We start from the raw sequence: 288358 nt of genomic DNA on the forward strand, positions 1-288358 counted from the left end.
TGGCAGGTTAATTTAGTTGTCGTTTTTTATTATTACTACACATGTACTTTGTTCTCCGTGGAATTATTTATAATTGACCGATTATAAGTAGATTCAATTTTTATGCACCTAAAAATTATTTTAGAATACGTAAGCAAGTTCTCTTTTCGCCTGTTATTGTGAAATCTAGCATTCTTTTCAATTCTCCGATATGCACAGACATGGGGCTATTTCACCATATATTTACATACATACATAGGTTTAAAATATGAAATTAAATAATTTTAACTACATATTTGAACATCAATGTAAGAGTAAATATGAAAATATATTATAAATTCGCTGATTTTAAAAATTCTTCTTTCTTGCTTTAATATTTGCGAAAACACTAATAAGTTTTTTAAGTTCTATGTTTGATACTTGTTTATGTTCAATGGCCAATAATGCGAGATTATTTAGTATTGATACGAGTTTCTTTTGTAGTCTTTAATCATTTTTAACTTACTGAAAGACCTTTCAACACTCGCCACTGTTATTGTTAGAGCAAAAACCATAAACCCAACATAAACTTCTTAAAACTACGTGTAACTGTTTTTCGTGATGAGTAATTCTGAAAATTGTCTTATGGTCATATCTTCAGTCAAGTCTTCTTTTAGTAGTGAAGTTATGTGAATGAGCTGGGCATCAAGTTCCTCTGAGAAAACTTCTGGGTATTTTTTTTCGAGTTTCAAACAATTTTCCAAAATATTTTCTTCCGATGTATTTATAATATTGCGCGGTTCAATAAAACTGAAATAATTTTTCAGTAAACGGTTGCCTTGTCAATAATATTATAAAATACATTAACTCTGAATAGTTGTTCACTATTGTTGAATCGGTAGTCGGAAGCTAACTCATCAGCATGACTTTAAACGATATTTTGACGTTCGTTTTCAAAATAATCATTTAAGCCCTACTTTTGCTTCCGATTTTATTTTTTTATATGCATTTCGTAATTTATTTAAATTGTATATGTTCTGTTTTAACTTTAGATTTTTTTAGATTTATTACACTGTTCGACAAATGACGACTTTTTTTGGGTCAGAGATGAGATATGACATTTCTTATAGATCTATGCCCAGTAAACACGAATCTGGTAATAAAAAATGTTGATTGGCTCAAGACTCGGAGATATATGTGTTTTTTAAATCACGTGATTTTTTTATATCTTGGTGTTGTTCGGTCGATGTCTTAAAATTTGTCAATTTCCTGTTCAAAATGAATATTGGAATCTATAATCGGGTATTTTATCTTTCATTTGTAGTAATTTTAAGATTTCAAATCTCTCTTAGTAGTCGTCCAGTTGAAATCAAAAGTCAAAACTACGTATTTTCACTTGGGATTTTTTCCCACTGTGAATACTATTTTATATTGAGTATTTTCTATTGAAACCTGTTTATTGAGATAGTTTTCTGACCACGCTATTTTTTTTTTCGTTTAAAAGTGTTAATTGGAAGTATGCTGAATTTTGAATCGGTAAAATTGCGAGCTAAAAGCTTGTACTAGTATTTACTCGTATTTACACGAATCTGAATTGAATTAATAGGGATAATATATTAAATTGTCTTTATATGAGAATTAAATAAAATTCCACTTAGAAAAATCATATTTCGACTATTCTTGTGGATTAAAAACAATAATTCGTTTATTTTATAGAGGTAAGCCAGTTGTCAATAGAATTTTTGTTATTAATATTCATATCTCGTCTCTGAACCATTTTTCGTGTCGAACAGTGTTATTGTTATTTCATAATGAGTGTTCAGGAATCTCATGATTTGCATGACTGCTGTTAGGTAGCTACGCCACTGATTTTGAATAAATTTTTGTTGCCCCATAATTCTGCAGCACTAATAAATAGTGCGATGCACGTATTTCATTGCAGCACTGAAGTCGCATAGAATTGAACTGATTCGAAGTCGACAAATGGTAGACGATAATTTAAAGATGGGCGGTGGTGTTTGCATTTGAAAACGAAAGGAAAAATAAGGTGGAAAACGCCGAGCAAACAATAAGAGGAAAACGCGAAAAGCTCAGACTGAACGTGAATTATGTGCACCGGGACGCCTCTTTCTGCTCCTCTACCCCACTTTCTAACTCCTTCTCTACGGCGGCTGTTGTTGATACAGAAGCGAACAAAAAAAAAAAAAAAAACGCAAAAGAAGAGATACCACAACAGCCTTTAAATATACAATGCGGCTAGGTTCGCTCGTAACGCTCGATAGCTAATTCAGCTCTTTTTTTGCGAGGCACTTGAATGTATTCCGCACTCTTGAATTCTACGTATATTGTCGGGGAATATACAGCACTACTATGTTGAATTTATTCGACAATCTTACGCATACGAATATACCGCACTCGTATAGACAAATAGTGGAATTATCCAAGCAAAAGTTACATATTCACAAAATAGTTGAATTTTATTTTGACTGTTTCCATGTTCGTCTACCTCTACACTATTTTGAATATTTTAAATTGAATTTGCAGTGTTATTATAATTGAACCAAGTATAAGTATATTATGAAAATTGACCACGTACCTATATATACACATTTTAGTTTTGAAGTTTGATTGATTTTTAAATGCTTTTCATTATTACTAAATTATGTTCACAATACATTATATATCTATTTTAACAGCTACTGATCTACTAATCATTTTCTATTTTACGATTTTATTTTATATTATTGTTAGTAATTATATTGTTGGAATGTTAATGTACAGCATAATAGGAAAACACGTCAAAAACCTATTTACAATTATTATAAAGGCTCATAATACATTTTATACATTATATTAACTAAAGACTCTTTAAAGTCAACGATCTAAAGCAGATTGTGTTAAGGCAATGTGTGTTTATACCTGAAGGATATAGATATTTTTTTATTATTTGTTTTATTGTTTTATTTCTAAAATTATTGTTCAATGGTCCTTGCGGCCTTATATGTAAAGTAAATAAATAAATAAATTATAACCGAGATTCTTCACAAGTGTGTTAGTATGGTTATTAGTGATTCTGTCAAAGAATCTAATGTTTATTTTATTAGTAATGTCTGTGACTAACGGAATATTATTTAAAGCATGCATTTTTTTCAGGTTAGTATACGTGGGTGTGTTATAAATTATTTTTAGGAATTTATTTTTATTATTTGGAGTTTGGAAAGGTTAGTATTGGAAGCGTTATTCCATACAAGTGTAGCATAGGTTAATAAGTTTCTAGTTTGAAGAGGACTGGCTGTGTCGATTGATTGTTAAAATTTTAATTAAAATCATTGGAAACATACTAATTGCATATATCTTTGTATCGTTGATGCTCTTTTGTAGAAATTCATACTTTATCTAAGGTTAAGTAAATGTGTATGTAAAAGTAGTATGAAAATTTAGACACAATATCTTATTTCAAATATTTAAAAATGAATCGTTCATTATTAGAAGAAAATGCAAATTTTTAAATATTTCACCATACTTGTATCTTCATCTGTAATTCAAAAATATATAACAGCTAACCGTTGAAACGTATATAAACACTTTATTTTCTGAAAATAATGTGTTTGAAAACTAAATTAGTAAAGTTGGTTTCACGTGTGCGTTCAAGACGTGACGCGATGATTAATAAATAAATGTCCGATTCGAACTCGGCCATTTTTATTTTTCAATAACAAGTTGGACGAAATTCGAAAGCCTGCTGCATCGGACGTTAACGGCTGACTGCTAAATCCTCGTAATCCGCTTATAAGCAATCATAATTTGAAAAGTTTCGTGATTTAAGACACCGTTTTGCGATACAAGAGCACGGGTCCAGATCTGCCCCCCTCTGCCCCCTAGCTACGTCGGGGTTGGCAACCCCTGCTCGGGAATTTGGGGTTTTGCCGATAAGCCGGCGCTTTGCCGGGTCGCCTGTGTTGATTTAAAAGGATTATGTGTCGATTAATTTGTTAACTTATACTTGCTGTGTGAGGGTTCGATCCGAAAGTGAACCAAACCCATCCCAAACACGCCTTCGAACAAACTAACAATAATTCTAAATACACCAATTAACCGTTTTTAAGCTTATTTCAATATATTAAATATTTATGAAATTAAAATAAACATAAGTACATATAATATATCTTCATAAATTAATAGCTTTTCACTTAAAGTCGAGGATTCGGTATACCTACTATCTCATTGTACCCCTACTTGAGCACGGCATTGTAGGGCCTCCATGCAAAAATGCCCGAGCCACGCCGGGCAAGTGTGTTTTAAATTCAACAGAATACAACAAAAAGTACAAATCTAATTTTACAAGGGCTCAGAGCTCCTCAATAGTTTTTTTTTCTAAATTTAAAACTTCCAAGAAACACCGGGCAATACCGGCTGGTCTACTGTACTGTAAAGAAAAATACATATATGTTGGTTTGTTTGTTTCTCCGCTATGCCATTCTATTCGGTATAATTTTTCACGGTAATTTAAAGCAGTGTCCAAATCAGGACTCACATTCTTTGTATACCTAGGTACTTCATCATCATCGTACACAGCTTTTCGCAATTCACTGCTGGATGAAGGCCTCTCCAATACGGTTCCACTCGTCTTTGTTTTTAGCGTAACTCTCATCTATCTCACCACAAAGATGTCTATTTTGTCTCAATTTTGTCTTCCCATCTTCGATACAGCCTTCCTTTTACCCCTTGCATTCTCTCGGGTACCATACGAGCACTTCTTTTGTCCAACCTTCATCCATTCTTCTAGCCATGTGGCCTGCCAATTATCATTTCAATCTCTACTTTATCGACTACTCTTGTCATACTTCTCACCCACGTATTCCGTTTCCTGTATTTATATACATATGCATATGTAGAGTCAATTTATCTGTATGTGATTTTGTATGTAATTTATCTTAAGAATATATGTGTGTATGTATGGTATTTACAATTTTGAATTGCTTCTGAAAAATATGCCTAGAACAAACCTAGTACGAATTTATACTTAAAAGCTCAAACCATAGATAGCTGTGTCATATAGATTTAATAACACTGAGCAACAAAAAAATGACCAGAGCGGAGACTAACCAAACGAGATATGAGCGTTTAAAAAAATGCGCGATTTTTATAGTTTTTTGGCTTTTGTGGTCTTTAACTCAAAATTTAGTATTGATGTGCTCAAAGTGAGTATTGGAATCAATAGTCAGATGTTTTTTCTATTGATTGTGATTTTTTTTGTTTTAAAATACTTATAACTAATTATCTAGCGAATTTTAAAGATTGGTTAGTCTCCGATCTGGTAACTCAAAAACGTGATTTTTTGTTGCTCAGTGTAATTATACGCAAGTACTACATATTAACTAATACATATAATAATACAAACAGAAGCGTGGACTTGTGGTTAGCATATTATGGTTTCGAGCAGAGTGGTCGCGGTTCGATTCCCACTAGCAGCTGCCGACCAGATCTTGTTTTGTGACTCCTGATCGATCATTTCCTATCAGAGTTTTCCATTTTTTATGATTTTCATTTAAACGGTTCCTGTAAATTGCAATCTCTCTTTCAAATCTCAAGCTATTCAGGTTTGACAATTTCTATATAATATAATGCTGAAAAAATGTCTCCATGGATGTCACTGTGGATGATGTTTGTATGAATTCACATTGTATAAAATGCTTGTATTGATTGTTTTATTGTATTGTATCTGTATTAGTACACTCGTGATCTATAAAGACGTATGTACATGCTCGATCGAAATAAAAATAAAATATCTACTTACATTTTGTTGATTTCATCGTTTCGTTTTCATGATGTGATACATACAATTTTTTTATATACTCAGGTAGGTGCATTAAAATGACATTTTCGAAGCTTATGCTCATTCGCATTTCGCCAGGGGAGCTATTTAAAAAATGTTCACAAATATTCGAGTCGAAATTGAACGCAAGCGGAAGCGTGTTTATAATTCGCGAATATACGCACCGGAAGTAATGAAGTAGACGTAACGACGGAAAAATGAAATAAAACGCTCCAGATAATATTTATACGTATCATTTAACTGGATTATGCCATTTTTCGTAACCGTTGGTGTATTTATAATATATACTTATGTATGTGTGTACATATAGTACATATATGAATATGGGAGTTTTTTTTTTTGTGGAGATTTATCGTCTAGAATTTTTCAGTGGCGTGACGTTTTTTTTTCAATGGAACGTCGATAATAATTATTTAGCGGATGAAAGGAGTTGAGTTATAATACGTGATCTGATGTCGTTCGCTTCTCTACCGGAAATAAATATCGGGTCAGGAGTGGTAATCCTCTTTCTTAATAGGAAAGGATTACCTAACGGTTTATTAACGAAAGTCGTTAGGGGCTGAATAATGGGCGCAAGAGATTAATTTACCTATCTGTACTGTGGCAAATATATGGATCCTTCAGGAATTGTTTCTGCGGTGAGCTTACTTTCGAAGGAATAGGTGATAAAAACAGGAAAAGAAAGAATGAAAATAAGAGGTCACCAATTTCGCTTGTTTTTGTTTTACAGGTCCTTAATACAGTCGAATGACGCATACAATTTCACGTTGTATCAAATTAATTTTGCGAAATCATGTACTTAACAGCAGTTTATAATTTGAATTATATACATTTTCGAAATTTTTAATTAAGTCCTTATTAAATTAACTACATATTATTTGAAGTGTAAACTTCTATAGTTTTAGCATATTCAAACAATTGTTTTTTTTTTCAATTAGGTCCAGCGACTATGTCCTCTCTTTAAGAGGGCTGTACACCAGTGCCTTGTCCATACAAACGTACTATACTTCTCCCTTCCTCAATTATGGCACTAAAGAAATTATTTTTTAATATGCTATGAATATCCACCATTGAAATGCATCTATTGTTTTATTTTTTTGATTAGTTATTTTTTATAGGAGCTAGGAGCCGCCAAACATCTATAAAATCGCCTCTTTTTTACACCCACGAAAAGAGTTCAGCGTGCTTATTTAAAGGTCGATTTTAAAAAAAATACGCACAAAGTTGCACAGAAAATATCTTTTTCATACCGATGATGAAATTTTTTTAAAAATTGGTCCAGTTTTGGAGGAGAAAATAGGAGAATACGAAACCTCGATTTTGTTGATTTAAAATATGTATTATCTGGTCGAAGCGAAACTGTTGCATTCACTCAATATATATATTGATATATGTATATATATTGTCGCATTCACTCAATATATATATCGAAGAAAGGAACGACAACAAAATTAAGGTTTCGGGTGTTCAGCCCTCTTAAGTATATAATATATGTATATTTACTATTATAAGTATAAATTAAAAATGAGTCAAGTAGATTATATGCAATTTTTTAAATTTCAAATTGATTTTAATCTCTCTTATTTCTGGAAATATTCAGCAATGTGTCACAGTGAAAATATATTTTTTACTGATGTTTCAGTTAAATCATAACCAGTTACATTTTCAGGGTTGGTTTTATTAATTTAAGATTAGATTGTTAGGGTTGGTATTATTTAAGGGATAGGATAGGTTAGGTTAAGTAAGGGTTGGCCGTATTCATTTAAGATTGGGATGTTAGGGTTAAATTTATAGAGTTAAACGTTGTAAATTTATTGTTTGATACATTTTCACTGCTTGAATTGGTGAAAATATATTTTCACTTGAAATATGCTTTCACTGTAACATTTAAATATATATGTATATACAATGCCTGAAGAAAAAGACCTTTGTGTTTTGACGTACGGATGTGAAACTTGAACATTGAACGTCAAGTTGCTACACAAAGTCCAATGCACTCAAAGAAGTATGGAACGTTGTATTGTAGGCAGAACGAGGAAAGACAGGAAACGGAATACGTGGGTGAGAAGTATGACAAGAGTAGTGGATATAGTGGATAGGGTGAGAGGTTGAAATGGCAATGGGTGGGCCACGTGGCTAGAAGATTGGACGAAAAGTGGACAAAATAAGTACTAGAATGGTACCCGAGAGAATGCAAAAGGATAAAATGAAGACCGCAGGGAAGATGGGTGGACGAAATTAGGAAAATGAGTACGATGAGAGCGTAAAACAGAGACGACTGGAAGCGTGTTGGAGAGCCCTTCATCCAGTAGTAGATGGTGAATGGCTGTAGATGATGATGTAGATACAATGTGACTTTTAGCCAGCAGCATAGCTCGGTCGTTAAGCTTCTGCTTAGCGTCGAGAGGCACCGGGTTCGATCCCATTAGCTGACCTTGATTGAAAAGTATTTTTCTGAGTACATCTGTAGTGCTGCTGGACAGACTTGGATATTTGTGACTCCAGGTCGATCGTTTCCTATCAGAGTTTGCCAATTTTCTCTGATTTCATTGTTGAAACGGTTAAAAAATGGCTAAAAAAAAACCTTCCTACCTACTATCCTTCATAGAAGTTTTTCAGTGTCTCGTAATTTGACGACTTGTAATAAAAATGCTGCATTGTAATTGTAATTTGCAATTTGCCAGGAAAGCGCAATGGGGTTTACCTGTAAGGCCTTCCTGGTATATATGTAAAAAATAAATAAATAAATATGAAATGTTGCTTGAAATTGTGTTGGAAAATTGCTTTCTTTCAATTCATCAAATTTTTTGATATTCTTTGTCACAGCTTTGCTTACGTCAGGTTTTATTATATTATATTTTGAGTTATATGGTTGAGTAATTATGAACTTGTCGGACGGACGAGGGTCGACGGGTAATAAACAGGGCGTTTTCAACTTAACTAGTTTTACGATTTGATTCAACGCAAGTTCTGGCGCATTTTCCGCGAAGAAAACCTTAAACTAGTTACAGCAAGTGTAATTGCGTTGTGCCGCGTGAGTTTCGACTGAAAACTCCGTCGGATGGGTGGGAAAATCCCACCCCACTTTCTCGATTGTTCGACGTACGAAACGAGCGATTTTCCAAGATGTCCAGCTGGCTCTGTGTGTGTGTGTGTGTGTTTAATACGTGTTTAATTATCATATATTCAGAAACGTAGTCGAAAGAAGCATTTTTCAACGTTGTTTATTCTTCGCGATTTTGTTCGAAGGTAGAGAATCAATTTTCCGGAACATTAAGCCGCTCTTGAACGTTTTGAATTTCGCTCGTTTTTTTATTTTCATATTGAATCTTTGTTGTAATATATACATACATACATATATTTTACGCTAACCTGTATATATTTTCAATATAAAGCATATGTTGTTATTTTATATTCAGTAAAGTAAAAAATGTATTTTAGTTTCTATTAACTGTGCTTTCGTAAGAAATTAATCAAGCTTCTGATTTCACACGACACTTGTTGATAATAAACGTCTTTTTTACAACGCACCCTTTGGGAAATTAGGTTTGAAGCCTTTTTAGATTTTTATTATTTTATGGCGGTCGTAAAAGACATTGACTACGAAATTAATAACATTGCAAGGCACAAAAAAGAAAACTCGACTATAACATTTATACAAATCATGATATTTATGAGTATTGCCACCCAGTTAAATATAACTTCATATTAATTGTTAATTATTCATTTTATTGCTAATAATAGAATCGATCTTATTAAAGTGTCCGCAAAAGCATGGATACCTTTCAGTGTTTATTCGCTGACTTAAGAAAGATTATTTACTAATGCATATATATTTTTTTTAATCTTCAATATGATATTTGAAATTTGTGTGAAAATAAAAGAAAGCATTCAAAAAGGGAGTATTTGAATACGGAAAATACAAAGATCACTGCTTGAAAAATGTAATTATTTTAATTGAAGATGGGAATATTGATTTAAATAATTCTGTGATTTAAAAAAATAAAACATAAAAACAGATTTGATAAAAGTTGAACAAATTATTAATAACAATTATAAAAACTATGTGAAAAATCTGTTAACATTAAATAAATACTTATAATCCATAAATATATAAAGGTCATATTCTTATAATCCATAAAAATAACCTAAAAATAAATTTAAGAATTTTTTTTAAAAATTGTGATTATGCATACATTGGAATAATTAAAAGTTAATTCTAAGAATATGAATACTCATATTCAATTCAGATTCGTGTAAATACGAGTAAATACTAGTACGAGCCTTACCTTCCAATTTTACCGATTTAAAATTCAGCACACTTTCAATTAACCGTTTTGAACGAAAACAAAATAGTGTGGCCAGAACACTATCCCAATAAATATGTTTCAATAGAAAATACTCAATATAAAATAGTATTAACAGTGGGAAAATATCCCAAGTGAAAATACGTACTTTTGACTTTTGATTTGAACTGGACGACTATTTAGAGAGATTTGAAAGCTGAAAAGAACTAAAAATAAAAGATAAAATACCCGACTATAGATTTCAATATTCATTTTGAACAGGAAATTGATAGATTTTGAAACATCGACCGAACAACACCAAGATATATAAAAATTACGCGATTTAAAAAACACCTCCGATCTTTTATCTCCGAATCTCGAGCCAATCAACATTTTTTATTACCAGATTCGTGTTCACTGGGCATAGATCTATAAGAAAAAATATATCTCGTCTCTGAACCATTTTTCGTGTCGAACAGTGTTATTGGTATTATGTCACCTTCACTTTTTGACGTTTTTACGGTGAAATTTCATAAAAAATCATTGATATTTTGAGATTTCATCAAATTTTAAATAAGCACAAATTAATTATTACAAAAACTATAATATATTTTTAGTCAGCAGTATTGCTTGGTGGTTGCATTTATGTATAGAACCGAGGGATTACTGGGTTCGATCCCGTTTGATGAAGATCTTTAACACTGCTGGCTAGACTTGGATATTTGTGACTCCAAGTCGATCGATTCTTATCAGAGTTTGTCAATTTATCTGATTTTCATTGTTGAAACGGTTCCGCAAAATTGGCAAAAATCATCCTATCTGCTGTCACAAATATCTGAATTTAATGTATGTACAATGTGTAACAAAATATGTACATGTCTAAGTCGATAGATGTCTCTATGGATTAATTCATTTATTGTTCTCCAGCCTCTCGAAATAAAGCGATATACAGGTCTACGTGACGAGACAGAATCTTAAATTACAGAAAACGCAAATATCGGAAGGCAAAGATCAAAAATCGAAAGATCTTAAGTCGAAAGATCAAAAAAAAATGGTGCATGGTAAACCGTACATACTCACGTACATACTCACTTAATTTGCGCGAGCAGGATACAACAGGAACAAGAGGAACATGCTTTTCCTCCCGTATTCTGGGCGCGCACATTAATACGGGAGGAAAAGCCTGTTCCTCTTGTTCTTGTTGTATCCTGCTCGCGCAAATTAAGTGAGTATGTACCGTTTACCATGCACCATTTTTTTTTGATCTTTCGACTTAAGATCTTTCGATTTTCGATCTTTGGCTTCCGATATTTGCGTTTTCTGTAATTTAACATTCTGTCTCGTCACGGAGACCGGCGATATACATACATATGTTATAAAAATGCTGCAATGTTTGTAATTAATTGTCTAGGAAGGCGCATCTATGTAATATATATATATATACCAAATTTTAAATTCAGGCATATATGTATAAAAGGGGAGAATGATACATATATCAGAACTTTCAATAATAAGGATGCTTTTATAGTTACAATTCTTGCACATTCTTTCAAAGCTATAAAGAATCATTCAAAACAATAGTTCAGTCTACAAATCCAACACAATTTCGACTCGGACATAACTCTCACTTCAGCAAATCTTCTTCGAGAAGTAGGGAGAAGAGCCATTGTATGTGTTGCTATCGGAATTAGAAGGTCGTAAATAGCAGGGAGCGAGGGCCAAAAACTCCCCTGGAAACGGGAAACGTCCCACGTGGGGACGACCACCCTGCACGAATGCTCATATCAGCCCCGGGCAATATATCTGCGGTAATATTTATTTATTAGCCGAGACGAAAGTATCAGGGATGGGTCCTGGATCCGCTCCGCTCGCCAGGGACAATCTGTATCCTTTAGCCGTGACGTGTCGGCAACGTCTTAAGGGTAACGGATGCGTTGAGGCGTCCCGCAAAAAATGGCACCATAGGTTTTTGTTTCGCAAATATAAACTTTGCGCTGTCTTTTGTGTAGTTTTTCCGGTTGGAAAGTGTGCCTTGTACTTGGATCGACATCGTTTTAAACTCCATCTTGGGTTTTGATAGCTTAGTCGTACAGCAAGTCCTAACAAACAGATTACCTAAACACAATCTGCTTCAGATCGTCGACTTTAAACAGTCTTTAATTAATATTATGTATTAGATGTATTATGGGCATTTATAAGAATTGTAAATAGGTTTTTGAGCTCTTTTTCCTATTATGCTGTACATTAATATTAAAATAATATAATAGTATGATTACTAACAAAATTAAATTAAAATTATTGTAAAATAGAAAATGATCAGTATATCGTTGGCTATTTAAACAAATAAAAGATGTATTGTGAACATAATTTAGTAATCATAAAAACATATTTATTTCCATTGTAATTATCCGTCAAATTTTATATTTTTGTATCAAAATATACTAGTACAGTATTATATTAAAGTACCAGTCCTCTACATGGTAAATTGCTCTCAAACATAGTTTTGTTTCCACTTAAAAATATATCAACCAGCAGAATGGACTTGTGGTTATCATACATATAATGCTTTGAATAGAATGTTCATGGGTTCAAATCCCACTGGTTTCTGCTTCAGAGGTTCCGAAAAATTGGCAACCTTTCCAATTTCCTCGCAAAATCTTGAGTTTTCAGCAATCTCGAATTTCGCTGAATTGTATAAAATGCATTAACATTAGAATAATAGAATACTATGATTACTAACAAAATTAAATTAAAATTGTAAAATAGAAAATGATCCGTAGCTGTTAAAATATGTAGATACTAGATGTATTGTGAACGTAATTTAGTAATAAAAAAAATCATTTAAAAATCAAAGTCCTTAGAAACTGAGAAATCTATGTAAATCTGTTTAAATTTTTCTATTTAGAGTCGCTGATTTTGATCTATCATGTTATGGTACACGAACTAAAGAAAATTGACCGATTTCAGAAGTGTTAAACTTGATATATTTCCTTCGTTTCACTAATGTTAACACATACGCATTAAAAATATTATGTAGTTTATTTATAAATACTCTTTACATATACATACATATGTATGATGTATGCATATAATATAAGACCAATTAAATGCCAATCGTAATATTATTTCATTGTAGTTTCATTGTCCTTACCTTCGGAGTTTCTTCGTGGAAAAAAATCAGTCGCTTTTTAGGATAAGAGTTCCTTAAGCCGGATGAATTATCTCTCTCTCTCTCTCTCTCTCTCCCCTTTTTTTGTAAAGCACAAATACCACTCGAAAAATCTTTCAGCTGTCTCTTACAAGCGTATTAAATTCAATCTTTTCATTCACCCAATTAAGTTTTGTTCCCTCAGTTTTGTTCCTGGAACAAAGGAGTAAGAAAAACTCGAATCGGATCGAACGCATTGAAGGACACTTCAAAAGATGATATTAATCGATTACTTAAGTAATTTTTAAAGAAAATTTATAGAAGCTTGAACTGCACGAAGAATAAGATTTACATTTTTCTTTTAATTTAAGTATGTTGATTGTATTCTTAAATGTAGCCATTTAAATTTTTATATTTTTTTAATTTGATTACTGGGATTGTGAATTAAATATATGATATGATTATTAAATAATATGTTTTATAACAGAATATACATACACACTAATGATAAATAGTACAGTTAAAATGATTTAATCGCTGTTTAAATTTAATTTGAAGTTATACGGAAGGGATGCGGTCGTCGTGTGATAGTTATGTGCCATAATTTACTTATTTAAATTAATTTGGAGCTTAAAACGGAATTGAATGAATCGATTCATTCGATATTATTCGAACAATTAGGTCAAAAGCGATAAAATAAAGTTTATGAGATTCCGTTTCCGGCGCTGCGCGCACAAAACTCTCCCCCGCTAATGAATATTGAATTTTCGGCGAGTTTTCACGCGATTCGATTTTTTGCCTGTTATAATTGCCAAGTTCAAATGATTTTAAAATAATCTAAAGAGTTATTAACGAGCTCTTTTTCTTTCTCCAACTTTCGGACGGGAGTTAAAAGCTTTTAGCTGTTCCCTGGCTTGAGAACAAAAGTGTTGAAAATTGTGAGCTCAACCCCTTGCAAACCTTCAACCATAGATAAATCGGTTTCAAAAATTTTCTACCCTATAAAACGACGAATGAAAACCTATCAAATTTAACACATAGAATAAAATTATGTTTTGAGAAAAACGAGTTTTGTAATAAACAATTTATTTTTTTACATTTGATTCGCTCATAAATGATATGATAAATACACGACAGGTGTAAAACGATATGTAAAAAGTACAATTGATAAAGTAACTAAAAATAAAACACATTTTTTTTCAGTCTTCGTAAAGGATTCACAGACACAAATAATAATTATTTTGATACTATTATATATTGCAGATATTACTTATAGATATTATTGCAAAATAAAAGCAAATTCAACACGATTTAATGCATACACACATATATGTAGGTATATACCATTATTGTAGTATTAAGTGGAAGATTTTTAGTTGATGATTTCAGTATTACATAAGGTAAAAATAAATAAAATTTATACAAATATCACGTTCCTACACAACATGAAGCTTTTTATCTAACGTTTTTCTATACAATACATTTTCTAGATAATAATACAGTTTTGTATTAATTTTACCTACTTACATCCTAATTTTTTTTAAACTTAATAATCTCGACTAATTTAATTCATATATGTATATAAGATATAAAAGCCTTCGACGTTCCAACACACAATGGAGTATGTAATCATAAGTTTTTAGTTTTAGCAATTTTTCGAACAGACACACCCGCAAAAAAATTTGAAATTAAATTTTGCTGAATAATTATGAAAGTCGACTTAAAATGGCAAATTATTATTCATTTTTTTTAATATACACATAACATGTAGTCAGATTTTTTAAAGTACAATATTGATATACCTAAGCTAACGTTTGTACATCGTACATTACTTCACACGTATTCATTTATTCATAATAATAGTTTTACATTTTCATCATACCACGGAAAAATTGCGAATTTTCCACGTAAGAAATTAATACTCATTTTTTTTATTATAAAAATATCACCAATCAAAATCGGGTATTTTTAAACCTATATAATATCAATTTACAAAATTTCCTCGCTAGGTATTTATTATATTTATTTACAAACAAAACGATTACGTATGATTCATTTAACAATGCCGTAGTAACAATTTTCATATTTCTTGATATGTTTAATTTTAATAATAATTTTACACCCTAGTATGTCACTAAATAGTATGACAAGTATTGACAATGCGAGAAAGGCAAAATAATAATTATGTAGGATTCAACTTTTTTATAAATAGTTAAAAAGATATGCAAAGTTTCTATGTAAACTTTAAGTTAATTCGCCTATTGTCAAAATAACTTATCTTAACTAAAATATCAAAAGATTTAGTTATTTGCATAATCAATACACTTCCATAATAATACACATGCTTAACTTTCGTTGGCTCGATAGATTTTTTTTTTAATTATTAATGTTTTACATAAATTTACACGAACTATATTTATGTATATATTTTATTTTACCACTGTGAACATATTTTTAACAAATGAATAATTATTGTATCAAGTCTTGTTTTTCACTGTTTCACTTAGGATATTTTCAGTGGGGAGTCCAACTGTTTGCTGAAATAAAAAAAATTGATTCATTCAATATTTTATAAAACTTACTGCGACAAAGGAAGAAATACCGAAAATATATTTAAGAATTTCGAGTGGAGTTTTCCTAATTAATATTTTCATATTGTACAATATATCTTACTTAAAGCGTGATTCTAAGAGTGGACTACCTTTGTAATATACGTCTCTGTACATGCTGGGGCAAGTTTTTCCAGGGTTCTGAAATTAAAATTGAAAAATGGGATAAGAATACAATTCAATCACGTAATGTTCGTCTCAAATGTGATAGGAAATGAAAGGATCAGTACCTGCTTAACATTGAAGTCAATATTTGTCCTGACCGGACGATGGTGTAGTGGTTGCGGTGGTCTAAAATTATTTCCTAAGGGGGCTTGAGGATGCTTGATATCCCCTTGCATCAAACGTCTCAGACCATGCAACTGTAACAAAATAAAATAATAAAGCAAACTGAATAATACTTCATTCACTTTATTTTCAGTACGGTTCGAGTACGACCGGAGCGGGAAATGCTTTCGTTTAAAAGTATCAAATACGTGTGTTTGCACAAAAGGGTCTTATTTTGGCGAGGGAAGTTTATTGCGCTTGAAAATTGACGGAATAAAAAAAGGAAATTTAACGAAATAAGTGATTGCTTGAAAAGGTCAAAACTATACTATTTCCTTATATACGTATGTATATGTTATAATAGAATAGTAATATTTTCCTTTTTGCAATAATATTTATTTAAAGTAGCCAAATTTTATTAAATACATAGACATCAACATATGTACGTACATATGGTATTATCTAATACATAATTTGGAAAGAGACTTTGTATATATGTATTTTATTTTTTATTTTTATTTTATTTATTGAAAAATCAGCAGACAGGATGTACATAGATATGTATAAAAAAACAAATAGTAAATAAAAAATATATGTAACATCCGAGTCCAATAACAGATTTTTACAAAAATGAAAAAGATAAATATAAGGAAAACAAATTAAAAAGTAAATAATAAAGGCATGACAAAATATGTAGAACATTGCATAATTAAACTATAGTATTAAAATATTGGGAAAAAGTTATAAAATAGAATATAAGAAGAAATTGAAATTTACAAATATAAAACAAATGAAAAAGGTAAATACAAAATAAACAAATGAAAAGGAAAAGAATGAAAGCTATAATATGATTAAATAGCACATTACATAACTAAACTAAAGTATAAAAATATTGGAAAAATAGAATAGGAGAAGAAATGAATCAATCGGTCAAGATTCTCTTGATTTTAGACCTGAATTGATGTAGGGAAATACCGAATAGATCAACCTCATTCAGCTCTCCGTTAAACATACGATAAACGCGCTGCAGATAAGAATATTTTTGGGAATTAGTATTGAAAGGATCAAGTGAAAAGAGTGCAACGCGTCTAGAGTACCGAACTGGGATTCTGAAATTAACCTTATTTAGTAAATCAGAACAATCAAGGAAACCATTTATGAGCTTAAAGAAGAATATAGCATCAGTATGTCGTCGCCTGACAGAAAGATTGTATGTACATATATCCTTCGTTCGTAGATATCCGTGACGTCATCGAACAAATAATTCACTTTTTTCCGATTCAAAGTTCCCGGGGGCGTAGGCGCCGAGGGCGAAGCCCTAGGGAGCGCTGTCGCTAGGGGCGGAGCCTTGGGGGGCATAAAATTATATAAAAATTTTAAAGCATAAAATCCGGGACGCCAGGGGTGTACATACAATTTTTTATAAGAGACTTACTAATATGTGTTTGTTCGTGACAGTCAATTTAATAAAAAAAACAAATGAGTATTCAAATAAATTAATATAAAATAAAACTATTCAAAAATATATTTAATAAAATGTTTACTATTAGATGAGTCATGTTTAAGCAGTTTATATTACAAATACCGAGCGAAGCCGGGTAATATAGCTAGTATATTATAAAGAATGAAATGAACCTTCGTTTGTTGACTTTTAGTATTATCAAATGAGTACAAACTATATTGCAAGAGTAGCATAGTCTAAAGTATGCATAAATAGTCATAAGTTTTTGAAGGAGCAGATGTTTATACAAACATATTGTGTCTCGACTTTCAAAAAACAAATATAAAATATATATCGTTTATAGAACAAAGTAAGTATTTTCAAATGAGTAAAAATTATATTGCAAGAGTAGCATAGTCTAATTTTTAAGTTTTTGAAGGAGCAGACGTTTATATACATATGTATATGTAGCTTAAATATTGTGTCTCAAATTTCAACAAACAAATTATATATGGAAGACAAATATGAAATATGTATCGATTATACATAGAACATCGTGGGATTTATAGAATTTTTAATCAATATTAGCATATTTTAGAATTATATAAGAGTTTACATAAATTTTATTCCTTTTTTTAATAACATAAGAAACTAAGTCAAAAAGTGACACCTTTTTCGGGTTGAAGCATAATTTTAAAACTTTTTAAGACTCCTGTATTTTTTAATCAAAATACAGCTTTTCTCAATATAAATGGGTTCAATATACATACATATATATTATTAATCATTTTATACATCAACATAAAATTGTTTAGTCCTGTAGCATGTTTTTGACTATTTTTGTATTCAAACATAACGACAAGCATTAAACGCAAGCGCACATAGGTAAGGCCAACAGGCGACTGCATGACTCAATAGCCACGCGCCAAAAGTGACGAAAAAATAGCTTATGAAAATATAGCTGTCTTTTTCTCTCGCATTGATTCATCGATCAACAAGAATATGCAAGCGAACAGTCAAAAACATGACTTATCGCTACGGCCTTTAAAACATACTTTGGAACGTAGAAATGTATAGATGTATTTTTTTACGATGTACCACTTTTCTAAATCATACAAAATCTATTAAAATAAATTTCTTGTAGTTCATTCTAAAAATACAAGAAATATAGCGTGTATAGCTTTGAAAACCACATAGTTATTACGAAAAACATAAAAATTGGGGCACTTGCATACCCCACTTCGGTGACGAAGGGTTAAATATTGTTAAACGCAAAATATATTTAATGTTTTGCGAGATACATATGTGCCACTTTTAATTATAACGGTTCAGTTTTGGAGGTTTATATTAAATTAATTTATAATAAATAGCAGAAATTTGATATCAAATATGGCACAATTCAACTACATGTACATATGTAGGTACATATTCCATATGAACGCACACGTTGCGCTTAACACTGACGACTCCCAAAGCGATTTCGCCTTACGATTCAATTGTCATATCGTCAAATGATCATTGAGGCCGTTTTACAATTCTATTAAATTCGCACAATAGCCGACAAACACAACAATAATAATAATCATGATTTGAGATTATGTCCACCGTTGACAGTTGGCGGTCGATAAAGCTCGCCTTCCTCGCAAACGAGAGGAAGCATAACGTTTCACGGACCATTTATCGAGGTGACTATAAATTATTAAGAACCCCAAAACCCCCCTAATTTGCCCCCCCCTCCCCCCGCCGCTGAAAAAGCGTTTTGTATTATTTTATTGGCGAATCGTTGTGGCAATCTGCGTGCGCGGATCTATCGCGCATCCGGCCCGCTTGAAATGGATTCGCCTGAATATAACGTTACCATTAAAACGTTATCGCCTATTCATGATCATAAATTTTATTCGTCTTACATCCGGCCCACACTCGGGATATATAGGTAAATTAAGTGGAAGTAGAGAGAGAGAGAGAGAGAGAGAAAGAGAGGTGGGCACAAGTGGAAGCTGACGCCAGAAGCTACACAACCCCTCGCCCATCCCACGGCCACCCCTCGATCTACCCTCATTCGAATTTCCAATGTAAACTTTCGCCATATTAATAATGGATGTTTGGCAAATAATAAACATAAGCGCGGTGAATGGGGCCCCGCATAATGGATAGCGCCCCGGGGCTGAGCCCTCGCGATATTTTGTTCGCCCAACAATAATAATAACATTTGCGGATTACGTGCGAAAATTTCGCCGAAACACCGTCGACTCCTACCCTTCCTCCTCGTCTTTGACTCCTAAGTGTAGATTTTTGCGTTTGAAATCTGATGGAAGTATCCCAAGGACTGTATATGCGTACGTGCGGATACGAACGTTCAAACTTTGGGAAATAGGTTGACAATGAGTGTCCAAGAATGACACTTTTGAGATGAAATTATACTACACTATACTACACTATTCGCATGGAATTTATTATTTATTTATTTATTTTATTTTGTAAAATAGATGTAGTAGAAAGAAAAACCGATTTTGGTTTATCCGTACACTGTCAAATTAAACAAATATGTTGAGAAGTAGGATGGCCACATTTCCCAGGACACTCCGCAAAAAATAAATATCCCCCCCCCCCCCCAATGTATAAAAATGTTGGATGTTACTTGAGTAACCATTAATCTTGGCAAGTGTTTTTTTTTCAGAATTAGTATTATAATAAATTAATATAGATTTTTCTGAAATGTTTAAAATTAACAAATAATATTTGTTAATTTGTTTATGTCTATTAAATATATTTACTATTTATAATAGTATATATAATAAAAAATATTATATATATTAAATTTATAATATCATATATTATAAATAATATTTGTTTGAATACATTTTCCAAAAAACTTCTGTATATGTTCTCAGTTTCTTTTAATTGTAAAAATTATGTGCAATTTTGATTTCGTCTTTTAAGAACGAGTTAAGTAGGTAATGTTATTTTTTGACGGGACGTAAATCTCTTTAAAAGAATAAATTAAAATTAATTTAAATTAAATATAATAAAGTATACATTTTACAGTTATTTAAAAATAATTATAATGAAAATAATAGCACGAAGCGATTTTCTTTTTCTGAAACATGTAAAATGAATCATGCAACAATACATTTAAATGAATATATTGTGTGTAAAATGTACATATTTTTATTTGCTATTTTTATTGTATCTGCTATTATTAATGCTATTGTTTTAAAGTATTATTTATTAATGTAGGTTTGTCAGTATATATTTTTTTCTCTTCTCTATTATATTTTCGACTATTGTGGCGTATTAGGGATTCCTGTAATGCCATACTTTCCCAAACTTAAATAAATGAATAAATACTGATATTTGTTGTTGGGTAAATAGTTGATTTGGAAAAACAAGGACAAATCAAACAATTTTAGGAAAATGACGGGACAAACGCAAAGCACGTAAAAAAAAAGGATTGTCCCGGCCAAAACGGGACGTATGGTCACCCTATTGATAAGTCTATTTTACTAAATGTAAAAATTTTGTAAGCAAAAATGACTGAGTAATGGACCCATAAATAATACATATAATAGTGCATATTTAAAATAAAATTTATTAAAATAATGTAATTGTAGATATTTTATTATTTTATGGACAACAAGATTATTCATTTTACAATTTTTAACATTTCATTAAATTATGGTCAGTGAAATGTCAAATAACAATATGTATAATATGTTATGGATTATTATATAAATAAATATTTCATATGATGATCGTAACAATATAAACTGTCAAAAGATTTATGTAGTTGTGATATAAAAAATATTTATCATCTTTTCAATAAAGTTTTAAGGATGTAAGGTATTTGAAGACATACAAAAATGCATGATTGAATCTTTATTTGAGTTTTATACTAAGAGCAGTGAATTTACCTATAATAAGAATTTAGCGATATTCATGTACATATGTATGTATGTATTAGGAAAGTGATGACTAATTGAATTTTTCGTTCATGTATTTGACAATATTTTTATTTACGTTTAATTAAATACATTTTTTAAGTAAGTCCTTTAAAGTAGTTGAGCGAGTAATGTATTATGTTAAAACTTAATTTATAATTGTTTAAGATAAAAAATTGCTTACTATTGTAATACACTATTGTGAAGAATGATAATGACAACCATTTTATACGTATTTGTATGTTTTTATATAATGCAATCATAATAATTTGGGCAATTTATCGCATGATACGTTAATCTTTTGACAGAGGTCATTTATTGAATATAATTTTTGATTACATTTTGTTGATATTTCACGTTAAATATACCGTATCATTAATTAAAACCTAAAAACCACTGGATTTTATGTCCGATAACAATGTAACACATACATGTACAATAATAATGTAATACGAGTCAATTATTAATTACCAGTAATTAGATCACATCACCACATACAACGAGATACGCACAAAATGGCGAACCGAACAAAACTAAACATTAAACCGCCAGTTATATTATATTAAAATTCAATGCAAAACGTTATCGCGTCTTATCGCGAAAACGAAACCGAAACAAACAACGACTATATGAATAATTCAGCAATAAAAAGTGGAACAACAACAAACGACACGTTACGAAGTGAACTTTCCGTTTGGTCACTGTTTTTTTTTTTTTTTTTAATATATATTTTTGATCTGATTAAAGTTGAAATATGGCACGAAAATAGCCTTCAATGTATCACCAAATCGAACGGAAATCGCTTACGATAAAACGCACGCGTACGTACATATTCGATAGAAACGCTTACGGCGAACAAATTACCCTTTTATCCGCGCTTCTTGAAACCCGCCTCTTTTTATTATTATCGTATGTTTGTGTGTGTGGGGGTTTTTAGAAGGGGTTGGTGGTAGCTTCACAGCACGCAATTAGGGGTGTGTAGCACACCGAGTGGTAACGAGTGTTTTCCACGTGTGGCTCTATTGCGCGATGTTTAGGCGTAGACAGGCCTATGGAATTTATTGGACTTTAACACGCGACGCCACTGTGCTATCGACTTTTGAAAGATTGAGCGAAATTAACGTATAAGAAGGTTTTGATATGAAAAAAAATACATTTTGGCTGTCTGTGTTTTCAATACAGTTTGTCGTACATGAAGAGTCTACGACATTTTAATTATTTATTTTATTTTATTTATATATTAATACCAGGAAGGCCTTACAGGTAAACCCAATGCCCATTCCTGGTCAATTACAAAAAAAGTAATAATCATTGAATAAATGGAAAAAAATAACACAAATGCTCACACACACATATACACATGCATAAAAATTGGGATGTGACCAACCTATGACTTTATCCATGTATTTAAGGAATATAGGAAGATCACAAAACAAAATTCGATAATTAAACATACATACACGTTCACACATGCCGGTTATGGGAGCGTTTTCGATGCAAATTGAGCGCAAATGTAGGGAAACTTACACAAGACAAAAGTTCTACTTCCGGTTGTGGGATTTCGTTCGAAATTTTTTTATTACTTAAAATCACCATGAGTATTATACGAAATAAATATCAAGAAGATTAAAAGAATTTAAAAGATCAAAATAAAATAATGAAATATTGTTTTAAAAAAAAACACTACTTATGGTTTATGAATTCTGAACAAAACATTATCAGCTCTAAGTTAGTACATAAAGAATACAAATGTAAATTTTCAGCATGATACGTTCAGGGGTGTGGACTAAATCGTGGTCATAAAATTTTTGACCTTTCTAAGAGGAAAATATCCCACTTCCGGTTTATTAAATTTTATATATTTTTTTTATATTCATCATATTGATAGAAGGTTTATATTTGAAATTTTTTGAGAAGAGCACACTTGTTTAAGGGGTCTAAAAAAATAGTAGGAGAAAAATCAAACAAGAGTAAACTGCCATTTTCAGTGCAAACGTTATCAGTGATCGATTCTGAGTTCGAATCAGCCAAAATCTCGAGTTTGAATTTTAGTATGATCAAAAACTTCATCTATTGTTACTACATATGTACATAAATACATAGATAAATTGAAATGTTAATGTATGAAATGTTAAATGCAGCTAGGAGCCATTCAAAATATGTTGCCTGAAAGCTGTATGATGCAGTAAAAACATCAAGACCCTCAGACAGCAGGTTAAGTAGTCAAATGGCTCTTGAAAGGGGAGAGTCATCAAGTCATTAGTTCTGGTCCGAATTGGCAGAAACCGAGTTCTGAAGCGAGATTTTCTCTTCCCAGGTAACCAAAGTTTGTTGCTAAACAGAACTTCTGAAGGTGACATTCACCCCTTTTATTATATCATATTAATAAAAGGGGTAATATTTTTAACCAGCGGCGTGTACTAGTGGTTAGCATATTATGCTTTCGAGCAAAGTAGTCACGGTTCGAGTTTCATTAGAGTCCTGCTGCTGGCCAGACCTTGGTTTGTGACCAAGTCGATCATTTCTTATCAGAATTTGCCAATTTTTCTGAATTTCATTAAGAAGGTTCCTGTAAATTGGCATCACCCCTCCAATCTCTATTGAAAATCTCAAGCTATTCTGCGTCTTGAGGTTTGCTAATTTGATTATAAAATGCTGCAAAATTTTCTCCATAGATGGCACTGTAGATGTTTGTATGAATTCGCATTGTATAAAATGCATATACATATACATACATATATTAAATGTATTTTAGGTATATATTTAAGTAAATGCACTCGTCGCTTTGGAACTATCTGTAAAGGCGAGTGTTCATCTATGTTTACATAAATGTATGTATATACAATTTAATTTCTGTATATCTGTCTCGCATAGGCTCTTAAACCATTCAACCGATTATAATGGAACTTTCAGAATTTGTTGTATATATATCCGGAAAGCTTACTGTGAAAAAAAATCGCCCAAAAACGGGAACGGAAACGGTAAATATTCGTGATTACGATTTTACCGATGCGACAGTTTGAAGCGCCATTGTGTAGTCAAAAAAATTGTTCGTTGGTAACCACGTTACTAGTTGGTTTACGAGGACACGGTTTTGAAGAGACGTTAGTTGAGCTCCAACCATCACTTGAAACGGGAACGGGAACGGGAATTGCATGTGTTATTGTGGCATTGCAACGCATGTCGGGTTCAGCTAGTCTTATATACCAAATAAAATGAATAAAATTTAGAAAAAGCTTACCCGTTTATATGCGAGGTTAAGGAGTCAAAGCTCAAATAGCCCATAGCAAACTTACTGGGAAATAAAAAGGACATGCTGCATTGGAAAGTAATTTTGAAGTCTAATGTTTATATACGATTTGTTTATGGCTTAGATTTGAATCGACGGATGAAATGTTTAAATCAGGTATTTATTTTTAATATTATTTTATTTGGACCATTTTGCAAATTGGCCATTGTCGCACTGGCTGTATGTATATATGTACGTAAGTGCAACCAGTGGAAAATATATGTATTTCTGACTGTTATGAGTTAGCTTTCTGGAATCTGAGGTTGAGCTGAATTGCGGTGTGTGGAATTTTCAATATTTGACCGTGTCGCAGTATCAGTTTGTGTTTGTTGAAATGGCACTTTGAGTAATGGGGTGTTACGGTGGGGTGTGGTCGGCTAAGGGTTGGTTGCGGGGACGCAAATGCTAGGTGCATATATGTATGTATGTACGTATGTATATGCATTCATAAGGTGAAATTGCAGTATGCACCGCGGCAAGTGGTTTGCGATGGCACCGTGCCAGCATTCAGACATTCATTGCTTCCACATATGATTAGATCGATTTGTCAGAAGCTGACTTACCGCGTGTGGGATCGTCAACCTTTCGTTTCAGGACTCAGATGATAAAATTATTTATTTATTTATTTATTTATATATATTTTAGCTATCAAGCTAATTTAAAAAAAAAAAAAAATACATCTTAATTATTAAACTTAACTCTAAAATTTATAATTAACTTATATGTACTGTCCCTCACAGAGGTGTCTCTTCGCACCTCGCAGGAATGCATCCATGTTTTTAGCAGACCTGACGCACTCAGGGAGGGCATTATACATGAGCACACCCCTGTGAAAAACACCCCCAGCCGTCTTATTCTTTCTTACTCTACTTACAACTAGTTTGTCCTTATTTCTAGTATAAAAACTATGTTTATCTCTATTCCTTATTATATAATCATCAAAATACTTAGGTAATAACTTATGATCTAACTTATAAACAAAAGACAATGTACTAATATTTAGACTAATTCTAATACTCATCCATCCTAATTCATCTAACATACTTCCAATACTCTTAAATCTACTCACATTCAAAATAGCTCTCATAGCTTTATTCTGTATTTTTTGCATTTTTTCTAAATCTTGGCCACTAAACAAATTAAGCACAGTGGCACAATAAACCACATGTGGCAAGACAATTGAATTAAACACTAAAATTTTACTTTTTTTACTTAAAATATTTCTTAATCTACATAATACACCAACTTTTCTAGCCATTTTTTTTATTATATAGTCAGCGTGCATTTTAAAATTTAGTCCTGAATCTATGTATACACCTAAGTATTTTATATTTTCAACTTTTTCAATTAACTTATCATCAATTCTAATTTCATTCAATATATTTTTATTTTTACCATTCAACCACATCATTTTTGTTTTATTCACATTCAACTTTAATTTATTTTCACACAACCAGTCATTCACATAATTTAATTCTATATTTAAAATCTCAGACATTACATCAACATTCTTTCCAATTATATATATCAATGTATCATCTGCAAACAAATGTATTTTACACATCTTAATTACCTTAACAATATCGTTTATATATAATATAAATAATAAGGGTCCCAATTTGGACCCTTGCGGCACTCCATGAGGTGTTACAAATTCAGAGGATAACACCTTATCAATTTTTACTCTTTGCCTTCTATTATTTAAGTATGATTGAAGCCACTTTAATACTATACCATTTATTCCTAACTTATATAATTTTTGTAATAAAATATTCCTATCTACTGTCTCGAACGCTCGCTTAAAATCTAGAAAAACTGCTCCAACAACCATGCTAGATTCATCCATCGTCTCCATCCAATCAGAAACCACCAATTGGATAGCAGTTTCTGTTGAATGTTTCACTCTAAATCCAGACTGTTCCACAACCAAACAATCATTTATACTAATGAACTCTTTCAATTGAATCATAACGATTTCCTCCAGCATCTTCTCAACAATTGGTAACATATTGATGGGCCTCATTTCACTGGCTTTATGTGTGCCCGTAACCTTTGGTACCGGTACAATAGTAGACACCTTCCATGCATCCGGGACGGATCCCACTTCTAACGATTCATTTATTAATTTCAGTAACTGAGGTCCAACCATGTCCCAAGTGTTGATTAAAATATCTAGAGTCAATCCATCCATACTAGAAACTGATTTCATGCCCTTCAATACACCATTTAATCCCTCCATTTCCACTAATTTAAACCTTTCAAACTTATTTAAGCCCAAATTAATATCATCATTCACACTATTATGCCTTGTTTGTATTGAATTAACTATATCATTCACACTATTGATGTAAAACTCATTCAATCTTTCAACCATATCCTCTTTATCATTATATACTACTCCCTCGACTTCTAATTCATTCAAAGAAACATTTTTTCCCCCGGAAATCAAAGTTTTAATTATTCGCCACATTTTTGTGGGATCTTTTTTTGCACCATCAATATTTCTTTCATGCCAATCCCTCTTCGCATTACGTAAAACATTCACACATTTATTCCTCTTTCTTTTATACTCTAACCAAGCCTTTTCTAATTGGATTCCATCCATAGCCTTAATAATTTTATATCTTTTATAACTAACATTCTTATCAACTAAGCTTTCCTTTACTTCCTTGGTAAACCAAGGTTTCAGCTTATGCTTATGCATGATTCTTGTGGTTTTTACGCATTTACTTTTAGAATATGTTATATTACGATACATTATCTCCCACATTTCATTCACACTATCACCATCCTTTCCCCATACACACTCCTTTAACAATTCATTCATCAATTGATAATCAATGTTTTCTCTTTCAGTCACCTGCATATTTTTAAGTCCTCCGTTACTAAACCGCTGTCCCAAAAACATGTTGACAATAGAATGGTCTCCTATTCTCGGTACATCTTTCACCTCACACCGCAGATCCATTATATTTGTTATAACCAAATCAATGAGAGAGCTTGATAAATTATTCACTCTCGTTGCTTCCGTCACTTTTTGTTTAAAACCCAATTCATTTACCCAATTTCTCAACTTTTTTACATAAAATTCTTCTGTCTGTAACCAATTAAAATTCCAGTCCCCAAACATAATTATATTTTTACTCACATCTATACTTCTTTCACTCAATTCTTCTAAAAATTTAAGAAATCTTCCACTTCTACCATTCGGAGAGCGGTAAATTACTAGCAAAAACACAGTAACTCCATTCACAAGCAGATCCACACCAATTGTCCAAAACTCACCATCAACCTTATTAACTATTATTATAATATCAATATAAATTATTACGGAGTTTCTAATATAAGTATGTATTCACAAGCTATGTAATTAGTATACATTTTTTTAAAACTATGATAAGGGATCGATATTAATACATGGTCATACAAATTAGTCAGGTGAAAATCTTCCATGAACACTTTTTGTACATAAAGCAAGGCGTGATAAATCACGATAAATACAGTTAAAACTGTACATTGAGAATTAAATCAGCTGATAACTAAAAATAATTTATTGTATGTGATATATGTATGTAAGCTTATTGTAAAAAACTAAATGTATGTAAGCTTATTGTAAATCATATAAACAATTAGATACAACATAATTTCTTATTGAATACTTATCTCGCAGATAAAACTCCGTGAAGAGATATACTTTTAGCCGTGAAATGTCAGATCTGACATATTTGGCCAAAAATCAATATATATCGTGTATTACCCTACAAGAAGCTACACGCCAAATTTGAAATTTATATATACATATGAGTGTTAAAACTATAAATATTTAAATATTAGAGATAACGAGAACCCTTAGAGCAAATTTTATACAATATAGAGTGAATTATAGGCGTTTAAACAATTAAAATCTGAAATGGCCATATCAAGGCGAAAAGGTTGAAGATAGATTATGGTAGCTTGCCGTACCGTCATAGACGTCACCGTACCCGAGATTCTGGATATTTGATACGCATTGTATACGATATTTTATCTCCAACGTAATGGCAGACGATACATTAACGCATATTGATGACCAAAATGAGCAATATGGCAAAGTATGAAATCGATCGGATAAGAGATATAAAAAATGACCACTAGCACGAAAACCATGTGAACTGTATAAAAATACTTACAAAATTTGCATTATTTTCGGTGCATTAAACAATCTCGTGTTGTGCATCGAATAAATTATTTTTACAAAGGGTTTGATTTATACATATTAGATCAATTTATACATATTTGTAAATTAAATGAGAAAAAAGTTAAATACATTCAAAATGAAAATATTAAAATAAAAATAAAAATGTAACAATAAAAAAATTAAGAGAGAAAAAAAAGTAAACAAGAAACAGAAATAAGATATTGGGAAAGAAAAATTACAGAAATCCTTTAAGTTTAAGAAATACATCAAGCTTTTTCTTAAAAATATTAAGGTTGTCAGTAATTAAAAAAATTAAAGAAGTATTATTTTTAGTAAACATATTAGTAAACATATTAAATAAAACATAGTAAAGTATTTTTATATTATATATGTATAATACATATAAAAAAAATAAAAAAACTTGTTTCGAATTTTTTAAATTTAATAAATTCACTTTCGTGAGTTTGAATTGTTAAGCCAGAATCGAAACCAACTATGTATGTAAAAGAAAAAGTTTTAAACGTGTAACATTTGGCTGAAAATTTAGAATTGAGCAATTTTCATTAGAAACTTTCCAAGTTACAGTACACAGTATATAATTTAACGTTAATATAACGAACGATTGACCTAAATCAACCAGTTTTTTATATACTTTGTTTTAAAGTTTTTATAGGGCTGAACGATAGACTGGAACCTACATGTATATACATATGTAGATTAAACTGTAGTTACAAAAAAGCGTGTTTTATCAATATGTAGTTTTAAATACGTTTCTGAAATTGGATTGAAAAGTTTATATAATACAAGTGTAACACATAAAATGAACAACATTACCTCAGAGAGAGAGAGAGAATAGAAATTCATTGAAAGCATTGTTTTATTTTGTCCAAATCAGTGTTTCGACAGATGTGCAAACAGCACTACAAGTCTCAGCGTTCAATAATTTACTCGCACGAAACACGGGATAGTTAAGGTCGATAAACTTTAAGCGAAGAGTTGAAAAGTTAACCCTTTCAAGACGGACGTACTGAAGTTAGTTTTCCAGTTTAACACACCTGCAGTACGTGACTGCGCCTCTCGTCGGATATATTATATCATATTATGCACTCGCCGGTTGCAGCTTGCGAATATAATGCGAATAATCGAACCGGAGGAAACTGATAATTGTACACGACAAATCTCCTCGTAGACGGCGATAATTAATGGAGATATTCAGAGTGGTTGGAAAATAGTTTCGGAACTCGGTGACATTGTGCAAAGTTCTCAAGTGCGGCAGCCGCATGCGGCCGCTCGATGATTTTGCTGCGGCCGATAACCCATGAGGAGCGTGAAAGTGGGAATTTGGATGAATCAGTTTGGATGAAATCTTAAAGGCAACTGGGAATAATATCATTTTTTATTGTGTGTTTGTGGTACAGCCCTGAATGGTCAGTACATTCGAGTGCGAGGTAGGCGTGGCGCGATTATTGTCACACTCGCGGTGTGATGCGTTGAAGGCGGGATAGATTTACATTCGCGTCAGTGAAATCGTAATTACGAATATTATTATTAAGAGGTTTTTTTTTCACAATAATCTTCCTGAACATGCATACAACAAATCCTGAAAGTTCCATCATAATTGGTTCAGTGGTTTAGGAGCCTATTCGAGACACACAAACAGACATTAATTTTTATATACATATGTACATACATATATATTATTATTATATATTATTGTTACAAATCAATATACACTCGCCATTACAAATTTGCTCCAATGTACGTTAACGAAATACAGAATACATAAACAATCAGAAATCAGAAATACAGTAATACATACATATACAATCAGAATGTATAGCATATAACAATTAATCAGAAATAATAATCATAGAGACATCTATGGATTATTTTTAGATTTTTTTTTTGTATACAATTTTTATACATATAATAAATACGAAATTATAGAGATGTCTATAGAGATATCTATAGATTTCAGATTACTGTGTATAATTATTACAAATTATACACAGGCAGATTTTGTGACAACAGGATTAGATAATACCAATTTTCAGGAACCGATTCAGCAATGATCAGATAAAATTGGCAAACTCTGATAGAGAAACGATCGATTTGGAGTCACAAAACCCCCAAATCTAACCAGCAGTGGCGAGGACACGAACCTTTGACCTCAGTGGTGCTAAATATATACGCTACCATTAGTGGCCAAACAGCTGGCTACATAGATTCGTCTTCAGTGTATGTTATTCTAATTATCTCAAATCGAAATTTAAATATATCACTTACATATTAAAAATGAAAAAAATTCACTTTACGTATCGAATGTATGAAGAGGGAATTTTGTTAATATGAAAGTGAGTTTTACGGCATATTAAATTGCGTCAAAATTTTAATGCAATTCAGTGTACGAAGTCAAAGATTTGAATAGCAGTTTAATGAATGAAACTTTGCTACTTTAAGCTTCAAAGTGTTTTGAGGAAACTTCAACCCGTGCACATGCACATATATGTGTGTATAGTTTGTATGGAAACTTATTTTAATTTAAAGTTAATTTTGTCCTGTATGATATATAAAAATAAAAAATAAAATATGGTATCAGATTTTGCGTCAAAATACATACATATGTCATTTTGGCCTCCTTATATTTCATAAAGTTCGAAAGAATTTCGGATATTTATTGAGATCAAATTAAAGATATATAAGCCAAGGAAGCTCTAAACAACTTTTATTTTTAAAATAATTACAGGAACACGAAAAAAAGGATGATTTTCAGAAAACAACGACTCTCCGACTCGAGTTAAGCTGTTAATGTTAGTCATATTGTTAATTAGTCAAAACTTCTCATAATTGATCTAAATATACTTCAATAAGTAAAAAAATCGAAACTATTCTCGAAAAATATATACATATACATATGTATATGAAAAATACACAATTAATGAATTTTTTTTAACGTTCCCTCGATACGACAAAACTTTTCCACTAAGTCAATCAATGAAAATCCAAATTCGCGTTTTTTTCTCCGGTCTAAATGTATATACATATGTTAAAATTGAAAAAGATTAATTAAATAATAATTTGGTGATTTTTAGCTTATTGCATTGCAACGAATTTTATATTCAAAAATAGAGTAAACAATAAATTATTTCAATCGAATATATTTCGAAACTCGAAAGCTCGTGTAATTGAGTTATTTTTCAATATTCAATGTTCAAACATGCTAAGCCTTTCATTTCATATCAAATATTAATTGGACGAAAGCAGCTCAATTGATTGCGAAAATCTGAACACAATTCGTGTTGACGCTTTATAAATTTACATACCTCTATAAATGCACTAAATATAATATATAAGCTTTACCTATGTATGTATATATAACCAGAATAGGTACATGTCAATTTTAGCAATGTAGTTTATTTATCTAAGTATATCTTTAATGACATATTTTATCTGTAAAATACACACATATGTGTATTATATTACATTTAACCAGCGGATCACGGGTTCGAGTCCCATTAGATTCCCACTGCTGGCCAAACCTTGGTTTGTGGCTCCAAGTCGATTATTTCTTATCAGAGTTTGCCAATTTTTTCTGGTTTTCATTGAAACGGTTCCTATAAAATCATCGCATCTTCTTTCCTATCTCTCTTGCTAATCTCAAGTTATTCAGCATCTTGAGGTTCGCCAATTTTATTATAAAAATGCTGCAAAAAATTCTCCATATACAATGTCACTGTGGATGTTTGTATGAATTCGCATTTGTACAAATGCTTTGTATCTGTATGAGTAGACTCTTCGCTTTGGAGCTATCTGTAAAGGCAAGTGTACATTTTCGATCTGTAAGGACTTATGTAAGGACGATCTGAAGCATTATCTACCCTTTAAAATATTTTAATATTTTAATCAATATTATATATAGAAATTATTTTTAGTAAATTCAGATAGGTTTTTTTAATTTTTCATGTACAGATGCATATGTCACAGTGAAATTATATTTCTAGTAAAATTATACTTTCATTGACGTTTCAGTGAAATCATAACCAGTTACATTTTCAGGGTTGGTTTTATTAATTTAAGATTAGATTGTTAGGGTTGGTATTATTTATTTATACAGGTAAAATCCATTTAAAAAAATTATGTATATAATAAAAACATACATATGTATAATGAATTTTATAACTTTAAAATCTTAAAAAAGAAATTCAGAAAAAATAGTAAAATACCCATTTAAGTAACTTACACAATAAAAACATATAATGAAATTTTATAATATAAAATTAACAATGAAAGAAACAAAAAGAAAATCAGAAAAGATGGTAAAAAATTAAGAAAACACAATATTCTGAATGGATTCTATAAGCCGACCAAGGTTTTAAGAATTTAATTTAATTTAATTTAAGGGTAAGGATAGGTTAGGTTAAGTAAGGGATGGCTCTATTCATTTGAGATTGGGTTGTACATTCATTGTTTGACATTTTCATTGCTTGAATTGGTGAAAATATATTTTTACTTGTGAAAATATATTTTTACTTGTGAAAATATATTTTCACTTGAACACTTGCTTTCACTGTATAATATAGAATATACATATGTATATAATATAGAAGTTTTAGGTGTGACTATAAAATTAAACAATTTCTTCGAATAAGCGTCAGTTGATTATCGCGTAACATAATCGAAATGATGTTACATGGCTACGTTCTCGATTTTATTTTAGCGAAATTATGATGGCGGCAATAAAACTTTTAATACCTTCTGTTACCAGAGAGGTATAGAGGGAAATGGCGTTACGATATGTGCACAATTAAAGTTATTACGAAATTTTATATGTAAATTGCGAGACCGTAAAACCGACGCGATGAAATTGCACAACCTGATTCGATTGTAAAAAGATCCTTGAACGCGAGACCATCAGAATAGGAATTGCATACTTGAGAAGTAGGGGAGGGGGAGGAAATGTAGGGAGGGATGCACTGAAAGAAAACGCAGGTCATCTGATTGTGGTGCAGGTGAAAATGCCAAGTCATTCCCAACGAGATCGTTGCGAAGGATCAAAAAAGGATCGAACGGGGTTTCGAATAGTCTACATTATGTGTGCAATTTTCATACGTGCTTATAAAAGGTTATGGGGAAAATCGAGTAGCAATCGATCAACCCCTGCGAATTTGGTACATCTATTTGTATAAAATGAACGTTTGTATATACGAAAAGAGATTTTTGAGGACTTTGAAAGGACTTGGAGAAAGGACTCCGATACAAAAATGCCCAACTACAATGCAAGGCTAGTGTCAAATAGATTCGTAGCTCTACATATATGAAAATTTTCGTAATTTTTTAAGGAAAGTTTATATTTCTTTCCCCTATATTAGTGATACGGAAAAAAATCTAAAAAAATACCATTAAATTTAGACCATTTTCCGATTCGTTGAAACGTTGTTTAAGCAACGTGTAAAATATTCGATCAAAATTTTAATTACAAAACGATTCAAATGTTCGATGAAATTTCCAAATATGAACGTTTTGCGCGAATTTTAGTTTTGTTTTTTTTTTCGCATGGTAATATTATATACAAAAACATGAAGCTTTAAAAAAAAATGCGACGATAGTCGAATGAAAATATACGATAGTGAAAAAAATCGGGTACATGGAAATAAAGAGCCGCGTGTAAAGCTCCGACCGCGCATATCCATTAATTAACCCCTAATAAAAATGAATTACGAATTTATGATGCGGAGAGTGAAACGTTGCCTGGGTAGCACCGGGCGTGCGAAACTGCGATGCGGCTTTAATGTTTACGATGGACAAAAATTGTGCGTAAAATTCGTAAAGCCGCATGATTTGCACCAGTATTATTTTTTTTATTTAGTTTTAGTTTATTATTATATATATGCTCAATTTAATTGTGTCAAAGTTGAAAAACATATTCAATTTTGTGGATGGCTTAGATTAAGAATATGGGTCGGAGCTCAATTCAAGATAAAATATAAATAACATTTAAGAATTTTTTTAATTGCAAATATAAGATTGTTTGATAGTAAATTTGACTAATAATATCAATGTAGATGAATGGTCCGTTTATTTTAAAATAAATAGTTAGTATTGTGGGGCTTAGTTTTATAACCTATAACAGTGGTTCTTAGCTGGGGGGGCGAGAAGGCAAATCAGGGGGTGCGGGAGGCTTTTCTAACAATAAAAATTTAGTTTTGTAATGTTTGAAAACTATTTTAATATTCGATGACATCGGCTAATTTTTTTCGTGATGACATCGCTTGGGAGCTATAACTAAAATAATTATGGCAGGATATTGCTTCATGCTCTCTCCTCATTTCTCGCAAATAATATCGATAGTTTTCTCAGAATTTGCACACCGTCGTCTCCACTGGTGTACTGTTTACAATTGTTTCTACGACGACAGTGGCAGATAGCAAAAAACTATAAATAGGTAGAAAGATAAAAAAAACCTCTTGAGACTAGAAAGTTCACACACGAAAGTTCGATTGCAAACGTTATCTACCATTTTAAAGCAGAAATAAAATACAATGATCAAACAAAAGTAAGAATATTTAGTACATATTATTATTATTGTTGCGTAGGGGTGGGTGGAGGATCCAAGTAAAAGGCCAACAGTCGTTTCACAGCATTTATTGATGATAAAGGAGATACACGCACTGGCAGTGCTCAGTCCAGAATTACCTGATATCGCCTACGTACCGCCTTATAAAGGGTAGATCTCTCAGGAGGTCTAATCTGTTTACCTGTTGTATAGTCACGTATTCGGATATGTCTTCCCACGACATTGGGTCTCCCCGTACCGATTCTGAGAAAGGACTAATAACGGTCATTGTTTAGCCTAAATGCACTTAGAGTCCAGATACAATCCTGGAAGTAAGTGCAAGCACTTAGTTAATCCGTTAACAGATATCCGTTGGTCTAAGTGCAAGCACTTAGTTAATCCGTTAACAGATAACCCTTGAACGGTCACATAGTCTCTGGGATTCTATTCGCTTAATCCACGGCGTACGTAACATTATTTAATATGTTCTTTCTAATTATTATTAAATTGACCGTATTAAACCCCGTCATGTCAAAAAAACGCCAGTGGAAAGACGATCAACGGTTGATTTTGGAAAGGAATGGCATGTAATGCTTAATGTTAATGTACAGATTACTAGGAAAAAGAGTTAAAAAAGCTTTGTGAAATACTGATTTTCTAAACATACATTTTAATTTGTTTTATTTTATTTAAATTAACCATGCACACTCGCATAATAGATTGGTTCAAAGCGGTGAGTGTGATAAACGGATTAAGACTCGAAAAATTATATATTACATATATTAAATACATAATTATTACATACATACACACATGTAAATCGAAACAACACCTGACATCTACATATGGTCAGACATTACAAACATCGTAAACAATACGGTCAATAACATTTTTCATGTAACAATACGAATTTTTACATTCAATAATTATCCACAGAGACATTTATGGAGAGAAATCTGGCAAAAATGGAGATTTAACAGTAACAGTAGAAAAGCCAATTTTAAAAAAGCCATTTTTGCAGTAGAAAATTGGGTAGGAAAAGCCAATTTTACAGGAACCGTTTCAATGAAAATCAGAAAAATTGGCAAATTCTGATAAGAAACAATCGACCTCGACAAACCAAGGTCTGGCCAACAACGAGACTCCAGTGGGAATCGAACCCGTGACACCTTGCACAAAATAATACACACTCACCACTAGACCACGCTGCTGGCACGACCGCATATGTACATATGTATAGTTACATCAACTTAATATAATTTTTAAATTAAAGTAATAACCATAAATAAAGCTACAGAGATGTTGTTCCATATTATAATACTTTTTGTAGAAAAAGTACAGGTAATATAATTTTATATTACTTTGTAGATAGATTAATGATGATTTACGTTACCATCGCCGGGGAAAGATTGCAAGTATGTATTTTATTATTTTAATATGGAGATCAGAAAATGCGATATCGAAACGTCGAAATGTGATAGTTTCTAGACCGTAAACGAAAATTAATCGCACCGGGCGAGCTATTATTAGGGTTGTGTGAGGGACGAGCCGCCTCTGGTTTGTTGCTCCAGGGGCGGCTCGGTATTTTACTGCACGCCAAACGGAAAACATAAAAATATGATTTATTTCAGAGGTAGCTATGGCGATGCGCTCGCTTCTACAAACATACATATAATAAAAAAAATATTTAACATATAAAATTTTACTATCAATTTCAAACGTGTGTGTTTTCAGCATTTCAATCGAGTGTTACACTTTGGATTTGGAAAATTCGTGTCGTTCGTTGATTTTATACCAGGTTCGGTTTCCGGAAAATCGCTATTACTGTGCATTAAGTCAACGGTGAAAATATATATCCGGGTATAATTGAAAAGTGGATGGAATTCCACATAATGTGCTCGCGCTAATTCAATAGCGAAAATTAATTATTAACACGTTGAAACGTTGATTATTATTTCACACGTGTTTGCACATATGTACGTATACGTATGCAGTAAATATTGTATTATATTGTATCGTGAATTTATTTTTAAGTTATACAATTCTTAACCAGTGGCATGGACTAGTGGTTAGCATATTATGCTTTCCAACATAGTGTCACGGGTTCGATTCCCACTAGAGTCCCGCTGCTGGCCAAACCTTGGTTTGTGACTCGAGGTCGATCGTTTCTTATCCGAGTTTCTGATTTTCATTGAAACGGTTCCTTTAAAACTGGTATTGCTTCCTCTATTTCTCTCGCAAATATTGAGTTATTCAGTGTTTTGCAAATCTTGAGTTATTCGCCGGTTTGTATGAAAAATATTTCTCCAAACATGTCTCTGTGGATGATATAAAAGTCGTTTCGATTCGACATACTTATGTATGTACGTCGAAATGCGGACCGAAAACATGACCGACACATTTATTTTAGTTTTTTATTTTTATTTAATAACTTAATATGCCAACACCCATGCGATGATATGTCATAGGGGGTTCTATGTCACTCACCCCCTGGTCACATACCTCCGGTCAAAAACCCCCTGAAAATTAACCCCCCCGTGCAAAAAGTCTCCGTGCAAATAACCCCCCCCCCCCTTTCAAGGATAAAAATTGACAGTGTCTTTAGAAAAAAGTCAGTATCAATGCTAAAATACAGATTCAGAAATACAGATATTAATAATACATATTTCAGATTCTTTATAAATAATCAATAATCAATAATAAAAAATCAGTAATCAATAATAATAATTGAATATATACATAACTCCAAAATCAATTGTATTATATTATAATCTCTTTTTTTTATTTTCCTTTTCTCGATTTTACAAATTCTATCATTCATAGTCTAAAAGTATTTAAAATCATATATATATATATATATAAAGACGATAATCTGTGTGTGTGTGTGTGGGGGGGGGGGGGGGGGTGTGTGTGTGTGCGTGTGTGTGTCCTAACTCTCGACGAACATAATGAATGAATCGATAAAAATCGATAAATTCATTCCAATTCTCCAATTCTTCGTTTCGCCAAATCCAATTCTTCATTTCGCTTTTTTTTTTAAACATTAATTGAAATATTCATTCTCGCCATATAAAAATACGTAATTTTAATAATTTCATTTAGCGAGGTTTTGAACCATTTTTTTATATATTTATTTTTATCTTAATTTAAATTATTAATATTTTGACGATATTCGAGAAAAAAATTGATTTCATTCACCGCGGGCGCCGGGAATCGAACCTCGGACCCTCCGATCCAAATGAAATGTTCTCACGAGCCCGCGCCGCACGCCATATCCTCGCCCAGAATACGTGTTGTAAATACACATCATATATATATGCACGTAATTTGTTATATGTAATAATAATATTCAATGTTACGAGGTCAATGACCGTTTGTGTATAATCGGAAAATATTACATTTTTTTGACTTTAATTAACATTTTGCTAACGTTAACTTTAAGAATTGAAAATTATTACAAATAAATAATTGAAAACTATCTATGAGAGTCTACGAAAATAGCGGTTCCGGTTCCAGATTTTTTTTTTAGTTTTATACGGGTATATAATAATTTTATACCCATGCGATGATATTTCATCGGGCTATTCACTAGTATAATAATAATAATATAACAATAATACATGCGTCTATTAAATATTACTTTCAATACCACAGAACGCAAGCGCTAACTGGTGACTAAAAGTGTTTTAAATTGATATTTATTCTATTTACAACAATAAATTGAAATTAAATATTGTATATAAATTGAAATTCAATATGCTCTACCACACTCAATTTATTTTAATTTATTACTTTACTTTATTATTAATTATTAATCAATTTTTATCCTCGCACGGGAGGTTAATATCCAGGGGGTTTGTGGCCGGGGTTATGTGTCCGGGGGTATGTTTCCAGGGGTACATGTCCGGATACCGTCATCGGTTACAACACTAGTACATATGTATACATACGTATATGATTATATTAACCACAGCGTAGTTCACGGTTTAAGCGATTAAAATACACAGTACGGCAAACCCAATAATTTTCAAACCCATTCTAGAGAGCTGACGATTCCAAAGAGATGTACAAAACAATTGTCCAAGTGCACCGAACAAAAAGGGGAATTCAAATCTGTCGCCTAGTGCAGGCCAGGGGTTCTTAATCACGGGTCGAGTGTGGCATCCGAACGATTTGGCACGAGTTATGCGGCCACCATCGCGACTACCTGTCGTCCATTGTGTCCTCCTCCCCTCAGCCCTCTCATCTTGGCCACCCCCAGGAATCTGGTGGAGCCCTCTCTCGTTCGGAATCCGGCTCAGGCATTCGACCCAATATCATTTTATACAAGTCGCTTTAATAAACAGCATTGTATCGATGGAAGCGTAAACTCCATCGCCACCACCCACCCACTCAACCCACCGCTTGCTATCCCAATGTTCCGAATAGCGGCTCAGGTATTTCAGCTCATATCAGTGTTGTAGGTACGCACTTGTAGGCGGATGTGAGGGGGTGTATATTGGAAAATATGATGGTGATGACGCTACAAGGCGCAGGTGAGTTTCTTATAAAGTACCTATGTGACGTCTTTATATTTTATTTTATTTATTATTTTTATAATAATAATAACAATAATATGACCAATGTGACCTGTCAGGTTGCACAAAAAAAGAAGCAGGTTGCAGGTCACACCAGTCTTACAAAAAAAGAAAATAATAAAGAAAAGAACAATACAAATTGCCAATCATTCATCTCATTCAAATAGACTCGTGTTGAACCTCATGAAACTGATCAGCTCTTTCACATTAAGGAACCGGAAAGCCTTTATATGAGACGAGTTATTGAAAGCAGACGTTTTCGCAGGAATAGGTTGGAAAAGTAAATGATGACAAACCATTTTTAGGTGATTTTTTTTTACAGTTAGCTTCCCGGATATGCAAACAACAAATCCTGGAGTTTAATCGTAATCGGTTCAGTGGTTTAGCAGCCTATATGAGACAGAAAGACAAACTTTCTCATTCCCGTTCCCGTTCCCGTTCTCATTTGTCGGAAAAACGCAGGCAGCGAGCACATTTGAAATAATTCAATTGTTTGTTTATTTTACCCTAACATTTTATTTTACCGAGTGGAAATGTCTAGCACCACCTTAAATTTTCGTTACATGTCAAATTAAAGTAAATAGGTAAATACAATGTAACCTTTAATATTTGCACTCACGGAAATACATGTCTGCCAATACTCTTCCCATACCTTCGCCAGCATATGTTGAATTTGAATAAATATAAATATAAATAAATATTGGCAAAGATAAAATTATTTTCTCTTGTCAACGCACTGTGATCGAATGACAAAATGTTCATTTTGCCTAGTGACTTGATGACTTGATGTCGGACATGCATACAACAAATCCTGAAAATTCCATCGTAATCGGTTGAATGTTTTAGGAGCCTTTTTTATTTAAATGTATGAAATGGTGCTTTACCTATCAATAAAAACACTGGTAATGTAAATATCTTTTTTTTTTTTAATTTTCCTGGCTTTACTTAATACGATTTTGCTTTTTTCAGCTGGCAGACATCGCGTTTCAAGTAATAGTTGGAGTTGGTGGACTTGTATATCGCGTTTTAAGTCATGGTTGGAGCTCAAACAACGTCTTATCAAAACCGTGTCGTTAAAAACCAACTGGCTATCGTGGTTGTCAATAAACAAATTTCCTTCACTACATAATGGCGCCTCATACGTTCGCGTCAATAATACGAATTACGAATCGTAATTACGAATATTATTATAGGTTTTTTCCCCGTTTTTTTTTCACAGTAATCTTTCCAGACATGCATACAACAAATCCTGAAAGTTTCATCGTTATTGGTTCAGTAGTTTAGGAGCCTATTCGAGACAGACAGAAAAACATTGAATTTTATATATACATACATATACATTAGTAGAATTAATGATAAGGTTGGTAACATATAATATGTCGGAACAGTGTAGATCGTTGAGACACTCCGCCGAACTTCACTGTACTGCCTATGTCTCCTGACAACCAAAGTCTACATGCATATACATAAGTTAAATAATTTTTTCAATTCCATTTGACTAACATTTTTGAAAATTATGTGTGAAAACTATTTTTTTTAACAAGCTTTTGAACCGATTTCACTCTTCCAAGCGCTTTGATATTTTATCAAAATATTTAAAATTACATCAGGATTATCTGTCAGATCGACGTGATGACAGTTGGCTGTTCGGATGATGTTTTCGCCACCCCTAGTTGAACAGTTATAACATTTACTTTTTCACACTATCTCGTATAAACTTATTGATAAATTGATACTTATGTATATATGATTAGGTTATCATTTTTTATTTTATTTTATTTAAATAGGCACACATACAGAATAAAATATAAAAAGAAAGTTGTATAATGAGACAAAAAATAATAATAAACATAAATACAAATATAATGTTCCATTTACAGTGAGCACCACATGGTGATATAAAAAAGTAAAATTACAAAAACATCAAGATTTAAAAAAAAGAAAAGAAACAGATAACAGATAAAGATAAAAAGATACAGATAAAGTAAAAAAGAAAAATAAAAAGAAAGACTATAAGGGTGAAGAAGCAAATCAACCATATATTATTTTCTTCACCTTTGTCCTAAAAATACTAAAATAGTCACTAAAGAGGTCAGGACAATCATCTAAGCTATCGTAAATACGGCATATACGAACGATTGCACTATTGAAAGAGGTGTTGCTTTGAAAAATTGGTGGATAAAAAAGATTTGTGCATCTGGTGAATCGGGCATTAACGTTAAAATTAATCTCACTTAAAACAGATGTGTCAAGAATACCATTAGCAATCTTATATAAAATTAACAAATCAGAAACCTTTCTACGCTGAGACAAACTTGCAATATGGAAAAAAGAAAGTCTGTCATTATAAGATGGTAACAGTTTTTTAAGACCAGTCTTATAGGATAAATGGCGCAAAAAACGCTTCTGGATCGTTTCTAAATGCTCAATGTGAGTTTGGTAATAGGGAGACCATATGATTGAGGCATACTCCATATTACTACGAACCAAACTGTAAAAGAGTAGAATCAGAGTATGGGGATTCTTAAAGGGCTTCGCAACTCGGCAAATAAATCCCAAGAGTTTATAAGATTTAGTAACAATATGATCAATATGTTCATTAAATGATAGTTTGGAATCTATAAGTATACCTAAGTCTCTGGCACAATTTTTCGCTATAAGATCTACGTTATTAATATTGTAAGTAAAGTCAATTAAGTTACGATTTCTGGAAAGTGTCAATGAGAAGCATTTAGAAATATTAAGATGCATAAGGTTTACATTACACCATTCAGATATTATATCAATGTCGGATTGTAATTTTAAGCAATCCGACTCACTATTGATAGGATGGAAAATCTTAAGATCATCGGCATAAAGTAAGCATTGGCACTTTAGTAGGGGGATTAGATCATTAATAAAAATAATAAACAGAAGTGGTCCAAGGTGAGGAACTCCTGATTATTCTAGGGGCAGATGAGAAACCCTTAATTGTAACCAATTGACTTCTCAAATTAACATAGGAAGTTAACCATCTAAGTAAATTGCCATGAATTCCAAATTTAGATAATTTACGAATTAGCAAACCGTGATTAACCTTGTCAAAAGCCTTTTGAAAGTCTGTATATATAACATCTACTTGTGTACGAGTATTAAGATATTTATAAATTGTGGTAGTGAATTCAATAAGATTAGACACGGTTGATTTTTTTTTAACAAATCCATGTTGTTCCTGTGAATCATGTAAAATGTATGTACCTACATATATGTATATTACACTTTTCGATAAATGACCACTTTATTTTTGGTTCAGAGACAAGATATGACTTTTCTTATATATCTATGCCCAGTAAATACGAATCTGGTAATAAAAAATGTTGATTGGCTCGAGATTCGGAGATATGTATATGATATGCATACAACAAATCCTGAAAGTTTCATCGTTATCGGTTCAGTAGTGTAGGAGCCTATTCGAGACAGACAGAAAAACATTGAATTTTATATATAAAGATATATGTATAGAAAATCCAGATTTAGTCGATGAAATTTCCTGTCAATTACCATGGGTTTTTTTGCGTCATTCTATTCAGGCCTTACGATGAAAATGTATCATCGCCGAGTTGTTCTATTCACTCCTTTCACAAGTAAGCGGCCGGAAAAGAAGAAAAGGCAAAGAAACGATGGAAAGGGGAAGGGTGGAGGGCACACCGAGAAGAGAAAGTTTTTAAACTCCGACTCGACCCCAGACAGAGTTTTTCCCGGGGTTCGAACGGGTCAAAGATTAAGAAACGAAAGAGCGAGGGATGGGGAGGTAGAGAGGGGGAGGGGGAGGGGGAGGGAGGAACGTGAAGGGGTTAGATGGAGAATCCGACGACCAATCAGAACTAATTGCCCGTCGGTTACGTGACCGGAAAGCGATATGGCCGTGAGATTACGGGCGCTTTGTCGGACGCGCCGTCGGCACGAAAGGGTTGTTAATATTCGCGCGCTAATGCAATAACGGTCGGGAGAGGGTTAATAGAAAGAAGGACCGATCGGCCGTAATGGATTCTAGATCGGCGCCAGTTGATTGGACCACGCCGATATGCGATCGTTTACTGTTGCCCAAATCCTACTGTAATCCGTGAAATAAACCCTTCGACTGCCATCCTACCCCCAACCCCCCCCTCTCCCCTCACCTCCCTTTATTTATATCATATCGTAGATACGATCATAATAAATATGACATAAACATGTATGCCTTTGTTGGAGTAGTTTGTGTGAGTAAGGGTGCTCTTGACTGGTTTCGTGTGTGAATTTTATGATATGTTAGTACTAGTATGTATTATTATCGTTGGACAAGAGTTTTAGTTGAATATTCATGGCGATTAATAAAGTTTGGGTGAAGTTAGTGTTCTGAGCAAGTGGAACACGGCGTGACTTTTAATGTTTTTTTGAGAAGGAGGAGGAAAAAATCGAGAAAACTCAAGAAAATCCACTAAAAATCTTGCATACTAATTATGAGTTTTAAGTCAAGCTTTTTCCAACTTTCGCACCGAGAATCTAATTAAAAGTTTTAGTTTATTCTAAATTTTTGCACAATTATATGACATTATGAAATATTACTTTTCCTAACATACTTCTTTGTGCATAATACATTTAAAGATAACTGGAGTGTGGTTGCTTTAACTTACATTAAGAGATTTGTTTTAATTAATTATTTTATTTTATTTAAAAAAATTTTGTAATCAAAAATCTGTCTTAACTCGAAGTTTTGGTTCAATAAACCTTTAAAGTTGTTTAACAACGTAAAAGAATTGACTGTTAAATGTTTTTTTTTTATTTTTTAAGCTCACAATGAGGGGATTTTGTATAATAAAGGTAACCTCAGATTAAATTATTTTAATTTGATTTTCAATATTTAACTCTGACATGTATGTACATATGTACTTATATAAATATATAGCACCTCATAAAAAGTTATAAAAGTTAAAAAAAAATGGAATAAAACTATTTTATAAAAAATTAAGTTTGATTTTTCAAGTTGAAAATTCAACTGTTTTTTGAATGAAAATCTATCACTTAATTATTTTTGGTCCAAGCGGAAATATTTTATAATCTCAATCCTTATTCAGGTAATATTATATATTAGATACTTATTGAGTAAAAAAATCCATTCACAAAAAAAGGGATATTTTCACAAACCTCCTTTACATTTCACTTACGATTACAATTCAGGAAAAAACTTGCCTCTTATCTGATCGTTTTCATACTTTGCCATATTGCTCATTTTGTTTATCAATATAAGTAAATGGATCCTCCGCCATTAGGATAGAGATAAAATATCGTTTAAGACACGTTTTAAGTTTGCAAATTTGGACATCTATATAGTATTTAGTTTTATACATAGATGGCGGTAGTAAAATAAAATTATTGGTATTTTTATTCAAAATAACAATGTATAAATGTAGTTTGTAATGTGTGAGTTAAATACGATACAATTAATATTATAAATTAAAGCTTTGATTCTGATGTTAAATTTGTCCTTATAGTTATAATTAAACCCCTAAAATCTTAATGGCCAACAAGTAAGTCCACATGTACATATATCATAATAAGTGATCAATGGCTGTATCCTCCAATTCTCTCTACAGGATATTCAATGAGGTGAGATTATGGTATTAGTTCCGCTTGGCGCGTATACGATATGCATTTGTATTCCAATTGGTCGGTTTGCGTCTCGGACGCGTGAATATCGCAATGACTACAATAGTATCTATTCAAATATATGTATGTACATATATGCCTGATATTTGATTGAATTCCCTTAATTGGCAACTATAGTGCCTGATGATGTTGCGAAGTTCAACCATATACGACGATATATATACATATGTAATCTACTCAAATTCTTGCATACATATGCATATATATGAAGTATAAAAATAATAATTCGTTAATACTCTATGCTATAATTTTATACTATATGTAGAACTTATGATCTGTGAATCTTTTAAGGATTGTTGAATAGGTCATACATATGTGGTATTTCAATATTTATGCTTCTGCAAATGTATCGTGTTTGTAAACGGGTGATGTCTTGTTACTTTATCTAAAAATAGAACCATGCCTATGGTAGACAGCCATACCATATTAAAAAATGATTTCTCTAGTGCCATAATTGAGGAAGGGAGAAGTCTAATACGTAAGTATGGACAAGGTGCTGGGGTCCAGCCCTCTTAATACCAAGTTATGCATGTATAAAATTTGGTAAGCATCCGTCAACTGGAAGAGGCAGTTTACTCTTGTTCGATTTCACTGTTCGACATGAAAAATGGTTCAGAGACGAGATATGACTTTTCTTATAGATCTATGCCCAGTAAACATGAATCTGGTAATAAAAAATGTTGATTGGCTCGAGATCCGGAGATATGTGTTTTTTAAATCGCGCGATTTTTCTATATCTTGGTGTTGTTCGGTCGATATCTCAAAATCTGTCAATTTCCTGTTCAAAATGAATATTGGAATATATAGTCGGGTATTTTATCTTTGATTTGCAGTACTTTTTAGCTTTCAAATCTTTCTAAGTAGTCGTCCAGTTTAAATCAAAAGTCAAAAGTACGTATTTTCACTTGGGATTTTTTCCGACTGTTAATACTAATTTATATTGAGTATTTTCTATTGAAACATGTTTATTGGAATAATGGTTTTTTGTTTTCGTTTAAAAGGATTAATTGGAAGTGTGCTGAATTTTAAATCGGTAGAATTTGCAAGCTAGAAGCTCGTACTAGTATTTGTTATTTTTTTTATTTTATTGTTACAATCAATATACACTCGTCATTACAGATCGCTTCAATGCGACGAGTGTACGATAACGGCCAGAAATACAATAATACGTATACAATCAGAATATATAGCATATAACAATTAATCAGTACAGAAATAATAATCATAGAGACATCTATGGATTATTTTTAGATTTTTGTGTACAATTATTATTACAATTTTTATACATATAATAAACACGAAATTATAGAGATAATAATAGATTTCAGATTACTGTGCATAATTTTTACAAATTATACACACAGATTTTGTGACAACAGGAAATGATCTAATACCAATTTTCAGGAACCGTTTCAACAATGATCAGATAAAATTGGCAAACTCTGATAGAGAAACGATCGATTTGGAGTCACAAAACCCCCAAACCTAACCAGCAGTTTGACGAGGACTAGAACCTTCGACCTCAGTGGTGCTAAATACATACTATGTATGTATGCTAAATATATACTCCGCTCAACAAAACCCTTTAATGATCCTTATGTACTAAAATTACTTTATTTTTCCTTTGTAAGGTATCACCTTGAATTTGCCTCAATTATCTGGTCACCTTTTTATTTATCCCATATTAATTGTATTGAGAAAGTTCAACTTAAATTTATTAAATCCTTACGCTACCTTTTTCCTACCTATACCCATTCTACTGTTTCCGACATTTTAAAAATCCTTTCTTTTGACAATCTTTCTGTCAGGCGACGACATACTGATGCTATATTCTTCTTTAAGCTCATAAATGGTTTCCTTGATTGTTCTGATTTACTGAATAAGGTTAATATCAGAATCCCAGTTCGGTACTCTAGACGCGTTGCACTCTTTTCACTTGATCCTTTCAATACTAATTCCCAAAAATATTTTTATCTGCAGCGCGTTTATCGTATGTTTAACGGAGAGCTGAATGAGGTTGATCTATTTGGTATTTCCCTACATCAATTCAGGTCTAACATCAAGAGAATCTTGACCGATTGATTCATTTCTTCTCCTATTCTATTTTTCCAATATTTCCAATATTTTTATACTTTAGTTTAGTTATGTAATGTGCTATTTAATCATATTATAGCTTTCATTCTTTTCCTTTTCATTTTTTTATTTTGTATTTACCTTTTTCATTTGTTTTATATTTGTAAATTTCAATTTCTTCTTATATTCTATTTTATAACCTTTTCCAAATATTTTAATACTATAGTTTAATTATGCAATGTTCTACATATTTTGTCATGCCTTTATTCTTTACTTTTTAATTTGTTTTCCTTATATTTATCTTTTTCATTTTTGTAAAAATCTATTTTTGGACTCGGATGTTACATATATTATTTATTTACAATTTGTTTTTTTTTATACATATCTATGTACATCCTGTCTGTTGATTTTTCAATTAATAAAATAAAAATAAAATATATACGCTACCATTAAGCCAAACTGCTGGCTTTACTCGTATTTACACGAATCTGAATTGAATTAATAGAGATAATATATTAAATTGTCTTTATATGAGAATTAAATGAAATTCCATTTAGAAAAATCATATTTTGATTATTCTTGTGGATTAATAACAAAAATTCGTTTATCTTATCGAGGTAAGCCCTTTATCGATAGAATTTTTGAGTGGAATCTGAACCAAAAAAAAGTCGTCATTTGTAGAACAGTGTTTGTTTTACCTGGAAAAGCTTAGCGGGTAGTATTCTTGTTTACTTTGTACATACATGCTCAAAATACAACGCCTATCGGCGTTTTTCCGGCCCATGGACTTGTTCGGCGTTGGTCAGCATTCAAAGGGTTCAACAGATCGTACCTGTAGGTACTGACAAGCGAGTCGCAAAGACCCAAAGACGTCTAAAAATACATTGCAATATGACCGACCGGCGTCTGAAGGGTCAAACTGGGGTCCAACATTAAACAGCGCACGCCCTAACGCCTAAACGCTAACGTTTATTTAGTTAATTTCCGCTATATCATCGTAACGTTTTTGTTTCGCGTTACGCTTCATTAGAGCGCCGTGCCGCGTATAAACAAGCCCGGTTCGTTACTAACCCCTCCCCCTCACTCCCCCATCTCAAATTTTCCTCACGCCGGGGCGAGGGATACCACCCTCCCACCCTCTCAGTAATATTATTTATTTTGCCTGTTAAGATTAAATCGCCGGGTATAATCAAGGACCTTTAATTCGACCGTGCCCCCTCGTGCCCTCCCCCCCCCCCTCTTTTCTCCACTCATTTTGCGACCTCTTTGCGAATATAAAATAAAAGGAAAGTCTCCAGACCAAATGAGCCAAATTTTAAATTGAGTACGCCGTGTGAATTCTTTAGAGAATTTAACAGAATTTTGAATGAAAAATATAAATATAAGTATAATAATACTCATTTTTACATACCTCCTTTGCATTTCACATGGCTTTCGTGTTAGTGGTCATTTTTTATATCTCTTATCTCTTATCCAATCGTTTTCATACTTTGCCATATTGCTCATTTTGGTCATCAATATAGGTTAATGTATCGTCTGCCATTACGTTGGAGATAAAATATCGTATACAACGCGTTTTAAAAACGGGGCCCGTAAATCTTCTTGACGTTTAAGAAGCGTTGTCACTTGTATTGTAACCTGTTCGCTATGACAAGGCGATATCATATTTTAATTGTTTAAACGCCTATAATTCACTCTATATTTTATAAAATTTGCTCTATAGGTTCTCGTTATCTCTAATATTTAAATATTTATAGTTTTAACTCTCATATGTATATATAAATTTCAAATTTGGCGTCTAGCTTCATGTAATGTAATACACGATATATATTGATTTTTGGCCAAATATGTCAGATCTGACATTTCACGACTAAAAGTATATCTCTTCACTGGGTTTTATCTGCGAGATAAGTATTCAATAATAAGTTATGTTGTATCTAATTGTTAATATGATTTACAATAAGCTTACATACATTTAGTTTTTTTACAATAAGCTTATTATTACTAGCCTCATAACATTCAAGCAAGCGGAAAATGAATACCGAATGCGCATCGAAACGTCAGTGACCAAGTATAAGTTTTCGAAATTTCTAAAAATTACAATAGTTTTCACCACTATGACTAAAGAATCTAAAGCGTTTCGTTTCACATTTTGCTAAATCTATTTAATATGTATGTTTATACAGTTTAATTTTTCATTATTTTTTTCATGACTTGAAAAAAAAAAAGAGTAAAATTAGTATTTCTGATTGTAAAAACATTCGAAAAATAATTTAAAATGGATAAAATGATCTATATATGTACATGTGGGTTTTAGTTTCATAGCCTGAAATAATGCATATATGAATAATTAGGTTGGCATACATTAGTAGAATTAATGATAAGGTTGGTAACATATAATCTGTCGTAACAGTGTAGATCGTTGGGGCACTCCGCTGAATAAACAATTTTTAAAGTCACTCACGAGCCTCACTTCACTGTACTGTTTATGTCTCCTGACAACCAGATTCTACATGCATATACATAAGTTAAATAATGTTTTCAATTCTATTTGACTAACATTTTTGAAAATGATGTGTGAAAAACTATTTTTAACAAGCTTTTGAACCGATTTCGCTCTTCCAAGCGCTTTGATATTTTATCAAGCTGTTATTAGAGTAAGCAAATAAATCTAGGGCAATTAAATCATTTTTAAAATATTTAAAATTTCATCAAGATTATCTGTCAGATCGACGTGATGACAGTTGGCTTTTCGGATGATGTTTTCGCCACCCCTAGTTGAACAGTTATAACAGTTACTTTTTCACACTATCTCGTATAAACTTAATGATAAATTGATACTTATGTATAAATGATTAGGTTATCATGTGAAATGTATGTACCTACATATATGTATACATATATATTACACTGTTCGATAAATGACGACTTTTTTTTGGTTCAGAGACGAGATATGACTTTTCTTATAGATCTATGCCCAGTTAACACGAATCTGGTAATTTAAAATGTTGACTGGCTCGAGATTCGAAGATATGTATATGTGTTTTTTAAATTGCGCGATTTTTCTATATCTTGGTGTTGTTCGGTTGATGTCTCAAAATCTGTCAATTTTCTGTTCAAAATGAATATTGGAATCTATAGTCGGGTTAACTTTTCAGCTTTCAAATCTCTCTAAGTAGTCGTCCAGTTCAAATCAAAAGTCAAAAGTATGTATGTATTTTCACTTGGGATTTTTTTCCACTGTTAATACTATTTTATATTGAGTTTTTTCTATTGAAACATGTTTATTGGGATAGTGTTCTGGCCACACTATTTTTTTGTTTTCGTTTAAAAGAGTTAATGTGCTGAATTTTAAATCGGTAAAATTGCAAGATAAAAGCTCGTACTAGTATTTACTCGTATTTACGCGAATCTGAATTGAATTCATAAGGATAATATATTAAATTGTCTTTATATGAGAATTAAATAAAATTCCACTTAATACCGAGCGAAGCCGGGTAATACAGCTAGTAGATACATATAAATAAATATAATAAATAAACTTCATATCCAAAATTTACAATTCAAATTTATTTTTGTTTTGTCATTCGTAAGTATCAAAGAAAAAAATTATAGGATTTTTAAATTAATTCATAACGTGAAAAATTTTGAGTTTTATATATTTATGTACTTACATATGAATCTACTTTTTAATAATAAGCAAATTTTCTTTGTGTATGTACAATACAACATTAGATACGCGTAGAAAGATTTAGATATGCATTTGATGAAACGAAAAGAAAGTAACAGTCAATATTTGACGCACTCGAAATGCGAAGGAGCGCTCTACATTATGAATAAATAAAAATATGAAAGCTACGAATATATGGACATGTGTGTGTGTGTATAAAATAAGTGTTTCGAAACAATTTATATTGAGCCTTAACGTGTCGCATTTTCTTTGCGAAATCCCGACGGGTTTTCCACTAAAGACGTCTCGAAAATGTGACAGCAGCTTTCCTCCTCTGACGATACATTCTTGTTCTATTGCACGTTCAGAGATAACGTAACTTTAACTAAACGAAACATTCAAAATTTGAACATCGAGTATTTAATTACATTGGCAGCTCGTGTTTGATCGATTGAAATTTTAGTGAAAACGGTGCGAACTCGGATCGTTTGTGTGTACTAGCAAAATAATTTCGATTTGCTCATATCAAACATTTAAACATTTCAAATCAGTATGGGGTAAACCACGATCCAATGAAATTCGTCATTAAACTGTGCTTTTGCTGTTTGAATTGTGCTTTTTATAGTTATAAATATTATATGAAATATTCATATTCATTTTATGCAAACAGTAAATTTAATATAAACCGAATTGGAAGCTTATTTCACCGAGAGATTGTGTACATATTTACATTTCCAAATGAATATATTTTCTATTATTACTAATATGTACATACATATATACCTATAAAGATGAATATTTACATGTCCATCATGCAAATCTGCAGTTTTAAATATATATTATAATACTATAAATTTGACCGTAAACTACAAGGTTTTCTAAAACAACTATGTAAATTTGTATGTGTGTAGATTTTGTAGTTTTTTTTTAGAGCTTTAACCATCTTCAACGTCACGTAAATATGTAATTTTTATACTTCAATTATATCCAAAGTAGACTTATTATATATTATGTTTTTGCTAAAGCATTTGATAAGTCAAATTTAATTTTAATAACTGTGATTTAAATCATCGAATTTAATCTTTAGCTGAAAATAACAAATTTACATCCATATGCATAAAATTTATTATGAACATTTATAATAATTGTATATATATTTTTGAGTTTTATGTTTCAACACTAAAATTAATATAAGATAATGTTAAAAACACTGACAAGAAAAATAGTATGTAAACTATTAAAGATTAATATGTAAACTATAAAGATAAGACCACTTAATTAGTAGCTATAGAGGATAGACTTTAAGTGTCTATTAAAATAACTGAAAAATATACTTGCATTTAATAAGGTTTTTCGATTATTTAAAGGAAGGACTGTAAATAAGTCTATCAGCTTTTTTTGGTAAAATGTTAAAATAAAATAAATATTAAACTTCCAAAAAGATAAATTCTATTGATAACTGGCTTACCCCGATAAAATAAACGAATTTTTGTTAATAATCCACAAGAATAGTCAAAAAATGATTTTTCTAAGTGGAATTTTACTTAATTCTTATATTATTTTATTATTTTATTAATTGAAAAATCAACAGACAGGATGTACAGAGATAGGTATAAAAAAAACAAAAAGTAAATAAATAATATATGTAACATCCGAGTCCAATAATAGATTTTTACAAAAATGAAAAAGATAAATATAAGGAAAACAAAATTAAAAAGTAAAGAATAAAGGCATGACAAAATATGTAGTACATTGCATAATTAAACTATAGTATTAAAATATTTGGAAAAGGTTATAAGATAGAATATAAGAAGAAATTGAAATTTACAAATATAAAAAACAAATGAAAAAGGTAAATACAAAATAAAAAAATGAAAAGGAAAAGAATGAAAGCTATAATATGATTAAATAGCACATTACATAACTAAACTAAAGTATAAAAATAATGGAAATATTGGAAAAATAGAATAGGAGAAAAAATGAATCAATCGGTCAAGATTCTCTTGATGTTAGACCTGAATTGATGTAGGGAAATACCAAACAGATCAACCTCATTCAGCTCTCCGTTAAACATACGATAAACGCGCTGCAGATAAAAATATTTTTGGGAATTAGTATTGAAAGGATCAAGTGAAAAGAGTGCAACGCGTCTAGAGTATCGAACTGGGATTCTGAAATTAACCTTATTCAGTAAATCAGAACAATCAAGAAAACCATTTATGAGCTTAAAGAAGAATATAGCATCAGAATGTCGTCGCCTGACAGAAAGATTGTTAAAAGAAAGGATTTTTAAAATGTCGGAAACAGTAGAATGGGTACGAGCTTTTATCTTGCAATTTTACCGATTTAAAATTCGGCACACTTTTGATTTGAACTGGACGACTACTTAGAGAGATTTGAAAGCTGAAAAGTACTACAAATGAAAGATAAAATACCCGAATATAGATTTCAATATTCATTTTGAACATAAAATGGACAGATTTTGAGATATCGACCGAACAACACCAAGATATAGAAAAATCGCGCGATTTATAAAACACATATACATACATACATATCTTCGAATCTCGAGCCAATCAACATTTTAAATTACCAGATTCGTGTTAACTGGGCATAGATCTATAAGAAAAGTCATATCTCGTCTCTGAACCAAAACAAACCGTCATTTGTCGAACAGTGTTATCTAGTGAATTTTAACAGTCAAAAATATATTCTTATTTTACACAATTTTCTCAAGCTATTTATGTTTGTATGTTAGTACATATATGTATGTGAATCCACTGGATCATTTTTATATTTCACAGCATTGACAAGAATTAGTTTTCATTCTCAATTTTTTTTTTATCTTAACCTAAACCTAAACCTTAATATTCAAGCGGAAAATTATTTTAAAAATCTGTAAATATTACGTATTTTTTAACGCTTATATTTCATAGGCGAGATGAAATCAACAAAAATTATTATCATATTTAAAAGTGGGTCACAATTTTTTTTGGTCAGTTCTATTAGAAAAAACCTACACATATGTATTGTACTGTAAAAATGGCTAAAAAACAATAAGAAGCTGTTAATTTTTAATTTTTAATGGATAAATTTAGGATTAGGAAATATTAGACTTATGTACATATAAAATAAAATTTGAGCCTATAAAGCGTCGACTAGAAACTTTGTCGATTTTATTTACAGGCATAATTAAAATTACGAATGCTGCCACTTGAAAAGTTAATTAGTCGCATTGAAAACCTCCATCTTCGGTGACATTCAAATCACATTGTACAAAATTGGAAACTTGTTTAGGAAGGAAGGTTTTCCAGCCCGTTTAAAGTGAGACGGCGCGTTAACTTTTGCTGTGTTTTGTCGGCGTCGACGCCGCACCTCGACGAAATAATAAGCCCGAAGGGTCGAAAACACCGAAAACTTTGACCGTTTTCAATGTGGATAAAGAGAGAGAGAGAAAAGGAGAGATGAGGAGTCTGTACCTATGTCTATGTCCCCGTATAATAGTTTCGTTGGGACCCTCGCGATAATACGCCACTGGCCGATAATAAATTATTAAAGGGGAGAGATGTTGCGCGTATTGTCACGGCGGTAACGCGAATTTAATGACCGGACAAAACTTCTGTGATTTATCACTTTTGTTTTTGGCCAAAAACTCCCCTCAGAATCCCAATCTCTCTCTCTCTTTCCACCTCTGACCAGATTGGTTTACGCCTACGCAATTATGAATAATTTAAACACGCATAAGCGTATCGAAACAGTGACCTTTCAGAGAAAGAAAGATCACGACCGTGACTTTGAAATTTCGTATTGGAGGTTAAGTACATCGTGGAGTGCTCTATTATTCATAAATCGAAGTAAAAGGGCATTGTTTAGTAAAAGAAGAAGGATCTGTTAAGCTTTTTGATGTGAAGTACATTAGGAGGTAAGCAATACAAATGTAAGACAAGAGCTTTGAATAAAACTCAATTTGTGGATTGCGATCACAGTGAGGGTCGTATAGATATCAAATATAATACATATATTTAGCTGAAAACAAATTGAATATAATACAAAATTCAATATGAAACCTTATTAAATCGATAGAGGAATATTAAGATTATAACTAAAATTATAATCTGAAAGTAAAACATATAAACGTATTGGCCATAGAACGAATATACAGCATCGGTCATTTCATTTTATATAATCATAGTTTTATCATTCATTATATAACCTATTAGTGAAGTAAAATATGTATATGAGAGATAGTAACAGCTTTTAATGCAAACTTTGTAAGATTTGTGAAAATTATAAATCTATAGGCGTTTAAGCAATTTAAATCTGACAAAACGATTAGGTGGGTGGAAAGTCAAACAAACTTGGCTACTGGCTATTGGCAATGGGTTGGCTGTCATAGTCTCCAAAATTTTTGGATTCTTAAACGTGTTAATTACGATTATATTTCAACATCTACTTAGCGGACCCAATTGAAATCTCTATCGGCGGCCAAACTTCGCAAAATCACAAAGTTTCAAAGCGATCGAAAGAGTGTAGGAAGTTTTTCAGACTAACTGACGAAGTGAAACTAATGAAAACCTTGTGTCAAGAAGAAGTTCCACTAAAGAAAACCTATTTATTTACTTTTTTTATTTAATCAGTATGTCATATTCCAGAACGCAGATTAAATATTTTTTAAATTACTTGGTTAACAAACCAAGATTTCTTGATTATCATAGAAACGTTACATTTATGTTATTGGTAGATATATTCTAAAACTACAGATTTATTTATGGAACGATGATGAATTTAAAATGAGATACGTAGAACATTAATTCACTATTTAACTTTGGTTCACTTTGTTCTGATGCTGTGCTGACCGTCACTTGCGGGGTCGATATTAATGACTACCACTCTCGGAGTCTCGATGGTAATGACTAACTTATGTGATCGACTCGTGATCTATATAAATGATTTTTATCTTTTGGGTTGGGCGAAGTCCGGCATTCCTGTCTTATCTGACTATCCCTTTACTGGAATTTTAATGGACTTGTTACTCACGTACATATATTTTACATACATATATACAAATATACCAGGAAGGCTTAACAGGTAAACCCCAAATGCGCCTTCCTGGTCCACATAACTAAATCTAAATAAAAATAAACAAAATCTGACATCTGTGGTCAGATATTACAAACATCGTATTAATACGATATATAATGATGAATAACTTTCATGTAACAATACGAATTTTTATATTCGATAAATAACCAGAGACATCTATGGTGAGCAATATGGCGAAACCTAAGATATAACAATAACTAAAGGTTCGCAACAAAAAATTGGGAAGGAAACGCCAATTTTACAGGAATCATTTGAAAATGAAAATCAGAAAAATTGGCAAATTCTGATAAGAAACGATCGACCTTGTCAAACCAAGGTCTGGCCAACAGCGAGACTTAGCGGGAATCGAACTCATAACATCAAGTACGAGATAATTCAACATTAACCACTAGATCACGCTACTGGTTATGAAATGAATGTGAGAAAGTGAATTTGATCATTGTGGGAACTACATTGATAAGCGAGGTACATAACAATACATATAATATTCACGATGATTTGTATGATGGATTGTTCGTTTTCAAACCACCAAAATAATGATAAGAAACAGACTGAATAAAGTGATGTTCGCATTTTATCAAACATTGAACCACTCTTTTTGAAGTTTGAAGTGCAATTATTTCATTAAAACTATTTAATGTGTTTTGTCACACGATTTATAAATTTAACAGGAATCCCGACGATTTATAAATTTAACAGGAAGAATTCGATGATTACGTATTAAAAAAAGATAGTGTTGGAATAGAAAGGACCAAATTAAGAAAACAACCGGTAAATATCGCATTTATAACAACGGAATACAAAGTTATTTTAGTAAATATAATATACATGAATTAATGAATCTCACTACACTGGAGACGAGAATTAGAAGAGGCGACTTAACCGAAGTCTTTAAAATACTAAATAATAATTATAAATGTCATATGTCCAATCTTTTTACATTCAACGAAAACACTCACCTCAGAGGTCACTCGCTTAGACTCCAAAAAGATAATTAATTGATCAGAGTTTCCTTCTTTTCAAACAGAGTGGTTTCAGTTTAGAATAGTCTTCCAAATTAAATTGTAATTTCTGATAACCTTAATATTTTTCAGACTAAGCTTAATGCATTTCGTAAATTGAGGGATTTCTCTAATTCTTCTTTCCCAATTTCTTATTTCTGTTTCCTGTTTACTTTTTTTCTCTCTTTTTTTATTTTAATATTGTTATTTTGAATGTATTTTACTATTTTTCTCATTTAATTTACATATACATATGTATAAATCAAACTTCTTGGTTTTATCGGCTTTGCCGACCCCCAAGTATATTAAATAATTAAAATATATGTAGGTACATTATTGTCTATGAATACAGAAGAAGTTGAGATTTGGATTGTCTTTTCAATTCTGTGGGGTATACAATATTAATGGGATATACAATATATTAATTTATTCTGTGGGATATACAAGTGGGATATACAAGGATTAATTTGTCGTTTATGGGTTAATATTTATGCGATTCATCATCGTCATCTATGATGAAGAGGACAAACATTTAGAAAGATATCAAGTTGAAGGTGTTCTTTGTTCGACTTTTCGTAACCGAATACGATGCAGTTCAAAGTCTGGAGCTTAAGTAGATTACGTCGTAAACAATTTGTCCACGTAACGAAATAAGCTCTGTATAATTATAATAATTTAATACGTGCCAATTACAATTAGGCGATAAGCGGTCCCGACGAGGGCCGCTTCGCGATTAATAACATTTTTCCATAATCCCCTAGGAAATTTTCTCTTAATTTTATTATAAAACCCGTGCTTTCCCGAATAAAACGTGAAAATTTCAGGCGTCCGCGTAAAATTTACGCACACATAAAGTGTTCGAGCGTTTTCACTTCGGAAAATTCGGCCGGTTCGCAATTAATTCGCACGGTATGGATATGTTTAATTTTCGCAAATGCGATTCCATGCTGCTTATTATGAGTAATAATTTCGAGTAATTTTACCGTGTGATCACAAAATTTTATATTCGATGTCAGATAATTTTATTACCTAGTCTTTTATTTTATACATATGTATATAGTCTTTGATAGGGAGTGACATAATATATACATATGCATGTATGTACATACATATATAGGTATGTAATATTTTTATAAACATATGTTTATATTGAATTGTTGAATAAGTTGACGCAATTTCTATGCTCTAAAACAAATAAATATTCCTGTTGTAACTTTAAAAATAATGTTTTATACCTATTTTAAATTCAAAAGTATAAAAACATGATTTAAATATTTAGATTTTCTTTTTTATTTTAAATAATTTCATAACAGCGTTTTCGGGATAAAAGTATCAATTTTGTTCCTTTTATTCATATTTTAATTAGAGCACATATAAAGCTAAATTTTCAAAATCATTCTGTAAGCTTTTTGGCAATATTTTATTCAAAATAAAATACAATCTTTAACTTAATTTCAAAATTACTTTTCGAAACCATACATTGAAATGAATGAAGAAAATTATAATCAATTAATTATACATATATCATAGAGACAGAGTGGGTAGCATTTTATAATATAAGCAAATTTGAGATGCTTATAAACTTAAATTTTCGAGACACAAATGAGGCTTATAGGACACTTACCCCCTGGAAACATACCCCCAGTCAAAAACCCTCTGGACACTAACCCCCCATGCAAACAACCCCCCCCCCCGTCAAGGTTAAAAATATTTTATAAAAATTGACAGTATCTTTAATAAAAAGTCAGTATCAATGCTAATTTATTTCAGCCAGAAAAATACAGATTCAGAAATACAGATATTAATAATACATATATCAGATTCTTTATAAATAATCAATAATCAATAATAAAAAATCAGTAATCAATAATAATAATTTAAAATATACAAAATTTCAAAATCAATTGTATTTTAATCTCTTTTTCTTTTCCTTTTTTCGATTTTACAAATTCCTTCGTGGATTGTCTAAAAATATTTAAAATATAATAATAATAATATAACAATAATATACTTCTATTAAAATTTACTTTCAATACCACATAACGCAAACGCTAACTGGTGACTAAAAGTCTTTTAAATTGATATTTATTCTATTAACAACAATAAATTGAAATTAAATATTGTATATAAATTGAAATTTAATATGCTCTACCACACTCAATTTATTATTATTTATTACTTTACTTTATTATTAATTATTAATTATTTATTACTATTTTTAAACAATTTTTATCCATGGCGGGGGTTATTTGCACGGTGGGTTAATTTTCAGGGGGTTTTTACCTGGGGATATATTTTATGTCCGGATACCATAAAGAACATTATGTATACAATAATACTACATTCAATAGAAATGCTCAACATCAATAGAAATTTCCGACCGGAAAGCAAAGAATAATTTATTATTTTTTAATAGGTTGTTTCATAGACATAGAAATAGCAAAAGGTGGCAACCGGAAACGCTACATTGTGTGACGTTTTTCCGGGTGAGAAGCTCAAGAAGCGTGAGGGTATTTTTCATTCATGCCCGGTAATCGCATTGACACAGTGACAAAAGTTTGACGCGGCGGGCGCCGCAACAAGTTCGAGGGGAGAGATGGGGTTGCTCGGGCACGAAGGGGCGTGGGGGTTGCAAAGTGGGTGGTGGGTGGGTGTGGGTGGGTCGGTCCCGGCCCGCGAGAGCAACAGGTACCCCCCCTGCTTACGACGACGCATACCGTTCGCTACCCCCGCAAAATACCCCCGACAAACTCGGATATATATTTACGTCAATTTAACCCATTCGCACTCGCGACGTGCTCGAATAAAAATTCTGATACATACACACATATTATTGAATCGGAATGTATTGAATTCTGAATCTTGACTAAAATATTTTGTGATAAAAATTCTAACTTAAAAAAATCCAATCATATGTATAAAATAATTAAGTGAAGTAGTAGAAAAATTGTTTATTTACATGGTATTGGTACGAGGTATATGCTTTACTTTTCTTGTGAAGGGTGGAAAAAATGTTAGACGAAAAAGCGAAAAAAGAAAGCTGCCACTTTTGGTTGATGGATCTATACCTTATTTATAGAGACACGTATTTTGAGCATTTTGCTATTAATGCTAAAATTTGGAATAGATGCTGATAGATGCTAAATTTGTAAAATATGCGAATACATGCTAAAATAACAAACAAAAGCGAAATTTGCATACAATTTATAAAATTAATAGACAATTTGGAAGGGTCTTAATATCCCTTTGCCCATTTATTATGTGAAGAAATTGAGGGGATAAAACAGAGCTTGCAGTTTACCATAGACGGTGTTTTTCCTGTTGAAACCAAGCAACTGAAGAAAAGAAGACAGTTGGAGCTGTGTATCCACAATTAAAGCATAATAGGAAAAAGAGCTCAAAAACCTATTTACAGTTCTTATAAATGCTCATAATACATCTAATATATAATATTAATTAAAGATTCTCTAAAGGCGACAATCTAAAGCAGATCGTGTTTAGGTAATTTGTGTTTATACCTGAAGGGTATAGACATTTTGTTGTAATCAAAAAAAAATTATCAAATTTAAAAAATTGAAAGTGGGATTTTTTCCTCTTAGAAATGTCAAAAATGTTGTTACTAAACGATATTTTCCACAACGCTGAACATATCAAGCTGAAAATTTATATGTCTACTCTTTTAGTACAAACTTGATAAGGTTTGGTCAGACATCGTAAACCGAAAGTAGTATTTTTATTTAAAACAATATGTATTTCATTATGTTATATTATTTTCAGCTTTTAAATTATTTTTATTTTATTGATAATAATATTTATGATAATGTTGATAAAAAAAATTGCAACAAAATCGGTCCATCGGAAGTAGAACTTTTGTCTTGTGTAAATTTCCCTACTTTTGCGCTCAATTTGTATCAAAAATGCTCTCATAGAGAGTATGTGTAAAAGTATATATGTATGTACATATATCGAATTTTGTTTATTATACTTTTTATATTCCTCAAATACATACATAGATAATGTCGTGGGTTGGTCACATCTAAATTTTTTTAATACTAAAATATTTAAATAAGTATACAAAAGCCTAGACTTGGTACAAATATTTCCAGCAATGGAAAAATATCTTTCAATTTCAGACGATGTTGATTTTATAGAGATCAAAACAATTTTTAAAATTACATTTTTTTCCTCCTGTTAGCACGTATACATTTTAGTTTATTTTTTTAAGTCGAGGCATTTTTATTTACGTTATTTGTGTTTGTTAACTCCTTATTTTATTCTTTATTCATCGCCGAACACACAAATCTTCATCAGAATCTAGACATAGATAAAGTAAAAAGTTTCTTCCATTGAGGAATCGTCAATACAAGAGGATACATTCAATTTTATTATAAAATTTAAAGAACTTTCTGATTGAAATATTATTCCTGAGTTTCGAGGTAAGAATTCCCAGGACAACGGACATCAAAAATGTTGTGAATTTACGTACAAAGGTATTGTGAATTGAAGAATTAATATATTATACATATGTTAGTTACAAGACCCTAATATGTAAAAAGTTAATAAAAAGGCATCAAATCATTCTATTTTATAATTAAGGCTTGAAAAATAAGATTACAAAGCTCCAGTTCTATATTTTATATAATATTTACATAAATGGATTATAGTTTTTAAAGAATCGTTTATGAAGATGTTCTATATGATTTATTATGACTTTAATGGTAAAAGTTTTCCAGAACTGAATGGCTATTCAAAGAGCATTTTAATGAATTAATCGGGTTGAATTCAAATTAATTTGTAAAGTTTTTTAAAAATACATAATACCACCTCTTAAAATAATACACAGCGTATTTAATATTTATTATTTAAGGAAAAAACAATATGAATTTGGCTTTAAAATATTTTTTCATACCAAATTTAAATTAGTCAGTGAACTAAATTTTTCCGCTTGACTCGAAAATAAACTAAGGCCATTTTAGGAGAATGAAACGTTGAAAAATCTTTAGGGGCTTTGGTGTGGCTTAGTTGTGTGTTTGTGTTCCGTTTCGAATGCCTTTTGGCGGGACGTTAAAGGGCTTAAAGGGCCTGAGTGCGGGCTCGTGAAGAAGACTTTTCTGAAAACGTTTCATTTCCGCCTCTCGTTCGCGCCAGGCTTGGGGGTGGTTTTTCATTGTTGGCATAATGACCCTTCAGACAACATCCCTTCTGAATGGTTTCCAGACGGGGGGAAACTGAGGCCCGTTTCAGCCCAGATTCGCAGCGGTTAAACGCGACGATTATTATTTAACATTCAATCGACACGCCAATTAAACCGTACACCAGGGTAAACCCATTGCATAGCTATAATAATAGTTTTTTTTAATTTTATATACCTACACTGAGGCAATTTTTTGACACGTCATATGTTTGAACTCTATAATTGAACCATTATTTTTATTTTTATTTTATTTTATTTTACATACATATTTTCACATACATATATACAAATATACCAGGAAGGCTTAACAGGTAAACCCCAAATGCGCCTTCCTGGTCCACATAATTATTACATAGATACATGTAAATCTAAATATCTGACATCTATGGTCAGTATACATATATTACAAACATCGTATTAATACGATAAATAACGATGAATAACTTTCATGTAACAATACGAATTTTATATTCGATAAACAACCACAGAGACATCTATGGTGAGCAATATGGCGAAACCTAAGATATAACAATAACTAAAGGTTCGCAACAGAAAATTGGGAAGGAAACGCCAATTTTACAGGAATCGTTTCAATGAAAATCAGAAAAATTCGACCTAGACAAATCAAGGTCTGGCCAACAACGAAACTTAGCCGGGAATCGAGCTCGTAACATCAAGTACGAAAAATAATTCAACATTCATCACTAGACCACGCTGCTGGTTAATTATATTTGAAACTAGCCAATTACATTGAAAGAAGTCCAAATTTCAATTCCAAAATCACTATTTATGTTTGATTTAATTCACAAGTTGTTATATAATAATAAGAATAAACAGGTCACCAATATTTTTTAATAATTATATATAATGTTTTAATTTTAAAACATTATATATAATGTTTTGCGAAATATTTCTTGAAATGAAGAAAAGTGGAATTATGCCACTTTAAAATATGATGGTTTAATTGTTAATGCATTCTATAATAAATTAAATAATAATAATTTCAAATCAAAATGAATCTATAAGAGGTGCTATGGGTATTATCCATTTGAAGTATTTCCTTTGTGTTTAAATTATTATTAAAAATACACCCAAAGAGGCTTAAATATATGTGTCTAAAATTAAGCACATACATTCATACATTTAATCATTGATAATTCAATCAGTGATAGTGTAATAAAGGTGTGCTGATAAATTTTTAGCAGTAGTTTTAAATATTTCTACTTAATATACTGGATATTTAAAATCATGACCTAATAAGACCTTTTTTTAATAAAAAGTTTTATTAGGTTTGGTTAACGAAACGATGAATTTACAAAGTCTGGTTTTTGTATCGATATTATTCCAAAATCACACGGAACGAAAAGATTTTTTTTAGACAAATAATTTTCAGAAACAAAATCAAAAGATTTGTCTCTCGTAGGGTGTATTAATCGTGGCAAATCTAGCTATAAAGAATGTCGTAGTCAGAAATCCTACGACAAACTCGTAAGTGAACTAATTTTTCTATGACTGCCCACCCTAAAGGCACGAATAGATAAAGCTGATATCGACAAATTCTACTGTCAAGTCACCTGAACCGATTCAGTTAAAGTGGATATTCAAATATGGGAAAAATGTTTCACGTATGTATCCATATCCGTCGTTTCTGCAAATATGCATAGGTAGAAATGCAGAGGAAAACCGACCGATTATTGTTTGTTTGTGCTCTAATTGGAATATATGTACATATGTAGTAGTTTCCTTTCGGAATTTTATAAATTTGAACTCACCTGTTGTTTGGTAATATAGATCGGCTTGTTGACTATAACCCACGTGACAGTTTCATGGCAGGCAGGTGCTGTCGTTGATCCATCATAAGTCATATAATAATCGGTATCCGGCAACAGACCCCGTATCGACAGCCGATTTACAGGAATCTCGTTACCTGGGAACAAAAACAGTATAAAGCACACACGTCTATAGTACATACATACATACATATATTGTAAAAGAGAAAACGTCATCGAGATAAAAGTCGAACGTTTCATTTGTGTTGAAATTCGATTACTTTGTATACTTTGCGCGATGACATGGCAATATGTCTTCATAGCAACGGAGGCCGTTCAAAAATGAATAAGGGGATTTCTCGGGGGTCTTATTCATAAGCTTTTGCGGATTGCCACCCTCCAATTTTCATCCCCTATAAAGGAGATTGCAGCCGTCGTATACGTCGTCGTGGCGCGGCAGAGGAAACCTTTCAAATTGAATACGACGAGAGGCACCATTTATCGACGAAAATATTACATTTTTGTCGATGGGAACGACACACAAATCACAAAGGAAACACGCATCTGTCTGTGCGGATCATCTCCCTTGTACGGCTCGTGTGCGTGTAATAACATTAAATCGGGTAAATCAATATTGTCAGAGTTTGACATTGTCTGTCGGATTTGTCGATAATCCAATGTAGATTTTGCATAGTGGCAAAATTTGATGAATCTATAATGTTCGTGCATGTGTACACACCTTGAACGTACAACTTTAATGTTGTATTACAAATGTAACGATCTGTATAATGGAAGTTTTGAAAATGTATGCAATTTTGATTAAATATTATACAGTATACTTTTGAGAATCAGAGTGAGGGTCAAATGTGTATAAAACTAGTAGTTTTTAATTAAATTTTTAAAGTTAAACTTCTATAGTACGCCACGACACGTAGCACCTAGACGAATGTGCAAAATGATCTACCTCTTCATTGTTTTATTAAATAAGTATAAAATATATTTGATTATTTGTTCTTTTTCTAAATATAAAAAAACCCTTATATAGCTGTTCATATTATTTTTAATTAATTTAAGGAAAAATTACATTTAAACGTATGTATGTACGTTTTTGTTAAACGCACGAAATTCGATACCCGGCCTTTGTTCGTGCATTGTTTTACACCGGTAAATACGTGAAATCGGTAACCCATTCATCATTACAAAAAGCCGAACGAGATATAAACAATAACGGTAAAAATATATATATTACGGGAATAAACAAAATCAGAAATGTTGTACAATAAAACGGAGACATGATGCATGACTCTTCGCTCCCGCCGTTCGATAATTGAAAATAATTCATAATTAATTCAGGCCCCGTAAATTGGCAGAGGAGAAGTAGGGCAAGGGAGGGTTGGAGGGGGTGGATCTGCAATTTTTGATTTATGCGGTGAAATTTTAATTATGGCCAAATATTTCATTATAACGATTCCGTGTTGTACAACAATGGCGGCGAACAATGGACGGACCAGTGTTATTGCCGTTCGTTCAACAATCCTCTATTTTGTAACGCAATCATGTTGTTTGCTTTACGGTTATTGAAAATTTGCTTTAATTGATTCAAAAATCTGCATATAGAATGGCGTTTTAGTGTGGTTTTTTTTGTGTGTAAAAATTATTTAAATTTATCGCCGAATTTCACTAACAAAGTTTATCGAATGCTTGTGTCATAAATATTTATAGTGTTCATTGAAAAATCAATTTATTTTAAAATGAATATTCAAACGGTACGATTCTCTTGAAAATAATGTATATAATTGGTACTATAATATATTAAGTGAAATAATTTTATATATGTACATACTGTACTTACCACCGTAGCGTATTTTTTCCAGTTGATCAGTCAATATTCTTAATTCAGGATTAGATAAGTCTCCTAGCTGAAAATAAAATAAAAATATACTTTAGAAGCTTATAATTGTTTAAAATAAAATCTAAGCATTTTTACATATTTAAAAATTTCATATCTAAAAATTTTCATTGTTCAAATACATATAGAATATAAGGCGGAATGTAACGATGTTATTTCGAGCGAATTGCAATAGCAGCAAAATTGCAGCATATAGAAATTCCACATATGGTACGATGCATCACAATAGCTTTTGCAATCTGCAATTTAGATATTGAACTCCAGCAAAATACATAACTTTCATTGAACGCAAGTCAGATTCAGTCAGTATTGTAACCAAAGAAATAAAAAATTGTACGTTATTTGATAATTTCTTTATATTTGTATAATAAAACAATTATAAGAATATTCAATGATTTATAAATAGAAAAAGTAGTATTTGATTCAACTATTCATCAAACATTGTTAAGCGTTTATATTGTGAATTGGAAGCTGCTGAAAGATTTATTTTAAACTTTCATCTACTTGGGCAGCAGTATGGCTCAATGGTAGCGTGTATGTTTAGCATCAAGTGATCAGTGGGTTCGATCCGCTATACTTCTGGTTAGATTTGGAGATATTTGTTACTCTAAATCGATCGTTTCTTATCAGAGTTTTCCAATTTTATCTGATCATTGTTAAAACGGTTGATCAAAATTGGCAAAAAATCATCTTTCCTGTTGTCACAAATCTTCTGTATTTATTGTATGTTCACTTGTAAAAATTATGTACAAAATCAAAATTCATAGATGTCTCAATGGATTAATTATTTAAGTAATTAATTAATTAATTGTTGTTCGTGTTCTTCAGCTTCTAGTAATACAGTGATTTATGTAATAATAAAATGCTGTATTGTTTGTAATTAATTGTCCAGAAAGGCGCATTGGGCTCTTCCTGTCAAGCCTTCTTGGTATATATCTATGTAAAATAAAAATAAACTAAGCAAAACCTTATCCAAAAATTAGCTTTATAATGCGTCGAAATACTCAAACTGTTTAAGAATTCAAAAATAGAATGAGCTAATTATTTATTTTTTTAGATTCTTGTTTTCTAGATACTTCACTGAATCAGAAATAGCATAAGCTTACGTAAAACTGGTTGACGTACGATTTTGCAGAGGTGTGAATCGTTTTCACAGGGCTGCCCCAAATATTTACCGGTCCCTTTTACCACAGGACACTTGTTTGCCAACCTGGTCTAATTTGATTGACAGGCACGGGGGTTCAAATTGAATTCACTTGCCAGCCTTCGAGGCACAGATTGCGCCCGTCCGATGCGGCCCTGATCGAATTAGTCCTTCAGAAAAAAAAAATAAAACGCCATCTCCACACCTGTTCTCTGATACGAGGCTGCTCTCGCAGTAGCCCTAATCTAATATTGTTAACGTCACCAAAATGTTTTCACAACGGGAAGGTTTTCGCACTGTAAGTAAATTAGAGCCCCGAGATTCCGAGCCGAGTTCGAAGTCTAAGCCTCGCACAGAGTAGGGGGTTTCTCATTAAAAATGTAGTGGGCAAAAGTTGTGAGCGCTTTCCTTTTTACGGGCTCAATTTAGGGCTTTTTGGTGCAAGGACATTACTATGGGGTAATCCCCGGGAGTGGTCGGGATTGTTAGTCCCGGACTGCACCTGGGATACGCCATTCATAAGCTTATAAGGCGGAAATATGGGATATATGTTTGTATACACACTTGGGGGTGTATTACGATTGTCGTGAATTGTGCTTGCGAATAATATGCAGACGTTCTCGTATCGCCATCGATTGGATGCTTGAGATATACATGTATAAATGTGGTGCAGTTTGAACTATGTTATTTATCTCTATGTTATTTATTTCTAACTGTTTATTATACGGTTTGAAATTTGAGCAGATTCATCTCTAAGTCAATTGAAATTACTCTATTGTAATAATTGTTACAATTTATTTGATAAATCTATTTCAATTGGTACCATCGAAAAATTGCTTGCATAATATATATGTATATGTACACAAAGATTTAAGTATTAAAGTAGTGCGTATATGTCATATATGGGTACTTCATTGACCTGTTAAATTATATGAGCCAAAATTTGTGTATTATTTACATGTGTATTATACTTATTAGTAAACGTTGTTTTTTAATTTACTGATGACTTAATCTTTACCACTGCGATTGTCAAATATATAGTAAAAAAATATTGATTATTTGACATTAATTATTCAAATTTGACGTCAAATCTATATAAAGTAATTATAAAAATTAAATAAAGGGATTGATACAGTAGCTTTTTTATCATTTAAAATTAAAGCCAATAAAACTTGCAATATGTCAATGGATTTCAATTCCAATGCAAATTATATAAAAAAATTTGAATATCCCTCCATTTTTCCAGTACAGTCCTCGATTGTATTTTTTGATTTTTGATTTTTAAATGCTTTTTATTATTACGAAATTATGTTCACAATACATCTTATATCTATTTTAATAGCTACTGATCTACTGATCATTTTCTATTTTACAATTTAATTTAATTTGGTTAGTAATCATAGTATTATATTATTCTAATGTTAATCTACAGCATAATAGGAAAAAGAGCTCAAAAACCTATTTACAATCCTTATTGTATTTTTACTTTTTGCCAATCACGTGATAGTTTCCAACTTTCCATGGTCTGTATGTCTAATATATATTTTTTTATTTTTTTTATTTTTTCTTTATTTTTTTATACAATTAATTACAAACAATCCAGCATTTTATTATTACATAAATAACTGTATTTCCAGAAGCCGAAGAACACGAAATAGCAATTAATTAATTAATTATAGAATTAATCCATTGAGACATCTTTGGATTTAGATTTTGTATATAATTTTTACAAATTATACACACAATAAATACAGAAGATTAGCGACAGCAGGAAAGATGATTTTTTGCCAATTTTGAGGAACCGTTTCAACAATGATCACAAAAAACTGGCAAACTCTGTTAAGAAACGATCAATTTGGAGACACAAATACCCCCAAATCTAACCAGCAGTATAGTGGATCGACCCCACTGATCACTTGGAGCTAAGCATACACGTTAATATGTATGTTTTCACACTGCTGGCTAATATGTATGTATGTTTTTAAATATATAAAGTCCTAAAGTGGCACCTCTTCCTATGTATGTATATGCAGGTCTTCTCTTTTAATTTTTCTATGGATTTTTAAAAATACTTTATTGACTGGAAATATTTGCGCAAACAATTGCAAGAATGTATGTATATCAGTCAATTCCACGACATTTCTGCGATACATGCTAATTGGACGAAAAATACAGATAATCCGAGCATTAATCTCATTAACGCGTGCCTAATCACAACGGGATTGTTTGTTTGCGAGTCGTGACAGAATCCCGGCCGTATCAGATGGCTTATTGTTATCCTACATTGTCGGTGATTAAGCAACGTCGAAATCCTCAAGAACGGCAGCCGTGGCTGTTTGCTCGAACGCGACTGTTGATTTTTCCCCGCTCAAGTTGGCTTAATAATTAATAAACATGTAGAGAGAGGCGCGCGTAATTCGGCAAGACAAACAAGAGACGACCGAGCAGCAACTGGTGCATGGGGCCGGGAAGGGTTGGGTGGGGTTGTGTGTTACAAACATCGCATAAATAGGGTGTTAAAACCTTAAAGCAAGCTCTGAAACGACCCACGGTTTTAGTGCCGAAAGTGTGTGTTGCAGAGGAGCCATTATTAGCCGCGCGTAAGCCGTTTAATACTACCGGGGACATATGGGGCCCGAGCCCCCACACACTTGTGCCCAAATCACGCGACACTGTGTTATTATCGCTGCATAAGCACTGGACCGAGGCGAAAAATGCTAATTTTTGATTTACGTGGAAAACTTGATCGGTATTATAGGAACACTAGTGTTGTGCCTGATGAAATATCATCGCATGGGTTATGGCTAGAGACGCGTATTTTGGGCATTTATTTTTGTCAATTTTAGAATTTTCATTTTGCATTTTAGCGTTTTAGAGCATTAATTAATATTGTTGCGTAGGGGTGGGTGGAGGTTCCAAGTAAAAGGCCAACAGTCGTTTCACAGCATTTATTGATGATTAAGGAGATACACGCACTGGCAGTGCTCAGTCCAGAATGACCTGATATCGCCTACGTACCGCCTTATAAAGGGTAGATCTCTCAGGACGTCTAATCTGTTTACCTATTGTATAGTCACGTATTCGGATATGTATTCCCACGACATTAGGTCTTCCCGTACTGATTCTGAGAAAAGACTAATAACGGTCATTGTTTAGCTTAAATGCACTTAGAGTCCAGATATAATCCTGGAAGTAAGTGCAAGAACTTAGTTAATCCATTATCAGATAACCCTTGAACGGTCACATAGTCTCTGGGATTCTATTCGCTTAATCCGCAGCGTACGTAACAATATTATATACAAAACTACAAGGAGGCTAGTATTTAAAAAAGTTTTTTTTACCAGGGTTTTTATTTTAAATTTTTAGTTTACTATGTAGTTATATAACCAGAGTACAACTTTTATAACAAATAACTAAAAATAAAACTATCACTGTTTGATCTGTGTACATATATTAAGCCTGTATTGGTTAGAAAGTTTGTTTTGATTTGAGGTTATGGGTTAAACGTCATTCTGTCAGACTCACCGAACAGTGTTGCCACCCTGCATAAAGGCCGGTGTGGCAACACCCAAAACCGTTGGCTCAGCAAGCCTCCACAAAACTATAAATATTTATATATTAGAGATAACGTGAACCTATAAAGCAAATTTTATAAAATATAGAGTGAAAAAAGAAAAAGTTATAGGCGTTTAAATAATTAAAATTTGACAGCGAGATGGCAGGGCGAAAAGTAATGAAACTACCGATGTGAATGATGAATGTGACAGATAAACGTCACCGTGTAATACGATGCAGTATTTTCAAACGTGTCTAATACGATATTTTTTCACCATCGTAATTGCGGATGATACCTTAACTTATATTGATGACCAAAATGAGCAATATGGCAAAGTATGAAAACGATCGGATAAGAGATAAGGGATATAAAAAATGACCGCTTACACGAAAACCATGTGAAACGTATAAGAGGTTAGTAAAATGTTCAATTTTAGCATCTATTTTTGTGAAGATTTTAATTTTAAATAATAAAAAATTTCGATGAATTTTAATAAAATTTATATACATACATATACACAATTTAAAGACAACTAAACAATAAAAAATAATAGAAAAATTCAAAAATGTTTTGGAATTAAAATTAAAATGAAAAAAACATGAATATAAAAATACAAAGACAAAAAATATGAATATAAAAATATAATACCAATTAAAATTTATTAAAACTCAACATGGAGCATATTTCTACAGATTCTTTTTTACCGATTCGTGCGACGATCGGTAACTATTATATTGTATTTACTAAAATACCTTTCAGTATCCACACCATTGACCGGACATCAAATAGATGTTATAACTGCACAACTCTTCATATTTCATTTTTGTTGCCATCAAAAATAGCAATATATCCGACGTGGATTCAATTTTTATATTCTCTATTAATTGTCTAAAAAAGTGCTGATATCCTTCCAAACATTGAGCCTCTGTTAATACATTAAACAATGGTAGGTTTCTAAAAAACAAAACTATTTCTTTAACATTAATATTAGATTTTGTACCTGCTCCCCCCCTGCCACAGATGGATTGAATAGTTTACTCAAGATTTGTCTCATTTAGTCTTGAGTGCGAGTCTAGTTTTAAGACGCTTTTTTGAGCAGCCTTTCGGATACACACCTCTAACTGTCTTTTTTTGTTTACAGTAGTAGACAAAAGCAGTTGCTTGGTTTCGACAGGAAAAACACCGTCTATGGTAAACTGCAAGCTCTGTTTTATCCCCTCAATTTCTTCGCATAATAAATGGGCAAAGGGATAAGAAGACCCTTCTAAATTGTCGCATATTTTACGAATTTGGAATCTATTAGCATCTATTCCAAATTTTAGCATCAATTTTAGTCTCTAGTTATGGCACATTAAGCTATTAAATAAAAATAAATAAACAGGCTAATTTTGGGAAATTCAAAATTCTCATTTTTCGCTCCGGGCTAATAAGCACTCTGCGATGTGTGCTCGTAAAGCTACTGAATTTTTAAAATATGTTTATGCTGCCGTTTATTACTAACTGTCGGCTATGGTGTGTAGTGCTCGTTAATTGTGTAGGGGATTTTTATTATTAGGGGTAGGTCCTCAGATGTTTGAGAAGGCTGTGGTGTTGGGTAGGGTAGTTTGACAAAATGAATCGAATATCATAGTCTTTATAGTAATTGACAACAGATGTATGAATGCATAATAATAAAGAATAAATGTAACAAAATAACATCTCAGTCCAATTATAGATTTTAAATGGCATATAGAGACAAACAAATGAAATATAAAAGAATAAAAACGTGACTAAATAGAACAGTGCATAACTAAACATAAAGTGATATAATATTGGATAGTTATTTATATAATAGAAATAGAAATCGATCAATCAATCAAAACTCTCTCGATAACAGTTCTGAATCGATGCAAGATAATACCTAAATTTGCAATAACTATATAATATATAAATTATAATTGATACTGACTTTTTTCTAAAGATACTGTCAATTTTTATTCTTGACGGGGAGGGGGTTATTTGCACGGGTGGTTAATATCCAGGGGTTTTTTGACCGGGGGTATGTGTCCAAGGGGTAAGTGTCCTAGAACCCTTCATTATTTTTATTTAACCAGGTACCCAGGTATTTGAATCTTTTGACTCTTTCGAACACCTCTCCATCCAACGTTAGATCACCGGTGTCAGTTTGCATTCTACATATCTACCATAAATTTTGTCGTCTTTTGTTAAAGGATAGTAGTTTTAAAATATCGGGAACAGTAGTATATGGGCATATATAGGAAAACGGTAGCGTAAGGATTTGATAAATTTTAGTTGGACTTTTTGAATATAATTAATTGACGTAAGTAAGGCGAGTTTGAGGGAGATTTTTACATGAGAAATGGAATATATACATATGTATATCTAAAATGGGTTGCGAAGAAGTCAAAGTTGAAGAAGCAATATTTCGCCGATTATTATTATTAATATTAAGCAAAGTTCAGAGTTGGTGGTCTAGACCGCAAGTCGAGCAGATAAAATTTGTCGGCGACATCCGGCATCGACTCCGGATCCGGAATGATCGAGTGAATTAAGCCGAGTAAAGTTAATATTAAAAGTTATGGAAGGCGAAGGCCCCAGTTGCGGCCTGAGCTCCGCGCTAGTGGGGTATCAAAGGCCCTACAGTCGGGGGAGGGTTGTGGAACCGCGGCTTTGTAAGACTCGGCGAGCTTTTGTCGCCAGATGAGACCCCAACTCCTCGCCCTAAAGTACTCCCACCCACCCCACCCCATTCAAACCCAACACCACCATCGTAGACCACAAATAAGTAAGTTGCTCGCGAGTTTTCGCCGGATTCCCCGACTTGTCAATAAACATTATTGGCGATAACTTCTTCGGTTAAAAGGCCTTTTATCTACTAGCACACCACAAACGGGACTTAATTTTCTTATTCGGAAAACTTCCACGCAACAGGACTATGTTTGAAAATTATAATATTAAAGTTTATCATTTGATCGCACAAATTCCCAGCCTCGGTTTTTCTCAGCCTTTAAAAAATATTACATATTTCTTCGCGTAAAATATCGCGCGCTCATATTACCATTATTAACCTATGCTTCACCTGTATGGAATAACGCCTCGAATACTAACCTTTCCAAGCTCCAAATAATACAAAATAAATCCCTAAAAATAATTTATAACACACCCACAGATACTAACGTGAAAAAACTACATTCCATAAATAATATTCCATTAGTTACAGACATAACTAACAAACTAACCAGTAGATTCTATGAAAGAATCACTAACACACTTGTGAAGAGTCTCGGTGATTACAACAAAATGTCTATACCCTTCAGGTATAAACACAGATTACCTAAACACAATCTGCTTTAGGTCATCGACTTTAGAGAGTCTTTAATTAATATTATGTATTAGATGTATTGTGAGCATTTATAAGAATTGTAAATAGGTTTTTAAGCTCTTTTCATATTATTCTGTATATTAACATTAGAATTATATATTACTATGATTACTTACAAAATTAAATTAAAATTGTAAAATAGAAAATGATCAGTAGATCAGTAGCTATTACAATAGATATAAAATGTATTGTAAAAATAATTTAGTAATAATAAAAAGCATTTAAAAATCAAACATATTTCTTTCCATTGTAATTATCCGTGAAAGTTTATATTTTTGTATCAAAATATATTAGTTCAGTATTATATTAAAGTACCAGTCCTTTACATGGTAAAGCGTACTCAAAAGTAGTTTTGCTTCCACTCCAAAATATATCAACCAGCAGACTAGACTAGTGGTTATCATATAATGCTTTGAACAGAGTGGTATATATCAATCATATATTAAATATTTTGTATTAGTGCAAAAAATCAAAGAAAAATTGACAATGTACATACATATGTATGATTGAATAATTACAAATAATCTATTGTAGTTTTTGTACATAGCTGATTAGAATATCATTTCCTAATACGTAGATATCAATATATTTAGACGTGTCAGGATACTAAAGTAAAATTGATTAAATATTTTCAAAATAATATCTCACGGTTCATAGAATATGCCAATTCGTTGATTTTTACTCACTTGTCTCTTTGTTCGAATAAATTAAAAAAAAAACCACTGCAATGTACAAACATTAAACACTTTTTATTGTTCCATTTTTGTTTCAAAGTTTAAATTTACATACATTGATTACATTTTGGAGTGTTTTGGTTATCTCCGCCTGTATTTCGCGTGTTGTTTAATCCCGATAAGCGTTATCTGATGCATTTATTCATAAATTAATTTCCGAATACTTAATGTTGGAGATACAATCAAGTAAAATTATAATTGACTATAAATTGTCGTTCTTAAAGGCCTGTTTGAGTTATAAAATTAGTTATATATTAGAGAATTTTTGAACAAAAGGCGATAAAGATATTAATATTTGATAATGCTTATAGCCTTTTTATGTAAAAAAAAAAACGGTTTGACAACATTGTGCTTTGTTATGTAATATGAACATGCCGTTATCATTTTTAATATCATTGAATACTGTTACAATAAAGAATGGGGACTAGATAAAGTCCATCGGAAACAGAATGAGTTTTCTAAAATACACTTTGAAATCGGCGTACGTTCGTGTTTTTTTTTTTATGTACATATGAATATATACTGAAGTTCCAATGCAATTCCGGCTGGAGCGATGCATATTCATACATTTTTGTGCAATGTGCGACGACGACATCAAAAGGACTTTTACTGCTCATGCACTTATTCTAATTTCGTACCAGAAGACAAAGGATAAAACCATCCTACCCCTCTTCCGCTTTATCATTCATTCAATTTCGTCTTTGTTGCCCGCAATTCAAAAGGCAAGCGATAGCGGTACCTTTTAAACAAGGGGACCACAATTTTACAAAACAAATTGAAAAAATATACAAACATGTATGTACATATATAAAAACGCACATCGCGTGCACGCGACGTATTTCATAATAAGCATTTCAAATTATGTCTCGAATATAACCAATATTTTATTTTATACCAGGAAGGTCTTACAGGTAAACCCCAATGCACCTTCCAGGCCAATTACAATCAACACAGCATTTTTATTATACAAGTCGCTGAATTATGAGACACTGAAAATCTACTCGCAAATTAACGAGACATCTATGAATTGTACATACATTTTATTGTACATTAATCATACTCAAATAGTGGTGACATAGTAGGTAGGAAGGTTTTTAGCCAAATTTTAATCGAGAACCGTTTCAACAATGAAATCATAGAAAATTGGCAAACTCTGATAGGAAACGATCGACCTGGAGTCACAAATATCCAAGTCTGACCAGCAGCACTACATATCTACTACTACTTTTCAATCGAGGTCAGCTCATGGGATCGAACCCGGCGCCTCTCGATGCTAAGCAGAAGCTTAACGACCGACCTATGCTGCTGATATAAATATATCATTGGAATAGCATCAGATTCGAATAATAATAGTATTCCAAATCTAACACTTTGTAGTATCGAAATGTCACTTAAAATTTAACCAAAAGATTCTATGACAGAATCTCTAATAACCACATCAACAAATTGGTTGAAGGTCTATTTGATTACAACAAAACGTCTGTCTATCTTTGGGGTATAAATACAAAGGACATTTTATTTTATTTTATCTCAATTAATCATGCACATTCGCAGATTGCACCAAAGCGGCGAGTGTGCTAGACAGATTGAGACTCGAGAAATTATATATTACATATATTAAAGACATATTTATTACATACATAAACATGTAAATTGAAAAAGTACCTGTCATCTATGGTCAGACATTACAAACATCGTAAACAAAACGATTAATAACATTTTTCATGTAACAATACAAATTTTTACATTCAATAATCATCCACAGAGACATCTATGGAGAGAAATCTGTCGAAACCTGAGATATAACAATAACTGAAGGTTTGCAATAGAAAATTCGATAGGGAAAGCCAATTTTGCAGGAACCGTTTCAATGAAAATCAGAAAAATTGGCAAATTCTGGCCGATAACGAGACTCTAGTGGGAATCGAGCCCGTGACACCTTGCACGAAAGAACACAACACTCACCACTAGACCACGCTGCTGGTTAAAATTGACATTTATATGTCCAGCAGCGTGGACTAGTGGTTAGCATATTATGCTTTCGAGCAAAGTGGTCTTGGTGTGATTTCCCACTAGTAGCTGTTGGCCAGACCTTGGTTTGTGGTTCCAGGTCGATCGTTTCCCTTCAGAGTTTGTCAATTTTTCTGACTATCATTGAAACGGTTTTTGTATATTGACATCTCCATTCCAAATCTCTTTTGCAAATCCCTAGTTATTCAGTATCTTGAGGTTCGCCAATTTCAATATAATAAATGCTGCATATATAGATGTCACTGTGGAAGATGTTCATATGAATTTGCATTGTATGAAATGCTTGTTTTGTATTGTTTCTGTTTTAGTACACTTGTCGCTTTATATAATTTAATATGTAAAGGCGAGTGTGGATGTTCGATTGAAACTTAAATATATAAATTGCGTCTTTAAATATTTTGGCATTAATATTTTTGGCTATAGTTGATATTACAAAATAAAGGACAAAAGGACAGTTAAATAAAGGACTGACCGGAAAAATGCACTCGAGATAGTTGCACTCTCGAGACATCCAAACTTTCAAAGTTGCTCAAGGAGAATATTTACACAATAAAATTACACAAAAAGTGTCAAAGGGTATTTGTATGTTATCCGAGGGTGCTAACCTTTTGTTGTGGAATTCTATTGCGTAAGCTCTTTTTGAGCGCCTTTGAAAATACGGACTTCTCAAAACTGCGCCACTATTCAATGCAATTTAGTGCATTTTTCCGGGAACCAAATAATGAACTATCCTCTCAAATATTATCGTAAGTTCCGAGTAGGTATAAACAATTTGCATATATGTATGTACATATTGTCATGTTCCAAAACGCAGTTTATATATTTTTAAATTACTTGTTTAACAAACCAAAATTTCTTTATTATCATAAAAACGCTACAATTATGTTATTGGTTAATATATTCGTAAACTACAGATTTAATTATGGAACGATGATGAATTCAAAATGAGATGCGTAGAACTTTGTTTCACTTTGTTCTGCTGCTATGCTGACCGTCACTTGCGGGTCACTATTAATGACTACCACTCTCGGAGTCTCGATGGTGATGACTAACTTGTGTGATTGAATCGTGATCTATATAAATGATTTTTATCTTTTGTGTTGGGCAAAGTCCGGAACTCCTGTCTTATCTGACTATCAGTTAACAGGAATTTTAATGGACTTGTTACTCACGCATATGAATGTGAGAAAGTGAATTTGATTATTGTGGGAACTACATTGATAAGCGAGGTACATAACAATACATATAATATTCACGATGATTTGTATGATGGATTGTTCGTTTTCAAACCACCGAAATAATGATAAGAAACAGACGGAATAAAGTGATGTTCGCATTTTATCAAACATTGAACCACTCTTTTTGAAGTTTGAAGTACAATTATCTCATTAAAACTATTTAATGTGTTTTGTCACACGATTTATAAATTTAACAGGAATCCCGACGATTTATAAATTTAACAGGAAGAATTCGATGATTACGTATTAAAAAAAGGATAGTGTTGGAATAGAAAGGACCAAATTAAGAAAACAACCGGTAAATATCGCATTTATAACAACGGAATACAAAGTTATTTTAGTAAATATAATATACATGAATTAATGAATCTCACTACACTGGAGACGAGAATTAGAAGAGGCGACTTAACCGAAGTCTTTAAAATACTAAATAATCATTATAAATGTCATATGTCCAATCTTTTTACATTCAACGAAAACACTCACCTCAGAGGTCACTCGCTTAGACTCCAAAAAGATAATAAATTGATCAGAGTTTCCTTCTTTTCAAACAGAGTGGTTTCAGTTTAGTCATAGTCTTCCAAATGAAATTGTAATTTCTGATAACCTTAATATTTTTAAGACTAAGCTTAATGCATTTCGTAAATTGAGGGATTTCTCTAATTCTTCTTTCCCAATTTGTTATTTCTGTTTCCTGTTTACTTTTTTTCTCTCTGCAGACCAGTAACGTGAGGGGTTTTGTAAATATACCTTTTGAATAATAGAGGGCTTTAAAAAATCAAAATCAATCAAATAATAAGCGTTTAGACGTATGTACGTTCGACGAATCGGTTAAATATTAACCGGTGAAGATTTCCTGCGGGAAATCGGAACGATACTTTTTTTTTCCACAGACCCCCTCATTTTCCCCTCGGTTTAGATTGGATTATGACAAAACGTGTGATTCTCACCATATCCCAGATCAATTCCGGTGATTACCGGGTGCGCCGCCATGTTAACGAGACAAATCCCTTCAGGGAAGGTTCACCTCCCGTCGACTCCCACACACCTTCTCCACCCCCACCCTCCCAATCCCACTCTCCCCTGACGGTAATGTCGCCCTAATGAGGCCTCTACGTGTAATCTTCATCTTCATTACACATTCAATATGCTCGATGACATATCAACCGAACTCCCCTCAAGCCGCTCAAACCTCAGTACATACATATATCCACGGTGAGCCGCTTCAAAGAAAACACAGACGCGTCAATAAGAGAATGTTTCAAAAGATTCTACGTCGTCGAGTTATAAAATTATTTAGCTTTTATCAAATAACAAGCTCGTCTGAGATTGTCTTTGTTTAACTTCATCCACGTGCTTTAACGATCCTTTATTTTTTTAAATATCACATGTATAATACATACATATATGAATGTATTTGATGTTATTTTAACATAAATATATAGCAGGAAAGTCTAACAGGTAAACCTTACTGGCCAATTACAATTTTTTTGAAAACATTTCAATCTATATGGGTTTGGTGCAAACGATCTAAAAGCGCCAGACAGATTGAACCTCAGATTAACTGGATGGCTGCTTTAAACGCAATTCTCGACTTCACGAATGAAAAATTGCACATCAGATGACGAGTAACCTTTCGATGTGCACAGATGCAATTATTAAAATGGTAATTATTAAAATTGAGTTGGGTCTTTCTGGCGAGTTTTTAATAATTTAATAAGGAAAAATTCGGAACTAAAGTATCAGAAGCACAGAACGTATACAGGGTAGGTATGTCGGGACTTCGGGTAGATTTCGCTTAGTGTAAGTGCGAGCAGTGCGCACGCATAAGGTACACGTGTCGTTAATCTGTGGTTTAGTCTGTCTGACGCTTTTCGATCGTTTGCACCGCATCGGTATTTAGGAATAGGTAATTTTTAAAAAATATAAATCCAGGTAGGCAATTTACATATTCTGATTTCATTATTTTGGGGTTGTTCAGTAGTATTGTATTTCAATTAATTCGTATGTGTTCAAAAAATTAAATATTTAAAGCAGAAGTATGTACGTATAATATAATAATATCAAATAACAAACGTGAGACTTTTATTAGAAGGATTTTACTTATTGAAATATAAATATTTCATTTTTGAAAAAAAGTGAAAACCACTTTGTAGCAATCATATTATTACATAGAGGTCTCGAGATATTTTCAATTTAATTATAATCTAATATTTCACTCCATTCTCTTTAAGTACATACATATGTATGTACTACGTTTTATTAGTTTTTACCTGTTGAGGTTTTTCGAATTGAAATATTAACAAAATTTAAATAATCAATCAAAATACTTGAATCGTCTGTAAAAATTCGAATTGAAATAAGAAGAGGTTGGTAAAAAATGGAATTTATTGAATAAGCTTTGATACACCTATAAATAATGAAAGTCTGACTATTATGGCAATTAACTAAAACGGTATTAAATTTAAATTGCCTCAGAGTCCCCTGTATGAACATATAAAACTAAAAACAATATAAATATAAATATCAAAATGAAATTTAATAAAGCAAAATACATTATTAATGGAATGTAAAGCTTACGCGCGGAATAAAGCTACGTAGAGGGCTTCTGTGCTGGAAAATGCACTAGAAGCCTTTCAATAGCTTCACATTATTACAACATAATCGTATTATTAAAATAATACCTTACCAATAACTGATAATTAACAAAATACCAAAACAATACAATACAAATACATACATAGTACGACATATATCTACGTGTAATGAATTAGCCACGATGCTGGAACGGGGATGGCCCATTATTGTTAAAACAAGGGGAGGACAGTTTTGGCGACCCCTGTACGTATGTATGTGATGCGTTTTATACATATATGTATGTATATGTGGGTGTTTGAATCCTGTGGACGCAATCAAGACAAAAGGCCAGACACTGTACAAATTAAATTTGTCAGGACGATCAAAGGGGCCAAGTTTGCGGTCGGCCGGTCGCGTGTGAAGACCCATTTGTTTGGACCCTTGGTCACTTAACATACGTACATTAAACCGAAACGAACCCTTCTCTACCCCTTAGACTTAACCCTTACACGCCCACTAGTCTGAGATGCCGCGTGGATGATCCAAATTTAAGCGCCCACCTCAACGAACTTGACGTTTGGTGGTGTTTCCAAGCATATGTACATTTGACATGCGGCAGATATGGTTATAAATCATTGATTGATATGTTTTGTGAAATTATATATGTAAGTTCAATGTGTGTATATTTTATTACATAGCTTATAGGATGGTTTTGCCAATTTAATTAGGAACCGTTTCAACAATGAAATCATATAAATTGACAAACTCTGATAGAAAACGATTGACTTGTAATCACAAATATCCAAGTCTGACCAGCAGCACTGCAGAAATACTTCTGAATAAATTCTTTTCAATCGAGGTCAACCCAGAGCCTCAACCCGGGAACCCTTCGGCGGTTAGCATTAACGCAACAACTCGATATTCTTCAGTATATTCGTGCAGAATCCTTTGTATTATATTAAAATTTTGACGAAAATTAAAAAGTTAAGTGTATTTTATCGAAAGACAGTAAATAAAAATACTCTAATTTTAATAAATGTAAGACAAAAATCCATTAATTGACAATTTTTAAAGTTGAAATACACATATAAATTAAGATTAATTATTCTTGATCTATAGAACCATTTTATTACCAATATTTTGATATATTTATGTAACTTATTTCAATATCAAAATCAACGCTTATAAAGAATCACATTTATTCTCTTCAAATATTAAAAGATTTTTTTTAAATACACAAAAATAAAAAATAAATATAGACTTACTAACAAAATAAATATATTTTTTTAAAAATCATGGATATGTGAATTTTTTAACGACCTCAAAGTTTAATCTATTGATATTTTATGATGTTTACAGATGAAGTAAAAAGTGTCACCTTTACGCATATAAAAGGATTAGCTGAAATGACCGGCGTTGTTCAGGTCAGTAAATTTTATATGGAGACGCGATAGCTCGGGGATTTGAGCTTTCAAAAAACTTCAATTACTTGAGATACGTAATTACTACCGCTATCTATGTTTAAAACTAGAAACTGGATAAGCGTCAGGCACTTTTCAGAAATTCAAATTTCAAACGCATCTTAAGCGATATTTTTTCTGCATCGTAATGGCGGAGGATACATTTACTTATATTGATAACCAAAATGAGCAATATGGCAAAGTATGAAAACGATCGGATAAGAGGCAAATTTTTTCCTGAATTGTGAAAAGTGAAGTATGAAACAGGTATGTAAAAACCAAATTTGCTGGTTTTAAATTGAAATACATATGCATATACATATTACATGTATGTAAAAAATTTACATTCATGTTTAATATAATATATGTATATACATATATTATATTATATGTAATAAATAAGGCAATTGCTAAAATACAATTGAAAATGTAATATATAACATGCACACGCAATTATTTATAATGCGATTATGCAATTAAATTCCACAGGCACGCTTGAAATGAGAATTTCAAATCAAATGCTCTATGACTTTATATATTTCCTCATTAAAGCATCGGGAGATTATTCCTCTATAGATAAAGTGACTATTCAAATTATACGATGCTCAAATTAAAGTCCTTTTATATTTTAAATTTATTTCTGTAACGTCGACATCAATTAGTAGCATATCGCAAGCAATCCGATACATCAACCGGGCTTGCGTAGTTAGCGAAGCTTTTAATAGATAGTTAAAAGCTTTTAGAGATTCGAGCTTAATTAAAGATGCGAAAATTCCAACACATGGTGCGCAGGACGATTAGAAAGGCAATACTGCCAAAATGCATTTACCTCCAGACAATGTATCACATTTCATATTCAGTTTCGCTTGTGGACATTATCGTTAAAAGTCTACACTGAAAACTTCCACACTAACGACGAGGAAAGTGCTCGTGAAACATTGCGTAAAATTTGGTTTAGTATTTTGCATCTTTAAATATTCACCCGGCATGGTTTGAAAGCGACATCCGAGTCGGGTCGGATCGATGGTTGTAGAGTGCGGCAGAAAAACGTGACGCTCGATCTGTGCCATTTTGATCATGTTAAAATCGGAATAACGCAAAATAATCTAGCAACTTAAACTAGGGTCACGTTGCGAATTTTAGTTTGAGAGTCACTGGTGTGTCGCGAAACGGTCTATTACACTGGACAGCCGGCACGCCAGTGATTTGCGAATCGACCCATTATGGTGTCGCCGAAACGGACGGGTCGCTATCAAAGGCCGGACTGTCTCTCCCATTCCACCCCCATAAATAGCCCATGGATTATTCATCCCAACCCCTAACCGACCCGCTACGGGGAATCTCGACAGAATCGTTGCACACCTTATCCGGTCTTCCCTGGAGGCGAAAGCTAGACGTTGCCACGATCCGACAATATATTATATTATATTACGTATTGTTCAATTTTTCCTTTTTCGATTTCATCCATCAAAAATTTTCATCGTACATTAATCAAGAAAAAACTGCACGATTCCGTTTAAGCAGATTTTGTATAACTTAATTAACGAATGAAATTAATATTTTGGTGTGTGCGTGTGTGTGTGGGTGAAGTTTCGCGCACAATGCGTATGATTAATGATGGTGGAAATTTCAAGGTAATTTCAATGTTTTAGCTTTTTTGGATTTGATGAAAGCTCTCTCATATTTATTACATTCTCTTGAACAGTCAAACGTCAAATTTATTTACAGTATAACGTATTGAATTTGAATACGCTATTGTAATGTGAATATTGATTTTATCTTGAAAGAGCGTCAAATTATTGGGTATGAATCAAACTGAATATAATATGACGTAGATTAAACAAACAATAAAACTATTTTCAATACTTTACTGCTTTAAGATTACAAACACAATTCTAATTTTGGTTAAAACGCTGTAAAATCTGTAAATATCAATGACCAAAGTATGATGCAAAGTTTTTCATCCTAAATTTTATGGAAATATCCTCAAAATTCTCTCTTAATATTGTTCTAAAAATTTATTAGAAATTTAGTTAACGTTTTATCTTAGAATTAAACAATATCAAAGATGTTTACTTATAATGAAAATGACTACCAAAGATAGTTCAAAGACTTTCTTCCTTTATAAATCAACACTTCAATATATGAACTGTTATATTTGAAAGTGGGAAAGTCCACTTTTATTCATTTCGAGAAATATTTCGCACAGATTAAATATAATGCTTTACGTTTAACAATATTGAATAATACTGGTGGCATGTAATTCGTCTATTCTAATTTCCCGATATTCTGGACTTATACAATTAAAATAAGTAATAACAATTTGTGAATTAAGTCAAACAGAAAGTGTTTTTGCAATTGAAAATTTAACTTTTGCCACATTCAAATATAACGGATCATTTGTACATTGATTTAATGATATATACATAAAATGATTTTTTAATATACATATTTTACTTTTATTTGCCATAATCCATTAATTACATTATTTTTTGTTGAAAATTTGACGGTAAACTTAAATAACGTCAAAGGAACTATGTATGTACATACATATATGGAGCATGATACGATTCAAATTTTGTGGTCTCTTATATATTTTTTAAATTAAGCTTAATCAATGTAAATCGTTATTTAGTACAAATATAGTATTATGTATATATATATATATATATATATATATATATATATATATATATATATATATATATATATATATATATATATATATATATATATATATATACATTTGCATATCTATATATGTATAAATATATTTACCTTCGCTTAGATCGTTAATTCTGCAATATGTGTAACAAAATCTCTGAGCCCTAGTATATATAATGTATACGTATGTATGTATGTATGTACATAATATACGACTCTTGTATAAACTGTGAACGCAGTTAGAGATACTATACTACATATATAATACACATATGTATGTAGTACACGAACTATTGAGTGACCACGAATCCGATTTCACAAGACGTCCATTAGTATATTGGAGTCGGACTAGGTCACATCTGATTCAAAAATGCTCTTCTGTTTACCTTTGAAGTCACATGTGAACCACATTTCATACAATACAGCGAACCGTCTACAACATTGCATTGGAAACTATGACGTAACCGATTGCTGAATAGTGGCGTCAAGACTTTGTTTTGGAAACAAAAAACTGCAATCCTCACTGTCATTCAATAGTGGGAACTGCCACGTCTGTAACACACTCTAAACGCCTCTGTATGATTAATGGTATCGAGTAATGAATCGATGATACAATTAATTCTGAGACGAGGGGCGTACGAAGTTTTTCCGAACATACTCCCTCTACCCCATGGTTGAATTCGATTTGGGCGTGAGGGTGTTTTCGTGTGACGTGTTATGGGGGTGTGGGTTTATTGTTCGTAAGACGCTTACTAAAAGGTGGACGATCCCTGAGGCTAACCAGACGAGTCTTGTCGTGTAGAAAATTAATCTCAAATTGCATGGTAAGTGCACGTACTCGTAACGAAGGGTTAGATGAACAGTTCATATAAAATTAATTTTACATACATATGTATGTATGTATATTAAAACTGCTGTTCTAAATATACTAATAATTAAAAAATGAAGCCTCTTGTTAAAATAATTAATACTAGAATTAATAAATTTTGAATAATTCGTTAAAAATTTGACCAAAACGGCATATACATTTTATAATTGTTCATTTAGTATGGTAATCCTTTAATATCAGATTTCAAAGATCAATTGAAATTAAAATTGTATGTAATAAGTATTTCCATTAGATCATTTTGGTATAACACTTTTATTATTTATTTATTTATTTATACAGGTAAAAATCCATTTAAGTAAATTACATAATAAAATGATTAAATAATGAAATCTTATAATATAAAAATAACAATAAAAGAAAAAAGAAAAAATAGTAAATTACATAATAAAAACATATAATGAAAACTCATATTATAAAATTAACAATGAAAGAAAAAAGAAAATCAGAAAAAATGGTAAAATACCCATTAAACTAAATTACACAATAAAAACATAAAATATATACCTTTATACATTACATAATAAAAAAATATAAATAACATAATAAAAATATATAAATAACATAATAAAAATATATAATATATACCTTTTTCTATATAAAAATTAATGTTCGTTTGATTGTTCACTATATATGTATGTATGTAAATAAAAAATTATAAACAATTTCATTTTAAGTAGTCTAAAATAGACATAATGCAAATAACCCACATTAGACTAAAATGCACATAAATCACTGAATTCAAATATAATAATGATTTTTGTCGGTGTCTTCTCGTTTAAGATATGAGCGTTTAAAAAAATGGGCGATTTTTTCAGATTTTTGGCTTCAACAGTCTTTAACTTTAAATATTGTATTACTGCGCTAAAAGTAAGTATTGAAATCAGTAATCAGATATATTTTCCATTGATTGTGATTTATATTGCTTTGAAATACTTATAACTAATTATCTAGCGAATTTTAAATGTCAAGAATCTATCTTTTTTACACATTTCGCTAATCTTTCACTGTACCACGTTTATAAGGTTTGGTTTTTTATATTTTATCTTAGCGTACTAATTGGAGTAGTAAATAATTATAAAATAAAATATAAAAATACTGAATTTTATTTAGAATTTAGTAAAGATTGAGTAGTCTCCGCCCCGGTAAGTAACACACGTGATTTTTGTTGCTCAGTGTAATTGATGTATTATTACTATTTCAAAATTATGAAATTTGTCATCCTTAATTTAAAAAATAATTGTAATTAGTTTAAAGATAACTTATGGAATTATATTGTTGTTTGAATTTCATACATAAGTGGTTTTAAGTGGCATCCCTTGAAGGAATATATGTACACATGGTGTACATGCACCGTGTAATTTCGATGACGCTCCTCCCCAATATGGGGTGGACCGGGATGAAGGGGGAGGGACATTAATTTCTATTAGAAACTAATTAATTAATGCACACCACCGTTTCATAATAAATCAAAGTGCATTTCGATTAAATTTGCAACGCCACAAACACCTCTATAATATACATCGTGTTTTGTTCATATACATATGTATTTGTACGAAATACAAACTCGTAAATGTATTCACGTTATGTTACACAAGTGAAGTTGTGGTAATTAACTAAATATTATTTTATATTTGAATGACTGTGGTTTAAAACTACATAAACCTATTGTTAATTATTTTATTAAAATATCGAGTGAGCCTTGAAAATGAAGGAAAATGTGTGCACAGTAAAAGCTTTCAACCGAGAGTACACGATTATGTTATTTCACGATTAATTTACCGTGTGAGTAATCACACATTATCCGTTAGAAGCTCGTTAAGAACAATATTTTGGATCCAAAGATCATCATGTAATATACTATACAATACGGGTTGTTTCGAGTGACCTAATATATTTGTTTTACATCTTCTGGGTATATAATTCTAACTATGAACTGATCCATAAGCTTGAATGTTTCCATTTCATGCTAGGTTTGAATTGGAAAACATGATTTTCCGAGTAAACATATGGTTTATTTGTAAAATATACATATGTATAAAGGCTTAAGACGGTCTGTTTGGGATAAAAATACTTTTGTTAAATATGCTCGTATAGCTATTATTTATTATTTATTATTTATTTGTTTAATAGTTTTGGACCATTGTGGCATTACAGGAAGAACCTAATGCGCCACAATGGCCTACAATATATGATGAGTTAGAATAAAACTTAATATTGTATATTTTATTTTATCTTTAATATATACTAGGATGGCCTTACATGTAACCCCAATGCACCTTACTGGCCAGAAACATTGTACATTTGATACAAATATTATTAGTATACAAAGTACATTAATGCATATCAATTAATATACACAGAGACATCTACATATATATAAAATTTGCTGCATTTTAAACAATTCAGTAAAAACATATCAATTAGCATCCACATGGACATTTTTTGTCAAATTTGTAAATTTGCAGCATTTTATACAACTCAGCGAAATTGAGATTGCTGAAAACAAGATATTTTGCGAGAAAATGGGTAAGATTGCCAATTTATTAGAGTCATTTCAATGAAAATCAGATAAATTGGCAAACTCTGATAGGAAACGATCGACCTGGAGTCACAAATCCAAGGTCTGGCCAGCAGAAACCACTGGGATTTGAACCCGTGACCACTCTGTTCAAAGCATTATATGACAACCACTATTTTTTTGCTGGTTATATTATACGTATATATGTACATATATATATATTTTTTTTTTTTGCCAAATTTACAAACCAATTTCCAATTTTTTTAAATGTTTCATATGATTTTACCAAATTTCAACATTAGAAACAGAATTGAAACAATTTTTTAACGTTCGATAGTTCAGGGGTTTTTAACCAACCAAACTTTTTTAAATTCGTTACGCAAAATAACAGACAAACAGTGACACGCCTTAAATTCAAATCAAATCTTCATATTTTATCGTAAAGAGTTGATCAAGAAGATAATGATTAAAAGTGTAGTATTTTTACTTAATCCTCGCACACTCGACAGTAAGGCACACAGTTTGCATCCAGCTTGCAAAAAGTTTTACTTACAATAAATTGAAAAGATAACTTATTCACCTAAATGATTGTTCTCAAAGTCAAATCTTATTCCACTATGAATTTTATGAGAGAAATTGAACAATGTGCAAAATTATGCAAAAAAAATTGTACACAGTATAGATTAAGAGCTTCTGATTTATTCATCGTTGATTTTTAACCTTATTTTCCAGCTACAAACAGCGAACCCACACGTTATAAACAAAAGCGGCGATTATTACCGGGCATTCCGTTAATAGGGCGAATTCATATCGCGGGAGGATGGGCACTCAATTAATTTTCAATTATTTTGCGTAACGAATTTAGCGGCCAAATAGAAGGGGGGGACATTGCCTTCACTACAGGCCACATAGGCCATATAGCCCATATAGCGAGCTTTGAAGCTTTTTTAATTAATAAAAAGCTCTCCTCGCCATCGGATACACTCGGCGCTCGCGTGATTTGCACTCGGCGCTGGGAGTGGCCGAGCTTTTATCGCCGGTTCGAGACCGCATTATTCAACGGGATGCAATCTACCTTCATTATTATCTCTCTATATAAACACACACACACATACCTAGGTCGTTTGAAAAGTTATCGGAAAGTAGTTGTATTTATAATTAGTTTATGCGAGCGTAAACTTTTTGAAACCTGTTTTATCAGTCTCGAAAGCTTAAAGAAGCATTGCATTCTTTCCGTCTTCTATTTAATCATCCAGAAGGATAAATGAAGAAGACTACAACTATTTTAAAATATACTTTCAGTTGACTGAAATCATAATTAAATCAGCTGATAACTAAAAATAATTGTATGTGATGTATGTATGTATGTAAGCTTATTGTAAAAAACGAAATGTATGTAAGCTTATTGTAAATCATATTAACAATTAGATACAACATAACTTCTTATTGAATACTTATCTCGCAGATAAAACTCCGTGAAGAGATATACTTTTGGCCGTGAAATGTCAGATCTGACATATTTGGCCAAAAATCAATATATATCGTGTATTACATTACATGAAGCTAGACGCCAAATTTGAAATTTATTTATTTATTTTTATTTTTATTTAATTTACACCAAGAAGGCCTAACAGGTAAACCCAATGCACCTTCCTGGCCAAAGACAATTATATTAACATATATGTACACCATCCATATATACACAAATACTTCCACGTATACACAAATACACATACATACATACGTAAATATAAAAATACACATATATACATATACATACATACACACCTACACATATATATATTCACATATACATACATATACATATATATAAATATACACATACACATACAATACATACATCCATATACATACAAACATTATACATGCATATTTCTTTTATTACCAACAAAGCATTTAAATCTCTTGGATTCCTACTCCGCTCAACAAAACCCTTTAATGATCCTTATGTACTAAAATTACTTTATTTTTCCTTTGTAAGGTCTCACCTTGAATTTGCCTCAATTATCTGGTCACCTTTTTATTTATCCCATATTAATTGTATTGAGAAAGTTCAACTTAAATTTATTAAATCCTTACGCTACCTTTTTCCTACCTATACCCATTCTACTGTTTCCGACATTTTAAAAATCCTTTCTTTTAACAATCTTTCTGTCAGGCGACGACATTCTGATGCTATATTCTTCTTTAAGCTCATAAATGGTTTTCTTGATTGTTCTGATTTACTGAATAAGGTTAATTTCAGAATCCCAGTTCGATACTCTAGACGCGTTGCACTCTTTTCACTTGATCCTTTCAATACTAATTCCCAAAAATATTTTTATCTGCAGCGCGTTTATCGTATGTTTAACGGAGAGCTGAATGAGGTTGATCTGTTTGGTATTTCCCTACATCAATTCAGGTCTAACATCAAGAGAATCTTGACCGATTGATTCATTTTTTCTCCTATTCTATTTTTTCAATATTTCCATTATTTTTATACTTTAGTTTAGTTATGTAATGTGCTATTTAATCATATTATAGCTTTCATTCTTTTCCTTTTCATTTTTTTATTTTGTATTTACCTTTTTCATTTGTTTTTTATATTTGTAAATTTCAATTTCTTCTTATATTCTATTTTATAACCTTTTCCAAATATTTTAATACTATAGTTTAATTATGCAATGTACTACATATTTTGTCATGCCTTTATTCTTTACTTTTTAATTTGTTTTCCTTATATTTATCTTTTTCATTTTTGTAAAAATCTATTATTGGACTCGGATGTTACATATATTATTTATTTACTTTTTGTTTTTTTTATACCTATCTCTGTACATCCTGTCTGTTGATTTTTCAATTAATAAAATAAAAAATAAATAAAAATATACACATAAACACATAAATCATTACAATTAGTTATTGAGTTCAATTGACTTATATTAAATAGTTCTGACATAAAAATTAATTCATTAGGAACAAAATTCAAACTCCTAGGATTAAAATCACCCAAGATCATGACTTTCCTGTCAGCCAAAACATTAAAATTATTTTGCAAATTTGAAAAAAAATGAATTTATAATTCGGAGGAGATTCATTCGGAGGAAAATACAGTACACATATTAAAATAGAAAAATTCTTTAAGCGAAGTTCAACCCAAATATGTTCACCGATCGTATTGAGCTGATCAAAAAGGCGAACAGATTGAAAACTAGCAGCTCGTACAGTGAGAAGTACTCCCCCGCCTCTGCTGCAACGATCCCTCCGAAAAACTAAATAGCGGTCATCGAAAAGTTCGCCATTTAAGACAGAATCGCAAATCCAAGTTTCAGAAAAAGCAATTAAGTCATGATCTTGAGCAAGAACAGCAGATAAACAAATGAGAGTTATATATACATATGAGAGTTAAAACTATAAATATTTAAATATTAGAGATAACGAGAACCTATAGAGCAAATTTTATAAAATATAGAGTGAATTATAGGCGTTTAAACAATTAAAATCTGATATGGCCATATCAAGGCGAACAGGTTGAAAACAGGAGACGAACGCTTGTTAAACTTCAAGAAGGTGTACGGGCCCCGTTTTTAAAACGCGTTGTATACGATATTTTATCTCCAACGTAATGGCAGACGATACATTAACGTATATTGATGACCAAAATGAGCAATATGGCAAAGTATGAAAACGATCGGATAAGAGATAAGAGATATAAAAAATGACCACTAACACGAAAACCATGTGAAATGCAAAGGAGGTATGTAAAAAAAACCGTTAGGAATTCGATCCGACGCACATTCAAACATACCGGCTATTAGAACATTTTCGATGCAAGTTTGAGCGATAATGTAGGGAAACTTACACAAGACTCAAGTTTTATTTTCGGTTGTCGGATTTTGTTCAAATTTTTTTATTACTTAATATTATCATAAATATTATAAGCAAAAATAATAAAGGAAGATAAAAATAATTAAAAAAGTCAAAATAAAACAATGAAATATAATTTTAAAAAAAAATTACTACTTGCGGTTTACAAATTCTATCCAAAACATTACCAACCCTAAGTTAGTACATAAAGAATACAAATATAAATAGCTTGATACGTTCAGGGGTGTGGACAGAATAGTGGCCACAACATTTTTGATTTTTCTAAGAGGAAAAAATCCCACTTCCGGTTTATTAAATTTAATATATTTTTTTTTATTTTCATTACATTGATACAAGAACTATAATTTAATTTTAAACGAGTGAACTGCCACGTCTGGTTGACGGGTGCTCACCAAATTAATGTATAACTTAAGCTTCTAGATATAAAATTTCAGTTCAATAAACTAAAAAGTTTCTGTGAAAAATATAAAAAACCTCGATTCTCTAGAGTAAAAGTACCTATTACATGTAAAAAGTATTCAGTCTGATCTGTTGATGATTTTCACTAGGAAACTCAGTCTGATATGTTGATGATTTTCACTAGGGACAAGGATACCTCTTAGTAACGACCGTTAGTGAGACTAACATACATAAATGACGAGTATAATATTTAAATGTTGGTAAACGTATTTTTATTACAGACAAACCCATTTTTTTTGTTCATAACTACTAACAATTCCAAACATTTTACAAATGCAATTTTATTTTTATATAATACCATAGTCATATAAAAAAATTCGATATACCGTAAATTTTTGCAAGAAACACACACATTACAGAAAATGGTGGCTAGAAAATTGGCGCATAAGATCATTTCTGACGAAGAACATCACTACAGATAACTATGTCAGTTTATAACCGCTTTTGTATATGAAACATGGATTTGAATCAAACATTCTTAATCAAATTGAATGGGTAAAATATATGAAAATCATTTAAAGATAAATCGAACTAAAGAAAACACTACTCTTAATGTGTGTATTTTAAAATAAGTTCGAGAGAATATCAGAAAGAGATAGTCCTAGTTACTGAAAAAAATATGCATTTCGATTTTCCAGCTCTCTCTCTTCTCTTTGAACTCTTTGAATGCTCCTCTTCGTATTCTATAAATATATAGAGTTACATATATCGGATTTTTAAACTGAAAAAGGCGCCTTGCAAACACACAGACAAAATTGCACAGCAAAAACGAAATTTCACCGTGGATATGTATCGCGATTATGCGTGTTCGTTTGTAAGCTCCCCTTTAATCCTGGAATATACATATACATATGTATGCATGTACATATGTACTCATAGTGAAGCGATGCAGTATTTCAGTCGTTTGGGGAAAGCTGATAGAATTTGTTTCGGTTGACTGTGAAACGCACTACGTGTTCGCTTGTGTGTACATTATTAGTCGTAATCCTCGAGCTGATCTGTTATTAGCTCAAAAGCATGAGCTGTTCAGGTATTACGTTGTGGCAATGTCCTTGTTATCGAACTGGTACGTACAAGTTTTCAAAGTTATGTCGGATCATTGGATTTGTGGATTGAAAGCTCGTAATTTAGTAAACCTCGATGACGGCAACTGCTCTGTCAACGTTTCTGATGAGCATTTCAATGAGGATTCAAAATTTTTCCATTTTAAACTCTTCCATAACGAGAGAGCGAATTGATTCGAGAAAAAGGACACCTATGTAGGTATTTTATGTAGATTTTTCAGTTGAAGTGTATCTTCCAATTGTAATATATGTACATATTTAGAATATATTTTATCTAACATAATAGTAATTAACGATATAGTTTAAATGTATTTTTAGCTGTAATATATTCCGTCTAATCCTATTAAGTTGATTCATATGGCGAATTACACACCAATTGCTCAAAATATATTATAACTGAAAATACTGTTCAACTACATATAAGTTGCCAACAAGTTAGATGGAAAGGTTAGGTTTTCATGAAAACGTCACTCGACTAGTGAATTGAGTTTGAAACTCACATTTTTTTTTATTTTGAACACGTTCTAAGAGTAATCGTGATTCAAACTCATTACCATAATTCGTAATACCTAGCAAATATGAATGAATTATTGAATTATAAAGCATTCGTAAAAACACCAGAGCTGTTAAAACTCAACTGTCATTATATTATAACTGATCCACATCGTTGAAAGTGTATTTGCTTGAGTTATAATTTACTAGTTGATTTGTAATCGAATATCAGTCACCCAAAACACCAGTTGGAATATATTACAACTGAAAATACACTTCGACTATAACATAGATACTGAATCAGTCAAAATATCATGGTTGAACATTCTCATTATCACAAAACGTTATATATTTTGTAATGTTTTTATGTAAATATGTCGTATAAACATATTATGTAATACATTGAGGTATATACATATGTATATTTATGGTTTTATTGATTTAAAATTTAATTTGGGAAAGAAGCATGACCTATGTACATATGTAGGTGTTGTAGGGGAACTGAGACTAGTTTCACCGGCAATAAAAAAATTATGATGAAATATGAATCATAAATAATACATAATGAAAAAAGGGTTGCGTGTTGAATCATAATGTTCATTCATCAGTGGAACAGTTTAATTACGACGTCGCATTAAGCTATTCAAAAACGACTTAATTCCATAAAGTCATTATTCAGCATTAAAAATGCGACATTCATTCCCCACAACGATTATTAAACACGTACTTTAACTAATTGTAATCTTTTATCGACTGATTTTACCGATGTTATGGTTCAACAATATTTATATGCATATGTGTGTGTATTATATGTACATAGTTTACTCCACCTGTATACGCGCGACCGTAAAGTTAATACGTATAATCTAGTTATGGTTAAAAGCTGAATATGTAATTTATGTAAATTCAGTTGTTACACTGTGTTATATCTATTATCATACGTTTAACATAGCAAATTGGCATCGGTTTAAGTGATATGACGCGTATCCTAAATGCAAATATATTTCGACAATATTTTACGAAATAGTATCACACGGAATGTTTAAGCTGCGTTGAAATACATTAAAGCCGATTTTTACGGATTGCGAACTCGTTTTAGTTTCGTTTTCGTGTAAAATGAAAATTCAGGTAATAAATTTCGGCGAACGGTGCGTCGTTAGGTGGCGTGAATAATACTTAAATAATAGTGTTTCATTAAAGAGCGGCGCTAGGAAAAGAAGTCGTTAGGGTTGCAAAGGGGAGGGTCTTATTTGTCAAAGTGTGGCTCGCGTGAATCTGTCTGACGGTGCTTAAGGGCACGTGGCGCCCTTACAAATGGCCCGTCACCGTTGAAAATCAACCCTTGTGGAAAAGAGTGCAGTGGCGTGCCTTCGCCAAGACCCCAGACTAGTGTACCAGTGAATGATGGTACATTGTCAATGTTGATGGAAAATCTCCAGGGAAATATACCATCGGATATAGAAAAGCTTTCGATAGCATAGTGTACATACATAAGTTAAGACGTTTGAGTGGTTTTAGAAGTATGCAGGTTATCATATTAGTTATCAAACTGCAAAAAAAGTTATGATTTTTTCATAATAAATACATACATATATGTATTATATCTTATTTTAATAACTAACAGAAAGTGACTTCAATTGTAAAACAATCAATTAGTTTGAAGAAATTGTGAAATTTTTTTCCCATACACTGAATTAATTTATGATATTAATATTGGAAGTAGTATTAAATTGTTTTTTTTTTGCTCGGAAAGGGGTGATTTATTAAGGTTCAAAGTTCTTTATCTGATGATGACGTATTATCTATAAAAGAAATATTTATTTTTAATTTATTCCAAGAAGGCAGGAAATCCTATTGCACATTCCTGGCCAGAAACATTGTATATTCGATACAAGTGTTATAAGTATTATACAAAGTAAATACATATCAATTAACATCCACAGAGACATTTATGGTCAAGCGAAATTTAAGATTGCTGAAACCTCGAGATTTTGCTAGGAAATTGGTAAGGTTGCCAATTTTTTGGAAACGTTTCAATGAAAATCAGATAAATTGGCAAACTCTGATAGGAAAGGATCGACCTGGAGTCACAAATCCAAGGTCTTGCCAGCAGAAACCTTTGGAATTTAAACCCGTGATACTTTGTTTAAATTATTATAAGCTAACCACTGTCTATTCTGCTGGTTAAATAACAATAAATAACAATCTCAAGGGAAAAGAGATCCAAATATACGTGTACATATATAGATATAAATATGTATAATAAAATGAATAAAAATTCACGTTATCGATTTTGAAGTCCAGTTTATTTTCATTGTTTTGCCACTAGAAGGTAACGGAAGTCTCTATTCCATACGACATTTCTCAGGAAAATTTCTGTGACATATAGTGGAAATATTTTCCAAATGCGAAGAGGCATACTTGAATTCAAACACGCCACTTTAAAAACGTCTGCTCCTCTATTCTTTTTATATGTAAAAAAATGCATTCAAAAATATAAAATATTCGTATCAAAGTTTCAACATTAATGCACGAAAATATAAAGTAAATGGGTTTGATACATATGTAAGATGTAATAAAATGAAGCAAATATTATTTGATATCAAACAATATCGTCTTCTCGATCGCGTATCTATTGATCGTATGAATTTTCACAACAAGCAAGATTTCGAATGTTCATTTAATTTCGAATTACATTTGACATAACCCAAAGTTGGTCTCGTGGCAAAACTTTGAATTCGCAAGTTTGTGCATCGGCTCATCGTTGCAAGCAGTTGCCGAAGCAATCAGCCTTTGTGCAATGTCTCGTTATACCCCTACCACTCTAGTTACACACATTACAAACTATCATATTCAATTGCATCAAATAAAAGTCGAAATATAAATTGTCTAGAAAATATTACACACAAAACAACAGTTTAAAATGAAGCTTAGTGAAAATTCAAGACTCACCTGCAGCAGGAGAGATACGGAGACAATGCCTTGAGCTTTATACAGTGCTTCCGAAAAGTTGGAGTACAGCTGCGAGTTGAAGCCGAATATTTGAATCTGAAACAATGACAAACGTATGACAATGCATTTGACAATTATGCCGACTAATCGGGATCCAGACAGTCGAGGGGTTAATTATTTAGCCATCCCGTTTTGGAATATGTGACGCCGAATTGCTAGATGCATTTGCTGTTTCGTTTGTTTGCGACTAAATCCTATACTAAATACATATGTATACAAGAAATAGTATTTCCATACGGATATATGTGTATTAATATTTTCATATACATGTAAATTATGTATGTACATTTGCGGTAAATCTATTTGACTTAAAATGCTTACGTAAGTATAAAGTTTCATAACCTAAACATTAATATGCTCAGGTTATGAAACTGGCACTGGCAATATTATATAGCCAGTCGATATATTATTACGGAATAACATCTGAAAATTTGATTTTAATTATTAATTAAACATAGAATAACATAGGAGGTGATAGAATGGAACACACTAGGCATCAATTTCAAAACTTAAATACGCCACGTGTTATATATAATATTTAACGCGTACTTGAAAATAGCAGTTTGAAATTTGAATTCATTTCCATTTCGGGAAAATCGTTCAGTGGACTGTATTTGTATTTGGAGGACTGTACGCCAATGACCCGAAAGGGTATTTCGTAACAATGTTCCGAAACACTTTGTTAAAATAATGACAAAAGTTTGTTCGCGCCTAAACGTAATTATTGACACCTGCTTTCTTTCCATTTCCCCAACATTGATTGTGGAGAACGATTCAAACATAACAGTTTTTCCGGGTGAAAATTCCGTTATGGTGCAATTGAGATTTCTTCGACGATTTGCTTGGGTCGAAAACGATCGAAATTCAAATTAAAATATAAAAAAAACCAGCCTAAAATATACATACATGTATATGTATGGAAGGAAAAGGTTTTAATTTTTAATGTGAAACTTTATAAACTGCATAAACTATTAAAGGGGTTTGCAGAAATGAATTTATCTCTATGCGAAAACTTTCGCATTTACTGTCGTACTATCTCACTGCTGATAAGTCGCATCTGTCTTAATTTCTTGGAAATTAAAAAGTTGCACTCAGGAAATGTGCATTATTAATAATCATTTTAATATCTAAAGATTAATTGCCGTTTTTCTCGCCATAAAATCGTAGAGGACATCTACATACATATATCAGATGAAATAATCTATTAGTTGAGATGAATTTATCTATTTACATACATATACATATATGTAAAATATCTTTACAATTTTTAAACTTTTATTGATATAGCAAATATGACACAAAACTAAAAATTCGGCAAATTTATATATCTATTAAATTTTAAATCCACAGTTTTTAAATTGCATCTTATTAGCTACATATACATATATAATACTAGTTGTTTTTGTTATATAAAGGCCTAGTATTTCTACTTTTTCAGTATTTGTAATATAAAAGCCTCTATTTATCAGTAAAAAAAAACTTTAGGGAAGGTAAAAAAATTGATTGATCAATGAATATAATAAATGATCAGTTTGTATTGATCAGTTGCTATGTAATCAGTTATAAATTTATAATGATAAATATGTAAATAATACGAGCAACAATTAAACCGAAATGATCAGTATATAATACTAAATGATAAGATTTTAAAATAAATGATCAATTATTCTATGAAACGATCAGTTTTACATATTCTGACATATAAAGTAGAGCCAATGTTTCCATATCGGATCGTTTTCGGTAGTGTACTCCCCACCCGCGTGCGTTTCTTTGTTTACGCCGGACCACGCGTTGATAAAATCTGACATTCACTGGTGTTTTAATTTCTCGCTTTTCTCCTGGACTTCGAATTCGTTTTTCAACTGGTTTTCTTTCACTTGCTGACGCTACTGGCTTCCTGATTTTTGTTTTTTCCCTTGGACTGGCCTTTTCTCGGATATGTGTTTGACCCGGCTTTAACAACTTGAACATCATTCATAAACAAATATTGACCCCCTCTCCGTTTTCAACCCCTCTGTCCTCGCCCCTGGCACCAGGTTCATTTTAATCTCACTGTCTCAGTTCTCGCGTGTCTGTTAAATTAATAAATACCAACCCTAACAACCTAATTTAAAATGAATAAGGCCAACCCTAACTTAACCTAACCTAAACTGACCCTTAAATAAATAAGTGTTGGCGGCTAAGATCTAAGATGGGCGACGCGCTATCATCCAACTGTCAAAAATTTACTTATCATTTATATTATTTATCTGATCACCTATTTAATTAATTACCGATCGAAAAATTGATATTTACTGATCGAAAAATGAATATTTACTGATCATTTATACTATTTAACTGATCACTTATTTAATAAATTACTAATCATTAATCTTAATTTTTAACTGATCATTTTAGTTATTTTTATCCCACCAAAAAGTTAGTTCCCATATTATAATAGATTTGCCAACTTTTGAACAGTGTCAGTGTAACAGATTTTAATCAATTTTACCATAGATTTTAGAGATTTTATTTCTCTATTTGATATTATTTCTCTACCTGAATAGAATCAGGTAGAATTTTTCATAAGAGCGTTAATCTATAATACTGCTCCATATTATCTTCTTGGTGATAATAAATAGCATGTAGATGAACGGTTTTTTAACTGTAAGCATGAATCAAGCCTATTTCTCGACCGGTAGTTGCCTTGAATGTAAACGACAGTACTCAAAATTACATACTTGACCATTATGGATAGAATGGTGTTAATTGCGTTTCGCCACGCAATTGTTAAAAAAATGTTTTGAGAGTTTGTCTCGCACTCTCTGGCCGCGTGTATCAATGTGTGCTTTGCAAACAAAAGGCAACAGTTGCGTGAGGTCCCTCAGGGGTAGGTTTGAGGGGGATAGGAGCTTAAGTTCTTCTCCGAACTCGTTTCCAACTGGTGTTTACATAATGCCCTCCCTCTGAGCGCTATAGTGAACTCGGATATAAGCGAAAAGTGACTGGAGCACACAGTATCATCGTATCAAACTTTCCCGGGCGAATACATCACGAATACAAGAATAAGCGTATTTGTTTCTCGAGGAAAGAATATTGTTTAGAAGACGATGGGGAGAGGGAAAAAAGCGCAAGAAGAAAAAGCAATTCGACTGAAAAATAAGTAATACATTGGGAGGGCGTGAAAATTTTAGTAGTACGCGAAAAGCTTTTCCGTAAGCCGTGCGTTTTATTATTGATGACGGAACGTATGTATGAATGTTTCGATTTTGTACAATTGTTAAACTATAATGCTATAACATTTTGACTAGATACATTCCTATAGAGTTTTATCAGTTTTGAATAGTATTTAAAGTTTGCTTTTAATTGTGTAAGTATTAAAAGAAGAATGACCAATCAAAGCCATCGCAATTTCATGTAAAGTCAGCAACAACAATTTAGATATGTGCAAACTTTTCATGATATTGTTGCGTAGGGGTGGGTGGAGGATCCAAGTCAAAGGCCAACAGTCGTTTCACAGCATTTATTGATGATTAAGGAGTTACACACACTGTCACTGCTCCGTCCAGAATGAATTATATCGCCTACGTACCGCCTTATAAAGGGTAGATCTCTCAGGACGCCTAATCTGTTTACCTGTTGTATAGTCACGTATTCGGATATGTATTTCCAAGACATTGGGTCTTCCCGTACCGATACTGAGAAATAACTAATAACGGTCATTGTTTAGCCTAAATGCACTTAGAGTCCAGATATAATCTTTGGAAGTAAGTGCATGCATTTAGTTAATCCGATAACAGATATCCGTTGGTCTAAGTGCAATCCGCGGCGTACGTAACAATATTAACGTCAATTATATTTGATTTAAAATAAACATTTTTGTGATAGATACAGATAGAAAAAAAATTTCGATAGAACTCCACCTGAATCTGTTAGATTTGAAATATTATCGATGTTAAATACAAATCATAGCATAAATAATTCAATTTGATTTTTAAATATATGATATATTAAGTCACTTGAAATTGTTATAATTGAATGTTCTTTTTTTTGGTGAAGATTTGATCATATCATACATATATCTAAATAAAACAAGTCCTATATATAATTATTCAGTGACTTAATTTTTTTTGATTATGTATTATTATAAATGGTTAGTTGATTAAATAAATGATCGGTACATTTGATTAAGTAGACACAATATCAGTAATTGAAATATGTGGTCAGTCAAGTATAATTGTATGTTGATTTATCAGTTGATTATATTAAACGGCCAGGAAAATTAAATGGTTAGTTTATTTGTCGGTTCATAGTTTGAAATATAAAGTTCTATTGAGCTTGATATTTTATTTTATTTAATTTACATGTATACATAAACTAGGAAGGCCTAACAGGTAAACACCAATGCGCCTTTCTGGCCAATTACAAACATCGATATACATATACATATATATATATAGTATAGAAGTCGTCTTAAACGTATAAACTTAAAACTTGTGAGACATTTATGGAAAAATTGAAATTGCATTTTTATACCAATTCGAGAAATTCGAGATGCCAATAGCTCGAAAATTGCGAGAAATGGGGGGAGAGGCTGCCAATTTGTTGGAACCGTTTCAATGAAATCTGATAAATTGGTAAAGGAAACGATCAAACTGGAGTCACAAATCAAGGTTTGGCCAGCAGCAACCAGTGGGTCTCAAACCCGTGACCACAATGTTCGAAATCATACATGCTACCCACTAGTCCACGCTGTTGGTTATATGTTATATTTTTTTTTTGTCCAATTTTTACTGACTTATTGTATTAAATAACTAACTCACAGTCTAGTTGTATTCGATAAATCTATGCCACTGGTCATTTCATGTTCATGTTCTTTAGTGTTAGAAAGCATAAGCCAAGTTCAGATCTGAAAATCCCCTCTGGAGAAAGTCTGAAATGGCAGTCAGTAATAAAATATTTAGGAGTAACGTTCGATAAAAGAATGAGATGGGCACCTCACATTGAGGCAGCGAAATGCAAGGCGATGCGGGGTATATCCTCAATATATCCAATATTTAATCGCCATAGTTCTTTATCAACTCAAAATAAAATAAAATTATATCGCGCGCTCATATTACCATTAGTAACCTATGCTTCACCTGTATGGAATAACGCCTCGAATACTAATCTTTCCAAGCTCCAAGTAATACAAAATAAATCCCTAAAAATAATTTATAATACACCCATATATACTCACTTGAAAAAACTGCATGCCATATATAATATTCCGTTTGTTACAGACATTACTAACAAACTAACCAGTAATTTCAATTCTATGACAGAATCACTAATAACCATACTAACACACTTGTGAAGAGACTCGGTGATTACAACAAAATGTCTATACCCTTCAGGTATAAACACAGATTACCTAAACACAATCTGCTTTAGGTCATCGACTTTAGGGAGTCTTTAATTAATATTATGTATTAGATCTATTATGAACATTTATAAGGATTGTAAATAGGTTTTTGAGCTCTTTTTCCTATTATGCTGTAGATTAACATTAGAATAATATAATACTATGATTACTAACCAAATTAAATTAAATTGTAAAATAGAAAATGATCAGTAGATCAGTAGCTATTAAAATAGATATAAGATGTATCGCGAACATAATTTCGTAATAATAAAAAGCATTTAAAAATAAAAAAATAAAAATAAAATGTTAAAGGCGAGAACTTCCTATTTTTCAAAAAGGCAGTAATTACAAAGTATTGCTTTCGCATATATAAAAATTAATAGTTGCAATTAATACCGTTAGTATTAGAATTCCAATTTGAAATATGTCAATTGAATTTTATTTAAAAACAAAAAGAAATGGCCCAACAAGTTAGAACACGTTGGCATAGACCGCCTTAGGCCATTTCAATCATCGTGTTTGCATCAAAATCGAAGTTAGTTCACTGTTTCACACAGCGGAGGTTCTCAGGTGTGAAATATGAGTGTAATGAACCGTTTTATATCTTTTATGTGAGAAGGAATCGGTTTCGCAAAGCCGACGCTATTTCTCGGAACGAAGCCGGTAGTAAATCACGGATAGCTCGCGGCCGCCGAGGAACTTGTCCTGAGGTGCGAAGGGGTTGGTTTCCATGGGGGGATGTAAGCAGTCTATTCTACCACCCCTTCGAGGAAGAAGTCAGCTGCACAAACCACCGACCAAGTTTGCCCGGCCCATTAATTGTGTTTAGGCCCGATCCAACCGAGTCTCTCTCTCTCTATCTCTCTCTCCGTGTGTCCCGTAGCCTGCTTGCTGTCTACTTAACTAACAGGTAAGTGTAAGTATGTTTGAAGAAACTCTACGTATCCCATCCGTGTCTTGATCTAGTGCTTAATTTCACCGCAGCTAGATATGTACTTACTGCACTTGAGTATATAGGATATGTATATCGTCTCGAGCACTGTCTATTGTCATACAATTCGATTAATTGAACTGAATACGTACGTAAATATATATATACATCATACGGTTTAGTAACAGTTCTCTATGAATAAGTATACTATTGAATATTTATGTTAGAAAATTAACATGTATTTTTAATTTATCTATGTACGTAGTAACAATAGATGAAGTTTTGTGATCATGCGAAAATTCCAATTCCAATCAATTTTGACTGATTCGAGCTCGGAATCGATCTAGAAAATGTGTGTGTGTTTGTCTGTGTATTTTGGGGATTTTTTGAACACCGTTAGTCCTATCGAACTGAAACTTGGTATTGGTTACTGAAATTCTTATTGACATTTTTAAGTTGACCGGAAATGGTACCTCCCCTTATAGGTGTCTTTTTTTTACATACCTCTTTTATACTTCACGATTACAATTCAGGAAAAGATTTGCCTCTTATCTGATCGTTTTCATACTTTGCCATATTGCTCAATTTGGTCATCAATATAAGTAAATGTATCCTTCGCCATTACGATGGAGAAAAAATATCGTTTTAGACGCGTTTCTTAAGTTTTTGAATTCAATTATCTCCCAAACCGCTAACTGAATCGGACTGAATTTTTTTATATGTAATAGAAATTATAAATTTCATAACCTAATATTTTTAGAATATTTTTACCTCAACTGGAAGTAGTACTTAAAACTCTAGAGAATCGACGTTTTTTTATGTTTTTGTCAGAAATATTTTGGGTGTATGTATGTATGTACATAGATACAAATCTTTCTACTGAAGGAAGTTGAAAATGCACATGCATTGTATTGCTGTAATAGGATCTTTACTAGTATAAAACAATTGACATGTCATAGAAATAAATCAAAAGAATTACATACGAAGGTTTCGAATTTTATTGTTGAATCATCTAGATACTACATACAATAATGCATAGAATTTGAAACACGGTGTATGAATATTGTCAGGAAAAGGATCGCGTGTCGATGGCAGGTGAACACTCCCTCCGTATCCCTCCACGTACGAAATTGACATTTAAACAAAAAAAATAAAATCAAGAACGAGAAAAAACACACACGGGGCAGGATTTGGATTAAACGTCAAAACCACGTGGTAAATCATCGACGTGTTTCGCCTAGCGTGACCCACTTTATCCCCGTTGTATTTCCGAATGCCAGGCGTTTCACGTTACTTCCAACTGGAGAGAGAATTGAAGACATTGCACGCCTATTTTCGAAGTTGTCGAATCAAAAATTCAAAATGTGAAACGTTTGCAAGACAAAAATAAACTCCTCTCAACTTTGCCTCTCTCGTTATAAATTTGGCCGTCGAGCTCGACGTGAGTGAATTCTCCTTTTGTGAATAACACTACACGTGTGATAATACATATTATATATCTTCGATGGAATGTATGATGAAATTTTAATTAAAAGATTTAGCTTTAATTAAAATTATATGATTTCCGCTTTACAAAAAAACTCAACTAAGGACCTACATATCTCTTGGTAACTAAAACATTCCTAAATTTTAAATAGTGTAAAAATTCATCTATTGATCTTATCCCACTCCCCAGAATGCAAAGGTTTTTGATCTTAATGTAATATTATATTTAATTTTTATTACAGTTTAAGAGTTACTTACACTTACCCCCCTAGACATATACCCCCCGGACACATATCCCCGGTCAAAAACCCCCTCGACATTAACCCCCGTGCAAATAACCCTCTCCCCGTCAAGGATAAAAATATTTTATAAAAATTGACAGTATCTCTAATAAAAAGTCAGTACCAATGCTAATTTATTTCAGCCAGAAAAATACAGATTCAGAAATACAGATATTAATTATACATATATCAGATTCTTTATAAATAATCAATAACCAATAATAAAAAATCAGTTATCAATAATTATAATTTAAAATATACAAAACTCCAAAATCAATTTGTATTTTAATCTCTTCTTCTTTTCCTTTTTTCGATTTTACAAATTCCATCATGGATAGTCTAAAATTATTTAAAATATCATAATAATAATATAACAATAATATATACTTCTATTAAAATTTACTTTCAATACCACAGAACGCAAACGATAACTGGTGACTAAAAGTGTTTTAAATTGATATTTATTTACAACAATAAATTGAAATTAAATATTGTATATAAATTGAAATTCAATATGCTCTACCACACTTAGTTTATTCTTATTTATTACTTTATCATTACAACTTTGCATACTTTAAAATTCCACCACCACAAGAACTTCAAACTTTTGACAGTTGTGTGCAAAGCGACATTTGGCCAAAAGGCTACAATTCCCAACGCTATCTATTAGTGAATTAAAAATGTATATGAGAAAGAGTGAGTGCCTGTCATTAGGGATTTTAATTAACCGTCAAATTTCATAAACCGGTAAACTAATTTTAAACAATCATATTTATTTATTAAAAGCTTGGATCATTTGAAAGTTTCGATCATAATTTGAAACAACCGTCTGATCTCATTTATTACGATTTGGTTGGTCTGTGTTGCCAGTGAATTTATCAATTTAAAATTGCCACACTTTCATAATACTGGAAATAAACAAATTCCAGACAACCTAATCCGCAATACGCCATTTGCATCGACTTTTAATGTAATATTATGCAATTAAATGCGTGTTTACGTACTGAATTTGCGGTAAAATAGTGTCCGGTAATTACCGTTAAACTTTAAAATTAATCGCTATTTATCGATTTACCGGTAAATTGGTATACCGATATTGCAATTCCTACTTTTCATACTAAGTTTATATGAGTGAAAATAGTAACTGCTATAACTGTTTAACTGTTAAAACTGTGCAAGGTGTGCTTAGATAGTTAGTTGTCATCAAATCAATTTGAGAGATGATTTCGATGTAATTTTGGTTTAATGTTGGAAACATTTCCTTATTTCTTCATAAGATGAATAGAAATCACAAATTTGGAACGGTTAGGAATTTCACCTAACTAACTACATAAGTGATAGTAATAGAAAACGCCTCATAATTTCAATGAGGTGCAAAGCATTATTGGAATATATAATCACACTCTTTTATGGGCATCAAAATCTTAAAGGTTGAAAATGTCATCTACCGCTCTTTTTACTTACCTCTTCTTATTCCACATTGCGCCTCTAAAGATAGACGTCTATGTATTTTCCTTCCCCAATTTTTTTACGGACGGCACAGTAAAAGGCGCCGAGGTGGAGGGTGAGTGGGTGGAAATTCCACCCCCTTGATCGAAGGGTGTGAGGGACCCTCAGGTGGAAATCCGGGACCGGTGACGTTTACGGCCATCGAGTGCAAAAGTATAATTCACTTTCCGTCTTTCTTTTACGATGACACATCGGATCAGGTGGGTAATGCGAAAATTGCGAAACGGGCTTAGCGTCGTATAATATACACCGTCTGGAAAGGGCTGTTTCGGGGATTTCGGGAACGGGGGGGTGGGAGAGACCCGTCTGCCAGGGATGTCTGTCCGGGAAAATGGGAAGAGGGGTCTCTCGTAAAAGGCGGTCTAATGCACCCGCTAATAAGAAATGTCTTCGGAGGCTTATGTACTAATTCGCAAACGAAATGTTCACATTTCTTTTATCACTTGTACGCTATTTCGTTTTTTTAGTGTTTTCATATTAAGAAAATGGGGTTGCAGGCGAGCGGAAATGTGACTCTTTCCGCTGCAAAAGAAATTATAAAAAAATCTTGGGGATGAAATTTTATATAGTGACATTAATTTTTATAAAGGTAATTGTACATATCTTGGCCAGTGACTTTTTACATTCAAATGCAAATTAAAGCCGTTTGATTTCGAATTTTATTAAAATATATTTCAAATATCAAAGCTCCAATCAAATTTCTAATATACATATGTATAAATTAATGTATAATTAATGTTGTCGATCGATGACGCATTCGCACCGTTATTAGCTCTTCCATAAATAATATTTAATTAAAGTACCTAAACGGTCTTAAAAAAAAAAAAAAAAAAAATCTGTCAGCAAAGTTTGTTCCTGTTGTGCTATTTTTAATTCGTACTTATAAAATATACTCAATATACTCATAATAATTACAAAAAATATAAATTCAAGTTTCAAGTGGGTAGTCCATACATTCTCGTTCGCAGAGTGAATTTCATAGATTGTCAACCTTTAGTTCAATTCAATTTGGCAATCATGCAGTGTTGTGCATCTTGTGAAACGCAATTTTCTAATGGTGTTCAATGTGCTAATTGTAAGAGGCATTACGATTTTAATTGTGCCAAAATTACTGAAGGCGGCTACAATAGATTGGGAGCTACTAAAAGGGCTACATGGAAGTGTCCACGATGCCGTAATCCACAAAGTCCTCAGTCTTTGACCGAGTCACCTTCGCCGTCATTGGGTACACTACTTAAGGAGATCCTTGATATCAAACGTAACATATCATGCCTGCCGTCGCTTGCAGAGGACATAAAAACGATAAAAACTGATATTAGCGACCTCAAAGCAACATGTGAATTTAACAGTTCAAAGATTATTGAGGCCGAAAGTAGGATAAGTGCAGTAGAGGATAAAGTGAAAGACATCGAGTCACTTCAGAATATTGTTGATGTATTACAAAATAAAATCGCAAGCAATGAACAGAGATTAAGGCTCAACAATGTTGAAATAAAAGGAATCCCTTGTAAAAATAATGAAAACGTCTTTAATATTTTTGACTCGATCTCCAAAACTGTAAATTGTAATATTCCAAAATCAGAAATTAATTATATCACAAGAGTTCCCACCCGCACTTCGGATAAACTACTTGTAGTGAGCTTCATCGATAGATATATTAAAGAGGACTTTGTTGCGACTACCCGTAAACACAAGAATCTCACAGTTAATGATATAGGTGTTGGTGTTGATAATACCAAAATCTACATAAATGATCAATTAACCATTGCCAATAAACAACTTTTGACCAAAACAAAATCCTATGCTAAAGATAAGGGGTTTCAATACGTCTGGGTAAGAAATTCAAACATACTTTTAAGAAAAAACTCCACTTCAAAGATTCTACACATAAAGACTTTGGACGACCTAAAAAAGATTATATAAATATTTTTTCAATGAATAAGCAATCAATTCTAATTATTTATATTTTTCTTACCTTCTCTTTTATGTGATAATTATATTTACCGATCCTGTTATTCTCTTCTCTATATTTTATATCTACATTTCTTACTTTATTTTTTACTGTATTTTCCACCATATTTTTTACTATATTTTCACTTTTATTAATAATAATTATTTGAATATAAATATTATTATCAAAGAATATACACTAACTAATTCCATATTTTATTTTACTAATACTTATTTCAATTCAATTGCTATCATCAATAATTGTTGTTTGATAATTGATTCTATATCTTCATTTATAATTACATATACTTGTACATGCAATTACATTTTTTACTGTAATTTCTTCCATACTTTTTGCTCTATTTATAACTATAGTTTCACTTCTATTATTGATTATTGTCTTAATATTAATATTATTGTTAAAGAATATAAACTGGTTAATTCCATATTTCACTTTGTTAATATATGTTCAGATTCATTTACTACCATCAATGATTATTATTTGAATAATAGTTCTATATCTTTGTTTATAATTATTGATGCATGTTCATTTGTATACATATGTCTATGCTTACCTACGCATGTAGGCTTATACGTCTATCTTTACGCACTCTATCAATTCTGCCCATATATTATGGTTTTTGTTTTCATTATTAATTATTGGTTCTTTCTTATATTTCTAAACGCACTTTATTTTCAATTCTATCGTCAATTGTCATCTAAATCATTGTTTATTATTATATTATGAACAAATACTTGCCAAAAAACTATATAATTCGCTTTATTAATTTTATTTTAACTCAATTGGTATCACGAGTGATGGTTTGCTCGGTAATTCCGTATCGCTTCTATGGATGCAAGTATGTATGTGTATATTTATATTCATATACACATAACTGCTGATATTTATGCTTCTGGATATCTACACGTCTATCACTACGTACTCATCAATTGCCAATTCTATTTACGTTTTACAATTTATCTTATTTTTATTACATTGCTATATTTTATTCTGTGTACTTTCCATGTTCCTTATTTCCATGTGCTTTATTTTCCTACTCTTTTCTTATTTTAAATGTTTGAGCTTTTCTTTTTTTTACCTATATGTGAAAATTATTAATGGTTTACTTAACATAATTATATTTTTTTTACTATCAATCTATGTAACTTAATAAACTGTAAATTTTCCAAATAAATAAATAAAAAAAAATAAATAAATAAAAAAAAATAAAAATAAAATAATTTTATAGAACATCTATGCCCATTGTAAATGCCTCCACTTCTCCTGGGAGTGTTTTCGAACTTTCAAACTTTTTATACAATCCGAATTTTGGGTAAACGTCAAAAGGCTTCAGATGTGATTCGGTCGAATGCGTTTAATTAAACCTTGCAGCCAAACTCTGTTTTTGTTTTCATTGGGAGCGAGTTCACCTTTTGCGTGAGGCGAGTTCGAATAATTTGAACCGTACTTAAAAGAAAAACCGTCTGCGAGCTTTCCACCACCCCCCTCTTCCCAAGTGGCCCGGAAAATTTCGGAAAAACATGCGCTATTGCCGCTCGTTAAGCCTACAGTGCACCGTGGCGGGTGCGAAAATCTGGAGAAAATCTCGTTACGACACCCACAAAAGAAATTAACAAGATTATAAGCCAATTAATGTAACAAAGAATTCATCCGAGTATCCGTTAAACCCTAATTCAGTTTTGAAATGTCGTTATAAATTATTTAATTCAATTTCGTTTCATTGAAACGGATTTATAATTCACAGTGCCCAAATCGAAGCCACGCCACGACGGTCGTACATTTTATACTAAATGGTTTAATATATATTAAATGCAATTTGTGGGTTCGAATGTCGTAATCTATTCGAAGGTTTGATGGTATTTGAGCAAAGGTGCTCGAAATCAACCCTTGCATCGATCAACCATCAAATAATTGGCTATCGAGATAATTCCTCAATGACTATTGTCGGCAAAGTGGTCTTTTGAATCAAAAGCACGTCGACTCCCTTGCCAAACATCGAGGAAATCGATCCCAACTAATTGGTGTAGACTATCAAAAAGGGCGATCCAATATTAAATTGAAAATTTTTCGTAAATAAAACAAATATATTTTTTATGAGAAAAATTCGAAAAATTTATGTTCGTACATATGTACATATGTTTCTGGAAGTCAGATTTGTGATTATACATTCAACAGAATGAAAAATTAATAATGCAATTACAGAGATTTCATTAGCCTAGAATTATTCGATTAACTATAATGTGGTCTTGAAATTTATTCATAATTTTTATGGCTTAGTTTGAATGAATTATAATTGCACCAAATCTCATACAAGCTATCAAACGAACTTTTTATTACACCCAGGAAATGGGCTAAATCAATTGATTTCCATTCCAGTAAATCAAACTCCACTCTATTGCTTTATTTGGGGATATTTTAAAATAAAAGCAAGTATAAATAATTGACAAACGCTGAAAGACAACATTCTAGTTGTTGAATATACCATGTTATTGCAAAAAGTTATCCAATTTTTTTTTTAGAATATTTTTTTATAGATTTTAGAGTGCTACTTACGAATAATTGTCTTAAACAAACTTTTAAATAAAAAAGAGATGTTTGCTTGTAATATGTGTAATTTATTAAACCCTCCCTCATCGAAGTGGGGTATGCAAGGGCCCCCATTTTTACGTTTTTCGTAATAACTATGTGGTTTTCAACGCAATACACCCAATATTTATTGTATTCTTAGAATGAACTACAAATAATTTATTTTAATAGATTTTGTATGATTTATAAAAGGGGTACATCGTAAAAAAATACATTTATACATTTCGACGTTCCAAAGTATGATTTAAAGGCGGTAGTGATAAGTCATGTTTTTGACTGTTCGCTTGCATATTCTTGTTGATCGATGAATTAATGCGAGAGAAAGAGACAGCTATATTTTCATAAGCTATTGTTTTCGTCGATTTAGGCGCGTGGCTATTGAGTCATGCAGTCGCCTGTTGGCCTTACCCATGTGCGTTTGCATGTTGATGGTTGTCGCTATTTTTTAATACAAAACTAGTCAAAAACATGCTATAGGACGAAAGCTTTTTTATGTTGATGTATATAAAATTGGGCCTGACGGTGTGCCCCCTGACGTATTAAAGGCATGCTGTAATTCGCTCTTAGAGCCTCTTCAGTTTATTTTTAACCTTATTCTGGATTCTGGTAATTATCCTGAAAAATGGAAATTATCTAGAGTCATTCCCATTCATAAAAGTGGCTCTAAAAATGAGGTTGAAAATTACAGACCTATTGCTATCATCTCGGCTATTCCCAAAATTTTCGATAATATCCTTCACCGTTTGATTCTTTTGCAGTTCAAAAGATTGTTGTGTGATGAGCAGCATGGTTTTTCACCATGTCGTTCCACTACCACTAATCTTGCCTGCTTTTCATATTATACCATGTCTAAAGTTGACCGTGGACAACAAGTTGATGTAGCCTACTTTGACTTTCGAAAAGCATTTGATCTTGTCAACAATGACGCTCTTATGATCAGATTAGCTGAAGTGGGCTTTTCTCCTCGTCTTCTTAAACTCTTTGCTTCTTATCTTAGTGATAGGAAGCAATTTGTTAGATATGGTATTTATGAATCTCCTTCATTTTTTACGCGATCTGGTGTAACTCAGGGGTCCACCTTAGGCCCTTTACTATTTACAATAGTCATTAATAACCTCCCAAAAGTACTACGCAATGCTTCATGTCTCTTGTTTGCTGACGACGTTAAACTATTCTTTGCTGTTAAGGATGAGAGGCAAGCCTCTCTCCTTCAAGCTGATATTAACGCTGTTTTAGAGTTCAGTTCCAGTTTAGGGCTTGAACTGAATACTAGTAAATGTGCTATTATGAGTTATGGACGTGCGAATTCGCTCTATTGTCACGGATATTCCATTGGATCCGTATTGTTGAAGCGCGTGGAATCAATGGTCGACTTGGGTATCACTTTTGATCCTCAATTCACCTTTCACAACCACATCAAGACAATCGCTGACGTTTCCTTTCGTCGACTTGGATTTGTCTTGAGATATGCTAGATTATTCTCCAACCCCTTGTCTTCTCGCTTGCTTTTCAACTCGCTTGTTAGAAGTAAGCTAGAGTATAATGCAATTGTGTGGAATCCGCACGAAGCAAACTACTCTCTTATTATAGAAAAAGTGCAAAAAGCATTTCTTCGTTTTCTTTATAAGAAAGAGTATGGGTACTACCCATATCTCTATCCTACTCCTTTCCTTTTGGGCATGCTTGGGTATAATTCCCTTGAACTTCGGAGAAACTTCTCGTTAATTCGTTTCGTTCTCCAGCTATTGCGTGGTAATACGTCATGCCCGTTGTTGCTGGAACAGTTGGGACTTTATGTCCCTAATAATTATGTGCGTGGTAGACATCATCATTTAATGGTTGTACCTGCTGCTCGCACAGTTCTTTTTCGAATGGCTCCTATTCCAAGAGCTATTCGACTTCTCAATGAAATCGTTGCTGCTGTCCCTGAATGTGATATTTTCCACCTTGGGGAGCGTAGATTGTCGGATATTATCTTAACATATTTATCTGGTAACCTGCGCTCATCATTACTTTCTTAATTTGAATGTGATGAATGAGTGGAATCTTAATCTACTCTCTTCCATTTGGGCCTCGCTGTGATTTTATTTTTTATTCATATTTTGTTTTATTTTATTTTATTTTTTCTTTCTCTTTTGTACATTTTTATATACTATTTTAATTTTGATCAGTGTAAACAAAGAATGGGATTTATGGATTTTATTTTTAATTTTTACACTTTTGTTATTTTTTTTTTTCTCTCTGAATGATGTATTATTTTCCTTTTGTTACTTTTTTTGTAATTTTATTTTACCATGTTTTCTGCTTTTGCTTTTTTTCCTTTATTTACAGTTTACTTGTTTTTATATCATGTTTTTATATATTTTTCAAATGTAGGCCATTGTGGCGCATTAGGTTCTTCCTGTAATGCCACAATGGTCCAAAACTATTAAATAAATAAATAAATAAATAAATAAAATGATTGATAAGATATATATTGAACCCGTTTGTATTGAGAAAAGTTGTATTTTGATTAAAAAATACTGGGGTCTTACTCGACCCCGGTTAGGGACACTCGTTCGATCTCGACGCTCCGTCCTTCAAAGGTTAAAGAAAAACTTTGAAGATAACCGTTTAATAAATCACTATAGTCACATTTATGTACTGAAAAAAATTGCAAAAAAATTATGTTCATTTACAAATATGAAGTTTAAATATATGTATAGACATACATACATATGTATGTATATTGTATTTGTGAATAAATATCGGCTTTCGAATTTGATTCCGCTGATCTCAAAGTATTAAGAAGTTCATCTCGTATCTCGTCGCCGAGGTTAAGCCGGATCGGCAGACTTTACACAAATTTATTTATCCGGATTAGGGTGAGAATCCTTTATACTCCCCGAGTTTATCCATGTGTAATGATGGTGGGTGGGGTAAGGATTGTGATCATTTTGCGGTCGCTAAGTGGATTCGTAAATATTTACACTATTCGGCGAAAAGTTCCCAAGGAAATTGGATTTAAAGTTAAGGCTCAACTTTTACTCCTTCGCTTTTCCTTCTCTGTTTCCTTCCACCCCCTCCTCCCTCTCCCCTTCTCATCGAACTCGATGCTTGGCTGGTCGGATATGATTTGAACTTTGCGAAATTTCTACTCTCAAAATGTTAATTCCAACGATCGCGATCCGATTAATAAGTTTATATAATATTTATTCGCAATTAAACCCCAACACCCTCCAAACGGTCCTATAAATACGAAAGCGAACGCTTCTAAGAATCGATAGATGCACTTTAAGCCACGATAGTACGAGTATCCATTCATTTGTAGTGCTCATTTAAAAGTAATGGTATATTTGGATTAGTTTATTGAATAAAAATATATAATATATATGTACATACATATGTTGTCGGTCTCCGTCACGGGCTCGAATGTGAAACGCCCGAAAACGCAAATATCGGAAGGCAAAGATCAAAAATCGAATGATCTTAAGTCAAAAGATCAAAAAAAAAGAGGGCATGGTAAACGGTACATACTCACGTAACATACATACTCAATTAATTGCGCGAGCAGGATACAACGAGAACAAGAGGAACAGGCTTTTCCTCCCGTATTAATGTGCGCGCGCAGAATACGGGAGGAAAAGCGTGTTCCTCTTGTTCCTGTTGTATCCTGCTAGCGCAAATTAAGTGAGTATGTACGTGAGTATGTACTGTTTACCATGCACCCTTTTTTTAACTTTCGACTTAAGATCTTTCGATTTTCGATGTTTGCCTTCCGATATTTGCGTTTTCGGGCGTTTCACATTCGGGCCCGTGAGGTAGACTCCTTCATACGATGTAATTGTATTTTCTCTTAATTATAAGCAGAAATTATAAACAGATAGAACATGGGCTTTATTTGTGAGCTTATTTTTAAAGGTTCATATATGTATGTACTATGCTTAAGTAAATATAAATTGCTTATAGTTTCAATGCCAGTTTTGGTTCAATATATGTATGTATGTAAATATAAGAAAACTTAAAATAATTAAGTTCTAACTAAAGCACCAATAGCGAAAATCATTTTAAAATATAACACTTATTTTAATGTGAGTTTTAGAATTATGGGTACATTCTTAGTTTGTTATTCCTTTATATAGTTTTGATAACTACTTAAATCAACAAAGTTTCTGTAACAAGTTTGATATTTGTAAACATTATGTTAGGCACAAAAAAGAAGTGACTCCAAAACATGTATGTATTCTCTTTGTTCTCTCTCATTCGTAGCATATTAATTTTATAATCAGAGTACTATTTACTTTTGAATGCTTTTTTAACTGTTTCATTTATTTGAAAGGTAAGAATGTAATGCGATATAATAATCGTATTGTAAAAAGCTTAAAATGGAAAGGTATAGGTATTCATACATATGTATATATTACTAATTTCATAACATTAAAACTTTTATAATCTTTCTGTTACAATATTTCTGTCAGGCGACGACTCACTGGTGCTACACTATTTTTACATACCTCCTTTACGTTTCACATGGCTTTCGTGTTAGTGGTCATTTTTATATCTTATCCGATCGTTTTCATACTTTGCCATATTGCTCATTTTGGTCATCAATATACGTTAATGTATCGTCTGCCATTACGTTGGAGATAAAATATCGTATACAACGCGTTTAAAAAACGGGGCCCGTAAACCTTCCTGACGTTTAATAAGCGTTCGTCCCGTGTCTTGCAACCTGTTCGCCTTGATATGGCCATATAAGATTTTAATTGTTTAAACGCCTATAATTCACTCAATATTTTATAAAACTTGCTCTATAGGTTCTCGTTATCTCTAATATTTAAATATTCATAGTTTTAACTCTCATATGTATATATAAATTTCAAATTTGGCGTCTAGCTTCATGTAATGTAATACACGATATATGTATATTGATTTTTGGCTAAATATGTCAAATCTGACATTTTACTGTATATCTCCTCAGTCGGTTTTATCTGCGAGATAAGTATTCAATAAGAAGTTATGTTGTCTTATTGTTAATATGATTTACAATAAGCTTACATACATTTAGTTTTTTACAATAAGCATAAATACATACATCACATACACTTATTTTTAGTTATCGGCTGATTTAATTTTTTAAGCTCCTAAATGGTTTGCTTGATTGTTGCGATTTACAGAGTGAGGTTGGTTTCAGGATCCTAGTTAGGTATTCTAGACACGTTGCACTCTTTTCACTTTATCCTTTCAAAACCAATTCCCTAAATATTCCTATCTACAGCGTGTTTATCGTATGCTTAACGGGGAGCTGAATGACGTTGATCTATTTGGTATTTCCTTACATCAATTCAGGACTGCCATCACGAGAGTCTTGATTGATTGATCCATTTCTGTTTCTATTTCTATTATATATTCTTTATCCAATTATATTATATCACTTTATGTTTATACAATTATATTATATCACCTTATGTCTAATTATGCATTTGTCCTATTTTAGTTTTAATTCTATTATTTTTCATTAGTTTGTCTATATGGACTAGATATTGTATTATGTATTTTGTAAAAAATCTATAATTGGGCTCAGATGTTATTTTGTTATATTTATTCATTATTTTTATGAATTTCTACATCTGTTGTCTGTGATTTTTTAATAAATAAATAAATAAGCGAGATGAATTATATTTGAAAATAGGAAGGAAAGATTGCTAGAACATTTTCGAGAAGCGCGTGAACAGAATTGTTTAATACATATGTACAAATATAATGATTCGAGGAAAAATATATAATAATAAAATATCTCAAGTAAACATTCAAAATACGTTCTTCACCACACATTAAAATACACGCGTGCCACAAGTCATAAATTCTCGTATAAATGAAATTTATCAAGTACCACAGAGCATAACATCATAATACCGAGACAATGCGGTAATACGCAAACGTCTTATTAATAATTCCTTTGACGAGTGTAATATTGTAAATTAGTCTGCAATATCTTTGCGGTGATTCGCGAGGGATTTGTCGTCTCTCTTCAAAAGCTCTTTTGATTTGTGAAAGCTCGAGACGTCGAAGAGCGGCGAGCTTAATGACGTGAGCTTTATTTATTGGCCTCAGAGCGAGCTTCTCTGGCGAACAACGACCGACCCGGAAACGGATGTGCCGAGATCGCTTCCTTCCGGTTTCCACCCCCCCCCCCTTCCCGCCATCCCTCCTCCTCCCCCAACCTTGGATCCCCACTCAATTAGACGAAACTTATGGTGCAATTAAAGCGCGTCCGCCTCGAATAATTATTATTATCGAATATCGAATTTTAATTTGTGCAATAAATTACGGATGAAAAATGTCGAGTTGTGTTAGGGGTTGCTCGAAAGTCACGCGCGTGTGTGTGTTGGTTGGACTTGGTTGGTGTATTTGGACCCCAAAGAACCAACTTTACACTATAAAGTTTAAGTCGGTGGTCTTGTTCATATTCATTCTGTGCGAACTAAACCCAAGTGGGGAACTTATGTTCAAAATTTCGACGGTCTCACTTATGTAAATAGTTGACAACGAATGATTTCCGCTTAATATTACTACATACCTACATCTAATATATAGTTTCGAAAGAAACTTTGTATATATGTATGTATATGTAACATTGGCTGGTTGGTTGGAAACAACACTTTTGATTTTTTTTTTTTCGATTCAAAGGATTTGAAGACCCTGGGAGTGAAGGACCCCGGGCAAAGGCCTAGGGGGCGAAGGCGCTGAGGGCGAAGGCGCCGAGGGCGAAGGCCCCGGAGAGTGAATTCTGCGGTGCGGTGCAAGCGCTCGACAATCACCAGACAGACTGAACGATACATAGATTGCACATCAGATGACGAGTAACCTTTCGATGTGTACAGATGCAATTATTAAAATGGTAATTATTAAAATTGAGTTCGATCTTTCTGGCTAGTTTAATAAGGCAAGTTCCGAATCTTGCCATATTAAACTCACCATAAAGAACCTATGCTTCACCTGTATGGAATAACGCCTCGAATACTAACCTTTCCAAGCTCCAAGTAATACAAAATAAATCCCTAAAAATAATTTATAATACACCCATATATACCAACTTGAAAAAACTGCATACCATATATAATATTCCGTTTATTACAGACATTACTAACAAACTAACCAGTAGATTCTATGACAGAATCACTAATAACCATACTGACACACTTGTGTAGTGTCTCCGTGATTACAACAAAATGTCTATACCCTTCAGGTATATACACAGATTACCTAAATACAATGTGCTTTAGACCGTCGACTTTTGAGAGTCCTTAATTAATATTATGTATTAGATGTATTATGAGCACTTATAAGAACTGTAAATAGATTTTTGAGCTATTTTCCTATTATGCTGTACATTAACATTAGAATAATATAATACCATGATTACTAACGAAATTTAATTAAATTGTAAAATAGAAAATGATCAGTAAGTCAGTAGCTATTAAAATATATATAAGATGTATTGTGAACATAATTTCGTAATAATAAAAAGCATTTAAAAATCAAAATCAAATAAACTGCGTTTAGGAACATGACAGTACATATGTATTGACGTTAAATAAACATATGTATATAAATGCTTCACACAACATTATTTCAAATTAAGTTTGCCATATAAATAGATGGCATAATATCACGATAGAAAGTATACCTAGAGTCGTTTAGAAGTATTTGCTTCAGTATCGTCTGTCTGGCTCATCGTGTTCCGAATATTAAGTGTCCTCAAAACACACCGAAGCAAAAGAAAAGACCGAAATCAGCAGAGTAAACGTTCACTTTGCGTTATTGGCTTATCGAGACGAGAATCGGAGCGGCGGGGGGTGGAAAAAACCGAAAGGGTTAGGTTTTCGTACTTATTAAACTAACAGACCAAAGTATAAACCAATCACTAATGAACGACCAACTTGTTTAGTCTGAGAGAGTCGAGTTTGCCTTTCGGGCATTATCTCGTTTGTTTGTTTGCCCCTCCTACATCCCCTTCTCGCTCAGCCTCCTTCCTGAAGGGGATGTAGTGGAGGGTTTGCGGTTGAAATTTGCAAGGTTTTTGCTACCGGGAAAGGATTGCGCCTAGAGCGTTGATTTAATTGAACATAATGCGCGTAGACTGTTTGTTTTATTACGGACGACTTGCCACAAATTGACTCGCCCAGATGAGCGAAAGCTACACTACCCACACACGATTGCTCCACGCTCAGTTCTATGTAGTGCTACGAATGGACCATTTTCCGGTCGGTGGAAAACCCGCACAAACTACCGCGTTACTTTTTGTTCTCGAGGCAAAAAATCGTAAATCCTAGTCGAATTTGCCGATTCGTCTTTTTGCGATCGGATTGAATTTTTAAACCGTCGAAAGCACTCGAGTGTTGTGCTGGTTTTGCTTGTTTCGTTCGATCCCGGTGAGATCGCAATGATTTTACTATATCTACATACATATATAGAGAAGCGAAAGCTTAAGCTGTGGTTGAGGGATTTGCATTGGGAAATTTCTCGATAATTTAATTTTTCATTGGAAATTCATTATTCATTTCAATGAAAATATATGTAAGTTAATAAACAATTGAAATTTCATATTAGCCAGCAGCATAGATCGGTCGTTAAGCTTCTGCCTAACACTGAGAGGTGCCGGGTTCGATCCTATGAGCTGACCTCGATTGAAAAGAATTATCTGTAATGCTGCTGGTCAGACCTGTATATTATTTGCTGGTCAGACCTGACGATTTCTCAGACTGCTTTATAAGGAGCAATATGGGATTTACCCATACTTATTTCAAAATTCGTCATGGGTATGGTCGGCTACACTTCTCTTGACCACATGAGGAGTGTTGCCTTCATCAAGTTCTTGTTTTCCATATTTAGAGACTGTATCTCCTGTCCGTCTATCCTGGCTGAGTTGGGCCTTCATGCTCCAGAGAGTGTGATATGGACCCCTTTTTCACACTCCTTTGGCTAGAACTGTGGCATTCAGTTATTCTCCCATTCCTCGCGGCCTCCATTTCTTAAATTCACTGGATGGTGCCATTAAAATTTGTCATGTCTCTATTCATTCTCTGCACCAATTCCTAAGTTATGGAGGTCGCGACCATTTAGAATGGTTGAGTTAGTGTTTTTTAATTATGTTTTTATTATGATTTCATGTTTTATTTAGTTATCCTTTCTTTTTTAATTTGTATATTTGTATATATAATTTGTTTATTTAACATGTATTTTTACCTTTTGTACTTCTTAATCTTTTTAGCACACTCGTCGCTTTGGAGCAATCTGTTAGACGAGTGTGCTTGATTAATTGATTTTTGTAACAAAAAATAAATAAATAATTTGTGACTCTGGGTCGATCGTTTCCTATCAGAGTTTGCCAATTTTCTCTGATTTCATTGTTGAAACGGTTCCCGATTAAAAATGGGCTAAAAACCTTCCTACCTACTATGTCACCACTTTTTGGGTATGATTTATGTACAATAAAATTTATATGTACAATTCATAGATGTCTCGTTAATTTGGGAGTTTTTCAGTGTCTCGTAATTCAGCGACTTGTATAATGAAAATGCTGCATTGTGTGTAATTGGTCAGGAAGGCGCATTGGGGTTTACCTGTAAGGCCTTCCTGGTATAAAAAATAGTATCCTTCGAGAACAGTCCATCGTTTCTGGAAAATTCACAACCACTCCATTCCACAAGAGGCTGCGAAAGCAGACCATACAATCCTGGACAAATCAGAACACTACAAAGAGGGGTGGGTGGGCATGTGAGGGGGCTTAGTATAAAATAAGAGTGAGACTCACCTCTGCGGGGAAAGCGTACCCGTTGATGCTGTGCTCGGATCCAAACTGGTCATGGAGTCCATAGTGAATGTGTATTTCGTGGAACTGGTACTTGTAGGAGAGTGGACCACCCGTAATGTTGATGTGGTGCCTCGTGTCGTTCTCCACCGTGAATATCACCGAGTGGCCCGTGTTCGATATCAGACCATTTATCTGCAAATGATGTGCCACCTGATTAATTGCCACCGCCATGAAAATCTTTCCAATGGAGGCTGTGTGCCCCGTTATAAATCACAATTCACAATGAAAAACCTCAGCCGTTTATGTATATACCTATGTACATATTTAGGTGTGTGTGTGTGTGTGTGTGTGTGTTTGAAACTCAATATTTTGTCCGGCATCAGCCTTTGGACTGAAATATTTTACGGTTCTGGTCAAAGTTGATTAATTTTTAAATTAATAATTCTGTATCAATTTAATCTACTACTAGTGTTGTGCCCGATGTAATATCATCACATAGTGTTACGTCTACATGTTTTAAAACTCAGGCCAAAGACCCATTTGTTTATAATCCAGGACGGTGATCTCCGTCTCATAACTACAGTGGGTCAAAAGGACCGCTCAGACGAAGGATTTGACACGTATTTTGTCGTCGCCATAAAAACAAACCCCACTCCTTAAAATTTGGTAGTCTTTAAAGTCATGGACCTCTTTGTAAAGCATTAGATTAGTATAAGTCGTAGAGTAAGCAACATTATAATAAACGAGATTAATTAAATATTGATTGATAAAAATACACATCAAGTTTCATTACGGAGTAACGTTCCACAAAACGCTTGGTGGCAGCGAATATAATTATAAATAAGAACAACGATAAAATATACATCGATCGCGAATGTAACAATAGGCTATAGGATATTAAGTTATAAAATAAATACAAATTAAAAAATATGTGTCGGTTCTGTGTTCGATCCGCATCGCGGTCGTATTTTTTTCAAATACCCTTTAAATATAATTAGTTTAATATTTATATTTAATTGTATAATATGAAATAAAATGGTTCAAAACCACGCTAAATCAAATTATTTTATATGGCGTGACGTAAGCAATTAATTACCTGTATGTACCCCGATGAAAATTTAATCAGGTGTATAATAAGTGAAAACTACCTATGCAATGATAATATAAAACACCAATAGAAACATTAATTAATTAATTAAATTCTCTGAGACTATTGCCCAAGGGAAACATTGGTAGCAAACAGTGTATATATAAGTTTTTTCTTGATCTGTTATTATATTCGTACGTTTTGTTGGCATACATATGTATATATAAGGTATATACCTATATAATAATAATAACTTTTCCAGACGATAGGGAGAATAGTGCAATCCCCAACGCCCATATAAATAATATATAGATAATAAATAGAATATTATTGAAAAATAAAAAAATAAAAATAAAAATAAAAATAAATAATAATAACAAATAACTAATAATAATTATAATAAGAATAATTAATTATTAGTCAATTAAATGTCTATTTATCCATCGAACATATGTACAATGTAGAGTGCAAATGAGAAGACTATATATTATGTAGGTATGATGACAAATTAGTATCAATAAATGAAGTTTTGTGATGGTGATATTAGCCTAGAGATTTCGACTGATTTCGATCTACATAATATAGAATTGTTTGAGATTGATCTCTGATTTGAGCATCGTAAATTCTATGATACTGAAATTTGAAATGATTATCGTTACGTTCAGATTTTTTTTTTTTAATTCTTAAGTCGACCGAAAGTGGTGCTTCCAATTTTATATTTAAATTTCATTTTATATATATTAATTCAAGTTTAATTTTATATATCGTATGCACGTGTGTATGTGTGTATGAAATTAATGTTATAATGTGAAAAGAAATTGCTAAAAATATAATACAAACATATTTGAATTGAAAAGTTTTGTTAAACCTGAATATAACAACGCTCGAAACTTTTATTTTACTACATATATATTGCCTTTTTACATACCTCCTTTACGTTTCACTTATTAATTTTATTAGGTATTATAGTTTTTTATTAGTTGCAATTTCAGATACAACCGATATCCTTAGAAAAACCATATAATACGCTTATGATTTAATATTACGTATAAACGTTATTTGTAAATGGTTTTATTCATTCAAAGAATCGAAGGTTTATAGAAACTATGGCTATTTTAAACTGTTTGTTTGAATTGTGAGTTATTAGAAGTATAAAATTTATATTATATTTAAGCTCATGCATTACAAATTCCAAAAGTCTCCAAGAAATCGAATTGTTCCATAGGTTTTTTCAAGGAAATAACTCATTTTATGCAAAAAGAATACAGGTACAAATGTATAGGTAGATACATATGTATATGCATGAATTTACTCAGATAAATTTCAAATTTCGGATTAAATGTAGGATATATGTATGTATTGATAAATACTATATGTTAATTATTATTATTATGTAATATTAATCTAGGAAAATTATAAATGATACGGGTATATTATAAATATATTTATAAACTTTACAGTGATAGAGTCAAAGTTTCTACAATGCAAAAATACCTTTATAATGCACATCTAATATATAATTTCGAAAGCGACTTTGTATGTTTGTATGTAAGTTTTGGTTCGTAGAATCCGTGACGTTAAATTTAATAAAAAACAAATGAATATTCAAATAAATTTAAATAAAATAAAACTATTCAAATAAATTTAATTAAATGTTTACTATAAGATTAGACATATTTAAGCGGCTTATATTACAAATACTGAGCGAAGCCGGGTAAAACCACTAGTTATCAATAAAGCGACTTTGGCGTGGTAAGCTATTATATTCCGTCGTGAATGTCCAATCAGCAATATAAAATAGAAAATAAAATAAGCAGCCATTAAATAAAATAGAATAAAAGCTCGCGAACAAATTGAAACATCGAATTCAATAAAAATCTCTTTAAAAAATCTGATTTCAATCGGATCTGTTCGAATTGTCTCGGTCGTTCGTTTATATAATATTATAAGATTGGAGGTTTATACAGCCGACGGAAGGACTCGTAAAAAATTGAAACCTTCGCAATAAAAGAGTTACGACCCTTAGGCATTAAAATATGGCCGAACCGAGGAGGGGTGCAGGGGTTAGCGACGACTTTTATTATAATTAGTGAATAATTAGTGAACGAGGTTGGCGACGTTAAAGGTTGACGGCCGTCGTAAACTGCGATTTGGATTGCATTTTCCGAATGCCTGAGAAAATTGTTAAAAATAATTACCCGCAGCAGGTATTAAAGTGCACAATGCAACGCGATCGTAAACTTGAAAATCTCGCAGTAGCAGTCCCGTTGAATTGAATTGTCTTGAATTGAAACAGCTGCTTTTCGTGTATGTATAACACAATGTAATCAAATCAAGTGCCTCGTAAAAAATATGACTGGAGTACATCGTTAAATTTCTGCACACTGAAATAAAAATTTCAGCGTCATATCAAACGAGCTTTGAAGTCCAATTTGATATTTTAAATAGCATGTAGTGCACTTTCGGCGTGGTTAAATTTGCTGGACGTGTTATTTATTATAATGTGAATGTCGATTATCAGTATGCAAACCTGTATGCATCTGGTATAGACTGGATGGTATATGGTGACATTTATCTGAATATATGATTCTAAAATTTATTGTGGAACGTATGAAGTATCTCTATAAATGAATGAGGGCGAATACTATAAATTAATTATGTAAATCTAGAAAAATTTAGCTGCCTTAGTAATTTAACAAAGATACGAATATGCATTTTACACAAAAAACGAGAAAGAAACAACGGTTAAAATAATTATATAAATTTAAATTCTGTCGTGTATCATTCTGTATAGTTATCGTATTTTAACCCAATTTTTTAAAATGGCTTAAGATTTTATGATAGTATACATGTAGTATACATATTAAATTCATACAGTATACAAATAGTATACATATTAAATTCATACACTAGCTATCCGTACGTAGTAAACGTTTACGAAAGGAATAAAAAATTGACATTCTTAACAAGTACATTACATACATATATAGTCGGCCTATGGCGGATTCAACTAAAAACTAAAAGAATTCGATTTTCCATCGAACATTATATGTATTATATAATCTTTATCTAATATTATATCAGTTTATGTTTAGTTATGCACTGTGTTATTTAGTAATATGATGTAAGAAATGTTTACGAAAGGAATAACATGTTGACATTCTTAATAATTATGTATGTAGTGGTCCTATGGCGGATTAAATTAAAAATGAACGAAATAAAATGTAACCGATCCTTATCTAACCCAACCTAATCTATGTATAATCGTAGGTAATACTGATTTACGTAATTGTAAAACATCTATAGTGGATTTAAGCCTCTTAATTATTGTCTATTTCGTATCAATTCGGCAATAAATAAGTAATTTGAACACGACTAGTTATATTCTTGAGCATAAAATTCATTGCAACAGCAAATTCATACATTGGTCAGCTTTCAAACTACTCAAATTTCATTCGTTAGCAGATTTACTAGTGCACAAAAGCTAGTGCATTAAGTTGCGCGTCATTGTATACTTTGTCTAGTTAGAGTATCTGTCAAATCTAGCGTCGTAAGCTTTACCTAAAAACCAAAGCTAGTCAGTGTAAACTGATTCGAGATTTGACCTGTAACCTTACTGTAACATTTATAAAGTAAACAGTTTTATTATATAAGAAGGAAATGATTGTTACTGGATACATTTTTCAAAATTTTAAAGCAGCTTTGATATTGTTTATATGATTTTTTTACTAATAATAATTATTCCCTATACTATAATTTAAATAACAAAGCTACATAGATACATACATACATATACATATGTTATGGATACTATTGGTAAGGTTTTAAATCTATCGAAAATAAAAACGATATGAACAAATTTTAAAAATCTTGTGTATTTAATTAATTTATCGATGATGACTATTTCGAACGTAGAAAACACATTTATTTTACCAACGTGCCAAGTTTAACATAACATAACAGGTAAACCCCAAATGCGCCTTCCTGGTCCACATAATTATTACATAGATACATGTAAATCTAAACAATATCTGACATCTATCGTCAGATATTACAAATATCGTATTAATACGATAAATAACGATGAATAACTTTCATGTAACAATACGAATTTTATATTCGATAAACAACCACAGAGACATATATGGTGAGCAATATGGCGAAACCTAATATATAACAATAACTAAAGGTTCGCAACAGAGAATTGGGAAGGAAACGCCAATTTTACAGGAATCGTTTCAATGAAAATCAGAAAAATTGGCAAATTCTGATAAGAAACGATCGACCTTGACAAATCAAGGTCTGGCCAATAGCGAGACTTCGAACTCGTAAAATCAAGTACGAGATAATTCAACATTCACCACTAGACCACGCTACTAGTTAATGTATACTAAGGTCAGATTAAAACCTTCTAGAAAGTATGCATAATGTAAAAATTGTTTTTGTGGGCATTTTTTTGTCACATGTGTAAAACCCCTATACGGGTGCAAATCACATAAAGCGAAACGTTAAATCAATTAACTTTGCGATCAGATCAATCCCGTATCTTTTACCTTCGGTTTGCGGAATGGCAGCGAGGGGAGAAAGTTAATTTGTGCCCGCGAGAGGCCCGTAATGAAGAAAAATAAACGATTGGCCGTTTTCCCATGCAAAGTCGGGGAAAATGGATGCGACTTTCCTTTATTCAACGGGAACAGAAGTAAATTAAACTGGCTGCTTGCAAGCGGGCAGGCAGTGATTTAGTTTTTATTGCTGCGCTGGGAATATTCCTGGGGGGTCGACCAACGCTCGTTTCGCTAACATTAACTACCGGCCCGGACCTGGAAAACCCCTGGCTAGAGGGTGAGAGCTTTGAAAAAAAAAACGAACCGTATAAATTGAGAAAAAAATCGCAGTTTCAAAAGGGCCGGCGCCGCGGTGACGTCAAAGGACGCCCATTATCAGACTGCGGCGTCGCCTCATCTGCAGACTCAAAGGTCATTCGAGGGGAAAATTAAACCAGGTATTGCCCCAAATTAATATTTAAAAGTACCTGGTACAATATAGTGCTTTTCTGATTTCAGAATTTTATACGCGAGGATAATATTTAACCTAAATGCTTGAGGCTTGATGGTTTATACGCCTGTTATTTGAACCATTGAGTAACTATTTACATTATGTTAATTATAATTGTGTGCCTAAGATTAAGTATTAAGTTACATTATAAACATTGGAGAAGGGTTTTCAAGGCTAATTAGCATATGTTTACCGTTTCCGTATAACAATCGGGTGTATTGTAAACAATAATATCAGTGGTGAAGTTTAAAGAAGTAGAATTGATGATTATAATTTGAAACATATTCAACGAATTTTTTAATGTTTGTTATTGATTTTTTTATAGGGTAATGAATTTACTGGTTAGTTTTCAGGACTATTTTAAGTAATATACAAGAAATAATACATATATGAGAAAAAAATGATGATGACAATTATAATTAATAGAGCAGTAACCATTTAAATAGATCTAAGACGATTCAAAGCTCGGAGAGTAATTCGAAATTGATTTCGACACAATTTTTCCGATCTGAAATTGTAATTGTACCACACGCTGCTGCCACTGGAAATCCCTTGGGATGTGTCGCCCAATTACAATGTATAATTTTAAGGGGTGGGTGGGTGGGTGCGTACCTGCCCTAGGGGTTGAGGCTTCGTGTGACGCTGACGTTTCCATTTAGCATTTCCACGGGCCTAGGGCTGTTTCTCGATTGAAATTTGTTGCTTAAACAGGGAGAAACCCGCGAGTTCCCGCGGGTTTCAGCAAGTGGAGGAAATTGCGTGCGCCACTGGAAATTGCGCCACTTTTTGGCGAGAAAGCACGCTCGTGTATCCGCCATTACTACCTCGCGGATTATTGATGAACGCGCTCGCAAATCCAATGATGATGCCAATCCAATCTCGGAAGCTTTGCCAGCTTTTGATTTAGCGCCAGGATAAAATGCGATGTATTTTATGGTGAGCCTGTTGTGTTCGCTGAATCAACGGGTAGTTTTTTTGGAAAGGAATCAATGCAATATATTCGAATTTGATGCGTTGATAAAAAAAAATGGTGTATGATAAATATAAATTTGTGTACTTTATGTTTTAGCAATCCCAAAAATTAAATTCACTTATGTGTGAATGTTTTATATATTCATATATTTTTATAGGTATATGTACATACTTTTTTTCAGTAGATTTCATGAATATGCATACCCATATGAAATTTTGAGTCAAAAGTAAAGCGAGTATTTTTATGAAAATATATTGGATATTTGTGGTAAAATACTTTATTTAAATATGGTCAACGATACGAATGGTTAAAAATCAAAGGAAAAAAACATTATACATATGTATACATGTATTTCAATAAATAATTACTATGTCGTTGTATAAATACGCTTAAAAAGGCGCGTAAAATATAATAGAATAAACTTATCTAGAAGAGCTCAAAGTTATAATAGTCAAAGTGTACGGCATTGAATATTCCGAAATATTTCATTTGAACCGATGATTGGCATGTCCTTTGAGTTTTGTATGTATGTATGTATGTACTATATGTTGATGAAAATTCATTTTTAAATTTGATTGAATTTTATTTCACATAGAGATGTCCCATAAAATTTGAGCATAGTGTGTGTTAAAAAATGTCACTGTAATGCTTTGGATTTTCGCTTTGATCTACATATTATGTATGCATATGTATATACGTATGTAGGATTAGAGCAATATTCACTTAATCGAAAATTTGTAATTCAGTTTTGCAGTGATGCAGAATCTCAATCCCAAATATTAAATTTATAAAAATTCGATGAAGTAAAAACTACTCTAATAAAGGATATAATGTACTATACATAGGTATATAAATAAGTCTTAGAATGGTGTTTGTCATGTATAAATAGAAAATTTGTAAATATTTCGATCGTAGTATAAATTATATGATAGCTTAGTTAAAATATAACCAATAAAAAGTATTTGATTAGAATTATATTAATATACACCTATACATACATATATGTACATATATGTTAGATTCCAGCAATTTTCACTTGGTCGAAAATTTGTAATTTTTTTTGCAGTGATGCAGAATCACAATCCTAAATATTATATTTATGAAAATTCGATGAAGTAAAAACCACTCTAATAAATGTACTATAGGTATATAAATAACACTTACAATTGTGTTTGTCATGTTTAAATTGAAAATTTGTAAATATTTCGATCGTAGTGTATATTATATGATAGCTTAGTTAAAATATATCCAATAAAAAGTATTTGATTAGAATTATGTTATATATTCATACATATATACATACATATATATGTAGGATTAGAGAAATCTTCACTTGGTCGAAAATTTGTAATTAATTTTTGCAATGATGCAGAATCTCAATCCTAAATACTATATTTATAAAAATTCGATGAAGTAAAAACCACTCTAATAAAGTATATAATGTACTATAAGTATATAAACAGTTCTTAGAATTGTGTTTCTTATGTTTCAATTGAAAATTTGTAAATATTTCGATCATGGTGTAAATTATTTTATTTATTTATTTATTCTAAACAGACCATTGTGGCATAACAGGAATTCCTAAAGCGCCACAATGGTCAAAAAATATATCACAAAAAAAAAAAAAAAAATAACAATTAAACATAAACATAAATACATCCATTATATGATAGCTTAGTTAAAATGTAATCAATTGAATTCATTTAAATAGAAATTGATATTTAACCATGGATTATACAGCAAAGACTCTCAACCATTTCAAAGTCGCAACTGCTTTTTACAATCGACAGAAAACCTGCACCAAATTTACATAAAAGGCAAGAAAACATTTAAAAAAAAATAGTTTGTTTTGATAGTAATAAATTTTCACAAAGAAAATTACGTGCTGAGAAATTGTTTCTCATATCCAAGGATTCATCATGTATAATACAACACTTTCGCGGAAATGCTGGATACACCCAGGAAAGAAAAGAATAACCTATGAACCAGTGCAGCTCTTTTTCTTTAAGCTACGGGAATTGTTGTATGAAATTACTTTTCAAAGATTTAAAGGTAAGCAGTATTCTACTTTACCTTCAGATTTTTCTACAAATGAATTTGCACCATGGTCGATATTATTTTGAGTTTACCATTTACACATTGGTCTACGACTCCATTGGTTGGGAGCCTTGTGGATTATCCTCGTATACAAACTACATATATAAACAGGGTACTAGGTTAAAGAATAGTACTCACCCTATGTTTATCTATGTGTATGAGCCGGAGATTGGGATCAAAGAGTAGCTTGGCCGGGTCCAGATTCACCGGCGACTGTCTTCTGCCTTTGTTGCACAGACTCCATTCGGGGTTTATCAGACCCCAGAACGCGGGACCTGTTGACAAAAGCACACAAAACGTAATTAAATTAATTATCAGCGGCTCAACGGAGATAATCGAGCGCACGCTCGCGCACACATAAACTATCCCCCCAAGAATTATCTGATTAATCACACATGCTCTAATCAACTTAATTGAGACACTGACGCTTGACGGAGGGTTCAAAAAGCGTATACATATATATATACATATATTCACTTATGGATAGACAGCCACTTATCAAATTATGCCTGTATATAAAACTGTGCTTAATTAAGTCGAAAGCTCAGCGTGCGGAAGCGAAGTACTTAAAATTTCACACTCTAAATGATACGAAACGTGGCGACTATGATTTTTAAAGCCTTAGTTCAAAGGTTAAAAACCTATTTATTTATTTTCATTTATAGTTTTGGACCGTTGTGTCATTACAGGAAGAACCTAATGCGCCACAATGGCCTACATTTGAAAGAGATAAGAACACAAAAATAAAATACAATAACATGCATAATATAAAAAGAAAAAAGCAAAAGCAGAAAAACATGATAAAAAAATAGTACATAAAAATGAAGATAAGTTGAAAAGAATCAAGTAAAAAAGAATAAATAAATTCCTCAAATCCTATTCTTAGTTTTACATCGAATATAAAGTGAGTATAATATTTATTTAAACATTAGTTTGGATCATTGTGGCATTGGTCTCTATAAGAAAATAAGAGAAAAAAATCATAATAATAATAGTAATAATTCAGAGATTAAAAATAAATAAAAGGCAAAAGCAGAAAATAAAAGAAAAATAGTACATAAAAATGTACATAAGGAAAAAAAATCACAGCGAGGCCCAAATGGAAGAGAGTAGATTAAGATTCCAGTTAAACATCACATTCAAATTAAGAAAATATAATATTTATATAATAATTCTTATCATATCTTCATAATACATCTATTTATGATGCTTGAATACTCATTAGATTCAACGATAATCTGTACACAATGGGATGAAACTGTTGAGATGATGTCATTATTAAACAATGATGATGTCAATATGTGAAACTACTTATTCCACGAAATTTTCAACAATATTTTTTCCTTTTTTAATGCATCTAGCAAAACAGACAATGATTTATTTTTGTATATGAATCAAATTAAATTTTATTTTATAAAATAAGTCTGCCTATTGACCATTTTGATGTACAATTAAATTTACGGTATTAAAAAGTTTGAAATAATATGAAAACAAATTAATTTTAATTTTCAAATAGACCGTATCACTGCATTCGTGTAGTCAATTATAATTGAATGCTAAATTTGATAATCATTAGTCGAAATGTCAAAATGAGCGATATAATTTTTTTAATTTAATTTATTTCAATAGAACATGTATGTATGTTCACTCGCCTTTACAGGATCGCTCCAAAACCTATTTACAATTCTTATAAATGCTCATAATAAATCTAATACACAATATTAATTAAAGACTCTCTAAAGTCGATGACCTAAAGCAGATTGTTTTTAGGTAATCTATGTTTATACCTGAAGGGTATAGACATTTTGTTGTAATCACTGAGACTCTTCACAAGTTTGTTAGTATAGTTATTAGTGATTCTGTCATAGAATCTACTAGTTAGTTTGTTAGTAATGTCTGTAACAAACGGAATATTATATATGGCATGCAGTTTTTTCAAGTTAGTATATATGGGTGTATTATAAATTATTTTTAGGGATTTATTTTGTATTACTTGGAGCTTGGAAAGGTTATAATTATATAATTTTATTTTATTTTGAGTTGATAAAGAACTATAGCGATTAAATATTGGGTATATTGATTGCATTTCGCTGCCTCAATGTGAGGTGCGCATCTCATTCATTTATCGAACGTTACTTCTAAATATTTTATTACTGACTGCCATTCCAGACTTTCTCCAGAGGGGATTTTCTGATCTGAACTTGGCTTATGCTTTCTGAAACTAAAGAATATGGCGACTGTTTTGGTTTGATTAATTTGAATTTTCCACTTAGTGAAGTGGAAAGTTGTACATATGTATGTAGCTAGTGAAATTTTGACATACTAATATATTCATATATTTGAAACATTGAAAGCTTACTATGAGAAAAAAAGTAAAACTAGCACTTTTCAAATATCGATATCGAAGGTGTGACGTTGAAACCGCCTCTAGCTTTATGACCCTATTACCGAAGCATGGGTCGTGCTAATGGCGATTTTCGTAATTAGAATCGAGACTGGAATATTCGTAGGATTGTCAAGATGAATTTATATATACATATATTATTATTATTTTGGTTAATGTGGCACGTCATCATAATTCAGGTCACAAGTACGCAAGCGATCATACTTCAGGAACATGTAAGGGCCTAATGGCGGTCAATATTGCTTTAGTTCGGCGCACAGGTGCGTTGTCCTGCAGAAGAAAGATGTCTTTTCGGGCCAGGGTTTTACAACCTTTTTTTACGACTCTCGGCCCGGAACTGCAATATTTTAAACATTGATTCAATCTACGCCAGTTTTTTTTCCTATCGTAAGCGAAAAATCGCAAGGGGATGAAACGTGCCGCGATTCATTTCCCGCTCATACATTCAAACGGTCGAAAGCGTCAATATTTTTAGTATACTTTGTTGATGTAGCTCAGAAAACTGAAAAATTGACAAGATTAGTATTAATTAAATGATCCAAATGAATGGAATATTTTTGATTTTCTTGACCTAGTTTTAAATTAATAGATCGTGCTGATCTAATAAAAATGTGACTTTAGATATGAATATATTTATTCTGCATTTTTAATGAAAGAAAATGATATTATTATATTTGTTGGAATATCAATAAAATCTAAATTTTCCGAGAACGTAATAACCTCTCGTACATCTGTATATCTATATGTACATATGTGTAGACGAAATCTATGTAAATACATATACATACATATGTTATAGAAAACTAAATTTGTATTTAAAGAATGTATCTAATGTAATTAACATGTAATAAAAGTTATAATTTAACAGTTTTATACCGAAATAAATAGAACTATGATTTCTTTATACATTTTTAAATTGCAAAACATCTTATCCATTTTAATAGTATAATAAAATGAAATACCAAATATACATATTCATATTGTTATTTTTTATTTTCAAATGAAATAATGTACAGTGAATCTAATCGTAATTATAAAATATATTCAAAATGTGGAATAAGTGGTTTTCTATGTATACGTCACAGTGAAATTATATTTCAAGTGAAAATGTATTTTCACTGAAATCATTACCAGTTACATTTTCAGGGCTGGTTTTATTCATTTAGATTAGATTGTTAGGGTTGGTATTATTTAAGGTTTAGGATAGGTTAGGTTAAGTAAGGGCCTTATTCATTTAAGCTTGAGTTGTTAGGGGTAAATTTATAGAGTTAAACGTTGTAAATTCATTGTTTGATACATTTTCACTGTTTGAATTGGTGAAAATATATTTTCACTTGAAATATAATTTCACTGAAACATACATATATACATGTGTTATTTAAAAATAAATAAAAATACATTTTACTTCAATGCATTAAATTTTCTTGTTTAAAGTTTATTGCGTGTTTCCTGACATATTGAATTATAAATGTTTGAAATGATGAGCAACACGTAAAGTTTACATTAAGCTTCGATCTTAAGTTTCAACATATATTTATATATATGTATGTACATATCGATACGTTTAATCAAAATTCCATCGGCACGAATGACTGTTGGGATGAAAAATCGCGAGCTCTCTTTTGTATTGCAAAATAAAGCCTATATAAAAAATGCGGGAACATTTTTCATAGACGATCCCCTACAACAACCCCTCTGAAGGGAGATCAAGGGCTGTTCAATATGCCGTCGTGCTGTCTGGTGTCTTTCACCTAGTATCAGCAATCTTCGTAATTGTCCATTGTCCCCGTCATCCGAAAGGCCCCTTCAAAAAGTTCGTCCATTAGAAAATTCTCACTTATCCGTTAACAATCTGCGAACGCGTGACCGCGTCGAGATCATGCTCTTGTAATGATAATGCGAAACCCCAGCACAAAGGGTGCCGCAAAAAAAATGTGGAGAACCTTTGGAGACATGATGTCGATCACGAGTCCATGAAAATTGAACGGGTGCTCGGAGGAAATCTTTTATTCATATTGAGGCTTTTTTCTACACGCAACTCCATCAAGCACATATTACATATAGGGAACAGTTTATATAAATAAAATAATAATTTATTTACTTAAATTATACATTTTACTATACGTGACGACACCAGGCGTTACTCGGGAGGCGGAATCTAAAAAAAGTCTAAAGAGCCCTTTTAAGAAAACTTTTCTACAGCTAGAATTCTATGAGATACCATATATCAAATTTGTTGATCCAATAGTTAAAAGTCGTAGATTTGATTTTTGTGTATAAATATACATATAAAGAAATGTGTAGTATAAGGAATGATTTTTGTAGTCCTGAACAAAATTTACTCAACAGGAGCTTTCAGTTTGTTTCTGAAATATGATCACTACAGCTAAATAAATAAAAAAATATTGAAAAATAAATATTTTGACCATATTTATTAAAATACAAGTCAAACGACATATGTATGACTCAATTTATGCTAAATTCCATTTTAACTACAGTTAAAATAAAGTAAAAAGTAAATATTCAGGTCAATCTGTTGATTTTGTTTAACTATAATAGAATACTCATGTATTTTTTGAATCATATTTGAAATTAATAACATCATTTAAAGTATGTGCATATATTTATAAGAATTCATAAAATTGATAAATATGTATGTAGAAAATAGGTATTTTTATTCAACATTCAATAGACTTTTTTATATTTACTTTATCTATGTACGTAGTAACAATAGATGAAGTTTTGTGATCATGCGAAAATTCGAACTCGAGATTTTGACTGATTCGAACTCAGAATCGATTACTGATCACGTTTTAATGATCTAGAAAAAATGTGTGTGTGTGTGTCTGTGTGTGTGTCTGTGTACTTTGGGGATTTTTTCAACACCGTTAGTCCTATCGAACCGAAACTTAGTATCGGTTAATGAAATTCTTATAGACACTACGTTAATTTTTTTCAATTTTTTAAGTTGACCGGAAATGGTACCTCCCTTTATAGGTGTCCTCTTTTTTTTAAGTTTTTGAATTCGATTTTCTCCCAAACTACTTACTGAATCGGACTGAATTTTTTTTATATGTACTAGAAATAATAATTTTTATAATTTTATATTTTTTAAATATTTTTATCTGAACCGGAAGTTGTACTTTTACTCTAGAGAATCAAAGTTTTTTATGTTTTTCTCAAAAGCCTTTTGATTATTCGAACTGAAATTTCATATCGATCAGTTTAAGCTCAATACCAAGTTATGTATAAAATTTGGTAAGCGTCCGTCGACCGGAAGTGGCAGTTTACTCTTGTTCGATTTTTCTTCCACTATTTTTTTCGACCCCTTAAACATGTGTGGTCTTCACGAAAAAATTCAAGTATAATTCTTGTATCAATGTGATTAAAATAAAAAAAAATCACTAAATTTAATAAACCGAAAGTGGGATTTTTTCCCTCCGGAAGCATCCGGAAGGAAGGTCAAAAATGTTGTCGCCTGGATCCTGACCACACCCCTGAACGTATTGAGCTGAAAATTTATATTTGTGTTGTTTATGTACTAACTTAGATTTAGTAACGTTTTGGTCAGAATTCGTAAACCGGAAGTAGTATTTTTTTTTAAAACAATATTTCATTATTTTATTTTGACCTTTTAAATTATTTTAAGCGTCTTGATATTTATTGTGTACAATAGAAATAGTGATTTTAAGTAAAAATAAAAAATAAAACCATCAAATTTAATGAACCGGAAGTGGGATTTTCTCCTATTAGAAAGGTTAAAAATGTTGTCGCCTGGATCCTGTCCACGCCCCTGAACGTATTAAGCTGAAAATTTATATTTGTGTTGTTTATGTACTAACTTAGATTTGGTAACGTTTTGGTCAGAATTCGTAAGCCGGAAGTAGTATTTTTTTTAAAAACAATATTTCATTATTTTTTCATTATTTTATTTTGACCTTTTAAATTATTTTAAGCGTCTTGATATTTATTGTGTACAATAGAGATAGTGATTTTAAGTAAAAATAAAAAATAAAACCATCAAATTTAATGAACCGGAAGTGGGATTTTATCCTATTAGAAAGGTTAAAAATGTTGTCGCCTGCATCCTGTCCACGCCCCTGAACGTATTAAGCTGAAAATTTATATTTGTGTTGTTTATGTACTAACTTAGATTTGGTAACGTTTTGGTCAGAATTCGTAAGCCGAAAGTAGTATTTTTTTTAAAAACAATATTTCATTATTTTTTCATTATTTTATTTTGACCTTTTAAATTATTTTAAGCCTCTTGATATTTATTGTGTACAATAGAGATAGTGATTTTAAGTAAAAATAAAAAATAAAATCAGCAAATTTAATGAACCGGAAGTGGGATTTTATCCTATTAGAAAGGTTAAAAATGTTGTCGCCTGGATCCTGTCCACGCCCCTAAACGTATTAAGCTGAAAATTTATATTTGTGTTGTTTATGTACTAACTTAGATTTGGTAACATTTTGGTCAGAATTCGTAAACCGGAAGTAGTATTTTTTTAAAAACAATATTTCATTATTTTATTTTGACCTTTTAAATTATTTTTATCGTCTTGATATTAAATGTGTATAATAATTATACTGATTTTAAATAATTAAAAAAATTTAAACAAAATCCGCCAACCGGAAGTAGAAATTTTGTCTTGTGAAAGTATTTGCATATATTTGCGCTCAATTTGTATCGCTATCATAGTTATTAGTTCAATATCGAATTTTGTTTTGTAACCTTCTTATATTCCTCAAATACATAGATAAAGTCATGGGTTGGTCACACCCGAATTTTTTTTTTTATTGTTCATATTTAAATTTTAAATATTTCATGAATAATATTAAATGGTAAAAATATATTGAATGATTTGTTGTTAAGTAGATTGCATTTGTCATTTCTTATAATTATTATTAAAAGTTTAATGAAAAAAAAAAAAATGATTTAACGTTCATTTTTAACATTAAAGATATAATTATTTTTATTTTCTTTCTAACCTAAAAATTAAAAATACGCATTAAATTTCATTAGATACATTTTATGACATTCAGTAAGCTTAATGCAGAAAGTGAACTATTTTTCAATACAAACAAATTGTATTTTCTTTATTAAAACATTATACAAATAATGTTTATTTTACTTTATATTTACCATAAATGTATTAATTTACTTCTATGTACATACAAACATACATTGACAAATATTGCTTGCCAAATTTCTACATACATGTGTACATACGTAAATATGTAAAAGTAAAATAATACCATATTTTTCAAAGAAGTTTAAATCAATCAAAAGAATTAAAAAAATAAATATATTTGCACATATTTTGGCTTCGAACACTAAAGCAGACAGTTTAATTACAACGATTCAAAGATGCCATAATTAAGCGCCACCGAAACATCTACATATTAAACAACTACAATTTAAGAATAATGAAATCGAGCATCCTTTTTCACTTGATGGAAGATGGAAGTCCCATTATTTATTGGCGATGAAAAATATCCCACGTCAAATTTTGTAAAGTCAACGTCGAAAAGTGCGTGGGGGAGGGGGTGAGAGGAGTGCTGCGTCAGTCAAGTGACCTGGCAAACTACCCTTATCCGGTTGCTTTAAAATTGTGCTTGGCCAGCAGGTTAATGATATACGCTGTCACTTTAACCCATAGCCTGCTAACACCGATGGCCTCTTCTTTTCAACCTTAATTTTCGCCGATACGGACGATAAAATACAGGTCTCGTGCGTAAAAAAGAGAGCAGACCGTCTATCGATACAGTGGAGAAACGAACTGCCGCACCTTAACGTTTTTACTATCGTGTGATGGGGAATGAGGCTTTTATGGGACGGGTAGAGGGTTGGCCCGAACTCTAAGGGTTGATACTCGCGTGCGCGCGCTTAACCCTACTCTATTGCAAATTAACACGATCTTTCGATTTATTATCGGATCGTTCGGGACGCGGAATCCAATCACGAATAACCTATATAGATTATAAAAGAAATTTACCAATTTACGGCTTTTCTTTTCGCGTGCAATGTCTACACGTCGAAAAAATTATACGTACATATGTATGTTATATTATTTATTTAGACGTGGAACTTGTTTGGCTGATTTATATAAAAGTGAAAATTATGAAAGCTAAGTGTGTACATTTAAATTTAAAATGGTTGAGCTAGATACGTGAAGTAGAGTTCGATTCAGGATCGATTGCATCAACTTCCCTTCAATATCCTAAAATGTCAGGTCATTTTTTACTCTCGTTCACCTTCTCCTATTGAGTATCCGTACAAATTTCGTGATTCTCTTCTTCTAAGAGGATTATTTATATCAGATCTGGGAATCGTTTTCAAAAATAGTTGCAGTTTCAACATTGACATTGGGAATATCTGTGATAGAGCAATACAAATCCTTGAATTCGTGATCTGTAATTCGACAGATACAGGGCGATTCGTCTATTTTATTGTACATTAGTTTGCAGTGTGCTTGAGTCTGGCTCTATTATATGGTCACCCTATCAAGATCGTTACTCTCTGATGTTGAAACGAGTCCAAAGAAAACTCTTCAGATTTGTGTATCTGAAGACATTTGGATTTTATCTATATCTATTCCCTGGTACCTTTGCCTTGGGATATTTGTGGTTCAACTCCTTGGGAAAGAGAATATATTTTTATATTGGGAAGAATTTCATAAAATTATAAAGGAGAGGGATTCACAATCCTCCTGTCCTGGATAAGTTAAATTTTTGGCCCCGGAAAATCATAGGGTTTTACGAAAATATGAGATCTTGTTGCCCATTAGGGCTAAAACAAACCTATCAGTTTGATTTTTATTATACATATTTCTTACATGCTGTATATATTTTTATTATTTTTATTGTTCTTGTATATGACCACGGGTTTTTAAATTGAATATCTCATTCTTTATCAGTGGATAATACTACTATTTATGTATGTAAATGCAATCTTAATTAAGAAAGTAATGAGACTCAGTGTGTTAAATTTGTATTGAAAATATGTCTAGAAAATTCAGAGAAAATGCTCCAAGTATGAATGCACATATGTATATTGGACTTCAATATGTCTTTTCACGATCAAAGTTATCTTAGCGCAGGATTTTGCCGGTTTCAACAAATATTTTTGGGCAAAATCAGAAAACTTAGACATACAGCGGTTGATATACAATTTGGGCATTGAATCATTCAGACTTTCTAAACTAACATGGAAATAATCGAAATCAATGCAGAAATTGAATGAAATGTTAAATTTAGGCTAAGGATTGATCCCACGATAATACAACTGCTAAACCAGTGAGCTATGCTGAAATATAATCCAAAATATAAATTCTACTTAAAATATTTACAAAAATTAAATACTCGGGCTCGCTGGAGAGGACACGTAGATTGCGCTGAAAGCTTAAAGTTTATATACATCTCGTTTAAAAGTGGAGAAAAATCGTATGAAAATTTAATATGAGCTTAAGTGCTCACATTAGATATTAAGTTCCACACGTAGCTATTAAACTTTACTTGGATAATGATTACACGCGGAAAAAATAAGTATGGAAAAGTGAACGTGTCGGGTGTTTCTTAACTTAACTTTCAGTATAAATTTGTGCTTTAACTCCTATACTGCCCTCGCATTACGACGCTACATATTTAAGGAAGTCGCGTACAGTCGAACACTTTTGATATATTTTAAAATAAAATCAATTTTTTTTTTGTTTTCAAGTAACGATGTTTGGTAGGGTTGATGGATAATTTATTGGCTCATTTTTAAAAAATTTTCAAATACGATAGTATTGTTAATATCCTCATTTTAATGTTTAAATATCGATAAAACCCTTTATGAATTTGCCACATACATATATTTAAATATCCACGAAAATATATTGTGGAAATGTTTGAAATAGCTTCTCAGTAGAGATTGAAATTAATTTAGGAAGGATGAATGAATGAATTGATGAGTAAAAAGAGAGCCAGGTGCTACGAATTTCCAACCATTTCAACTTCTAAATCAGATAAAATGAGCAAATTTAATGGCGTACATATTTCTGAAACGATATTATATAAGAGATTAAGAATCACATGTTTAAGTTTACTGAAAATGTGCTTTATTATACATATAATGGTTACGTTTATTTAAATACGACCACCTAATCATTACTTCATCTATTTACATTCGTTATTGAAAGGCCAATCAAATTTGTGCAAATTTATCGAAAATAAATTATAAAAACTAATAGAAATAAGTTAATTGACAAAAAAATGTTTTTATGTTACACATTTAATTTAGTGGTACATTGTCCTATTTGATTGAGTATTTTAAAATAAACACCTAAATTAAGTGTCAACCTCTTCAGTACAGGTATTGAAATTTAATAACATTAAAAAGCCATTCGTACAATATGTTAAAGAAATTAGTCGTTATGCCTAGGTATGTGACTGAAAATATATTAATATAAAATCTTCCAAGCAATTGTTTTTAATATTCTTTGAAGTAAGAAGCAACAGTTTGGTTTATTTATGTATACTAAAAATGTGCTTTATTATACATATAATGGTTACGTTTATTTTAAAACAACCATATATCTAATCATGACTTTATTTATTTGGATGCGGTGCATCTGCTCTAAAATCGCCAGACAAATTGAACGACAGATTAACGGACGGCTGCTTTAAATGCAATTCTCATCTTCTCGAATGATAGATTGCACATCAGATGACGGGTAACCTTTCGCTGTGCACAGATGCAATTATTAAAATGGTAATTATTAAAATTGAGTTGGATCTTTCAGGCGAGTTTAATAAGGCAAGATTCGATAAGTTCCGAATCTTGCCTTATTAAACTCGCCAGAAAGATCCAACTCAATTTTAATAATTGCATCTGTGCACATTGAAAGGTAACTCGTCATCTGATGTGCAATCTATCATTTGAGAAAACGAGAATTACGTTTAAAGCTGCCGTTCTGTTAATCTGGCGATTTTAGAGCGGATGCACCAAACCCCATCTATTTACATCCGTCATAGATAGACCAATCAAATTTATGCAAATGTATCGAAAATAACTAACTAACTACTAACTAAACTAACAGAAATTAGTAAATTGTCAAAACAATGTTTTTATATGTATATTTCACATTTAATTTATTTTATTTTTATTTGGCTCACCAACAATGTACATACATAACACAATATAGTCTTTACACATTTATGATTCTGGTATATATGTACATCAATTATAGGTGTGCACAACATTACTTAAGCATATTACAAATTTATTTTTAAAATGTTAAACAATCTATCTAGAATACAGTAGAACAATTAATAAATGTTTAGTGGTACCTTGTCCTATTTGATTAAGTATTTAAAAAAAAACAACTATTTAAATTAGAAGTTGTTGTAATAAATTAACTGTCAACCTCTTCAGTACAGGTTTTGAAATTGAATAACTTTAAATAAGTCATTCATACAATATGTTAAAGAAATTAGTCACTACGCCTAGTTATTTGACTGAAAATATAGTACATAATATAAAATCTTCCAATTAATTGTTTTTAATATTCTTTGAAGTGAGAAGCAACAGTGTGGTTTATACATACATATATATACATAAATATTGTGTATATAATGTACTGCGTGCTCGCGATAATGATAATGATAGTGTAATTCGGATAATGGAGGGTACATTTACGACGTGTGCGGATAGTAAATTGTTTTTAAATGTTATTTATTTAGTCTCGGTATCCGTCCAGACATTGTATAATACATGTACCGTGAGATATGGAGGAGGCTCTCGAGGTCTCCTGAAACAATATGCCGGTGGGGGGGCCAAGCCAAGTGGGGCCCTGAGAGCTTTATGCTAGGACACGTTTACGGGATACACCTGCCGTCTGAAGGGACTCTAGCTTTTTTCAACAACGACTACACTATCATGCAGGAAGTATCGCAGAACATGTATTATTAATGTTTTATGAAGTTAAACTTGTAATTTTTCGACTCGTCCGTACAAAAGTTGGGAAGATTGAGTTGATTGTTTACAGACTTAAATGTGAAATATCCGATGAAAAACCCGACCGCAGCACGAACGAAGACATGCTGACTTTTGTTTGCATATCGTTACGAGTTCGACAACACGCAATTCGGACTTTCTTGAGAATTAAAAAAAAAACAGAGGCCTTAATTGCGAACGAAAGGCCCAAAGTCAACAGCGAGATAATTAGCGAAGATCTCAGAAAATACGTTAGAATTTTCCGAGATTTTCTTTTGAATTTTCATTCGAATTCTATCCGACTTGATTGCTGATTGTGCACCATTTAACGATTTAACGTTGGGAGGGCTGCAAGTTAAATGCAACGGTAAATTTGAGCAATTGATGACCCGTAATTGTCACTCGATAAAATACAGTATGAACCAAAGAGATTATCTATTTTCCAATTGATAATCACTATCACAGAATTGTACAATTCACTTCTGATAATTGAACGAGTCTTCGAATTTTGCATAAATTTTCCTTAATTCATCTGCCTAAAGTCAATTTTGTCTACATTCTTTTGAGATATTATATTGAAAATTAATAATATATAAAATACGCAAGTTGTTGATATTATTAATTTATATATGGAATACGTATGTATATATTTTATATTAATGGAAATTTATATTTTTTAGACGATTAAAGGAATTGTCAACGTTATGTTATGGACAGCAAAACTTACAGTAATATTATTAAAGACCTTGCACTGATTTATATAGCAATAATATTATATAATTAAATAAGAAATAATTTAAAAGAATTTTCAAAACGATCGGAAGACTGTAGGAATAGATACTGAATCGATAGCGAAGCCAAACTATAGAAAAGCCTTGTAAAAAATAAATAAATAATTTCACGTCCTAACAATGTGACAATGGTGGATGTATATTTCTCAAATAACATCTGTCGCTTATTGATCTCTCAACATGTCGAAATTTCGATATTTAATTATAATACTCATTTTACAAACAAATTAAAAAACATTAATTAGTACCATTAGTACATTGTTGAAACGGTTCTTCCATTAAATTGGCAAAAAATCTTCCTACCCACTTTGTCGCCAATATTTGAATTTAATTTATGTACCATATGTAAAAATTTATGCAAAAGTCTAAATTCATAGATGTCTCTATGGATTAAGTTGATTTCTTCAGTCGATTTATGTAATAAAAAGTGCTGCAATGTTTGTAATTGGCTAGGAAGGTGCATTGGGGTTTACCTTTTAGGCTTTCCTGGTATACAAAAACTTGAAGCAAGGAGATTGAGATGGTATTTAATAGAAATATAATGCCATGAGAAAAATCTGTTATAATTTAATATAATTTAAAATATCGTATTTTTAATACGCTATAAGATAAATTATATAGTATTAAAAACATAGGTAAGGTTATTACTAGCATTTTCTTAGCTCGATTTTTTCGTCTGACGAAATTTGGGCTCTTATCCACACTCTTCCGATCATTTTCAATCTTTGACATTTTGCTAGGTTTGGTCATCAATGTCATAGAATTCTTTTTTACAAATAAAGTTTTTGTATTTGGATCTTGTACAAGTTTTTAATTCTAAATATATGTACATGAACCATGCTGTATTTAGTGATTGCTCTTCAATTTGAACTATCCAAGAAATTCCTTATAGAAAATTATATCTCGAGATGTTGCAGAACATATGTACATATGTATGTATGTATGTACATATGTATATACGTACATAGAGATGATTTATTCAGTTGCCGACATAAAAGTATGCGGTCGGGCGCACGGCACGCCATATTTTAATTAAAAGGTAGTTTAAAAAGGGTCAAGTCCCAGAACAAATAGTGACCGGTACCCGGTTAGCCGGTTCATTAGTCGTCTGGACTACGGATTGTGGGAGGGGTGGGTGGGTGGGTGGGTCTGCACCCCTAACCGTAAACCCACAACTACGCAGCTCATACAGAGCGGAAAACCTGGCGAAACTTACCCGACCGCCTGAAATCCGATACTCCGCACACTTTTTATTCATAATCCCATTTCGAATGTTTTCCACCAATTTACTTAATTTTTTTTTGTTTGCAAACGAACGAGTTTGTTTTTTCCGGTTCACTTGAATGGTTATGCGAGAAAACAAACGGTGAAACTCCGATAATGCTCACCAATTGGGGAAGTGTGTCTACATACACGTATTAGTCATATGGTGGATCATTATATTAAAAATAAATTATTTCTGCATATATATATGTATGTAAATAAGGTGTTCGACAAATGACGACTTTTTTTTGGTTCAGAGACGAGATATGACCTTTCTTATAAATATATGCCCAGTGAATATGAATCTGGTAATAAAAAAATGTTGATTGGCTCGAGATTCGGAGATATATGTACATACGTATATCTCTGAATCTCGGCTACCATTAAGCCAGTAGTTTGGCTTAATGGTAGCGTTTATATTTAGCACCACTGCAATCGATGGATCGACTCGCCAAACTGCTGGTTAGATTTGCGGGTTTTGTGACTCCAAATCGATCGTTTCTCTATCAGAGTTTGCCTATTTTATCTGATAATTGTTGAAACGATTTCTGAAAATTGGTAATAGATAATTTCCTGTTGTCACAACAATCTTTGTGTATAATTTGTAGAAATTATGCACAGAAATCTGAAGACTATGTGTATAAAAATTGTAATAATAATTGTCTACAAAATCTAAAAATAATCCAAACCAAAGATGTCTCTATGATTATTATTGCTGTACTTGATTAATTATTGTATTCGATGTTTATTGAACGTACTGTATACGTTGTTGTCTGACTGTTCTCGCACACTCGTCGCATTGGAGCGATCTGTAATGACGAGTGTACATTGATTGTAATAAAATAAAATAAAAAATGTGTTTATTAAATCGGGCGATTTTTCTATTGTTCGGTCGATGTCTCAAAATCTGTCAACTACCTGTTCAAAATGAATATTGGAATCTATAGTCGGGTATTTTATCTCTCATTTTTAGTACTTTTCAGCTTTCAAATCTCTTAAAAGGGTTAATTAGAAGTTAAAATTGCGAGCTAAAATCTCGTACTAGTATTTACTCGTATTTACACGAATCTGAATTGAATTAATAGGTATAATATATAAATTGTCTTTATATGAGAATTAAATAAAATTCCACTTTGAAAAATCATATTTCGACTATTTTTGTGGATTAATAACAAAAATTATATTGATAACTGCCTTACCTCGATAAAATAAACGAATTTTTGTTATTAATTAAACTTTCAAATTATTTACACTTATTTTTTTGGTAAAATTAGAATAATTTAACTATGTATAGTATAAATGACAACATGCATTATAAAATATATAAAAATGTGTTCAACATGCATTATAGAATATAAAAAAATTGGTTTTTTCAAAAAGAAAACTTATATTATAATTAAGGAATTATGTTTTTTTGTATAATTTTTGCTTTATCTAAAAGTTTAGCTAATTTACTTAAATTATTATTTTTTTTGATGCACTGTCTTATTATTTTTTATTTTATTCGTACAGAAAAATATTTTCTAAAGAGTTTGTAACCCTATTCCCGAATTGAATTCAAAGGACAATACAACAGAAATATATTGTATTAAATTCAAGTAAAAAATTTTATTTACAAAAAAATTCTTTCTGTGCAAAATAATACGTATCTACTTTATACAAAGTCAAATTTGGCTTCACATTGTAATTGAAATTGTATAAAAAGATTTATTTTAAGACTGAGATGTATGTACATATGTACATACATTTTCGTCCTGTTTTTATCCAAGAAATATTTTTTTCATTCATTCAGACATAGTCATCTAAAATTGAAACACTATAAATTCAAAACAACCATACATAAAGTTGTATGCGATTTCAATAAAAAAATAATATTTTTTAAACGGTGACTTTTCATTTTACATTTTAATATAAAAAATGTTTCATAATAACCAAATATATAAATTAAATTTCGAAAATAATAAATGAACAGTTGATATGACTGCTATTTTATATAATCGTGTAATAAAAGCATCTTCGCTTTGCGGAGTTTTGATGTGGAGAAATTCGTAATGGAATGAATATTTAATTGAACGATGGCATAAATGAACTTCGATCGCCTGAAAATTCATCCATTTTGCCAAATTAATTCGCATACATACTGTCCCGTGACAATTTGGCACAAGTTCGAAACTCCAACGACCGAGCTTTATGTTGACATTACACAACCGCGGTTAGATTAATGTCCGTGTAATAAAAAATAATTAAAAAAAAACCGTAGTAAGTTAGTGGTAATGTGTAGGATGGGTATTCTGTTAACCTTTCCACTGGGATTAAATTTGACCTGTGAATAAATTAATGGTCCCATAATAATGGTTTACACTCCTCGGCGGTACAATGTGCGCACATCGAAAATAGTAAATATTTCTTAGCAGACGAAAGGGCGGGGAAAACAACGGCTGGGGGTAATTTTAACCCCGTACCGGACCTGGGGCTGCTGGGCTGAATGCCTCACCTGGGATTACCAGAGAGGGTCGGTTCTCCACCAGAAATAAATATTTGCTGGAGGATCCTACGGGTTTATATGACTCTGTATGTGTGTGTGTGTGAGCTAAAAAGCCTTCTTTTTTGCTGATCTTGCGAGCCCTCTGACGATAATACCCGAGCAAAATGTTGATACAACAAGCGAAATTTATATTGTTGAGGCGATGCAAAAGTCATGGGAGCAATTTTAAAAAGGCCATAAAGACGTCCCATGAAACTTGTTTGGCAAATGTGAAAAATCCCTATCGAGCGTATATTTTTAATATCCTTCGGCTCGGTAGCATATTCGACAATGGATACTGGCTTTAAAAATACAAAGAAAAAAATAATGGCTTAAGATTTAACAAAACAGAGCATAGAAAAAGTTGATTGACAAGTTTGTTTATATTATTGACAAGTAGTATTTTTTTTAAGATTTATTGTATCGTGTTATAGATGAAACAAGTTCGACAATAGATTAGGTAAAAGGGAACTATACTTTTGTTTATAAAATAATATTTTATTTATAGAAAACAGATATTCTTTAAAGTCACATATTTATGAACTTACATATATTTTGATTTGATTTTTAAATGCTTTGTATTATTGCTAAATTATGTTCAAAATATGTATTATATGTAGGTATTTTAATTGCTACTGATCTACTGGTCATTTTCTATTTCACGATTTTAATTAAATTTTGTTAGTAATCATAGTATTATATTATTCTAATGTTAATGTACAGCATAATACGAAAAATAGCTCAAAAACCTATTTATAATTTTTATAAATGCTCGTAATACAAGACTCTCTAAGGTAGATTGTGTTTAGGTAATCTGTGTTTATACCTGAAGGGTATAGACGTTTTGTTGTAATCACCGAGACTCTTTACAAGTGTGTTAGTATGGTTATTAGTGATTCTGTCATAGAATCTACTGGTTAGTTTGTTAGTAATGTCTGTAACTAACGGAATATTATTGATGGCATGCATTTTTGCAAATAAGTATATATGGGTGTGTTATAAAATATTTTTAAGGATTTATTTTGTATTATTTGGAGCTTGGAAAGGTTAAACACGTAACAAGTTCGAGGCGTTATTCTAAACAGGTGAAGCATAGGTTAATAATAGTAATATGAGCGCGTGATATTATTATTTTATTTTATTTTGAGTTGATAAAGAACTGTGGCGATTAAATATTGGGTATATTTACCCCACATCGCCTTACATTTCGCTGCCTCAACTAGAGCCCAGCAATCGATTTCATTTACATATCAGTCAATTTTGAAGTAAAATATCAAAGCTTTTGTCTTCGTCAGGAGATTGTATGTATGTATCCATAGGTGTAACACAATGCAAGCACAATTCGTTAGCGTACTTGCATCGGATTAATTAGGCTGAGTATGCGATCGCGTTTCGAACGGAGACGGCGCGCATCTGCTAATGTAATTTCCGCTCTGATAAAATAACGGATAGTCAGTTTGCGGGAGCGTATGTGTTTGCACGGGGAGTAATGGAAAGTGGTCTACAACCTTTTGGAATTCCAAAATTCTAGAAAAAATCGGGACAAAATACCCTCCCACCTCCCGAAACATATGTTTGAAAAACTGTTGACTTGGTCACCCTATCAAATTTATCAACATTCGGTCCTTATTTTTAAGGATGTGATTTGAGAAACGAAACTATTAATTTTATATGTATGTCCTATATGTTTTATTTTATTTAAATTGGCACATACAGAATAAAATATAAAAAAGAAGCAGTACAGTGAGACAAAAAATATACAAATAAAAATTAAAAATTATATTCCATGTACAGTGAACACCACATGGTAATATAAAGCAAACAAAAAAGAAAAATTGCAAAAACATATTAAAATTAATAAACAATGAATGATAATGAAGGTGTAGAAGCAAATCAACCACAGATTTGCTTCTTCACTTTAGCCCTAAAAGTACTGAAAGAGTCAGCAAAAAGGTCGGGACAATCATCCATACTATCGTAAGTACGTGCGATTGTACTATTAAATGAAGTGTTGTTATGAAAAATTGGTGTACAGTATAGATTTCTACATCTGGTGAATCGGGCATTTACGTTAAAATTAATTTCGTTCAAAACAGATGTGTCAAGGATACCATTAGCAATCTTGTATAAAAGTAACAAATCAGAAACCTTTCTGCGATGAGACAAATTGGCGATCTTGAAAAAAGAGAGTCTGTCATTATAAGTTGGCAGCAACCTTACAAGATTATTCTTATGGGGTAAATAGCGCAGAAAACGCGTCTGAATTGTCTTTAAATGATTTATATCGGTTTGGTAATAAGGAGACTATATGACTGAAGCTAGGGTTTCCAAGCTGGCTTAAGCCGAAACCGAAAAGCTGGATTTTTGACCATTTTTCAAAAAACCGAAAACCGGCTTTTTAGGCTCAATCAACCGGCTTTTTAAGGATTTATTTAATTAATGTATTTTTCCTCAAAACTAACAATTGTGAATTTCAAATTTCTATGAAATATAAAAAAAATGTGTATATTTCTTTGATCAACAATAAAAGGTACAGCATTTAGCGGTGGCTTTGAGATTTAGTAATGGACGAAGACTAAGTCATAAACCAATCAAATATTATTAGAAGTAGTTTCAGAATTTCGGAAAAATAGGTTTTCATAATTTGTGGTTTTTGCGTGTTTAGGTTTTAAAGTATAGAATACGTTATCGTAAGTTGTTATCAATTCGTTGCTGTTTTAAGCTAAAACAGATGTGTAAAAATAACTTTGAAAGATGAAAACATCTCATAATTAATTACGTTTTCGAACACAAAATCAACTCAGCAGTGTTCTTATTCACGATTCCACGATTACTGTTTTTCTACAGGGTAATACATTATTTTTTTAATATATTCTTGATAGTGGCTTATTTAAATCATTTAATTATTTGTGCGTATTCAGGACCATCCATTTTACGGTTGCGATATTTATTTATTTTACATACATATTTTTACATACATATATACAAATATACCAGTAAGGCTTAACAGGTAAACCCCAAATGCGCCTTCCTGGTCCACATAATTATTACATAGATACATGTAAATCTAAACAATATTTGACATCTATCGTCAGATATTACAAATATCGTATTAATACGATAAATAACGATGAATAACTTTCATGTAACAATACGAATTTTTATATTCGATAAACAACCACAGAGACATCTATGGTGAGCAATATGGCGAAACCTAAGATATAACAATAACTAATGGTTCGCAACAGAAAATTGTGAAGGAAACGCCAACTTTACAGGAATCGTTTCAATGAAAATCAGAAAAATTGGCAAATTCTGATAAGAAACGATCGACCTTGACAGATCAAGGTTTGGCCAATAGCAAGACTTAACGGAAATCGAACTCGTAACATAAAGTACGAGATAATTCAACATTCACCACTAGACCACGCTACTGGTTATATATAATACAAATTTTATAATTTGTAATATTTAATATTGATAATATATAATAATGATCTCATGAAAGTTCTTAATGTTTATAGCTCCATTTAATTTATAATCAATTATTTTTTGCATAAAATAATATGTATATTTCCAACTATTTTTCGATGTAAAAATTTAAAACATAAAAAATCTTAATTTTCTGAAACCGGTGAAAGCCGGTGAACCGGCTTTTTATTTGTAAAAAACCCAAAAACCGGTTTTATCTTTCGGGTGGTTTTTTGGAACCCCTAGACTGAAGCATACTCCATATTACTACGAACCAAACTGTTATAGAGCAATATCAGGTTATGCGGATTCTTAAATGGTTTCGCAACTTGGCGGATATATATTTTGAATTTGTGAGAAAATAAGATTCAAGTATAAAACAGTTGAATTTCGCATCGGTTGAAGATCCCTGGCCAGTCCGATCGTGCTCGGTATTTGTTCGGGCCGTCGCAGGTGTGTTTACGGTGGCGAGCGGCTCTTCTGCTCTAATTTATAGATTTAATTTTAGCCGCACGGACTAATAAGACTTTACTGTTATATTAGCGTTCGGTATTAATGGACGCCGTTTAGAGCACACCCCTGCCGCTAGGTGGCAACCCTGACCGCCAGTTGACAATCGGCCACACCGTGCACCAAATTAATACGCATTTCCCGATCAATTCCCTCTTTAATTGTGTACTCTCGTACTACATACTATGTTCGAGCATTTGCTGTATTGTTAAATGAACAGTTGTTGTATTGTGTGTATAATTATTTTTTCAACGTTATCACGGTAGCTGAGATTTTTTTCCCCTTCCATTCAGTGTATTGTTCTATAAGGTGCAATGCTCACGCACAGTCAGACAGACACGCGGAGGTGGTCAGCCAAGACACTCTTCGTAGATGAACTGCTCACATCACTGAGTAGTTAGGAAGCATAGACACGTTAAAGAAGTCACTTGAGACCCGCTCATACACACAACAGTCGTCAGCATCTTATGGAGCAAATATGTAAAGTAAAGTGTACTTTTAAATTACAAATAAATGTATGACAAAGAGAGGAGCAAGCATTTCATTTCATCATTCTGGATCCCGAACACAATCCTGATACAAGCCCGAACAGCTATTTTTTGGATTTTAGTCGAGTAAACTCATTTAGGGGATCGAATAATGAGATTGAATCTCCATGCTTCTGTCTGGACCAGTGCTTTGCAAATTTTTCTCACCCGCGACACATTTTAGCTTATATGTATTACAATTCCAGCAAGTAAAAATATATTTTTTTGATTTGATTTTTAAATGCTTTTTATTATTACGAAATTATGTTCACAATACATCTTATATCTATTTTAATAGCTATTGATCTACTGATCATTTTCTATTTTACAATTTTAATTTAATTTGGTTAGTAATCACAGTATTATATTATTCTAATGTTAATCTAAAGCATAATAGGAAAAAGAGCTCAAAAACCTATTTACAATCCTTATAAATGTTCATAATACATCTAATACATAATATTAATTAAAGACTATCTAAAGTCGATGACCTAAAGCAGATTGTGTTTAGGTAATCTGTGTTTATACCTGAAGGGTATAGACATTTTATTGTAATCACTGAGACTCTTCACAAGTGTGTTAGTATGGTTATTAGTGATTCTTTCATAGAATCTACTGGTTAGTTTGTTAGTAATGTCTGTAACAAACGGAATATTATATATAGCATGCAGTTTTTTCAGGTTAGTATATATGGGTGTATTATAAATTATTTTAAGGGATTTATTTTGTATTACTTGGAGCTTGGAAAGGTTAGTATTCGAGGCGTTATTCCATACAGGTGAAGCATAGGTTAATAATGGTAATATGAGCGCGCGATATAATTTTATTTTATTTAGCGTTGATAAAGAACTATGGCGATTAAATATTGGATATATTGAGGATATACCCCGCATCGCCTTGCATTTCGCTGCCTCAATGTGAGGTGCCCATCTCATTCTTTTATCAAACGTTACTCCTAAATATTTTATTACTGACTGCCATTTCAGACTTTCTCCAGAGGGGATTTTCAGATCTGAACTTGGCTTATGTTTTCTAACACTAAAGAATATGGCGTTTGTTTTGGTTTGATTAATTTGAATTTTAGTGTAAAAATATATAAAATAAGCAAGACGTACTGAAATTGTCACCCCCATGTCGGTAAGATATAAAAGTGACCTGAAGAGTGCTTTAAAATTCGATAGCAATTTTTTCACAGACAAGAAAGTCACTGAACTTATAGAGTCAAGTTAATAAATAGTTTATAAAAAGCAAATACTTTGATTTATAAATTTGCATGTTCACAATAGAAAATCTTAATCTTAAATTCTCAATAATAATATTTGTATTTCATATTAAAATTGTATAACGCTTTATTTCATATTCATTTGGCTAAACATTTCATTGTAAATTATCATAAAAGATATTGTTAAAATTAAAGTGTATAAGATAACAGAAATTTTATTCGACATTGAAAATCAAAGCAACAATGAAAACCTGCTTCTTAAGAGGGCTGGACAGCAGCGCCTTGTCCATACAAACGTACTATACTTCTCCATTCCTCAATTATGGCACTAGAGAATCTATTTTTTAATATGCTATGGATATCCACCATTGGGGTGCATCTATCGTTTTATTTTTTTGATTAATTATTTTTTATAGGAGCTAGGAACCGCCAAACATTCTTTTTTACACCCACGAAACGAGTCCAGCGTGCTTATTTAACGGTCGATTTAAAAAAAATAAGCCGATAGATGCACAGAAAATATCATTCTCATACCGATAATGAAATTTTTTTAAAAATTGGTCCAGTTTTGGAGGAGAAAATAGGAGAATACGAAACCTCGATTTTGTCAATTTAAAATACGTTTTATCTGGTCGAAGCGCAACTGTCGCATTCACTCAATATATATATTGATATATATTGTCGCATTCACTCAATATGTATATACACTCAATATATATATCGAAGAAAGGAACGGTAATTAAGGTTTCGGGTGTACAGCCCTCTTAACAGATCGACATGTGCTTGTCACAAGACTGACAACTTCGTATGAAATTTTCTATTTGATATTCGAAGCACAATTAAAACAATAGCATTCAAGAACAAACAATAGTATTTTCAGAAAATATTTTATTTTCAAACCATCCAAAAGTGGGGAAGCTTTCAAGATGTTTGCACTAACATACATACATACATAGATTCGTCTGCACAATTAACGTCGTTTACATTTGTGTCGGATCTCGTGTCGAGAAATCGAGTCAAAGTCAACACACGGACAATTGCCTGACGACGAAAGTCCATCTGGAAATCTGGGAAGACCTGATCTAAGGATTCGATCAGATCTATTCTGCTAAAAGCCAAGTTCTGTTCGTGCCTTGACGGACACAACGGAATGTTTACCCGCAGCACACACATTCTACGCAGACACAAAGGTACATACAGGGGTCACCTGCGATTCGCTGATTGCCACCTGGAAAGTCGTCGTGTTTTTTCAAGACTCGGGTCTTTATTGTCGCAGGTAACGAACTGGAACTAAGAGGGCAAATATCCGACACTCGGAGCAGCTTTTCACTCGGGTGTTTGTGTGATGAAATAAAACGAAATCGCAGATAAGTCGATTCGATTGGGATGATTTTCTATTTTTTTTTTTTTGCTCGTCGCGACGATTGTGTGTTCGTTTTGTAGCGCGGCTGGTTTGGTTTACGTGCTCTTTTTGCAGACCGGAAACACTTTATAAACAACTGCAATCAAACTCATCAAAAAGTCAAAGGAGGAGAGAGAACCTGGGGGAAACTCTGCGAGTGGGAAGTTTCGAGGGCGCCAGATGCCCGCAGGAGGGGTTTGAGGCACCCTTCAGGTAACCGTACGCCCTTACCAACTAACCCAACTCAACATAAGAAAATATAAAATTCAAATTGGTAAACGCAAAATTGTATAATATAAAACCGATGCTATATTAAGCAAATGATCTAAATTTTAATTAAAGAAAATTTTATAATGCACTTTTTTATTTATGAGTTTTTCACAAGAGTGGTAATTTAATTTCGTACATTCTTACAATAGTCGTAAAAATATATACCGCTCATCATATAGACGTTTTAAATCTACATACATATTTATTTACTTTTTACATTGATATATACCAGGAAGGCTTGACAAGAAGACCCCAATGCGCCTTCCTGGACAATTAATTTCAAGCAATGCACACTAGCATTTATTATTACATAAATCACTATATTTAAGAGACTGAAGAAGACGAAATAACAATTAATTAATTACAGAATTAATCCATTGATACATCTATGGATTTAAATTTTGTTCATAATTTTTACAAATTATACACACAATAAATACAGAAGAGTCGCGACAGCTGGAAAGTTGATTTTTCGCCAATTTAGAGGAACCGTTTCAACAATGATCAGATATAATTGGCAAACTTTTATAAAAAACGATCGATTTGGAGTCACAAATACCTCTAAATCTAACCAGCAGTATGGCAGATCGAACCCGCTGATGTTAACCCACTTGGTGCTAAACATACACGCTACCAGTAAACCATACTGCTGGCCCGAACTAGCTGAACCCAGCATGCTTTGCAATGTCAGAATAAGGCATTCAATTCCCGTTCCCGTTTCAAGTGATAGTTCGTCTCTAACGTCTCTTCAACGCCGTGTCGTCATAAACCAACTGAAAACGTGGTTACCAACGAACAAATTTCCTTCACTACATAATGGCGTTTCAAACTTCCGCGTCGGTAAAATCTTAATTACGAATATTATTATTAAGAGGTTTTTTCCCGTTTTTTTTATTCACAGTAAGCTTCCCAGACATGCATACAACAAATTCTGAAAGTTCCATGGTAATCGGTTGAGTAGTTTAGGAGCCTATACGAGACAGACAGACAAACAGACATTCATTTATATACATATATAGTTACATATAATATGTATATAATTTTTATATACATCTAATATGTTATTTTGTGTTATATTTTTGACCGTTGTGGCGTATTAGGAATTCCCGTAATGCCACAATGGTCTTAACTTTAAAAATAAATAAATAATTTTGAAAGATACTTTGTATGTATGTAACTATCGTTGATAGTTCACTAATATAAATAATTAGTTCTTAAACATAAACAGCTTAAACACGGCGAATCTAATACTAAATATTCATTTGTTTTTTTTTATTACATTTATTTGAATCGAAAAAAATATTTATGTATATCGAATTGAAACCATATCAAATCGCCGTCATAGAAAATATGATTTGGTTTCGATGTTACCAACCAACATTACATACATAGTGACAAAGTCTCTTTCGAAATTGTGTATTTAGATATGTAATCTATTTATTTATTATTTATATGGCAATACATATAACACAAAATAGCAAAATAGCAACAAAAAAATATAAACCATCTTCCACAAAGGTATCCATTTACACTCTTCAAGAAAGCATAAATGTTATTAGAACTTCTAATGCTTTCAGGAAAAGCATTATACATTTGAACATCTCTGTTAAAAACACCTCCTGCAGTTTTAGCTTTCTAAACTCCACCTATAATAAATTTACTCCTATTTCTCATTTTATAATTATGTATATCTCTATTCCTAACTATATGATTATTAAAATATTTGGGTAATAGATTCTTATGTAGCTTATCATATATAAACTTTAAAGTGCATTTATCACAGAAAATTTCGAACGTGAAACAAATTGATTCAGAGCGGAAAAGTCATATCCAGAAGCAGACATATAATACAATGCATCAGTGAACTTGTAATAAATTTCCACGGTGATTCCTCGGCAAAATTCATATTTTCCCCTGAGGAATACTAATGAAGTACACACACACACACACACATTCACAAGCGCTTCGATATCGAAAGCCCCATCCATGGTTGGCCATGTATTCATGCCATGGTAAACGTACACATAGGTACTTGGGTTCGGTTCAGCACGACCGAAACCAGCGGCACGATCTTCGAATTGGAGTTTTGGGGTCCATGTAAGCAGTTATAATTCGAGAACGTTTCAGAATGCTCGCCGAGTGGCAGGTAAGAAGGAGGCTCGCGGCAAACTTCCTCCGCTCCCACGGCAATCTTAACGGTTAGCAGTTCAGTTAGTTGGAAACTAATAACGAACGCCGACGTATCATAATCGATTCCACGCCAATCAGCGTTCCGTTCCGTTCCGGTTCTAAATTAAAATTGGAAATGCTCTTATCTCCCGCTTTTAAACCGGCTCCGTGGGGCCAGACATGGTCTCCACCCATTGAGTCCTCGCTGATGCCTATCTGAAGCGTTTCGTAATTCGAATCGTGTAGTGGATATTCCCAAATCGACTGGGAATGTATTTTTGTGGAAAATGTTAGTTTTTCCGAAACGCGAGTTGAAAATTTTGGATTTTTTGCTACTTTAAATAAATTAAACTAAATGTACGTTTCAATTTTGTATTACGTTGTATAAATTTATAAAATATTAAAAAAAAATTCTACTGAGAAGGAAATTCGTGGAAAATTTGTGTTTTTCCAAAGTGCAAGTTCACTTTTTTTATTTATTTATTTGTATTTATTTTTGTTTATTTATTTGTTAGTTTTTTATTTATGGCTGCTATTTTTAAATAAAGATAAACACATCATATATTATAGAGTATCCGGACATGTACCCCCTGGACACATATCCCCCGGACACATACCCCCAGCCAAACACCCCCTGGACACTAATCCCCCGTGCAAATAACCTCCGCCATGGATATAAATACTAATAAATAATTAATAATTAATAACAAATTAAATTAATAAATAAGAATAAATTAAGTGTGGTAGAGCATATAGAATTTCAATTTATATACAATATTTAATTTCAATTTATTGTTGTAAATAGAATAAATATCAATTTTAAAGACTTTTAGTCACCAGTAAGCGTGTGCGTTCTGTGGTATTGAAAGTTGATTTTAATAAAAGCAATTATTATTATATTTTAAATATTTTTAGACTATCCATGTTGGAATTTGTAAATTGAGAAAAGGAAAAGAAAAAGAGATTAAAGTACAATTGATTTTGGAGTTTTGTATATTTTAAATTGATTATTATTATTGATTACTGATTTTTCACTATTGATTATTGATTATTTATAAATAATATGATATATGTATTATTAATATATGTATTTCTGAATCTGTATCTTTATGGCTGAAATAAATTAGCATTGATACTGACTTTTTTTATCCTTGACGGGGGGGGGGGGGGGTTAGCGTTTGCATTCTGTGTTATAGAAAGTAAATTTTAATAGAAGTATATTTTATTTTTATATTATTATTATTATATTTTAAAAATTTTTAGACTATCCATATTGGAATTTGTAAAATCGAGATTGATTTTGATTTGACAATTGATTTTGGACTTGGATATTGCATATATTAAAATATTATTATTGATTACTATTTTTTTATTATTGATTATTGATTATTTATCAAGAATCTGATATATGCATTATAAATATCTGTATTTCTGAATCTGTATTTTTCTGGTTGAAATAAATTAGAATTGATACTGACTTTTTATTAAAGATACCGTCAATTTTTATAAAAATTATCCTTGACGGGCGGGGGGGTTATTTGCAAGGGGTGTTAATGTCCAGGGGGTTTTTGACCAGGGGTATGTGTCCGGGGTGTGTGTGTCCAGGTGGTAAGTGTCCTAGAACCCTTCATCTGGGTCCGTCTTTGTCGTATCAAATCAAACAAAGAAATAAATACCGATATTTAAAAAAAAATGATATTTAGTATCAAATTTAAAATCATGCATCGAAAAATATCAGAAGCCATTTTCCCGGAATTGTTTGTTTCAAGTATAATTTTCAAATCACATCAATAATTTAAGAATAACGTTATACACTTTCTCCATTTCAAATATCAATACATATGTGCATTTAAAATCGAATTGCTTCTATGCGTAAGCAACGTGACTATACATAATACTATGTATGTTTGATAGTGTTACGAATGTTTGCGGTTAAAATACAGACCCGCTTTGGCAATATCATCTCGAATAAAAAAGTGCTCAAGTTTTTATCACCTCGGCGAAGTATGAAGATACTGTCGAATAGTGAAGGTGGAAATGGAGGCTGTGGGGGAGGCATAGGCGAAAACTGAAAAAGACGAATGACTATCGGGGGCGAAATGAGAAAAATGGCGTGACGTTTCACCGAGATAAATTTACAGGCGCGCCAAGAAGCACCCACGGGACAAAGTAAATAAGTTGACGATGAAAGATTGAGTTATCCCTTATCACTGCGGACAACGAATGACACTTATAAAGATGATATTTTTTCGGCATCTCGACGCCTGAGGCGCCTTTTCCATCCCTCCATTTTCTCATTCGGTACACACTCGAGGGCACCGTTTATTGGCGACATCGGATTTCCGAGCCGTTGTTGTGTTAAATGGTTAGCAAATAGCAAAAAATATTTAACAAGAATCCTTATATACGTTTTTCTTTTGATATATGGCTTCTGTGTTCCCTTTGCGACACTTTATATTAGAGGGTGAGCTGAAAAGTAAACGCATTCTGTAAAAAGAAACACTGAAAGATCCGCTCGGTTCAAAAATGGATTAATCCAATTTATTTATTTAAAATACACGGGGAAGGCGGCAAAGCCGATAGATCCATGAGGTTTGACTTATTTTATTCCATTTATTTTATTTTATTTTTTACATAGATATATACCAGAAAGGCTTGACAGGAATGCTCCAATGCGCCTTCCTGGACAGTTAATTACAAACAATGCAGCATTTTATTATAACATAAATCACTGTATTTCCAGAAGTTGAAGAACACGAAATAACAATTAATTAATTAATTAATTACAGAATTAATCCATTGAGACATCTATGAATTGAGATTTTATACATATTTTTTACAAATTATACATACAATAAATACAGAAGATTTGTGAAAACAGGAAAGATGATTTTTTGCCAATTTCGAGGAACCCTTTCAACAATGATCAGATAAATTTGACAAACTCTGATAATAAACGATCGATTTGGAGTCACAAATACCCCCAAATCTAACCAGCAGTATAGCGGATCAAATCCACTGATCACTTGGTGCTAAGAAAATATACTACCACTAAGCCACGTTGCTGGCTAATACAAATAATAAATTAAAAACAAAAATATGCATAACAATATTGAAATGATAACGAAGTTAAAGAAAATGAAGATAAAAAAATGTTTTGGAGAAGAAGAATTTTCGGAAAACAAATAAATTATAATAATCCTTTAAATTAAAAAAAAAATCTTGTTTGTTTTTAAAAATATTAACGTTTTCTGAATTTACTACATTGTTGGGAAGACTATTCCAAACTGAAATCACCCTGTTTGAAAATAAGTAATCTCTGATCAATTTATTCGATTTTCTTTTTGGAGTCTGAGAATGTGACCTCTGAGATGAGTGTTTTCATTGAACGTATGTTTTCGATGATGAGTGTTTTCATTGAAGTTTGTACATTTAAATCGTTTGCAAACATTTAAATGGTTTCATTTGCAACTTAATGATGCAACTTCTAATTTCTAAATATTCTTTAATTGTTCAAAAACCATTTTGATAGTCATAATGATATAAAAGTTCGACATAAAAGTAGTTAAAATCTCACAGATACGTTTTTAATATTTTGGATAAGACGTCGCATTATACAATTACAGTTTGGAAACCATTTCATTATATGGTAGAGAGTAAAATTGTTTAAAATGAATTATACCTAGTTTAACTGAGAGAAATGAGATAAAAAGGATTTTATTCTCCAGCTTATACTCATGCATATTAATGAACGAATATACGAATTGTATAATTTTGTTGTAGGCGTATTTATTCAGTGGATTGTGTAATTTAATACAGTTTAAGATTTATTCCCGAATTCAGCGTGAATTTTCCCAAATACCAAAGAATGCGTAGAGCCTGGCTTCGTATCGAGTTCACCAATTTTCCTACACGGATTTGAAACCCTCGAAAAACTGGTAACGAGAAAGAGAATTTGCGTTTGTTATAAAAAGTGGCAATGGCAAAAGTTCATTTACTCTTTGTCAGTAAATAACTCAGTCTCGGTCGGTTCAAATAATCCGATTAAAAATTTCGACCGGCGGCTATGTGCTTAATCCGCATCAACCGGATCGGAGCTCCAATTTAATTATTAATTATATTTTATAATATTATTTCTCCGACTTATTTTCGGTGTGGGGGATTGAGGGTTGTCGCAATTAATAAAGTGTATTATATTATGGGCGCCCAATTGATTGGATGAAAACGACGATAATGAAAATCGAGCGATAACTTGATGAATTTTCCCCTTCACATTGTTCAAATGAACGATTATATAATTCCTTCGATTTGCTCGAAATAATAATATAAAGGATGATTTATGATTTATGAAATATTTTGTGAACGTCGATAGCATGATATACATACATTATTTAATTCAAGAAGAAGGCCGTTTGATCAATGATATATGGACATTAAAAAAAAATAATATATATATACATATATATACGCAAATATGTATTTAACTACATTATATTTTAAGATAAACTAAATATTTATTAGTTAAAATATATTGTTGAAGTTTTTAATACAGAATTAATTTTCAGAAACTTTGATGTATTTGGCAAACTGGAAAAACTTCACTTGAGTAAGGTTTCAATTATTGTTTTCAAGATACTCATTGTTTAATACTTTTGAATATATTATTTTTTTTTAATACATATTTTGAAACAAACTTCCGCTAACAGTATTTTTAAATAATGTTAATCGCAAAATAACAGATATTTATCGAAAAATATAAAAGTGGAATTATTATTAATGTGCCACTTTAAATTATAACGGCTCATATATGTATGTATGAATATATATCAATGATTCAATTTGAATTAACACATATAAACGTTGAATTATTTTTTTTTTAGATAGCTTTTATGCATAAATTCATATATTTAATAAAAACATATATAAAATTCAGATTTTTGTCGCAATAAATGGATTGGTTAAATGTACAGGAACTAGTTTATAATTAAAGAAATATTTTATTTAACGTTCCCTTGATATCAAGTTGACATTCTTAACAAGTACATATATAGTCGGCCTATGACATATTAAACGAAAAACTGAAAGAATGCGACATTAAATCGAAGAACATATTATTAAAGAACAAAATAAAATGTAACCTAACCTAAAATCGTAGGTAATTCGGATATATGTAATTGTAAAACTTCTGCAGTGTATTAAATCTTGTTAATTATTGTCTATTTCCCTTAAATTCAACAATAAATTAGTTATTTGGACACAACCAGTTATTAATATATTTGGCAATAAAATTCATTGGAAGAGTAACTCAAAACTTTGGTTAGCTATTAAACTAATCAAATTTCATTAATTGCAGATTTACTAGTGTACAGCAGCAAGTGCATGAAGCTGCACGTCAGTGTATAATTTGTCTAGTAAGAGTATCTGCGGAATCTAGCATCGTAAGCTTTAGCTGAAAAACAAAGCTGGTGTACGCACTTACTAGTCAGTGTATACTGATTTGATATTTGTCGCACTTACTGTAACTTTTATATGTACATATATACCTATCTTCTTAATATAATAATTTAATAAATTATAAAGTGTAAAAAGCAAAAGTCATAGGCGTTTAAACAATTAAAATCTGACATAGCGAGATGGTGGCGAAAAGGGATATAAAGTAAGAAGAGGCTAGTAATACGATCAATGTGGACGATAGACGTCATCGAGAAATATGATAGAGTATTTTCAAATGATTGTTTTTCACTACCGTGATGGTGGACGTCATTTCCACATATATTGATGACCAAATCGAGCAAAATGGCAAAGTTTGAAAATGATCGAATAAGAACCCAAATTACTTCTGACTAGAAATCGCAAGTGAAAGTGAGAAGAGGCTAGTAAAAATCAAAATACGCAGTGTCTTTAAAAAAAAGCTTTAATTAATGGAATGCACATAGAAAATTATCCGATAAAAAATTCAAGCATTAGCCTCGGGTATCGATGAAAATTTTCACTCAACATTATCTATTTTTTTTTAGGTACGAATAAACAAAAGCGACGTCAGAATGGTCACCTGATACGAGACCACCGATCAATTAACCCGATTAGGGTGACACTTGGCTACACCATCATCCCCTAGCAACCCTCCACCCCCTCTCATCGAGCAGCCCCCCGCAGCGTCGAGTCGTCGTATCGGCGGGGGTATCCAATAACTTGTTAATTTTAAATGATTTATGAGGCGGGTTATGCGCGCTCTCGCACCGCGCGCCCCGACTGCTAAGGGTTATCATTAATCTAGTCGTCGTCGCGCGCCACAGTTTAATAAGTTCAGTGAAAAATTGGCACGAGTGCTGCCTCTGAAATTACACACTTTTTACACATCGAACACACTCGCGCGCCGCCTCTGATTCTGCCGGGAAAACGATCGCAAATTAATACTACGTATGGATACCGAGATGATTGGCCAATCAACTTGCAGCAAAATGCAGGAAGTCGAAATGTGACCAGTCACAAGGTAATTGAACTTTTTAACCCTTTGAATGCTGACCAAGGCCGATTGGCGTTTTGCCAACAAGTCCATAAGCCTGAAATACGCCGACAGGTGTTGTATTTTGATTATTCTTTCGTGCAGGGTGTCACGGGTTCGATTCCTACTAGAGTCTCGTTGTTGGCCAGACGTTGGTTTGTTGAGGTCAATCGTTTCTTATCAGAATTTGCCAATTTTTCTGATTTTCATTGAAACGGTTCCTGTGAAATTGACTTTTCTTCTCCAATTTTCTATTGCAAACCTTGAGCTATTTTTATATCTCAGGTTTAGCCAGATTTCTTTCCATAGATGTCTTTGTGGATGTTTATTGAATGTAAAAATTCGTATTGTCGCATGAAAAATGCTTTGTCATCGTATTGTAAACGATGTTTGTAATATCTGACCATAGATGTCGGGTATTGTTTCGATTTACAAGTGTATGTATGTAATAATTATGTATTTATAATTTCTCGAGTCTGATAGGCAAGGGTGCATTATTAATTGAAAATAAAAATAAAACAAAAAAATTAGCATTATCTATAGTACATATATGACGTGTTTATCCTTATTTAAAAATAGCAGCCATATAAATAAAAAAATTCAACTCGCACTTTGGAGAAACACACATTTTCCACGAATTTCCTTTTGAGTAGATTTTTTTCTGAATATTTTATAAATATACACATTTCGAGAGCCTAGTTGTAAACAAAATAAAAAATTGAAACGTATATTTAGTTTAATTTATCAAAAGCAGCAATTACAACTAAAAAAAACCGTACTGTCCAAAGAGACCATCGTATTTGATAATATGTAATTTTGTATAACTAATTAGATATGTATGTAAACCTGTATGAAGTAACCTGATTAGGATCTGTTATTTCGGCGGATCTGTCGGCACGCGAAATGACAAATATAAACGTCATTCGACTTTTGGCGGAAACACCACGTTATTCGACTTATCACCACGCTATTTAAAATTCATTTTAAAAATTATTATATAACCTACAAGTGAAGTAATTTTATAAAATTACTTGCAAATTTTATAAAATATAGAGTGAAAAAAGAAAAAGTTATAGGCGTTTAAACTTTAAACCAATAAAATCTGACATAGCGAGAGGTTGGCAAAAAGGGATAAAACGATCGGAAAAGTGTAGATAAATACTAATATACGTCACCGAGAACATACATGGAGTATTTTCAAACGTGCCTATTACGATTATTTTCCACCATCGTAATGACTGATATGATTTCCATATTTATTGATGATCAAAATGAGCGAAATTGCAAAGTTTGAAAACGATCGGATTAGAACCCACATTTCGTCAGACGAAAAAATCGAAAGCGAGCTAAGAAGAGGCAAGTAAAAAAAATAAACAAGAATACTACCGTTCTACTATACTTTCAGGGAGCATTGGAAAAAAATGCATTGAACATGCGTGATTTAATCCGTGTCAATAATTATAAAGACTGGTTAGCACCGGAATTTCTGAATTTATAACCATAGCAGAACTTCCCGATGGAAATCCCTAACTGCTGAGTATTTTAGATTGTGGCTTGGTATCTACATATAATAGATTGTCAGTTCTACATTTTAATAACAATGAAGAAGATGGAACTAAATTTAGAAAAATACATTCATTAATAGACTTCATTTGTTTATTTTATATTATTGTAAGATATATTAGAGAGTCTAAACACACCTTTACAAAACTCGAAATCCTCCGCGGTAGTTATGTAGGGTAGGTTTTTTAGGATTAGCTACAATTTTTATACCTGCTTTCTATAGTATTTATAAATAATTCAAGTTGAAAATGTTGGCCAAATTTTCAGCGTGGCGGGCTTTCAACAGGAAAGACATCAGCACTCAAAGAGTTAAGAGAGTTTTTCAAAGGTCAAGACCAATGTTATTGCAAATATTAGGCTGAAAATTTTCTGCAAAACTTATTTCTTGAGAAAAAATTGACAAATATGAAAAGTTGTACTAGATTAGTTTGTGACTGGTGATTTGTCTGGATAATTTTATATTTCAACAAACTGCATCCTCAATATGGATTAAAACATGCAGTACATACAGTTCTGACGTCTAATGTATTATACTGTGGTGGCTGTATTGTATTGTATTACATATTATCTAACAATAATAGGTTGCAGACTAGCATGGGTTTTCTATACAGACTCGTGTGTGTGATAGTTTGTAAACTTTGCGAATTATGGCTTCTGGCTACCGCTGGCTCGACACAATTACCAACATCTATGGGAATTTATTTCCGACTCTCTCCAGGTTGAAAACATAAAATAATAAGTCGACACAGGTTTATCTGATATAAAAATACAACATTACATACAGCATTTACTTTTAAACCGCAAGTACATACATACATATACGACACGTTCTGTATGAAAAAAATAATTATTTATATTATTTATCTAATGACTTATACATATGTAATAAACTATATAATGAAATTTCAAAACCTTTAATGGGGTTGATACTCACGTATGTATATGAATGTGAGAAATTGAATTTGATTATTGTGGGAACTACATTGGTAAGCGAGGTACATAACAGTATGTATGTCTTTCGATTAATAATTCGGTTAAAAATTGCTATTATGGGTACTGTTTCCCATTAGCAATAAGTTTTTCTCGATATTTAAGACTCTAAATACATCAGTTATAGCAAATTGACAGGTGTTTATTAAAAATAAAAATGTTCATTTTTGTATTTCTCGTAAAATCAAGAAAATTGATACAGCATCATCGACCTATAAAATTTCAATTTAATGTTTCATATAAAATCTTATGAAAAAAATATTTTTAAATATTATAAATTACATTATATAAACACACTTTTATACATCTGTGAGAAAATATTTTAATTAAAAATCATTTAAGGTAATTTACCAAAAATTTATATAAATACCAGTATGTTATACGAGTATAAGTACATTGATATGTACCTATATATGTAATTGGATTCATACCCCCAGGAAACTATTAAAGATAGGTATACATTTGTACACATCTCTTAGCATTTAAATTTTAATTTCAAACTGTTATGATAATTTCATTGCTAAAACATTAAAATGGAAATTTTAGTAAGCCGAAATTAGTTCGTTTTATCCTAACTTTTTACGAAGCCAAAGCTTATTGACCAAAAATTTTATTGCTTACATACATACATATATGTATACACGTACCAGTATTATTTGTACTTTTCGTCAATTATACATATGTACACATATATGAGCCGTTACATATATTTGAAAATGGCATACGTCAACTTTTATTCATTTTGATAAATATTTCGCAAAATATTAAATACATATAATGTTTATATAGCGTGACGTGCGCAATTTCTATTATAGGTCTGTTACTGAGAGTTGGCGCGAACAAATGCGCTTATGTAGTATCTGTGAATAGGTGCATAGCATGTTCTTATACTGCATTCAATTATAAAAGACTCTTTCGCGCACATGTGCATAAGTATGAAAACTCTCGGTAACGGACTTGTAATAAAGTGATAGACCCGATGAAAATTTCAGGGTGTATTAGTAAAAAACAAGTAAAATCTACCTACTTATAAACATACTTACATATAAACAATATAAAACACAATAAATTAAATTAATTTTCAATAGATGGCGCTTAATGCTCGTGTGAGCCTATTTTCCTAGAGTAAATATCGGTAGCAAACAGTATATATACAGGCTTTTTCTTAATTCGTTATTATAATCGTACATTTTGCTTGCAGTGTTTGAACTGTGACGTATATGTCGAATCAAAACTCCTATTATGAGCGTTATTGCAGACACACAGAATAGCGCTATTGTATATATATATATATATATATATATATATATATATATATATATATATATATATATATATATACATATATATATATATATATATATATATATATATATTTATATATATGTATATATATGTATGTTTTGATATATGTACATAATAAAATAAATATAAAGGTATCGATGTGAATCAAGTATTTGCGACATCGTATGAGGATTTTCTTTTTAAGAAAATGGTATTTTACATTTTCCATACACGTAGAAAATACAACTAAAAACAATGAAGCCGAAGTTCGTATGAAGCGAGTGCTTCACTCTTGCATATTACATATTTTTATTGCATACATTTAAATAAAATAAAATAAAAACAAAGCGAGCGAGCAGCCGCACCCGTTCCATCCTCCGATATACGTATCCTTCTATTAATAAATTCCCCATAACAGAGTCGCAATTTTTCCCAATTTAGAAATTTTTTTAAAGACATGGTCTTCGTCGTAAAAATTTACATTTTATTGGCTTGTAACGCGTCACGTTAAGACGTACTTTTAAACTAATTTCGAGTTTAAAAGAGAGGTCGAAATATAAAAAAACCCACGTTATCTCGGAAGTGGTTTGGTCGGTTATCGATTTTCGGTGTTTGCGACACACGTGGCCCCCTCAATACGGTTTGAGGCCCCCTCACCCCTTCGGTTTTGGCTTTACAAACTAATTTTAAGTGCAAATATTTGCGCTAAAAACTGACAGCGCCGCTTATCGGGCGTCAATCGACCGAACTGTCTTCTCGGAAAATTCGACGCTTTTGCCCCAGAGGCGTCGGTGAAAGCTCGTCGATTGAACGTTTAATGTGTCATTTTGTAATTAATTCTGACACGGTAATGAATTGCTTATTTATAATGTAATTTTTTTAATGATCTTTGTTGTGTCTAAATTATATATGTAGGTATATGTATACACCTAAAATCTATATAAAAGATTTGTCTCATAGTGACATACTATTTCAAATTATAGCAATGCTTATCATAATGTCATGTGAGGAAACGTAAGAATGTTAGAAGTATGTTAGATGAATTGAAATGGTTCGACTTTAGAAATAGTCTTACATTAAGTACTTTAAAATTTGTGTATAAGCTAGATAAGAATCAATTATTATTTGGTTTTATCTTTATTTATATATGTATGCTATTTTTTATTTATATATATGAGTAATTTATCATTGTTTATGTGTATTTATGTGTTTATGTGTATATGCATGTATAATGTTTGTATGTATATGGATGTATGTATTGTACATATGTGTATGTGTATATGTATATATATATATATATATGTATGTATATGTACATATATATGTGTATTTTTATATTTATGTATGTATGTATGTGTATTTGTGTATACGTGTAAGTATTTGTGTATATATGGATGGTGTTTATATATGTTTATATAATTGTCTTTATAAACATATGTGTTAAATAAAATTACCCAAATATTTAAATAATCATATAGTTAGGAATAGAGATATACATAATTATAAAACTAGAAATAGGAATAAACTAATTATAGGTAGAGCTAAGAAAGAAAAGACTGCAGGAGGTGTTTTCCACAGAGGTGTTCAAATATACAATGCCCTTTCTGAGAGCATTAGAGGTTCTAGTGCACATTGTTGCTTTCTTGAGGGGTGTTAATGGATACCTCTGTGGAAGATGACGTAATTATGTATATATGTAATTTTAATAAAATGCTATGTTTGGAATTATATTATATTACTTTAGGGTTACTAATTATATAAGAATTTTGTTACCTATGTTATATTATATTTGTTAGTTTTAGTTTTAAATTGTTAATTTTGAAATAATCAGTAATTTTCTTTTTAATAATAAATAAATATCAACATATCGTACGTTTACATGAAAAGTTATTAAAATAGCACTATTTATGTACCTATAGTATGTATTGTATTACAATATTTTTGAATAAAAAGAATATTGTATAATATATGCACATGTTGTCGAAATTAAATTCATTTCATATGTTTTCTAATTTCAAAAGCACACACACACACACATAAAATGAGAGATACCAATAAAAGTGTCCGAACGAACTCGTACGATATTGTAATTTCGATTATCCCGTATGCAGCAGAAAAATACTACACCGCGGGGAGGCGAGGGTTGACCAAAAAATGAAAATAAACCGCAGCTGCTTACAAACCACCCCTCGACAAACCCCCGAGGTCTCATCTCATCTCATCCGCCGTGTGGGAGGTGGGGCGGAAAACCTGGCCTGGAGGACAGGACGTGGAAGTCCCAACATTTGTATGGATAACACTGGCAAAACTTTTTCCACGTTTGTTCTAACTCGGGACTTAGTCGGCATACGTACGGAAGCTTTGTGCCCTCTACCGCAACGGGAAGAGGGGTGGTCAACCCCAGAAATCAACCCCCTATCATTATCAGCCAATATGGAATACATTCATTAACGTAATTCAACGCACTTGTCTAATGTCATCAACCGGACACGCCATTGAATACTATTCATTTGATTCACAATATGTATTATATAAATATGTTATAATAGCTGGTTCAGTGATAATTATTCTATATTTATTTATTAAATATACTTGGGGGGGGGGGGCGGCAAAGCCGAATTATACGTACATATGTATATAAATTCTATATAACACAAAGAATACGAGCATGTCACACTGAATATTCAAGGTCAGTCAAATGACAGATCTGTAGACGTAACAAGATCTTTGATAGGTTTTGTTTTGAAGCATATTAGGTTTTGTTAATTATTTTAAGTACTTTGGAATGTGACACTAACATTATTTTAGTTTCTACATCTACTTAAAAAATAAATAACCGTGACTGGGGGGGGGGAGGTCTCCAATCAAGTGTCGATTGAATCTTCTCCCCGAAGCTGGAAACACTCTGACTGATCTGATTATTATTAAGAGGAAAGAATGCTTCAGTAGGCACTTATTTATTATTATAATTTTACTATGCTGTATATTAAAAATAGAATAATATAATACTTTCATTACTAACAAAAATTAAATTAAATTTTAAAATAGAAATTGATCAATAAATCAGAAGCCATTACATTAGATATAAAATGCATTGTGAACTTAATTTTGTAATAATAAAAAGCATTTAAAAATCAATTATTATAATTTTTCACTAATATTTAAAAATAATGTAAATAAAATCTTTTTAAACAAATTATGAAATTTTTTCATTTTTGAATTTTATCTCCTTGACCAAATTTTTATTACTAGAGCCCGGATAACCAAGGTGCCGTTTATTGTTCAAATGTTGTAAATTAATTGTTAAAGGTTTTCCGAACCTTTTTTACAAAGCATTTACAACAATTGAACAATAAGCGTACTCTAGTAATAACAATTTGGTCAAGGAGATAAAATTCAAAAATGAAAAAATGTCATAATTTGTTTAAAAAGATTTTATTTACATTCTTTTTAAATATTAGTGAAAAATTATATTGTATAAACCCGAAAGTTTAGAGAAATTTTGTTATAATCCTAAGACCCTTCTCTAATTTTTTAATTTATATTTTCCCATGATGCCATTACGGATTATTAATTCTGACTAGCAGCACTACAGATAATACTCGGGATGAATTCTTTTCAATTGAGGTTGACCCAGGGTTTTAATCTCGGTGGTTAGTATATTGTTGATTCTGTCATTAAATCTGGTTACCGGTTACGATCCCATGCTTATCTTTAATGTTGCTGTTCATAATTGGACTCCAAGTACATAGATCGTTTCCTATCAGAGTTTACCAATTTATCTGATTTTATTATTGAAACGGTTTCTTTATCAAATTGGTAAAAACTATCCTACCCACTATGTCACAAATATCTGAATTTGATTTATATACAAAATTTGAAAATGTATGTATAAGTCTAAATCCATGTGTCTATGGATTAATTCATTAATTAATTGTTAACTTCCTGTTCTTCAGTCTCTCGAAATACAGCGATTTATGTAATAAAAAAAATGCTGCAAAGTTTGTATTGAATTGTCTAGGAAGGCACATTGAGGCCTACCTGGTATATATCTACATATATAAAAATAAAATTTTGGACTATTCGTAGTTTTCAGTGGTTTGGACCATTCCATACCATTGCACTTAATTAATTAGGAGTTTTCAGTTAATCTGAGTAGTATAATTATTATATTCACCGCTGAAACATATTTATTTATTTATAGTTTTAGACCATTGGGGCATAACAGGAAGAACCTAATGCGCCACAATGGCCTATATTTGTATTAAATCAGCTGATAACTAAAAATAAAACTATGACTGTTTGATCTGTGTACATATGTATGTAGCTTGAATTGGTTAGAAAGTTTGTTATGGAGGAATAAACAATGAAATTTGAGGTTATGAGTTGCTGCCGGCAATATGTATACTCATTTATGCCGGGAACCTTACAGTTTAGAATAGTTAATTAATACTAAGATTGCTTTAATGATTTGCTTTAAGAATAGTTTATCAATGTATGATTGTCCATAAATGAATTTATGTATTTACAGAAAAGAACTTTTCAATCATCAGAAAAATTAAATCAGCCGATAACTAAAAATAAGTGTATGTGATGTATGTATTTAAGCTTATTGTAAAAAACTAAATGTATATAACTTATTGTAAATCATATTAACAATTAGATACAACACAACTTCTTATTGAATACTTATCTCGCAGATAAAACCCAGTAAAGAGATATACTTTTAGTCGTGAAATGTCAGATCTGACATATTTGGCCAAAAATCAATATATATCGTGTATTACCTTACGAGAAGCTACACGCCAAATTTGAAATTTATATATACATATGAGAATTAAAACTATAAATATTTATATATTAGAGATAACGAGAACCTATAGAGCAAATTTTATAAAATATAGAGTGAATTATAGGCGTTTAAACAATTAAAACCTTATATAGCCATATCAAGGCGAACAAGTTGGAAGACACGGGACGAACGCTTATTAAACGTCAGGAAGGTTTACGGGCCCTGTTTTTAAAACGCGTTGTATACGATATTTTATGTCCAACGTAATGGCAGACGATACACTAAGGTGTATTGATGACCAAAATGAGCAATATGGCAAAGTATGAAAGCGATCGGATAAGAGATAAAAATGACCACTAACACGAAAGACACGTGAAACGTAAAGGAGGTATGTAAAAAGAGAAGAACACAAAATTTTTATTTTATTTCGTTATGATGATTGAATTTTAAATAAATTTAAGACATATCAAGGATTTAATTTAATTTTAAGGCTCTGTGTTGGGTTTGAGTTTGGTATGATGATAATGACTTTGATTTAAATTCAAAATAATGTAAAACTAACTTTGTTGTGTAAGCTTTTCAATGCGCATAAATATATTTATGGGGTTGACGATCTCTGTTTCTCCTTTTCAGTTGTACACGTATGGTTTTGCAATAGTCCCATGAAATTCTGGATAGGATAATCCCCAGTATGGGGAGCATACAGTGCTGTCACTATAAAAAGTTGCCGCGGTTGCCAATGAAATCGTTTTAATGCGACTTTTCCGCTTCTATTATTTTTATAATCCGATATATCCGGATTGTACGGAAAGTCCGCGAATCGGATTCAGACCCCCCTTAAAACCCCTCGCTCAACTCGTTCCGGCTTGGAAAATTGTTTTTCTTAACACACCAAATGTGTATACGTGAGATAAATTGAAATTGCTTGCATATGCTTTTGAATCTAATTGGATATTAAACTCTAAATATAAATCGTATTAAAACATAAATAAATAAATAAAACACGTTGATATTTTATTCTCAAGTCTCAAACACCCTATTTCTATGAACTTCATGATTATTTATAGCCTGAAAATTCAATTCAAACGGCTCGAACGTTACGTTAAGTGTAATTTCTATAAATGTTTGAATTGCAAATTTTCATCAAATATTGAAAGCCTAATTTCCGGGATTTAGATATTTTGACACACCCTTTCCGCTGTAAGATCCAGTCATTAAATTATGTATGTAATTACATACATGGTAACAATTAAACAACCATATACTTAATCATAGAAATTCTCGCGGAATATCAAGTAAATAATTTAATATTTGTATTAAATTAAGTCTGTTTTATTCAATTTTATCTATAAATAAGCAATTTTATCCATTATTAATCCGTAAATAAGCAACTTATTGTTTAAGAGAAATATTACAATAAATACAATAGGTTGTCTTCATTTTGAAGAAGGTTTGAAGAAATCTACACATTTTTAATTATATCTTGATTTCATATTGTATAAGAATTATATTAATATTATATGTACAGGTGTTATGAAACTAAGAGTTGATATTTCATAGCATTTGTAACATAGTGAGCCACACAGTACAAAGTACAAAATCTTATTTTTTTTTAATTTTTAAAGATTTTTAGTAATAACACCAAAATCTCGCAGTTAATTCCTAATACTGCCCAAGTAGAAGTGGTATGTTAGTCAACTATTATTTTTTTGTGTTTTTATTGTTTATTCAAACAAATAAAATAAATACAACCATCTGTGTCAACAGAAAAAAATATTAAACGCACAATAAGTTTTCAAAAATTAGTCAAGTAGGAAAAAACTGATATTTTATTGTATTAAAAAAAACAAAATTTTCTTAAAGAATTAAAATATTTTTATAAACATACATGCTAATTGCCTATTCTTTTAAGATACTACAAATGCATATATCTTGCTAATTATCAGAATAAGGGTGTAAAAACCTAATTGAGAGAGCGCGCCGAACAAATGTAGCCATTCACAAGTGACTTTAATTTTAGCTTCTAATGTCAAATAAAACAGAAATTTTATAAAAATTATTTATTGTTTATGTTATAATGCCGATTTCGAATGCATGCTAGAGTTTTTTGTCTCGTTTCCGTGGTAGTAATTTTGATTTCCATGTCTTCTTCATGGTTTGAAAAGACTTTTATATATTTCTAAGAGTTTTTAATTAGCAGTTATAAAAGTAAATATTGTCATCACTAAACGCTCATAAAATGGAAGCACGAAAAAAGCACCGAAATGTCTCCCATCAACTACATACATATAATAGAACAAGATTTACTGTCAATTTTGATTAATCATTCCTTGAATATAATAACATTTTCGATAAATTTGGGGTCACAAAACTTCCAGAAAAGGGTTGACTTTATGACGTAGTAAAATATCAATTTTATTCACTGAAATTGATATCATCGTTAAGGGGACTCGGAATAATGGATTCGTTGGAAAATAAGCTCACGGAACAATCGAATTAATTGTTCGCCGGATTGAGGGTCGCTGCTCACATTTCCCGCCTAATGAATCCATCTCGAAAGAAAAACAAATTAACACCGAGACTTACGACTTCAGTGTTTACTCTCAAATAAATTTGGTCTTATCAAATTGATACCCCTGGGGTAATATCGCAATGGCGTATTATTAAAGTCAATTTCGTATTAGGTCGCATTTACACTTTGATTGCCTTTTCGCGAAATTTCACTTTAAAACTCGACGAAAGTTATTTCATAATAATACTGGAGAAAATTCGGTTGTATCGTTCTGCTCTGATGAATTTTGAAATTTGCTGTTTACATTGTATTGAAATTAAAATATAACGTTTTTTACGTAATTCAACGTGGACAATTGTATGCTCAACTTTAGACTCAATGTAATTATTATATAGCATTCACAACTTGATTCGCTTTTGTAGCGAAATTTCAAAACAGCGGAAAAAGTAAACAATGCGAATGCAAAATACACTGTTGGTTTCACGAGCAAAACTTTATACAATGCGTATTTAAGTATGATATTCATAAGAAATAACACAATTTACAAGGAAGTTTAATTACAATTGAATGGGAATTTTTATAGTTTTATTTTCAATACAACTTTTTATTATAAAAATGTAATATATATTTTACTTCTGAGAATCATTAAAACAGTTTTCATTTAATGAAACCGAATATGTTACAGTAAAAGCGTAAAGCTTGAATAGAAATTGTATGCATCATCGAAATCATTCAGTAACAGTATATGCGGGAGATTAAATTAGCACGTTTACTAGTAAATTCATAGACTAGCTATCCGTACGCAGTAAACTTTTACGAAAGGAATAAAATTGTCATTCTTAACAAGTACATACATACATATACATATATACATATAGTCGGCCTATGATGGATTAAACTAAAAACTGAAAGAACTCGATTATATAATCTTTATCCAATATTATATCACTTTATGTTTAGTTATGCATTGTCCTATTTAGTCATATTTTAGTTTTTATTCTTTTCTTTTTCATTTGTCTGTCTATTTTATTTTATTTTAATTTTACATAGATATATACCAGGAAGGCTTGACAGGAAGACTCCAATGCGTCTTCCTAGACAGTTAATTACAAACAATGCAGCATTTTATTAAACCATAAATCACTGTATTTCCAGCAGTTGAAGAACACGAAATAACAATTAATTAATTAATTAATAACAGAATTAATCCATTGAGACATCTATAGATTGAGATATTGTACATATTTTTTTACAAATCATACCCAAAATAAATACAGAAGATTTTGTGACAACAGGAAAGATGATTTTTTGCCAATTTTGAGGAACCGTTTCAACAATGATCAGATAAAATTAACAAACTCTGATAAGAAACGATAAACTTGGAGTCAAAAATACCCCCAAATCTAACCAGCAGTTTGGTGGATCAAACCCACCCATCACTTGGTGCTAAACATACACGCTACCATTAAGCCATACTGCTGGCTATGTCTATGTACTAGATATGTTATGTATTTTGTAAAAATCTATAATTGGGCTTGGATGTTAGTTTTGTTATATTTATTCTTTATTTTTATGAATCTCTACATCTGAGGCCTGTTGATTTTTCAATAAATAAATAATATGATATATGTACCTATAAATATGTACATATTGTTGTATAAATATGTACATATATCATTTTCTCACACTCATACGTGAGTAAACAAGTTAATAAACATTCCTGTATTAGGATATTTTGATAAGATAAGAATCCAGGAATTTGCCCAGTCCATAAGATAATAAATCATTTATATAGATGGCGATTCAATCGAATTAGTCAGTCATCATCATCGACTCTGAGAGTGACAGTCATCACCATCGACTCCGCAGATGACAGTCGTCATCATTAAGACTCCAAGAACGCGTCTGCAAATGACGGTCAGCACAGCAGCAGAACAAAGTTCAAAGTGAACCAAAGTTAAAGTTATAGTGAAATAGTTCTACGTATCTCATATTAAATTATCATCGTTCCATAATCTATCGTTTTTCGAATATATCTATAATATAAGATAAATGTAACATTTTAATGATAATAAATAAAACTTGGTTAGTTAACCAAGTAGTTTAAAAAATAAATAAACCTTTCATTGAAACGCTGCAGTGATAATTTTGGTAGGTATAACTAAAATTTATTAATTTTTCATTGGAACATTGACACTATGTAGGATAAAATTTTAAGAAATGCATGAAGCTTTCAGTGAATTAAAATTATTCATTTAAATTTCTAATTCTGAAATTTTCATTTCATTTAACGCCAAAAATGTTCTCGCCCTAAATATTTATTTTGAAAATATTATTTTTTTAATTCAATATTTCGCAATTTGACTTCGGTAAGTACTGCACAACTTTCCAACCACGTCACGTGCCGAACGCTCCAACCATTTTTTTTCCATTTTCTAAGCTTCGATTCCGTCTCAAAGAGCTCTCGTATTTTTGACCCAATCATTCAGAGAGAGGCAGAAGAGATTTTCGAAAGGGGAGTGGTATGAGCACGTCCCGTTGTAAAGGCAGTATTCCATCGGGGCGTTTCAATAATTAGATTTGAATGCGGCCGATAAACGGGCGGAATCCCGAGCTCTCGCAATACACGTACAGAAATTCTGGCTTTTCATACGAAAACAATAAAATTCGCGCCGAGAGAGGAAGGCAGAATCGGAATCAGAGGACCGGAGGGGGGTTGGGGCACAGTCGTCGTAAATCACGTATACCTAAGAGTGTGCCCCCCAAGAATAATACTCCCAAGTTGGCGCTCCGCCCCCCGGTATCGCGAAACAACAGGACGAGAAGTGAAAATACAGAGACGTAATTTGAAAACTTATCGCAAATTCATGCCACGAAATCAAGGAAGGACGCTAATTGAAAAGTCTATGCGCGAAAGACAAACGAACTTCTGATTTTCCGAAGACCTCTCCCGCCCCCCCCCCCCCCCCCACCCATCGTCGCTTGCTGGTGACTTTTCTGGTAAAATTCGGGTTTAATTTCATTATTTTCAATACGGACTTATTTTGAGATGATTTATACTTCTTTGCGTTTCGATTTCAATAAGGTTTGCGTATAAATTAGCGGTCGCGTGCATGCTGTCAAACTTGTTTATAAAGCGTGCGAACTGAGAGTGAAATTTCTTGTACAAGCCACGTAAATTCAACATATAAAATCCTAATTATCGTATCGGTACGTTTATAGCCATTTAAAGAACATTTGTTTTTTTTTTAGATTTTTATTATTTAGATTAATAATATTTTTAAAAATGCTACAATAATTTGCATAACAATTTGCACAACTTATTTTATGGTCTTTCTAGAAATTTTATAATAGTGAGCAATCGATGAAATGAATTGGTTTCTTTTAGAAAACATTGATATTTCTTTATCTGAAAAATTAAGGATGCTTTATTCAAATAAGTTGTCTATGTAGATTAAATTTAAATCGAAAGTAACTGGGGGTTCCAAATATTCGAATATATTCGAATATCGAATATCGAAGAGTAGTTTTAAATTATTTATATAAAGTTTTAGACAGGTCAAGATATTATTAAAATTTTAAGAGACTCGTAATCAGGTACATCAAATACAGCTACATATACAGTAACGGGCATTGAAATCGCATCACTTTAAATTGTTCGATGTTTTCGATTTTTTTTAATTACATGCTATACACGAGTTTTTTTATTCGATTCCAACTATTTAACATGTTTTGCGATTAAAAAAGATTATTAATATTTTAAAATTAAGACAAGATAAGAATTTAAAAAAAATGTACAATAGAGTATTTTTTTTTATTTATTTCAAATGTCAAATAAGTGAAATGATATGTTCAAATGATTGAAAGTAAATATATTGAGTTCGTATAAAAAGTATTTGAATATTCAGATTTAGAACCTCTTATTTCAGGCTGAAATGTTTTTGTTTTTTTTAATGTGTTGCTATAACTCGCATTTACAAAAAAATGAACAGTTCAATCTGGATTAAACTATACGTAGATATAGCGGTAAAAACATGTCGCATGTGACTACAAAAAATTGGAAAAATTTATTTGACTATTTATTTAATAAGATTTAATAAAATACGACAGGTACACAAATTGTGTTAACTGTTTTGATACAAGATGAATATGTAGATATAAAACTTTAAAGGGTATAACGACACTTTTCTAAGACATATTATTATTTTTCATTATTAAAAACTGTACGTAGCCATGTATTTTTTAAAATAAAAATATTTTCGCAATGAAAAAATGTATACAAATGACCGAAATGAAATTTTCAAACTGGCTAAAAAACTCACTGAAGTATCTAATCTACAAATTACACGCTCGCATAAAAAGAACCTTGACTTTGTGTAAGCCCGTAACGTTGGGTATATTTAAATCGAAATTCATGGAAATGTTTCATACGAAAAGTAAATTTCAAAAAATACTCGATCGACTTTTCCGTTGGGTGAGGCACTTTATAGATAGGTCTATGTATGTGAAAAGCACAGCTTCGGATTCAAATTGAGCAATAAAAGCTAACGGGAACGTCTCCACAGACAAAACGATGGCTGTACCATCCCGTCAAACGCTGAGTCAAGTGTTTACCCCTTTATCCGCATCGACTATTTACTCACATACATAGATACAATCTAACGGTTGTTGCACAAACACACACAATGGAAACCTCAATGTGTTAACGATTTCTGACCGACCAATGGTAGGAAATTATATAATATAAAATAATTGAAGACTAAAGTGGATTAAAATAAAAGAATTTTAGAGTATGCTATAAGCATTTCAAATAATCAGAAAGATTATGTGAGTATATAAAAATTATAATTCATAACAGTTTTACTCTAGTTAACAGCCTTTTAATCAAGAAAGTCGCTGACGTTTCCTTTCGTCGACTTGGATTTGTTTTGAGATATGCAAGATTATTCTCCAATCCTTTGTCTTCTCGCTTGCTTTTCAATTCGCTTGTGAGAAGTAAGCTAGAGTATAATGCGATTGTGTGGAATCCGCATGAAGCAAATTACTCTCTGATGATTGAGAAACTGTAAAAAGCATTTCTTCGTTTCCTATATAGGAAAGAATATGGGTATTACCCATATCTCTACCCCACTCCTTTCCTTTTGGGCATGCTTGGGTGTAATTCCCTTGAACTTCGGAGAAACTTCTCATTAATTCGTTTCGTTCTCCTGCTCTTACGTGGTAATACGTCATGCCCGTTGTTGCTGGAGCAGTTGGGACTTTATGTCCCTAATCACTATGTGCGTGGTAGACATCATCATTTGCTGGCTGTATCTCCTGCCCGCACAGTTCTTTCTCGAATGGCTCCTATTCCAAGAGCTATTCAACTTCTTAATGAAATCGTTGCTGCCGAGACTGAATGTGATATTTTCCACCTTAGTGAGCGTAAATTGTCGGAAATTACTCTAACCCATTTATCTGGTAGTCTGCGCTCATCATTGTTTTCATGATTGATTGTGATTTATGAGTGAAATTTTGATTTACTCTCTTTCATTTGGGCCTTACAGGGATGTTTTTTATTTGTAGTTGTTTCTTACATATTTATTGGAACTGGCTGTAGGTGCAAGGCATTCCTTATGCTAAATTTTTTATTTGATATTTTTACTTTATCTGTTATTATTAAATGCTATTTTTTATGTTTATGTATGGATGTATTTATGTTTATGTTCAAATGTATTTTTTTTATGTATAATTGATGATTATATTATTTTCGTTATGTATTAATTTATGTTTAATTGTTATTTTGTTTTTTTTTTGTGTTATATTTTTTGACCATTGTGGCGCTTTAGGAATTCCTGTTATGCCACAATGGTCTGTTTAGAATAAAATAAAATAAATAAATAAAATTGTGAATTCCTTCAGCTTTTATACTATTGTTGCGTAGGGGTGGTTGGAGGATCCAAGTAAAAGGCCAACAGTCGTTTCACAGCATTTATTGATGATTCAGGAGATATACGTACTGACAGTGCTCAGTCCAGAATGACATGATATCGCCTACGTACCGCCTTATAAAGGGTAGATCTCTCAGGACGCCTAATCTGTTTACCTGTTGTATAGTCACGTATTCGGATATGTATTTCCACGACATTGGGTCTCCCCGTACCGATTCTGAGAAATAACTAATAACGGTCATTGTTTAGCCTAAATGCACTTAGAGTCCAGATATAATTCTTGGAAGTAAGTGCGAGCACTTAGTTAACCCGATAAAAGATATCCGTTGGTCTAAGTGCAATTCGCTCAATCCGCGGCGTACATAACACTATCAATGTTTTCACCATACATACGTACATCGTATTTTTCAGCCTCTCGAAATACAGCGATTTATGTAATAAAAAATGCTGCGATGTATGTAATTAATTGTCTAGGAAGGTGCATTGGGGTTTATCTATTAGGCTTTCCTGGTATATATCTATGTAACTAATATCATTTAAAAAATATAGAGTGAAAAAAGAAAATGTTATAGGCGTTTAAACAATTAAAATCTGACATAGCGAGATGGTGGCGAAAAGGGATATAACGTAAGAAGAGACTAGTAACGATCAATGTGGATGATCAATGAGAACGAACAATGTGGACGATAAACGTCATCAAGAAATATGATCGAGTATTTTCAAACGTGTCTATTACGATTATTTTTCACCATCGTAATGGCCGACGTCATTTCCACATATATTGATGACCAAACCGAGTAAAATGACAAAGTTTGAAAACGATCGGATAAGACCCCAAATTTCTTCTGAATAGAATTGGTATGTGAAAGTAAGAAGAGGCTAGTAATAAAAATAAAATAAAATACATACATATTATTATTTATTTAAGTTTAAATTTGGACCATTGTGTCATTACATAATATAACCAAGAAGAAAAAAAATATATACAGACAAAAATACCAAAATTCCACTCATACATCACATTCAATTATGAAAATAATGATGAGCGTAAGCTACCACACAAATAGTAGGTTAATATAATTTCCGATAACCTACGCTCACTGAGGTGGAAAATATCAAAATATATAAAAAGTAAAGAAGTCAGATAGCTCTTGGAATAGTAGCCATCCGATAAAACACAGTGTGAAAAGAAGGTAAAACCATCAAATTATGATGTCTACCACGCATATAATTATTAGAGACATAAAAACGTATTACCACATAGAAGCTGGAGAATTTAGTATACATATGTGCATTTGATACAAATTTGATTAATTTAAAAATTAATACAAAAAACAAACAAATATTCTATTGATCGATCGTGCATTGGAGTGGAATACACTATATGTACGTATGCGAGGATATGTGTAAGCTGCAAATCCTCGAGCTTTTCGCAAATATGTACAGATCTTTTGCGGAGCTGCAAGGCTCGTAAAGAGATTTGTTACCTCATCACCATTTTCCGATCCTGATCTGTCTCTTTCAAGCAGATTTAGACGATTGGAAAACCTCGACTGTAACAAAAACTCGCATATAAACATATACATGTCATCGAAAAAGGGGGCTCAGATTGAAATGTAAACTTGTCGCGGCGCCGACTTTAGATGCGATTTTGTAATATTCAAAGAGCGTTCTTTCAAGTCTGTGAAAGGGCTAAAGTTCGGTCATATATAGACAGTATCAATTTGTGTATCTCGAGATTAAAAAAGAATCTGGAGGGGGTGTATTTACGAGACGCGAGTTGCACAAAGGTGAAGTGACACACCAACCCGAAAAATCCCATGGAGCGTCGTCGTCGTGAATGAGCCATTTTACAAAATGTATTCAAAACCGCACTCTCTAAAGGCGATGTAAGGCTGGGAAGATAAGGGCAAAGACTTTGCCAACAGTCACAAAAGTGGGGAGCCCTCGAGAAAATCATTAACCTGATCTTTGTACGAGAGCACAAAGCTTCGGGGGATTCGCTTGGAAATCCACTAAGAAATCTGCATTAAACATCAATACTCTCTTTCTCATCCACTACTCATTCTTCAACGACCTCACCCTACCCCCCCCCCCCTTTTCTTTGACTTCGAGTCAATATTACCTCTACGAAGGGAAAAAAGTTCAATGTAGTTAAATCCGCTGTGGAATTGGGCTTTCCAGGATTATTTCTCATTCCGTTCACGTCGGCGCAAGTTTTCGGTGAATAAATTTAAGTCAGATGATTGTATACTTTTGCGTTAAAGTTGTTTGCTTTAAGTTCATCGCGGATTTGATGCTCGAGCTTTCGCGAAATCACGCAGAACAAAAGTTCCGAAAAATTACGAGTTAATCTAAAGTTTCAGTGGATTTTTAGATAAAATTCAAGAGTAAAATTAGTATCCAGCTAAAGGGTTATTTTAAACGATTCATCACTACAATTATACTATAATTATAATCCTTTTTTCATTCAAAATCTCATGAATATAAAATTGCTACGAATAGTTCTATGAAATTTTACTATCCATCGAATAAATACAGAAAAATGTGCTAAAAACTTAAGGAATACTTGAGAATTACTTATGTTAAAATTCAATCTACTTATATGTTACAGTTGAAGTGTATCTTCCAGTTGTAATATATTTTGAATAGTTTGGAATATTGCCGAATTACATTCCAACTGGTTAAAATATTTGACAACTGAAAATTCAGTTCAACTGTAATTTGGTACGTGAAAACTTCATTTGACTAGTAAATTGAGTTGGATTGTCACATTATTTTATTGAACACATTCTTAGAGTTATTATAATACGATACTCATTCCAAATATTTAGCCAATATTAACGCATTATTGGATTCTAAAGCATTCGTAAAAATATCAGAGCTGTCAAAACTCAACTGTTATATTGCAATATTGCACTTTGAAAGTATATTTGCGCTTGTAGAGATATATAATAATTTACTAGTTGAATTATATTCGAATATGAATTACATTAAACCCTAGTTGGAATATTTTAAAACTAAAAACACATTTCGACTGTAAGATATACATTAAAATGGTCTTCATTTTTAAAAAATAGTTAAGAATTAAATCAATTTTAATGCTTATCTTTGTTTACAAAAGAAAGACTTGTGAGAATGAGTACTACATCTTATACTTCATAAATATAATATATGTATGTAAATACATATGCATTAGCATATTTCTTCATCTTTTTATCAATAAGGTAAACATTTTAAGTGGTTACTCATTGTAATTTTATTTTAAATATTATAAATATTTTCTTTCAAGCTCAATAAACATACAATTTTTTTATTTGCTTATTTGACTTGAATAATCTTTACCTGTGATTTTTCCCCGTTGGAATCATTTCCCACAAGTTCTCAAGGGGATACGGAAAATGCAAATACACTCAGACGGCAGGAAAGGGGATCGGATGGAGTTCGTCATTCAGACGAAAGCGGTTGCCGGAGAGCTCTTTTCTTTGAATGGTCCTTAGTTAATCATACCCTTCTATTTTCCATTGTAAACCTCCCCCAGAACCAATTTGAAACTGATAGTAACGCCAGAAAAGGCTTTGCGGCATTCGAGAACGTTTTATTCCCACAATCCGTCAAAGCCTTCTTTTACGAGGCGCGAACGCCGACTAGAGCCTCACCACCGGACGTTTATCGAACAATAAAGATTTCCCCGACTCGAAAATATCGCAAATTTACCTAAGAGCGCACAAAAAATAGCGACATTCATTATCGGCCGTTTGTTCGAGCTTTTCGCAATTTGATAAATACACATTTTTCCCTGTTGCGACATTTGTAGCCGAAGTGGCGAATGCATTTAAGCAAAGTGCACTTTGGCAAAAATGGAAATACAAAGTTTTCCAGCGGCGTTGTAACATGGAGGAAATTGCGTCAGCTGGAGACGGGAAGAAATTCGCTTTGATAATTTTTCGCGTTTCACCCCGTTCGCGAAAAAGTACTTAATTAGACCTGTTTGTGCGCGAGTGTAAAGTGGAAGAAAATATCGTTCAAGTATATTTAAAAGAAATATTCTATAGAATGTACATAGGTATACATAATTATGCTCTTTTTAACGAGTGACTCGTTTGCGTTATTCGTTTAGAGGAAAAGTACATACGTATTTAAAGCGAATGCACGTTAATTCTACTTATGTATATAGAGTAAAGTTATATTTGAAAAAATACAAAGTAAACTTGAACTTTTATACAAAATATTGAATCCTTAAGATACGCTTAGTTATACACATATGTATGTACATGTGTTCGTTTTATACATATATCTTTTATATATGTATGTACTCCCAAAAACATCGTATCAATCTTAAGATTGATTTATTTACACTTGAACGTACCCCTATTGATTTTAATTGGTTTCATTGTATCATTTTAATATTATTTATATAAATATTATAGTTTGGTATTTTATATTTAAAATTATTATTTTTAAATTTCTATAATCAGACCGATTGAGCTTGCTTTTTTTTATTTTTGTCAATAAGTTTTGCAATGTAAATATTTTGTAAATGTAAATTATTAGGTACTGTTACAATTATGACTTTTATTTCTCTCTCTTATTTTCTTATGGAGGCCATTGTGGCGCATTTGGTTCTTCCTGTAATGCCACAATGGTCCAAACTAATGTTTAAATAAATATTACACTCACTTTATATTCAATATGAAACTAAGAATGGGATTTGAGGATTTTATTTATACTTTTATTTGATTTTTTTCACTTTATCTTCATTTTTACATACCTCCTTTACGTTTCACATGGCTTTCGTGTTAGTGGTCATTTTTATCTCTTATCCGATCGTTTTCATACTTTGCCATATTGCTCATTTTGGTCATCAATACACGTTAATGTATCGTCTGCCATTACGTTGGAGATAAAATATCGTATACAACGCGTTTTAAAAACGGGGCCCGTAAACCTTCCTGACGTTTAATAAGCGTTCGTCCCGTGTCTTCCAACTTGTTCGCCTTGATATGGCTATATAAGGTTTTAATTGTTTAAACGCCTATAATTCACTCTATATTTTATAAAATTTGCTCTATAGGTTCTCGTTATTTGTAATATTTAAATATTTATGGTTTTAACTCTCATATGTATATATAAATTTCAAATTTGGCGTCTAGCTTCATGTAATGTAATACACGATATATGTATATTGATTTTTGGCCAAATATGTCAAATCTGACATTTCACTGTATATCTCCTCAGTCGGTTTTATCTGCGAGATAAGTATTCAATAAGAAGTTATGTTGTCTTATTGTTAATATGATTTACAATAAGCTTACATACAATTAGTTTTTTACAATAAGCATAAATACATACATCACATACACTTATTTTTAGTTATCGGCTGATTTAATTTTTTAAGCTCCTAAATGGTTTCCTTGATTGTTGCGATTTACAGAGTGAGGTTGGTTTCAGGATCCTAGTTAGGTATTCTAGACACGTTGCACTCTTTTCACTTTATCCTTTCAAAACCAATTCCCTAAATATTCCTATCTACAGCGTGTTTATCGTATGCTTAACGGGGAGCTGAATGACGTTGATCTATTTGGTATTTCCTTACATCAATTCAGGACTGCCATCACGAGAGTCTTAATTGATTGATATATATTGATCTTTGGCCAAATATGTCATTATGTATTATGTTTCTTTTGTCTTTTTTCGTTTACTATTTTTTTATCATGTTTTTCTGCTTTTGCTTTTTTTATTTTATTTTAGGCATGTTATTGTATTTTATTTTTGTGTTCTTCTCTTTTTCAAATGTAGCCCATTGTGGCGCACTAGGTTCTTCCTGTAATACCACAATGGTCCAAAACTATAAATACCTTTTTTTGGGCAATATATTTTAGTATATAATAAATAATTAAGTTTATTAGCGTTTGGTTAAATACATTAAGTCAAAAAAAATACATACTTTATTTTGAAGATCCGGTAATTGTTAAAATAATTATTGGACTACCGATAAGCGAAAACTCCGGAAAATTGAAACCCCTAATACGCACATACACATAAGTCCTAAAAAATAGATTTAACCCCTTAACAACCAAAAATTTATTAGAAAAAAATCTTTTCAAAAAAAAAAAACATACGAAAAAATCTTCTAAAAATACGAAGACGTAAAACATCGAATTTCACGGTGATTTAGCAAAATTTGTCGAGGCGGCCTGTGATTTATTTGCAGTAGCGTTCCGTGCCACTTGTCGTCCGTGTAAAACTAACGATGCATCGTGCCTACCCGACGAAGCGACGCTAAGTCAACACCCAATCACTGTGACGGCAAAGGAAACTCTTCTCTCCTCACCTTCGGGCCCTTTGGCCCTTTCCTCTTTCTCTCAAAATACATACATACATACATACATCCTCGTACCTATGTACCATCCACCCACCCACACCCCCTACAACGACCCCCAGCCCCGATGCGAACTCCCATTTCGCAGACGGCTTAAAACATCAAGGTGTATCGCATATCCTTCGACGATACACTTAAAGTATCTTCCAACGTTTAAATCTGTACTATTCAACATTGAAAACGATTTTCCTAACGATTGATGTTACTAAAGATATACCTTTAATAGCCCGTGGCATTTTTCCTACAATATAAGGGACAACCACTTAACAAAACTTTTATCAGACCTAAACTAGAATACGCCTTTAGCATATGGAATCCTCATTTTAAAAAATATGTTCTATGTGTTGAAAGGATACAAAAGAAAATTACAAATCCTTCTGAACTTAATTCACTTTCTTATAACGAAATATTGAAAAGAATGAATCACACTACACTGGAGATGAAAATAATAAGAGGCGACGTAATCGAAGTTTTTAAATTACTAAATAATCATTGCTTAAAAACATGCTTCGTTGATTAAATAACATACAATATAGACTTAAAATTCATTCACATCTACTTTAACATTTGATTTTGATATTTAAATGCTTTTTATTACTACTAAATTATGTTCACAATACATTTTATATATCTAATAACTACTGATCTACTGATCATTTTTTATTTTACAATTTATTTATTATTAGTTATAGTATTATTTTATTGTTTTATGTACAGCATAATAGGTAAAAGAGCTCAAAAACCTATTTCAAATTATTGTGAGGTATTAACCACGTTTGTGAAATACTGATTTTCTAAATATACACACAACTCTAAGTTAATAAAGAAAGAATACAAATATAAATTGTCAGCATGATACGTGGTGTGGTGAAAATCGTATAGTCACATTATTTTTAGCTTTTCTAAGAAAACATCGCACTTTCTGTTTATTAAATTTGATGATTTTATTTTCATCACATTGATACAAGGATTACACGTGAATTTTCCCGTGAAGAGCACACATATTTAAAGGGTCGAAAATAGTATAAAAAAAATCCAATATGAAATTGTGAGAAAAGAAATGACTTTTTTGATGAAATTAAATAAAACTGAAAAAATTAGATCATGACTATAAAACCTATTTATAATTCTCATAAATGCGCATAGTACTTTTTAAACATACGTAATATGAACTAAAGACTCTCCAAAGTCGACAATCTAAATCAGATTGTGCTTAGGTAATCTGTATGAATACCTGAAGGGTATAGACATTCTATTGAGACTCATCACAAGTGTGTTAGTATAGGTATCAGTGATTCCATCATAGAATCTACTGGTTAGTTTGTAAGTAATGTCTGTGGCTAATTGAATATCGTTTCTGGCATGCAGTTTTTTCAGATTAGTATACCTTAACATTTGGCAATCTCTGATATAAATAATTACAACGCATTTTGATATTTGGAAGGGTGGGGAGGGCGTGTATGTAGCTCGATGTGTGTAAGTGATGTGTGGGATATTTCCTTTGAATGAATAAACGTTTCTGCAGCAGCGACGGGTTCAATAATCAAAGCCGTCGACATTCAAACAATTAATTCCGTTAACAAGAAACGTACACCGCCGAAACAAAGCGGCCCTCACCACCCGATCCCTCTCCCTTACATACCCATTCTCACCCCACCTTAGCCCTATAGAACGATCGGCTAAATGGTGTACTCCCTTTCACGGCCGGCCCACCCGTTGGGCAGGTGGGTAGGGTATTTCCTAAGCCAGACGATCGTACGTGTATGCCGAAGACAATACAACAAACAATACCCGCTAAACGGCTAACTGTAAATATAACATATTGAAAATATTCAAATAGAACTTTTGCATACCAGGCCTCTTTTTGTCAGGTCTATTTTGGAGCTGAGCTGCATAATTTGTTCACCTAACAAAAAGTTGCATATTAATTTATTAGAAGAAGTTCACAAAAAATTCTGTCGGTTTCTCTATTATAAAATGTATGGATACTACCCTTGGTTATATCCAAGCAAATTTATTTTGGGAATGACGGGCTTGAATCAGCTTGGTCAGCCTTGAATCTCATCGTCGTATTATATTGATACGTCACATGTTCCTTGTTCTTCGTGGAAATATTTATAATACACAAATTCTTAGCCAATTCACTTTATATGCACCAGAAAATTATTTTAGAATACGCAAACGTTTTATGTTTTCGCCATTTATGGCGAAAACTAGCATTATTTAAAATTCTCCTATATGCACAGCCATAGGGCTTTTTAACTACTTAGCTGATCAGACGGACATTGACATATTTAGTAATACTTTTGGTCGGTTTATAGAATCCCTTCAGAATATTGTTTCCTTAATTTGTACCATCTTTTCTGATTTTCTTTTTTTCTTTCATTGTTAATTTTATAATATAAGTTTTCATTATATGCTTTTATTATGTAATTTACTTAAATGGGTATTTTACTATTTTTTCTGATTTTCTTTTTTCTTTTATTGTTATTTTTATATTATCAGATTTCATTATATATTTTATTATGTAATTTACTTAAATGGGTTTTTACCTGTATAAACAAATAAATAAATAAATACCAGTTAAGAGGTCGTGGGTTAAAGTTCAGACCAAATACGCTGCTGGCAAGATCTTGTGGCTATTAAAAAACAAATTGACACTTCCTGTTAAAATTTTCCGATTTGTCTAGCTTAATTATTGTGACGCATCCAATACATCAAGATATTTTCCCTCAGTTTCTTGAAAATTCTTTAAGATTTTGCGAGAAAATGGGTAAGTTTGCCAATTTGTTGCAACCGTTTCAATGAAAATTAGATAAATTGGCAAACTATGATAAAATAAAAAAACGATAGACCTAGAGGCACAAATCTAAGTGTGGCCAGCAGAAACCAGTGGGATTTGAACCTGTGACTGATGTGTTCAAAGCATTATATGCTAACCACTAGTCTATTCTGCTGGTTGTCCCTTATATTGTAGGAAAAATTCCACGGGCTATTAAAGGTGATTTCTTGCAAATTCAATCTATTTGCACCACGAATTTGTTAAATCTTATTAAATATGCTACATTATGTATATTCCGCAGCTTTGCCATGTATCAAATTTCCATAGATGTCTCTATTGTATTATATGTACTGTTTTGTTTCAAAAATTGTAAGTAATTACGTACAAAAAAGATAAAGTAATAATCTAACCATGTGTGGCCTTGGGGTAATATCTGTCATGGTACATTTGAAAGCCTTTTATATTTTTAACAAGCTTTTTTTCTCATTTTTTGTACGTTGATATTTTTGTTTGTGTGATAGAAAGCTTTTGATCCACTTATGTATATAATATGGTGCTTGCTTTTTTTGAAATTTCACATATTAGTAAATACATCCAAAGAAGTATAGAATGCTATATGATTGGCATGACGAGGAAAGATAGAAAATGCAATACTTGGATAAGAAGTTGATAAGGGTAGTAGATATAGTGAAGAAAGTGAAGAGGTGGAAATGGCTATAGGCGGATCACTTAGATCAGTGCTTCCCAAATTGGGGGTCGCGACCCCCTGGGGGATCGTAGGATTTCTCACGAGGGCCGCGAAAATATTCAATATAAAGTACAAATATTGAGTTGATCGATATCAGATCAGATAATTTGCTTGAAGTGGAATTTAATGAAAAAAGTATTTTGGAATTTTGGTTAAGGCGACAGCAAGAATATCCTGCTATTGGAAAAGAAGCCCTGGTAACTCTTATTCCTTTCGCGACTAGGTACCTATGCGAAACAGCATTTTCGTCATTACTTATATTAAAAAATAAGCAAATGTCATGCCTTTCTACGGAGACATTGGAAGATGCTTTGCGAGTTAGCATTTCTGACATTGAACCCGATATCGATTTGTTATGTAAAAACATGCGACCTCATCTATCGCATTAAATTGTTTCATGTGTGTATAGATTTTATATTAGAAAAATGATTTTAAGCAAGTTCCTATAATTTTGTACTGAATATAAATATGTGTATTAATATGTGTATAATTGTAATAATTACTGCCAAATAAATCTTTTAACTAGAAAAAAAATTTTTTTAGGGGCCGGGAATTAGTTATTTCAAATTTAGGGGGTCGTGACAAGATAGTAATTGGGAAGCACTGACTTAGATAGAAGAATGGATGTAAGATGGACAAAAGAAGTACTAGAATGATACCTGAGAGAATGTAAAAGCGTGAAAGAAATTTCACAAGGTAGGCACAAGATGGTTAAACGAAATTAGGAAAATGTGTAGGGTGAGACGGATGAGAGTTGTGCAAAACAGAAACGAATGGAGAGTGTTAGAGAGGTTGGGTGTTGGAGAGGCTTTCATCCAGAAGTGGATGATATACATACATATATACCTTATATAATAATACATGATATATAATACATATATTTCAACATAAATTTGCTCCATTATTTCGTTAAATAACTAAAAAAATATTTATTCCACAATTGTGGCCGCCTATGCATCATGACATATTTTAATCACAAAGTGAAATTGTTCGACAAAGTATTATGATGATAAGCCCATTGATATTGTATTAAAATCACGAGCCCTTTGTCCTTCATCGAACTTGCTTTGATTCTGGCGCACAGCGGTTTTTACATACCTCCTTTGCATTTTTAATTTTAAACATCAGCAGATAAATTCTTACGGCCTTCCTGTATGTAGAGCGCAAAACGCAAAGCCATATTGATTTTGTGGGCCTTTTGAGACACCTAGAGCCCTGTATTGAATTATAGTCGTATCGAGTGTCGGCACAATTGACCAATCATTGACGACGGACAATGAGCGGTTCGATTCATAAATTATATATAATATATGTATGTGTGCCTGCGACCTGCATGATGACGGTGACGTGTAACGCTAGATTTGCTGATGATTGACGGCCCGTTAACAATTGAACCGTTCAAATCGTTAAACGGTACCATGGAATACGAAAAAAATCATTGAACAGAACGCGTGTTCATATTTATTTGTGAACTGATTAATATTTTTTATGACCCCTTGGGGATGCATGGAAAGACGCCACAGACTCTGCGATTGGAAAAAATCTTAAGTTTTACTAGCCCGATTTCAAAGGGTGATGAAAATGTTGACTTAATCAAGGATGAACTTATTGATCTTAGCTCAAAAGAGTTAAACTTTGATTTGCCATTTGAATATACATAGAATGGAGTGAACATTTTGACGTTTCTATACATTGTATGTAGAGATTACAATTAACAATATGTAGAGATTACAATAACCCCCCCCGTCAAGGATAAAAATATATTATAAAAATTGACAGTATCTTTAATAAAAAGTCAGTATCAATGCTTACATATTTCAGCCAGAAAAATACAGATATTAATAATACATATCAGATTCTTTATAAATAATCAATAATTAATAATAAAAATCAGTAATCAATAATAATAATTTAAAATATACAAAACTCCAAAATCAATTGTATTTTAATCTCTTTTTCTTTTCGTTTTCTCGATTTTACAAATTCCATCATGGATTGTCTAAAAATATTTAAAATATAATAATAATAATATAACAATAATATATTCTTTAATTAAAATTTACTTTCAATACCACAGAACGCAAACGCTAGCTAAAAGTCTTTTAAATTGATATTTATTCTATTTACTAAAATAAATTGAAATTGAATATTGTATTTAAATTGAAATGCAATATGCTCAACCACACTCAACTTATTATTATTTATTACTTTACTTTATCATTAATTATTTATTACTATTTTTAAACAATTTTTATCCATGGCGGGGGATATTTGCACGGGGGGGGGGGGGGTTAATGTCCAGGTAGTTTTTGGCCGGGGTTATGTGCCTGGGGGGTACGTGTCCAGGGGGTACATGTCCGGATACCATGATATGTGTGCATTACTTTTTTCAATTATTTTAAAACCCGAGACTAATGGATTGAAAAAACGTTCAAAGAGTGCAGTATTTTTTTATTAAATAAATATGTATAATGAAGATTGAATGAATGTCTGACCCATTTTATATATTGAATCGGAACTCAGCCATTAACTCGAACGTTCAATGGCTTTAAGGATTATACTTGCATTTACATTTTTATAATTCTGGAAATTTTAAAAAGCACATTTTCAACCATAGATTCTCTTTATGCATACGTTAATTATTGCTTTATATGAGCAGTCACATATTCTAATTTGTGTAAGCTTGGTACATATACATACGTGTATCTTAAAAAAACATAAAGCGATATAATCTACAAAAATATTCTACATAATTCACCCAAAAGCAAACATATGTATATGTAACGATGTGAAAATATATCAGCACGTTTAAATAAAACGCCTCGTATAATGCTATCGAAAAAATATACATAATACGAAGGCTCGTTCGGTTGTGTCGGACAAAGTCACATTAGCCGTGTGTGGATGTGGGGATTGACGGGAGTTCAGAGAAGGGTGTGAGAAACTGGTGGATGAGGGGGAGGGAGGGGTGGAAGAGGTCAGACCCGAAGGGGAGGAACGCGTAGAATTATCGGGGTATTTAGTACAAACAAAACAAGCCATTAATTACGCAAACAAACCTCCCCGCGCCGAACAGGAAGTGTAAGTAATAAAGGCTTCAACTTTACGCTAAACGCGGTCCGACACAATACCGACGCTCGGTTGGTTACCCCTGCTCGCGGCAACTTTGCGGCCCCTGTTTATTTATTTATTTCGAACGTTTGGACCAGAGACGTGCAATCTGAGGCTTGCGAGCAACGTGTTGCCCAACTTGCAAATATTATTTTCATTCATGTTTATTCTGAATTTTTTTCATGATTCTGTGATTCTCGAAACTATTTTTTATCACTAAAAATCATTTACATATATGTACATATGTTTATACTAACCTGAAAAATGTCTATACCCTTCAGGTATAAACACAGATTACCTAAACACAATCTGCTTTAGATCGCCGTCTTTAGATAATATTATGTATTAGATGTATTATGAGCATTTATAAGAAATGTAAATATATTTTTGAGTTATTTTTCCTATTATGCTGTACATTAACATTAGAATTATATAATACTATGATTACTAACAAAATTAAATTAAAATTGTAAAATAGAAAATGATCAGTAGATCAGTGGCTATTAAAATAGATATAAGATGTATTGTGAACATAATTTAGTAATAATAAAAAGCATTTAAAAATCAAAAAATCTATCTTGCATTAGCTAAATTCGCATTATTGGTGTGTTGATTTGATTTAAATTAAGAACTATAAAATCCTATAATCCACTGACATAATATAAATAGAGAGATATAGAAGTAAACTGAAGACTCATTGACTTAAAATATACATATATAATTTAGTTGGAACATGAAGTTTTTTGGCAAGAATGAAGTGTTCTTGTTTTCTTGGATAAGACTACGAGAACTTTGGCAAGGTTTAAATTACAATTTTGATCTTAAGCCTTGATAAAAGATACAACAAAAGAAGTTGCACATAATTTTATTCCAAAATTGCACCCAAGAGAATGCAGAAGAAATCAAGAGCTGAAACCTGAACAATGAAATACATATGTACATTAAATAAAAACGAGTACATATGTACATTACAGAAATTTTTCAATTAAAGTAATACAATACAAACAAAAATGGGAGAGATTCAACAGGTTTCACGATAACTAAACATCACCTTAGTTCTTTATCAACACAAAATAAAATGAAATCATATCGCGCGCTCATATTACCATTATTAACCTATGCTTCACCTGTATGGAATAACGCCTCGAATACTAATCTTTCCAAGCTCCAAGTAATACAAAATAAATCCCTAAAAATAATTTTTAATACACCCATATATACTAACTTGAAAAAACTGCATGCCATATATAATATTCCGTTTGTTACAGACATTACTAACAAACTAACCAGTAGATTCTATGACAGAATCACTAATAACCATACTAACACACATGTGAAGAGTCTCGGTGATTACAAAAAAATGTCTATACCCTTCAGGAATAAACACAGATTACCTAAACACAATCTGCTTTAAGTCATCGACTTTAGAGAGTCTTGTGATGTATTATGAACATTTATAAGGATTGTAAATAGGTTTTTGAGCTCTTTTTCCTATTATGCTTTACAATAACATTAGAATAATATAATACTATGATTACTAACCAAATTTAATTAAATTGTAAAATAGAAAATGATCAGTAGATCAGTAGCTATTAAAATAGATATAAGATGTATTGTGAACATAATTTCGTAATAATAAAAAGCATTTAAAAATCAAAAAAAAAAAAAAAAAAAAAACATCACCTCAAGATGTGCCGACTTAAATAAAAAGTTCAAAAACCTCACATTTTAAAATTTGACACAAGCTCGACTCGGTACCATTTCCGCACCGTGAAAGTCTGTTTAATGTATTGAATATGAATAAAACGGGCGTGAAATTATCTGCAAATGTATGGCCTTCCAATCTTAAACGCACTCGTTTCAACCCCCTTTATGGTGTCGCCGATCCGCCATTTGCCCCGAATGCGATTCGAATCGGATAACGGGATAATCGGACAATGTGGACGAGATGCAGGCCAGGCAGGCCAGGGGGAGGCTGAAGAGAATGGGGGGTGGGTGGGGCACACGCACGTAATCCAAAACAATGGCCAATGGACCAATGTCGGGGCGCAGTTTATTCGCATGCGATAAGCGATCTTCAATTTCGATTCACATCTATGGAGGCCGTGACGCTGATATTGAATTTGAATGACTATATTACATATATATATGTACATATGTAATATATGTTTGCGCAGTACTAAGTTTGACATGACGCAAATGACTGTGTGGAATTTTGGATGTGTCATTTCATGCAAACATTGTTTGACAATGTGCGAAAATATTTGACACGAATCGCCCCACAGACTAACAGTTTAATATTTAAAATGACAGGATTGTGTTGTTCGAATTATCGACATTTTCGAAGTGTCGAAGCGTGAACAATGTTTTTGGCATTTTATGAAATTCCGTAGGATTAAATAAATTAAATGAATAATCAAATTTTCATTTCATCCGGAAAATATATATATATATATATATATATATATATATATATATATATATATATATATATATATATATTTATTTTAAACAGACCATTGTGGCATATATATATATATATATATATATATATATATATATATATATATATATATATATATATATATATATATATATATATATATATATATATATATATATATATATATATATATATATATATATATATATATATATATATATATATATATATATATATTTATATATATATATAAACGGATTCAATGTATGTATGTATGTATGGTGGACTTATATAATTCACCATTGGATATATTACTGTTTTGAGCCTTGTTGAAATCGTTGTTCTGTTCAAAATTAGCTGTAAACTATTATGCTTCGCGTCACATTTTCCAAGCGTTGTTGGAAAATAATAATGGGTCTGAAAATTCCCAACTAATTAATTAATATACGTCAGGAAAATTCGTATTTGATTTAACACGAACTTTGTGAATGTTGTTTGTAAAACAATGTTGAAAAGTGAAAATATGTTCTGCCAAATTTCATAGTTGTTAAATACGTATTGTCCGATGATGCCTAATGAACCAAATTCGCCATTCACAATTTATTAATTGAGATTTTTTTTTATACAATTAAATCAGTTTTTTGGAATCAGCAGCAATTGATGATTGTTTGCATCGTTATATTTGAATAACGGAAATAAAAAGAACCTAACTGCCATTTTTCAGATTTTTAGATACACCGGTTTTTGTCAATGCTTTTTACAATAATTGAGCAATATGTACAAAGGGTTCTAACTGTTAGTTAGAAACTTCAAAGTAAGGTAACGATATATACATAATATGTATAACGTATTTCTGGCATATAAACGATTTTGGAGTATTTTTGGCATTTAAATCTTTTTTATTTCCAGTATTCATTTTATTTTCTGTTTTAAAATTGTGCAAAAGCGATTCTTAAAATTGAGGTCAAAAATGACTCATGATTGTTTTAGTATATCTACATATTTATAAGATGAAACGTCATTCAAATGTGTACAAATATTTCAGTTTAGCTTTGGTGGTTTTTAATGTTATTATTAAAGTTCGAAATTCTTAATAAATTATTATTACTATTCATTTTTGCTATAGTCGAATCTATATATGCTATAGAGACTTACGCAAAAAGTAAATTCTATCGCATTCACCCCCCACTCGACTCGCGATGACCAATTACATTTCGTTTCAGTATGTATTTTGGTCAAGAAATACAACATTGTTCGTGCATATAGCTCTTAGTAGTATTTGAATTTTATTTTTTGTTAGTTTTGAGTTCGTGTTTCGTATTTTGAAATATTTACATTAATAAAATTTTAATATAAAATACGTAAGATGTTTATATTAATACTTAATTTTTAATATATAATTTATATTAATGAAAATTTATATATTTTAGATGATAAAAGTAATTGTCAACTTCATGTCATGGACAGCAAAACTTAATAGTAATATATTATTAAAGACCTTGCATTGAATTATATTGTATAGTATTATATAGTTAAATAAGAAATATATTTTTAAAAATAAAGTAATTATTTTACGTCCTTATAATATAATATAAATTATAATACACATTACATGAATGCAACAGCAGCTCGGTTCTCGTTAGTCTCACGCTATATCGGATCAACTATTGGACCATATTTTAAAAAAATATCACTGGCATATATGTATGTACATATGTATTAAGTAGAACGTATTTCTGACATATAACCGATTTTGGATTTTTTTTTAGATTTAATGGCAAATTGCTAATGAATTATTTAACAATTAACAATTTTAAACTAAAACTAACAACTATAATATAATTACATAGTTAACAAAATTAAACAAAACTATAATTAGTTACAAAAAATAATATAATATAATTCCAAACATAGCATTTTAAGAAACTTACATATATAATTACGTCATCTTACACAGAGGTATCCATTAACACCCCTCAAGAAAGCACGAATGTTACTAGCACCTCTAATGGTCTCAGAAAGGGCATTATACATATATTTGAACACCTCTGTGGAAAACACCTCCTGCAGTTTTGCTTTCTTAACTCTACCTATAATTAATTTATTCGTATTTCTAGTTTTATAATTAGGTATATCTCTATTCCTAACTATATGCTTATTAAAATATTTAGGTAATAGATTCTTATCTATCTTATATACAAATTTTAGAGTGCTTAATTTAAGACTATTTCTAATATCCAACCATTTCAATTCATCTAACATACTATACTTCTAACATTCTTACGTTTCCTCACATTCAAAATTGCACACATTGCTCTATTCTGCACTTTCTGCAATTTATCAATGCACAATCCACTATATATATATATATATATATATATATATATATATATATATATATATATATATATATATATATATATATATATATATATATATATATATATATATATATATATATATATATATATATATATATATATATATATAACCAGCAGCGTGGTCTAGTGGTGAATGTTGAATTATTTCGTACTTGATGTTACGAGTTCGATTCCCGCTAAGTCGCGCTGTTGGCCAGACCTTGGTTTGTCGAGGTCGATCGTTTCTTATCAGAATTTGCCGATTTTTCTGATTTTCATTGAAACGATTCCTGTAAAAATTGGCGTTTCCTCCCCAATTTTCTGTTGCGAACCTTTAGTTATTGTTATATCTTAGGTTTCGCCATATTGCTCACCATAGATGTCTCTGTGGTTGTTTATCAAATATAAAATTCGTATTGTTACATGAAAGTTATTCATCGTTATTTATCGTATTAATACGATGTTTGTAATATCTGACCATAGATGTCAGATATTGTTTAGAGTTACATGTATCTATATAATAATTATGTGGAAAATAAATAAATATTGAGTACTGTAGCGCAATATACAAGTCCTGTAGCGCCGTACAATACAATTATATATTAATATTTTACTTTTTATACTTATATCAATTTATTAACATACGAAGTAGGTACACCAACTTTTTTAATAATAATCTAAAATAAATCTCTTATATAAAAGCTAATCAGCATACAAATCAAACCAATCTTTACACAGACACTCCACAACAATCCATATACCAAACATACACTCACTATGCTTCGAATGCGTAAAGCTTGAAATCAAACGAAAGCCGAAACCAAAATTTACACAAGCAATTTCGCGACATTTTTACATTCGAGAGTGAAAATTTGCGACCGCTTCGCTAAATTGAATTGAATCGAAACCGCGAATTGAATTCGGTCGTTACGCAGCCGAATCAATATTCAAACAACGAATTGATTCCATTAAGCTGTTAATTTTTAGGGAGAGTCACAGGCTCTTGCGAACGGACCCCAGAGACCCCTGACCTCGGACAGGGAAGGGAGCGAATGAGCAAGGGGGGGTCCGACGCATAAATCTGCTATCCGCACCTGACGCGGGGGGGGGGGGGTCGTATCCCACCCCCTCCCCCCAAATATCTCAACCCCGCACAAGCCCCAACTACCCCCAGGGTGAAATATGCAAACGGTGTCGTCACATAATGGCCACGGGCGAAAGTTTTCGAAGGATGCCGCAACTTTCGCCCGTTGCTGATCCGAAAGGTGGAAAATTTCCATACGAGCGTAATTATCGTCACGCCATTTTGCCGTTTTTTAGCGGCTTATTTACGCGCCGTCGACGAGGCAATAAACAGCGGCCAACGGAAACTCACAGGCCATCCCTACCACGAATACATACATACATACATATATTATATGTATAAATATAAAGCCTTCGCCGCAAACATTAATAGCCAATTTCGACGCAAATAAATATGCGCGTTCTACATTTTTTTTTCCCAACCGCTAACCTTTCTTCTATCACCTACATATATAGAGTAATACAAATGTATAAAGCGGATGTAATTCATCAGACGGTTTATTTTCTTCAATGTTCTATATACAGAGTGGCTCACGGCTCATAGAACATAATGATGTAAAACATACATATATATGGAAATGTTACAGTGCTCCAAAGCTAGCAAGTCAAAATACTAATAAAGTTAACCGACACCTATGTATACATATTTATAAGCAAACTAAATGAAATATCCAAAGTTGTTCAGTTTCAATTACTCAGCTAAAATAGCTAGTCTAATTTATAGTACCATAAGATAGTATGGGCCTGGAATTGGAAACCGAGACCATTTTGTATCGAAGATTTTTCAGGGATATAGTTCTTCCAAAATTCACATATAAAAATCATAACAAAACATTCCACTATAGAAATATCATATTACATAAATTCATCTTAATTAAAATGATAGACGCATTAATATATAAATATGTACATATTCATAGATATGACTGTTCACAATATTTAATAGCGACTTTCATTAGGGATTGCACTTAACCGTCAAATTTAATAAACTGGTAAACGGTAAATAATTTTTCCTACTACCGGTATACCAAAATTTCCGGGAAAAGAAAAAAACATTTTTTTTCGTGGATTAGATAACAGTACGTGGTTACTTTTCGTAAACACGTTAGCCTAGATTGAATCGCAAATAATTAGAAATAAATCTCAGGTGAATAATGACATATAAATTAATTAAATTCGTAATGATGAACAAATTTTTTATTTTTATTTTTAACCAATCATAAACATATATTTGTTTCTTTAAAGTTTGGACCATTTGAAAGTTTAGATAATAGAAACTACCGTTTGATCACATTTATTACGATTTTTTTGCCATTGAATTTATCAATACGAAATTGCCACATTTAATACTGAAAATAAACAAAATCAAGACAACCTAATCCACAATACGCCATTTGCATCGATTCTTCATGTAATATTATGCAATTATATGCCTTTATATGTACTTGATTCGCGATAAAATACCAGTATTTACTGATGGTGAAATTTTATAGAGGTAAACCGGTATTGCAATCCCTAGCTTTTATATGTACATATGTACCCTGTCTAAAAGTCACGCGTAAAAGTTGGTTTTTGCCCTTAGCTGGTAATTGGCACGTAAAAATAAGAGGAGTGTGAGTTGAGTCAACTAAGTCGAGGTCTAAGATATCCCCATATAAATTAGTCTGAGCGGGTTGTCCTCAGGAAGCGGTTGAAAGTAGATGTCCTTGCTTAGTCGGAGGAACAAGGCACGAACATTTCCTAGAGAGTGGCATAATCGAATCCGTTCTCTGGCACATTATGGCGAACGTGACTCGTTCAATCCTGTTTCGAATTACGTACACACCAACATATGCATCCAAATGCATTACGTTGCAGTAATACGTAAAATTAGTCCAAAAGATTGCAAATGTTACAGGTCCTTTCTACATTTATTGAAATATCTACATACAAATATACATATCTGTGTATTGAAAAATATTTATTTATATTATTTAAATTTTCTAGTGTAAGTAATGTTTGTGGAAAATTTACTGTTTAAAGAACTTTTTCTATACAATATTTCTCAAAATGGCTGACAAGCAAAACGACTTGGTTTCAAGATAAGAACATTTATCGGTAGTTTTTCGTTGCTTTCTGGACGGCATGAAAGAAAAACAAAACTTTAGCAAACTTCTTCCACAGTAAAAAGTAAAAAACAGCGAATGTATTATTATATTATAATTTTATAAAGTAAATATTTTGAGTGTCAAGTTATATAATATAAGTACATATGTATGTGCCACACATTTATTTGTAATCAAAGATATCTTTTCTGACGTATATTTAGTATTATAATAATCAAATATCTATGAAGAAACATTTCCTGTTACTTATAGACAGATGGGAAAGAAGAAAACCAATTGTTTGAATTCGTATCAAATGAATCATTAATTTAGTAATCTTTATATTCGATAAATTTAATAAAACTATGTTTCTCGAATCGATAACATGCGCCAAGTAAACTTTCATATTATGAATATTTTTACGACGTTTGAAATTAAGCACAGTATAAGAGCGGCCGTTTATAAAAAATAGCGAGAGAAATATGCAAGATTGTTATGAAATATAAACGAAAATAATTAGCATTCTTTTTGTGCAAGATCATCGGATTAGATACGAGAATTCCGCATTAATCGTTTCGACCTAAAAAAATTAGAGTCGAGCTAAACAACCACCGAGCTCACGAACGAAATCATATTTTTAGGACACACACAAAGAGATTATATTACGAAGAAAACATACATACATATACATACAAATGAAATATATTTATTTTATTTATTAAAATACACGGCTTCCTAAAAGGATATAAAAGTGATAACTTTACAAATTTAATTTAAAATCACCTATTAATATTGCCCTTTCCAAAACCATAAACTGAAATTTCAACAGGTAATACAATAGAAAAAAATGTTCATTGATAATAAAACGAATTTACAGGGAAGATGAAGTAAGTCTTTAGCAGCATTTGCGACATTAGTGTTACATTTTTAAACATTTTAAATACATTTTGTAAATACACGTTTTCTTCGCTGCTATTTTCTTAAATGATGAATGAAAACTTAGTCTTTTATAAAGTAGTAATTTATAAAGAATTCATCACCACTCATACCTCTTTTGTGCAATGTATCAAATATATAGTATATAACAAATCATCTTTAAAAAAATAGTTATATAATAAAAAAGTGGTTTATTTTTGAGATTGAAAAATCAAATAAACATACTTACAACTTACCGGTTAACCAGTAATTTGTAGAAAAAATATCAGATACCGAAATTTCGGTAAAATGGACTCCATAAAGACAATCGATGAAAAATAGCAAAAATTGAATTGGAAAATGAAAACAAAATAATATTATTAAATTTAACAGTTGAAATTAAACATATGAGAAAAGAACATCTAAGAAACTCTATTAGTTCATATTCATATTTTAATTTTTAATTTGGTTCATAATTTAGTTGAAGAAACCAATTGATTTCGTTTCTATTCTTAATGCAATTAATAACAATTCTAAATGCTTGGAATTTTAGAAGATAAATACTCTAATTTTCATATTTTTGGAGTCTGAAAGTGTGACCTGAAGTTTTAGATAAGATATCACATTAAACGCTGAGGTTTATAACAGTGATTGTTTTATGTATAATATTATAGGTACAGTGATAAATCGATTGCAGTTTATTCTAAAACCCTGCCCTGAACAATAAGGCGCTATTGGATCAATAACTGATTTGGTAAGCTGTTACAGTTTAATCGAATACAATTTTAAAATGAGATATCAGTTTTTAGCCTTCAAAAGTGTGACATTTCAGATGAGTTTTTAAAAACTAGTGGGGGTTCACCGTAGTGGCAACTTATCATTTTATATAATGATTTATTGAACAATTACATACATACATATGTATATAATGCAGAGTAACTGACCATCCAGAAAGAACGCGAAACTTCAACCTGGAATTCGATTCCAAACAAAAATTCGAATTCAAATTAGATGTAAAGTTTCATAGATACGCTTAATTTGTATTGCACACATTTTCCGATGAATTTGAATCGCTGTTGGGGGCTAAAAAGGTACCAATCCATACATCCGCGTGTCCACGTACGTAAATGCGCTATGAATTATGTAGTCGGTCGCATCCCGAAAGGCTTTTGTTTGCAGTCGACCATGCAATTAGCTAATTAAATGCCCCGAGAGCCGGACCCCGCTAATGCAAATTAGATATGGCCACGATAATGCCGCCCCTGACCTATCGCCGCCCCCCTGCAAAATTACCTAACGACCCATACACACACACACACAGAGACAAGATGCTATCACAATGTGGTGGTTCGCGCTCAAAGGGTTTTCTTATCCCAACAAACTATTGTGCGATCCGTTTCACTTTAATTTATTAAATTCACCACTCGGTCGGATTCACGCACGAATCCCTGCAAATGAACCGACATTGCGGTTTTGATACCACCCTGAAGATTGTACGTAATATAATACATATCTACTACATATAAACAAATTTAACATATCATGTATTTTTGAAATGATGTCAATTTTAAATGATAAAGAAATTTACATCGTGAATTAATAATATTTCGGTTATAAAAATGGCGATTTTCAACTGAGAGTATATACTCAGCGATGCGGGGTATATCCTTAATATACCCAATATTCAATCCCCAATTGCACAAGGCCATTCAATCCTTAAAATATTTGGAGTAAAGTTCGATAAAATAATGAAATGACGTCACATTAATGCAGCGAAATTGGAAGGCGATGCAGGGTATATCCTCAATATACCCAATATTTAATCGCAATAGTTCTTTCTCAACTCAAAATAAAATAAAATTATATCGCACGCTCATATTACCACCATTAGCCTATGCTTCTCTTGTATGGAATAACGCCTCGAATACTAAACTTTCCAAGCTCCAAATAATACAAAATAAATCCCTAAAAATAATTTATAACACACCCATATATACAAACTCGAAAAAATTGAATGCCATAAATAATATTCCGTTAGTTACAGACATTACTAACAAACTAATGAGTGGATTATATGACAGAATCACTAATAATATACGTAGTTGTGAAGAGTCTCGGTGATTACAACGTCTACACCCTTCAGATATAAACACAGATTACCTAAACACAATCTGCTTTAGACCGTCGACTTTAGAGAGTCCTTAATTAATATTATGTATTAGATGTATTATGAGCACTTATAAGAATTGTAAATAGGTTTTTGAGCTCTTTTTCCTCTTATGCTGTACATTAACATAAGAATATTATAATACTATGATTACTGACAAAATTAAATTAAAATTGTAAAATATAAAATGATCAGTAGCTATTAAAATAGATATAAGATGTATTGTGAACATAATTTAGTAATAATAAAAAGCATTTAAAAATCATAAACTGAGAGTATGGTAGTTGTAAATAAAATATTTGTGAATAAAGTTCGACAAGAGAATTTGGTGAACTCCACACATGTGAGCCTTGAAATGCAACGCAATCCGTAGCGTATCTTTATTATATCCATTTAATCTTCATTTAGCTCGTTATTATTTCAAAATATAAAAAAAATGTATCTCGCATTAATTTTAACCATACTAACTTACATATGTGCACACATATGCTGCACCTACAAAACTAACCACTCAAGCCTCAAAGTACTCCAAAATAGATCACCAAAAATAATTTTTAACACGCCTATTTATATGTACTAACTTGAAAAGTTTACCGGTTTAAAATAGCAATCCATTAGTCGAAGATATTTCAAACAAACTGATTAAAAATTCCATAAACAAATCACTAACAAGCGTAATAATAAACTTATCAGTCTTGGTGATTACAACAAGTCTACATACCTGTCAAGTATAAGTTCAAATTAACAAAACACTTTTTGCTTTATACATATATTTTTGTTTAACAATATATTTTAGTTTATTATTTTTTACTGGTTTTAGGCTATTCATAACTTGTTTAATTTAATATGCTATTTGAAAGAAACGTAATTTTTATTTTTAATATTTCATAAAACTCCTAGCAATATATGTATATGTACATATAAACCTATAGTATGTAAAAGCTTTCCTTCCAAATTTTATGATGGGTTACAGGAGCAGAATTCCGTTAAAAATAATTGCTTTGTTGAACATGTATAAATATTTTTATAATTTTTAATAATATAATTTTTTCTTGCTTTTAAAAATTTTTTTTTTCGTTATTTTCGCATGACTGAAGAAATGATTAAGATTCCTTTTTTTCGACGAGAAAAACTCTAAAAGTTGCTACCAAATACGAACTCAAAAATTACAATTCCAAATATAATATTGCTCCCAAATACGATCAAACAATATTTTAATTTTGAAGATCATTAAAAATAAATGGCATCACATCCAAGGTCGCAACATTGTAATCAAAGTTTTATTGAAAACAATTTTAAGTCGAGTTTCTCCGTCTTTTTAATTAAAATTTGAATCAAAGCCTACTATGTATTATACATACGAAATATGTACATATGTACAGAATAACTATGTATTTTACGACTCTTTCAAGAGGTCGAAAAGTCTCAAGTTTACATTGAAACCAAAGAAATTTTTAGTTTGTAAAATTGTTGAAGAGGTTTATTGTTGAAAAGAAAAGTAAAAAATTAAATTTTACTCTTAAAGCTATCGTAAGCTTTAAATATGTATATGACCACACAAATCTTACACATATTTTAAATAACACAATGAAAACAAACAAAAAAACTCACCTGATATGCCATCGTACGTCCACCATTCCTCCCATATTACACCTGATACATCTGGAACAAATGAGAAATAAGTCCTTATATTTAAAACTGTTACTATCTATCATAATTATAATAATTATATACATACATAGACAAAATATAATTAATATCATATTACGCAAAAAGCGAAAAAATATTAAACTGTGCGACGAGCATACCTTTTACGTTGCAATATTTGTGTTTGGATATATAATATGATACGAAAACAACATTTTTTAACGTACTCGTAAGTGCGAATTGTATACACCTGAATTGTATACATAGACGTGCAATAAAGACCCAGCTCGAATAATATATTGACCATTAAACCACAGGGTATTTCGAAATGTTTGCTTTATTTTTGTGTTGTTATAAGCTTCACTTTCACGACAATAGTTGAGCTCAATAAATGTAGCATTACAAAAAGTGACATCTCCTCTTTTTTCTTGGTACAAATTCTCCATAGAATCCGAACAACGATGTCGAAACTTTATATGTTTTATGGCGACCGTGAGTGCTGAGTCGGCCCTGACCGCTTTTTTTTTTCATTGACTTTTACTTAGTGGCAGTTTTCACTCGATACGATGTGCTAGGCATAAACGCGGAAAAGCTGTAAAAGCTGTAACTTTCCCGTGGAAAATACACACATATGTGCACCGGTGATAATATACTTTCATGCGCGGAAGTTTCACGTAACGAGTACGAAACTGCGGAAAGGAATAGGAATTATTAAACAAGTAGTATATAATATGTATAATATGAACTAGCTTAACTGCCGGGCATTGCTCGGGTGGGTTAAAGTAGAAAATTAGAATAAAACAAGCAAATTTCAGTGTACATATGTACTTAGATAAGTAATTGATTCAAATTGCATTTCTTGATATGCGATCAATAATATATGTACATATATGTATATCTAAATATTATATGGCACACAGATTTTATTGTTTGCATAATTATAAATCCATATTCACTAATGTACCATGCATATTTATCCGATACTAATTTCGGAATGTTTAAATTTGACATATCGGAAATTATTATTCGTAGTACGTTCTAGCTAAATACAAATATTGACACGATAATTTGAGTTAGCGTCTCGTCGAAAAATCAACCAAAATGAGTATAAATAAAAAAAACCAATATCGAATTTCATTCTGTGAGAATTCAGCTTCTAACAATCGAATTGCAATTCCGTACACGATTCGCTCGACACGAAGATTTCCCGCACTTTTCGCATAAATATAATCCCGATTATGTGAAAGTGTAAAATATGCGTTGGAAAGTTAGCGGTGTATTTTAATCTCGTTTTTTTTTACCCTACACTGAACCGCCGGAAAAAATTAGGAGTCGTATATAAATTGGATGAAAAAAGAGGAGCGCGTGTGAAATTATTAAAATTTTCCGACGACGGGAAAAACGTTTAGGGGATGGGGTCGGGAGGATGTCCTTTTTTTATCGTAATACAGCAAGTGTTCCCCTAATTTAGGGGGAGGTGAGTGAGGAGAAGGTCTGGCATATTGCCTATACTGTTCCCGATGGCTTTTTGTCCGCGGATCCACTTTAATGGCCGGCACATGTTTCATCCGGAAACATTTTGGAAAACTTTTTTATTTTTTCAAAAAAAAAATAGACCACATGGTGTTGTTGGAACGGTCTGCCTTTGAACAGTCAGTTCATTTCCCATGGAATACAATGACATTGGTGTTTCAACGTTGTTTGGTCGATTCCTATATACATACATACATATGTATGTACATATGTAGTCTCAATTGAGGTACAAATGATCTAATATTAACATCAATAACATGCCCATTTTACAATATACTTTTACTCTTTAAGTAAAGGACAATTACATCGATATATTTAAATTTAATATGTACAAGACTCATTACTTACTCAAATTACATTTTTTAATTACTTTAATGTCGGTATTTACGGGATGGAAATAAATTTTGAACATACATATAAAGAGTGTTGCAAAAAGTTTTATACAAAGATTTTGAATCAGAAAATGTAGAAATTAAATTATATTTTAATAGATTACATTCATGTTTCACAACAATGTATAAAAATCATTGAATTCTAAAGAAAAATAGTGCATTGTTCTATAAAATATTACTTTTTGAAAAATTTGCATTAATTTTCTCACTGATACGTTATACCTATACATAAGGTTATAGGAAGATTATTTTAACCTATTTAACTGGCAGCTTGCGCTCGTCATTATTTTTATAATTGAATGTGTTTTGTATATGCGGTTGGTTCTTATATATTGGTGCTGGCTATAGGTGCAAGAAATTCCCTATTTGGAATATTATTATTTGATATTTTTACTTTATCTCCTATTATTATAATGCTATTGTTTTTTTATGATTATGTCAAAAAGTAATTTTTTGTCTAAGCATACCTATATATATATATATATATATATATATATATATATATATATATATATATATATATATATATATATATATATATATATATATATATATATATATATATATATATATATATATATATATATATATATATATATACATTATATATTTATTTTTATCATCTCTCTTTATTTTTTAACCATTGTAGCGCATTAGGGCCTTCTATAATGCTACAATGGTCCAAACTTAAAAGTAAGTAAATAAATAAATATCATGTTTAAAATGATTTTTTTATGCCGGCTATAACTATTAAAATTATTATATACATATGTGGTGAATATTTGAACCGTTTTTACACATTTGGCCTTATATTTTATTACTCCAAAAATAATTCCTGTATCAAAACAGTAGACATTATCATAAATACATCAATTAGTACTACACTATCTGAGCTTTCATCAATACATACATACATATACTGTTTAGGAGTGACTTCAAATTTTCGACTCATATTTCAGATATAGGCATACAAAAACTTTGGATTTGTTTTTCGAAATACTCACTACTTCAAAGATCCAAGTATAATGGTGTTGATTTATTGTTCGCTTATCCTAAGCATATAAGAGTTTGGGCCTGTAATTTGGAGTCCCACTGAAATTAAATTCTCTCTCTACCAAATACTCAAATATAAATATTACCCCTATTTATTTCCCACTACTTTTTTACAAGGTATCCTAAGCTTTGACTCACTATCTTCGAGAAGAATTATTGCCATTTCCAAATATTTCTTTGGAGTATTAAAGGGAAGAATTGACAACACTTCGATCTTATTGGAATTTAAATTTTCGGCACCTGAATGTGGTAGAGCTTTGCGTCATCGTTTACTCTTCCAACCTATTCCTGCTAAAACGTCTGCTTTTAACAATTCGTCTCTTGTAAAGGCTTTCCGGTTCCTTAATATGATAGATGAACATTTGGACATGTTCAATTGTCATGTTGATGAGCTGGTCAGTTTCATGAGACTCAGCACAAGTCTATTTGGATGAGATGAATGATTGGTAATTTTTATTGTTCTTTTCTTTGTTATTTTCGTTTTAATGTAAGACTGGTGTAACTTGTCGGGCTACATTGTTCATAGCCAGCAGTTTGGCTTAATGGTAGCGTATATATTTAGCACCACTGAGGTCAAAGGTTCGAGTCCTCGCCAAATCTGTTGGTTAGATTTGGGGGTTTTGTGACTCTAAATCGATCGTTTCTCTATCAGAGTTTGCCAATTTTATCTGATCATTGCTGAAAACGGTTCCTGAAAATTGGTATTAGATCTATTCCTGTTGTCACAAAAAATCTGCCTGTGTATAATTTGTAATAATTATACACAGTAATCTGAAATCTATAGATATCTCTATAGAAATCTCTATAATTTCAAATTTATTATATGTATAAAAATGGTACAAAAAAAAATTTTAAAATAATCCATAGATGTCTCTATGATTATTATTTCTGATTAATTGTTATATGCTATATATTCTGATCGTATATGTATTACTGTATTTCTGATTTCTGATTGTTTATGTATTCTGTATTTCGTTAACGTAAACCCGTCGCATTGGAGCGATCTGTAATGACGAGTGTATATTGATTTGTAACAATAAAAATAAAAATAAAATAACTAAATAAATATAAAGATTTTCCTCACAAAGCTTCAAACACCTCTCGAAGGATCAGTCAAAATATTAATATACATATAAACTCCTTAATTTTCCATTCATCTTCAAAAAGGCCGCTATTGTCACCCCACCCTGTTCCACCATCGCATACAATAGTGAAACAAATTTATCCAGTTCTCTTTCAAGAACATATGTATATTCTTATTGAGTCCTTCCTAAAAAGACAATAAGGAAAAAACCGAAAAAATCGGTATTGAAACGACCGTCGGCATTTTCTTATTCGGCACTTCCGTGTCCCCTGGAGTGGATATCACACTCGGCTTGGCCCACGCATATAAAGGGGACAGGGTTGGCACTCCGGGGTATCACGATATCCTGATACTCCGAGTCCATGGGGGAAACCCCATACCATCCATACCCCGTTTACGTACAATCTACATCCATTTGTCCGCGCGCTGAATAATAATAAAGTGTTTTGGCGAGCGGCTCCCGCTCGACCTTTTGATGCTAATAAACACCTGTGCCGCCACTGGTTTTCCGCTTATTTGTACGTAGTTTCCCCTCGAAACAATGATGCGGTTTGAAGGCTTTTTTTCGCTTTTATTTTCGGCTTTTTTTTGTTTTCACCCACCGTTAATACTCTCACTTCATTGCTTGTAAATACTGTAAAACTCGCACGAGATTTCACGTCGAAAGTTATCACCATTGTTTGGGTAATTTTGTATACGTATTTGTATATATATTTTTTAAAGGTTGCTTTAAATCGAAATTTATGCCCAAACGTATGCATATGCATGTACCATTTATTAATATTATTTAAAAGCACAATCAGATACTGAAACAAATATAAAATAAGTATGAAGAACCGTTTCGACAATTCGACAATCGGACAAATTTGCTAACTCTGATATAATTCAAAATCCGAATTGGATATTACATATATAAAAATCTGATTTAACTTAACTTCTGACAGTATACTTACATAGTATTCATGTAAATAATAAGCAATAAAGTATTATGTTACCGTATAAATTTGAATCAAAATATCATATTGTCGTTTTATCCGTCGTCGTGGAGGAAATTGAAGATTGTCGCTTTTTCTGATTCTTTTTTAAGTTATTTATTTAGCTAACAGTTGCCAGACTAAGCTCTTGCATAAACCGAATCGTACGTGTCCTATCGGAGAAATTGCAGAACTAAATAAATAAATGTCGGTCACGCTCCTGGCTTAACTTCTCGGTCACAGAGAAACCAAAGAAATCCCCATTACAGATCCTCAATTCAATGAGAAAAAGTTATATCCACGACTTAATAAAAGAAGTTGACCTTACAAACTAACTTCAACCATTCTGTATAATTGACTCAATAAAAAAATACAAATAGACGTTGATATTATGTACACCTCGGTGCCACATTTAAAGGTTATGAAAAACGTAAAATATTGTCGTTTGCGATGGTTTAAAAAAGGCATGCACTCAAGTGGTGTGACGCAAATTTCCATTATGGTGTCGTGATGTCAAAAGATCTTATCATATGCATTTTAAGTGTTTTATGTATGAAGTTTTTCACGTTTTCCAACACGCGGGCTAAATTGTTTCGAAACGATACTAAAAAAAACTTGCTTTGAAAAAATTAAGCCTTACATAGTTACTGGTAATATCTACGAAAAATTGAAGCATTATATAAATATTCTAGATAAATTTGTAAGGTCTTTATTTTCTATATCCCAAACTAAGAGTAGTTATGTAAATTTTATTGCATATTTTATATGCTTACAGTTGACTCTATACGGTTGGCAATCTAAAGCAAATTTTACTTTGGAAATCTTCATATATGTTTTTGTATTATCTTATGTAGATGATATAATATCCATATGTACATTTAATCAATGCTGAAATGTCGGTTCGTTGAGTTGAAAATTTTTAGGAAGTGTGTGCAGATGATGGCGTTGACACCTTGATGAAAATTTGCTGAAAAATAATGATTGGGTGTTTTGAAAAGGTTTCGTCGTATTATTATACGTCTGTGGCAATTGATCCGTAGACCTCGACCCTCAATTACAAAAGATCAAAGAGCTATTCGTGCAGTGGCCTCATTGTGCCGTGGCCCCTAATGAATAATGCAAACAGACTCGCCCCGACGCTCTTTTTATGTAGATGCTCTCCTTCTTCGACGGAGAAGGAAAAAATAACGTAAAAAAAGAATAAAAAAAATCACCCCGTACGTACAACAGAAAAAGAGTTTTTCCACCTTGCACACGTTTACAGAGGATTTTTTTCTTGTCGTGAAAGAGCACGCGATTTTCGTCTCTTCGATGAACGTTCTCCACTGTAGTTTATTTTTTTCCAATTTATTCGTAGTAAAATGAGATTTAAATACGATACAGGCCTCTGAGGTCTTAATGATGTATGCCTAAGAGTTATTACATTATGAAGACGAATTAATGATTTTTAGTTAATTGAAAACTTGAAGTATAACATATACATATATTGTTCTTAAAAGGAATAAGAATATTATCAGCAAAATAAAAAGCACTCAGAGGCCTGAAAGTATGGGCATTATATATTTACTGAATAAATTAAGTATATAAGAAAAAATCCTTGCGACTTAAGTCATATTTACAAAAGTATTGTAAATAAAAACAAAAGATTTTACAAAAAAGATAAAAACCAAAGTTAAGCTAAAAGTTCTCTGAAGATTTATTGAGCACTAGTCGAATATCCCAGCGTTGCTAGCGTGTATGTAAGTTGTGAAAAAATTGAACTTTTTCACAAATTTTATAGTCTACGGTCTAAGCTGGAGGTACAACGAGACATAATACCAAAATTTCAAATTGAAAACTATCAATTTATCTACAAATGAGAAATCAAACAAATAAATGCGAAAACAAAAATTAATCCTTATATACATAGGTACATAGTACGAAGATAACAAAAACAATATTTTATTTATTTTATTTTATTTAAAAAAAATCAATACCACAGAGACTTGACAGGTTGCCCCAAAGCGTCAATGTGATTATAATACAAATAATAAAAATCATAAAAATTACAAAAAAAACATCATAAAAAAATAATAAAAATCATAAATAAAAAAAACATCATAAAAAAATAATAAAAATCAAGTAAAAAATATGTACACAAAATAAAAACAAAGAAATAAGATTGAAAAATTTATTTCGTGCTATTTAGGATGTGTTCCACCAACTCAACATAACATAATATGCAAACGCCCTACAGATTCAGAGATTTGTAAGCAATCTTATCTGTTCCATGTTGTATCTTCAGAAACAACATTTGTATTAAAACGATTTTACTTAACCAAATCATTTTCTTATTGAGAAGATTTGGTCAAAATGTTAACGCCATTTGCAAATTTGGGATCATTTTCATTTAAAAAATAAGCACCTAAGAAAACTTGAAGAAACATTCTATCCACTGATTTGTCGACAAATCTCCCAATATGTGAGTTGTGGTATAATTTAGTTCAAGTAAAAAACAAATTTTTTAAAATATAGAGTGAAAAAAGAACAAGTTATAGGCGTTTAAGCAATTGAAATCTGACATGGCGAAAAGTGAGAATAGTCTAAACAAACGCTGGATAAACGTCGTAATGTCGGTGGATCCATTTACTTATATTGATGATCAAAATGAGCAATATGGCAAAGGATGAAAACGATCGGATAAGAGGCAAATTTTTTACTGAATTGTAATCGTAAGTGAAGCGAAAAGGAGGTTTGTAAAAATCGCACATATAAAAGCAATGCAATCATATTCACAAACTTTTGTTATTTTTATGTAGCTGCTTAGTTGATGCCAACATTATTTAAATTTTAAATCATTACAAATACTAGAGTTTATTGCATTAAAGCGTCACATTGCAGAGCACGAGCATCGAACCCGGTCCCATTCAGACTCGGCTGTAGCGTTTGATTTTCGTTCGAAAAAGCCAAAACTTCGAATTGAGCCAACGACCCAGACGAGGGCACGCTGAAAATTTTAAATTAAAAACATAAATCACGAAACTTGCACTGGACACGGGCACGGAAAAAGCAGTTGCTTATGCTCATTTGGTTCTATTTGTACGGCTAGTAGCTAGCATGGCGTGCCGAACAAGCAAAGTAAGCGTGAACTTACTTAACCCTTTCGCAACACTCGATCACTCGAATACAACCATCGAGACATTGAATCTTAACCGTGGTAATGTGAATATTTACATTTTACACTTCGGGCATAATAGAAAAAATTGTTTCGTCCTTCGATTGACGTTTGATTGAAAACGCGCTCGTTTTCCGCATAACTTCTGACAATTTCGAATGTATTTCCCTCGGCAACGAAAACTCCAAATCGACTTCACGCATACACAAAGGAGAAAAAATTGAAAAAGCACTCTCTGAAGCCCGTGTAAATATTTAAAAACATTTTTTTTCTGCTCCCACCTTCGCCGAAAGTGTATTAAAGGCGACTTTTCCGAGTTGACTATGTTACACGATAAAAGTTACCCTCAGAGTGTGCAAAGTTTAATCGAGTCGACCATTTGGCACTTATTTTCGCAAATTTAAAACGACCGTATTCCCTTGTAAATGTGGCGGACCTACAAACATATGTTGGTACATACATACATACGTAGTATATGCACTTGAAAACTTTGAATAATACTATTCAAAATTTTGTTCTATTTGCATTATTATGCATGTATGCGCGCTGATAGTTTTCAAAATGTAATTTCAAATTTAAAAGCGTTCTGAAAGTTTGCGGTCTAATTTGGCCGATTGTGGTGCGGTTTCATTCTTACAAATAAACCAAGGGGAAAATTCAAATTGCTCACCGCACCTCACCTGGAAATTCAAGTTCGTTAAGTTTTTTTCTTACCACCACCCCCTAGCTCACTCCGAGAACCGTAGAAAAGGTACAGTCATTCGAGGAGCATGAAAAAGTGTATAAAAATAAAAAGAAAATTCGTCGAATCAATGAGAGTATCCTTCGGGATCATGTTTTGCATTGCAATTGAGCAGAAAAGCAATTGTATTACTATGGCACTAAAGAAACGAAAAAAAACTACGGTTAGCTTTAAATTAAATTGCATTCATGAAAAATATCAACATAGAAATATTTTTCTCAGAGTCGCTTATTTGATTTTAGCCGTTGTCAAAACTTATGTATAGGTATATAGAAATACTATTTTCCGACACAATAAAATTTACAATATGAAACCACTAGTATCTATTATATTAAAAACGAAAAAAATAAAAGTAAGAAAACATAATGAATTTAAATGAAATTGTTTAATACGGAACTACATAAATTGCTCGGCGTGAGATTAATAAATAATAAAAAATTTTATGAGATGTTTCACCAGATTTGATTTATTCTAAGCCAAAGTCTGTGGGTTTGTTTTTAGGGATTAAACAATATTATTGAAAATTGTAAGCAAAAATTTATTTTAAAAAACAAACAAAGCTTTGTATTCAAATGTGTATAACATTCATCTGTATACACTTAGTAGACACATAGTTCATATTTTTATGTATACATATGTATATCTAATCCAAATCATTACTTGATTACATTTAAATGAAACATTCTCATTATATTAAAAGCAAATAATTTTCAATATTATTAAAAAATAAAATTGGACTGTAGAGTTGCATGAGAAATGAAATTAAAATGTCAATTTTATGAAGAATTTCATCCAAGAAAAGTAAGTTTTCAATTCAACATTAAAATTTTCAACTACCCTCTGACGAGTATATTAAATAAAGTAAAACGGGAAATTCACTTACGGATAAGAAGTATACTAAATTATACAAAATCTTGTCTACGTTCGTCTCAAATCAAATATATATGTATGTACATAGGTATGATGATACACACAGAAAAATTTCACCACTTGAATTTAGGTCCAAATTTGCCAGTTTTTACCTTGAAATTGAAATAAAAGTATTATGATATTATATTATATGTAGTATTATATAGTATTATGGAGTATTGACCAGTTTAAACGAAAATGTTAATTTTAGGTATATACTTTGTGTCGTAATTTGCTATGAAGCCGACCTCATTTCAAGTGCATAGGAATGTGCATAACGGCGCATACACACGTGTACATTTCCATATAAACCCTTTCGCCACAAAAGCGATATATAGCACCAGACCTGCCCACAACGATATAAATTATTCGTCCGATAAAATCTCCACGCTTCTCCACAACACCATTTCGCTAGGCGAGAGAAAACGCGAGAGAGAGAGAGAGATAGCGTGCGTCCGCGCTGTAGGGGTTAACGCATAAAAATATTTGCAATCTGAGCTAATAGACCGTAATTATATTGGCACAGGCGCTAATTGCCAATTTTTAATGTGTGTGCTTAGCAAACATACTTTGGCCGGTGCCACTTACAATAATTAAACGGTTAATTTTAAACGGGCCTATGTAGGTAACTATGTACACATGCACTTGTGTATTAATATATGGACTTTATCCACACAATAATAATTGTCTTATTTATCAAATAGAAACCCCGTACGAATTAATCAATTAAAATAAGCTCCAAAATATATTTCGCGCGATAAGGAGTCCCTTAGGTTTTGTGCTATAATTAATACAACACTAAATGCCACTTGCGATTTATCATTGCGTGGTCCAAATCGTAATCAAGTAACTAACTCATTTGACTTTTCGGTCACGAAATTGTTCGAGTATTTTATACAATACGAAATATGCAACATAATTTGAAATTTTGCCAAAAATATATAAGTATTATTTATACGCGTATTGGAGTATACATAAGTAAGTAACTTTTTACCATCGATTATATGAAAAAAATTGTAATTTTACTAACTTTTACAACTCCATGGAAACTTTTTAACGTTACTAACTCAAGAATTGTTAAATTACTTAATAAAAATAATCTTAAAACGCCCTCTTTATTCTATATATTCGGTAAACTATGTCAAAAATGAATAAAAAAATTATTCGAATTCCCAAAATAAAGTACAAAATCTACATAATATGTAAAGATTGATGTTTTCTTGTCCGCTATGTAAGATTTTTCATCCATTTTTTGCTAGCGATTTATGTTTCGCTTTTGTATTTTATCCTTTAAATCCCACTCCCCCTCATTCTAACAATGTCTGATGAAACTAGACTAGTTATAATTCACAATGAAATCAAAAATTACCATATACCTACAATGGATGTAGTAATACAGTAATTCCATCTACGATTAAATGTGCATTATCACTAAAAGAACGGCTTCATCTAATATGTATATAATTTCGAAAGATACTTTGTATGTAACTATTGTTGGTTCGTAGAAAAACAAATTAATATTCAAATAAATTTAATAACATGTTTACTATTAGATTGGCCACGTTTAAGCGGTTTATATTACAAATACCGAGTGAAGCCGGGTAAAAACTAGTAATAAATAAAAGTGAAGTCAGTTTTGGAAAGGAACCTACCCAGAAGAAAAACATAAATAAATTTTGAGAAAAGAAATTACTTTTTTGATGAATTGAAAAAATATACTTATTGAATTGAAAAAAATTACATCACATCTACATATCTAACAAAAGTGCAAATATGTATATTATGCTTTCTTCGCTGTTATTTTCTTAATCTTTTAAGTACTTTGTAAGATATTAATTTATAAAGAATTCATTACCACTCATACCTTTTTTTTTTTGGCAATATTAAATGAGAAATATATCAGAAATATATACCAAAGAAATATTTCTTTGGTAAAAAAATGCATTTTAATAAAATAAGTGATTGTAAAAGTAAATGGCTAAATTTATTCAACACGCCTCGCCAATTTTTCGTATAAAATGTATTTTAATTTTAGGTCGTGTTGTAACGGCTTATAACAAACGTTAAATACTATACAAAGTTTTTGTTTATTGCTTGTTATCAAAACGAGCGAAAAGCGGTTACATTATTTTCGTCTAGATGAATGCGTAGATTGCAGTGTACAGTTTCGTTCGGTTTACTTAAGCCCTTAATTATAATCGATTAAAATCGCCAATGTTCAAGATTCTAATCCGTACGTACACTTTTTGTGTTCAACCGCCGCCATACTAATGTCGTTATGCGTGTAATAAATTTAATTTGAAAAATTAGATAAATAATTTTACCGTTCAAAAAAATAAACCTAGACATAATACATACACACACACACACACATACGTACAATATCCAGATAACACTAAATTTACATAAAATAATTCGTCGGAGTTTCTTTCCGACGAACACTTTTCTTTTGCGTTATTTTTCCACCTCGGCCGTCGCAAAGGCGTAATTCATATTTATTTTCGTAGATTTCATTAAACAAAATTTAAATATTTCAACATTTATTTGGGCAAACACGGGGCCGGAGGCGAAAAAAAAAAAAAGTTTCACCCGGTCGAATATCCGCGGTCCAACTTTGGCCTGCTTTGATTAATTGTGGTAAACTCAGGTGGCAGAAAAATATTAATGCAAGGAATACTAATTGTTTGCACGAACACAAGAACAGCTGGCGTCCAAAAATTTGAATATTTTTCTTTGTTCAAACAAGGAAGGGGACGAGACGACGCGCGTAAAGAGTTTGAGACCTTATCAGCGTCCCGGAGACAGGCGGATAAAAAATTACAAGAAATTTTTCAACGGATGACAAGATTTGCCCCAGCTTCCTCAAGCCGTGACGACAATTACATTTCTTTCATAAAATTAAATTATTCATCTTATATAAAGCGATCGCGCTCGGCTCAAGTCACCCAACATTAGAAATTTATCAACCAACCCCCCCGTAAGGTAGCAAGCACTCTTTACAAACCTAAAGTGAATTATACAGAACAGGTACAAAGTCGTATAGGAAAAAATAAACTAAAGTGGTTAAAATAACTGTGTGCAACAGATCGCGTGCAATACTTAGAGATGACTTTGCATTTACTCGACACAATAATTGCGTTCTGGAAAGTGCACAGTTCAAATGAGACAAAAGATACAAGACTTATTGCCTTTATGTATGCCTTTTTGCTGTCAAATTACTATAACGTATAATTAAAACTAGAGAAATGTTTAAGTGGCAATGATTAATAATTCCTTTCCTCTTGGTTTACTTTACTTTATTGCTGCTTAAAGCGGAAGAGGGACTGCCGGTCGTGTGGCGCAGTGCAACTGGTCACATGATTGAACTAGTATTTAGCTGACAACAGCTGTACAAAAGCTAAAGCTAACTGACCGTAGCCCTCTATTCATATAAAAATCAGCTGATAACTAAAAATAATTGTATGTGATGTATGTATGTAAGCTTATTGTAAATCATATTAACAATTAGATACAACATAACTTCTTATTGAATACTTATCTCGCAGATAAAACTCCGTGAAGAGATATACTTTTGGCCGTAAAATGTCAGATCTGACATATTTGGCCAAAAATCAATATATATCGTGTATTACATTACATGAAGCCAGCAGCATAGCTCGGACGTTAAGCTTCTGCTTACCGTCAAGAAGGTGCCGGGTTCTATCCCTGAATGAAAATGAATTTTTCAGAGTATGCTGTTGGTCAGACCTGGATTTGTGACTCCAGGTTGATCGTTTCCTATCAGAGTTTGCCAATTTTCTCTGATTTCATTGTTGAAACGGATCCCGGAAAAAAAAAATTGGCTAAAAATCCTTCCTACCTACTATGTCACCACTATTTGAAAAATTTGATTGATGTACAATAAAAATTTATGTACAATTCTTAGATGTCTCGTTAATTTGCGAGTTTTTTCAGTGTCTCGCAATTCAACGACTTATAATAAAAATGCTGTATTTGTATTTGTAATTGGCCAGGAAGGCGCATTGGGATTTACCTGTAAGGCCTTCCTGGTATATATGTAAAATAAAAATAATAAAAATAATGAAGCTAGACGCCAAATTTGAAATTTATATATACATATGAGAGTTAAAACTATAAATATTTAAATATTAGAGATAACGAGAACCTATAGAGCAAATTTTATAAAATATAGAGTGAATTATAGGCGTTTAAACAATTAAAATCTGATATGTCCATATCTAGGCGAAAAGAAGACGTTGGCGTTGGAAGACACGAAACGAACGCTTGTTAAACGTCAGGAAGGTCTACGTGCCCCGTTTTTAAAACGCGTTGTATGCGATATTTTATCTCCAACGTACTGGCAGACGATACATTAACGTATATTGATGACCAAAATGAGCAATATGGCAAAGTATGAATACGATCGGATAAGAGATAAAATATGTAAAAAATGACCACTAACACGAAAGCCATGTGAAATGCAAAGGAGGTATGTAAAAATACGTAATTATAATAATTTTATTTAGCAAGGTTTTGAACAAGGTTTTTTCAATTTCAACGGGAGTAAAGCTAGTACAATATAATCCACTTAATTGGGGAGTGGCCATAACGATATGAAGATTGTCCATGTTTGATTTAAATAAAATGAAAATTTTCCCTGAAAATATATCAAAATAAAAACACGTGCGTGGACTTTAGAATAGACACTTGGCTGAACGGACATTTAGCCGATGGAAATTTGGCTGATTGTGTATCGAAATTACTCAAAACTTTTACTTTACTTTATTCTTTTCCTTTTAATTACAAAGAATTGCTAATTTCGTTTTCTTACGTTTCTCGAAATACAGCATTTTATTTACTAAAAATGCTGCAATGTTTGTAATTAATTGTCTAGGAAGGCGCATTGGGTCTACCTGTTAGGTCTTCCTAGTATACATATGTATATCTGTATGTAAAATATAAATATCCCAAATCAGGCACTCTAAAACAGCACAGATCGAAGCAAATTAATGTGTAAATTTTTAATTGGAAACTGCAATATATTTACGGGCAGCTCGATAATAGAGTATCACTAATTAATATAATGGTCTATAATAAATTCGTACCTACATAATATAAATACATTGTTTTATTCGTTTTAAATAAAATAAAACAATTCATATGTTTTATGTGAATTGACATACATATTATATAAAAATCGAAATTCATTATTTATCTCAATTATTATATTAAATCAATTATATCATTATTATATTAAATCAATTATATTTGGATACGAATGAAATGAAATGCACATATAAAACGCTTAAGTTTCTAATCAGTTCACTCATTCTACTGCCATGTATTATTTTTTACACACTATAATTGCCATTTAAAAATTTATACAATGACCAAAATCTTCTTACCTCTCAATTTGTAAGCAAGAACTGGTTGATTTTCAGTGATTTTAAGATGAGCAATAGACTTGATACAGGATAGAAATCCTATCTAATGATGTTTAAATATACACTTATGTTTAACAAACTGTTTACAAGATGGCTGAACGCAAACTACACTATACGTTAATGTTTATTATTACGGCCTTAGCAACCGAATAACCGATTTGGCCATAAGCATAAAATCATACAGGTTAGTAACGTGTTATATTACATAATTAAATTGTAAAATATACCTAAACAGTAGATGCAAGTGGGCAAAATTTTCCCCTGCAAGCTGTGTGTACACAAGATACACGTGTGTGTGTGTTTGTAGTTCGCTTATGCAAGTCTGACGTGAGAACTTAAGCTATTTCCGTCGAATAAATGACGATGCCTCAGTAATTTGAATGTGCTCTAAGGCTTCGTCGAGCTTTAATTGTGAAAGATCTGAAATTCGCTGCTCGGAGAAATTCTCCAACTTGAAAATAGCTATGTAGGGGGTTGCAGACGTTGCGCGTTAATTCGCTCAAATTATTGCTATAATAACCAGACGTTAATATTCCCCGCTGAAATTATGATTTATCAAATAAGCGGAATGATCAGATTTATTGTGAAAATCGAGTAAATCTAATGAGAGGAGGAGAAACTATTTTGTAATTCCACAAAAAGTCTTATATCATATGTACATATGTATATAGCCTTGAAAGCTCAGAATCAATCTTATTAATAGCATCCTTTTTTTAAAGCTAAAAATGCTTTACCTGTACAGATATAATTATTATATAAATATAGATAGATATTAAGTACGAAAATATTGATATTTTCCAGTTGAAAAATGTCATTGGGACATTTCCTGAGAAGCTATGGATTGTATGGCTTTTTGCAATACACGGGAGAAAAATACACGATCCCAATCGGTAAGTTTAAATTTTCTGAACGAATGGAATCAAAATTTAGAGTGTGCTTTATTAATAGGGTGATCACACGTCCCGTTTTGGCCGGGACAGTCCCATTTTTTGCTTGCTTTGCGTTTTTCCAGTCGTTTACGAAAAATTGTTTAATTTTTTCGCAGTGATGCGCAGAAGACTTTTTTGAATTAAATTAAATATAATTGACCTCTTTATTTACTTACTAAGAAGCTAATAAATATAAATATATATTTTTTCAATTTTTGACATATATTCTTCAATCAATTTTTTTCCCGAAAACAAATATTATTATATAAAGTAAGATATACATAAATATTTTGTTATATGTACATATGTAATTAGTTTTAGATCATCATCATAGTTATTTTTAAATACATACCCATTTTTTTTATATTATTTCATTCTATTATTTTAAAGAAAAGAAAAATATATCAATAAACATGTTTCATTAGAAAATACTGAATATAAAATAGTATTAACAGTGGGAAAAAATCCCAAGTGAAAATACTTACTTTTGACATTTGATTTGAACTGGACGACTACTTAGAGAGATTCAAAAGCTTAAAAGTACTACAAATGAAAGATAATATACCCGACTGTAGATTCCAATATTCATTTTGAACAGAAAATTGACAGATTTTGAGACATCGACCGAACAACACGAAGATATATAAAAATCGCGCTATTTAAAAAACACATACATATATCTCCGAATCTCGAGCCAATCAACATTTTTTATTACCAGATTCGTGTTTACTGGGCATAGATGTATAAGAAAAATCATATCTCGTATCTGAACCATTTTTCGTGTCGAACAGTGTTATTAGAGCTTATGGAGCTTTACATACATAGCTTACGTGACAACGCTAGAAAAACGTGTGGCAAATTACTTGAAGCAGACGACTCAATGCCACATACTTTTTTCAGAAACAAAATATGCACGTGTGCGTATGTATAGGTACACACTTGCGAGCAATGTAATGGAAAGTGTTAATACTTTGCAGACAAACAAATCAGCTTGTTGGAGTTCCACTGAAATAAACATCGGTCGGCACACGTGTACGGAGGGATTGAACCGTCTAGCGGATAAACACCACCCAGCCCACCCACCCACCCACCCACCCATCCGGCCACCCACAATTTCACCCATCCGACCTCGCAGCGGCAGCGGTTGTATAAAATAAACATGATGCGCGCATCCCAGACTTATGGCGGGACGAAGGCATCCCCTAGAACTCAGCCTCCTCCTCCCGTAAGGATGAAATTATTATTTGCACCGAGTTAACCGACGATATAGACACAACGCGAAAATAAAATATACATAAATTACCCTTCCCGGCCGGTTGTGGAGAGCGCATGAAGCCACCGTCAAAGGCGATGGAATGCAATCAAAAAGTGGGATAGGTATTTATTTGAAAATGAGATCGTTTTCCGTGAAATTGGTGGATAAATATATAAATAATATTATATTTTATGGAATATAAGCAACAATCTGCTATATGTACATATATTTACAAATGAATGTCTGTTTGTTTGTCCGCTATGAAATTCCAAAGTTTTCCATCTATACATATAATAAAAACAATGTTTGTATTAAAAAAAAATATTGTTTATTTTGATTTGATTTTTAAATGCTTTTTATTAATACGAAATTATGTTCACAATACATCTTATATATTTTTTAATAGCTACTGATCTACTGATCATTTTCTATTTTACAATTTAAATTTAAATTTGTTAATAATCATAGTATTCTATTATTCTAATGTTAGTGGTTTTAATATTAGTGGTTTTAGCTTAAGAGGGCTGTACACCCGAAACCTTAATTTTGTTGCCGTTCCATTCTTCGATATATATATTGACTGATTGCAACAATATATATCAATATATATATTGAGTGAATGCGACAGTTGCACTTCGACCAGTGCAACTGTCGCATTCACAGTTTTAAATTGACAAAATCGAGGTTTCGTATTCTCCTATTTTCTCCTCCGAAACTGGATCAATTTTTAAAAAAATTTCATCATCGGTATGAGAAAGGTATTTTCTATGCAACTATGTGCGTATTTTTTTTTAAATCGACTATTAAATATGCACGCTGGACTCTTTTCGTGGGTGTAAAAAAGAGGCGATTTTATTGATGTTTGGCGGCTCCTAGCTCAAAAAAAAAAAACGGTAATCAAAAAAATCAAAAAAATAAAACGATAGATGCAACCCAATGGTGGATATCCATAGCATATTAAAAAATAATTTCTCTAGTGCCATAATTGAGGAAGGGATAAGTCTAATACGTTTGTATGGACAAGGCGCTGGTGTCCAGCCCTCTTAATGTTGAATTTTAGTATGTGAAACATCGAGGGGATTTATTGTTCCTATTTTATTTCGATGAAAATAAATGTAAATATTTTTAAATACACACAGGAATGTGCTTTCAATTGGTAAGATTTAAGAAAGAGAAGGATAAATAAAATTAATTATAAATGAACATTTAATATAAATAATATTTCAAACACGTACGTACGTATGTACATTTGAATTTAAGAAATTCAATTCTCTTGTTTTTTTTTTATACAATTTTAGTCGATGAATAACGGATGCGCCTTACGCTAGGCAAAAATTGTACGCGAATATTTGACGTTTCAATTAGTCATTAAAAGTATTAATCAATATGATGATATCGTTCGCAAATGATTCTGAAAATGTTCATGACAATTAAAAAATTTGATCAATAATAATTAAATCCTACATAAAGGACGGTATCACGTCGTCCAAATGCACTCCATTCTTATTACATGTGTCTCTTTATTTCTATTCTTACTACCGGACATTATTTGACTTACATATACATATATAAATATCTATAAAATGAAAGTATATTATTATTATATATCCTAGTTAATACCGTAGATGAGTTTTGGAAAGAGTTGAAGTTGCTCGAATTGAACTTTTTCCAACTTTCATCCGACCAAGCAATGTCGGAAAATTCAGCTAGTTTGAATTGAATGTTAAAATTACAAATTTATAAGTAAATTGAATTATCTCTCGCAAATTTAGAACTGCAAAAACAACATATGTAAATATGTATGTAATATCATATTTATTTTTTTTACTATGAAGTTTTGAGATACATAGGTTTAAAAATTATATCATATAAAATTATAAATGTGCAAACAAAGCTATTTTAGGCAAATTGTTGATAAACCATTACAAATGTGGAAAATGTCCATTGATGACGTTATACATATAAGGACGAAAAATTTACTTGACGAAATTATAAAAGGCACAGGTTATACTTTCGCTGTTCAATGTTGTTTACAATGTCTCACAATACCTGCCAAAGTAATAAGACAAACTAAACTTTTTCCATGTATAAATAATTATAATTATTTAACAGGAATTTATTAAAATATGCATTGGTCTTCAACGGCGCGTATACTTTGTTTGCCGAAATTGGAAATCTAAAAGCGCGTCTTCGTGTTTCCGTTGTTATTATTTTGTTATTTTATCCGCTCGTCTTATCTGTTTTTGTAATTGTTACAAAAAACATATAAAAATAAAATAAAACGCGTTAAATTCAATTCTCACGAAAAAGGCTGGCGGCGGGGGACGATATAGACTGAATCCAACGAAATTTCACTTTTCATTACTTCCGAATGAAGATTGTTTTTCCGCTTATTATATTCGAATTTTCCGAGCGAACTACCTTTCGAAACTCTTTACCGATAATTTGTATATTTTAATGAACATAATAATTCAACAAACATTATAATAAATATTTAAAATTAAAAGGTATTTTAAAATGAAAATATTATGGAATATTTTCCATTAATTTAAGTCAAATTTTAATATTTCAAATTTATTTACATACCGTTTGATTACTAAATATATTACAGAAATATTTTTACTTTAATATTATTATATATCAGCCTTAGATTAAGCCAAGTATTTGTGCTTTATAGAAATATAATAATAAAAAAATCATTGGAGCTGAAATTAATTTTTAAATATTTCATGCTATTTCATCTTCCTTGAATGAAAAATCTAATATAAATTACTATACTTCACAAACGAACCTCTTATATTCGCTACATACATACATATGTACATAAATTAATATGCATACTTAATTTAATTACGTTGAAAACATTTTCTCATATTTTTTTAATCATTTTATGCTATTTTTATTCATCTCAAAGCATTCAAAATAATATCATATCATTCCAAGCAATCCAAAATAATTTTTAAACGCCTATTAATACTTATCTACGACTACAGCTCCAAAATAACGTTCCGTTAATCGTAGATATTACTAAAAATTTTACCAGCAATTTCTATGAACAATCATACTAATAAACTTGTAAAAGTTGTTTCAACAAGATGTACAAAATACCCTCCAGATAAAGACATAAAACACAAAAACCCAATTTAATTTAGATCTTCGACTTATAAGTGTCCTTATTTAAAAATAATATGTACGTATTAAATGTATTAACATTTATAAAAATTGTATAAAGGTTTTTGAGCTTTTTCCAAGCCTCAAGCACAAATATAATTAAATAAGAACAAATATGAATAATTACAAGAAAAATAGGTGTGTCAAATGGATAATGATCAGTGGATCAATAGCTATTGGATGTATTGTGTATCTTCATCATCATCTACAGCCACTCACAGTCCAAAACTGGATTTGAGCCTCTCCAATAAGCGGCCACTCGTCTCTGTTTTGCGCAACTTTCAACCATCTCAACCAACAAATTTTCCTGAATTCGTCTACTTATCATACCTACGGTATTCCTTTTACCGTTTTTCATTCTCTCGGGTACCATTCTGGCACTTCTTTTGTCCACCTTACGTCCATTCGTCTATGTATCCACGTCGCTCGCTCATTGCCATTTCAATCTCTTCATTCTATCTACTATGTATATATCCACTAACCTTGTCAAACTTCTCACCCACGAATTCCGTTTCCTGTCTTTCCTTGTTATGCCAAGTGTACTACGTACCATGGTTCTTTGAGTTCAACGGACTTTGTGTAGCAACTTGGTGTCCAATGTCCAAGTTTCACATCCATACATCATCACCGGTAAAACATATTGATCGAAGATCTTTTTCTTTAGGCAAAGTGGTATTTTTGATTTTAAAACCGCATTCACTCTTCCAAATACACTCCATCCTAATTTCATACGTCTCTTTCTTTCTTCTGTATTGTGTATAATATACGAAAGGGACAAAGCTTTTAAAAAAAATCATTATGATTTATTTTCGTTGTTTGTATCATAAATATTGCACCATCTATGTACATATTTACATTTCAATAAAAGGTATGCAAAATACATATGTTCTGGCATGTTCTAAAACGCAGTTTATATACATATGTATGTATGTTTTAAATTACTTGGTTAAAAAACCAAGATTTCTTTATTATTATAAAAACGTTACATTTATGTTATTTGTAGATATATTCGAAACCTACAGATTTAATTATGGAACGATGATAATTTTAAAATGAGATACGTAGAACTTTGTTTCACTAATTAACTTTGGTTCACTTTGTTCTGCTGCTGTGCTGACCGTCACTTGCGGGGTCGATATTAATGACTACCACTCTCGGAGTCTCAATGGTGATGACTAAATTGTGTGATCGAATTGTGATCTTATATAAATGATTTTTATCTTTTGCGTTGGGCAAAGTCCGGCATTCCTGTGTTGGGCAAAGTCCGTAACTCCTGTCTTATCTGACTATTCCTTTACAGGAATTTGAATGGACTTGTTACTCACGTACATATATGAATGTGAGAAAGTGAATTTGATCATTGTGGGAACTACATTGGAACCAATGTAGTTCCCACTCTAGGAGAATCGATGGTGATCTTATGTAATCGAATCATGATCTATAATATACATAAATGATTTTTATCTTTTGGGTTGGGCAAAGTCCGGTACTCCTGTCTTATCTAATTATTCCTTTACAGAAATTTTAATTTACTTGTTACTCACGTATATGAATGTGAGAAAGTGAATTTGATTATTGTGGGAACTACATTGATAAGCGAGGTATATTGTAGCAGTTCGTACGATAGAGATCGATCAAGAGATAAGAGTCGAATTTATAAACGAGCAATCGCAACATGAATCTAAAATAATAATGAACACACGTATGAATATTATAATTACACGAATGCACACAATCCACACACACACACACACACGTCCCTTAGGAGAGAAAAAATGGAAAGTGTGCGGTTTGTACGCTTGTTTATTTTACAAAGCGCAATTTAACAGCGAAAGGAGTCGGGGGATGGGACGGGATACGGGGGGAGGGGGTGGTTGGAGTCCACATTAAAAACACCCAATTTGTTTTAATGAGTCACGAACTGTGTTATTTGGACGATTCCCCGTTTTCGGTGCTCATTTACATGCCGTTTGGGTTGTCCTCCGGGCGCCGGGGGAACCCTCTGACTGCGGGACCCGTTATTATCCGCTCGCAACAGACGCGTACGCACACTGCTTGTTTTATTTATTTATTTATATTTATTATTTGCTCGTGTCGGTTCTTTTTTTTCACGGCAGATTGTTTATTAACGAAGTGCGAACCGGCGAACGCTGGCAGTTGAATTTGGTCGAGATTTTTTTGTTGTTGTTTCTAACGTGAGTGACTAACGAACACGATCAAAAATTATTTTGTTCAGTGCTATTGAAATTAGCACGCTATACTGTGTTAGACTGATTTGTCGTGGACCTATGTCAATATATTATATATAATATATAAGCGGCTTTAATATTACGATAAATCTCCCGTTATATCGTTGAATTCCCGTTAGTACATATTTATTTATACAGTTAAATACCCATTTAAGAAAATTACATAATAAAAACATATAATGAAATCTTATAATATAAAATTAACAATAAAAGGAAACAATATTCTGAATGGATCTTATAAACCGACCAAAAGTAAGATTAAAGATGGAATTGTCCGTCTGATCAGCTAAATGGTTAAAAATCCCTATGGCTGTGCATATTTAAAAAAAATGTTAGTTTTCGGTATAATTGGTGAAAACAGAATACGTTTGCGTATTCTAAAATAACTGTTCGACACGAAAAATGGTTCAAAGACGAGATATGACTTTTATTATAGATTTATGCCCAGTAAACACGAATCTGGTAATAAAAAATGTTGATTGACTTGAGATTCGGAGATGTATGTGTTTTATAAATCGCGCGATTTTTCTATATCTTCGTGTTGTTCGGTCGATGTCTCAAAATTGGTCAATTTCCTGTTCAAAATGAATATTGGATTCTATAGTTGGGTATATTATCTTTCATTTGTAGTACTTTTAAGCTTTTGAATCTCTCTAAGTAGTCGTCCAGTTCAAATCAAATGTCAAAAGTAAGTATTTCCACTGTTAATACTTTCATTTGGAGTACTTATTTTTCATAAGTAGTCGTCCAGTTCAAATCAAAAGCCGTATATACCAGGAAGGTAGACCCCTATGTGCCTTCCTAGACAATTATGTAATTAAAAACATTGCAGCATTTTTATTAAATAAATCACTGTATTTCAAATGGCATGGAACATGAAATTAACAATTAATTCATTATTGAATTAATCCATAGACATCTTTGGATTTAGATTTGGATATAAATTTTTACATACTTGATGGAGGAACCGTTTTAATAATGAAATAAGATAAATTGGCAAACTCTGATAAGATACAATCGATTTGGAGTCACAAATATCGAAGTCTGACCAGCAGTATTAAAGATTACCATGGGAATTAAAGATTAACTTGGGGCTATGTACAATGAGTCATAATTATAATATAAACATTTAAACATTCATTATATTAATTTATTAGTGAAATAAAAATATATTATATATGAGAGATAATAAGAGTCTATAATGCAAATTTTATAAAATATAGTATGAAAAAAAAATCATAGGCGTTTAAACAATTGAAATCTGTCAAAGCTAATGAGAAAGTCAAAAATATAAGGGTCGCCAAGGGTGACTACATATCCTGTATGCACAATTATGCATTTTTCTAAATGACAGTAATAAATGAAACTGTAGTTAATTCTTATGATGACCCAACAGTAAATGTATAAGACTGTGACAGTAGTAATATTGGTTTCAATGGTTTGTTTTACCTGTCAAAATGAAACAATGATTTATTCACTCTTATGATGAAATGTATACGTATGAAATGTATGCTTATTGTTATTAATTTAAAATTAAATTCAATTGTACTTTAGTCAGGGTTGTTGTTTACAAATAATATATTAGACGTCCATTGAATTGCGTTTGTTATGAAGTCTATTATTGTAAACAATATATCAATACTGTTTAAGGAAATACTTTATAATTAAATACAATAGATATTGTTGAAGAAGACAAAAATTGAAATGGGCAATTTGCTTAAATTAATAGACTCTATGTACAATGAATCAACAATCTGTCAGGTATAATGCTATTCAATAATTTAAGGCATTGAAATGTTTAATACACGAATTAATTTGAGTATTTTAAATAATAAATTTATAAAATGTTATATATAAATTATAAATGACACTAATCATGTATTGAAATTGAAGTACTTATCCAATGATTGTAATTTATAAATAAAAATATTACTCCATAAAAATAAATTTTACATTTAAAGTCGTCTGAAATGTGTATGTAAATTATAGTTAAATATGCAAAGTTTCCGCTTCATTTTATCATTTACTGTTTTGCATTTTATCTCACTGTATGTATTAAATGGAAAAAAATATTAAAAAAGGTGTTTGTTTTTCAGAGAAGAACCAAATATTATATTTTATCATACACTTTTTATGGTGAAAAAAATATTATTGATATATATGAAAGCTTTTTTCTATAGAAGGGTTGAATTTTATTTTTTTAATGTTTTTACAAGGTTAGTTTACCTTCAAATGCATTCAAGTCATTCCTTTCTAAACTTTTCCGATCACTTTGAAATTTTGGCATTTTTCAAGGTTTGGCCCCAGATAGAGATTTCAATTGTTTTCGCTTAGTTGACAGTGAAGTTTAAACTTCATAGATATGTTAAAAAATACTCAAATTTTGGACTCGGTGACAGCTAACTCTTTTCCAAGGGCCGGTAACCTTGTTTGTTTGACTTTCCATCCCCCACTAGTTTTGTCAGATTTTAATTGTTTAACCTTTGAAGGACGGAGCGTCGAGATCAAACAAGTGCCCCAACAGGGATCGAGTACTAAGACCCCAGTATTTTTTAATCAAAATTCAGCTTTTCTCAATACAAATGGGTTCAATATACATATATCTTATTAATCATTTTATACATCAACATAAATAGTTTTAGTCCTATAGCATGTTTTTGAATATTTTTGTATTAAAAAATAACGACAAGTATCGACATGCAAGAGCACATAGGTAAGGCCAACAGGCGACTGCATGACTCAATAGCCACGCGCCAAAAGCGACGAAAAAATAGCTTACGAAAATATAGCCGTCTCTTTCTCTCGAATTGATTCATCGATCAACAAGAATATCCAAGCGAACAGTAAAAAACATGACTAATCGCTACCGCCTTTAAATCATACTTTGGAACGTAGAAATGTATAAATGTATTTTTTTACGATGTACCCCTTTTCTAAATAATACAAAATCTATTAAAATAAATTTCTTGTAGTTCATTCTAGGAATACAAGAAATATAGGGTAGGGTGTATAGCTTTTATAAAACCACATAGTTATTACGAAAAACGTAAAATTTGGGGCACTTGCATACCCCACTTCAGTGACGGAGGGTTAAATGCATATGAATTTATCTTGTTCTCACTATATCTTATAAAATTTATATATTATGGTCCATCATCATCTCTCAGATATATTTTTACTTCACTTATTTAAGAAATAATAAAAAGCGTTACATTTATCTGCATCAGGGATGAAACATAGCGCTGGCAAAGAAAAACAGGTTAGTAAATAAATTTGAGAACAGATTCCATTTCAAGCTTGTGAAGCAAATGCAAGGTGATGAAATGCAAACGTTTCGTACCCCAGGGATTGAATCCAATTATATTTTCCGGTAACGAATGCAATATCAGTTAAAGAAGTCAAAAGGAAAATGTAAATTACATAAAGTCTACAGTCCGGAAGATGAGTGCATTTAATTTTCCTTCGCAAAGTTGAACTATGCGGTTCAACGGAAAATTCTGAGGATCGCTATCTGGACTTTTCCAGTGTGCCTCCTCGCATTTTTACACACCCTCACGTCTTCATCGCCCCAGTCACCCTTCTCAAACTTTGGAAAATTTTTGAATAATATACAATAAATGTTTTAGACTAGTGTCAACTAAAATTTTGAAAGAGTTGAATTTTTTTTTAATTTTTGTATAGGAAATTTTTTCATGAGCAAATATACATATTGTATTTCGATTGCGGTAGTTATTAACAAGATTAATTTGAGGTTTGAGTGGAAAGTTTGAGGTTTCGTGTGGTTCATAGTGAGTCTGAAGCCTCGGGCAGGATCTGCCGAAGAGGTCCCAAAGGACGAGGGTCGCAATGGATACACTTGCCATTGTTCAGAGTGTGCAAATTTTTCAGCTCCAAGCAAATACACATCTCAACCTTTTCGCGGATAAAAAAGAGCAATATTTCAAACGGTTTTTTTATGCAGTGAAAAAAATCGCAAAAAAAGTATGATTATGGCATAGCGTAAATATTCGTATTATACCCAAAAGTATTCGTATATAATTGATTTTTCATGATTAAATGCCACTCGAAACTGTTTTTTTAATTATATAAATAGTCAATATTGTTTGATTAAGATTTATGTTTATCGAAAATATCGTAACAGCACTGATTTTTCATGATTATATATTTGATGTATTAAAATATCAATATTTGATTGGCTTTACAAACGTATGCCAAAAACCTTGCAATAAAAACGTTGTATTTTCACTTACCTCTTATTATTATTATCAGAATAAATTTATTTATTGATAAATTAAGTGTGTTCGTTGTCGCGTTCGGTCGTGTCGCCAAAGTGTGTTTTTGCTACTTCTTCATTGTTACTAAATAAAATATAAAATGGCCAAGTACGTGCAAAGCGTCTCCAAAATATTAGAGAGTATGGTCCAAGTCCTCATGGACCCTGTCAATAGATTTAGCAAGGACCAAATGGCCAAATTGATGCCTTTCACCTCTGATATCTCGCAAACTGTAGGCGAAATGTCCTGTAATATTGCAATGCTGGAAGGAGAGCTGTCAGCTACCAAAATTTATATGTCTAAAGATACACCCACCACGATTGAATCGACATTGGAACTTGTTAGTGAAATGGAAGAAAGAAAAAATAGAAAAAACAATGTTATCATATTTGACATTACTGAAACAGGTAATAATGACGACAATAATGTAATCGCAAATTTATTGTCAAAAGCCGAGCTACCTAACCACAAATTCACCGCTCATAGAATCGGATTAAAACAAGGTACGAAGCCAAGGCCCCTAAAAGTTAAACTCGATGTACAGCAAACAGCAATATCATTACTTAGAAAAGGACCCAAATTAGGAATTAAAATAAAAAATGACCTAACGTACATGCAAAGACTACATATAAACAATTTGTGGATCGAAATGAATACCAGAAAAGACAAAGGTGAAAGTGACTTAATAATAAAATATTTTAATGGAGTGCCTAAAATAATAAATAAAAATAGTACAAAAAACTAACAATATATTACCAAAATGTTCGAAGCATTATATCTAAAATACAATTCCTTAAAAATGCTATAGCTGCTTCCGCATATGACATCATATTATTAACAGAAACGTGGCTAAACAACCTTATAAATGATTCCGAACTAAACTTTCATACATACAATATGTATAGATATGATAGAAACATAAACACCAGTACGAAGACTCGAGGCGGTGGCGTGGCAATTCTTATTAAAAAAGTTCATTCATCATCTGTCATCATCAACACAAACAATTCCATCGAACAAATATTTATATCAACCAAAATTTTCAATGTAAAGTGCATATTCGGTTGTGTTTACATCCCTCCATCCTCTGACATTAGTGTATATAATAATTTTATAAATAATATTGAAACAATCAGATTAAAATATCCTGATTCAAAATTCTTAATAACTGGTGATTTTAATCTACCAAATTTGGACTGGCAAAACCTTGAAATGAATGAAAATTCTCCAATTCATCAAGAAATTATAAATTTATCTTTAAATTTAGGTCTTAAACAATTTAATACTATTTCCAACTTGAATGATCGTGTCTTAGATTTAGTTTTTTCCAATTTCAAAAACACTAACGTTATGAAATCTCATGATGTTCTATCTCCAGTGGATGGCCATCATCCACCCCTAGATATTATTATTACTTTAAATAAATCTACTAATCTACCTTTAATTCAGCAAAATATTTTTGATTTTCACAGAGCCGATTATAACGAAATCATGAACCAATTAAATGTCACTAATTGGTCGTTCTTAAACGATAACATTAACTTTGAATCAAAAGTCATTATGCTGAATGAATTATTAATCTCTTGTATATACAACCATGTTCCTCAATATAAAAATAAGTTGCATTTTTTTCCAAAATGGTTTAGTCCCGAATTAAAAAACCTAATACATAAAAAAAAAAGTGTGCACAAATTATTCAAAATTTATAACTCTACACACATATATTGAATTCAAAAAACTAAGAGCTTTGTGTAAACTACATATATCCAAATGTTTTAAACTTTATATTAAAAAAACAGAATCATTCATTGATTCAAATTCCAAATATTTTTGGTCATTTACTAAAGAATTAAACAACAATAAAACATATATACCAGAAAACATTCAACTTAACGGTAAATTTGTTGACAATACTAATGATTCAGTCAATCTTTTTGCTGATTTTTTCAAATCGATCTATGTCAAAAACAACAACAATAATTCTAATTATAGCATTGTAAATAATAATGTCCTGATTTCACCTTTACATTCTATAAATATATCTATTCAAAAATTAATTAACAAAATAAATGCCTTAGATATATCTAAATCTGCGGGTCCTGACAACATACCCCCAATTTTTATCAAGAATTGTGCCAATGTATTAACTTATCCTCTTTTTAATCTCTTTAATCAATCTATTTCCACTGGTATATTTCCCAATTCTTGGAAGTCTGGCTATTTAATGCCTCTCCATAAAAATGGGGATAAACATAATGTAATGAACTATAGAGCCATCTGTCAACTATCAACTATTCCAAAACTTTTTGAAAGTTTAGTATTAGACGAATTTATTCCTTTCATTAATAACATTATTATTCCACAACAACATGGTTTTACTTCTGGTAGATCTACCTTATCCAATTTATTATTATATGAAAATTTTATTTCTAGTGCCTTATCTGTTAAATTGCAAGTTGACTCAATTTACACTGATTTCAGTAAAGCATTTGACAAAGTTGATATTGAGATTTTATTATATAAACTAAACAGTATCGGAATCAGCGGTGTATTACTAAACTGGTTTCGGAGCTATTTGTCCAATAGATCATTATTAGTTAAAATCGGCCATTCTAAATCTTACTCCTTTAATCCAACTAGTGGCGTTCCCCAAGGATCTCACATGGGACCAGTCCTATTCAATATTTTTATAAATGATATTATAAATATATTTAATGATGTTAAAGTGCTCTTATTTGCAGACGATTTAAAAATATTTAAATGTATAAAAGACACTAACGATTGTGCTACTTTACAAACTAATTTAAACTCATTAAACGATTGGTGTTCTTTTAATAAATTATATTTAAACATTAAGAAGTGTTCTGTTGTCAGGTTCAGTAGGTCAAATAACAAAATTATTTATAATTATCATATAAATAATGAATCATTACCATCATCATCGCTAATTAAAGATCTAGGAGTTATTTTTGACGACAAATTAACTTTTAATTCTCATATAAATTTTATCACAAAAAATGCCATCAAAACACTTGGTTTCTTAATAAGAAATAGTACTCACTTCAAAAATGTAAATACGATTAAAATTTTATACACCACTCTGGTTAGAAACCAATTAGAGTACAATTCTACCATTTGGTCTCCTTATTTAATGAAACAAATTAACATAATAGAGTCAGTGCAAATAAAGTTCACTAGATTCATCAAATTTAAATTTTTTAAAAGTCATAATCACTATGTCAGTAACGTTATTATTTATAGGAAACTTAATTTGCTAAAATTATATGACAGAAGGAAAATTAACGATATTTCAGTTCTGTGTGGTCTTCTTAATGGCACTATTAAATGCTCTGACTTGGTGAGTTTAGTGTGCTTCCATGTGCCGGGTAGATCAATTAGATGTAACCATCTTTTTGATATGCCCAGGCTTACCACTAATTACTCATTGAACTCAGCTATGTTGAGACTGCACAGAGTTGGAAACGAATTATCCATGGTCGATTTATTCATTGTTAGTAAATATAACATGAAATCTATTTTATTTAAATATTTTTTTAATATAATGTAATTTATTTTGTAGTATATGAATGTATGTGTATTTTTCTTTTATATTTCATTTTAATTTTTTTTCTTTTTCTTTCTCTATTTCCAACATGTAAAATGGTCAATTTTTTCTTGACCGTAAAATAAAATAAAATAAAATAAAATAAAAATAAAATATATTAGCCACAGTGACATTGTAGAATACGCGTAACTGTGACCTTCTAGACATATGTACATATAAGTAAAATACAAATAAAACAAGTTTTTCTATCCAAATTGACCCTTTTTCATTTCAAATTAAACGTTTTTCATTTCAAATTGATCCCTTTCAATGTCAACCTGTGTTATTTGTATTTTGCTTATATGTATGTACATATGTCTGGTCACAGTTACGCGTATTCTATAATGTCACTAGCGCGTAATAGCCACAATATTTTTGACCTTTCTAAGAGGAAAAAATCCCACTTCCGGTATATTAAATTTAGTGTTTTTTTTTTATTTTCATCACATTAATACAAGAATAATACTTTATTTTTTTTTGTGAAGAGCACACATGTTTTAGAGGTCGAAAAAAATAGTAGAAGAAAAATTAAACAAGAGTAAACTGCCACTTATCAAATTTACAAATCACATGGTATTAAGCTTAAACTTCTAAATATGAATATTCATTTCAATAAGCCAAAAGGTTTCTGAGAAAAACATAAAAACCACAATTCTCTAAAGTAAAAGTACTACTTCCGGTTCAGGTTAAAATATTCAAAAAATATTAAGTTATAAAAATTATAATTTATATTAAATGTAAATAAATTTATGTAAGTCCGATTCAGTTAGCAGTTTGGGAGATTAATTGAATTCAAAAACTTAAAAAAATAGGACACCTATAAGGGGAGGTACGATATCCGGTCAACTTAAAAATTTGAAAAAAAAAAATTAAATCATGTTGATAAGAATTTCAGTAACCGATACTAAGTTTCAGTTTGATAGGACTAACGGTGTTAAAAAAATCCCCAAAATACACAAACACACACACATTTTTTCTAGATCATGAAAACATGATCAGTGATTGATTCTGAGTTCAAATCAGTCAAAATCTCAAGTTAGAATTTTTGCATGATCACAAAACTCCATCTTTTATTACTACGTACATAGGTTAAGTAAAAAATTCATACATATACTATTATACGATTATAAATTTATAGATCATATCTACACCGGAAAGCTTATAATCCATACAGCGCAAAATACATTAAACGGCAATTTTAACGTGTTTTAAATTCACGCGCGGGTACAAACGACACCACCATGAATAAATAAATAAATAAACAAAAGTGGATGGGAGGGGGGGGGGGATTGAAAAAAAATTGCATAGCGTATACGGAAAAAGTGCGAATACGCGCCGATTTAATATATTCAGTGACCGCCATAAAAAACGGGGTGAGAAAGGAGAAACACCCCCCAGACTATGGGGGAGGGGTGTGGGCCTAATCAGAATGCCGGGGGCCTCTCGGCCATTTACACGGTCGGGGGCCCCGGAGGGCCGTGAGGGCACCCTCCAGACCGCAATTGATAATACCATTGAGATGTTGGACCACGGAGTCTGCTCCCCCCCCCCACCCCTCATGGTCACCCTACTCCGACGGTGCTAAAATGAAATTATTCACTCGCGTGTTTATACGACTGGTTTTATTCAAAAGTGTTTTAGTTACGTGTGAACTGGCGTGTATATAAGATGTAAATAAAGCGGTAAATGTAAAAATTTTAAAACCATATAATCGGGTTAAATTGTTTTTTTTTTCGTGCTTTTTATAATATATTTTTTTAACCGTGTGATTTAATTTTAATATTTTTAATATATCCCTTATAGAATGCTACAAATAAACCTTATCCAAATATGAATTAGGTATCTTACTAAAACGGAAAGTGTTGTAGTCGATTCGATGAAGCGTGAGACCAAGAATACTGTCAAGCAATGTTTTAACATTGTAAAAACTTTAAATAATTTCTTTTATTTTTAATAAAACACTAGCTGAACCCATGCAATTCCCGTTCCCGTTTCTGGTGATGGTTGGAGCTCAACTCGTGTCTATTCAAAGCCACAAAATAACTGGTAACGTGGTTACCAACGAACACATTCCCTGACTATACAATAGCGCTTCAAACTTTCGCGTCGGTAAAATCGTAATTACGAATATAATTAAGAGGTTTTTACTAATATTAAGAGGTTTTTTCTCGTTTTTTTTCACAGTAAGCTTCCCGGATATGCATACAACTAATCCTGAAAGTTACATCGTAATCAGTTCAGTGGTTTAGGAGCCTATTCGAGACAGACAGAAACACATTGGTTTTTATATATATATATATATATATATATATATATATATATATATATATATATATATATATATATATATATATATATATATATAAATATATATATATATATATATATATATATATATATATATATATATATATATATATATATATATATATATATATATATATATATATATGTATATATATATATATATATATATATATATATATATATATATATATATATATATATATATATATATATATATATATATATATATATATATATATATATATATATATATAGATTATATATATTATAGATTATTTATAGATTATATATATATATATATATATATATATATATATATATATATATATATATATATATATATATATATATATATATCCAAGTAAAAGGCCAACAGTCGTTTCACAGCATTTATTGATGATTAAGGAGATACACGCACTGGCAGTGCTCAGTCCAGAATTACATGATATCGCCTACGTACCGCCTTATAAGGGGTAGATCTCTCAGGACGTCTAATCTGTTAACCTACTGTATAGTCACGTATTCGGATATGTATTCACACGGTATGAGAAGTGCAATCATTGTTTAGATTATCTCCACTTAGCCTGTCGCTAATCCTTGAAACCACTTATACCAGTCGCATGGTATGCACTTAGTTAATCCGTTAACAGATATCCGTTACAGATAATTCTTGAACGGTCACACAGTCTCTGGGATTCTATTCGCTTAATCCGCGGCGTACGTAACAATATTACTGTAAGTTTTGCTGTCCATAACATGACGTTGACGATTACTTATACCGTCTAAAAAATATAAATTTCCCTTAATATAAAATACTAGTGTTGTAACCGATGCCATATCATCGCATGGGTGTTGACATATTAAGTTATGAAATAAAAAATAAATAAAAGAAATGTGTCGCTCCCCACGCGTTCGAATTTTTTTCAAATATATTCTATTTGCCAAAAGATACTTAAATCAATGAGCAATTTACAGGCCGTCCATTTTTATCTATATATATATATATATATATATATTATTTATTTATTTATTTATTTATTTATTTTAAACAGACCATTGTGGCATAACAGGAATTCCTAAAGCGCCACAATGGTCAAAAAATATAACACAAAAAAGAAAAAAAAACAAAATAACAATTAACATAAACATAAATACATCCATACATACATAAAAAATAGCATTTATAATAACAGATAAAGTAAAAATATCAAATAAAATATAGCATAAGGAATGCCTTGCACCTACAGCCAGTTTCAATAAATATGTAAGAAACAACTACAAATACAAAACATCCCTGTAAGGCCCAAATGGAAGAGAGTTAATCAAAATTTCACTCATAAATCACAATCAATCATGAAAACAATGATGAGCGCAGACTACCAGATAAATGGGTTAGAGTAATTTCCGACAATTTACGCTCACTAAGGTGGAAAATATCACATTCAGTCTCAGCAGCAACGATTTCATTAAGAAGTCGGATAGCTCTTGGAATAGGAGCCATTCGAAAAAGGACTGTGCGGGCAGGAGGTACAGCCAGCAAATGATGATGTCTACCACGCACATAGTGAATAGGGACATAAAGCCCCAACTGCTCCAGCAACAACGGGCATGACGTATTACCACGTAAGAGCAGGAGAACGAAACGAATTAATGAGAAGTTTCTCCGAAGTTCAAGGGAATTATACCCAAGCATGCCCAAAAGGAAAGTAGTGGGGTAGAGATATGGGTAATACCCATATTCTTTCCTATATAGGAAACGAAGAAATGCTTTTTGCACTTTCTCAATCATCAGAGAGTAATTTGCTTCATGCGGATTCCACACAATCGCATTATACTCTAGCTTACTTCTCACAAGCGAATTGAAAAGCAAGCGAGAAGACAAAGGATTGGAGAATAATCTTGCATATCTCAAAACAAATCCAAGTCGACGAAAGGAAACGTCAGCGACTTTTTTGATATGGTTGTGAAAGGTGAGCTGAGGATCAAAAGTGATACCCAAATCGACAATAGATTCCACACGCTTCAACAAGACGGATCTAATGGAATATCCGTGACAATAGAGTGAATGTGCACGTCCATAGCTCATAATTGCACATTTGTTTAAATTAAGTTCAAGGCCTAAACTAGAACTGAACTCCAAGACAGCGTTAATATCAGCTTGAAGGAGAGAGGCTTGCCTCTCATCCTTGACAGCAAAAAATAATTTAACGTCGTCAGACATGATGCATTACATAAAACTCTAGGGAGGTTATTAATAAGAATTGTAAATAGTAATGGGCCTAAAGTGGACCCCTGAGTAACACCAGATCGAATAAAAAATGAAGGAGATTCATAAAGACCATATCTAACAAATTGCTTCCTATCACTAAGATAAGAAGCAAAGAGTTTAAGAAGACGCGTTGAAAAACCCACTTCAGCTAACCTGATCAAAAGAGCGTCATTATTGACTTGATCAAAGGCTTTACGAAAGTCAAAGTAGGCTACATCAACTTGCTGACCAACGTCAACTTTAGACATGATCAAATGTGTGAAGCAGGCGAGATTAGTGGTAGTGGAACGACAGGGTGTAAAACCATGTTGCTCATCACACAATAATATATAGGTACATATGTATATTACATTATTATCTCAAAACTTTTGTAAAGTTATTGACCATTACTATTGCCTTATAATATATCTTTGAGCAATTGTTCATATTTATAATTGATTTGTTGATCACTTGTTTGTTACGTCGTTTTGAAGTTATCACTTTTCTGCCGAGCACGACAAATATAAAAATTAGTATTTCTGATATTGAGAAAATTTATATGAAAATCTATTTTTTATAGAATGTATATATTTTTTAAATTGTTTGTATTAAATTTGAATAAATTGCATGTTTTTCACTTTTATCGCAAAGCTTTCGGTTAGTGGGCGCCCGAATCGATTCTTCACGCGGCCAATTCTTGCATAGGGGAACTTCCTCCATTTCCGGTAATGGGATATATCCCCGACCACCCCAAAGCCTCACCTCGTCTGCCAACGACCCGACCATGCTTTCACAAGCCACTTTCGCCGTTTTCAATTCGGTTTATTTAAATAAATTCCTCAGTCAAAGGCGGACTCTGACGCTTATCGACGCGCGGCCGCCCCATTCGCCAAACAACCGGCCGAGCGATCAAAAGGCTCATAATGTTTCGACGGGGGTTACCCAGCCCAGGCTTAAATTATTAAAATCATTCCCTTCTATTTGCAGAAGCGACCGCGCGCGAAAAAACGGTGGTTTTCCGCGCCGGAAGCGAGTTTTCGCCGCGGCGGAAAATTCGGGGCTGGCGTGGTTTTAATTAAAGCTCGCGAACGGGCGTCGGCTTCAATTAACGAAAATAAATAACGTCACGCTACCGAACGATTTCAAACTCGTCAAATTTAACCCTTAGAGTTTTCTCGTTATATGTACGTTAAAATATCTTTAGAATTTTGCGCAAACCTATATAAAATCAACATTTGAAACTCTCCATCTCCGTGTACGAAAACTTTCTTACAAAATTCTATATTTCCACCTAAATGACATATTACACGGAAAATTAATGATTTTTATTTATTTTAAAATTTTAAAATAAAAGAAGAAATTATAAAATTAAATCAAAAAAATTATCCTACCTTAAAAGATTTTTTTCTATCAGTGATATGCATTTGAACGAACGATTTTTTTTCATAATCTTTCTAAACTCTTTGCCACCGTATAGTATCTAAAAACTTTTTGTTATCAATTACATGAAATAGCCAGTAAGTCACTATGAATTTCTACGTATAAATGCGTATATTCTTGAGGCTGGATTTAAGCGGTAGCAGTCATTAAAAATAGATACAAAACAGTTTCAAAACTGCGTCAGAAATTAGGTCTGAGTTCATTGAAGTTGGCAAAAACAGTAAGCCTTAGAATAGACCCTAGGTAATATTTGGATAAACGATATACTATATGTTGTATCGATCCATCTAGCGTATCTCAAAAGTAAATTTATGTACATATGTGTCTCCTTGTCAAATTCGACACTTCTTTTTGCCGGAACGGTTCCTTTTGACCCAGGTCGCATGGTGTGTGTGTTCATGGTACCCATAAGATGGAAATTGTAGAAAGAGATCCGCATTTATATGTGGAGTTTTGCACGTTACACACGCCGATATCATAAATTGGTAATTTCACGGCGCATTACCCGGTTCTCTTACCCCTAGTAAGAGCGGTCCTTTTTGGTCCATGTCAAAAATACCGCATTTTGCCCTCGACGAGACTATTTTCATAGAAATTCAGATAGAGAGAAATAAGTTTTGAAATTGTTTTGGCGTTTGCTTTATTTTTTTGACTTGAAACTTGTAATTTTCATAAATAATTAAAAAATCTAATCTTCTTATGAGAAGAACTTCAAAACAAACAACAAAAATTAATGATTTATAATTTAATGACACAATTTAGAAAATATTGGAACAGCTGTATGTCTAATTTTGTAATCACATTCATAATTTCTACTAAAAGTACAACGATTAATTTTAATATTTACTCCACAGGCGTATTTGTTTTCGAGCTTTTCTATGAATTATATTGTAATATTTGAATAAAGAGACTCTCTGTTTTATATCTCATTGTCTTTCAGATGAGAATCATAGAATAGATTCGGAGCACAATGAAAAGTATTGAGCAGTGCCAATTTTATATGAATTCCAATTCAATTATTACAAATGCGCCACAATGGTTAAAAAAAAACAATATAATCAGTAAAGTATTCAAATATGATCATAAAGTATTAATATATCAAATCAATAATTTATTTATTTGTTCATACAGATACTGGTGGGGAAATCCGGCTAAGCTCGGTAAATGCAAATTAAATGAAAACCACGAAAAAATAACATTGTTTAATGACCGACCAATCTTAAACGTCTTTGACTATGGCAGCCAATCAGAAACGACTTTGACGATAGCCAATCAGAAACGAATTACAGACACCGTTTCGGTTATATATGTTCTATAGCATGTGTAAAAGAAAGTAGAGTTGATATGATATGTATATGGGAATTACACATACTCGTTTTAATATAGGAAAGGTTCAATCGATAAATTAAATAATCAGCATATTACTTATTATTTTGCATACATATATGTAGTCAATTAAGTGTGTATAAATATGTATAATTTACATCATAAAAGAAAACAAGCACGATAGCAAATAGTAAAAGCTCTGAAAAACTGACAGACTTCACTCCGCTGGAAAAATGTCACAGTCAACGCGCGACACCCGCGTATCGCGAATTTTCAATTACGACGATAATTATTCACTATGCGACATACTCGAGTGGTGGGACGGGGGTTGGGGGAGAGCTGGCAGCCAAGGGGTTGGTACATTACATACATCCAGCGTCGGCATTATTGCCCGCGAGTTACGAGCGTCGCGTTTGTTCCCTTACAAATTTTAGGAGAGAGAGAGAGTATGAGCGTAGTATATGTGCCTATCGCATCGCCCGAGGAGAGGCTGAATATGCAAAATATTTCCCGTTGCGACAGTTGAAATATGAAATTAGGAAAACCGTAAATTCCCGTATAGGCACGCCGTGCGTTAACTCAACCCTTTCGCCGCGCGAAACGTCAACGCTTTGCTCTGCTTGCGCTTTTCTTTATGTCGGATCGAACCGAAGGAAATCCGATACGGAAAGCGTACGTCTCCGAGTGTGCTCGATGTTGTGTCGAACGAGAATTTGAATAATTTGTCACGCTTGTCGATAAATGTGTGTATCTGCTTTAATGTGGTGTCTTTGCTTGTGTAATATATGTATGTATGTATCATATTATGTAAAAGGTGAGGTAGGCTGGAATAAGCTACCGTATTTGATTTCGGCTGTTTTCCGTAGAAATGTATAATAAATGTGATAATATATTTATAAATTATTTTTAAACAACTAGCTGAACCCGACACGCGTTGCAATGCCAGAATAAGGCATCCAATTTCCGTTCCCGTTCTCGTTGAGTTCCCGTTCCCGATTCCGTTTCAAGTGATGGTTGGAACTCAACAACTTCAAACTTTCGCGTCCTTCCATCCTTCCTTTTTATTTCCCAGTAAGTTTGCTATGGGCTAATTGAGCTTTGACTCCTTAACCTGGCATATAAATACTCTACTGTGTTTTTTTTTTTAATTTTCTAAATTTTATTCATTTTTACTTTATTTTATTTGATATAAGACTGGCTGAACCCGGTATGCGTTGCAATGCCACAATAACGCATGAAATTCCCGTTCCCGTTCCCGTTGTGTTCCCGTTCCCGATCCCGTTTCGAGTGATGGTTGGAACTCAACAACGTCTCTTCAAATCCGTGTCATCATAAACCAACTGGTAACGTGGTTACGAACGAACACATTTCCTTGACTACACAATGGCGTTTCAAACTTTCGCGTCGGTAAAATCGTAATTATGAATATTATTATTATGAGGTTTTTTCCCGTTTTTTTTTTCACAAAAAGCTTCCTGGACATGCATACAACAAACTCTGAAAGTTCCATCGTAATCGGTTGAGTAGTTTAGGAGCCTATACGAGACAAACAGACATTCATTTTCATATATGTATATATATATAAATATATATATTTTTTACTTTATTTGCATACATATGTACGTATTCAAAGAATCAATGGACGAGATTTTACTTGATTTTTTTTAATGTAAGATAAGTATAAAAAAATCATATCGCAACCCTAAAAGGCGGAATTTTGTTGAAATAGTGCCTATTCATTTTGGCCTCCCGGACTAGTAGAGGATTAATGATTTTTTGCCGCAAATAAAACAGGGAAGTATTCTTGAATGCCCCAGAATTTTTTTAGGGAATAAAAGCCACTATAGGTGGCAACAAGGTGACCACGCTTGCGTATTTATGGCGAAACAACTAATTGCTTTTTAATTAATACACGTGGGCCGGTCGGTTATCTGAGTGCGCAGATAATGGCCGGCCTCCGGCCAAGTGGGTCGCTATCATTTTAAGTGCATCCTCTTGTATTCGTGTACCGAATTTATAGCCCATAAAGCCAGGACACAGTATTTACGTACAGAATGCTGGGATGGGGGGGTATTTAGGAACAAAAACTATCCCTATTGCCGATTTCGCCCCCCTTTTTGTCGCCTTTGGCCACTAAATAATTAGATACGCATACGTATTACGATCGCCCTGTATAAATGGAGACTATTCATTGTTTATCTATTATTTTGAAATCGTTTCAGTTGAATGTGTACTCGTGAGAGACTTTAGTATTAAAAATGAGTGGAAATACATAAACTGCTATTAAATCAAAAACCAAATAAATTTTGATATCGGATACTTTAATAAGAAATTTATGGTAAAATTGAGATTAAATTTGAAACTGCATCGGTTAAATATTCATATAGAATTTTTTTGTGGAAAAATTAAAATATGTGAAAGAACAATTTTACCTTGACTTTTGCGTGACAGACAAAAGCACCTCGACATTACCGCGCCGCGACAAAAGTGCGCACCGACAAAACCACCCTAGAAAAACGCGCTCGGCGACAAAGTCGCGCCAGAATTCACAAAGAAATTAAAATATATATTTTGACTATTAGTTTCGTGGAAATGTTCAAAATATAATTGCACACGATGTAGATATTGTTATGTACCTCGCTTATCAATGTAGTTCCCACAATAATCAAATTCCCCTTCTCACATTCATATAAATACGTGAGTAACAGGTCCATTAAAATCCCTGTAAAGAGATAGTCAGATAAGACAGGAATGCCGGACTTTGCCCAACCCAAAAGATAAAAATCATTTATATAGATCACGATTCGATCACATAAGTTATTCATCACCATCGAGACTCCGAGAGTGTTAGTCATTAATATCGACCCCGCAAGTGACGGTCAGCACAGCAGCAGAACAAATTGAACCAAAGTTATTTAGTGAAACAAATTTCTACGTATCTCATTTTAAATTCATCACCGTTCCATAATTAAATCTGTAGATTTCGAATATATCTACCAATAACATAAATGTAACCTTTTTATGATAATAAAGAAATCTTGGTTTTTTAACCAAGTAATTTAAAAAATATATAAACTGTGTTTTGGAACATGACAATTTTTACATTGATTCTTTAGATTTTACGTCATTTTTTTCGTTAAATTAAAACTGTGATCTCAATAAAAATAATTTTTGTATTACACTTATTAAAATTTATAGTATTATTCATATTATAGGGTTACGTGTATTATTTGAATATTTCTAGAATACCATTTTCATGTAAAAACAAGAGAGTTAAAAACAAATATGATTTTGGTGTATGTGTTCATGTATCAGTGGCGTGCTGTAGAAATTTTTCTTTTTCTGTTGCACACTTTGAAGGATACTAGAGCATACGTTCCAATACTTTGCGGGAAATCACTTATTGATTATGCTTAAGTTATATAAATGTAATTTAATTTTTTCATATATTCTGGTGCTGTATTGTTGCCGAGCGCTTTTTGCTGGGGTGGTTTAGTCGCCGCGCGGTAATGTCGGGGTGGTTATGTCGGGGCGCCTATGTACCGAGCGGTTTTGACTGGATACCCATAATGGTTCCTCTAAGACTTTGTATGCTGATTATTTATTTGTGATTTGAAAACGACTAAAATATTATATCGTCTTATATTCATAATACCTTTTTAACGACTGCTCAATATGAATTATATTCAAAAATTTAGTCAATAGATTTGTTTCTTCCCATGACTAATATCATATCTAAATTCCCCATAACAGTCTTGTTTTAAAATCTCAACATGAATATATCAACTCGAACGAAATTCGAACTGTTGAAGTTATTTGCTTTAAAATTGATTTTTACTCCAAGGACCGTATTGCTAATATAAAGGGATGACTTTTAGATAATTGATATTTTATATAAATGATTATACACATACATATATAGGTATTCAAGGGCTTAATCATGTCAAAAATACATTCCTACAGGCAAACCATTCGATCGGCTGTCGATCGCGTGTTAACCTTAACGCAACTCCAAGGGTTTTTGGTCTAGTTTTCCAAAACACCCTTAAATTGGAAAAGTTTTTTTATACACCAACACATTACTCATATACATATGTACACCTACTCACGCACAAACTTTAATTTATTTATTCGCAAGCCCAATTCGGCGGACAATTCAATAAAAATTGACCGGGCGTCTGTTTAACACGGGTCGTGTTTGATTTAGTTTTGATTGCTCCACTAGAAAAGGGGAGGTTAATTTCACTCGATTTTTCCCTACCTAGAATTTCAGAATGTGTTTTCGTGTAATGCGATTTTAATACGCACATCATTGGTTTATGTAAAATGTAAAACAAAAACAAATCCACTTAATTATACTCCGAAAACAAGGCTTCGTTAAAAAATACCCTCATTACGTTATCTTACGTTCTGTTTGTGTTTTATTTGTGCCTATTTATTGTGTACACAACCGTAAATTTTTTTCAAATGAAATATGCTTCGAAAAAACAGAAAAGTCTCAATTAGACGGGCGGAATTATACCATCGTATGTATGTATGTATAAAAGGCTACATTTTCTATTGCATTTTATTTCACATTTAACATCTAAAACGAAGATACTGAACCTTTAACCTTTAATGTTTCGTGAACCTCTTTTCTCAGTTAGACGCAAGAGACAGATCCCTTTTCAAAAACAAGTTACATATATTGAAATTAAGTTTTCAAACACATTTTATAAATCTTTTAAATATGTAGTATCTTATTGCTTATCTAATAAGAACATTAAACAAACAAGAGGTATGTCATTTTATACATATTATTGATTTCGAATGTCATTTATTCTAATTTGTATAGTTTTGCTTTTTCAAATTGGTATGAATTCTTGTAATGAGAATTCCAACAAAATGTCTATACCCTTCAGATATAAATACGGATTACCCAAACACAATCTACTTTAGATCTTCCCCTTTTAGTTTCCCCTCTTAATGCACGAGGATCTTATACATCCTTTAAGGTATCTGTTCCTGCTTCTGTCGCTGGCCTGTTATTTTCTGCTGGTTCTTGGCCTGCTGGTGTTCATTTTGGTAGATTTAAATATTGGGGAATGAGCATTAAGAATATAAAATCTAATACTAATACTACTTCTATGTCTGCCACTGACGTTGTTTCATCATTAGAGCTGCGCCCAAGTGTTTCATTTGCTGATGTTTGTACGGGAGCTACTAGATGTTTGAAGCCTGATATTAAAACTACGTCTGCAAGTATTAGTGAATCTTCTATGGAAACGGTCGCAGTGACGTCGATGTTTGCCTCTTCTCCTACATCTGCCTGCTCAAATGGTCCTGATAGTCGTGATTCTGTTGTGACTGTGTTGGCTTCTTTATCTGCTTCCTCTTCCGTTTCGTCTCCATTGGCTCAACCTCCGTTGGCTCAATCAAAACTGCCATTTCTTGTCTCAAAGAAAGTCACGCGCCAAACTGGGAGACCGAAAATTGGAAATTTATTACCAAAATGTACGAGGTCTCAGGACAAAGCTGGCTGCGTTTAATTCAGCCGTTTCTACTATTTGTGATGATATGGTAGCACTAACGGAAACATGGTTGACTTCATCATTTTTTGATGCTGAACTTTTTGATTCTTCCTGGAGGGTGCATCGTCGCGATAGAGTAGATCGACGTGGTGGTGGTGTATTATTTGCTTGTCGTGATTGGTTTCGGTCAGTCCGGATGACAAATTTTGAAACTCTATCTGGTGAGGACTTATGGAATTCATAACTTGAAAATCATAATCGAGAAAGAATATTACGAAATACAAAAACCTTGTAAACATAGGATGAATTCAAGACGATAAACGATATATAATAATAATAATTATTATTTTTAGTTGTTTGTGTATATATATGTTTTGTTTTTGTTATGTCTAATTTATTATTTTGTTTCTTGTCTTTTCTGTTATATTTTTGACCATTGTGGCCGCATTATGAATTCCTGTAATGCTACAACGGTCCAAACTTAAATAAATAAATAAATCTTCGACTTTAGAAAGATTTTAGTAAATATTATGTATAAAAGCATTATAAAAATTGTATATAGATTTTTGAGCTCTTTTTCCTATTATTATGTACATTACAATTAAAATGATATAATACTACATATAATAAAATTACCAACAAAATATAAAATGAAATTGTAAAATAAAAAATGATCAGTAGATCGGTAGATGTTAAAATAGATTTAAGATGTATTGTGAACATAATTTATTAATAATAAAAAAGCTTTTAAAAATTAAAATATTAGAAAAGGCATATCTCATAAGAAAAGGCTTGCAAATTCATAGTTTAACTTTGATGTTGTCAAAACATAAAAAAACAAGAGTAAACTGCCACTTCTGGTTGACGGATGCTTACCAGATTTTATACATAACTTGGTATTAAGTTGAAACTTCTAGATATGAAATTTCAGTTAAACAGCCCCAAAGGTTTCTGATAAAAACATTAAAAACCTCGATTCTCTAGAGTAAAAGTACTACTTCCGGTTCAGGTAAAAATATTAAGTTATAAAATGTATAGGTTCTATTATATTTAAAAAAATTTCAGTCTGATTTTATTGAGAAAATTGAATTGAAAAACTTAAATAAAGAGGACACATATAAGGGGAGGTACCATTTCCGGTCAACTTAAAAATTTAAAAAAAATTTACATCGTATCCATAAGAATTTTAGTAACCGATACTAAGTTTCAGTTCGATAGGATGAACGGTGTTACACACAGCAACACAAACACATTTTTTTCTAGATCATGAAAACGTGATCAGTGGTCGATTCTGAGTTCGAATCAGTCAAAATCTCGAGTTAGAATTTTCACATGATCACAAAACATCATCTATTGTTACTATAATATTTATTAATGTTTTTAAGTGTTTATAAATATCATCCTTCAAAAAAAAAGCATTGGAATATTAGACCCAACAAATATTTCACAGCCTCTCAAATTAAAGTTTGACACCCCTGATTGTTTGAACTCTGACTAATCGTGGCTGGGTACAAAGCTCTCATATGACGTATTAAGGCATCATACATCATTGATAATGTATCCCCCAATAAGTTGTCTTAATCGAGCTTTTTGGGCTCTAAGCTTACACTTTGAGGATATTCAAAATAAAATATACATTTTCGGGGTTGCGACAATGTGAAGTACGATGTGTCCGGATGCTGGAATTGCATATCCGGTTTTATTTATTCGGTGCTTCTGCTTACGTGACTGCAGGTGCAGAGCTCTACATAGTTGCTGTTTGTCAGTGTATACATAGGTGTATTTTCTTTCTTTTTTCCGTTTTAGACACAATTCGCAAATGATTCATGGGCGGGTGCATACGCGACGATACTAGTGCATACTTTATGCGCTTGCCTGCACCAGAGCCTTATGACAAATTTACCCTGGCGCTTGCAATAAGCTCCTGAATGTGATGATATTTATATTATGCGATTCGTTTCCAACGTGAATTTTCCGCATTATCCTCGTCTTATAAAGATCTCTATTTTTGAATTTGCCAGAGCCTTCCGATTATCTGTGTGGGGGTGGCTTGTTTTGATTCAAAGTTCAATATTCCCTTTACAATTTGTAATGTGATCTGTATATAGAAATTTGATATGTTTGTTGCCATTTTTGTCTGATGTATATTATTATTGGAATATTATCAAATTTATTTTCCAATGGAAATTTGTTTCAATTGTGTACATTTAAACATTTTTGAACCTATCTATGTATCTACATATGTATATACATATACATATCTAATATATAATTTCGAAATAGACTTTGCATATATGTAACCTTGGTTGGTTGGATTCATAGGCGCCGATTCGATTTTTTTCGATTCAAAGGATTCGAAGTCCCCGGGGGCGCAGGTGCCGGGGGGGGGGGGCGCCAAAGGATTCTGGTGTACATATAATTTTGAAAGAGACTTAGTATATATGTTTGTTTGTTCAATTTAATAAAATTTAATTGTGAGTCAAATTAAAAAAAAAGCAAAGGAGTATTCAAATAAATTTATATAAAATAAAACTATTCAAATAAATTTAATAAAATTTTAACTATTAGGTTAGTCATGTTTAAGCGGTTTATATTACAACTACCAAGCGAAGCCGGGTAAAACCACTAATATTCTATTTGAAATGACAATTCTAATTGTTTTGAAAAATAATTTACATACGTATGTAAGTGAGTAGTTTATTTTAATTTGAAAATATTAATAACTAATATTTTTTTTTATATCTATGTATATATTATATTATATAATTCCGACTAGATAATACTGTTTATTATTCATGTTAAATCTTACGTCAATTTTAATACCATTATCATGCACTTTGACTTACAATTTCAGTCAACATTTAAAATTTAATATAACAACTTAAATATCTGTAACGACGGTCTTATAAATTTATCAGTCCAATTTATTTGATTTTACGATTTTTAAATGCTTTCTATTATTACGAAATTATGTTCACAATAGATTTTATATATATTTTAATAGCCACTGATCTACTGATCATTTCCTATTTTACAATTATAATTTAGTTTTGTTGGTAATCATGGTATTATATTATTCTAATATTAATGTACAGCATAATAGGAAGACGAGCTCAAAAACCTATATACAATTCTTACAATTCTCATAATACATCTAATACATAATATTAAATAAAGACTCTCCAAAGTCGATGACCTAATTCAGATTTTATTTAGGTAATCTGCGTTAGTTCAATTAATCAGTTCCACTGAAAACATACTCGATGTAATTCAACTTTTATACATTTACATCAATATTCAATTCAAATTTAGAATTCGAGACCTCATTCGTAATACGGAAGCTCTACTTACAAGCTGAGTTGTAAACAAATACATATTAGCTGTCCATAATTTACATTTATAAACATACACGTATCAAATTTTGTAGTGCAACAGAGCAGGGAGGTGTCATATTTACAGTTTACTTTTAAATAGTCAAATATGGCAAACCCACAGTTTTCGATACGGAGCATTGCGGGTAACGGTAACCGAGATTCTTGTAAGCCGCAAGTTGCTCGTAATTACGGCTTTGTAACACCGAGCCGCCACCGATGGGGGCAGGGGGTCGTCAACACCCCACCCAACCCCACAGGGTTGGTCCCATCGTTGTATATATGTGTAAAACCCACCCAACCAACCCCCTCCCAGACCATTATCTGCAAACATCTTTACGGTGTTCGTAGACTAGCAATTACATGGCGCCAAAAATGTATGTGGATATAAAAAAAATATGGTTCATTATATTCAAAAGCGAAATTGCTCTCTCAGGCATGTAAGTATCGTTATAATGTTTGATCTGCGATAACTATTTGTAATATTTTATGCGAACGTTCGTTTTTAGGTATGTGGGACAGTGAAAATGTTTGAAATTACTTGTGTTTCGTTTTCGTTTTGATTTGATCCGCCATTAATGCAAATTTAATGATTTTTTTGTAGACACTGTTAGCGTGTTAAATATCGATTGTTTTTTTGTCTGCTTGATAGCCTTATTTGATACTACCCATATTATATCCATATATAGAATTTTCCAGTGTATTGTTCAGTTTCTTTTTATATCAAAACCATGCTAAACTATTTACTAAAAATTAGCGAAGTGAAACTGAAAAAAAGCCTTGTAAAAAATTGTCTTCTTACAAGCGAAATAAACAATTCTTCTTCCAAATATTTCACATCAGTCAATTTTACAATTTGACATCAGTCCAAAATTGTACGTTACAAAAATGTTTTTTTAATATAAGCTGATTTCTTAAATCAAAACATTGTAAAGAATGTTTTTGTTTAATTACCGGGTAAATTTAGCAATAATTTTCTGTATATAATATTTAAAATGAATACAAATATATTGTATGTTATATAATCAGGCTCGAATTTTTCAGGTCAGAATTTTAATGCGTTTGTGTTCAGAATTTGTAGTATGTACATTGGCTAGAATGTTCATATATAACATTGGTCAGAATTTATATCCAACATCAGAATATAAATGGCCAAAATAAATATTAGATGGTCAGAATTTATACTGATTGATCAGAATTTATATTGAATGGTCAGCATTTAAACCGGATTTGTTATGAAATTAACATCAAATAGTAAGAATTATTTTCTGAAAGACGTTCAGAATCATTATCAGTTGAAAAAATAGTGCTGTTACTGCTGCAAAATAAAAGATTTGTATAACCGGTCGATCTGTCATTTGCATATTGGTTCGGAAATTTTGGGACGCTACGTTATAAATTTTAATCCAATATATAAAAAAAATATTTAATGCTGACTGCTCATTATTTTTGACCATTCTGACAATTCATTATATTTTTTAAGATCATTCATTTTTTTATTATGACCATTCATTACTTTTATCCTGACCAAATGTATTTTTAATCAAACCATCAGATTTTTATTCTGATCCTGAATAAAATTCTGACCAAAAGTTGATTTAAACTCTAACCATTTAATTTGTTGCCGTATAATAACTCGATTCATATGTAATTTTAAAGTTTTTTTTACATTTTTGATGGTACGAATAGTCCATTAATATTAAATAACATGTTGATTAAAAAATTCGCAATACATATTTTATTTTGAATATATAATTATTTCGCTTTTGATATACCGCTATTAATTCAATCAAGGTGTAATAAATCTAAAGATACGAATTTCCCAAATCGCTTGCATGCAGAGAAAACGATTTTAAGCTAGACCGAATTTTCACCGTATGATTGATGAACCAAACACCAAACAGTTTTCAATTCAAATTTCTTCCCATACTTCACACACGCATACACAAGCAGAGTATAAGAGAACATAATCAAACATAATAGACTTCTTCGATTAAATATTAATATATTTGAAAGCTTCCATAGTTACAACTATAATACCTATATATTAGAATACAGGGTTAACGTACCGAGCGTGGTGTGACATAACAAACGACTATTTCTATAGTAATTATTACCTACGGAAGGAAGTTATTTAAAGCATTCAATTGATTACGAAACCTCTGAACTGTGAATTTGCTCGCTCGTAATATTATGAGGGTTTCCCAATATACCGGTTCGACGGTTCCATTTCCTAGATTCGATTTCTAAGACTTCCGTTTCCACGCCGAGACCGAGACGAGTAGTCCGACAGCGACACGTTCCATTGCAAATCATAAAAAAATGGTAAAAATACAAACACACATTTGTACATATTATGACAAATAAAACGGGAGCTTTTGCCGGTCGCGTCGGTGGGAGAAAAAATAAAAAATTCGTTTAATTAAGTATGTAAATTATTGTGCCGTATCATTTACAAGAATAGAATTGCAAATGCTTCGGGGAGGCAGGGGAGGTACACAAAAGTAAAAATTGTTGTGTCCAATTAGAATTGTTCATGTATACGATGAGTGCGTGTCGCCAGCTAAGCCCTCGAGGGCGTCGCCCCTCAAATAATCAAGTCCTCGACCTCATAAATATGTAAAGTTTGTGTGCGATACAAAATAAAGTCCGAAAAAAAGGCGCACGAGTGCTTTCGTACCGGTACAAGGGCGTGATGATACCCCCAGTATGGGAATTTTCCTATCGTTCTGATTGATTGATGGATTGTTTCATTTTTAAGGGTGTTTGTTCTAATTTCGATTTTAAATTTGAAATGCCTACAATTATACATACATATTATAGGTTCTAGGACACTTACACCCTAGACCAGCGGTTTCCAAACTTTATGCTACTACGCCTCCCTAAAAAAATTTTTTTTTCCGCGCCTCCCTACCTTTTATTTTTTAATAGATATAATAATATAGACACGTTTTAAATAATAAACCTTTAAAACACTTACAATAGACAGAATAATAAAAAGGTTTTGCTATAACATAAATTTATACGAACACCTATATTTATTTTTATATTAAACTACGTCTAACACATCAAAATTTAGTGCGAAGGATGTTGTTGTTTATTGGCACAAAGTTTATTAAATCTTGGGGGGCAATATGGAGAGTGCCACTCGTAACTCCTTTTCGACTATTAACCTGGCTCGATATTTGGTTTTCATTGCAGCTAGTGCCGAAAAGCCCGTTTCGAATAAATAAGACGTCACAAACGGTAGAAGCACTTGCATTGTTTTGCAATACAAAGATTCATACTATCCATTAAGATTCATCCAAAATTTAATTTTGGTTTAATTTTGAAACTTTTGTTTTAGTGAGCTATTGCATGATAATTCTCAATTTTTCTTTTTCCATGGTTGTCAACTCGAATTCGTATTCTTCATTGTAGTTAAATGGATTCTGTATCCACAAAATTTTTGAGAAATCAAGGTCTTTGAAATAATTGGAAAAATGCAGCACTAAACCATCCAAGTGGTCATTAAAAAGATTTTTACTTGCTATTGGCTGTGGACAAGAAATCTTTGGAAAGTGAAAACATATCCAACTCATTCTTTTGTAAATTTGATTTCCATAACTTTTTACTGAAAGCTTTTACTTTGTCTTTTTGAACAAGTGGATGTATTTGTGATCCCTGCATTGCTTTATTTAAACCGCTCAATTTTCCAAAAATTTCAACCAAATAGGCAAGTTCATGTCTCTTTATGTTGGTTTTCTTCGAGAAAGGTTGCTAATTAAATGTGTATATAAAAATGAAAGAAAAATAAAAATAAACATTTATGCATTGAATTTTCACTGTTAAGCTTCGATATGAAGTTTTATTTATTTGTAGATATTATGGTATGAAAATTATTTTTTTATTAAAAAGTTTTGGCACCTCCCCTGGCAATAGTCCGCGCCTCCCAGTTTGGAAACCACTGCCCTAGACACATATCCTTCGGACACATACCCCCTGTAAAAATCCTCTATCTTAATCTCTTTTTCTTTTCCTTTTCTCGATTTTACAAATTCCATCATGGATAGTATAAAAATATTTAAAATATAATAATATAAATAAAACAATAATAAATACTTTTATTAAAATTTACTTTCAATACCACATAACGCACACGCTAACTGGTGACTAAAAGTCTTTTAATTGATATTTATTCTATTTACTACAATAAATTGAAATTAAATGTTGTATATGAATCGAAATTCAATATGCTCTACCACACTCAATTTATTCTTATTTATTTCTTTACTTTATTATTATTTATTACTGTTTTTAAACATTTTTTATCCATGGAGGGGTTTATTTGCACGGGGGGTTAATGTCAAGGGTGTTTTTGGCAGTTCTATTATTAATAAAATATTAAGTAAAAAATATCTCTTAGGTGCATAGTCTACATACGTATATAGGTTTTTCATTTCAAATTAATCCTTTTTCATTTCAAATTTATCCTTATTCATTTCAAATTGACCCTTTTTCATTTCAAATCAAACCTTTTTCATTTCATTGAACTTGGAAAGATGTCAATTTGAAATGAAAAATGTTTAATTTGAAATGAAAAAGGCTTAATTTGAAATGAAAAAATGTCAATTTGGAATGAAAAACCTGTATTTAAAATTCTGATCTGTATACTTGAGATGCCTAATTTTTAATACATATGAACTATTTTGATAGTAAACATTGTGATTTTTGTAAGTTGAATAAATATGTACATAGTGAAACAATACATATATTAATAATTATATAAATTTATAAGCTTTAAGAAAGGGTATGCTATTTTGAATTTGCATTATTGGGTAAAGCTATAATTATAATTTTTGTAAAAGTATTTGATGCACTGAAAACATCAATAAATTTCACTGTCAATGATGAATATTCATTGATTCGATGAACATTCATCAACTATGTGGGTGCATAATTTCAATTTAATCTTATAAAAGAAAACTGCTCGAAAATTGTTCGTTTTAATTTAACCGCTCACCTACATAGAAATTTCTAGGTATTATTCAAATTAAGATTAACGAGAAAAATTAAAATATTCATCGGCAGTTAGGAAAAAGTCATCTCGGAGCGGTCAAAATTAAACATTTCAAATTGATCGGTGTTTGGTTTATGATAGCAATAATTTATCTTTCGGGCGAATTTTAATTTAAAAATCCTATCCGATCCGTTGTTTGAAATATGCGGCGTTATCCATCAATTCGTTAATATAACGGCGCTGTGTGTCGAGATTTGACCTTTCACTTTTCCATATGTGAAAAATAATAAAAAATAAAATACGCGAATATTAAAAATGTAACATAATAAATTTTCTAAAAGCGACATTCACGCTCGATATATTTTCACATTATTAGATTGGAAGTTTGAAAATTTTTATGTTGCATAAAAATATTACATTTTCATCATAAATAATATAATGAATGCTATTTTTTAATAATTTCAACAATAACGTCTTCGGGGCTACTCGAAACGTTAAGACCGCGGTTAGCTTTTCCTTATTTTCTGGCGCATAAGAATTTTCCTTGGTGGTGCATTCACCATGAGGTTCTCAACCTTTTAATTAAAAAGTCAGAATATAAGTCTGCATAAATCGCACGAACATATTGGAGGCTTAGTATAAAATTATTACAAGAACACGGTGGTTTGTGCCATCCAACTTGTTAATTGAATTTTAGCTTGCATTTATCCTTTTACACATATTATTTGTATTTCCAAATCGTTAATATATTTTTTAAATACTTTCAAGAGAAAATTTCGATTTGAAATAATAAATTTAACTAAAGTAAATAAGTTTGTTTATAGCATATGTATGTACATATATGTACGTAATACTATACATATGAACCATTAAATTTAAAAGTGGCGTAAGCCCACTTTTCTTCATTTTGAAAAATATTTCTCCAAACATGAAAAATAATGTCTTGCGTTTAAAAATATTTAAAAATACTGGTAGCCCATAATTCGTTCATTCTGCTTTTCCGAGATTCTAGACAAATTTAATTAAAATGATAGGAATTTGTAAATTAAGTCAAATAGGTAGTGTTTTTGGAACCTAAAACTTGGATTTCCGCCACTTTCAAATATAACAGCTCAATTGTATGTATGTATGTAGTCTAATGGCTAAATATTTTTAAGTACTTTGCATAATCAAATCTATGTAAGTACATCGCATAGTTTGATATTATTATTTGAAGTTGACATGAAAAATTAGTACAAAAAATAAAAATTGGCTATTATATTACTGAAATTGGAATTCAATTATTATTTTTTTTATTTCATGAAAGGAGGCTAATAATTTTTTTACTATATTTCGGAATTGAAAAATCTTTTTTCAATATTTACGTAGAGCTATCATAGATTATATAAGTATATATACACATATTTATCTTCATGGAAATCATTTATATCAAGAAATGTTTTTTTGCACATATCATAACATACCTAAGAACGTTAAAGTCATACTTTCGTGATTTAGCTAAATTGAGTTTTATGCCCGTCTTCATATCTTGATTGAGTTTTAGCCCGTCTATCGTAGTTCTTAGAAAACTTTCAAGATAATGTTCTTTTATACAAGGCTCGTCGATATTTCACTTCGCTCATTAGTCTGACAATATGTATATCCTATATTTTTCCAATCGTTTTGAAACTTTGCCAAAAATATTTAAATCAATTCCACCACTACGAAAATAATCGTAAAAGAGACGTTTAAAAGTGCTAAATTTTTGATCATCTTAACGTTTAGTGATCTTATTTAGCCTTATGTGTTTGACTTTCCACCATCCTCTCATTTTGTCAGATTTTAATTGTTTAAACGCCTATAACTGTATATTTTTCATACTATATCTTATAAAATTTACATTATAGGCTCTCGTTATCTCTCATATATATTTTACTTCACTCATTTTAAACCAAATATAAATTTCTTTCCAAAACCACGCATTGAAATTTCAACCAGAAAAAAACTAATAGTAAGCTAAAATTAGAGCTGGATTATGAAAAATTATCATTAATTTATTTAATCCCCCGATTGTATTACGATCTTTAAAACAATTTCCCAGTAGTATACAAACTGTACATCAAAGGACGATCTATAGAAAGATTGTATATCAAGGATCATCAATCAAAGAGACTATTAATCAAACGGACTCTTACCACTAAACATGTTTTACAACTCTTTAAATGAAATGTACGCTTGATTAACAAGCATTTATATAATCCTTTTTAAAATGCTCTTTGATTAACAGTTCATGATTGAATCGTCGTTTGATGAACATCTGAATCTTGAAGAGTTATAGACGCGATATGTATTTAAGGATTTTTTCCTAAAATATGCTCGTGTTTTTCTATACATGTGTATATGAAGATATTTTTGCAATAGAAAATAAATAAATCTAAAGTTGGTTTGTCTTACAAGGTTAGAGGTAGTCCCGCGTCGTGCGGTGGAAAAATAGCTTAATCCACGAAATTGGATCAATTTTGGCGGAAGCGAATTTTCACGTTCATAGGGAAATTTCTCTCGCCGTGATAAATCAGATGTTAGGGGTTGGTTCGGAGGGGCCAAGAGGGGGTGCGAATGAAGTGTTTTTACGGCGTAACATCAAATAGTGTCTGCACACCGATTCGGCTGAAATTGTGAATTATTCATAATGGCGCAACCGCACGAACGAGCTTTCACTCGAGCTTACAGGGGGGTGTAAGGGTATGGGGTTGTTTGAAAGTGGGACCCCATATGGAGGTTTTGTGTGCATATGTCACGAGTTAGGGAGACAGGAAAGCACATGGTTCGATTTTGTCAAAATAAATGTATGTATTTCGGTGTAAGTTTTTTTGTTTGAATTACATTTATAAGGGGTTAATCATAGTATACATGTTGTTAGTTAATATTGCGGCATAAACTTTCGCAATGTGTGCGATGCAATCTCGATGCAAATGTGTGCACATCACATGGTTAATGGGGAAATTCGATGCAGAGCACGCGTAAATTTTCCACGGCGGAAACGCTTTCCAGTAAACATTGCAAATTGGTTGCATCCGCAGCGTTTCGCATTTTTCCACCGCGAACGTTAATTTTCGTTAGGCTTTTCAATTGAAAGTTATGATGACCACTATTGGAGTTTTTCACCACTAATCAGTTCGCATTCAAACTCCCACTAACTCGATTTTGTGAAAAGTTTAATGCGGATAATTGCATTCACACGGAAAATCAGAATAGGAATCATTCATATATGTACCTAGTGGTTTTACATTATTAATATTAACTATACACATAATTATTAAATAAATTTATGAGAAAGTTAAATTATAAATCCCTTTCTAATAGGCTATTGACTATTTGTCAAAAAATACTCACCATTAATTAATGCATCAACACTACTTAAAACTTACATGGCGCGACCTATTCCGAAAACTACCACTCCATTCACCAAACCTACATACAGAGCAATACAGAGGGGTTCTATTTGAGTTTCGCTATTGATTTAAGACGCAGTTAAACGTGTCGACGGCAAACAATGAAAATTGCTTCAAAGCTAAACTTTCAAGAGTCGACAGTAAGCCACCAATTAAACTGACCGCTCAATTAATCGGCCATCGTGTCAATGAAACGCGCACAATTCATACAGCTAATTGAGTTTATAAAGCGTTCCATTCTATTTTTTCCCTTTTTCAAATAACGACCGACTATTTTTAATTAACGGCCCAAGACTAAAGTCATAAACAGAGTCTTGCGGTACATAATACAAAAGCTGGCTACAATGCACCAGATATATACATAGGTACATATCTATATCTTGTTTAGATAGACTACTCGAGAACACAAAGACCATACGAGGCGCCTTTGGATATGAAAGGCGCCTTGTCTTAAGATAAATTCACATATGTCTAGTTTGATTGTATTTAAATGTAATACTGCAGAGGTTTTTTAGAATATAATACTTAAATAACGGCTTGATAATTTACCGTGTTGATGTTTATTGAATTTGAATAAAATAACAATGAAGTATCTAAAAAATTGAATAAATTTTTGTAAAATAAGATGATATTGGTGAAAGTTTGGGGTGAGAAAAATATTGAGTAAAATCTGAAGATAGAATACAGTCAAATTTCTTAATGATAAACTATGTATTTACTAGGGATCTATATTCTAATCTGTATAATTATACAGAAGAATCGTAATGTATGTAAGTAAATAATGGTTTTTATATAAATCATCTTGTAATTAAAGGAATGTTTGTTTTCATATATGTTTGTATTTTGTCTTTATACATACATATGAGTATAAGACGAATAAAATAAAATAAGTGGAAGCGTATTTATAAAGAAAACAACAAAGAAAATAACGAATTTATTGCAAAGTCGATCCATCATAAATAAAATATTAAGATGATAAAATAAAAAATATAAAGTTCAACGCACGAAAATAAAAATAAAACAAACCGTACGTATTTCAAGGTACACTTGAGAAAGTAATTTCTTTGAAAAAATAGACACTTTATAATTTTAAAGTAAAGGATATGAGTTTTCATTTTATTATATTAGCTACATTTAAACCAACTCATTGAAATACACACATTTATATTTAAAATTCAATTGAAAATTCCACCATATCATATGAGCTTACATTTCCGCATAATTTTTATCCAAGCTGTGTTAATTTTGAAATAAATCCTAATGAAGTAATAAATTTTATTTCATATTTAAATTCGACACAAAATATTCATTCAATTATTAATAACCCTACATTATTTAGACTTACTTAAATAAAACTCATTTTAACGTTCGTACCGCCTAGTTAAGAAATAGACAATAAATCAACATATCAACTATTCATTAATGTTAAAAATATATATACATGCTCTAATTTTATTTTACATAGATATATGTATATCAGGAAGGCCTATCTACATCAATGTTATATATAAAAAAAAATTGAAATCATATTCAAATAGTAATAGGATGGTTTTTGCCAATTTAATGGAGGAATCACTTCAACAGTGAAATCAGATAAATTGACAAACTCTGATAAAAAACGATCGCCTTGGAGTTACAAATATCCAATTCTAACCAGCAGTATTAAAGATCAGCACTTGATTAACCAGGTAACCTCTCGGTGCTAAACATAAACGCAACCACCGAGACATACTACTGGCTAATGAACAATATATGATGATTTTTATATATAAGTAATATTTTATATAGTAATATGGAGTATGCTTCAGTCATATGCTCTCCTTATTACCAAACTCAGAAGCGTTTTCTGCGCCATTTATCCCATAATACTGGTCTTGTAAAATTGTCACCATCTTATAATGACAGACTCTCTTTTTTCAAGATCGCAAGTTTGTCTCAACGCAGAAAGGTTTCTGATTTGTTACTTTTATACAAGATTGCTCATGGTATCCTTGACACATCTGCTTTTAACGAAATTAATCTTAACGTTGATAATAACCAATTCACCAGATGTAAAAATCTGTTCTATACACAAATTTTTCATAACAACACTTCTTTTAATGCAATCGCACGTATATGCCGTCTTTACGATGGTTTAGATGATTGTTCCGACCTTTTTGCTGACTCTTTCAGTATTTTTAGGGCTAATGTGTGGTTGATTTGCTTCATCACCTTCATTGTCATTCATTGCTTATTTGTTAATTTTATGTATTCTTTTTATATTACCATATGGTGCTCACTGTACATATATTTTATTTTTTATTCTGTATGTTTGCCAGTTTTAATAAATAATATCATAAATGGATATAAACCTTCGCAGACATCATAGTTCTACATGAAAAATATAACTATCACGCCTATAAAGCAGCAAATAATCATCTTAAAACTATCCAGCTCTACATTAGAGTCGGTGCAATAAAGCGTTGTCTCGTTTCGGTGTCGTTAATCGCGTAATAAGACGATCCCGTTTCCCGGGTGCATTCCCGGTAAACGGGAACAATGCCCGGAATCCGACCGGGAAATATATGTGTGCGTTTCCGGAAAATGCTCGCTCTCGGGACAATGTTCATTGTGGCGCCAATTCGAAATATGAACGAGTTCCTCGCCAACGTTTGAGAAGCTGCATTTCCCTGCACCGGGGGAATATAAGATGCATCGTTGCGGTTTCGCCATTGCGATGCATCGTGTCGTATGCACCGCGCGAATTGAATTTCAACATTTGCATATCCTGCAGAATGACCGAAGCACCACGTGTAATTGATTGGACACTTTGGTTAATTGAAACTGGCACTTTGTTTACTTTGAATTACATAAGCACGGTAAGCTGTTGTTAGAACACATCAAACATAATTTTGTTAAATACATATATGACTAATAACACTGTTCGACAAATGACAACTTTTTTGGTTTCAGAGACGGGATATGACTTTTCTTATAGATCTATGCCCAGTTAAAACGAATCTGGTAATAAAAAATGTTGATTGGCTCAAGATTGGGAGATATATGTGTTTTTTAAATCGCGCGATTTTTCTATATCTTGGTGTTGTTCGATCGATGTCTCAAAATCTGTTAATTTTCTGTTCAAAATGAATATTGTAATCTATAGTCGAGTATTTTATCTGTCATTTGAAGTACTTTTTAGATTTCAAATCTCTCTAAGTAGTCGTCCAGTTTAAATCAAAAGTCAAAAGTTTGTATTTTCACTTGGGATTTTTTCCCACTGTTAATACTATTTTATATTGAGTATTTTCTATTGAAACATGTTTATTGGGATAGTTTTCTGGCCACACTATTTTTTTTTTCGTTCAAAAGGGTTAATTGTAAGTGTGCTGAATTTTAAATTGGTAAAATTTCGAGCTAAAAGCTCTTACTAGTATTTACTTGTATTTACACGAATCTGAATTGAATTAATAGGTATAATATATAAATTGTCTTTATATGAGAATTAAATAAAATTCCACTTAGAAAAATCATATTTCGACTATTCTTGTGGATTAATAACAAAAATTCGTTTATTTTATCGAGGTAAGCCAGTTATCCATATATTTTTTTATTACCAGATTCGTTTTCACTGGGCATAGATCTATATATAAGAAAAGTCATCTCGTCTCTGAACCATTTTTCGTGTCGAACAGTGTAATATGTGCATAGCGTGGACTAGTGGTTAGAACTAGTAGCTGCTGTTCTGACCTTGGTTTGTGACTCCAGGTCGATCGTTTCCTATCAGAGTTTGCCAATTTTTCTGATTTTCGTTGAAACAGTTCCTGTAAATTGGCATCTCCTTCCTATACTTCTTGCAAATCTTAAGTTATTCAGCGTCTTGAGGTTCGCCGATTTTTATAATAAAAATGCTGCAAATATTTCTCTATAGATGTCACTGTCGAAGATGTTTGTATGAATATGAATCTTAGCGAATTCACTTTCTATGCACCAGAAAATTATTTTAGAATATGCAAATGTGTTCTGTTTTCGTCAATTACAGCGTAAACTAATTTTTTTTTAAATAAATACTCCTCCATATATGCACAGCCATAGGGCTTTTTAAACATTTAGCTGATCAGATGGACATTGACATATTTAATGTTACTTTTGGTCGGTTTATAGGATCCATTTACAATATTGTGTTTCCTTGATTTTTAATATTTTTTTGATTTTCTTTTATTGTTTATATTATATTCTAAGATTTAATTATATGTTTTTATTATGTAATTTACTTTAATGGGTTTTTTACTATATTTTTGATTTTTTTTCTTTTATTGTTAATTTTTATATAATATAATAAAATTTAATTATATGTCTTCATTATGTAATTTTCTTTAATGGGTCTTCACCTGTATAAATAAATAAATGAATTCGCATTGAATAAATGCGTATCTTGGTTTTATTGATCGTATTGTATATGTATTAGAACATTCGTCGTTTTAGAGCGATCTGTAAAGCCGAGTATAAATATTCGATTGAAATAAATAAAATAAAATATATTAAATTCGTAGTGTTTTTTTCAAATTTATGTGAAAAATGTACATTTTAAATGCCATTTAAATTATTTAAATAACAATTTGAATCCCGTATGAATGGAACTGCTGTTAATGCTATTGCTGTTCATAATGTAAATGCATGTGATTATGATGACAATGATAATATTAAATATTGGGAAAAATAATGCATTTTAAGCTTAAACACAACAAATTTTTTATATTAAAAACAAAAACTATAAAAACGTGATCAGGGGTCGATTTTAGATAAAAATAAGTTAAAATTTAAATGTCGAAACCTCATCTTTTGATACTTGTTTAAAGAAAATTTAAATTACATACAAAATGGCTCGTTGATTACGCTCAAATTTTGATAATTAATAAATATTAAAATAGATGTTTTTATTCTAATATAATTTAAAAGGAATGTTCAAGTGTATTTATGGAAAATTTAAATGAAGAGTCTGTTTAATATTTTTATAATTAACACATTTTATATATCTATTATGATTTTACTATTTTACTAAAAAAAAATTCAATTAAACAAATTCATTCTAAAATCCAGCATGAATTTTTATTCAGTAATAATGGAGTTATTGTGGAATTAATTTACATTCATAACACACATTCAAATTAGTTTTCGGGACTAATTTCTCCATTTTGAATATAATCCACGAGTTTATAGAATTCTCGAGTGAGTCTTAAGACATTTTAATGATAAATGTAAACAATTAATTGATTGTAGTTAAAATTAATTTACATTCATATTTTTCGCATGCATATAAATACAAATGAACATATATGTTGTATATACATACATACATACATATATACAGCGAAAATAATTGATAATTTTCAAACAATATTTACTATATTTATTTTATTTTTATTTATAAAACTAACATTGAATTAAGAGAAACATTGTTTATCTATCTGTACAAAAAAAATAATTTATATACAATAACCAGTAGAGGTAATGTAACATATTTAAAGCACAAAAAAATCATTTAAAATATGTATAAACTCAATTCAAATTATCTGTATTTTAACTAAATATAATACTACACAGTTTCTAGATAACACAGATTTCTAGATAATTCCATATTTTCTAGATAAATTTCTCACCCATAACGATATCAAACGACTTTTTCTATGAACGCTGTAAATATTAAAACAAATTCCATTTAAAATGTGATTATAATCAGAATGTACGGTACGATTAATAAAATCCACCGGGGTGACAATTAAAACATGTTGATTTAATTACAAAGTATAAAAACAAAACAACGAAAAGTCCATGGGTATACAGCAAAACCGGCGAACATCACAGATAACAATGTCGAATCAGAGTCAACAGATAACGAAACAGAGGGGACGCTTTGTCGCTGCAACTTTTATTTTGTTTAGCATTCTTTTTCCTCGTATTCTGTCCATTAGCGGGGCTATATTTGAAAAATTAATTAAACCGGAATATCGCCCTTGTTATAAAATACGGGCTGAATAAAACGAAGCTAAAAAAAAAGAGAGAGACTAAACGACAGTATCAGTATATATATAGAGAGCAAACATAGGAAAAGCGTGAGGGAAAACGGACGGATGCCACCACCGCTTATTTTCATCGCGTTGGACTAAAATTTGATAATGGGCTGAGGAGGTTTTTAACAAGGCATGAAATCAAAATCACGGCTGAGTGGTAGCTAATGAAAACTGAGCTTTAAGCCGCTCCGAGATAATTTGTTTTCATCGGCCGGAATGCTTTTGTACTTTTGATACGAGCTTTCAATGTTGAATGGGATAAAAACATTTTATTTATCGTGTTTCCTGTGCCGAGTACGAGTGAGATACCGTTTTTTTGTTTTTATTTCAACATTGAATTTATATTTTCGAAAAGGTCAAATACGTATGTATGAACACCGTCGTAAATAATACATAAAATTATTTGAAATTCATTCATTCGATTATGACTATACACGATTCACAAATATTTATTTTTGTAAACAAAACCATATTTAAAACATCTATTTTTCTCCATTTAAGAATTGTCTTGTTCCATTTTGTCGAATAGAATGTTCAGTTTTTGAACCAATTTCTTTTTGGTTCAATTTACAAAGTGAAGACCAATTTAAATACATTGTAACACAATTTATGAATTGCATACAATTTAAAGTTAACACAATCAATCGATGAAAAAATAAGAAAAACGATACATAATTTGTTTTCAATCTTCATTATCTATCGCAAAATGTTAAAATATGGAATATCTAAGTATCATTATTATCTAATATTAAAAATATATTTATTATTTATATCATTTTTTAAAATATTTTTCAGCCGTTGATGAAATTAAAATCAGGACGTACTTATAAGCTTAAGCTTATTGTAAAAAACTAAACGTATATAAGCTTATTGTAAATTATATTAACAATAAGATACAACATAACTTCTTATTGAATACTTATCTCGCAGATAAAACCCAGTGAAGAGATATTCTTTTAGTCGTGAAATGTCAGATCTGACATATTTGGCCAAAAATCAATATATATCGTGTATTACCTTACAAGAAGCTACACGCCAAATTTGAAATTTATATATACATATGAGAATTAAAACTATAAATATTTATATATTAGAGATAACGAGAAGCTATAGAGCAAATTTTATAAAATATAGAGTTTAAACAATTAAAATCTGATATGGCCATATCAAGGCGAAAAAGTTGGAAGACACGGGACGAACGCTTGTTAAACGTCAAGAAGGTCTACGTGCCCCGTTTTTAAAACGCGTTGTATACGATATTTTATCTCCAACGTAATGGCAGACGATACATTAACGTATATTGATGACCAAAATGAACAATATGGCAAAGTATGAAAACGATCGGATAAGAGATATAAAAAATGACCACTAACACGAAAGCCATGTGAAATGCAAAGGAGGTATGTAAAAAAAAGAATGTTACTGTTTTTAATATAGATTTTTACTCTAAACAGATATTATTGAATTTGAACTAATACTTTTGTTGAACCAATATTGCAATTTATCTACATACAACATATAAAAAAAACTTCATCTAGAACTGAACTGAGAGCGCGAAAGCGTGGGACTGAAAGCCGAGACCGTGGGACTGCATATCTAGTAACAATAGCTAACAAACATGTTGAGGAAGATGCACTGAGCAACCTGCCTTTTATAAGCAGGTATTTAAGCCATACCAAGGCATTCTGGACGGAGCACTGGCAGTGCGTGGATCTCCTTAATCACCCAATAAATGCTGTGAAGGAACTTTGGCCTTTTATTATTAACCTCTTATACGTTTCACATGGTTTTCATGTAAGCGGTCATTTTTTATATCCCTTATCTCTTATCCGATCGTTTTCATACTTTGCCATATTGCTCATTTTGGTCATCAATATAAGTTAAGGTATCATCCGCAATTACGATGGTGATAAAATATCATATTAGACACGTTTGAAAATACTGCATCGAATTACACGGTGACGTTTATCTGTCACATTCATCATTCACATCGGTAGTTTCATTACTTTTCACCCTGCCATCTCGCTGTCAAATTTTAATTATTTAAACGCCTATAACTTTTTCTTTTTTCACTCTATATTTTATAAAATTTGCTTTATAGGTTCTCGTTATCTCTAATATATAAATATTTATAGTTTTGTGGAGGCTTGCTGAGCCAACGGTCTTGGGTGTTGCCACACCGGCCTTTATGCAGGGTGGCAACACTGTTCGGTGAATCTGACAGAATGATGTTTAACCCATAACCTCAAATCAAAACAAACTTTCTAACCAATACAGGCTTAATATATGTATGTACACAGATCAAACAGTGGTAGTTTTATTTTTAGTTATTAGTTATCATTTGGATCCTCCACCCACCCCTACGCAACAATATAGTAAAATTATCGTTTAAAAGCCCCCCATTCTGAGCATTTTGAGAAGAGAGCGCCGCTTATACCTACGCAGACGTATCCAATATTGATCGAATGCAATTTGGAAGCATCTCTATTAGACCACGTGGCCCAGTTGAGCATCCACGTGTGCTATTTTTTTTACTCGTATGATATTCGAAGGTAATAGGTCTCGTCCCACGGCCAAATTGGTCAGCAATAACAGTGGGCGTGATGGCCGTAGCGGGCGTCCGACCACATAAATAAAGTAACGAGTGTCGCCATCAAGTTTGCGGACACAAATTGGGCCCACTTAGGGATGCACAGTGGTCCAGAGACACTAAAAACCGGCCACACGACGCCCTTTTTATAGCCAGCCATCGTAAATGTCGCCGCATAATACGTGACGACGCTCAAAGGTGCCCCTTCGACCCTACGACGAGAGGACAAACACCCAGACTTGGAATAGAATATAAATTTGGACCACCCCTCGTGGTGAAAAAGGCGTCTACGGTCGTCCAGGTCATGTGTTTAATTCGATTTTGAAATGATATGTGGTAATTGACGCGTCGTGGCTAAGCTGTGTGTTTGACGAATGACTTGAATCGTTTGATATTATTTTTATGTCTCCGAATATTAGATAGTAATCAAAAGTTGAACATTTCGCATCAAAGTCGAGCTTCGTTCAAAGATGAATGCAGACGATGCTTAAAAATGAACTGAAATTTTGCAGAACTTTATTAATTAAAATATATATTTCGAATTTTAATTTTGTTATTTATTTCAAGTACCTACTATGTGCATAGTGAAATATTTAAAAAAAAATTGGAGACCAATTTTATTCATTTTGAAAATGGATTTATCCATTTAGGTTTTTCAACGAATTATATGTAGTCTTGTGTATGTTGTTTTAAGCGCCTGGTTTTTTCTTTTAAAAATATAGTACCGTGCATTGAAATCGCCTCACCTCTAATTATTTTGAATTCTTGGAATTTCTCGGTAGAAGGTCCCGTGCTTTCTAAAATACTCTTTTTTTATTCAAAAGGGTAGTGTTTTGAACATTTTGAGGTATTCTATTAAGTTGTTGTGCGGATTTTAAGTGAGTAACCACGATTTGTGCGAAACATGGTGAATTGCGCGACACTTGATGTGGCGAAAAATTGAAAAATAATCTTCAAGAGCATTATCCACACGAAAAATTAAGTTGCAGTTGAGATTTCAACGGACAAGTTTATTAAGTTTTCTCAAAAATAATCAAAAACAAACAGAACCCGGTAATCGCAAGCCAGATAGTCATAGCATAAAAAAAACAACCCCCAAAAAAATCGGATGATAAAACTAAAACATATATTCGAAAAATATTACAAATTAAGCTAGATTTTTTTCCGAGAGATTTATATTAATTGGAAAATTGATCAAACAAATTTAAAATTTTCGACAATGTAAAGACTACTTTAATTAATTGAATTTGATAAAATGAAACGAATTCAGTTTTTTTATAGGAAAATATAGAATATCCATATTCTTATTAAAAAGCTTCGTTTTTAAAATAATTCTTAAATAATAAGTTCCGAAAGCACTATTTCAATTTGACTTAATTCAAAGATTGTTATCACCTTTTTTTAATTCGATATGTCCAGAATCTCGGAAAAGCAGAATAAACGTATCACAGGCCACCAGTATTTTTAAAAATTGTTAAACGCAAAACATTATATTCAATGTTTTGGGAAATATTTCTCGAAATGAAGAAAAGTGGCTCAAATAGAGTATTGTCAACATGATAAAATTAGGCCTCGATATCTTGACTGGGTTTTACTCTGTATCGATAGAATTATTACATTAGTGTTTACATTTTATATATCCATGTATTTTGGCGATAATTCAAACACCGCAATTTCCTTTTCAAGATTGTACCTACTGTTTGAATATATCAAAAATTTCACACTTATCCCAATTTTATGCATGGTTAAATCACATAAGAAATACAGGTAAATAAATTAACCGTTTTTCCTCATTGGTGAATTTACAGACGGATACGTGATGTTAAATCGGTCACGTGGCCTTTGATCCTTTGCGACCTCATCACATATTTAAGTGGCGAATTCGGTCACAAATTTTGAATATTTCATCGGACGTCACCACTTTTACGGACGGATTAATTTATATGATCGGAAATGGACAGAGAGAGAGAGATAGAGAGAGAAAGAAAACCCGAGGAAGGGGAAAAAGACATCAAATTAATAAACACGGCGCGGCCAGATCCGGCGGAAGTCCGCTCGGATAAGGAAAATCCGACAGAGCACACAAATAAAAATACATTATAGTAAATGTATAATATTAAAGTATATAGAGCGAATTAATCATAATGTCACTCACCAGCTGGTATGCCAGGCGAATTTGTCAAATTAATACCTTTCGGCTTGTATTGAAATATTAACCAAAAATAAGTTTGATTGATACTATTACTGACATAGAACAGTACAACTAAGTGAATTTTTTATACGAAAGCTTGATATTTAGAAAAATATTTCGCCATCTTAATGGCGTATTTATATATATAGACATACATATTATATTGTCATAACAGGTATCTTCATTTCGTCACCATGACCTATAAAATGTATCAAGATAATATTAACTGTCAATATGTTGAGAAGATTAATGGATAGAGATTTTTAAATGCTTTTTATTATTACTAAATTATGTTCATAATATATCTTATATCTATTTTAATAGCTACTGATCTAATGATCATTTTCTATTTTACAATTTTAATTTTATTTTAAATATTTATTTTATTTTTAATTTTATTTATAAATTTTATTTAATTTTATTTAAATTTAATAAGTCGATGGCCTAAAGCAGAATAAAGATATGGGTTTTAGATTTAAAGGGCAGAAAAAGTATTTTAGAACGAGATTTATTACTATAGTCAAAATTTAAAGTCTTCTAACATAGAGGGATTGTGAATGAACATAACACAAAGGCACCAAAATAAAATTTTGGGTAGTAAATATACTCTCTTAAGTACAAGTCATTAATTTTTATATTTATTACTTAACTCTTTCCAACTTAAAATCAGTTTGACCAAATGATTTGACAATTTGCTTGAGATTGATTCAAATAATTGAGTCAATCTCAAGCAAACTACGCCCTAACGTATCACCCAAACGTATTCTAACGTGCAATTGTAGATATGTTTATTTTAGCTAAACTTTCGATTGGTTTAATAACCAATGCAGTCGGCCAACAACTTTTAAATTTAATGGTCAGTTACTACTTACATAAATACTAATTTGTTCGGTTAATTCATCAGTACTGACAGCAGAAATTTTTATTCTATTCATCAAAATGCCAATTCTATATTCTAAAACGCGTAATAGTACTTTATTTACTTGTCAAATTACGAATCAACTGTGACAATAAACTGACCATTAAATTTAAGTACTGGTCGTTAAATATAAACTATTGATCAATCGATATTTTTATAAAACTGGTAGCTTGTCATACATATGTCTCGAATATTCCACCGGTTTATTTATTTTACTGACCATTTATTCTAATTGCTAACCGTTCATTGTAATAACTGACGAAAAGCATTTAAAGTAACTGATTGATATAATACAAACCATACATAAATATAAATACGAATTTGGTAAATTAATTAATCAGAACTGATTTATTCGATTCATCAAAATACCCCTTTATTCCAAAATGCGTAATAGCACTTTATTTATATGTCAAATTGCGAATCAACTGTCAAAATAAACTGACCATTCAATTTGAGTATCGTTAAATATAATCTATTGATCCACCAGTTTATTTTGTTTACAGACCATTTATTATAATCGCTAACCATTAATTGTAATAACTTACCAAAAGCATTTAAAGTAACCGATCGAGATAATATACCGTACAAAAATATCTACGTAGATACATATATGTACTAGTATATAAATTTTATGTTATTTGAAAATATCATATTTAAATGATGCATTAAAATATTGAGTTAAAGACATAGATGTAGAATAACACATATCGGTTATAGATTAGAATTTTGGCAAAGATTTGAACCATTTTTTTTATTATTTTTGAAATGTTTGATATTTAAATTATAGCAACACCTGTTTGTAATATAATAAATGTATGTATGTACGTATTTAATTTGTCAGAAACTAGAAATGATTTCGTTAGTAAATACTTACATAAGTGGCAAGCCACTGATATGTATAATATGTATGTATATTTCAGTCAGTGACTATTTGAATATGTTATAATTTCTTAATTTTTTTGAATTATATGAAAATCAACTATATATTTAGTTTTTAAGAAACAGGAGTAATATATAATATAATTTTTACTGCCAAAATTTTAAATGAACAATTTGTAAGTAAACTATTTAAATCGCTCATGATTAAAACACATTTCGTTGAATATACCACCATTAAAAATAATTCACCGTAAATTTTGTAGCATGCAATAAAAATTTCACACCCAAATGAAAATAATTTTAATTCAAAGCGTAAACCTTTTACCAACGAAAAAACCCCGTCGCTCACAGAATCGTCAACGAGAGAACCAAATATTTAATTTACAGATCAAAAGCGACACACTGTAAATCAGTATTAATACATTTTCTCCCCTGACAAGGCATATATTTGAATTGGAATACCCACAAAAAAAAAACACAAAATTGGACATGTCAAAAAATACAGATTACGATTTTATTCTTGTACATCGATACTAACAAACATATACACATATCCTCGCTCGATTGATATGCATCGGCCCGGTAATTTCTTTAGCGGTCGCGCCATCATCATCGTCCAAAAAAATAATAAAACCAAGCCAAACATCAACCATGAATATTTAAACTAGCCCCACATCAACACAGTAGACCACCTTTTCGAGATCGATATGTGCGAGCCTAACAACCGCTTCTAATTTCGGTATTGCATGCTGTCGATGACCGCGTACACAGAGGGAGGGTTATATACATATATACATATACATATGTATGTATAAAGGAGCCTGTACACGAGTGGACCCCCCCCCCTCCATACCTTGAATAAAACCTGATTTTTCACAATTGTTTGTGGTGCAAACATTCCCATCCCCAATATCCGTTAACGACGGGGTATTGTTGGCCGATGCGACTGCTCCAACGCGTTAAATATGTGCTAAGCCTTTCGCCCAAACCCCCCATTTCTACACCTCCCCAATCTCAAATGGTTGGTTTTAATTAAGGGACAGAAAGGGACCAATCCAGCGATGTAGTCTACGGTGGTGAAAATTTTGTTTTCTCGGAAAAAAAATTTAACAAAAAATATTCTTATGTAGATACATACAATGTTTATCAAAAATATAAGTATGTATGTCAACTTTTGAATCGAACAAATTTGAAATTATATCAATAATACTTGTAATAATACTTCAAGAACAAAAAATAATAATACATTAATCTGATAACTTAAATTCGATCCACAGTATTACTCCAAACTCATGCAAAAATATATGAAATTTATCGTTATTAGTGATTGATTGCCAATTCTTTTTATGTAAATAAGCAAGGCATATAGGAATATTGGTTTCATTTTTAGACTATCCGATCGCTTTGAATTCCATAATACTGTTGCTTTGCTTTTCAATTCATTTGTAAGAAGTCATCTGGAATTTGCTATTACTGTTTGCAATCCTTTCTATTGCGTATATGTATGTTAATAATTTAGACGCGTAAATAAAAAATTCCATTCCTAATGCAATACCAAATTTCTTCACAATGATCGTTTTATTTCCTTACGTTCTACGGTGAAAATGTATAATTTAAGTTTTGAATTATATAGTTAATAGTCCTTATTTAATTAGTAAGATCCTATTCCAATCTCCAATCACATCCCTTCGCAATTCCTCATAATTTCAAATTAATCCTTGTTCTACCAATTATTCCTGTTATATTATTTTTATCTTGCTCTTCTTTTAACAATCCGCCCCCCCCCCCCCCCATATTGATCCTTTTGTTGTTACTTTCTTGCTTTAAATTTTTATTGTTTGATCATTTTTCTTAGAAATACATACATATATCCCATATCTACCATTATTCAATGCTTTTTTTCATTGTTGTTAGTTAATTTTTATTGTTATTAATATTTAGAAACTTTTTTGATACTAATGATATGTATATGCATTGTAATGTTAGCTCTAGTATATGAGCATGACATTTGTTTGTAATTTAAAATTACCTGTTGCAGAGTGTAAAGTTTTCAATTTATAATAAACATTATTTATGTATATGATGAAGTTAAATATGTATTTAAGGGGTTGAAAACAAACGTTTTACTCATTTTATTTTGACTTCCTATTAGTATTAATATTTATGTAAAATTTCCTATTAAATTCGGGTTAAACAAAAGTAAAAGTAAGTGGTTGAGATAAACTAAAGTTACTTTCAATTAGGGTGCCTGTGATCTATTAAATATAAACACTGTTTAAAAAGGCGAGGGATTAAATGAAAGCGTCAAAAATAATTAAACAAATTTTCGGATTATACACCCGTGTGAAGAACTTGCGAATGGAACATCATTGAATTATTAACGGATTTAACAAAAAAAATTAACAACCACTAAAGTATAAAATTAATGGAAATCTTTGAAAATGTATGGGTACATGATTAAGCAACTCGTTATTTAACATCGTTGGTTTTACATCAATTAAATTTAAAGAAAATGTTTTTTTAAATTCGTTATTTATTTTATTGAAATGAGTATTTATTTTACTAAGAAATATTTAACTTGTGAATTTGTTTTTCAATCTTAGTAAGTCTGCCGACGATGAAGGTATTGCATTGTATTTCCCGTTAGCATAAAATATATAGGGTGTCAAAAACACTCGTATATTATTCTGACGTTTGTATTGTGTAAATTCAGGTGTTGATAGCATTTGTGTGGTATATTTGATTTTTCGTAACTGTATAGAAAGAAAGAAATGAAAGAAAAAAAACGTGTAAATTCAAAGTCGTAAAATTCTTCAGTTCCTTTACAATTTCAACTCTTTCCGCTCGCGGCAATAACTTAACTTGTCAAATATGCGAAACGCGCAAAGACACGGAAACTTTTTCAATGAAAATTTCCTTCCTAGTGTTTTATTATGAATTTTATTAAGAGTTTACGGATGTCATTATTAATTCACGAGAAATTCCCCACCGACTGGAGGCGAGACGAAAGGGAGGTCTGAAAGGAAAATACCACAGAAAAACTGAGCCGAACCAAAATGTTAAAAAAAAGAAAGAGCGAAAAACACAACAGATGACTACGCAGAACGGCTCACTCGAACATTTATTAAATTGTTTCGACGAAACTTTAAAAGGCGGCTAGTAGGGAAAAAAGGCGGCTTGCACGCGTAACTTCCTGTGAAAAATTCGTTTGAAAATTTGCGTGCGAACGAAACTTCCGTTTCGGTCAGAATTCTGGCGTATTGAAGTATTTATTCGACGTGTAGGAAAAACAAGCACAGGAAACTGATATATTCCAAACAAATAATTCACGATTTTTTTTTCGTTGGCGCCAACACGAATGCCCGATATCACCAAACGAGCGGCAATTAAAAATGTATTAACTGCATATATAATATTATTTTTATTTTTGACTCGAAAATTTATATATATATATATATATATATATATATATATATATATATATATATATATATATATATATATATATATATATACAGCTTTCAAGTTTATGTATAGACCCCATCACTATATCTTCTACATATAACGAACCAGCAGCGTGGCTCGGTGTTTACTTTGATACTAAGCACCGAGGGTCGCCGGGTTCGAAGCCGTGAGCTAACCTCAATTGAAATGAATTTATTCTGAGTATAATCATAAAATGCAGGCTTGGTGTGACTCCAAGTCAATCGTTTCCCATCGGAGTTAGTCAATTTATCTGATTTCATTGTTGAATCGGTTACTCCATTAAATTGGCAAAAACCATCCTATTACTATTTGAATATGATTTCAAAATTTTATTATATATAACATAGATGTAGATGTTGTAATGCAGTATGGCTTAATGATAGCGTGTATGTTTGCACCAAGTGATCAGTGGGTTTGATCCGCTATACTGCTGGTTAGATTTGGAGGTATTTGTGACTCCAAATCAGAGTTTGCCAAATCATCTTTCCTATTGTCACAAATCTTCTGCATTTATTTTGTTTATAATTTGTAAAAATTCTAGACAATTAATTAGAAACAATGCACCATTTTATTATTACATAAATCACTGTATTTCCAGAAGTTGAAGAACACGAAATGACAATTAATTAATTACAGAAATAATCTACTGAGACATATATGGATTTAGATTTTGTACATCATTTTTACAAATTATACACACAATAAATACAGAAGATTTATTATGACCACAGGAAAGATGATTTTTTGCCAATTTTGAGGAACTGTTTCAACAATGATCAGATAAAATTGGCAAATTCCGATAAGAAATGATCGATTTGGAGTCACAAATACTCCCAAATCTAACCAGTAGTATGGCGAATCGAACCCACTGATCACTTGGTGCTAAACATACACGCTACCTTTAAGCCACACTGCTGGCTTATAATGTTATTATTATATTATTATAATGCTTGTATTAGTTGTATTATTATATTGTATCTGTATTATTACACTCGTCGCTTTGGAGCTATCTTACAGACTGTAAAGGCGAGTGGAGTGTACATGTTCGATTGAAATAAAATGTATGAAAATAGAAAATAGTAATAATAATGATGGCATTTACCTATATATACTAATTTTATACTGTTATTAATTTTATACTAGTTGTTTGAAGTGAAAACTTGTACCACACATTTCAAAAGCATTCGATTGTCGATCCGCAGATTCATATTAAAATCGACAAAACAATTCAAGGGAGGGATGGTTTTAACAAACACAAAGAACCAATTAATTGATCATGTATTTATTTCAAATATACTATGAAACATACATACACGAACATGTATGCGTGCAAGTTCGTCTTTGATGTAGCCTTACATTCGAGGGTTCGGGTCCTTTGTCAACTTTTCCGCTAACTTTTTTGATAAAGCAAATTTGAACAGCGTTTAAGCGAGCGGCGCGCAAACACGCGTGTTTGAGCGGTTAATTTAAATCTTAATTAAAAGCATGTTTTACACAGCCGGATTTTGGCTTTCAACTTTTTCGATTTCCAATCTGTGTGCCTGTGTAACCGCACTGGCGCAATTTCCCCGATCGTAATCGAAACAATTTGCCTAATTATACAAATATGTGCCACCGAGTATACGCCGGCTTGTTTGAAAGTAACGTATCTAAATTTACATACATGAATGTTACGAGGAGAACCACGTCTTAATACGCGTGTAATATCAAGGATGGTAATACGAGTGTTGTACATATCACATTTTTTTTTAATAAGTTTCTAAGATGTAATTTTATGTACTTAACCCTCCCTCACCGAAGTGGGGTTTGCAAGTGCCCCAATTTTTACGTTTTTCGTAATAACTATGTGGTTTTCAAAGCTATACACCCTACCCTATATTTCTTGTATTCTTAGAATGAACTACAAGAATGTTATTTTAATAGATTTTGTATGATTTAGAAAAGGGGTACATCGTAAAAAAATACATTTATACATTTCTACGTTCCAAAGTAGGATTTAAAGGCGGTAGCGATAAGTCGTGTTTTTGACTGTTCGCTTGGATATTCTTGTTGATCGATGAATCAATGAGAGAGAAAGAAACAGCTATATTTTCGTAAGCTATTGTTTTCGTCGCTTTTGGTGCGTGGCTATTGAGTCATGCAGTGGCCTGTTGGCCTTGCCTATGTGCGTTTGCATGTTGATGCTTGTCGTTATTTTTTAATACAAAAACAGTCAAAAACATGCTATAGGACTAACAATTTTTAAAATGTGTAAAATGACTAATTAGATATATATTGAACTCATTTGTATTAAATAAAGCTGTATTTTGATTAAAAATACTAGAGTCTTACTCGACCCCGGTTCGGGACACTCGTTCGATCTCGAGTCTCCGTCCTTCAAAGGTTAATATATATTAGCCAGCAGCATGGGTTGATGGTTGCGTCTGTGTTCAGTACCGAGAGGTTACCGGGTTTGTTCCCGTGCTAATATTTAATACTGCTGGTCAGACTTCGATATTTTTGAATCCAAGTCGATCGCTTCTTATCAAAGTTTGCCAATTTATCTGATTTCATTATTGAAACGGTTCTTCCATCACATTGGCAAAAATCCTCCTACCTGCTATATCACAAATATTTGAATGTGATTTATGTACAATATGCAAAAATTTACGTACAAGTCTAAATCCATAGATGTCTCTATGGACTAATTAATTAATTAATTGTTAATTACAGCAATTACTCTCGAAATAAAGGAATTAATTTAATAAAAATTCTGCAATGTTTGTAATTAATTGTCTAGGAAAGTGCATTTGCAGTACCTGTTAGGCCTTCCTGGTATATATCTATAAAAAATATATGAATATAATACAATACAATACAACTGGCTGTAGGTGCAAGGCATTCTTTATGCTATATTTTTTATTTGATATTTTTACTTAATCTGTTATTATTAAATGCTATTTTTTATGTTTATATATGGATGTATTTATGTTTATGTTCAAATGTATTTTTTTTATGCATAATTGATGAGTATATTATTTTTGTTATGTATTAATTTATGTTCAATTGTTATTTTGTTTTTTTTGTGTTATATTTTTTGACCATTGTGGCGCTTTAGGAATTCCTGTTATGCCACAATGGTCTGTTTAGAATAAAATAAATAAATAAATAAATATTTGATACCGGAATGAGTATATCGTAATAGGCGCCTTTGCTTATTAATTATTGAAAAAAATATGGTACTTTCAGAGAATGATAGTCAAATTAAAAAATGAAATTTGATTTTTCGTTCAATAACGCAAGTATTTATTAATTAGTTGATATCTATTTTGTGAAGTTTGTTGGTTGAATAAAATTTATGCATTTTAGACACTATTATTGATCCAACAATACGATGTAGAAATATTATAAAATCAATAATTTTTATGTTATGGAATGATACTTTACATTTATGTGATACCTTAATATGTATGTGAAATTGATGAAAATATTATTTTTAATATGAAATTTATCAATTTGAAATGACAAGAAAAAGTTTTAAAAATTGTTGATGCTCTCAAATATTGATTTTGCATTATGAACAATTTTAAGACGTCGATTCATTTGTGACATTCTAACGAGCAAAAACTAGTTATTATATATTCATGTAGTCAATCACATGATCAGATTATCATATAAATTACATGCTATAAATAAATCCCAGACTTTGAAACCATAAAGCCAATTAAAGTATCTCAATTGGGAATTCAGGTACCTACATACATATATATATATATATATATATATATATATATATATATATATATATATATATATATATATATATATATATATATATATATGAGTTCGGTCTTTCGTGTCATGCGGGGAAGACGTGCTTCTGCGTTCTTCCCGCTATTACTCGCTTAAACCCGGCTATTGCACGAAATTTAATCTAAAAATTTAACCATCTAATCACTTATTTTACTAATTGCATCCTAGTATAATTTAAGTGTAAAAATAAACAGACGATCGGCCGTTAACAGCGTTTTTAATATCAGTGATTGCGAAAAATTTTGTGTTAATTTTGTGTCAGTTACAAAAGCGTATACGAACGAGATACATCTCCCTACCTGAATACAAAAAAAATAAGGGTCCCTGCTCGCCAGTCAAAATTCGGTCCCACAGAAGCAATAAATCTTCCACATAATTGCTTTCAGACAAAAATTTTTAACGAACTTTACTTAATAGAATAATAGCAAACAGAAACGGTGTTTCCCAACTGTCTAATAGTTCTTTTTCATATTTAATTTATATTAAAGTAATTCGTGTAATTTTATATTCTTTACTAAATTTATTATTAAAATATTAAATTGCAAACCGCACTCACATATATAAATCCGTTGTCTCCAAAGAGGCGTCTCACGATAAAGATCTGTAAAAAAGTAGTATAACAATTGCTAATCTATTATTATCATAACTAACTACTTTCACTTACAAAGTAACCCTGTTAAATGGCATGTAATAACTCATAAGTGATCCAAGTGATACCTAGGATGACTATCTGTCAAAGCTGACCACAGAGAAGAGTCTATGGCGGTAAGAACTCACTCCTTGAATGGAAATCTCTCTCAAGTACCGCCTTTTTCTCAACACATCTTGGATAAATGCGAGAAAAATAATATCCAAACCTCCAACAAGGTAAGAGTGACGATGGATGATAGCTTAGCTAATAGAAACCTGTATTTAGCCACGTACAATGTAAGAACGTTATCGAGTGAAGGAAGTGTGCTTGCATTAGAGAATGAATTAGAAAATATCAAATGGGATATAATAGGACTTAGTGAAGTAAGACGAAAACAGCAAAACCAAATAATCCTAAAAAGTGGTAACTGTCTCTACTGGAGAGGGCTACCAAATGGTAGAATAGGAGGAGTAGGGTTTCTTATCAATAAGAGAATAGAAAGAAATATTATAGAAATAAGCGACATATCGGAACGTATATGCTATATAGTATTAAGAATCTCGAGCAGGTACACTTGTCAAATCTTCCAAGTGTACGCCCCCACATCTAGCCACCCAGACGAGGAAATAGAAGACTTCTACGAAAAAATACAGGACGCATACGATAATAGCCGTCACCACTTTAAAATAATCATGGGCGACTTTAACGCAAAAATAGGACAAAAGGCAAATACTGAAAGAGCAGTAGGCAATTTTGGTACCGGCCAAAGAAACGACAGAGGCGATCGCCTCATAGAATTCGCAGAACACAACAGGCTCTTTATCACTAATTCATTTTTCAGGAAAAACACCAACAATAAGTGGACTTGGGAGAGTCCTAAAGGAGACAGAAACGAGATCGATTTCATCCTAACAAATGCCCTGCACTCCGTTAAAGACGTTAGTGTTTTAAGTAAAGTAGATATAGGTAGCGATCACAGATTAGTCCGTGCCAAGATGGCCATTAATATAAATTGCGAACGTAGGAAATTAATAAAAGGATGCAGTAACTCTCCAGATTTCGCTCAACTAAGGTCTAGGAAAAAGGAATTCGAACTCGAACTTGGAAATCGATACGGGAAATTAAACCCAGAAGCAGACATCGAGGAATTGAACACTGTAATTAGTTCGGTTCTAACCTCAACAGGTAAGAAATTAGGTGGATTCAGGAAACAGATTAAATTAAGCAAAATTTCAGCGGAAACAAAAAACCTAATTAAGCATAAAAGGAATTTAGATAGGGATAATAATAAGCAAGAATACAATCTAGTAAATAAGGAAATTAAAAAGAGAATAGTCAGGGATGTCAGGGATTTTAACAGCAAGCTAATAGAAAATACCATTAAGAATAACCGTAGCCTGAAAAAGTGCAAACAGGATCTTTTCTTAGGCAAAAACCAAATGATCGCAATCAGATCAGAGAGCGGAGTAATAATTAGGAATAGAGAAGAAATCATAGACAGAGTTTACACGTTCTATGCAAAACTATACGAGAACGACAACGGCCAATTCCCCGCTCTGGAATCGACACACGGCCAAAGGGTTCCTGCAGTATTGCCTAGCGAAGTAGAGGCCGCGCTAAAAACTGCAAAGAACGGTAAAACCCCAGGGGAAGATAATATTCCCATTGACTTACTAAAATGTGGCGGCCCCCCCCTAATTAATATCTTAGCTAGGCTTTTCAGCAAATGCATCCAGAACCAAGTTATACCAGAAGGATGGAATAACGCAACTATCATTTTAATACACAAAAAAGGCGACAAAAGCGATATCAAGAACTACCGACCCATTAGTCTACTTTCAGCGGTCTACAAGCTCTTCACGAAGGTTATTACAGAAAGGCTGAAGAATATCCTCGACGAGAACCAACCTATAGAGCAGGCAGGGTTTAGGGCAAATTTCAGCACAATGGACCACCTCCAAGTAGTTGGCGAACTAATCGAGCGCGCCAACGAATATCAACGGCCATTGTGCCTAGGTTTCGTCGATTATGAGAAAGCCTTCGATACAGTTAGTCATAATGCAGTACTTAACGCTCTAAAAACACAGGGAGTGCCGGAACCCTATGTGGGACTGTTAGCTGCAATATATAAGAATGCCACAGCTTCGGTTAAAATTTTTTCAGGTACAGATAGATTTAGCATAGGAAAAGGAGTAAGACAAGGAGATACAATCTCGCCCAAGTTATTCAATGCGGTGCTTGAGGGAGTTTTCAGGAAATTGGATTGGGATACAGCCGGAGTAAGCATCAATGGTCGCTTTTTGAGTCACCTTCGGTTCGCAGACGATATAGTTTTAGTAGCTCGTGATTCAGCTGACCTACTTATCAGACTAACACAGCTGGACAGGGAAAGTAGAAAAGTAGGATTAAAAATTAACGTAGATAAGACTAAACTAATGTTCAATAGTTATTGCATGCCTGATAGCATCCCCTTAGATGATAAACCAGTAGAAGTAGTAAATAATTATTTATATTTAGGTCAAATAATTGACATGTCTGGTAGTAAAAATGAAGAGATAAAGAGACGTATGAAATTAGGGTGGAGTGCATTTGGACGGATGAATGCTGTTTTTAAATCAAAAATGCCACTCTGCCTGAAGAAAAGGATCTTTGATCAATGCGTTTTGCCAGTGATGACGTATGGATGTGAAACTTGGACACTGAACGCCAAGATGCAAAATAAAATCCAATGCACTCAAAGAAGTATGGAACGCTGTATGCTTGGCATAACGAGGAAAGACAGGAAGCGGAACACGTGGGTGAGAAATATGACAAGGGTAGTGGACATAGTGGATAGAGTGAAGAGATTGAAATGGCAATGGGCGGGTCACGTAGCTAGGAGGATGGACGAAAGGTGGACAAAAGAAGTGCTTGAATGGTACCCGAGAGAAGGCAAAAGAGTAAAAGGAAGACCGCAAGGAAGATGGGTGAACGAAATTAGGAAAATGTGCGGAATGAGATGGATGAGTGTTGCGCAAAACAGAGACGAGTGGAAGCGTGTTGGAGAGGCCTTCATCCAGCAGTGGATGGCGAATGGCTGTAAATGATGATGATATATATATATATATATATATATATATATATATATATATATATATATATATATATAATTTTAGCAATAGCAAAACGAAAAAGTGTTGTCTTTATTAAAATCACTGTAAACTTGAGATGATCTTTCACTTACATACATTCATATATATGAAGAAAGAATGACAATACAAATTAGTTGATTTGGAGATTCACAGTCAGTACTAAATACTAAGTCAAACTTTGCGAAAAATATGTAAAATTTTGTATTAATGTAAATGTAAATGACCGTAAATGGTTACTGCTTCTTTCAATTAAAATCATCTGAATGAACAATTATCTGATATGTTAATTTAAACATGAAATTAAGGTACGCAATTCTACATCAACCTAATCTATATTTTACTTTATCCATGTATATATGTAGTGAAAAACTTTCGTCGTATCACAGAAACGTTAAATATATGTATATAATATTAAGCATTGTGATTTTTAAATGCGTTTTTGATGTATAATACAAATATTATATATATGCATACATACAATTAATATAATGTATGGTCTTACGCAACTTTCTAAGCATCCCTAATATGTGGGCGTATTTATTTACATCCACTGAAAAGTGCGATGGGGATGTGGGCATGGGACGGGGAGAGCATCGACGGGCCGCAAAAGGGTTCGTGAAATATATCCTGCACATCGTTTATCCGGAAAGTGCGTGACGCAATAACGGGGATGGTGTGAAGGGGGGGGGGGGGACGAAAAACTTTGAAGGTTCTATTTTTCCGGCGCGAGTGTTTTACATGTAAATTCGGTAACGGGGTTTTAACAAATCACCTGTTTTTCCGCGAGACGCGCGGGAAAGCGTCGGGAAAACCCGCCCCCTCTCGAGCGGAGAAAATTGGTTACAAGGGCGGCAAACAAACGTCACGTATGTGATTTGGAAATTGAATCAGACGCTGAGCAGCCCTATTTATTTTCCCTTTTCAAATAATATAAAGCGCCATTGTCGCTAAGCGATTGGAGATTTATTTATTTTCGGCGACCTTTCCACGCACGATATGTACGACCCGACCACCGTTTTGCGATTAATAAAATTGCACAAACATCACATACTACCCATATTATAAATTGTATAGATAATACATAATATTTTATTATTAAAAAAATGTCTAGCTTTGCAATATAAATACATATCCAAAGGCTATACAGTTGTTTATCGAAAAATATCATATGTATAATCATAAAATAAATAAACATTTCTAAATTGTTTATTAATATGTAAATATATATACCTACATATACTAAATGTATATAACTAATATATTTGTAAGTAATAAATTAAAAATAATATTGGCTGATTTTATCACATATTTGAAATTTTTTGGATAAGATGAAAGTTTTAAATATTTGTAAATAGACGATAATAAAATCAGTTTTCTCGTTTATGAAGATATGAGCATTTAAAAAATTACGTCATTTTTACAGATTTTTGACTTTTCTAGTCTTTAACTTAAAATCTAGTATTTCTGTGTTAAAAGTTAGTATTGGAATGAGTAGTCAGATGTTTTTCTATTGATTTTGATTGATTGTATATATGTATATACAAATTTATATATTATAAACTTATATATTTTTACACATTTTTTTCTCAAGCTATCATGTATTAATTGTGCTATTGTGTTTCATTACATTAACAACGACTAATTTTTAATATCAATATTTATTTATATCTAAACCTTAATAAAAAACGAGTTTGAATTTTCGCATGATCACAAAACTTCATCTATTGTTACTAGGTACATAGATAACGTAAAAATTGAGATGGAAAGCTAATCCTTATAAAAACAATAAAGCGAAATAAGCTCATAATAATCACCGAAAAAAATGTGCAAAAAAATATATTTTTGAATTGAAAAATTCGGTAGATAATTAATTACATGTAAGTATTATATTTTAAAGCAATAAAAATCACAATTAAATAGGCACCTGACTACTGATTATAATACAAACTTTTAGGATAAAAGTGCTAGATTTTGAGTTAAATATTGCAGATGGCAAAAATCTGTAAATATTTTGCGTTTTTTTATACACTCATATAATTATTTTCATGCTCAAATTCGAATTTAATAAAAAGAGTCGAATTTATTAAATTTTATTAGTCTCCGCTATGGTGTTTTTTTTGTTGTTCAGTGTAATTTAGGCAAATCGTACTGTAATACAGACAAATCGTATAAATATCTCGATTAAAGTTTCATAATTTGAAATTTTATTGCCGCAAGTTTTTATTATCTTTAAAAAAATTTACAAAACAAACCATCGAGAATTGAGAATTATTTTTAATTTAAAATTTATTTTTGCTTAGTACCTGTATATTTGATATTAGAAAAAATTAACTTATTAATGTATATACATATATTAACGTATTAATGTATGTAACGTATTAATTTATATTTGAAATTAGCACATTGTTTTATCCATCAAAAATTCATATATGTAATTCATATTTATAGCTTTTTGAGTTATTTGTCCTATTACGCTGTACATTAACATTAGAATAATATAATTCTATAATTACTAACAAAAAAAATGTGAAATAGTAAATGATCAGTGGATCAGTAGTAATTTAAATAGATATACGATGAATTTGTGAAAAAACATAATTTAGTAATAATAAAAAGACATTTAAAAATTAAAAAAATTATAAATAGACTGAAAATTTCATTGTTGAACTTTTCTTATTGAGAAAATTGAGGCTCATTCCAATATGATATTTAAC

The 288358-nt window shown here is 31.7% G+C and overlaps 1 protein-coding gene across 1 annotated transcript; it reads right to left on the reverse strand.

The window, feature by feature from the left end:
* Positions 1-14306: 14306 nt before the first annotated feature.
* On the reverse strand, positions 14307-208260 carry CARPB (Carbonic anhydrase-related protein B). Its single transcript, XM_077431100.1, has 10 exons — positions 208194-208260; positions 206541-206591; positions 130885-131021; positions 121535-121726; positions 97532-97627; positions 66427-66493; positions 64578-64732; positions 16068-16199; positions 15902-15978; positions 14307-15765 (listed from the first exon to the last, which is right to left on the reverse strand). The coding sequence occupies exons 1-10, from the start codon at positions 208258-208260 to the stop codon at positions 15732-15734; spliced, it is 1008 nt and encodes a 335-aa protein (XP_077287226.1). The 3' UTR covers positions 14307-15731.
* Positions 208261-288358: the final 80098 nt, after the last annotated feature.

This window comes from Arctopsyche grandis, chromosome 5 (genome assembly GCF_051622035.1).
Source record: "Arctopsyche grandis isolate Sample6627 chromosome 5, ASM5162203v2, whole genome shotgun sequence".
Classification (NCBI taxonomy): domain Eukaryota; kingdom Metazoa; phylum Arthropoda; class Insecta; order Trichoptera; family Hydropsychidae; genus Arctopsyche; species Arctopsyche grandis.

What these genes read in the sequence shown, in the direction of transcription:
- CARPB (XM_077431100.1), bottom strand. Translation starts at nt 208,260, where the DNA reads ATGTCATTGTATTCCATGGGAAATGAACTGACTGTTCAAAGGCAGACC. An exon ending in TCTATATTACCAAACAACAG is followed by an intron (nt 16,200 to 64,577) that starts GTGAGTTCAAAT and finishes ATTTTGTTACAG; the next exon opens with TTGCATGGTCTGAGACGTTT. An exon ending in CTCTTAGAATCACGCTTTAA is followed by an intron (nt 15,766 to 15,901) that starts GTAAGATATATT and finishes TTTTTATTTCAG; the next exon opens with CAAACAGTTGGACTCCCCAC.